We start from the raw sequence: 274,009 nt of genomic DNA on the forward strand, positions 1-274,009 counted from the left end.
AACTTTTTGTGATGTGAAAAGTTACACAAAAAATACAGCTTGGGAAGTGTGCAAATGTGCAAATGTTGTGAAAACATATCAGGACAATTGTTCCATCAGTTCTCTGCCTGGAAGTGACCCAAGGAGTCAAAACGTCTCCTAATGTCACATCAGTCAGCTTGTTCCATTAAGGCTGCACTGGTAGCCAGCAGGCAAAAGCGGACACATCTAGATTTTGCCTCTCGGGAGACAGCAACAATGCCAGTAGCTGTTCGTCAACCTGAAAACTTCATGCCCAAGTTTTTATGGCCATTGCGTCCAAATGGTCTCACAGCTCCACACACTCTCGTGGTTTCTCTGCTTCTTCCTTCAAGATTTTCTCCTGTTGCCTGTGCTTCTCTCCTGCCTCCATTCATAAAGTCCCCACCAGCGATGCCCAAGAACTGAACTAGCCACCCGAGCTTTCGCTCAAGCGTATCAAAAGAGCCATGATCCAAAATGACTACCCCAGGACCCCTTGCTCTGATGCAGATATAGTGGGGTGCAAAACACAGACAGCACAACACCCAAGATTTGTGTCCATCATTCTGTTTTTTATTTATTTCCAGTATTTCTTTGCCACCTTTCACACCAAGCTCTCCCAAGGTGGCTCACATGCATCATCACAATTATTTTAAAAATGAAATGCAAAAAAAAACACATATCATTTATGCTATAATCACCATTCGGACATGATGAATACTGTAGGGGCATGGGTGCTGCTGCGGTCTAAACCACAGAGCCTCTTGGGGTTGCAGATCAAAAGCTTGGCAGTTCGAATCCCCGCAACGGAGTGAGCTCCCGTCGCTCTGTCCCAGCTCCTGCCAACCTAGACAGTTCGAAAGCACGCCAGTGCAAGTAGATAAATGGGTACCACTGTGGCAGGAAGGTAAATGCAGTTTCCGTGCGCTCTGGCACTTGTCACAGTCCTTTGTGTGCCAGAAGCAGTTTCGTCATGCTGGCCACATGGCCTGGAAAAGCTGTCTGTGAACAAACACCAGCCTGAAAAGAGAGATAAGTGCCGCACCCCCTAGTCACATTTGACTGGACTAAACTGCCCAGGGTTCCTTTACCTTTTACCTTAACACTGTACAATAACATCTAAAGAGAGGTGATTATTTTCTGTAATAAACGAGCCACTCCAGGTCTCAGTTGCACCCCACTCTGATGATTTCAAATTTCCAAATGAATTTTGTACTGGTTAGAAGCCAGAACAGACTATCCTGCTTTGGGTTTAGTGAGCCCAGGGGCCAGAGGTGGGGAACCTTTGGTCTTGCAGATGTTGCTGGACCACAAGTCCCACCATCCCTGACCAGTGGCCCTGCTAGCTGGGGCTGAGGGGAGTTGGTCCAGCAATATTTTGAGAGCCAGCAGTTCTCCAGCCCTGTCCACCCAGCGCCGTAATGCACTACAGGCATCCTAGGATGCTCCTCTCAAATAAGTGCTTGGGGGGTAGTAACAACGCTGCAAAGCTGTCCTGGAAGTACTGATCAATAGGAGCCTCTTATTTCATCCTAGAGAAAGTGAAGGAACATCCACAGACATTTAGAGAAACACATAAAACCTTCCTGTTTCAGCAGGCATTTAATCGGTGTGCTTTTCCAAGGACCATCTCCATCCGGATATTTCAGAGAACAGGTGGGCCACCTTCAGTCTGCGAGGGGGTCATCTTATGCACCTCTCCTAGAGCACCTTTCTTCCTGTAGGCGTGTGAGTGTGGGTAGCCTATTGCACAAGGGTAAAATGTTCATTTATTGCTCAACCTACGGGACCCACCTCTGGAACCACCAACCTCTGACATGTGGCCCCTGGAAAGTTACCCTCAAGGGAATATGGCCCCCCCCCAGGCTGAAAAACATTCCTAGGAACATGGGAAGCTTCCTCTTAGTGAGTCAAACCATTGATCCATGGAGCTCAGTATTATCTGGACCAGCCTTTCTCAACCTTGGTTCCCCATGCTGGACTACAACTCCCATCATCCCTGACCACTGGTCCTGTTAGCTAAGGATGATGGGAGTTGTAGTCCAGCAACATCTAGGGAACCAAGGTTGAGAAAGGCTGTTTTAAACTGCCCAGGCTATTAGACCAGGGAGTCTTTCCTGGCTCACCTGAGACACAGCAGCCCTTTCTCTTCTTTGGATGGTTTTAACACTTTGGATGGCTGCTGGGAGGACAGGGGCAAAGGAGACCCCAAAGCGACATCACCACTAGCATTGCAAATTAGCAATTTCTCTAAACCAATGTTTCACAAACTTTGGTCCCCAGTTGTTTTTGGCTTACAACTCCCATCACCCCTAGCTAGTGGTCAGGAATGATGAGAACTGTAGTCCAAAAACAGCTGGAGAGGAGACCCACGTTTGGGAAACACTGCTCTAAACTCTGTTTAATGCAGCAAGGGCTTTGCAATACAGTGGTACCTCTACTTACAAATAAGTCTACTTACGAATTTTTCTACTTACAAATGGAGCTCCGTCTGCCATCTTGGATGCGGTTTAGATAGGATTTTTTCTACTTACGAATTTTTAGATAGGGTTGGTTCGACTTATGAATTTTTTCTCCCAATGCATTCCTATGGGATTCGACTTACAATTTTTTTCGACTTACAAATGTGTGTTCGGAACGCATTAAATTCAAAAGTAGAGGTACCACTGTAATTGCCTCATTGATCCGGACAGAAATGCGGCGAAGCAGGTCACTAACTGCAGATGGTGCAACAGAGAGGGGAGAATGGTTTGCCCAAGATTGTCCAGAGAATTCCTGCCTGTCTGAGTGATCTTGTCAGTCCACAATAAATAATAATAATAATTAATAATAATAATAATAATAATAATTTATTATTTATACCCTGCCCATTCCAACCAAATATTAAAAACAATACAGCATCAAACATTAAAAATATCCAATATCCAATACAAGCCATGGCCCTATGGTTGTGGATGTACTGAAAAGCCTGGAAGGAAGTGTCAATGTGTCCCTTTGCCCACTCCCCAAACCAGCCATCTACTGCACTCAATGGCCTGCTAGGCCCAGGTCCTTCCCTTCCACTGCCTGCCAGTTGCCATACACGCATCCATGTCATTCCCAATGCCTTCTTTAGACTGGGATTGCGGGGAATTGGATGTGCACATGAAAACCCGAAGCAAGGGAAGGTTTGCTTCCATCATGAGCTGAGCGAGCCCCGTTCCCTCAGAAGGTTTGGCATCACCAGTGGAGAACAAGGATGAAGTCAGGAATGATCCCAGCACCATTCGGATCACCGTGCTATTTCTGTTCCAGGTAATGCCCCAGGACAATAATTTATTGATAATAATTTTATTATTTGTATCCTGACCCATCTGACTGGTTTGCCCCAGCCACTCTGGGCAGCTCCCAACATATATAAAAACATAATAAAACATTACCCATTAAACCCTATGCAAGGCTGCCTTCAGATGTCTTCTAAAAGTTATATAGTTGCTCATCTCCTTGACATCTGATGGGAGGTCATTCCACAGGGTGGGTGCCACTACCGAAAAGGCCCTCTGCCTGGTTCCCTGTACTGCACAAAACATTTGCCAGGATGCTTCGAGAACCTCATGGGACTGTATAGAAGTATTTTAAATAAATTTAAATTCACAGATCATGCACTGAACTTCCTTGGTTCCACATGCATCTATTGGTTCTATTTCTATCACACTCTTTTCCCAAGGAACTTAGACTAGCACACCTGGTTCCTGAGGATACTGGGAGAGAACCCTGCCTGGTACCTTGAACAGCCACTGCCAGACGACATAGACAATACTGAGTGAGAAGAATAGTTGATCTGTCTCGGTATAAAACAGATTCCTGAGTGCATGCTTTGTAGGCAAAAAGTCTCAGGCTCGATCAATCCCTGGCACCGCCAGGAAGGGCTGGGGAAAGTCCGGAAGTCTGGAGAAGCAAGATCCTGTTTTATATTACAGTGTAATCAAATGGAAATAAGTTCTCGAATTCTTTTAAAAGCGACCGAATCCTGCAGAGCCGCTATCAGTCAGTGTATGATATAGATTGCACGGTGTATGATGTAGATTGTGATCTGGTTCAGCAAAAGGCAGAATGCTGTGTCCTTATGGTCGTCTACCACCAACACCCCACTTTTATCCTCACAACAACCCTGTGAGGCAGGTCAGGCTGCAAGATGGTGACTTGCAGCACGCTGCAGGGCTAAGCAGAGATCAGAGCCTGGGATCTCCTCAGTCCTAACCCAGCACTCTAGCCACAACAACGAGCCATCTCCTGCAGGACAGCGGATGCATGTGTTGCCGGTGCCTCCCCATACAGAGAGGGCTGCCAGCTTGGTAAATGTGTGAACAAGCTCCCGGCTACATTTCTGCCTCATACTCACCCGCAGACATACAGAAAACACCACTGCGGATGGCGCCTGGTGGATAGAGAGGGAGCAGAGGGAGGCGGTGATGGAAGGGAGCATAGAAGGAGCATAGAAGTCATAGAATCATAGACTTGTAGAGTTGGAAGGGATCCCGGGGGTCATTTAGTCCTAACCCCTGTAATGCAGGAATCTTTTGCCCAACGTGGGGCTCGAACCCACAACCCTGAGAGCCTCATGCTCTACCGACTGAGCTATCCCTGAGATTCTGCCCAGCGAGTGGTGGATACCTGAAATCTCCAGAAACGCTGTGAGGGGGGGGGGTGCACCTGGGACTACGTGACCTTCCTGCCTCCTTTGGCTGAAGCAAGCCGGATGAGCGAGCCATGACTTTCTGCAACTGGAAAGGCGGCTGCCGCCATGAACATCGCTGTGGATGGCACCTGCTGTAGATGGAGAGGGAGGAGACAGAGCAGAGGAAGGGTGGCGGTGGAAAGAAGGGAAGGTGGCAGCGGAGTGCAGAAGTCAAAAGAAGGAAATGGGGAGAGACAAGCAACCTATCACATGCATGGGACAGGTGGGTCCTAGATTCACTACTGAAGATGAACTTGGCGCTGGGAGAGTCAAAACCAGGAGCAGCCAAACTTCCTTCCATGAGATGGTCTCACTTCCCAGAGTGGAGCATGGGATGGAGAGAGGGGCCGTGCCTCCCGCTGACGTCAATCAGCCTCTCCCTAGAAGACGAGGCAAGCGAAGCGGGGTTTCACTACTGCGTTGCGCGGCCGGCTCCTCCTGTGGACGCGAGCAGGAGAGAGAGAGAGAGAGAGAGAGAGAGAGAGAGAGAGAGAGAGAGAGAGAGAGAGAGAGAGAGAGAGAGAGAGAGAGAGAGAGAGAGAGAGAGAGAGAGAGAGAGAGAGAGAGAGAGAATGGGCTACAGAGAGCAAGCCTTTCTGGGCGCCGAATGAAGGAGCCTCCTCCAAGCCCATTGCAGTGGGAATGACCTCTCCAGGGTGCCCCCTGGTGGCGGTCCAGCGATGCCATCGTACAACCCCGGATGCTTTTTGGGGTAAGGGCTTTCTGATACGGGGGTTGGACAGACCCAGAAAGCCCAGACCGCAAAAAGACCCAGGGAAGACCTTTTCCTTTCCTTTTTCTCCCCTTCAGTTGCACGGTAGGGAAGAGCAGCAGCAGCAGCAGCTTCTGCCTGATATCAGGTCTCTCCAGTCTCGGATCTCCTGCATCCACCTGTTGCTCTTGGAATGCCATCTCTCCGCCTATATGGGGCTGCCTGCTGCCTCCCTCTTTTCTGCTGACCTCTCTGGTGGCTCGGACACTCCCTTAGCGCTGCCTGCACCCCCGACTGCAGCGCTCCCTCTCTCGCTTCTCCTGCCTCAGCCTTGGCTCCGCAGGCTAGGAAGGTTCTCGCTTCCTCCCTGCAGTTCTTCCGAAGCCTCTCTCGCGGGGCTGGCAGCAGGGGCTTGCACACACCGTCCCTGGGTCCCACCCAGACTCCCCGCCCCTTTCTCTATGAGATGCCCCCACCCCCCGCCGCCTTCCTTTCATCCTTCCTTCCTGGGGAGCTCCCTGATTCTGCCACCCACGCAGCCAGCCACCGTCTATCTGCTGTAGGTGGGGGAATCTCTCGTCATCGAGTCTCTCTCAGCCTCACCCCACCCGCCCAAAACAAAACGGGGGGGGGGGGAACGGACCCGCTTTCAAGCTCGGCTCCTTACCCCGCCCCGCCCCCAGCCTCTGCAGAAGCCCATGGCCAAGCCCTTTTCCAAAGCTTCCGATTAACCTCTTCCCAGTCTCCTCTCTAAGATTTTAGGATGCCTTCCTCTTCCCTCAACGCAGCCAAAACCTCAACGGATGGATGGATCACCCCGCCCATAGTGCCCATTCAACGCTGACTTTTCTACCTTTTCCAAGTGGGGGGTGTGCAAGGTAGGAGATGGGTTTCTTGAGTGAGTGCCCTTCCATCCCACCACTGGATGGGGCTGAGCCTTTCCAGGAAAGGCTAGATTCTACCTAGTAAAAACTCCTAACTGACTAGCAGCTGCGCATAGATGTAAAATAAGAACGATTTAGAAACCACTGAAATGAGCCACACATCTAGAAATGGGCACCAGTGTCTGACATTGGTGGGCATGTTTGTGCAAGCACACACATGCACCCAGAGCCCCAAACACACCATCTTCTTTACAGAACCCTACATTGTCACACACCCAGACTGTGTACTGTATATATATATAAATCTTCCCCTGCTCTCCCTCCCTCCCTCTCTCTCTCTTTCTCTCTCATGTATACACCGCACATTTCATTCACATACATACATGCCAAGGCACACATCCAGACATGCACACATATTTTCATACCATAGGCACACACGTGCAACACTTTATCGGTGTGAATATAGAAACATATTCCATGCTGACAAGCCTTTCTGCAAGAAGCTTGTGACTCTCTCTCTCTCTCTCTCTCTCTCTCTCACACACACACACACTTTTATACTTAAGGCTGCTTCAGATTAGACAGTTTTTTCTACATAGGAAGCACATGCGCAGGAAAGAGTGTGTAAACTGTGTGTTGATTATTGCGTGCGATGATTGCACACATGTCTGTTGTAGGGTACAAACAGTGGGAAGCCACAGCCAACTGTGGCTTCTGAGCCTACAGAGAAAACAAAAAAACAAAACAAAAAACTGATGAACCAGCAATCCCCACATGCAGGGTGATATATACATGGTTTGCATGTTCTTTCTGACATGTGTTTTCCTTACAGAAAACCTGTCAAGTCAGAAGTGACACACACCTAGGCATACATCCTGCGCATTTTGCTCAAGTGCACACGTTCACACAACCAAACATCCTGCGATATTTGCATGCGTTAACACGCATGCACAATTCCACACATCTCTACCCCAACATTCAAATACAGAGGAGCATGTATTATTGGCTAGACAGGGAATCAAGCTCTCCACCTCAACAGCATACAGTCATGTAAATAATGACAAAACATGCACACACCCAAATCAGAGCTCTTAAAATGTTGGGGGGGGGGAGGGCTTGCGAACTGGGCACAGGGGAGCAAAAATGTACAGAAACAACTGTGGCCAACGATGCATATCATGCCTGCCTCCCCCCTTCAGGAACCAGCCATTGCCTCTCTCCTTCTCCTGCAAAACCAAAACACTAACATACTCTTTGTTTTTTCTGACACGGTCCTCCCTCCTTCTGCCTCCTTTTATCTCTGTGTTATATGTATGCACACATAAACACAACTGTCATGTTTCAGCCCCAGTCCAGCGTGTCCAAAAAACCATCACATCCCTGTGCCACCCGGTACTCTCTGATCTCCTCTGGTACATTTCCAGTTTCCCACACCATTCCCCAATTCCTCTTCTTCCTCCACCACCACTGCCCCATCATTCCCAGCCCCCTAACCTTGTCTAGATATCCATAGAAGGGCAGGTCTACGGTGATACTACAAAGAGCCCTTTCCACCTCACCTCCGTCTCCGTCTTTCCCTGTCTATTCCCAGTAGGGCAGAAGCTCACCTTCTCCATCGGGGCGCCCCAGAGGGTAGCAAGGCAGAAGCTGTCAATTTGGGAGAGAAGGGTAGGGGAACTGTCCAGATCGCGGAGCTGCAGAGACTGCCGAGTCCCGCCCGAGACTCCGGCAGGCGAGTCACGAATCGGGGAAGGGAACTCCGGGCCCGAGCGTGACGCATCTGCCAGGCAGTCACGAAGCGCCGCTGATTGGGGAGGGAAGAGGAGCCCTGGGGGGAGCGCAGGGCGCACTGGCGCTAGAGAAGGGAGGACCGGCAGGTGGTGCTGGGAGGGACAGCGCCTTAGGTACCATCAGCACCATGGACAGTTCCTCGTGGATGCAAAGGCGGCTTCAGCACCTGGGACAGCTGCCCTGGCTGATGAGAAAGGACAGGCAAACTCCAGGGTCATGCCAACTGGAGTCCCTTTGTCGGAGAAGGGGCGGTGGAGGCATCGAGGGGTGCATATGAAAAATGTCATGAGCTGGTGGACTGCAGCTAATCTGCATGATATTAGCATAATGTGCATATCATTTTTATGGTCCTGGACGATACCAATCAACTACTGGTGGACACGCTGCACATATTCCTACCGTATCCTTTATCTGAAATTCTTTCCTGCTTTTTTAAAAAAGATTCAGTCCTTGGAAAATGCTGACAAGATTGGGGGGGGGGTTGTTTTACAATGCAATGAATCTGGCTTCTTTACTAATGTTATTTCCCCCCACTAAGATACTGTACTGTAGCTGTTTATTTTTTGTTTATTTTTTAAATCCTGTTTTCAGCTACATCTCAGTGACCAGAGAACTGGATACTTACTTTTGTTGTTTTTGGTTTTAAATAAAACAAGGGTTTTAAAGCATTTAGGGCTGCAATCCTATGTGCACTTACCAGGGAGTAAACACCATTAAATCCAATGTGACTTACCTCTGAGTAAAAATGCATAGGGCATACAATCCTTCTTAGAAGTTCTTAGGAGTTCAACACGACTTTCTCCCAAGTAAGTGTGTGTATAGGATTGCTGCCTAAGTGGTTAAACAAATGATTTGCAGAGAACTGTGAGGCACATGACACATATTTTGGCATTCCAGGTTGGCATTGGTTCATGGGATGGTGCAGTGTTTTATCCTCAGCCCAGGACAATAAGGGCTCAGTTTATCAATGAGAGGTGCTGGGAACCATTCCCGTTTGGAAACAAGTATACTTAGTGACATACAGATGCCACCAAAGTCCTTAATCCTACCGTATATATCTCCTATTGAGGTATGCAGCACTGTTTCCTCTTGCTCCTGTGAATATAGTTATAGAATAATAGTAGAATTGGAAGGGACCACGAGGGTCATCTAGTCCACCCCCTGCAATGGAAGAATGTTTTGCCCAACGTGGGGCTTGAACCCAGGACCCTGAGATTAAGAGTCTCATGCTCTACTGCCGAACTATCTCAGGATTTATAGGCATTACAAAAAGAAACAGAACCACTCAAAACTATACAAGATGCTCTATGGTCTGATTCTTAATATACTTATACCTTCACTCAGTGAGATGTGCAGACTTTGTTCCCTCATCTTTAATCAGTTATGGAACAAGAAGAAAGATTTAGTCATTGGAACTGGGGGTGGGGAGGGAGAGAAATGGATCCTCTTTGCTTCAAAACCAAAATTTCCACAAAGCATGTTTGTTAAAGATAACTTGTTCAGAGATGCCACCTTCACGAGATAACTTACTTCTTGCTAGTGTTGAGCCAAAGCTACTAATTGAGCTACAAGATTGACTTAAGACTTGAATCCATATCTCTCTCCAAAGTTCTGTTTCAACACATCATCCACTAAGTCACACCATCATGCCAAATATAACATCAGCATGGATTTTTCAGGCACAGTCTATGAAGAGCACCCCAGATTCCTGCTGGCTGCATCTATATGATTTTCCTTCAGATTTGTATTTCATCCCAAAAAAAACCTCAAGGTGATCTATGAAAGTTATGCCATGCTATCCTCGCAAAAGCTGGGCACCCTTAGGAACTGAGACACTGATTTGCCCAGAATAACCCAATGAATGCCATTGCTATGTCAGGATCTGAACCCAGGTCTCCCCAGTGCAACATAGCCACTACACCATTCTAACTCTCCTTTACAGATTTGTCCCTTGCAAAATCCACTCTGATCTTTCATTGCACATGTGCACCTTCATTTCCAGAGGAACACTAGAATTAAGATACTATTTCTGTGGGAATTGGCTGTTGTGGTAGGTCCAGGTCAGCTAAAATCATTCTGTCACAGGATCCAAAAAATGCTCTTTAAAAGACTTCCCAAGATAACAAAGAAGTCTAGGTCATCATTCTTGAGTTTGCCAACTCTCCAAAGTCACTATGACATTGAAAGAGGCATGTTTCTCGAGCTACCATTGCCATCCCTAAAACTAAATTTTGCTTGCTTCTGATCTAATACTGCTGGGATACTTACAACAAGCCTTGTTTCACATTTCTACCTATTTTGCTTGATTTAGGGGAGTAAGCTCTGCTGGGAGAATGTCCATCGGAGTAAAAATGTATAGGATTGCATTGTTAATCTACTTATTTTAAGGAGTTACCTATTGTCTGTTTTAGGCAGGGTCAGCCCAATTGTGAGTCATACTGAGGCACTTGTCTCAAGCAGGAGATTGGGAGAGGCAGCAAGTTCCTGTTGCAGACAGCTGTCTGGCAAAACACTTTGGTGAAGCCTCACTAGACTTGTAGCAGCTTCCCTGTGACATCTACAGTAAGGTGTGGCTGCTGGTACTGCAGGTTGTGGAAGGGGTGGGTCCCTTCCGCCTCATCTCAGTCAGCAAAAGGGTTTGGGGTCAGCCCTGGCCTTGGGGCAGAGTCCTGCTTATTTTTGCCTGCGTAACTGCAATTCGTTTGTTGATTTGTGAAACTTGTACTCTGCCCTTTATTGTCCAGCAATCTCAGGGCAGGAGGATGCATAACAGGACACACACATGCGAACAATAATATTATAGCAATTCAAACTTACCAGAGCTTTTTGTCTCCTAGAATAAGTACAAGCCAGTGCCACTAGATGACTACCTCCCCCAAAAAGAAAGGTAGAGACCAGAGGTTCAAACCCCAATTCAGTCACTGGGTGACCATGGGCCAGTCACCATCTCTTATCCTAACCCTTATCTGCCAAGTATCCCATTTTTCGCAGGAAACCCCCAGATTTTAATCCGTTTCCTGCTGTTCTCCCGAATGGAGAAAAATCCCGGAAATCCCCTGGATTTCCTACCTGCCAGGGAGCCTCCATTTTGGGTGCTGCTCTGCCCATGTGTGGGCACCGGAAATAGGGCAGAGCGGCACCAGAAGTTGCTTCTACGCATGCCCGGCGGCCATCTTGGTAGTGGCCGCATGGTGGCAGCCGTCACCAAGATGGCCGCCGCCATGCGGCCACCACCAAGATCGCCACTGGGCATGCGTAGAAGCGACTTCCGGTGCCGCTCTGCCCTATTTCCGGTGCCCACACATGGGCAGAGCAGCACCTTCCGGTGCTGCGCCGCTGCTGATCCCACATTTTTCAGCGGGAGACTTGGCAGGTATGGCCTAACCTACCACAAGATTGTCGTGAAGATGAAACAGGGAGGAGAACCATGTATACCACCTTCTTGGGAGATAGAGATGCTATGCAAATGTAATAAATAAATAAACAACAATAGCACTGTCTTCATATGTCATATGTCACTGCTTCCTGCCCTTTACGCCTGTCACTCCCTTTACACCTGTCACTCCCTTCCGCGAGTTTTTGTGTCCCTTCTCAAAACCTAAGACAGCTTTTTGGTGGCGCTTTCAAGCTTAACCCAGGGGTGGGGTTGGATTACAAATCCCATCATCTCTTTAGGTCCTCATTCAAAAGGAAAGCAATGCCCAACCTGGTGATAACAGAATAAATGATGTAAGGAGAGGAGGGAACTGCAGCCCAAGATAAGAAAAGAGGTGGTAAGGGCTACTTTAGCTACAGTACTTTAAATGAATTCAAATCTCCAGGGCCAGATAAGCTGCACCCAAGGGTACTAAAGGAGCTTGCTGTTGTAATCTCAGAGCCTTTGTCTATGATCTTTGAGGATTCTTGCATAACAAGTGAGGTCCCTGCAGACTGGAGGCAGGCAAATGTTATCCCCAGCATAAAAAAGATGGGGGGGGGGGGAAGTCCCAGGTAACTACCGACTGGTGAGCTTGACATTGACACCAGGAAATGTTCTAGAACAGATAATTCAACAGTCTGTGAGCACTTAGAAAAGGATGCTGTGATTACCAAGACCCAGCAAGGGTTTCTCAAAAAGAAGCTGTGTCAGATTAATCTCACATTCTTATTATTTTTGATGGAGTTACAAGCTTTGTGGATCAGAGGAATGCTGTGGATGTAGTGTATCTTGATTTCAGTAAGGTTTCACTACTTGAACTTATGTACATCAGGCCAAAACATGAGACTCTATCTTAGCTAGAAAAGACTAGAAAAGCATTTGCTATGGTAAATAAATACCTACATTTATGTGATCAAATTATGTCTCACACTATTTTGGTGCCTTCTTTCTTGGTTTTGTCATTTTAATTTTTATTATGGTCTGGGGCCTTCAAAAGCTGGAAATGGCCCAGGCCTCTCTTGACCTCTGAGAGGGCTTGCTTGCGGTTGATTTGCTGGAAGCAGGCAAATTAGGGAGTGGATCTTCCCTCATTATTGGAAATCTAAACCACTGAGTAAGGTACGCGGGTGGAGCTGTGGGTTAAACCACAGAGCCTAGGGCTTGCCGATCAGAAGGTCGGTGGTTCGAATCCCCACGAGACGGGGTGAGCTCCCGTAGCTCAGTCCCAGCTCCTGTCAACCTAGCAGTTCAAAAGCATATCAAAGTACAAGTAGATAAATAGGTACCACTCCGGCGGGAAGGTAAACAGCATTTCCGTGCGCTGCTCTGGTTCACCAGAAGCTGCTTAGTCATGCTGGCCACATGACCCGGAAGCTGTACGCCGGCTCCCTCAGCCAGTAAAGTGAGGTGAGCACCCCAACCCCAGAGTCATCCGCGACTGGACCTAATGGTCAGGGGTCCCTTTACCTTTACCTTTAAACCATTGAGCAGGGGTCCCCAAACTAAGGCCCGGCCCAATCGCCTTCTCAATCCACGGACGGTCCGGGAATCAGCATGTTTTTACATGAGTAGAATGTTTCCTTTTATTTAAAATGTATCTCTGGGTTATTTGTGGGGCATAGGAATTCGTTCATATATTTTTTTCAAAATATAGTCCGGCCCCCCACAAGGTCTGAGGGACAGTGGACCGGCCCCCTGCTGAAAAAGTTTGCTGACCCCTGCCATTGAGTATTGGGACCCTGACATTTGTGGGAGGCAGGAGGCCAATTTGGGGCCTTGAAAACACTTCTCATAAGTTGCACTCCACCATCTATGATGCTGAAACAACCATCAGCCGCTGGAAGCACCACCTGACAATTGGAAAGAACCAATTTTCGGAATTGAGGATCATTTGCTGTAAGGATCATTCAGCCCAGCTCTTATTTCAGATATCACGCTCAAGCCGTAGAGTTATTCGAGGGGAAAAGGAGCATCTGAAAATAATGTCCCCGCCCTACAGCTGTTATTCAGAATCTTTAACTGCTGCCAAAACATTTACCCTTAAGACACAGATATAGATGCATTTAATTCCATGTTGGGCAGAAGGTGCCCATACTGGAAAATTTAATACATTTCCTTGCAGATGAATGGATGGGATGGGTAAGCAGGTCTAAAATGCAGGATCTGACTGAGACTACAGGCTTGGATTTGGGTGGGATACTGCAAGAACATCCCCTCCCCCTCCTCTGCTTATTCTCCCTCCCTCCCTCTCCCTCTCTCTCTTCTCTGCGGTGGGTTATTAGGATGTGAGTCGGGTGCTGCTGCTGAGAGCTGGTTACTATAAATAGCCTGGCTGCTCCACACGATCCCTTTTGCACCAGGCTGCAGTGAGCTATAAATAGCACTTGGCCACGTGTAGCAGCCTCCCCTCCCCTCCCCCAACCCGGCTCCCATCCCCCGACATGGCCAGAGACGGCTGCTCCTCTTTCGACACAAGGGAGACACATGTGCTCCCCTCAGCTGGAGACAGTGCCTCCCATGAATAAAGGCACACAGTTTCATTCATGTTCTTTCATAACATCAGCTGGGGCACCCTTGGAGAGGGAGGGGCCGCTTCACCTGGGCAGCACACACTGCGACATATGAATGGGAGAGCCCATTTGCTCCCAGCTCTTGGGAACATAGGAAGCTGACATATACAGAGGGCCCCCTTTGACTGTGTCGAAAGGCACAGAATGGTATCAGGACAGTTATACACCGTTTGCACCTGAAAACATGTTGGGGCAGAAGGACTGCTTCATCTCCTATCCGTGTGGCTTCCTGTTGAAATCCTGCTATTTTATTTCTACCACAAAGCACACACGCGCACACACACACATACACACACCGGGCAACTGCAGGAGAGAGAAAAAGAAAGAAAAATAAATGGGAGCACTTGTGGTATGAAAGGTTACAGGGTTTGAGCAGGAAGCAAAGGGTCGTGGAAACCAGGCAACTTTTGCAGACGCAAACAATATTGAAAACGGATTCGCATGTCGCTCCCCTGATGCACACCAGTAATCATGAATGCACAATGTTATAAGAATTTTGAGGTCATATATATATATATATAATAATAATAATTGTTCATAAAACATGTACATGAATGTACAGAAACATGTCTGAAGCAGCACAGGAAAACAGGCCTGACTGACACCATTTTGACTCTCTCTGACCAGGTGTTCCTCTGCAAGGAAGAAGTGGGGTGGGGGGAACCTTCTCATTGTCTCAGGAATTAAAGTGATAACCCTGGCATCCTGATACCTGAGTGCCAGACAAAAGGGTGTGATTAACTTGGCTGGGAAACAGGGAAATGTAAATATCTCTCAATTTTGTTGATTAGGTTTTGGGGGCAGGGGGCAGGGTCCAGACTGCTCAGATTACTGCCACCAGACCTCCCCTTTCATGATGTACCTATGATGAATCTAGGGAGAGTGGTCTTGGGCTACACCCCTTCTGTGACATATGGATGATGCTTCTGGGGGGTGGGCTGAAACCAATTTCAAATTTCTTTTTAAGGGCAAGACACCTCTGTTTGGGGCCTTCTTTGTTCTCCTGCGTGAGAGGAAGGACCCTGTTGCAACAGCGAAAATAAAAGTGCCTTGCTTCGTACGTCCTGGTTTGGTCTCTGTTATTTGGTGGGCAGGAGACGCTTAAATTCGTCTGTTTGCCTGGATCCTTGGGCTCTCCCTGGGCAGGATCCATTTCTCTGGGTTCATAGGAACCAGCTTAAATTTTACTTCACAATAAAAAGGATGCCTGGAAGAGCCAAGATCTTCTGGACGGTGGGGGTTGGCCTGTCTTGGTTGCACTATAGATCAAGAGTGCCCCTCCAGGATGGCAATGATGAGATAACATTGGGGAAGCATCGCTGAACAAGCAGGATGACAGTCCAGTATACTATAAATCCAACCCCAATGACAAGTTGCAGAGTCTACCTGCAAACAACAACAATACCCATCTAGGGACACACTGCATCAGACCCTTGAGTCTAGCTCAGTACAGCCTGCACTGACTGGCAGCAGCTTTGTAGGGTTTCAGACAAGAGACTTCCCCACCCTCCTGGCACCCTCCCTTTGCATGCAAAGACCGTGCTCTGCCACTGAGTTACAGCTGTTCCTTAAATAAAGGGATCGGCCCTCTGCTGCACACTTGCCTGGGATACAAATTCAACCCCAGTTTGCGGCATGCTTCTTTGATACCTGGCAACAGCAGAGAGTGGAGGACGGGTCAGCGGATAAGGAGAGGGTCAGGAAGGAATGGGAGGAAGTTAAATGGGTTTGGGTCATGGCTATGGGAGTGTCTCAAGGCCATAAGGTGAGCCAGCAAGTCGAGAGCCAAGAGAGATATACAGCCAGGATCTACAGGTAGATCTGTGACTAATTTACACTAGATCCATAAGGATTCTGACTACAAATTGTTTAGCAGTAGAAAGAACAAAAAGGGCTTCCCCACCACACTTCTAAATTAGGCTGCTAAGATTCAGAAAGCTTGCTGGGAAAATCAGCTTGCTTGTGTGATAGGACAACGAGACCAGTTCTGATCATGAAAACAATTTCCTGGGTTCAGCAGGTGCCTCCAATACATGCTGCTCCTTAATTCTAACTGGATATCTTTTGCACTTGCCTCTGGTTGGTAGATCTTGGTGTTCTAAGAGGAGGAGGAGGAGGAGGAGGAAGAAGAAGAAGAAGAAGAAGAAGAAGAAGAAGAAGAAGAAGAAGAAGAAGAAGAAGAAGAAGAAGAAGAAGAAGAAGAAGAAGAAGAAGATCAAACAAACCTGAAGTCTGCCCATTCCTGGGCCTTGTTGTTCAGGCAAGATCAGGGCCAGCCCTAATCTTAGACAAAGTGAGGTGGCCACCTCAGGCAGGAGATGCTGGAGGGCAGACAGCCGCCTGGCTGTTCCTCATGAGTCCCTTGGCTGTACCCTTTTGTCAGAGGACAGAGCTGTGTATGCCATGTGGTTTGTTCTGCACCCCCAGATTCAGTCTACTTGGTTCAAGTGCAGAAGAGGAAACTATCTTATATTGCCAGTACAAGAAGAAGCTTTGACTTGTCAGTCTAGTTGGCTTGTGTGCATGGAACAACGAGGGCATCATCTTGCCATTTGCCTCAGGCTAGCCCTGGGTGAGATCTGGGTTCAAACAGAAAGGCTTTGTGGCCCTTCTTATCCAAGAGGGTCCAGTGGTCAAGGCCAATCCAGAGGCTCTGGAGGCTTCACTGCTTGGGAAATGCTTCAAGCTCCATTTCTGATCATTCATCACCACAAGGGACAGGTGTTCCTGGTCACTGAAACAACCTGTTGTTGTTGTTGTTGTTAGTTTTTTTACACAAAATTTGACATTGTTCAATTCGCATTCAATATAATAATTTCTTACATTTTGACTTCCCGTCCACGATGCCCCTATTGTAATCCTTTATCTGCTGCCATAACTACCATTTATTTTCTATTATATTGTAACCTATTACAATCATTTATTTATTCTTCTTCCCTTGCCTATAGTTCAAATCCTGCTCACGATGTCATTTGACTGTAACTTTTTCACAAATAGTGTGGAAATCATTTCCACTCTTCAGCAAAATTTCCGGCTTTTTGATCTCTTATTTCTTCAATCAGCTTCACCATATCTGCATATTTTTGTTTGTTTGTTTGTTTGTTTGTGTATTGCCCATCTGACTAGGTTGCCCCAGCCACTCTGGGCAGCTTTCAACAATTAATCTTCCAGGTTCTAGCCCTGGTAGGTCCTGACAACAGTCAATAGAACAATGTGGACTACTGGCTTATTGTGAGGAAACCCCACACACACACACACACACACTGCGACACACATAAGAGACAGCAAATAAAAGTGGGTGATGGAAAAGACAGCATCAAGGACTCAGCTCTCTATGCCTCTGTTGTCAAACCTCAAAATTCAGCCTCAAAATATGATCACAAGCCAGATGTGTCACAGCCTACACACTAGAATAAGATGGCTGAGTGATCCATATCAGTTGATTCAGAATCAAAATAATTGCTGGTTTCCAAGCTTCTATGACCTCTTGATGTTTTTGTTTTTGTTTTTTGGTGGTGTATCAATACCCAGGCTAGTGTTTCCAAAGCTTACTAAGCCATTCTCTTTTCTAGGTCTCATGCCTTACCTTCAATAGAATACAAAAACTACTTCCCAGCCATTCAGCCTCCATGCCCACACATGAATTATGGCTGCATTCAGGCAGCCCCCTATACTCCTTCTCCCCTCCCTTCTTCCTGTCATATGCAGAGCTTAATTCATTATATTCCTTCTTAAAACCACAGTTTACCATGACACCCAAACCAGGAAACTGCTGTTTGAGCAAATTCCCGCCCCCCCCCACAACCAGGATTACAATTTACAAACCTGGATCAAACCAAAGTTTGCCACCCTGCTTTCAAGGGACCACTTAAACCACAGCTTGCTGGTTTGGATGTTAAGACTGTCTGAATTCAGCCTACAAATGAAAGCCCCTTCCAAGAATAAAATGGTCACAGCATCTGTTATGGAGGTGCATGCACAGAATAAAGGCAGATTATTTATGAATGGAAGATTATGGCTGTAAAGCAGAGGTGGATGTAGGAAGCCTGGGGCTGTGGGGGAGGGGGGAAAGGAATCCAAAGACTGATACAAACCAGGTCAGCCTAGCTGCTTTGTCAGCTGTGGCAACAAATATTTTGCTGCAATAAAATGGAACAAGAGAAACGCCCATCGTTCATCCTAACTCTCCCTTGATATATAGGAACTTCTGCTGGCAGAGATTTGAGATAAACCGTGGATGGTGACTGCTTCTATCGCATACATTCATTCACTCACATCAAGCACATCCAACTAATCACCGGCTTGTATCAGGCTCTGGGCAGGACCATGAGTAAAGGTAAAGGTAAAGGGACTCCAGACCATTAGGTCCAGTCGCGGACGACTCTGGGGTTGCGGTGCTCATCTCACTTCATTGGCCGAGGGAGCTGGCGTACAGCTTCCGGGTCATGTGGCCAGCATGATTAAGCAGCTTCTGGCGAACCAGAGCAGGGCACGGAAACGCTGTTTACCTTCCCGCCGGAGTGGTACCTATTTATCTACTTGCACTTTGACGTGCTTTCGAACTGCTAGGTTGGCAGGAGCTGGGACCGAGCAACATTCGAACTGCCGACCTTTCTGATCATGAGTACACGGCATTAAATGCATCAACAATCCGAACCAAGATAGCCCAAATATCTCAAACGTCATCTATCCCCATCCCTGTCCAGCAGATCTCCCGCTAATGGGTTGTTGATCATGCATCCACTCTGCCTTAGTTCTTCTGCAGTGATTATTCTGCAAGGAGTAACATTCACTCTCCGCTTATTTATTCTGCAGTATATTTTGTCTGCAATTTTTGCACTAACTTTAGATGCATAATTCTCCGAGTCAGAGTGTGACTCTGGATTGTGGGCTGTAGTTTTGTTACAAAAACTAGATATAGTCAATAAGCAAATTTGGGTTTGAGAATGAATTCAGGATATATTTGGTGCTTTGATCATCAGTGGGGATGCAGTTTTCTCCTAATCATTCACAGTGTTTTAAAAAATTGCATTAGAACAGCCTGCTGGATTGGACCAATGGTCCATCTAATCCACCATCCTGTTCTCACAATCACCAACTACGTAGAGACCTGTGGGGTACCTGCTGAGCACAATAGCATTCTCCTCTGCGGTGGTTTCTAGCAACTGGTATTCAGAAGCATTACTGGCTCTGACCAGGGAGGCAGAGCATGGCCTCCATCGTGGCTTGAAGCCATTGATATCCTTAACCTCCATGGATTTGTTGAATCATCTTTTAAAGCCATCCAAGTTGGTGACTATTCGTTGACCACCCCTTACATTTTGACTCCAGGAAGGCAAAGAATTGGGACACTTGCGACCGCTGCTGAATGTTCCATCCTTTTCAATGAAAACACCAATTTGCCTCTGGGTCTCCTTATGTCATTGTGCCTCCTTTCCCTCCCTCCCTCCCTCCCAGTCACATGCTCAAAAAGGCAAACAAACCAAGAGAGGAAATGGAAATCATCCTAGGGAGAGGAAAGCAGAGTCTAAAACATACAAACCTGAAAAGTATTTATTTCAGCTTATCCCAAACTCTTCCTTTGTGTTCAAGGCTCAGTCCTCGGGGCAAGTGGAGCTAGGCTAGAGCAGCAGGACGGAGGCCACTTGGAAAAGGCCCTTGTGTGGCACCATTGTAACTGCCCCACAGCTTGGTGAACCAAACAAGGGTTGTTGCGTCGCCCCTGGGTGGTTTGGCTCCAGACTAATCCCACTGATTAGCAGGGGGAAGAAAAGGGAAGTGGAACAGGAGCTGTGATCCTCCCATAGCTCAGGACATTCAGTTTTCCACTGCCCCAGCCTCCTCCTGTGCCTTTTAACACCCACCTGAAACATAGTGAGTGAGGTTTTTCACACAGCTCCTCTCCAGGCTAGGAAATATTGCACGTGTTTACTTTCTGGGTGTGAGACTGACTTTAAAGGTACAGGAGAAGGAGCCATTTAAGAAAGCAGCTGATCATTGCTGAGCTAGGACTGGAATCCACATCTGTCCCTGGGCAGGCGCCAGGTGATTTGGAAATCCATCCAACTGCACTGATGCATGCAATGATGTACAATTGCAGTTTGAAATACAGTGTGGAGGAAACGATCTCACTGCATTTTAAGCTGGTAATGTGTGTGCAGCCGATGTTTTTTGGAGACGGGCCTCATTAGTGCATCCGTTGCTATTGTGATGGCTCAACAGAACACGGTTGCGTGACTGTCAAGGGCATCTACTAGACATTGTTGGTGATGTGATTCTAGACAGGCTACACAACTGAAGCCAGCCACAGCCATTCCATTCGGTGAAGCCTGTGTCAATGGGGCATAGAGATGGCAGTTACAATGTCCATGCAGTGCCTTAAAAGGTAAAGGTACTCCTGACTGTTAGGTGCAGTCACGAACGACTCTGGGGTTGCACGCTCATCTCGCTCTATAGGCTGAGGGAGCCAGCGTTTGTCCGCAGACAGCTCTCAGGTCATGTGGCCAGCATGACAAAGCAGCTTTTGGCGAACCAGAGCAGTGCACAGAAATGCCGTTTACCTTCCCGCCGGAGCGGTACTTATTTATCTACTTGCACTGCATGCTTTCAAACTGCTAGGTGGGCAGGAGCCGGGACTGAGCGACGGGAGCTCGCCCCGTCGCAGGGATTTAAACCGCCGACCTTCTGATCGGCAAGCCCTAGGCTCAGTGGTTTAGATCACAGCGTCACCCACATCCCATATGCAGTGCCTTACAGGTTTCCAAATTCTGAGATGGCTAAAACAAACTTTTGATTAAGGAGATGTTTGAACGGTATGCAATTGGACCCATCTTCTGTTCCCCCCACCTACTGTTAAGAAGACCCCACTTGAATCATGCCAAAGGTCCATATAGTCTAGCATCACGTTGGCCAACTGGGTGCCTCCAGGGAGCTCACTGGTAGATCACTGGTAGATCATTGGCTCCCCCCAAAGATGCTGCACAACTGTGGCTCCCCTTAAAAAAGCTCAACATTTTACCTCCTCCCTGAAAAAACTCAACAACTTTGACCTGAACCCCAAAAAGGGGGTAGATCACTGCCAGTTTTTAACTCTGTGAGTAGATCGCAGTCTCTTGGGAGTTGGCCACCCCTGATCTAGGGTTTCCATATTTGTTGAACTCTTTTGGAGCTGTTTCCGCTGCTTTTTCCATCGTGTTGCCATACATCTGGGTTTCCCCTGACATTTTGCCCCCGGCCCCATTTTTACACCAGAAAAGGTCAGGAATTTTCCTGACATATGGCGAGCATAGGCTGATCATTCTGAGAACAGGAAGCTGGCCTAGATGGGCTACTGGCCTTAACAGCTACTGGCTTGTGTTACTCTTGGAAAAGGGAAATGACTCTTCCAAGATAGTATCTGCTGAATCATATACAAGCAGCACCGGGGAAAAAAGAATTTCCCCCCAACCTTAAACTATTGTTTTCATTATATGCAGATTTAACAGGTCAATTCACAGAAAACTACTTTGGTTAAGTGGCTAGGATTTCTTGAATTGGATAACGGCTGTAAAAAGAGTTGCTTTTTTAATTCATATTTGAAGTACTGTTCCGTGAACCTGGAAACAGCATCTTTTTGTTCTCTGTGTTCTTTGTTTGTTTGTTTTGGCCCTCTGCTGCAGCAGACAGTCACTCTTCAGGAGATGATGGAGAGACGGTTCTGTTCACCTCTCTCAAGAGAAAAGGAGAGGGAGGAGAGAGAAACAGAACAGCTTTGCCATCTGGTGGAAGAATTGACAAACTACATATATATATGTACCCCCACACCTGCTGATTGCTTTTGTAGCCAAAACAGCAGCACACAAGACAGTCCAATGAGGACTCAGGGTCCACTGAATGACAGCTGAAAAAAATTATATGGAAACAAGAGGCAGTGATAAGGGGGCTGGAATGAATGTTCATTGAGCCCCTGGGAATCTTGAATTCTTCAACCCAGCATGAGAGGAATGCAATAGTCTGTCTGTAATTATAGTAAAGGTAAAAGGACCCCTGACTGTTAGGTCCGGTCGTGGATGACTCTGGGGTTGCAGCGCTCATCTCGCTTTACTGACCGAGGGAGCAGCTGTACAGCTTCCGGGTCATGTGGCCAGCATGCCTAAGCCGCTTTCTGGTGAACCAGATGTGCTTTTGAACTGCTAGGTTGGCAGTAAAGGTACCCCTGACCATTAGGTCCAGTCGTGGACGACTCTGGGGTTGCAGCACTCATCTTGCTTTATTGGCCGAGGGAGTCGGCGTACAGCTTCCGGGTCATGTTGCCAGTATGACTAAGCCATTTCTGATGAACCAGAGCAGCTCACGGAAACGCCGTTTACCTTCCCGCCGGAGTGGTACCTACTTATCTACTTGCACTTCAATGTGCTTTCGAACTGCTAGGTGGGCAGGAGCAGGGACCGAGCAACGGGAGCTCACCCCATCATGGGGATTCAAACCGCCGACCCTCTGATCAGCAAGCCCTAGGCTCAGTGGTTTAACCTTTCCATTTATTATTCACATATGCATGTGTGTACATATAGTTTCTTAGGGCATCTTTTCATTTATTTAAAATATTCTCTCTGTCTTTCAACTCTGGGAGTCCTCAGGGTGCACACAAAATCAAACAAAGCACAATTTCCATTAAAGAATAAATGATAAAATAATCAGAATTAAAACAATCAGGAACCAAATTCACTCCTTTTGTCCACTAGATGTCAGATTTGTCCCATCATTTTAGCTTTAATGTTGCCACTTCAGATGTTTCTGAGCTGATGGCAAGAGTTGCAAAGCAGGGAATCGTAAGGGGTGTGGCTCAGGAGGGGGTGTGGCCTGTGGAGAGTGCCAAGGACCAGACAGAGAGTCCCAGAGGGCCACATTTCAGGCACAAGTTCTCCATCCCTGTTTTAGTACATACTCCAGTCCTCTCTCGTATTTTCCAGTCTGTATGTAAGAGTATAATCTATTTCAAACATCAGGTTTCTGAGCAGGGCTGCCAACGCAAGTACCAGACCCTGAGTCAGCAGGGGCCCCAGACTCTCTAACTTACTTTCTTTTAAAAAAATTAAAAAATAAAGCTAAATCAGACATTTCTGAAGAAAGTTAGAGCACAAGCACAGAAGCAACTCTGAGGCTGCAGCACTTGGCAGGCAGTTAAGGAGCTTAATCAGTTAATTGCTAAAGGATTAGAGGACGAAATGCTGACCATCCTCATCTGGGATTTGGGAGGGGGCTCTTTGAGAGCGGAAAAACCCCCGAAGTGGTTCATTACTGCTAGCCTGACCCTGGACAGAGGTGGATACTAGGCTATGTTTGTTTAAGCACTTTCCTCCTTGTCCAAATTATTTCATTCACTCCCCAAGTGTGCTGCCTTTACAGAATAAAACTTAAGTGACTGGCTCTGGCATGTTTTACTCAAGAGTAATTCCCTCAAAATAAATGAGGATTCCTTCCTACTTAGGAAAAAATGTGCTTCCCCCCCTCCCCAAAAACCCTTGCTTTTCCATATCCTCTACCCAGTCACTAGCAGTCTGCTTGTATCATTGGGCTGGTTATTTATTAATATGTCATAACTGCATCCGTTTGCAAAATTTATGTCTGAATCTGTAATTCTGTTGAATAGTTGTAGTCGTGGGACAGCAGAAACACAAGGCTACTTTGCTATTAAGCAAGCACAGAAAGGCAGGCTACATAAATCCATCCATCACCTCCTCCTTCTTGTAAACAATGAAGCTCCATCTTCCAGCTTTTGAGTCTTTGGCTGGATCAGGAACTTGAGCCATCCAGGCACTGTTGGACTTCACTTCCCATCAGCCCCCAACAGCATGGCCAATGGTCTCAAACAGGAGCTGTAGTCCGACAATTGCCTTAGCTAATCCCTGACCATACTTCTCCGAGAATATATGTGTTCTGTAATCACGATGCCTAGATGCCAATCTACTGGAGAATGAGCACATTCCACCAGCTGTGTAAAATTCTAGATCACCTGGGAACAAAACATTCACACCTTTTTTCCCCTGCAACCAATTTAAATGGGTGGTTATGCCCACCCTACTGTTACCAGTGTAATAAATGATACCCCCCAGCTTTTTTCCCCCTGCAGTCACAAGATATTCCTCATCACATTTGTGCTATAATTTGTTTAATCTCTCATTATAGTATGGAGGCTGGGAGAAAGACCAAGGAAACGGGTGAACATTTATTGGAGAGATTGTGTTAAAGACAATTACATTGATTATGGGGGAGAGAGGGAAAGGGAGGAGGAAACTAATGGAACAAACACCTCTTCCTTGTCACAGTCCATAGTCAGCACATTCGAAACCACCACTATAATCAGTGTAATAAAATATCACCTTCATTGGAAGTCAATGTTTAAAAACTGTGCAACTAAGATTGTGCTATGGAATCTCCCACCATCTTTTCCATCCCCACAGGAATGGCTGTAAACAGGAAGGGGCAGAGCAGAAAGACAAGTCACGAGTGTCAGAAAGACTGGCAAGCCATTTTCTGCTCCAATAAATGTCCCCAATGCACCGATGGGCAGGAAAAAGTCCTTTATCTCAGCGCATAGCTTCCTGTCAAAATCAGATGAGGAGAAACAACGACAGATTGAGGGAATAGATCTGGCTTTGACAAATAGGAACCAGTGTGGTGACAGTACTGTGTGCCCTTTCTCTCAATATACCGTGGAACCTCGGTTTACGAACACCTCGGTTTACGAATTTTCAGTTTACGAACGCCGCAGACCCATCTGGAACTGATTAATTCACTTTCCATTACTTTCAATGGGAAAGTTCGCTTCAGTTTATGAACGCTTCAGTTTATGAACAGACTTCCGGAACCAATTACACCCATGCTTCGGGTTAAGTACGCTTCAGGTTGTGTACTCCGCGGACCCATCTGGAACGGATTAATCCACTTTCCATTACTTTCAATGGGAAAGTTCGCTTCAGTTTATGAATGCTTCAGTTTAAGTACTCCGCGGACCGTCTGGAACAGATTAATCCACTTTCCATTACTTTCAATGGGAAAGTTCGCTTCAGTTTATGAATGCTTCAGTTTATGAACAGACTTCCGGAACCAATTGTGTTCATAAACCGAGGTACCACTGTATCTGCAATAGATTGGCAAATAGTTAAGTTGCTGGCTAAAGCGTTTTGCATTGATTGGTTGTCTTTTTTCAGAAGTGTTTTTTATTATTTTGAGCAATTGTAAAAAAGGGGGGGAAGTGGGCTGTTGGAAACCACTTTATGGATCTTTATATACATTCCTCACAGCTAGTTCAAGACTTTTTGCTGCCTGAATTGTAGGACAAAGTTTTTTATTTAAAGCAGTGTTTCTCAAAACTTGGGTCTCAGCTGCTTTTGAACTACAATTCCCTTCATCCCTGGCCACTGGTCCTGCTAGCTAGGGATGATGGGAGTTGTAGTCCAAAATAGCCAGAGACCCAAGTTTTAGAAACTGTGATTTAAAGCATTTTTATCCTGCTCTTCAGCTATAAAGACTCCCATCGCCACTTACATAGAATCAATTATAATAAGACAGTCCTCTGAAAAGACTCAACTCAAAAGAACACAGTGATGAGGAGGAAAGAGGGGAAGAAGCTTAGTCACACACCTGTTCTTAGAGTTGAATAGTTGATCTTTCATCAGAGGAGATGTAATGGCCATAGCTGCCAAGTTCTCCCTTTTTTAAAGGGAAATTCCCTTATGCTGAATAGGCTTCCTCGTGAGAAAAGGGAAAACTTGGCAGCTATGGTAATGGCCCCTGCTTCCCCATCTCTCCCACTGCTGCAGCCTCATGGGACAGGATGTGTCTACATGATCTGAACTACCCTGGCTCCTTTGGAATGAGCAGAATAAATACACTTTGGATTGTATCTTCCAAAAGTTGCCACTGCTGTATTTTGTGAGCATTCACAGGAACTTCCAGGTTTTCCCCTCTCCCCCAACATCAAATACAAAAACTTGCAGTCACACTGAGAAAGATCTCTTCCCCTCCCGTGTTAATGCTATCAGCTTCATTTGTATCAGCTCTGGAATGACAAAGAAACACCTAATCAGTGCACCCTGCATAGAGATGGCACCTCCCCATCCACACTCCAAGGGCAGAAATGTTTGTTTTCAAATGCATCTCAGTATGTATGAAAGCTAGTTTTTTAAAAATATTAAAGCTGCTTCAGGTTTTTAATTAATGGCTTCAAGTTTTTAATCAACACTTTTAACCAATTTTTATTGTTTTAGTTGGTTGCCTCAATATTTATGCTTTTTATTGAAATTTTATTGCATCATATTACTTTTTTAGCCACTCTGGAAACAGATATTTATAATGAAGGAAAGGGGGTTATAAATACTGTAAAAGAAATAAACATTGCAGCCTTCAGAAAAACCAAACATTGTGTAACATCATCAGTTCTTGGATTCCTTTGTATTCAAGGCTCTGCAACTACCCTCAAACAAGAATTATTTAACATATATTTTAAATGCATTTCAGGTTTGCATCCCATGTTAGTAATAATCAGAGCAGACCCACTGAAATTAATGGGCATGACTATAACTCAGGTCCCTTAATTTAAATGGGTTTACTCTGAGTAGAACTTAATTGGCTCCAACACCAGATCTCAGCTCCCTTCCTTCACAATAGCTCTTTTTCCCCAGCTGATAGAGCCATTTTTATTCCAGCAGGATTTTGCCTACTATAGCTGATCTGCGAAAGGCATTGTTATCAATAATCTCTGCCAATGTTGCGCTCTTTCTCTCTCTCTCTCTCTGTTGCTCAGAGGGCCTTTTTGTGCCCTGGCTGCTTCACCAGCTACAACCCCTTTTTAACACAGATGACTTGGCCACTGTGTTCCAAGTTCTGGTAACTTCCAAACTGGTTCACTGCAACGCACTCTCTCTGGGGCTGCCCTTGGAGGATGACTTAGAAACTTCAGTTGGTCCAAAATGCAACAGCCAGACTGCTGGCTGGGGTTCCATTTAGAGCTCATGTAACCCCTGTTTTGAAACAGCTGCATTGGTTGCTAGTTCGGTTCCGGGCCCAATTCAAAGTGCTCACGTTAATGTTTACTATGACTCGGGGCCCCAAATATCTGAAAGACCCACTTCCTTCCCTACAGACCTTCCTGAGTGCTGAGATAAGCAGAGGGTAGTTCTTTGGTAGTTCCTCCACCCTCAGAGGCTGAGGGCCTTCTCTGTGGTGGCCCCTAAGCTGTGGAACACCTGCAAGAACAAATGCTGCGTCTGGCGCCTTCGTTGTACAGCTTTTGGAGAATGCCGAAGAGGCACCTCTTTAGCCTAGCTTTTAATACTTGAGGTGTATGTTTTCAGGGCCCACCTCACTTTTATGATTGAAAGTTTTTAAATGTTGTTTCTAATGCTGTAGCCTGCCCTGAGACGTTAGGGTGAAGAGCAAGTAATAAATTTATTATTAAATATATATATATTACAGTATTATTATTAAATGCTTTTTTATTATTAAATGCATTTTTCCTATGCATATTTTACATATTTTTATTATGTATGTATAAATATTATACATATTTTTATTATGAGGTTGTTGCCTGTATTAATATAATTTTAATTCAGTGTGATTATTTTAATTGCTGTAAGCCGCCTTGAATCATGCATAGGCACTAGAATGGAGAGGGAGGTATCTGAGTTTTATATAAGAAATAAAATATTTATTCATTCATTCATTCATTCATTCCATTATATACACGTACACACCCACCACTTGCTTGTAGGGGGAGTGAAACCTCAAAGCAGTTTACAATAAAATAATCACTCAAAAAAATATTAAATTTAAAACGTTGACGCAATCGTCGTCCCAACCTCACTCCCTCATCCCTCACCACCCATTTCAAAGCGAACTGAACTGCCAACCGGCCAACCTCCACTCGAGGCTTTCCATTGGCCGCTTTATTCACGATGACCAACCCCATTGGCCGGGAGAGCTCTTGAACCCGCCTCTCCCAGTTTAACGGAATCCCATCCTCTGAAGCGCGGCTCTTTTTGTGGTTCCTCCCCACCCCCCACCCCCTTCCTCTCCTATTGGTTCTCAACGGCTTCCCTTAGGCACCCACCCCTAGAAAGGGTGGAGCGTCTCTTACTCCATCGAAAAACCCCACGCCTCCCGCTCCTCGTGCCCCTCTACTCATTGGCCGCCAACTCGGCGGAGGGAGGAGGCGGCGGGAGCCCGCCTCTTCTTGCCTTCCGCGCTGAAGGAAGGCGCTTCATAGGCTGGAGGGGAGGCGGAACTCTGGGCCACGCTCTCATTGGCCGCGGAAAGCCCAGGCGGTGGGAAGGGATTGGCGAGGCCGAGCGTTCCAAAAGGGAAAAAGCGAGGCGGGGGGAGCGCAGATGCGGCGGCGAGCAGCGCCGGCGGCCGGTGTCGCGCGACGGGCAAGTTTGCAGAACCGGAAGCGGGAGGGAGGGAGGAGAGAGGGCGGGAAGGAAGGAGGGCGAAGGGCCGCCTCCCCGCTCCGCCCGCGCGCTCCTCGACCCTCCCTCCCACGAGGGCGCCCGCCTGGAGGAGCTGCCGCAGCGGCATCGATCCAGCTCCGCCCAGGCAGGGCGAGACTTGGCCGGCTTCTCGGGGTTCCTTCCTTTGAGGAAGGAGGTGGGGCAGCCTGGGAATAAGTTGGGGGGGGGGTCTTTTATTTTTGTAATAAGGGTTGGGAGCGTGCAGGTGAGAGGGGAGCTGCTGCTGCTGCTGCTGCCGTGACTTGCGAGGGGGCGAGCATTGATTTGCAAGAGCGCGGCTTGGTGTTGCAGGTGGGCGGGTGTCCGTGGGGGCTCTGCGTGCGGACGGGGTGGGGGAGATGAGGCGGAGAAGCACTATAGGGGAGCCTTCGACGTCGGGTTTGGGGGCGGTGGGGAGCTGGATTTGGGGCTGAGCCCGTGCAAAGTGTTGCCTCGTATTTTTTTGATTGGAGCTGTTCTCCAGCGTGGTTCTGAACGGGGTAGGGCAGGCAGCCAGTATTTGGATCACAGAAGCCCCATCCAGTTGTAGAGCTGGATGGGGCCACGAGGGTCATCCAGTCCAACCCCCTGCAAGGCAGAAATCTTGTGCCCAACGTGGGACTCGAACCCACAGCCCTGAGACTAAGAATGTCATGCTTTACTGACAGAACTATTTGGGGGAGACTAGTAAGGGGAAGGGGACTGTAATCCAGGAGATGGGCTCCTTCTGGAGAAAGGAGGTGTTGGAGTTTGATAGCAGCATGGCCAATGTTTTAGTTTAGAGGAAGAGGGTAGATCCAGAGTTGTGGCGTGGGGTCTGCTGGAAGAAGGTCTTGCTTGTGTGAAGAAGGTGGCCGTTGGTATGGTTTGGCCAGAAGCTGAGGTTGGGGGTCAGTGTTGCTCTGGGATGGGGGTGGGGAACCTGTGGCAGCTCTAGATGTTGTGGGACCATCAGTCCTGCCTGCTGAGACTCATGGGAGTTGGATTCCAGCAGCCTTTGGAAGGCTACAGATTCCCCTTCCCTGCTCCTTGGGAAAGTATTTAAGGTGACATGGATTTTGGGTGTGAGAAGTACCAACTCTAAACACTTCCTTCCTCTTAACATTGTAGGCTTCAGGATTGTACCACACCATGCAAGTAGCTGAGGATGCCTGCACCAATTTTGAGGATGAGCTGCTCTGTAAGTAAAAGTAAAACCTTCGTTTCTGCCCCATCCCAAACATATATGGTCCCTTTCCTTTTGTAAAGGAGCTCCTAGCCCACTTAGTCACAAATAATAAATTATTATTGTAAGTGCCTGTGTTAAGCCATTTGTCGTCTTAACCCGGGAGGGAGAGGAAGAACCACCAAATTCTCTGAGGCTTCCCTTACTGGCCACCTTCAGATATTTCTTACTCGCCACAGGTGATCAGTTGAGTGGCACTTTCGCAGCCTGCCTTTGCTTCATTTCTAATCTGTGATATAAGTTATATTGGATTGCCAAATGCTCAAAGAGATTGCGCTCGCATACACTCTTTATAAACTAACCTAGGTGTCTACTGAAGGATGATGCTTTAGTGACAGCAAGTGACACAAGCAGTACAGGCTAGGAATCCCCATTGACCTGCCTGAGTCAGTACTGTAGATGTCAAATTTTGATGGTCCTTTAGAACCAAACCAAATTTCTCATCTCTCCTGCTCTAAACCCCTGCAGAAAGCCTAGCACAACTCTAGACAGGCAGTTTTCCCCAACTGCTGTTTAAAAACAATTGAGAGTTTTTCAGTCAGCTTTGCCATCTCGGCATACTTCATCAGCTTGGTTTGCCGTTCTTCTCTGGTAAGGACTTCCAACTCTGGGCCAATAACATCCGCACGGCTGTTGTTCCATATACAAAAAGTCTTTTCTGCTCCTTCGGAATGTCGGTACCTGTAATTCCTAATAAAAAAGCTACTGTTTTTTAATCAAAAGTTATTTTAAACATTTTTTTCATTTCATTATATATCATCTCCCCAAAAGCTTTTCTTACCTTACAAGTCTACCACATATGATAAAAGGTATTTGAACTTGTCTTGTACATTTTTGCTAACTTTGTAGAAGTCAAATACCACTGGTACATCATTTTCATATAATTTTCTTTCAATGTACAACATGCTATAAATTTCAAAGCTGATTTCCATAACCTTTCCTGGAAAGCTGATTTCCATAACCTTTCCTGGAAAACTCAGAAACCAAGAAGATGAAAACTTTATAAAATAATGGGGATGGGAAAAAATTATAAGTTATCTAGGAGACCACTGTAAGCAGATGAAAACAAGAGCAGGATTTTGACTCACTTGTAGTGTAAAAAACATTATTTGGTCTGATATAAAAATTGGAGTACTATGCAGTTGTAGACATTTAAGATAAAACTCCATGGACGGCATGGGGGAAAGTTGTGAGATTCGGAGAATCTCTAGATACAGTATGATTTTATTGATGTGTGTTTATTTGCAAAATTATTAAAATGTCTTGAAAAAAATAAAAGAATTGAGAGTAGCAGAACCTGTTGACATACTGAAAGTCAGCCTGCGATCTGTAGGTGAAACTAGATCTGCTTCCATTTCTCTTTTCCCCCACAGTCTGTGAAGACTGCCGCCTTTACTTCCGGGACTCCTGCCCGCAGCACGGACCCCCTACCTTTGTGGCTGATAGACCTGTTCCAGAAAGGGCTCAGTCACGGTCCCTGCTCTCCTTGCCGGAGGGACTGCTGATCAAGGAGCGTTCCCAGGGGGGCCTCGGAGTTTGGAGCGCCCTCCCAGCCCTGCCTCGTGGCTGCATCTTTGGCCCCTACGAAGGGGAAGTTGTACGGGAACATGGCGACTGCACCTGGTATTCCTGGGCGGTAAGACACACGATTCTCCCAGCGTTCCCCCCCCCCAACTTAAAATGTGTAGCCTGGCCTCCCAACTCCACCAGGCACAATAACACACCCGGCCAATCTCTCCTAGGGCAAAGCACACTTGTCTCCTCCATGCTGGCCTTGTTTGTTAACAGAATTGCATTTATGTACCATAGAATTAATCTTTGAGGTTAAACACAGTAAGGAAATATGAAAGCTTTCTATGCGTTAAAACTGCAGCACTTCAGATTGAATCCAAACTAAGTTAGCCATGCTTTAGTTCAGGGATAGAGGACCTTTCTTCAAGCAGAGGGCCACCCCCCCTTTTCCCCCTCTTGTCTTCATAATTGTTTAAACCAATTCATGAACCAAGAACTTATACACTGACCACTAATAATGGACCATATGTTGTCGATATTACTCCACATTTATTATGCTGTTTTTATGATACACAAATGACATGAAAAAACTTGGTATACTTATTTGCATAACATTATTCTTGTTTGTGGGACCCAGGTGGCGCTGTGGTTAAACCACTGAGCCTAGGGCTTGCTGATCAGAAGGTCGGCGGTTCGAATCCCTGTGACGGGGTGAGCTCCCGTTGCTTGGTCCCAGCTCCTGCCAACCTAGCAGTTCGAAAGCACATCAAAATGCAAGTAGATAAATAGGAACCGCTACAGCGGGAAGGTAAACGGCGTTTCCATGTGCTGCTCTGGTTTGCCAGAAGCGGCTTTGTCATGCTGGCCACATGACCTGGAAGCTATACGCCGGATCACTCGGCCAGTAATGTGAGATGAGCGCGCAACCCCAGAGTCGGTCACGACTGGACCTAATGTTCAGGGGTCCCTTTACCTTTTATTCTTGTTTGTAAAACCCAATAATAATAATAATAAAGACTAACAGAGGAATTCTCCCCAAAATCTAAACACTGGATATGTAAATAGGCATCAATACGTGTATAAAGGTGTTGTGCTAGGTATATTTAAAATAAAAATACACAATTTAAAAGTAAAGAAAAGAAAAGCAGAGGGCCACATTTCCTTCCTGAGCAGCCTCCCAAGGGCCGCATTCCAGTGGTGGGGGGGGGGGCAGAGGCAGAAAGTAGGCAGAGAAACATTGACCATTTATACAATGAGCTATGTTCATGCCGTTCACAATTCAGAGAATTCCACGTTCACATATCTCCATCTGGGCAAGTTGTTGTTGTTTAGTCGTTTTAGTCGTGTCCGACTCTTCGTGACCCCATGGAGTCCCAGAGCACGCCAGGCACTCCTGTCTTCCACTGCCTCCCGCAGTTTGGTCAAACTCATGTTGGTAGCTTCGAGAACACTGTCCAACCATCTCGTCCTCTGTCGTCCCCTTCTCCTAGTGCCCTCCATCTTTCCCAACATCAGGGTCTTTTCCAGGGAGTCTTCTCTTCTCATGAGGTGGCCAAAGTATTGGAGCCTCAGCTTCAGGATCTGCCCTTCCAGTGAGCACTCAGGGCTGATTTCCTTCAGAATGGATAGGTTTGATCTTCTTGCAGTCCATGGGACTCTCAAGAGTCTCTTCCAGCACCACAATTCAAAAGCATCAGAGGCGTTATCAAAGACTCATTCCATCCCGGCAGAAGCCCTTGGGGAGCAGGGTGGAACAGAGCCAGTAAGGGAGAGGTGTGGCCTGGCAGGCAGGATGAGGCTTCCCTACCTCTGCTTGGGTCTCAAATCAATCACTAACTTGTCCTGTCCATTTCCATGGGGCCAGAGCATGCATGGCTTAATCTGGATCCAACCCAGTATTTATTTCAACTAGGGGGAAACTGGCGAAGAGGCTTGCCTGCTTCAGCTAAGTAACAGGAAAATCTCCCTACCAGAAACTGATCCCAGTTCTTCTTCAAGCTCAATCCTAAGCAAATCGACATCACTGATGTGTATTTATTTGCAATGTGAGAGCATCTTTTTTTTTTTGCAAACCTGGGATATTTTTGGCAAGGTTTGTTTTGTGACAAAGGGTAACGGTGCACTAACTGGAACAGGATGAGATCCAGAAAGGGGGGGGGGATTGAGCTGTGGTACCAGAAAATAAAAACCGTATCTTCAGCCAAGTAAGAAATGCAGGCAACTGCCAGGTTTTATTTCTTTGAAAAGTTTCTATCCCTTGTGGCGTAACAAGCAAGCTTGCAAATATAACTGTGATGTGTCACAGCTACACTTGTTATTAAATAACCCTTAAAGTCGCAGTGTGTGGTGGATTACATGAACATAAGGACTGGAAACTGAAAATATAGGATTTGGGCATTTTGTTCTGCTTTGTTTCAAAATGCCCGGCTGCCGTGGGAATATATATGTGTGTGTGTTTCATTGTGAAAGGCCCAGTTCAGAACAGAAAAGGGGAGAGTGAACCGATCCAAAAAGAAAGGAAACTTCAAGGTGTGCAAAATATTGTTTCCTTGCCACAATGCCTTTGAAAATATTATTCTGGGCCACCATAAAACATAGCACTGTTCTCTCCCCCCCCCCCCCCCGGAGGCAGCTCCCCCAACCCCCTGAAATGCAGCAGGCCAAATAAGAGTATTTGTGTCCCTGGAAGTTATTTGGCTGTTTGTTCTAAAGCCCAGTTCATGCATTTCAAGAGTGAAATACATCTTTGCAAAGATGTGCACACGAAACACTAGCCTCATATGGGCATGTGTTTGCCTTCTTCACATAGGTTTAGCATCTGCATTTTTTTGTAAGCGGTTTACAAACAGGGATGCGGGTGGCGCTGTTGTCTAAATCACAGAGCATAGGGCTTGCCGATCAGAAGGTCGGCGGTTCGAATCCCCGCAACGGGGTGAGCTCCCGTTGCTCGGTCCCAGCTCCTGCCAACCTAGCAGTTCAAAAGCACGTCAAAGTGCAAGTAGATAAATAGGTACCACTCCGGGGGGAAGGTCAACGGCATTTCCGTGCGCTGCTCTGGTTTCGCCAGAAGCGGCTTAGTCATGCTGGCCACATGACCCGGAAGCTGTACCCCAGCTCCCTCAGCCAATAAAGCGAGATGAGCGCCGCAACCCCAGAGTCGTCCACAGTCAGGGGTCCCTTTACCTTTAAGCGGTTAAGAGGACCCGTGTTTTTCAGCTTTTAGAGGGAGCGCTGACAAAGAAATTCCTTACAATTCCAGTGTAAATGATTGTGTTGCGGTGTGCGTTAGCCAGATTCCGCGTCCGAGCAAATTAAATGCAGGAATGTTTATTTCCGGCCCTGTCTGCACTGTGCGTTTAGAGCAGTATCATACCGCTTTAAACAGTTGTGACTTCCCACAAAGAACCCTGCTGTTTGTTAAGAGTGCTGAGGAAAGTTGTTAGGAAATCCCTATTTCCCCATACGGAGCTATGATTCCCAAAGTGGTTTAACAACCAGTCCCCCTTTCCAGGGAACTCTGGGAGCTGTAGCTCTGCGAGGGAGAAATTGGGGTTTCTATCAATACGTGAGGAGGGTAAGAAAGAAAGGAGGGGCACCAAGCATCCTTTGGCGTTTGCTATGGGCTGATGGGTGCTCAGGCCTGTTCCAGTTAGGCCCAACCACCACCACCCCCCACTTGATTATTCCTTGCAGTGTGTGGCTTCAGGCTACCCACGATTTTACCATTCCAACACTACTATGTAGAGGCATTTAGGAAACTGAAAATGGTAGGTGATTTTGTTGCTGCTGGCTGCCACTACCACCAGTAAGCAGGTGGGGGCATTAGGGTCCTTGGTGTCAAGGCACACTAAATGGCAATTTGCCAAGGCCCCCTCAACCCAGCTACTGGCCCTGGCAGGAGGCCATGAAAATACTTTGATGGCTAAAGGACAACAGGAAGCTATCGGGTTCCTGACTTACCTGGGCCTAGCCAGGATTTATGTTAGTAGGGCAGGCTATCTACAACACAAGTGGTCAGTTAGTTAAGCATTTTTATTTATTTACTTGATTTGGGGGGAGGCAACTTCTTTCCCCCCCCCCGCCCCGTCCATGCAGTGGCTTATTTCTGTTTTATCCACATATCTGATAATGATGGTCACGTTTTTAAATTTTATCCCACAACCATGAGGACTACAGACTTGCTTAAAAAGTAAAGCTGAGCTTTTCAGAAAGTTTTGCTCATCACACCATGGCATGTCTTAGCCGTGCAATACCATAGGGGACTACAGTCGTACCTCAGGAGTCGAACGGAATCTGTTCTGGAAGTCGGTTCGGCTCCCAAAACATTTGGAAACCAAGGCACCGCTTCCGATTGGCTGCAGGAGCGTCAGACATTCGGGTTCCAAAGAACGTTCACAAACCGGAACACTCCCTTCCGGGTTTGCGGCGTTTGGGAGCCAAAATGTTCGGCTCGCAAGGCGTTCGGAATCCAAGGTACAACTGTACTTGATCACTAGAATGGCCTTTGTGGTCCACTGCAAATCTAGTAGAGAATCTAGTGGTGCAGCAGTTAGAGCAGGCATCCCCAAACTTCGGCCCTCCAGATGTTTTGGACTACAATTCCCATGATCCCTGACCACTGGTCCTGTTAGCTAGGGATCATGGGAGTTGTAGGCCAAAACACCTGGAGGGCCGCAGTTTGGGGATGCCTGAGTTAGAGCCTGTACTATCATCCCTCACTATTGGCCTTGCTGACCGGAACTGGAACATCTGTAAGGCCACCAGTTCCCCTTTCCTGGTTGCCGAACTCAGGGAGACTCTGGCTTAAATTCCCCAAGCTCACTGGCGAATTGGGCCAGTTGCCATCTCTCAGCCCAGCCTACTGTGTTGTGGCGATAAAGGGAATGGCAGCAGGGGTAATATCACCCTGAGCTCCTCGAGGAGAGGGGGATAAAAATGTGACAAAATCCCAAACTTTTGGCCGCCAAGACCAAAGGGTTGAGTTGGTTGTTCCCCAAAGGGTCTCTGAAGAAAGATTTATGTTTTGACAAAATGTGGGGCTCCAAAAATACACCTCTGTGCACCTTCAGGCTCCCTCCCTTTTTCCACATGCCATCGATTTGGCACGAATTGTAGCATTATGAAACGAAACAACAACAACAAATGCCCTTGACTGTATTTGTGGGCAGAATGATGTCATCCTTCAAAGGCAGCTGTGGTTATTTGAGCACCTGATTCTGCAGAGGATCGAGCTGTAAATATGCAAAGATCAGCCTTAGATTGAGGTGCCACCATTCTTGCCACTACATGCCGAGTTTCACCTTCCAAACTACAGTTTGGAGTCCCCTGTGCTTTTATGCTAACATTGACTTGTAGTAACTGTTCAAAGCTCTGGCCAAACTACATGCAGCAATATATGTACAGTATCTTTGAATTAAAGATGCCAGATTGTTTCAAATTTCGCATAAACTGGGGGGGGGGAGATTTTGAGGAGGGAAATTAACACTTTCCTCTCCTGTGGCAGTCCTGGGGGGAAAATTCTTTAGAGGAGCCAAATCTCTCATGTCAATGGGGAATTTCCCTCCAATGTAAATATTGGCTTCAGGGAAGGGGTTTTCTCAGAACGGCAGCAGGGAAAGTGATGGTTAAACTCCCTCTCTGTGCTTGCTTTGATGCTATAGATTTATCACCACCCCAACTAATACCTATGCATATCTTTATTTGTTACATGTTAAATTCAAAGGCATTCAAGTCTAGTTTTGGCTCCGGGGAAAATCTTTCCTAGCTGTGCTGAAGATCATTTGCTCAGTCAAAACTGTGGCAATACCAAAAAAAAAAACCCTCCGCGATTGGATCTCCTGCTGCGATTTCCATTTAATTTGCTTATGTTCAGCATTTAGGCCATATTTCTGACCAAAGCGCTCTCTCTTCAGGAGTTGGACAACAATATATGCTGCAGAAAGTGAATTTCCCTAAAACTTTATGCAGTAAATTACAAAAATTCGAAGGGAAGCAAGAACATTTGGAAAATACAATAGCGTTAAATGAATCACAGACGGCAACAATGAAGCAGAAAATCAGCAGCATATCCAATAAAACCTCATTAGTCAAAGGATACTTGAAATAAATAGGTCTGCAAATCCAGATCAAGCTACTGTTAATGATAGATGATAGATAATGGCCAGGGGAGAAAGGCAGCTGAATAAGAGCTCGCTGGGGAAAGGGACTGATTGTTAAACTCCTCTGCGACTTGTAGTTCTGTGATAGGGGCCTCCTAGCAACGCTTGGCCCCCTTCGCAAACTACTGCTCCCAGAATTCAGTGGGGGAAGGCATGGCTGCTTAAAGTGGTATGAGGCTGATGGTAGGGTTACCGTATTTCAAGAGGTAAATAACTGAACACAAAATGTTGAGATTTTTCAGGGCAATCGCCCAATACCCCACCGCTGCTGCCACGCCAGAGCCTGAACCAGAGCCACACACACACATACAAAAATTAAACCCCAAATCCAGGATATTTGCTTTAAAATGTAAAATTACCCACGTATGGGCATGTAGTACCCCCAGAAGAGGGCATGTCAGGGAATTCCAGGACATATGGCAACCCTAATCGTGGGAATTGGAGTCTTAACAAATATCCCAGAGGGCCGCAGCTTCCCCGGACCTGCTCTAAGCCTTATAAAGGCTGGTTGTGGGCTGTGGATCTTTCCACACATGCAATAAAAGGTTTAGTTGAGACGATCCTCAAACCCAAGCACAAGTCCTTATTCAGTGGCAGTCAATTCTATTCTGTCTACACTGATGAGGTGGTCAAGAGAGTTGTTTCTGTTTTTAAATGTGATTATTCTGCTACATTTTTAACATGATTTTTAAACCACAGAGTTGTAAAGTTGGAAGGGACCCCGAGGATCATATAGCCCAAGTCCCTGCAATGCAGGAATATGCAGCTGTCCCCATACAGGGATCGAACCTGCAGCCTTGGTGTTATCAGCACCATGCTCTTAACCAACTGAGCTATCCAGGCTGGTAGAACCTGACCAAGGCCACAGAACTCAGGCCTCTTGCACCAGACTCTCTCTCCATCTCACTCAGTATTGTCATCTCACTCAGTATTGTCCCAGCCTGGCCAGGTAATATCAGTCATTGGGATCTTCCGAAAGCAAAGTGCCTGCATGCTCTAGCAATGAGCTATTTCATCTTCCCTCTGTGTTGCCCTTGCCCTCAGTTTTAACATCTCAACAACCCCAGGAGAGCGAGAGCTAGGTAAGGCTGGGGAAAAATTGTAGCATGCCCTAGCTACCCAATAAGCTTCCTGGCTGAGTGAGGATTTGAACTCTGGACCCTCCAATCTGAGGACAACACTCACCGCATTGCAACAGCCGCTTGCGTGCGATTAATCCTTCCTTTGCTTCTTCAGGTGCAATCCCAAGAGAGAGGAAGAAGATAAAGCGCTCATTAAAAAAAAAAGAAAGAAAATGCAGGTGTGGGGAAAAGGTTATTTGTCACAAACTGCCTTCAGTATCAGAGAACTCTGGGTAGCAGTTGGTAGGGAACAACAGCAAGAAGAGGGCTATTGTTGCCCTATCAGGAGGCATCTGGTGTGATCCAGCATGCTCTTTTAATGTTCACCTGAGCCAACATTTGCAAAATGGCAGCTTTGCTGCAGTTTGGTACATAGAAAGGCTCAAGTGGAATATTTTTCCAGGTGTGTTTTGGGTGATCAGGATACACAGTCTCCCTGCAACACAGAAGTGCTGCCCTAAAGGAGGGCAGGAAACCGGAAAACTGGTCCATGTGGAAGGATGGGCAGAAGGTTGGTTGGGAATACAGTGGTACCTTGGTTCCCAAACACCTTGGCTCCCGAGCAAATCAGCTCACGAATGCCGCAAACCTGGAAGTAAGTATTCCGGTTTGTGAATGTTTTACGGAAGCCAAACGTCCTCTGCGGCTTCCGGTTGAGTGCGGGAAGCTCCTGCAGCCAATCAAAAGCTGCGCCTTGGTTTTCAAACGATTTGGGGAGTCGAACAGACTCCCGGAACAGATTAAGTTCGAGAACCAAGGTTCCACTGTAACTGATACGTCCTTGGATGACTTGCAGTTGATCTGCATGGGTTTCTGGCTCCCAGTTGCTCAACAAATGCAGTTTCAAAAAGGCTGTTGCCCTACACACTCACAAAATTGTCTGGAGTAGATATTGATTTGTATTGGCTACCTGTAAATTATCTCTGTGTTTGACTTTATGGGCTGAGGGGAGCAATTGGCTCCTTCTCCTGAGCTTTTCTGGATTGAGATCTCTGGGTCACTATTTTGTACTTGGCTTCAGTTAGTAGGCCCTGGGGGTAGTCTAGATAATAATATTTTTTAAAAAAAAAAATCTGAAAACTTGCTCACACCTACTGGTACTTTAAGGCATTTGGCGTTCTTCAGATCCACTGTAGATGGCACACTATTCCCTTTCAAAATGCTTTCTGGCTTGCAGACCTGAAATCCACCTTAGGCTGCGGAAAGTGATGGGTTAGTGTACAGTGAGAGTGACACGCACACACACCTGTGCCCAGATCGTGGCACACTTTTAAGCCATCCACTTAGAGGCCCATCCCCATCCCTTGGGGCTGGAGTGCCTATGATGTCAGGTAAATTCTTAAAGGGTGCGTCCAGAACTCTTTGATATTTTGCGGGAGGGTTTCACATTCCTACTGGGAAATTCAGATTTGCACATTTGGAGTGCAGTAAAAGCACCCGATATCACCCTAGTGCAACAAATCCACTTTAGGGGGAAATGAAATAAGACATTTTTTGTGGTTGGGAAAGTGCCAGGAAAATGCAGTGTGGAATGAATGAATGATTAAAGGGGCGGGGGGAGATATAAAGAGCCTGCTGGGAATTCAGGATGACCGCTTACTGTCATGTAACCTCCCCACAAGCAGATCAGAATGGGTGATCAATTAAGACTGGATATAATCTAACCTTTGCACAAGCTTTGTGCAAGCAAATCTAGGATGGATGCTCAGTAAAGACACACAGAGGAGCCTCAAGGTAGGGGTGGGTGAGAGTGGAGCTTTCGTTTCATTGTTCTTCTCCTTCCCTGCTCTTTCCATCCCTCCTTCAGGTGCGGGACAACGGCTCCTACTTCTTTGTCGACGCCTCAGATGATTCCAGATCCAACTGGATGAGGTGAGCCCCTTGGGCGAGAGGCCCGGTGGAAGGAAGGAAGGAAGGAAGGGAATTTACACCCGTCCCAGCTTAGTTGCATACATTATATCCATGGAGCTACACACACACCCCGTGATGAATTAGGTTTGGCAGCTTTTCTGCCCCCATAGGATGCTGGAGTGATCCCTGTGGTAGATGCTTAGGGGAGTGCTCATAGGGGAGTGCTCCGAGCCTCCTTGCAGACTGTGGGCTGGCTTTACCCTGGAGTCTTACTGCTGCGGTTACCACTCGGTGCATCCACCAGCGAGTAAAGCATGACGCATCCCCCCCCCCAAAAAAACCCCACAGTGGGAGTTCAAAAGCCCCCCATAGAGGGGAACAAAAAGATTAATACCCCAGTGAGAGAGGGGCGGAAGCAAGGAGGTGGGGGGGGCAGGAAGTGAGAGAGATTGAGAATGGAAATAAAGTGTGGGAATCACAGAAGAGGGGGGGAAAGGGTTCGGCAAAACTTGGATTGGGACAGATTAGGAGTGGTTTGAGGGAGTCCTGTATTACTTTGTATTGATGGATAAAAAATGGTCTGAATTCGGAATGTATTAAGGAACTGGCTGATGCTTCTGGAGATACCGATTCCAAGGAAAGGGGGATAGACTTTGTTCTGTGGGTGGGAATAATAGGGGCTAAAAGATTTTGTTAGGCAAGTTGGAATATTTTTGGGTAAAAGGTAGAGATATTAGTAGTTAAATAATAGTAACGTGAAGTGTGAAGGGTTATTAGTAATAAAGAAGGGATATTCTAGAAATAAGAATATGATTTTAGTATTGGGAACTGCAAGAGCTAGCGTAATACCCATAGCTGCCAAGTTATCCCTTTTTTTAAGGGATTTTCCCTTATGCTGAATAGGCTTCCTTGCGAGAAAAGGGAAAACTTGGCAGCTATGGTAATACCTAGAACTCAAGAAGGGGGAATGAGGAAGTCCGAAATGTTTAGACTTGAAGTTATAAAGTTGAATTTTTTTATTTTTATCTTATCTGATTGATATGAGAAGAATTATTGGGGGAATAAGATCTGTTGAAATTGTCTTATGTTTTTTCTTTTCTGTATCTTGTATCTTTTTATGTTTTTCTTTATTTTTATTTTTCTATGTACAAAATCCAATAAAAATTATTTTTAAAAAAACAAAACCCACAATGTGACTCATCCCCGCTTCCTCCCTGCAGATATGTGGCGTGTGCCTCTACTGAGGAGGAGCAAAACCTGACTGTTTTCCAGTACCGGGGCTACATCTACTACCGGGTCTGCCAGACCATACCTGACGACACAGAGCTGCTGGTGTGGATAGGGGAGGAGTACGCACGCACGCTGGGATTACGCTTAGGTAGGCAAAAAGAAGAAGAAGAGGCGAGTGGGACATGTTGCAAGGCCTCCTATCTTCCCTTCTCCCTGCAGTCTTGTAATCACCTAAGGAAGCTGCCGAGCACCAGGTCTGACAATTGGGATACTCTTGACCGGTAGACGATTTTTCCAGGATCTCCTGCAAACGTCCTTCCCACTCCCTGCTGCCTGGACATTTTTTAAACTAGAGGTGTCAGGGATCAAACCTGGGGGTCTTCATAGCACTTCAAAGTGTTGGTGCTGACCTTTAAAGCCTAAAACGGCCTCGGTCCGGTATACCTGAAGGAGCGTCTCCACCCCCATCGTTCTGCCCTGAGGGACACTGAGGTCCAGCGCCGAGGGCCTTCTGGCGGTTCCCTCGCTGCGAGAAGCAAAGCTACAGGGAACCGGGCAGAGGGGCCTTCTCGGTAGTGGCACCCGCCCTGTGGAACACCCTCCCATCAAGGTCAGAGAGATAAACAACTACCTGACATTTAGAAAATACCTAAAGGCAGCCCTGTTTAGGGAAGTTTTTAATCTGTGATATTTGATGTATTTTAATGTTTGTTGGAAGCCGCCCAGAGTGGCAGGGGAAGCCCAGCCAGATGGGCGGGGTATAAATATATTATTATTATTATTATTATTATTTATTAATTAATTAATATAGCAATATGCAGTGAGGCCCTCCATGGCCCAGTTAGGGACAAAGTACACCTGAGAGCCAAATGATCAGGGTTATCGTCTTTTTAAACATACCCAATGACCCTCCCCACTGCGAACAGCAGTCACAAAACATTACCCCACTGAGGAAATAGATCCTGAGTTTCATTCCTCGCATATGACCTAGAAACATGGGGTGTGCCTAGATAATTTCAACTCTGGATTTAATAGTTCTGTTGTGTGGGGTTGGGGGTCCTCATAGGGCAAGCCAGCCTCACTGCTTTGAGGGCTCTTCTCATTCTCCTGAGTGGGGTCGCTGGACGTCTTGCCCCCCAAGTCTTGCCCCAGTGGTGCCACTGTAAGGAATACTGTGGCATCTTGGCTTGTGGTCATATTCCTAGGCTCCCAGATTACCCATAAAAAGGGTCTCTCTGGAAGAACATATTTACCCCACAACTAGCCTTCATTTCCCATTATTGCCAAGTTTTTGTTGTTGTTAATGCAACATTTATTTATTTATTTTTAAGTTTTTTCCTGCAACAGAATCAAACCAAAGCAATTCACAGTACATTTGTACCTTCGATCCTGAACACCTTGGTACTCAGACGTTTTTGCTCCCGAATGCCGCAAACCTGGAAATGAATGTTCCGGTTTGCAAACGTTCTTTGGAACACGAACGCCCAACGGGGCTTCCGTGGCTTCCGATTGGCTGCAGGAGCCTCCTGTAGCCATTCAGAAGCTGCGCTGTGGTTTCCAAACGTTTTGGAAGTCAAACGGACTTCCGGAACGGATTCCGTTCAACTTCCAAGGTACAACTATACAGTGTTGCTTAAATGTAAACCCAGCCTGGCACACGGTTTGAAGAGCTGGTGTACACACCCTTGGGATGGAGTGGCAAGGGGTCCACATATTGACTTGCCGTGTTCACCTTCGCAGCCCCCTTCTTCCCCCCCCCCGCACTTTGGTGGGTAAGAAAGAAAAACGCCCTCCCGGTTCTCCCAAGCTTGGAGCCAAGGAAGGAGAGGAAGGCATTCTCCTTGTGCAGTGCTCAGAGCAGTTCCAAAGCTCAGCATATCAACCAGGTACAAAAGCAGGGGAAGTATAGGGTCATGGCAACCGCACATGCGAAGTGGCTGCCACAGTTCAAAGTTTGTGGGTCCCTACTGACCAGCCACTGGGGATAAGGAGGGACTTTGGAATTCGGATCCATAAGAACATAGAAAGAGCCTGCTGGATCAGGCCAAAGGCCCATCTGGTCCAGCATCCTTTTCTCACAGTGGCCAACCAGATGCCTGTGGGAAACATAGAATCATAGAATCATAGAGTTGGAAGAGACCGCAAGGGCCATCCAGTCCAACCCCCTGCCAAGCAGGAAACACCATCAAAGCATTCTTGACATATGCCTGTCAAGCCTCTGCTTAAAGACCTCCAAAGAAGGAGACTCCACCACACTCCTTGGTAGCAAATTCCACTGCTGAACAGCTCTTACTGTCAGGAAGTTCTTCCTAATGTTTAGGTGGAATCTTCTTTCTTGTAGTTTGAATCCATTGCTCCGTGTCCGCTTCTCTGGAGCAGCAGAAAACAATCTTTTTCCCTCCTCTATATGACATCCTTTCATATATTTGAACATGGCTATCATATCACCACTTAACCTTCTCTTCTCCAGGCTAAACATACCCAGCTCCCTAAGCCGTTCCTCATAAGGCATCGTTTCCAGGCCTTTGACCATTTTGGTTGCCCTCTTCTGGACACGTTCCAGCTTGTCAGTATCCTTCTTGAACTGTGGTGCCCAGAACTGGACACAGTACTCCAGGTGAGGTCTGACCAGAGCAGAATACAGAGCAGACCTATTACTTCCCTTGATCTAGATGCTATACGCCAAGTGATGCAGCCCAGAATTGCATTGGCTTTTTTAGCTGCTGCATCACACTGCTGACTCATGTCAAGTTTGTGGTCTAAACCCATAAGAAAGTTTGTGGTCTAAACCCATAAGAAAGATCTGAGCACAAAGAGCACTCTTCTCCTGTGGTTTCCAACAACTGGTACCAAGAATCATTGCCGCCTCTTGACACTACTGCTTGGTGGGTCTGATGTGAGTTGTGGTTCAGCCACATCCGGGAGGCGCAAAGGTTCCCCACACATAGAATCACAGAATTGTAGAGTTGGAAGGGGACCCTGAGGATGATCCCTGCAAAGCAGGAATACGCAGCTGTCCCATACAGGGATTGAACCGGCAACCCTAGTGCTATCGGCACTATGCTGTAACCAACTGAGCTATCCAGTTTGGTCTATTTTTCCAGCAGCGGAGATGGAGGCCTCTTCGTCCATGGCCAGATTGTTGAACAGACTTAACAGGGCCCTAGCCTGGGGTGTTGGGCGGTGGGGGGAGGGACTGTGCTGCTAAATAGCATGGGGGGGAGTGGTGGTGGGGGGACTCCCATGCCACAATTTGCTCACCCCACAACAGCAGAGGGACTGTTCCAGGGTTGGCTGCCTTGCACCTCGGCAGATGTCGCAGACCCTCACCTTTGCGCTGTTGTCTCTCCCTTCCAGGCGAGCATTTTAAGTACGAATTTGGCGAGAAGGAGCTGCTGATGAAACTCTTCCAGGAGCTGCACCTCAAGACCCCGCCTCCACCTCCCGCCCCCCATGCCCCTTCCTCCCGCACCCAGTACCTGTGCGGAGACGCCGGCGCCTCTCCCCTCCTGCCCCTCCACAAGCCGGGTCTCCCCCCGGGAGGGAGCCCTTTCCCGCTGCTGGAAGGGACGCAGAACCTGGTGGGGCTTGGGAGGGCACAGAGCCGCTACTGGACTTTCTTTGGGTTCCAGGGGGACGCCTACGGCCGCATCCTGGACAAGAGCAAGATCATCTGCAAGCTGTGCGGGGTCCGCCTCAGCTACAGCGGCAACACCACCAACCTACGCCAGCACCTCATCTACAAGCACCGCTGCGAGTACAACCAGCTGGTTGGGACCCAGACGGCAGCTCTGGACAAAGGGGTCCTGGGGACGGCGGGTGACTTCGGAGCCCCCCGGCCTCCCGCCCCGGGCAGGACCACGCGGGCGGTGGCCGACTTCATCGTGCTCGACCTGATGCCCGTGGAGGTGGTGGAAGGAGAAGGGTTTGGGCAGATGCTGGGGGTCCTGGACCCCAACTACAAGCCCCCAGATGCCGCCTCCTTGGCCCACACGGTGCTGAGGGACATGCACACCCACGTGAAGGGGAAAATCTGGGAGCTGGTGCGGACCTTGCCCCAGTGCTCACTCAGCCTGGACATCTGGCGCCACAGCAACACCCTCACCTACCTCACTCTCACCGTGCATTACGTGGACGACTGCTTTGAAGCCCGCGCGAGGGTGCTCTCGAGCCGCCCCATCCCCGAAGACCCCAGCGCCGACAGCCTGGCAGAGGCCCTCAGCGAGGCGGCCAAGGAGTGGGGGGTCCGCGAGAGCACCTCGTACACCGTCGGGGGACTTGGGCTCGTTACCCAGCAGGCCGCGGCGGCGCTCGGTTGGACCGCCCTGCCTTGCATCGGGCAGGCCTTGCGAGCCGCCATGGAGGCTGTGCTGAGCCAGCCGGCAGCCCAGGGTGCCTTCGAGCGGCTGCGGCGCCTGGCGTCCTGGGCGCTGGCCGGGGCAGGCCGCGGCGAGAAGCTGTGGGCCCAGGAGCCCCTCCTGCAAGCGCACCTCGGCCGCTTCCTGCGGGACGGGGGCAAGTGGCACAGCGCCTATGCCGTCCTGCAAGGCCTGCTGGAGCACAGCGACCCTCTGGCGGGGCTCGGCCCCGACGGGGAGGCGACGCTGCGCCCCCAGGACTGGGCTGCCCTTCGGGACGCGGCCAAGGTCCTCAAGCCCATGGCCATTGCTACCTCAACGTTCACCAAAGACCCCTTTTCCAGCCTGTCCCTCGTCAAGCCTGTGCTCACCAGCCTTCTCTATAAACACCTGGTGGGCAGCGAGTGGGACTCCGCCCTGACGCTGGAAGCCAAGGCCGCAGCCCAGAAGGAACTGAACCAGCACTTCTCCAGCCCGGACGTCAACCAGGCCCTCAACCTGGCCTGCGCCCTGGACCCGCGCTTCCGCGGCCTCGACTTCCTGAGCCACTCGGACCGCGTGGAAACCCTCCAGTCACTCAAGGCGGAAGCGTCGCGGCTGGCGGAGTTGCCGGCAGCGCAGGCCGCCGGGCCGCCGGGCATGGCCTTGCCCCCGTCGCCACCTGCCAAGGTGCCGAAGCAGGACGCAGGCATCGAGTTCTTGCTGGGCGACCTGTGCAGCATGCGCGCCGTCTCGTGCGCCAGCTCGGCACATCAGCAGGTGGAGCAGGAGGCCAGCAGCTTCCAGTCCAGCAAGGCCTCCGCCCTCGGCCAGGACCCTCTGCAGTGGTGGAAGACGCACCACACGCAGTACCCACTGCTGGCTCGGGCGGCCCGCAAGCTGCTTGGCGTGCCTGCCACCTCGGTGCCCGCGGGCTGGTTGTTCAGCAGCGCCGGCGACGCCATGCACACCAAGCGGCAGGCCCTGACGCCAGAGCACGTCGATATGCTGGTGTTCCTCCACGGCAACCGAGCCATGCTCTATTAGGACACGGCAAAAGGGAGTGGGTGGCTTGGGTGGGCAGGGCACCCTTCTTCGCCTGTCCCCCCCCCCATGGCACGAGAATGGCAAAAATCCTTCCGGAGAACCCTCTTCTCTTCCTTCCTTCTTTCCTCCCTTCTGTCTTTCCCTGTGGGACAGGCTTAATGCTCTGCGTGGTTTTGAGAGAGAAGAGGCTGAAGAGGAGCAGAACAAACCATTTGGGCACTTTTTTGGAGGGGGGGTGCCTGTCCATCAGCCAGAAACAACCTGGAGTGCAAAAAATAATAGTTATGGCCGTAGTAGTCATTTTGGAGAACAGGAATGGTCCATTTTAAGGTTGAGGGGGAGAGGAGGCTGCGGACAGAAGTGGTCCATCAAAGGGGTGGGAGGCCTGATGTGAAGGAATATTCCACCTCTTGCACAGCTCGCTTGCATTGCAGCCCCGTTTTTTCTCTCTCCTGCCTGGTAGAAGATGCGCAGCAGCAAAGGACAGGGATGTTCCATGAAAGGAAAGGAGAGGGAGCATCTGAGGACAGGAATAGCCCACAAACAAAGTTGGGGGGGAGTAGAGGTGGGGCTGGAATATTCCATGCGTGTAGGGGGGGAGAGGTGGAGCTCTGACTGAGGGCGGGGAGGATTTGGGGAAGTTGGATTTGGCAGGGACTCCGATAGAGGAAACCACAGGAATCGGAAAAGCAGGGGGAATGCAGAAGTAGCTCACATAGGAGGGTGGAGGAAGTGGGGCAAAATAAGAGTGGAATATTCCAAGTGGGCTGGATTGTTATTAAGCATATATTGCAGGGGGGGGGGATGGAGGATTGCAATTAGGGGAGGGGAAAGAGGCAGTTTTTCCACAGTAGGTATTGTGAATTTCCCATTCCCTCCCCTCCTATATATATATATATAGAGAGAGAGAGAGAGAGAGAATATTGTATATGTATATTGGTGTCCAGGTGTCCTTTGAGGTTAAAGGCAGGGGATGTTGCTGGTTTAATATCCCAAGCAGCAGTTTGAGAAGGGATCTAATCTGAAAACATCCTTTTTCTAGGGTATTGGGCAGGGTGGGGGGCAAGGAGAAAATTGTGGCTGGAAAATCCCTTCAGGCCCTGAGCTGTCTCCCTTTGCACTTGAAATCACGTGGTTGCACCTTCTTTTTCTCCTCTGTGGGGTGGGGTGGGGGTCCCAGGCACAGATTAGAAAGACTCAAAAACAGAGAAAAGAAAAAAAGAGGGTGTTAAGAGGACACTGGCCCTCCCCTCTTTGGGATCAGAGATGCCCCCCCTCTGGTCTACCACCCACCCTTCTGAGGCAAGCAGTCAATTAGCATAATAAACCAAAGAAAGTATTAACCCATTCCTTTCTTCTCTTCCCCCCCCCCCACAACTTCGTTTACACCCCTAGTCCAGTTTGCATGTGGCTGAAACATGTCTCTCCAGAACATGGAGGAACAAAGCTGAAAACATGAATGCGTTTTTTTAACCTTTCCCCTCCTGCTCCCCGTTCAGTATTGGAACATGTTTTCTTTTGTGTGTGTTTTTCAAAAAATGAAATCGGTGCTTCAACAGGAAAATAAAAGTATGCTTTATTTTAAAAGGGTGCCTCTGGTTTTCTTAAGAAGGGTGAACAGGAAGGGGGGGAGAGAAGCAGCTGAAGAGATTTACCCCATGGCAGCAGGTTCGTGGCCTATGGCAGCGGCAGCCTTCACCAACTGGGGCCCTCCAGATATTTTGGATTAGCACTGCTCCCTGGAGCTGATGGGAGTTGTAGTGATTGAATATGGATTGTGGAGCTGGAAAGGACCCTGAGGATCATCTAATCCAACCCTGTCTGGGTAGCTCAGTTGTTAAGAGTGCGGTGCTGATAACACCAAGGCCTCAGCTTTGGTCTCTGTATGGGACCCAACTATGATTCCATAACCCCCTGCAATGCAGGAATAGGCAGCTGTCCCATGGGGGGATCGAACCTGCAACCTTGACATTCTGTCAGCACCACGCTCTAACCAACTGAGCTATCCAGTGGTCATCTCAAAGCACCTTTTGGTGGAGGCCACCCTAGAAAGCGGGACAGTATAAGGGAGCTACGTACAAGAGAAAAACTCCACTGGCAACGGCAGAATTAAATTGCCATCTAACTCCACAGTTCAGACTTCTCTCATGTGGCAGTCTCTGCTTTCCCCTCATCTGTCCACATTTTGCAGGTGCCAAAGCCCTCAGGTTTTTACCATTCCACCCCTTTTGAGCTCCTAAAGTGCATACAGCGACAGCTTATAGGCCCTGGTGAGGGAAAGAGGCACACCGGGTGAGGAATTTCACCTTCGTGTCTTGCTAAACGTCCTTCAGCGGGGCCAGCAACATAGGATGATAAGACACTTGAGCCGAAACTCACTTAGGCCTAAAACTCACTTGCTAGGCACTATGTCCCGTTGAACTTGGTGGGGCTTACTTCTGAGTAAGTGTCCATAGGATGGTGCTGCACAAAAGGTCTGGGGTGCAGAGGGAAGCAGAGAATTTGAAAGCAAGTTTGTCACCCGTCAGCCAATATTTTTGCCTCTATAGGGTAGATCTGCCGCCCCTGGTGCTTTAAATATATGTATATAATTGCTTCAGAATAAAGGTTTTCCAGCCGTTTGCCCTGCTGAGGAATTTATGAGGAGGCTCGAAAAGTGGCTGATGCAGAGGAGCCGTCAAGACGAGCTGTGAATGAATTTGCGTGAGTCTTGTTTAACTCTGAAGCAGCCATTTTGTAGCCAAAGTTCCCACTTTGTAGCTTGAAGGGATGCCGTTCAGACCTGGGAAGGTATTGAACACACTATCCTCTTAGGCAGGCATCCCCAAACTTCGGCCCTCCAGATGTTTTGGACTACAATTCCCATCTTCCCTGACCAATGGCCCTGTTAGGTAGGGATCATGGGAGTTGTAGGCCAAAACATCTGGAGGGCCGCAGTTTGGGGATGCCTGCTCTTAGGACTGGTCAAATGGGAACCTTTATTTCACTCAAGAGTAGGCCCAAGAGGACCCGATCCAAATGAGGGAGCAGGGGGTTCACTACCACCATCCTCATCAGTTCACTGCCACCGACCCTAATGCACCAGTTATTTGTTAACGGGGAAATCGGCTGTGCCACCAAGGCCACACTGCGTGACAAACGCCATGTTTCGTTTGACCCTCAGAGTGGAGAGAGAGAGACAGCTGCGTCTCCCCCAGTCACAGTGACTTCTCGGCCTGGAACTGAATTGTCTTAAGTGTGCAACAGTCTTATGGGCGTAGCCGGGGTGTGTGTAAGTAAATAAATAAAAATACGTAACTAAAAGTAGAAATTGTAGATGGATTTCTGAGCACTTGGAGTCAAAAGAAAGTCACGGAAAACAACTGTTGTCGAGACATTTCATTCTAAATCTGCTAGACCAGGCACCCCCAAACTGCGGCCCTCCAGATGTTTTGGCCTACAACTCCCATGATCCCTAGCTAAAAGGATCAGTGGTCGGGGAAGATGGGAATTGTAGTTCAAAACATCTGGAGGGCCGAAGTTTGGGGATGCCTGTGCTAGACAGAGCCAAGCATAGGGTGATGACAGGTGGGCCCCTCTCGTAACATAAATCCTGACTCGGCCCATGAACGGGTTTCAGGGACAGCACCACGCTTTCAACAACAAAAAATCCCCACCCACACTTTGAGGTGTATAGCATGCCGGGGCCCTTAAAAACAATTCCGTTCCCAAGAGATTCTATTAGAATTACAATTGCCAAATCACCATGCAGTAGAAAAAGCAAAACTCTGGGACATGCAGGGCTTTTTTGTCAGCCGGAACCTGTGCACCTCTCCATTGCCATTCTAAGAGAACGAGGGAAGTGTTTGTGGTGAGTTCCGGCACCTCTTTTTTGGGGGGGGGGGGGAGCAGTAGGGACATGGAAGTTCCTGGTTGCAAGGCACTGCATTTCCTCCTCTCTGAGAGGGCAAGCTGCTCTTTATTATTGGGGGGAGGGCAGGGGTCTACAAAATACGTGGGATACTTTGGCTAACAGGCCCACCAATAAGAGAGTGTGGTGCGTGCCTTGGAGTAAGGTTGGGGGTGTGAAAATGGGACGGGGCACTCCCTTCCAGAGGTTGTAGCCCCGCATAGCCTAGACCAGTGTTTCCCAACCAGTGTGCCTCCAGATGTTTTGGGACTACAACTCCCATCATCCCTAGCTAGCAAGACCAGTGGTCAGGAATGATGGGAGTTGTAGTCCCAAAACATCTGGAGGCACACTGGTTGGGAAACACTGGCCTAGACATGCTAACCATTGCTCTGTAAGTGGAAGGGTACCAATGGCAACCATGCGTACCGGGGACTGGACCTGAGCCAGCTGCCCCCCCCCCTAGAGGCGGTACTCGCAGACGTAATACATCCGCCGCTCGCAGTCATTGTCCCACCACTTCCCGTCGTCTGAGCTGAGGGACACGCAGTTCTCCCGGGCGCCGCCGTTGGGTTGAGTCACCAGGAAGTCGCGGTACCAGTCGAAGACAGACACGCGCTGCCCGTTCTCGAAGAGCCACAGCCCTTCCGAGCGCCGGTCGTTGATGCCCACCCAGACAGGCCAGTTGTTAGGCTGGAAGGCATCGTAGAGGTAGCGGCGCAGGATGGCCAGCTCGGTGGCGTCTGCTGGCATGGCCAGGTTCCCTCCCCTGAGTTCGCACAGTTTTTGCGCCGCGTCGTAGACCTCGAAGTTCTTGAAGATCAGGAAGCATTTGCTGTGGGTCCGGCGGCCTCGCAAGCAACCTTGGGATAGGGCAGAGAGTGTCATGGTTACGACGACGGCAACTGCTGCTGCTGCTACCACCTACGGCTTGCGATTCCATCAAGTGGAATGCAGGGAGATGGTTCTCTGCCCCAAGAAGCCTGCTGTCTGAACTTTGACACATGGGGGCAACAGAGGGTGAATGGCCTTGAGAAACGCCTCCATCCCGAAGAATGAAGGCCTTTCGTGGCCTATTTTTTTTATTTAAAAAAATACAGTCAAATGAAATCGCGGGCAGGAGGGGAAATGACAAAATAATTAGAACAGATAAATTTTGTAATGCAGTAGAAAAGGGCTGAGTAAAAACGCTGCAGAGATGAGGGTGGGAAGTCAACTTACGAAACAGTGTGTTTGGTTTGAAGGTCAACGTGAAAACGTTTGAAAAATAAGAATAATAAATTATACTGTATAGAGATATAAAGAGAGAGAAACCCTTCTACGCTCACATCTCAACCCGAGCTCAGTGTGCTGGATTCGAACAATCCCTCTCTGTTCCTGAATAACCTGTGCTTTGATCCTTATGCTCCATCAGCCCTGAGCAGCATATGAAATCCTGACTCTCTGACACACACACACCACAATCTTGACACCAAAAGAACGACAGCTTTTTGAGCTAAAGGAGGGATTTGGCAACTGGCGGCCAAAGGCTCTGCCTATTTCCAAGGGCTCTGCCTATTATTGCCCTTTAGCCGCTCCCTGCCCTTGCAAGTTGAGGGCCAGAAACAGCCACGATGCTGGAGATCTGTGGCTGGCCTTCCTGATCCTTTTTGTCTTTATCAAGAAAACACTGGACTGGAGAATTAGCTTAGTTGGTAGAACATGAGATTCTTAATCTCAGGGTTGTGGGTTTGAGGACCATGTTAGGCGAAAGATTCCTGCCTTGCAAGGAATGGCATCAGTGACGGTATAGGGCCGTTCCCTGTTTCCCTACCGCTCGCAATGTGCATTGCCTCCCTGCCACCGTCCTCACCGTCGATTCGCCCAAGCTCTCTCTGGTTGCGCGTGGCGACTTCTTTCAAGGAGTCAAGCGACTCGTGAGCCTCCGTCACGCTCCCCTTCAGCTCAGCCAGGCCATGAGAGAACTGGGAGACCTTCACATCCATGAGGTGGAACTGCACATTGAGGCGGTGGACGGCCGCATCCAGGCTGTTCAGGCGGGAGACTGCTTGGACAACAAGGAGGGAGGAAGAAGAGGAGGAGGAGAAACAAAGGCAGATTTTAAGGGCCTGGAAGCAGAGGAACAGGTGCAGTGCTATATTCCTAGAAAAAGAGGTGGGAATGTTAGGGATGTGGATTAGGATATATTATTAGATAGATCCTATCCAAGCTTGTGTTATCAAGCTTCCAATATCAGCAGAGTGACATTCCCCTTTTGTGCGCAGCAAAACGTGAGCGTTAGGTTCGTTAGAACCTCTGCAACAATATTATACTTCAATATTATGCTTCCTGGAAAATCCCCTTTTTCCCTCTTAAAAGAAATACACAACACAATCGTATTAAAATAAGATAGAGTTTACTCACATGACATCCTGAGTTAACAGCATAATCTCAGAAAGGCAGGCTTGCTTAGGAAAGTTACAAATATATACATGTGGAGACTACTTGGTAAAGTAAGGCTCCATCTGGTCTCTCTCTTGGCAGCAGGCCGAGAGGGAGAACCATCCTAACTGGAGATTCTCTGAAGATGTGTTCCCATGGAAGGAGAAATGGCTAAGAGAGAGAATGGCTGCTGGCTAGGGGCTTTTCTCTGCCAGCTAATCCATCTCATCTGCATATCTGGAGGAACAGGAACTGAGCTTAATCAGGTATCCCTCCAGGTGAGTTCCTGTTAGTGGACACTCTAGGAACTGTTGTGACTTGTCTGCCCCAGTGCTCCATCCCACAATCATGAACGCCTCCCCTGCTCTCTTATAATGGCAATGGTGCCCACCTGACAGTTCTGGCAAGTTTCAACTGAAAAAAAGCCCTGAACAGGAGGAATGCTCTTGTAAGGATATAATCTCAGAGGGAAACTGTCTCTCTAGATGCTGTTGGACTTCAACTCCCATCAGCCCTGGGCAGCATGGCCAATGGCCAGGGATGATGGGAGCTGTAGCCTAGCAACCTCTAGAAGGCCACAGGTTCCCCAGCCCAGCCCATAAATTCCAATGTTCTGCTTATTTTATTTTATTCATATCCCACCTTTCCTCCCAAGAAGCTCAGGTGATGTACGTGATTCTGGTCACCCACATTTTATCCTCAGAATAACCCTATGAGGTAAATTAGACAGTGGCTGGCCCAACACCACCCAAATGAGATATTTAAAGAAGAGTAGGAATGTTTTGTAGATTATTTGGAAAATTATAAGCATATTTAAAAAGTTAACAGTAACGGAGGACTGTTAAACGGAGTAAATTCAGCAGTAATAACTATGCAGATGTAGTGGAAAAGAAAATAATGAAATGAACCATGGAAAGGGCAGGGGGAAGTCAATATTAAATGTGCATTTGGTATTTGGATTACTATTTATTGTTCTTATTGTAAAATGAAATTAAAAACAACAACACATCACCCAATGAGCTTCAAGGCCATGTGGAGATTTGAACCCTAGTCTTCTGGGGCCTAGTCCAACACTCTAACCACTCTTCTTCTTTGGCAATCACTCGTAGCCAAGTAAGATTGTCTTCCATGAACACGATCTTAACAGGGAGTCCATAAGCGATTGTGGAGGCCAATTCTGGATCCACACATCCTTCCCCAGTGGAGACATAGGTTTCTGGGCGGGATTTGACCATGGTGAGGGTTTGCCAAGCGTGCCTTCCTCTTAGCGCGTTTCTCCCTTTCGTCCTGAGTTCGAGCGTCTTCAAAGCCCATGGCACCTTTGGTAAAGACTGTTCTCCAATTGGAGCGCTTGCAGGCCAGTGTTTCCCAGTTGTCGGTGTTTATATTTCATTTTTTTAGATTTGCCTTGAGAGAGTCTTTAAACCTCTTTTGTTCACCACCAGCATTACGCTTGCCATTTTTAAGTTCGGAATTGAGTAGTTGCTTTGGAAGATGATAACCAGGCATCCGCACAACGTGACCAGTCCAACGAAGTAGATGTTGAAGAATCATAGCTTCGACACTGGTGATCTTTGCTTCTTCCAGTACACTGGCATTAGTTCGCCAAGTAATGTGTTAAAAAAATCCGGAGGCGCCGTTGATGGAATCTTTTGAGGAGTTGGAGATGACATTTGTAAGTTGTCCATGTTTCACACTGGCCACCTGCTCTCATAGTCACCAGCCAGTTGGCCATGGGAAGCCCATAAACAGCACACTAGAGCAACAGGCCTCTCTCCCATGGTAAATCCCCAGCGGACGACATTTAGAGGAGCATGACCCCTGCTTCTGGAAGTAGCATATGATGCTGTCATGACTAAAGGCCATTGATTCTCCATGAATTTGTTTTATCCCCCTTTAATGTAATCTAAAAAATCATTACAACTTCTGAGATTGAATTCCATAGTTTAACTGTGTATCGTGTAAAGACGTTCCTCCTTGTTTTTGTCCTGAGACTCTTCATTTGTCCTGAAACTCTTCAACTTCATTGGATGTCATTGGGGTCTAATATGAGATGAAAACTATTCCCTACCCACTTTCTCCACACAGAATTATAGAAATGTAAGTTGGAAGGGTCCCCTAGTGTCACCTAGTCCAACTCCCTGCAATACAAGAATCTAAACCTTGCATTTTGATATACAACTGGAGTGTGTCATTTTAGGGAGCAAAGCTTAACTTTTGCAAATTTCTTCATTGAGGGGTGTTAAAAATGTTTTTGGGTCTGGGGAATTCAAATCTATTATTTTTTGTGACTGCACAACATTTAGCTTTGTAAGTCTACGTTTGATGAAGCATATAAACTCCCTTTTTGGGAAAATGTTAATGTTACCTCCTGTAAATGTCAGGCAATGCTAAACAATGATTCTATAATAATATTCATATACCATATGACTACAAATACTTAGCAATCATTTCTAATTATTTCTATGCAGTTTTGCACACATTTTACGTACTAAGCAAAATGAAATTATATTAATTTAAGCAAGATAACTTTTGGATTCCCAAGTCATGTTATAATTTTTTAGCACCCCTCATTGTTGAAATCTGAAAGGGGAAAAATTCAACACGCCTTCCCCTGTTCTGCTGACCTCTTCGCTACACAAAAATGCTCAAAATGCTGTAGCCTTTCCTCATATAGGTAAGATGCTCCAGCCCCTATGTCATCTCGATTGTCCTTTTCTGCACCTTCTATAACTCTACAATATCCTTTTTGGGGTGCAACAACCAAGACTAGACGCATTATTCCAAGCGTGGTTGCATGATCAATTTGTGTAAAGGCAATATGATACTGGCAGTTTTATTTTTTATCCTTCCCTAATGATCTCCAGCACTGAGTTTGCTCCTTCTTTCTTTCTTCCTTCCTTCCTTCCTTCCTTTTTAATGGCAGCCACATGTATGGGTTTCCCGGCAGCTAGAGAAGAGACTGTAACCAGAGTACAGTCTGTCAACAGGCAGTGCAAACTGCATGGCAATTGCGAGGCTGTTCACACTGCACTGCTAAGGAAAGACGCTTTCACTGCAACCCAGCAACCAGTTCCCTGAAATCCAAATTGACTCTTAGCAAAGTGAAAATCCAATGCAATCTCTCTGCTGTTCTCCTTGCGCACACTCTAAAGGAGGCGGTAATGCAGTTTGAGGCTCTTTATCACTTGGTGGTATGTTCAAGCCAAGGTGCCTTCCAAGACAATGATCAGCCAAATTTCCCATTAGTGTCCTTTGTCTGGCTGTCCCCCAGCAATGACCAAACCTGTAGCAATGCCCCTGTAGCAGATGCCTTTGTCTGCCCCACCTGCAATAAAACATGTCTCTCCAATATCTGTCTCCACAGCCACAGCAGGCGCTGTAACTCTCCAACAGTTTGACTTTACCCCTTTCACCCCGCACAAGGTCCACTCTTCTATTGTCTCCCCAGACAAGAGGTATGTCAATAACCAGAGCCAGTGTGGTGTGGTGGTTAAGAGTGGTAAGACTCGTAATCTGGGGAACCGGGTTCGTGTCTCCGCTCCTCCACATGCAGCTGCTGGGTGACCTTGGGCTAGTCACACTTCTCTGAAGTCTCCCAGCCCCACTCACCTCACAGAGTGTTTGTTGTGAGGGGGAAGGGAAAGGAGAATGTTAGCCGCTTTGAGACTCCTTCGGGTAGTGATAAAGCGGGATATCAAATCCAAACTACTACTCCTCCTCCTCCTTCTTCTTCTCCTCTTAAGTAAAACCCTCTCTATACAGGCCAAACCCTCCTAATGTCCCTATTTTCCAGGGACAGTGTCGGATTTACAGAAGCCATCCCAGTCTCTGATTTGATCCCGGAATGTCCCACTTCTCCTTAAAAAGGTAAAGGGACCCCTGACCATTAGGTCCAGTCGTGACCGACTCTGGGGTTGCGGCACTCATCTCGCTCTATTGGCCGAGGGAGCCGGCGTACAGCTTCCAGGTCATGTGGCCAGCATGATAAAGCCACTTCTGGCAAACCAGAGCAGCGCCCGGAAACGCCGTTTACCTTCCCGCCAGAAGGTATTTATCTACCTATTTATCTACTTGCACTTTGACGTGCTTTTGAACTGCTAGGTTGGCAGGAGCTGGGACCAAGCAACGGGAGTTCACCCCGTTGCAGGGATTCGAACCGCCGACCTTCTGATCAGCAAGCCCTAGGCTCTGTGGTTTAACCCACAGCGCCACCCGCGTCCCCCCACTTTTCCTTAGGACATCCCTGTTTTCATCACAACCTTTAGGAGACATTTGAAGGCAGCCCTACAGCTTCCATCTTCCCTGATTGTTGGTCACAGAGTCTAGGGCTGATGGGAGTTAGTACTCTCAGGGTTGCGGGTTCGATCCCCACATTGGGCAAAAGATTCCTGCATTGCATGGGGTTGGACTAGATGACCCTCAAGGTCCCTTCCAAGTCCGTGATTCTAAGTTAGAACCTGTCCTGAGTTGGGGACTGCCTTTACTGCCTATGTTGGGTTTCTTTAAAAGAAAATTACCTACTGGTAAGAACACGGCTCTGCTCCCTACACAAACAGTAAATTATCACATCACGGGGCCATCTTTCTTGCTGTGGTCAAATTATAAATGCAGGCAGTTCAGCTCAGCTAAGGAATGGAATGAGCAGACTGGGTAGCTTCTAAGGATTGAGTTATGGGGGGGTGTGCATGCAAGCACATCTGTATAAGCCTCTCTGTGCAAGAGACAGATAAGGGAGGGTGGTCTGTGGGTGATGCAGGAGGGATCTAGGTGGTTGCGGTCAACTGGAGGGGGGGGTGTCGGGCCTTGAGTAGGCTCTGTGTACATGTGGGGCAATTGGAAGGAAGAACTCATCAGCCCAGCCAACACCACAGGCAAGAAAGAGGTATGTTTGATGTGTCTCTCTCTCTCTCTCTCTCTCTCTCTCTCTCTCTCTCTCTCTCTCTCTCTCTCTCTCTCTCTCTGTGTGTGTGTGTGTGTGTGTGTGTGACGCAGCAGACTAGGCACAGCCATTAAAAGATGCCTTTGCATTTCATGTGCAGACTTTCAAAAAAATGCAAATTGCATCAAGGGTAAAGGCCAATCAAGGCAGGCAGGCAGAGAGGGGTTTAACCCTTTCCTCCTCTGGCAGAAAAGCCTTCCTGTGAAAAGGGGTGCTTGCACTGGAAAGACCACAGGGGTCAGCAAACATTTTCAGCAGGGGGCCGGTTCACTGTCCCTCAGACCTTGGGGGGGGGGGCTGGACTATATTTTTGGGGGGGGAGGGGGAGAAAAAAATGAAAGAATTCCTATGCCTCACAAATAACCCAAAGATGCATTTAAAATAAACCCACACATTCTACTCATGTAAAAACACCAGGCAGGCCCCACAAATAACCCAGAGGTGCATTTTAAATAAAAGGACACATTCTACTCATGTAAAAGCACACTGATTCCCGGACCATCTGTGGGCCGGATTGAGAAAGGGATTGGGCTGGATCCAGCCCCCGGGTCTTAGTTTGCCTACCCAGGTTCTTGGCCATTGGACCCACGACTGGTGTCATCTGCTCGATCTGTCCTGGCATGCAGGAAAAGACCCATCTGGTAACCTCACCTGGTTTAGCTGGCCTTACGCAAATTTAGGAATATTTGCTACACTTTAAAGGGAAAGATCATCCCACCACAATGGGGAAGACAGTGACCAGCTGACCTGCAGGCCTGTTCTGCCTGTTGCCCGGGTGTTAACTGTTGATAGACAAACTCAATGTCCCTCTCAGTCTCCTTTATTTTTTTTTAAGGTTCTTTCTCTTTACATCAGGCTTGGACCGTACAGACCTTCCTATGGAGATGTGTACGCTGACAGGCTTATAAACAGAGGACTCTGTAAAGTAGGACACACGTGCCCATGCTGGTCAAGCAGTGGGGGATTTCATCCTATCTTCCACTACCCTTAGCAGCTAGTGCCCATTGGGACTGATGGGGCAGAACTCGGGGAGCCCAACAGTAAGGTAAAGGTAAGGGGACCCGTGACCGTTAGGTCCAGTCGCGAACGACTCTGGGGTTGCGGCGCTCATCTCGCTTTACTGGCCGAGGGAGCCGGTGTACAGCTTCCAGGTCATGTGGCCAGCATGACAAAGCTGCTTCTGGCGAACCTAAGCAGAGCACGGAAACGCCGTTTACCTTACCGCCAGAGCAGTTCCTATTTACCTTACCGCCAGAGCAGTTCCTATTTATCCTATTTATCTGGTAGCTTGGTTTACAAACACAATTGGTTCCGGAAGTCTGTACTTAACCTGAAGCGTACTTAACCCAAAGTATGAGTGTAATTGGTTCTGGAGGTCCGTACTTAACCTGAAGCGTACTTAACCTGAAGCGAACTTTCCCATTGAAAGTAATGGAAAGTGGATTAATCTGTTCCAGATGGTCCGTGGAGTACTCAACCTGAAGCGTACTTAACCCGAGGTATGAGTGTAATTGGTTCCGATAGTCTGTACTTAACCTGAAGCATACTTAACCCAAAGTATGAGTGTAATTGGTTCTGGAGGTCCGTACTTAACCTGAAGCGTACTTAACCTGAAGCGAACTTTCCCATTGAAAGTAATGGAAAGTGGATTAATCCGTTCCAGATGGTCCGTGGAGTACTTAAACTGAAGCGTACTTAACCTGAAGCGAACTTTCCCATTGAAAGTAATGGAAAGTGGATCAATCCGTTCCAGACAGGTCCGCGGAGTACTTAAACTGAAAATACTCAAACCGAGGCATACTAAACCGAGGTATGACTGTACTTGCACTTTGACGTGCTTTTGAACTGCTAGGTTGGCAGGAGCAGGAACCAAGCAACAGGAGCTCACCCCATCGCAGGGATTCAAACCGCCGACCTTCTGATCGGCAAGCTCTAGACTCTGTGGTTTAACCCATAGTGACAGAGCTAATTCCAGTTTCGGAGAAGTAGGTTGACAAGCAATGTCACTCCCTGGACCAGTTCTATGCAAGACGGCAGCCAGGTGGTGGGTGGCTGAGGTTGGTGGGGTAGTGCCCCATTTGCCCTACAGATTACGCCCCCCACTGTTACCCACCCTACCCCACCACAGCTTGTACTGAAGAAGCAAAACATGTACAAAAAACCCCGAAATATATAAAGGATTCTTTCCCTGATACCCAGTTTTTTGTCTCCAATTTTTAATATAAGGGATAATCATGACAGCCTACCTTGCAGGGTTGTTAAGATAATAATTGGGGAGTGCTCCAGTGTGCTAAATATAGCCCTTATTCATCTTCAGCTGCCGCTTTTATTTACTTGTTAAAAACATTCCTGGATTACTTGATGGTTGAAGGAAACTGCAGTGCTTAACTCGAGTTAGCTCAACTTGAGCCAAGTGCGATTGAAGTGGGAACAAAGAGCCAAGATGCGCCTTCCGTATTTTTATTTTTAAACCTTCTGTGATCATTCACAGTCTCCTTTCTTTGGATGTTTTACTTCTATGGTAACTTTCATTTCAGCCACTAAGTCTCGATGGCATTCACAGCCACAGCTCGCCAGCAATGGAACCGACCCCACAGCAGGGTTCCCCACCCCACCCTGGTTTCTCCCCTAATGCTGAGAAAAAATGTTGTGTTTCCAAGGATGGAAAAATCCACATCATATTTCTGTGAACTTCAGTGCTGGGTACTATAGTTAGGTACTCCCCCAGCCCAGCCCCAGTATTGCGCTTTCCCAGAATCCTTTTCCAGAACAAAGGCCAAACTAAACATGGCACAGCAACCATGGTGTGCAATTTTATCCTGCTGCTGGTGTGTGTGTGTGTGTGTGTGTGTGTGTGTGTGTGTGTGTGTGTGTGTAAGTGTTATAAATGAAAAAGCTGGTAGGGAGGTTGGGCTCTTCAGCAGAAGTGCTTAACCCTTTGCCCTCCTGGAATCTTTTTTTTTTTAAAAAAAAAAATCAAAGTTAGGAGAGGAGCAACTGGGGAGGGAATTTTTGAGCAGAGGTGCAGACTGAGGGGAAATAGTTGGGAAGTCTTCTTTGCCCTCTCTGCTCCCCTCTACACACACACACACACACACACACACACACACACACACACACACACACCTTTTGCTCAAGATCCCAGCCTCCCCTGTGTGCTTTTCCTTTTAAAAAAAATGCCAGGGCAAAGTTACACACAGCTTTCCATCCTGGGTACTTTGGCCCTAAAGGAGTACCAATGATGCTGTGCTTCAAGTGAAAGTTACAACAGCCAATTATCTGTGATGTGAAGGATAGCTGTCGCTCTGGATTTTAAGGAAGGAGAACTGTCGCTCTGAATTACATGTGCAACATAAACCTTGATGCCATTTGTTTCTTCTAGGGAAAAGCTTCAGAGATGAGTAAGGAGGGGAGGGGAGATGATTTAGGGTGGGGAAGTGGAGAGTGATTAACCCTTTCACCACGACACATTTGCAAGGAGCTTGGGAGCCTCTCATGTGTAAGAATGAAAAAATTCCTTCAGTAGCACCTTAAAGACCAACTAAGTTTTTATTTTGGTATGAGCTTTCGTGTGCATGCACACTTCTTCAGATGGTACCTGTCTGGAGCATTAGGGGAGAAACCAGGGTGGGGTGGGGTGAATGATCACAGAAGGTTTAAAAATAAAAATATGGAAGGCGCATCTTGGCTCTTTGTTCCCACTTCAATCGTACTTGGCTCAAGTTGAGCTAACTCGAGTTAAGCACTGCAGTTTCCTTCAACCATCAAGTAATCCAGGAATGTTTTTATGCACAACATTTTGTAACCAGTTAAAAAGATCTCAGGTAACAGGTGATAAGCAGGATTTTTTTATCTTAGATCTTGCATTGCTACTGGACGTGTGGACCCGGAATTGGCCTCCACAGTCACTTACGGACCCATTGTTAAAATTGTGCTTATGGAAGACAATCTTACTCTGCTACAAGTGATCGAAGAAGAAGAAGACTGCCTGTAAGTGAATACAGTACTGTACTGGGCTAGATAGACAAATAGTCTATCTCCCTAAGCCATATACTTTTAATTCCCAAAGGAATGCTATCTGCCACTATGCTATTCTGGTTAACTGCTACAGGCAACTGGCTAGTGGTTTTTGCAGGACACCAAATGTTGGTCTGAATCCAGCAAGGCAAAACCGATGGGCCCATGCCATCAGCTCTTTTGAGATCCCAGCTCCATGGGTCTCCTCTTTCCTTCGGCTCTCAATCATTTCGCAGCAGCCATTCCATCTGGCTGCAGGAGGAGGAGGAGAGACAGGAAGCAGGGTCACCCCACTGTCTCAGTTGACAGCTCCCTTTGGCTCCTCCTGTCCCTGGATTCTTCCCATTGCAACTGGTCATTATGACAACCACCATGCAGCCTGGTCAACAGGTGCCTTAAAAATAGAGTGCACTTGTTTTCCTCTCCCCTCACCATCCCTTTTTTCCTTTTGTGTCATGTCTCTTGCAAGCTCAGCTGCCAGAAGACTGCCTTGTCTTAACAGATCTTATGTTAGTTGCTCTGGGATTCTTCTTTGGCTCGGAGAGCAGGATAAAAATACTTCAAATAAATAAATGATCTTAGCACTTACTTCCCCGTGGGATGCTTGCTGGCAGGAGAGATTGCTCTTACTGCTGTGCCTAAACTTTTGATTGCCATTGTGAATATTAGAATTCTAGAGAGGTTGGGGGTATTCCTGGCAGTGCAACAAAGTGCTAGGGTGATTCTCGTTCCCCTCCTCCTCCTCCTTCTCCAGCCAAAAGTGGAGGTTTTTTATAAAGTGAAAGGAAGTCATTGATGGGTAGGGTTTACTGTTGCTTGCAGCCAAGACCCAAGAAATCAGGATTTATGTTAGGAATTGATTGGAGTTAGATGTAATTGGCTTCTGTGCCTGAGGACAAGCAGAAAGCAGTGGCTTCAGAAAAAGAGTGGAAGATATATCATTTGGGAGCATGGGACGGCAGGCGAGGGAAGGCTCGAGAAACAGCGTATGTTGAGCTTGCTCAGAACGACTGCTAAGGGAGGGCATAATAGCAGTTTTCAAATTGGCCCAACGAGTAAGCCCAACGACTCCAGAGAGATTCCAAACAAACAAACAAACAAACAATCCTATTAAAAATAGAGAGCCTATGAGCTGTAAAAGGAGCTGTAAAGGCTGCGAGGATATACAATGTGTAGCCCATCAACCCCAGCCAGAATGGAACTGGTAAAAGATTATGGGAGTTGTAGTCCAACAACATGCACAGATCACCTTGTTTGTTTGTTTGTTTGTTTGTTTGTTTGTTAAATTTGTATACTACTCGTAGATCTCAGGGCGGTTCACAGCATAAAATTGCAATATAATAAAGACAAAATACATAACAAAAAGAACAAACACAATCCAAAAATCCCCCTTCCACAACACATCAGATCAATCAGCCCAAGGCTGGTTGAAGAGGAACGTTTTTGCCTGGTGTGCCTAAAGGTGTACTGTACAATGAAGGCGCCAGGAGAACCTCCCTGGGGAAAGTATTCCACAAGCAGGGAGCCACTGCAGAGAAGGCCCATTCTCGTGTGTTGCCATGCTGTGGACCTCTCGTGGAGGAGGCACACTTAGAAGGGCCTCAAGGATGATCTCAGGATCTGGCAAAGTTCATATGGAGACAGGCGGTCCTTGAGGTATTACGGTCCTGAGCTGTTCAAGCAGGACCAGCGGTCAAGGATGATGGCAACTGTAGTCCAAAAACAGCTGCAGACCCAAGTTGGGAAACCCTGGTCTAGAGCAAGAGCAGGGAATCTCGAGGGGAGGTGCAATTGTGGAGCTCCCCTTGGGACTGCCTTCGGAGGAAGCCATGGCTGTTTAAAGTGGCATGATACTGCAGCAGCAGCAGCAGCAGCAGCAACAACAACAACAACAACAACAACACCACTAACACTCCGCCCACCTGGCTTGGTTTCCCCAGCCACCCTGGGCAGCTTTCCAGCACATATAAAAACATAATAAAACTAAAAACATAATAAAACTTTAAATCTGTAGTGCAGATGGGGCCAGAGAGAACTACATTGCTCCCAAGCCTGGAGGGCTCCACCATGGCTAGCAGAAATCGATAGATCTATCTTCTGTTCTTTTAACAAAACTCCCTTCAAAGCCAGCTAGAAGAGGATTCTCATTACAGTGGTACCTCAGTTTACAAACACAATTGGTTCCGGAAGTCTGTACTTAACCTGAAGCGAACTTTCCCATTGAAAGTAATGGAGTACTTAAACTGAAAATGCAGCTTCCAGGTCATGTGGCCAGCATGACAAAGCCGCTTCTGGTGAACCTGAGCAGAGCACGGAAACACCGATTACCTTCCCGCCAGAGCAGTTCCTATTTATCTACAGTGGTACCTTGGTTTACAAACACAATTGGTTCCAGAAGTCTGTACTTAAACTGAAACGTACTTAACCTGAAGTGAACTTTCCCATTGAAAGTAATGGAAACTGGATTAATCCGTTCCAGACGGGTCCGCGGAGTACTCAACCTGAAGCGTATTTAACCCGAGGTATGAGTGTAATTGGTTCCCGAAGTCCGTACTTAACTTGAAGTGTACTTAACCCGAAGCGAACTTTCCCATTGAAAGTAATGGAAAGTGGATTAATCCGTTCCAGACGGGTCCGCGGAGTACTTAAACTGAAAGTACTCAAACCGAGGCATACTTAAACTGAGGTATGACTGTATGTTAACTGGGGTTCTGAAACTCTGAGATGGGAAAGATCACCTTTTTAAAAGGAAGGGGGGACCTGAGTGTTTTGCGTTACTCACACACGTAGGTGAAGTCATCCTCTTCCTCCTGCGGAGCCGGGGGTGCTGTGGTTGGGGACAGCTGTGTGGTACGGGGAGCCTCTTCTACGGGTTCCTCCACCTCTGCATTTTCGTCTAAGATCTCCTTGCCAGCTGGGTCCCCGACCTCAGTCAGGGTGACCTCCTGCGCAGCTTCTTCTCCGGTTGCTTCTGAGAGCTCCAGAACCTCTTGCAGGTGCTGGGAAAAGGGGAGGGTAGACAAGGAGGGTTAGAATAGGAACAGGCATCCTCAGGCTCAGGGGTGGGGGAACAAATGGTCTCTCTGCCTACATCCTCTGGACTCTTCCGAAGCCATGCGCCCTGCCAAGCCACACTCCTCACCAGTCTTGATTGATTCGCACCCTCCTCAAGTGTTTTTGCCTGAGCTCTGCTTTGCCTACCAGAATGGAAGACAGAAAGGGGTGTTTGCACACCCTCAAACATTTTCCCAATGAAAAGAGGGATGTGCTGTTTAACAACAACAACAACAACAACACTCCACCCATCTGTCTGGGTTGCCCCAGCCTCTCTGGGCGGCCTCCAACATATAAAAACGTCATGAAACATTAAAAAAAACCTTCCCTATACAGATGTCTTGCCTTCAAGTGTCTTCTAAAGGCTGTATAGTTATCTCCTTGGCTCGGGGTTTGCATAACTCCTTACCCCCCCAACATTATTCCTGCATTGCAGGGGTTTGAACTAGATGTCCCTTGGGGTCCCTTCCAACTCTACAATTCTACGATTTCTCCAATGAAAATATGGACGTCCTAAGGAAAACCAGGACATTCTGGGATCAAATCAGAACTTCCAACAACTGCTGGGGCCCCACGTTTGAGAAACACGGATCTAGTAGTACAAGCCTGTATAGTAAACCCCGTGGATCGCAAGCCGCTGGCCACCTCTTGCAGATTTTTGCAGCCCCGGGCTGACAGCAAAGCTGGGGGCAGATAGGCTACATTCAGGTTGAGATGTAACAAGTAGGAAAGGGTTATCGCTCAGTGAAAAGACATGCGAAAGGTCCCTGGTTCAATTCTCTAAGCCAGTGGTTCCCAACAGGTGGTCCGGGGACCCCCAGGGGTCTGCGAGCTATGCCAGAGGGGTCCGCAAGATGCTATTAGAATAAAAAATATATTAAATATATTTCGTATGATAACAGATTTTTTGTTTTGGCCGCTTCCTGCATGAGCAGAGTCTAGCGCAAAACTAGAATTAGATGAGGCAGTAGTTCTGCTGTATGCCGTTAGGTGGCGCTTTACAAACACTACTGTTTTGCAAAGAGGCAGCGCGCGCATTCTACTAACGCTCACCTCCCCAAGATGCTTTGCGCGTGTCGGCTTCATTTGTGCGCTACTGCGCAGGTACCCTGTCTTCTCCATTCCCCTCCCTCCTCCCTGGACTCTTATAAAAAGACTCTTAATTTGGCTCTCACTTTTTAATTTTAGGATTAGGAAATAATGGGGGTCCTTGTCACAATAGCGGCTCAATGAGGGGTCCTCGAGAAAATTTTGTTGGGAACCCCTGCTCTAAGCTCTCCAGGTGTGACTGGGAATGTTCCCTTTCTGAAATCCTGACGAGCCACTGCTCTTCAGTCAACAGTACTGAACTATGTGGACCCTTGTTCTGACTAGGTATAAGGCAGTTTCTTATGTTCCCTAAAACAGGAGGAAGTGTAACTAAAGAGGGCATTCGAAGCATGGAATTAAGGTGGAACCTCAGAAACCACCCAAGCAAAGCTTTAGATCAGTGGTTTTTAAAGTGGGTGGTACTGCCCCCTGAGGGGGTCATGGGATTACCTAGGGGGGGTCTCTAAGAGGCAAGGGGGTGACAGGAGGATGCTGCAGATGTAAATGGCTATATCAGTCCTTGAAAAGCTGGTATCGCTGGACCAATTTCGTCCGTTTTGTTAAATTAATTAAGCTAAATAGTTTTGATTGGAGTTTGAATAAATGTGTAATTAATTGTTACGGTTTTCAGTTTTAGAAAGCTCAGTCGGTAGAGCGTGAGACTCTTAATCTCAGGATCATGGGTTCGAGCCCCATATGGGGCAAAATATTCCTGAATTGTAGGAGGTTGGACTAGATCAGGCATGTCCAACAGGTAGATCGTGATCTACCAGTAGATCACTGGACGTCTGTGGTAGATCACCGGTAGATCATTGGGCTCCCCCCCAAAGAAGCTAAAAAACTTTGGCTCCCCTAAAAAAAGCTCAACATCTTTGCTCTGCACCCCTAAAATGACCTGAACCACCCAAAACAGGGCTTTCCTTCCTAAAAAAAAAAGCTCAATGTTGCTTTCCTCTTCCCTAAAGAAGTTCAACAACTTTTTTTTTTTTTTTTTCCAATTTAAAAAGTAAACTTTATTGAATCATTTTTAAAAGCATGTACAATAAAATTATATGTTCACAAAATCCAAACAACAAATATGAAAATAAAACCACTTCCCAACTCTTAACGTGTCGCTTATTTCTCCTATTCACTATATTCTTGCGTTGTCATTTCTCCATTTATATCATATTAATATAAATCCCTTTCCTTTTCACTTGATTCTTTTAACAAAAAACCCCTATTCTCTTCTAACCTAAACAGACCCTTAACTCCGTTTGGATATTCTTCTTCCTAAAATATTCTTCCACATATTCCCACTTTTTAATCAATTTCTGTTTCGATACATTTCTAATTACGGCAGTCATTTTGTCAAGATTCATAAATTCAACTAGCTTTATCTGCCAATCTGCTACCCCTGGTGCCTCTTCCTTTTTCCAATTCTGACCTATCAATAATCGTGCTGCTGCACATCCATAAAGAAAAATGTCTCTTCTATCCTTAGGGAGGTTTTCTGGAAGCAAACTTAATAAAAAATATTCCGGTTTTCTTTTAAAAGTGACTTTCACTATTTTTTTTAATTCCTCATAGACCTCCCCCCAAAATTTTTTAATTTTTATGCAACCCCACCAGCAATGCATATAATCCCCTATCCTGTTACTGCACTTCCAACAATTTTTATCGGTATTTTTATATATTTTGGCAATCTTATCCGGAGTGAGGTGCCAACGATAAAGCATTTTCAGCATATTTTCTTTGATTCCTTCGCAGGCCGTGAATTTCATTGTTCTCTTAAACAAATTTTCCCATTGTACTTTATAGATTGGTTTGCCCAGATCCTGTGCCCATTTAATCATAACACACTTTATTTCCTCATCTTTTAATTCCCATTCCAAAAGATATTTATAAATTTTGGATAATAATTTGGTCTTATTGTCAATTATTAATTCCTGAATCTTGGATTTCCCTTTAGGGAACCCTTTGACTTTATGCTCCTTAAAAAGGCTTTGAACTTGGATATATTGCAGCCAACTAGCACAATTTGACCTAATCTGCTCATATGATTTCAATATTAATTGGTCTCCTTTCTTTTCTAATACGTCTTGATAAGTTAGACAATTTCTCTTTTGGATTTTCCCTCCCACTGCTGTCATTTCTAGTGGGGAAGCCCACCACGGGATTTGAGGTTCCAATAGATTCCTGAACTCCAACCAATTTTTAAATAAAGTTTTCTTTAAAACATGATCTGAAAATTGTTTAAATTTATTTCCCTCTCCCTGAACCAGGTAAGTATGCCAACCAGATGTATTTCTAAATCCCTCCACCGTCAATATTTCCTCATCTTCCAATACAAACCATTCCTTGAGCCAGCAAAGGCAGGCGGATGCATGGTAAAGCCTAAGATCTGGAACCCCCCAACCCCCTCTTTCTTTAATATCCGTAAGCAATTTGTACTGTATCCTTGGTTTTTTCCCCATCCAAATGAAATTACTTAAATCCCTCCTCCAATTATCGAAAATTTCCTTTTTACCTACTATAGGCAGCATCTGAAATAAGAACAGCATCTTTGGGAGTATTGACATTTTAATTGCCGCAATTCTTCCTGAAAATGAGAGTTTCAAATCTTTCCATCGGTCAATATCCTTTTTAATCTCCTTCCAAACTCTTCCATAATTATTTTCAAATAAATTTATATTATTTATGCCAATTACAATGCCCAAATATTTGAATTTTTTTACTATCTCCCATCCTAAAGATTTCTCCAAATTATCCAATTCATTTCCCTTTATATTTTTGACCATCACCTTAGTTTTTTTCCCATTGATTCTAAGCCCCGATATCTCCTCAAAATTTTTTAGAACTTCCCTCAAGCCTTTAATCGTTTCCTCTGGATCTTCTACCATTACCAACATATCATCCGCGAAAGCGCTGATCTTATATTCTTTCCCCTTAACTTTAATTCCTTTAATTTCTTTGTCTTCCTTGATATCAATTAACAGGAATTCAATTGACAGGACAAACAGCAACGGGGAGAGGGGGCACCCCTGCCTCGTTCCTCTTCCTATCTCAAATTCCTCCAACACCTCCCCGTTTAAAATTAACTTTGCAAATTGTTTACTATATATCGAATTGATTCCTTCAAAAAATCTCCCATTTATGCCATATGTCTCTAGCGATTTCTTCATAAACGTCCAACATAATGAATCAAAGGCTTTTTCGATATCAAGGAAGACAAAGCCCGCTTTTTTCCCCGGGGTCCAGTCTAGGTATTCTATCAGATCCAAAAGGATTCTTATATTTCTAGACATCATTCTTCCTGGTAAAAATCCTTGCTGATTCTTCCCTATGATTCTGACCAAAATCTTTTTTAATCTACTAGCCAAGATATCCGCATAAATTTTGTAATCTGTATTAAGAAGAGAAATCGGCCTGAAATTTCCTACCTGCTTAAATTCCTCCTCATCTTTCGGAATCAAAGTCACATATGCCTCCTGCCACGTCCTTGGCACCGAGCCTCCTTCTAAGATACCATTCACCAATTTTTGATATACCCCTCCTAATTCTTCTTTAAAAATTTTATAATGCTGGCTTGAAATGCCATCTGTCCCAGGGGACTTGCCTGATTTAGCTTTATTAATAGCATCATGTATTTCCTGTAATGTCACAGGGTTATTAAGTGCTTCTCTTTCTTCCTCCGTGATTATTTCTCTCCTCCTTTCCCTGAAATAATTATTTAATTTTTCTTCATTTATCCTGCCTTTATCATATAATTTTTTATAATATTTAATAAAGCATTTTTGAATATCTTCTATTTTTGTTAACCTTACCTCACCATCCTTAATCCCACTAACTATCCTTTCCTTTTGGATCTTTCTTAATTTCCATCCTAATAGTTTCCCCGTCTTATCTCCCCACTCAAAATTTCTTTGTTTAGCCCATTTAATCTTGTTTTCTATTTCCTGGCCTATCAATGCAGAGAGCTCCTTCTGTAATATTTTAATTCTCACCCCCAACTCTTTATTATTTGGATCGTCAACTAATTCTTCCTCTTTCTTACCAATTTCTTTCTTTATCTCTTCTATGTTTTTCTCTCTTTCTCTTTTTATTCTGCTCTTTTGTTGGATATACAGTCCCCTAACAAAGGCCTTCCCCGCATCCCATACTGTTGTTATATCTACTTCTTCTGAAATATTATTTTTATAGAATTCTTTTAACAGTTCTTTCATTTTTTTTACAAATGCCTCATCGTTTAAAATCCTCTCATCCATCCTCCACCTATTAAATTTCATATTTTTCCCTTTAATTTTTGTCATAATTGGGTTATGATCAGTTATTGATTTAATCATTATTGCGCATTTATTTGCTTTCTGAATTAAGCCAGGTGTTAGCCAAATCATATCAATTCTAGATGCTGATCTTTTAGCATGGGAAAAATAAGTAAATTTCTTCTCAGTCGGGTTATCCCTTCTCCAGATATCTACAAATTCATAATTCTTAATCAGATTTAGAAAATTTTCTGGTAACTTCCCTCTATCCTTTTTCCTTTCCCTTCTATTTGATCTATCTAGTTCTGGTTGTGTTACCCCGTTAAAATCTCCTAATAAGATTATTTCCTCATCCATAATATACTCTCCCATCTTTTCTCCCAATTTTTTAAAGAAATCTTTTTTACAACCGTTTGGCGCGTAGATATTTATCACTACTACATTCTTATCTGGGATAGTTAGTCTCACTCCCACCATCCTACCCTCCTCATCCTGAAATAATTTCTCCGATTTGATATTTTGTCTGACATAGATTACTACCCCCTTTTTCTTTTTCTTATTGCATGAAAAAAATTCCGTTCCTAATCTTTTATTGACTAATATTCTCTCGTGTTTTTTAGAAATATGGGTTTCTTGGAGCGCAATAACATTCCAATTATTCTTTTTCAATATGCGTTCTATCTTGTTACGTTTACACTTATTATTTAACCCGTTGGTATTCCAAGAAACAATATTAAGATCCATTACTTTATTAAATTTCACACAAAAAAAGATTTCTAAAAAATATTTCTACATAGGCAGATTATTCTCTCGAAACAGCTTTAATACAAAGTAGAATGAATTTTTCTAAAGAAGAGGTTATGATCCAGTTTGGCACTTCTGCTATTACTCTCAGGGTTACTTGTACACCTAAACTTACAAAGAAGAAAATTCAACAGATCAGATTATCAGTTCAGACTATTTTTGCTAATCTCCCATTCAATCATTCAAGTTCGTCTCCCCCTTCCTCCCCTTCCTTAAAGAGCTCTTTCCTGTTTCTATTACAGAATCTCTCCGCTTCTTCCACCGATCGGAATGTTCTTTTTCTACCTTTAAATACAAAGGTGAGCCCCTCGGGATACTCCCAAGCAAACCAAATACCCTGTTTTGTTAGGGCCTCTGTCAAGTCTTTGTAAGCCTGTCTTTTCATTCTGAACCTTCTGGGTATCTCCCTAAATATAGCTATTGTCCTTCCTTCTATAGTTAGATTTTCCTGTTTTTTCTTTTGGAAGATTTTATCTTTCAGAAATATGGAATTCAAAATTAACATGCAGTCTCCTGGCCCCTTAATATTCTTTGCTCTATCAATTCTTATTCTGTACACTTTCTCAATATCCATTGCTAAGTCCTCCTCCTTCACTTGCAGCCATTCAGCCAGTCCTTTAATTATCTTCTCTTCTACTTGTTCACCCGCAGTCTCCGGTACGCCTCTCATCCTCAGATGCAGTTCTTTTTGCTTCATCTCCAGAAGCGCAATTTGGTCCGCTAAGTCCTCCTGTATCTTCTTTCTCTTTTTTCCCTCTTCTTCGTCTTTTTCTCTTGCGGCCTTCATTTCTTTGTTTTCCATTGTCACTTTCTTTATGGCTTCCTCCTGTTTGTTCATTTTAACACTTAAGTCCTTAACCGCTTTATCCAGCTCTTTGTTTTTCCCATGCAGTTCCTTTATTTGGCCAGACAGATCTGCGATCATTTTAGAATTTCCTTCAATTTTAGATTGGAGATTGTATTCCACAGCGTCTAATTTCTCATTTATAGACTTATTCATTTCTGTTATAAGCTCCTTTATGTCCGACAGAGCATCGTTGTCACCTGGTGTAGTCATAGATTGTCTCCTTTGTTGACTTCCTGCCATTGTTGTCGCAGACCCTTGCTGTTCTTTATATTTTTTCAAAGGCATGCTCTGCTGTACAATCTCCTTCCTTTAAGTCTATCTCTCAAATGCTTTCTGTTAGTTTAAGTCCCTTAGTTTGACAGATTCCCCTTTATTCTCTTCCTTGGGAGTCCCCTCTCCCACCTTTAGAAAATCATTCTCTTTGCTTCAGTCTGCTTCAGAAGGGATCAGCGACAAGAGTGGGGGGGGGAGCTCTCCAGCGACACAGATCTTTTTTCTTTTATGGCAGCTTGCCAACAGTTCAGGTCACAGCGTTCCCTCCCACACCTCTCAGCTGTAATCCTAGCTGTGCAAGCCGTGTGAGTTGTCACGTCGCCTTCGCTTTCCCCCCTCTCCTCCTCCTCTTTCTCTCCGTTCTTCCCCCTCCTCTTCTCTGCTCAATGAGAGTCTTTTTAGCAGAGCCTGGCACTCCTCCAAGTCTCCATTTTGAAACAAGTTAAAACAAAGATCTTGGCTCAGTTATTTGGGGGTTATTCCTTTTATATTATATATTTCCTCGCTCTTCTGTTACCCCCCGTAATCAGTCCGTGGTCTGAAGCACAATTTTACTAACGATCCGCAGGGCTATCGATCGCAAGTCTCTAGCGACACATTAAAAAAGTTCCTTCGACTCTTCCCCCCGACCCGTGCAGTAATTATAGCCCTTTTAAAATGTTCTCCTCCAACTCACGGGACGGAATTTCCTATTTTTCCTTCAGCCGAAGAGCTCTGGTGCTTGCTAGGTGGATCTCTGGGGCGCCGCGTCTGCAGTTACTTTGTAGCGATCGCTGCTCTTACCGCCGCTACCGCCGAAGTCGCGTCTGGCTCCTCTCCGCCGCTTTCACCTTTTAGGGGTGCCGCGACAGAGTTCCGCCACTCTACGCCGCTTTTGTTATCTCGGCAGGGGCCCCGTACCTCTGCCTTTCTATGTGGGGGGTTTTCGGGCGCCAAACGCCCCCCGTTCTCCCACTAACTGCAGTTTTTCGCTCCGCTATTGTCGGAGCTCTTTCAACCCGATCCACTCGCTAGCGCACCTTCACCGGAAGTCAAGAAGTTCAACAACTTTTACGTGAACCCCCCAAAACAGGGCTTTCCTTCCTAAAAAATGCTCAACAACTTTGACCTGAACCCCCCCAAAAAGGGGATAGATCACTGCCAGTTTTTAACTGTGAGTAGATCGCAGTCTCTTGGAAGTTGGCCACCCCTAGACTAGATGATCCTTGTGGTCCCTTCCAGCTTTACAATTCTACGATTCTCTTATTATCTTCCTTAATGAGTCATGCATGCTGCTTTTCTGAATAATGCTTTTTATAGGGTAGGGGGCACTGGGATGAGTTTATGGAACCGGGGTGGGGTGGGGGGTGGCCCGAAAAAGTTTGGGAACCACTGCTTTAGAGATGCTTAAACAGTTGTTGGTCAAGATATTAAGTAATAGAAACCGACGGAAACAGGCAGAGCAAACAGTGAGATCGCAAATGCACACTAGATAATCACTAAGCTTTGACTTGGCCATCCACGGAAGATGCTAAGCCAAGTCCCGAAACTTGGTTACTGCTTCTAAAAGAGTTCCATGCTTTAGCGTCCAAGAGGATTCAGAAATCCAGGCTTTGTTCCAGACCTCAGTCACAAGAGCGCAGCAGCTTGATGGCAACTGGTCAGCTGGCAGTCAAGCAAAACACAAAGCCTTGCTCAAATCGAAACATTCCTTTAAGAAGGAAAAAGCATGCAAACATTGAGTGTGGGTTTTGGTGTTGTTGTTTTTCTTTTGACATCGCAGCGCAGGTGAGGTTATCCTGTTCCTATCATCCTGCCCTGGTTTTCCCGGGGCCTGTTAAGCACACGAATTTCAGATGCGTAAGACAGAGGCCTCAATTCCTCTGCAAAAAAGGAAAGTAAGAGTCCGTGTGGTGAGAGCAGACTGAGTTCAATGGCTGTAGGGCTGGATGGGAGAGGACAGAATCCAAGCAATAAGATTATTCAGCTCAGGGACGCAAGAGAGGCGTTCAGGGCAAACGAAGAGTTTTTGTATAAATTACTTTAGTGGGGACATGCATGTACACTCAGACCTACCGGAATTTTTCCTGGCTGCCTGAGCAGGTCTAGCTTAGAAAGAGAGCGAGAGTGTGTGTCTTAAGTAATATGTTTGGGTTGGAGGCTGGAACTGCCCCAGATCCTAGTATGTCTAAGAAAAAAACACAGAGCAGGCGTCTAAACATTACGCAACTGGAGTGGCCACGTGTCCAATTTTACAGACGGCAGACCTCTTATTTGAAAGCTGTCAGAGGACTGTCTCTTTTTAAAGTGTCCTCTGTTAGAAGGACTGTCAGGTATAAGTTTAAAGAACTGTGCAGCAGTGGCCTTGAAGTTTGCCCGTCAACTGTTATCAGATGCCCTTTAACATTTCTCTAATAAAAATAGGGACATCCTATTCCATAATAATAATAATAATTTTATTATCTAGGTAAAGGTAATTTTATTATCTAGGTGTTAGGGCAAAATTCTGGGTGCGAGAATGCTCAGCCACCCAGCTCATCAGGCAAGGGCCTGTGGTCGTTGCGGAGTATAAAAGGAAGGAGTCCAGCCACGATCCGGAGCAAACTGCAAGGTTTATTACTGCGCAGCAGGTTCAATGCCAGACTGAACACCGTGAACAGGGCTGCAAGAACTTTTAAAACTTCCCACCACCATCCCATAATGCACATCGAAAGCATCATACATACATCACTTGTGACAGGGTAAAACGTCAGAAAAGGGGAAGGTGCAAGGGGCATTAGCATACAGGTAAACAGGAGGTAAACAGGATTAGCATAAGGTAACAATGCACGATGTCCCAGGACACATTGTTAAGCAAGTACCAGTAAGTATCTGGGAGGGGATCCTTGAGTACCTGGCGGGGGGGGGGGGAAACAATGGGTCCAGGTGTGTGTATTGCCTCTGGCTTCGGAGGTTTGGGAATGGCAGGAGATGGTACCTGAATGTATTATGGATATGCAGAGGAGCACCACCCTGGCTACCTGACCTCTTGCTTAAGGGATTATGGCTGTTCCCTGCATCCCTGAGAGCCTTTGGCCAGAGTAGAAAAAGGGGGTTTCATTTAGAAATAAAGATACACGGTATTCATTCATAAAGAAATATGGTTACATAGAGTCTCAGGCAACAGAGAAAGGGTGGGAAAGGGAGCCTTTATTACTCAGGGCTTGATCTTGAGGGGGTTCGTGTTGGTGCGATACTAGAGTGGTGTTGTAGGATCAAATGGGGTCCCCTTGAGGGCATTAGTGCCAATCTTGATTCCCAAATGAAGCCTCGTTTGGGTGCCCCCCCTATAAAATTCCCTAACACTAGGTAAAGGTAATTTTATTATCTAGGTAAGGATAATTTTATTATCTAGGTAAAGATAATTTTATTATCTATACCCCGTCCATCTGACTGGGTTGCCCCAGCCACTCTGGGCGGCTTCCAACATATATGAAAACATAATAAAACATTAAACTTAAAAAAAAACTTCTCTATACAGGGCTGCCTTCAGATGTCTTCTAATGGTTGTACACCATTGGCTGGGGGGGGGGGGTGTCACATAACTCCATACCTCCAATATAGGGGAAAATAGCGATGACCCCCCTAAAGAATCCTTGGAACTGTAGTTTAACCCCCCACACACACACACACATAGAGCTACAATTTCCATTAACAAACTTCAGGTCTCAGGATTCTTTGGGAGGGGGGAATGTGGTTTAAACATTTGGTGTGCATGAAGCCTTAATGTCTACATGGGGCTTCACTTTTCTTTGTTCGTTTCCCAGTCCAACACATTTTGCTGCCTGAAGCAGAGCCATAAATTGATTACTTGACAGATTGCAGTGTGAATCAGGGCATGAGAAACTCCCAGTATCCTTTTGGTGATGCCTAGTGGATTCTGGGAAACGTTTGCATCTTGGATAAGGGCAGGCCGGACATTCTGGAAGCAACCTAGGATCTGTATGTTTCTAGGGTTGCCATATTTCAAGAAGTAAAAAAATCAGGACGCAAACAATTGTTGAGCTTTTTTGGGGGGGGAATTGCCCCCAAAGTTGTTGAGCTATTTGGGGGGAAACACACAAAATGTTGTTGAGCTTTTTCTCCCCTGTTTGCGAAAACCCGGACATTTCCCCGATTTTTATGAAATCCACCCCGGATGGTAATTTCTATTTTGGAATCCCAGGCATCATGTCTGAGAAAAACCAGACATATGGCAAGCCTATACATATCAAACATCACTTCCCCGCAAGGAATCCTGGGGACTGTAATTTGTTAAGGGTGCTGGGAACTGTAGCTCTGTAAACTACCGCCGAGACCACATAACACCGGTCTTGAAAGATCTACATTGGCTCCCAGTACATTTCCGAGCACAGTTCAAAGTGTTGGTGCTGACCTTTAAAGCCCTAAATGGCCTCGGTCCAGTATACCTGAAGGAGCGTCTCCACCCCCATCGTTCTGCCCGGACACTGAGGTCCAGCGCCGAGGGCCTTCTGGCGGTTCCCTTGTTGTGAGAAGCCAAGTTGCAGGGATCCAGTCAGAGGGCCTTCTCGGTGGTGGCGCCCGCCCTGTGGAACGCCCTACAGCTACCAGGTTTTTAGAAGACATCTGAAGGCAGCCCTGTTTAGGGAGGCTTCTTAATGTTCAATAGATTATTTTATTTCATTTTTCTGTTGGAAGCCGCCCAGAGTGGCTGGGGAAACCCAACCCAGCCAGATGGGCAGGGTATAAATATATTATTATTATTATTATTATTATTATTATTATTATTATTACAGTTCCCATAATTCTTTGAAGGGGTGTGTGTTTTAAATGTATGGTGTGCCCTCACACGCTGTTTCCGGCATGGCAGCTGCCCACCCCCGAGTCCCCTGGCAAATTGTATTGGCCCAGGCCACTGTCTACGCTGTCCCTTTATTTGTCCCTGTGTTAGGAGACGGGGTGTTGCCAGTGAAATGGAGAGTTTCTCACCTTTAGCATGAGGGCTCTTCTTTCCTCCTCAGAGCTGAGCTCATCCCTCTGTCCCCGAGCCGCCCCCAGCAGCAACCCCAAGAGCAGCAGCTGCACCAGAGGCCAAATCTCCATGGCGCTGTCTCTCTCCAGCCGGGACTTGGCGTACAAATGAAACCAGGAGGAGGGCGAGAGGTCAGTTATCCCGAATCTCCCACCCAATGAACTTAAGAAAGTACTGGATCCGTCTCTCTCTCTCTCTCCTTCTTTTCCCTCTTTCTCTCTCGGATGATTTCACGGGAAGTCTGCCCACTCAGGCGATGGTTGGGGCAGAAATGGGGGGGGAGGGAGGGACAGAACTCCAGCCAGCCAGAAGCCGGAATGTCTAATTCAATCCAGATGCGAGAAGCGGGCCAGGCCAAAGCCTCACCCAAGCTGGATTGCGAGAGAGAACTGTGTTAATGTTGGGTTGTCACCTGGCCAGCATAAATCTGGATTAATTTATTCCTTTTTGGTTAGCTTTTTTCTTAAAAGGAAAAAATATATATTCATTATCTAGCCTCTCTGGGGTCCCACCCTCCCACTCCCATTTACTTAGCCTACATAATTTATATCACACACTTTCGTCGGGTGGCTACAGAAGAAGGTCCTCTGTTTGAAGCTCTGTCTGGAAAATGGCCCTCTTTTCGAAAGCATCCTCACTTTCAAGGGCTTAAAGAAAAAGAACCCTAATAAAGGTCTTGAAACTGTCCATCAACAGTCAGCCCCTGGACCAAACACACACAGAGCTCACCTGGCAACAGTCTTCTTTCTCCACTAGAGTGAGGTGTCTTGTATTTCTATTCAAATGGTAGCGGCTCTTTCCAAATGTCTGTGTATTCATATAAATTTGCAGTTGCGAATTTCATGTCGATCTGTACTCCTCTTTTAGGAGAGCGGAATAACTGCCCACCCAGCACCTTCACCATAGGTTTACAGTCCTTGGGGCAGCTTCACAAGACAGTAAGGACAGAAACATCACTTATTATTATTATTATTATTATTATTATTATTATCATTATAAATAAAAATAAACAAATAAATAAAGCAAATTCATTCAGAAAACTAGAAGGGACCAAATTATTATTATTATTATTATTATTATTATTATTATTATTATTATTATTATTATTATTATTATCATCATTATAAATAAAAATAAACAAATAAATAAAGCAAATTCATTCAGAAAACTAGAAGGGACCCAGGTGGCGCTGTGGTTAAACCACAGAGCCTAGGGCTTGCTGATCAGAAGGTCGGCGGTTCGAATCCCTGTGATGGGGTGAGCTCCCGTTGCTTGGTCCCAGCTCCTGCCAACCTAGCAGTTCGAAAGCACATCAAAATGCAAGTAGATAAATAGGAACCGCTACAGCGGGAAGGTAAACGGCGTTTCCATGTGCTGCTCTGCTTTGCCAGAAGTGGCTTTGTCATGCTGGCCACATGACCTGGAAACTATACGCCGGCTCCCTCGGCCAATAATGCGAGATGAGCGCGCAACCCCAGAGTCGGTCACGACTGGATCTAATGGTCAGGGGTCCCTTTACCTTTACCTAATTCAGAAAATTGGGGGGGGGACACCCAGTCATCCATTCAAATAAACAATAAAGTTGAACGTGTGTTTATTGGCATAGGTTTAGAATACGTTTCAATAGGAAGTGTGGGCACTTTTGCCGGCTCCTTCCACAGTGCAGATGTTGCGTGTTTGTGTGTACATCTCCCTTGGTCAATGAGCAACGAGTGTCCCTGCTTTGTGTCTGTGGGTCGCACCCAACACACTACTCTTTCTGCATGCAGTGTGCGTGATAACCTTTCGCTTAGCGGGTGGTGGAAACGGCGGTGCTGAACTAGTCTGATCTAGCAAGGCTGTGAGCAATTAACCCCCCAGCCGCAGCTTAGAACTTCCCTTAGCTACTAACTCACATCTCTGAGGCCACCAGGGGATGAGGAATCAGCAGTCAGGCATCGCTCTGTCACACCTGGATGCAGACCCAGCTAAGGACAGCAGCATTTTGTATGTACAGTGTTTTAATTGCTACGAGCTCTGCTGGAAGCTAGTTTTGGGCTAAAAGGTAAGGCTGATCAATATAGCATAATGTAATGTAACATTGCAGCGTGGAGTGTCCATGTTCAGGGTACCTGCCAGCCAGCCATGCCCTTTTGCAGGATTCTCCGTTCCATTTCCCTTCCCAGCGGTGGAGTGGAGCGAGAATGCAAGGGAGCACAGCTGTAAGACAGAGCAAGAGCAATGCAGTAATCAGCCGGAAGGCCCAGAGCAAATGACAGGAGATAAAAGAGGCTCTCAGGTCCTTTGCTTTCATGTGGGCTCCTATTTCCACACTAGCAGTCTGAATGGTAACCCTTCCTTGCAAGAATGTTTGCATTTCTAATTTTAAAAGATCTTCGGAGTCTTTTGCACGTTTAACCTTTGCAGTCAGAAATAAGCACCGCTGAGTTCAATGGCGCTTCCTTCCAGGTAATTATCAAAGAATCATGGAGTTGGGAGGTACCCCCAAGGGTCATCTAGTCCAACCCCCTGCATCTCAGCTAAAGCATTCATTTGTATAGGAGCTGAGGCTGGGCTACAAGAAAAGCTGAGCCGTTATTGCCCTCTTACACGCCAAACTTCATCACTACCACTGCACCTCCTATCCAGTTTTCTGTTTCCAACAGTCAGTCAGCACATCATGCCCAATGAGCACGCTCAGTCCTTTTGGGGTCCCCTCCCCATTGAGGGTTTTCCTCCCTCAACATGTGCTCTGCTTCAGCAAATCTTGATGCGCTCCCAAGCCTGCTGGAAATCTCCTTGTACGCTGCTGGTGTTGTTTCGGCTGCATAAGGCTCTGCTCTCCGAGAATGAGCTGCTATCAGAAGATACCGTGGTACCTTAGTTCTCAAATACTCAAACAACTTGGAGCCCAAACACTGCAAACCTGGAAGTAAGTGTTCCGGTTCGCGAACTTTTTTCAGAAGTCGAACGTGCTCCGTTTTGAGTGTTACGCTTCTGGTTTGAGTGTTATACACTTCCGTTTTGAGTGCCACACTTCCGTTTTGAGTGTTATGCTGAGGTCTGTCTGTTTTCGCTATTTATTTTCCATTTTTGTGGCTCTTTTTGTTTTTGTGACTGTGTGGAACCCAGTTCAGCTGCTGATGGATTGATTGTGTGACTGCAGTACATTGCTTATTGCTTTCATTTTATGGATCAATGGTCTCGTTAGATAGTAAAATTCATGTTAAATTGCTGTTTTAAGGGTTGTTTTTAAAAGTCTGAAAAGGATCAATTCATTTTGCATTACTTTCTGTGGGAAAGCGTGCCCTGGTTTGGGAACTCTTTGGTTTTGGAACAGACTTCCGGAACGGATAAAGTTTGAAAACCAAAGTACCACTGCACAAGATACGTGTCATAGTCTTCTTCTTTGGCGATCACTCGTAGCCAAGTAAGATTGTCTTCCATAAACACGGTTTTAACAATGAGTCCGTAAGTGACTGTGGAGGCCAATTCTGGATCCACACGTCCTTCCATAGTATCGTAGTATAGTACAGCGGGCTAGGGCTGATGGGAATTGTAGCTGGAGGTGGGGAGCCGATTTGACAAATTACAATCCCAGTGGGGTAGGTTCATATTTGCCAGTGGATAGGAGTGTATTTACATGTCATTTGCCCGTCTTTCTGAACACCCAAACACTGTGTGTGCATTTCCATGGCCCAGGCATGTCAGATAGCAAGTTTCTCATGCGGTTGGGGGGGGGGAATTACCGATGGCAGTAACATTTTTTGGAACATATACAGAGTCTAAATATTGGCCCATCTAGCTGGGATCTCTCCCAGCCCTGCCTGGTAATCCTGGGAACTAAACACAAAGCCTTTTCCATGCAAAGCTTAGAATCATAGAACTGTAGAGCTGGAAGGGACCCTGAGGATCATCTCTTCCATAGAATCATAGAATCATAGAGTTGGAAGAGACCACAAGGGCCATCCAGTCCAACCCCCTGCCGAGCAGGAAACACCATCAAAGCATTCTTGACATATGCCTGTCAAGCCTCTGCTTAAAGACCTCCAAAGAAGGAGACTCCACCACACTCCTTGGTAGCAAATTCCACTGCCGAACAGCTCTTACTGCCAGGAAGTTCTTCCTAATGTTTAGGTGGAATCTTCTTTCTTGAAGTTTGAATCCATTGCTCCGTGTCCGCTTCTCTGGAGCAGCAGAAAACAACCTTTCTCCCTCCTCCATATGACATCCTTTCATATATTTGAACATGGCTATCATATCACCCCTTAACCTTCTCTTCTCCTTCTCTTCCAACCCCCTGCAATGCAGGATCCCATACGGAGATCAAATTTGTAACCTTGGCTTTATGAGCAGCACACTCTAGCAAACTGAGCTATCCTGAGTGCCTGTGCTCTGCCCTTTCCCCGCCCCCCAATTCATCTATGTCCCAAGGATGTCAGTGTCTACTCTCTTCTTCACACATTGTATATGCTAGCCATGCCAGAGTCTATGGCCCATGCCTATCACTGGCTATAATGCAGAGTCGTCGTCATCATCATCATCATCATCATCATTTATTATTTATACCCCGCCCATCTGGCTGGGTTTCCCCAGCCACTCTGGGCGGCTTACAACAGAAAAATGAAATAAAATAATCTATTCAACATTAAAAGCCTCCCTTAACCGGGCCTGATCCAAGTAAACCAGGATCAATTGTTCGGTCATGTGCGCTTTAAATGTGTCCATTGCTGGCTATAGTACAGCATCACACACATTTTAAACTTTATAACTGGCAGAAGAGACCTCCCCCCCCCCCGAGCTTTTCTAGCTGCCACTTTCATTATCCCACTGACAGGTTTCACGTTGCTTTTATAACTCTATGGCTTTCAGCTTATTTTCTTTTTGAATGCACATTTTAATTGTTTTATTTTATTTTGGGGGGGGGTGTTAAGCCATCCATGGAACATGATGGAACATTAGTATAAAAATACTTGTATCGTGGAAAACTGCTCAATACCTCAGATTGGACAGGTGGCATATTTCTTTATGGAACATGGCGATTATGGGGCAGTGGAGGGGGAATCACACATAATCTGAAATTTAGGCAAGGACTCCTTTGGCATGCTTTTATTTACTATACGGCAGGGGTGGCCAACTTCCAAGAGACTGTGATCTACTTTCAGAATCAATATCTGGCAGTGATCTACCCCCATTTTTGGGGGTTCGGCTCAAAGTTGTTGAGCTTTTTTTAGGGAGAAGAAAAGGGGGGTGACCAGATTTGTAACCTTTTTGTTTTTGGGCACTGCCCAAATACTTTTCTTACGGGGGACAACAGAAACTTTTAGAGCTTTCTTGGGAGAGAGTTGCATAAAAGCACTCACAAAACTGTACGCCACACAAACTCCTTTACCCACTCCATTAACCAGAGCAGCGCAGCGCACGGAAACGCTGTTTACCTTCCCACCGAAGTTGTACCTGTTGATCTACTTGCACTGGTGTGCTTTCGAACTGCTAGGTGGGCAGGAGCTGGGACCGAGCAACGGGAGCTCACTCCATTGTGGGGATTCGAACCGCCGACCTTCAGATCGGCAAGACCTAGGCTCAGTGGTTTAGACCACAGCGCCACCCGCGTCCCGATAGGAGTTGTAGTCCAGCAATATTTGGAGTCCTGTTGTACAGCCTTGTGTGCACATATTATCTGCCTTTATGAGTCTCATTTCTCAGTCTAGTTATTGAGTATCATAGCCAGGCATTGCCTCATCGACCCCACAGGCACCCCTACCTTTTAATACAGTACATTCCACAAGGTTGGTCCATTAGGGGAAACAGGGCACGACCTCACCAACCTCAGTTGGGATTCCTCTATGCCTCACCAGTCTTCATACCGTACTTACAACCAGGCCCAGGGGGTAGTACCTACTGTGGCAGCTTCCTCCTCCTCCTTAGTCTCAGTCTTGTCCTGGTGCACCTCAGTAAGGAGGAGGGCGGGGGCAAAATTAGTTGCCTCTGCCTGTCACTGCCTATGGCGCCACCTACTGTTGGCTCCTTCCATCCTATCAGCCCCAATAAGTGACAAACACCACTGCCATCAATGCTGCCTTTCCCCAGCCACCTCGTTAGAAGTCTGGAGGGGCAGCAGGTACCTCCAGCTAACAAAGGAGCCTAGGGATGAGGATGGGGGTTCTAGGGATGTTTGCTCATCTTGGGATATTAAGCAAGTAGGACTGGTACCCAGTGATGGGACAGATATGGAGAAGGCCGCAAACCAGTCTTATGGTACCCAGCACCTGTAAAGGTAAAGAGACCCCTGACCAGTAGGTCCAATCACAGACAACTCTGGGGTTGCGGCGCTCATCTCGTTTTAATGGCTGGGGGTCATGTGGCCAGCACAACAAAGCTGCTTCTGGCAAACCAGAACAGCACACAGAAACGCAGTTTACCTTCCCGCCGGACCAGTACCTATTTATCTACTTGCACTATGTGCTTTCGAACTGCTAGGTCAGCAGGAGCTGGGACCAAACAACGGGAGCTCACCCCGTTGCGGGGATTCAAACCGCCGACCTTCTGATCGGCAAGCCCTAGGCTCAGTGGTTTAACCCACACCGCCGCACCTGTAGGTGAGGCTAAATACTCAGCAAGGAGAAGGACACCTGGAGATATGGGCATGGAAGTGGGATTCAGGGTGTGTGTGTCCAGGAGCCAATATCCATACCTGCCTGCCAGCCAGGATGAAAGGTACAAAGGGAAAGAGAAAAGAGCTGCACTTTTTGGTCAAGGTCAGTTTGCTCTCACTTTCTGTCTCTGAAAGCCCAAACGGATGTAAACCTCACCTGTCGGGGCGGCTGCAGGTAGGGAAGAGGAGGCTGGCTTGGTCCTACAGATACTAGTAGCGGGTCGGAGAAGGTTCTTGGAAGGGAGAGCAGCCGCGCGATTATAAACGGAGGAATGGAAATGAGGCTGATCCCCGAGGAAGCAGAAGCAACAGCAGCAGCAGAGATCTGAGATGATGGATAAATGGGACGTAAAAAAGGAGGAGAGGAGGGACCCGCGGGCGCCTCGGGCGGGGCGGAATGGGGGGGGAGGTTGCAGGGAGGGGGTGCGCGGTAAGGACCTGGGGGTTAGCGAGAGGAAGAGTGGATGGGCGTGTGCAAAGGAGGGGGAAGATGCGGGGTTGGGGCTTAAGTGGCCGAAGATGGGGAGGGGGTGTGGTTGCCGGATCGCGCTCCTTCTCCACCGGCCCCCTCCCAATATTCACACCCACGTGACCTTATGAATGAGATTAGGGCCGGGGGGAGAGAGAGAGAGGAAGAGGAGGTGGGCTCGCCAGAGCCGTGCATTCCTGAACAGCAAAAAAAGGGAGCAGGGGTGGGGGCGGGGCGGCTGAGAGAGAGAGAGAGAGAGAGAGAGAGAGAGAGAGAGAGAGAGAGCATCCTCGCTCCAGCGCTGGGAGGGTGGGAGGCAGGCAGGCAGGGAGGGAGCGGCTGGCAAGCAGCGCATCCCTGGGAGACTGCCCGGATCGCAGGCAGCAAAGGGCGCCGCCATGCAAGCCTGAATAAACCCCCACCCCACCCCCAAAGACCGCTCTCTCTCTGTCTCTCTAGATAGGCACCTTTCCTTTTCTCCTTAGCGTGCTTCCTCCCGCGCCCCTCCCTTTCCCCGAGGAAACATCTGGACCCCGATCGCTCCCCGCCCACCTCCCCGCGCAAGCACCGCAAGGACACTACCCGGCGGAGAGAGGCGGGCGGCGGCGGCAGCGGAGGAGGAGTGGTGAGCCGGAGGAGGGGGTGGGGGGGACCAGACGGAGGGTCCCCCTCAAAAGGAGAGCATGTGCTGAGCGGCTCCCATCCTTGGCAGGTAACGTGGGGTGATGGGGTGGGGGAGGTTAAGCGGGGAACCGGGGAGAGTGCGCGTGGGGGGAGGCTGCACGCGTGGGTGAACCGCTTCGGGGTGTGTGGGGGGGGGGAAGCGACCGCCTGCCGGGGGTGCGTGGGGGAGTCGGTCTTCTTCTCGCGTGGGAGGCGAAACGTCACCCGCTTCGGCTGGGGAGGAGAGCTGGGGGTTCCCACGACGGGGAAAGGGGACGGCGGTGCTGTGACATGGGGAGTGGATTGGGGGGGCGCACAGGAGGTGACAGCGGAGCCACCGCGTGCGGCCACCTCTGTGGACCCTGCCACGCCCCCCTTCGGAGCCCCCACTTTTTTTAAAAAAAGAAACCCATGTGGGGGCTTTCCGCTTGTGAGCTGGGGTGTGGGGCCACATCTACTATGGCACAGAGGTGAGTGAGAAAATGTGCTTTACGCGTGAGTGCCTTTCTCACGCGCATATACGTCTTGGTAGTCCATTAGCAGTCATTGGGGAGTGTGTGTGGGGGGGGGAGCTTCTTCCAGAAACTGGGGTGCAGAAGCTTCCTGCAAATGGGCGTTAGGGGGGCTGTGTGCGGGCATGAGTTTCCATGCGCAAGGTGGGCAGCTTGGCTGAAGCATGTGGGCTGAGCTCTCGGTGTGTGCACACTTGCACACGTGTAGACCTATATAATGGGGTGGAATGGGGAATGGGTGCCTGGGGTTGCCAGCCTATGCTTGTGGTGGCGTGTGCGTTTTGGTAGCCATGTGCAGATGCGCTGGTAGTAATGGGGTTGAGAGACAAAGGAGGAGAAGGAGCATGGGGTGGTGGGGAAAGTGTACCATACAACTGAGGGTGTGCACATAAATCGCCGGGTGCCTGTATTTCTGTATGCCTTTATGTGCATCATTGTGCTAGCTGCCTTTCTTGTGTGCTTAATCTGCAGGTATAAAATCATGCATGCATTTCTTTTCTCCTCTCTCTCTCTCTGTGTGTGTGTGCATGTCACTGTCTTTTTCTGCACATCCCTCATGCATCTGTACCTTTGTGATATCTGTCCATGCATTTGCCCTTGTGCACTCCTGTCGTGCATGCTTTTCTCTCCTCGCTGTGGCCATACCTTTGTAAGAACAGCCCCCCCCCCTTCTCTTGGACTCCATGTCTGATTGCAGTTGTGCATAGATAGGGAGGCAAATAAGTGCTTGTGTGTGAGAAGCTGTGAGCATGCTTCTCCAGAATGGCCGGGGTGGGGGTGAGGGAGTGTCGGCGCTTTTAAGCAGATCGGGATCCAGTTGGAATGTGTGCCCGGTAAATAAATAAATAAATCTGCATACACTCACATGCATACACGTGTACATGCTCACATGCCATATGCTATGTGCGGCAGGTGTGCTTCTCTGCAACTGCATGTGCATATCAGCGATTTTACTGCACAAGGGCAGGACCCTGGGGTCTTTGCCCTCCCAACGGCAGCTTTCCTGCAAAAGCAAGTTTCTAGTCCTCCTGGCTACGAGGAACGGCTTGTGGAAATGTGTGAGAGGTGTCTGCAAAACACAACCGAAGTGCTGTGGGTTTGAGCAAGGTATCCCATATGCGGCTGGGTCTTCGATGCCCTCTATCGTCTCGCTTTTTCAATGCTTGTTCTTCCTTCATGCCACCTCCCCGCTTCACCTGTGCCCACCTCTGCCATTTCCCCCCCTTCCCTGCCTTTCACTTTTATCACCTTTACCAAAAAAAGAGAAGAAGCAAATTCGTTGACAATCGCAATGGTGGAAGGTGTGTTTTGCAAAAGGCACAGGCTCGAACCAAACTCCTTCATGTCCTCCGGATGAATAAACCAGACATTTGTGTGTGTGTGCTTGTGAGCTTGTGTGGCATTCACAAAGCTCTGAGTTTGTCAGCCTGGATGCATATGCATTCATCTGTATGTTCTCATATTGCCGTGTGGGTGTAGCCACGAGGTCTCCATGTGCATATTCCCCATCAGATTATATACATGAGCCGTGTGGCAGCCACGGTCCATCTGTGAGGAGGCACACCGGCCGTTTCTCAGAGCGATCTGCCCCTTTGGCACTCGCTCGCGGCAAAACTCATGCTGGGCTGTAGAATTTTCGCCATGTGGCTTTCGAGGTGCTGGCGTGCATGCTCTGTGTGCATGCGCATGCGCGCACACGAGTACATTATTTTCCCACTGTACTCTGTGGGGCTTTAAAGCTTGCTTCCTTGCATACTGTCCCATTGTGGATTCTTGTGTAGCATGAGCTGTTTGTTACTTGTACAGTACACCTCTCTCTGCATATTGTGCAACATGTGGTTACAGGAACACCAGAAACATTATTTTGTCTGGGACTCCTTAATTCTGTTGCCCGACTATGCTTTCTGCCTCCAACTTTGAACTTGGCGGCCCACAGAATTCTGTGTATTCCTCTGTTTTAATATCTTGCAGGTTACAGGTTCTTATATCTAATACCTTATACATGGGTGTCTTGTAGGAGTTCTGCTGCGCATGCCTCTCAGTGTGGGGGAAGCGGCATTTGCCACAGTAACCATTGTGCCCTTTTTTAAATATGTATGTGATGTAGGTTCCTCTTTCTTGCATCGTTTGGTGAGGTCCCTGCATTTGTTCATTCTTTAACCACAGCGGTGCTTTAAACAGGCCAAGCCTTTTGCACGATTAACTCAGAGGTACTGAGTAAATGGAATTTACTCCCAGGAAAATGTGAATACAGCTGCAGTCTGTGCTCTCTGGCTTTCTGGGTGAGCTCCACCGAACACAGCAGGACTCGCTTCTGAATAAATGCACATAGGATTGAGTGGTCAAAAGTATAATTTATTAGCAAGAGCTCACTGAACTCAATAGAACTAAGCTTTGAAACAATTTTTTACCTTGAGTAGACCCACTGAACATAATGGCCATGACTAATTTAGGCCCATCATTTTCAATTTACTCTGGGTAAAAGTTAGTTGAATAGCTCAGTCGGTAGAACATGAGGCTCCTCATATCAGGGTCGTGGGTTCAAGCACCAGCTTGGGCAAAAAGATTCCTGCATTGCAGGGGGGCTGGACTAGATGACCCTCGTGGTCCCTTCCAACTCTACAGTTCTGTGATTCTATGAACACAACCCACAGGAGCTTACTTTGGAGTAAATGTGCTTGGTATTGCAGGGTCTGTGGGTTTGTAACCATTGTTCACCCTATTCAGAACAGACCCATTAAACCAGGCATCCCCAAACTGCGGCCCTCCAGATGTTTTGGCCTACAACTCCCATGATCCCTAGCTAACAGGACCAGTGGTCGGGGAAGATGGGAATTGTAGTCCAAAACATCTGGAGGGCCGGAGTTTGGGGGTGCCTGCATTAAACTGATGGGCATGACCAACGTAGGCACATCAATTGCAAAGGGTCTACTCCAGGCATCCCCAAACTTCGGCCCTCCAGGTGTTTTGGACTACAATTCCCATCATCCCTGACCACTGGTCCTGTTAGCTAGGCATCATGGGAGTTGTAGGCCAAAACATCTGGAGGGCCGCAGTTTGGGGATGCCTGGTCTACTCTGAGAGTGTCTAATGCAAGGTTTCCCAAACCTGGGCCTCCAGCTGTTTTTGAACTACAATTCCCATCATCCTTGACCGCTGGTCCTGATAGCTAGGGATGATGGGAATTGTAGTCCAAAAAAAGCATGGAGACCCAAGTTTGGCAAATGCTGCACCTTGAGATCCTTCTCTCATTCTTTTCTATAGTGAGGCAGATCACTGTTATTCCCATTGGGCAGATTCTAAGCAGAGGCTTGGAGTTGCAGCTTGTGGTGGTGGTTTGCCCAAGGCTTCCCAGCACCATTGGTGGCTCACTCTCTCACTTGTCTGGGCTACACTGTCCCCTTCCGGGTACAAGTCTTTGTGGCCCCTGCGAATTTGGCAGTGTCTGGCAGATTGTGAGCATCTACCCTAACTTTTATAACTTTCAGCAGAGGTCAAGGACAGTTCAGATTGATTTTCTCTGCCATCTGCAACCGAGTCACGTAGAATGGTTGCAAAGGCAGGATTAGGTAGCTGTTAACAATGTTTCCCATGCACATACCAAAAGGGGTCCTCTGCCTTACCTATGTGGCCTTGTGAACCCCCCCACCACACAAGAGGAAATGCACACCCGCCCACCTCTGAGAAAAAAAGAAGGCAAAAGAAAACAAAGATATCCGTAAGATTTGCTTAAATTGCATACATGGCTATAGGTGCAGAATTAGAAATAATCACTAAAATTTAAATAGAAAGGCAAGGGTCTTTGCGCCTGCTCAGTCTGCTGCAGCAGCGTGCCAGGTGTTGCTGGCGCCCGGAGCAAGGCAAGCGTTACGCCCTCCTGGTGGACTGGGCAGCTGGGGTGGGGGCGCGCATCAGGAGGGTGAACAGAGCCCGCCTCTAATAGGCTCCTTGCCAGCTGCATCCATCCACCTGCCCATGACTAGACCAACCCACCCACTGCCGTGCCTCAGCTACCTGGGCTCCATGCGTGTCGGAGCGGGCCCATCCAAAATGTGCGTCCGGGACCACACACCCCATGCTACGCCTCTGGTCCGCCAGCTAGGTGCTGCCAACTTTTTATGGGCCCTGATCTTCAAACTGGACATGGACAATCCTTCGAACAGAGGGCAATCCGCCGCAGAGCCTTCAAACAGCAGGGTCCGTAAAGCTGGACTCGTGTGTAGACAGCCTCTTTGTACTTGTTGAGGTGGTTTGTGATACTTTGGTGGCTCGTGTAAGGCACCTCTCTCCATGCACAGTGGCAGTGGTGGACCTTGACACCTCAAATTGTAGTGGCGCTCCCCAAAGCTCTCACCTTCCATTGGACATAATAGTGGTGGCACCAGCTGCAGCGCCCCAGAAGCTCTACGTCCGGTACAACCGCACCGGTCGCAGCCCCCTAGAGCCAGCCGCCTCTGACAAGGGAGGCGGGTGCTAATATTAGGGTGAATGAACCAACCTCTGCCTGCCATCAGCTCCATCCCCCACACCCGCCCGTCTCCTTACTTACATCCAGCCCAGTGGGTGGCACTGGCTGTGGCGGCTTTCTCCTCCTCCAGCTCAGTGTTGTCCTTGTGGAACTTAGCAGAGAGGAGGATAGGGACAAAACCAGAACCAGCTGCCTCCGCTTCAGCTCCCCCTACTGTTGGCCTCCGTACCTGCTGCCCTACCAGGGGCAGCAGGTAGGGAGGTTATGGTCGCCACCACGAGATGTCTAGGCGCAAATTCTTTTGCAAGATTACAAAGCAAATGGCAAATAAATTAAGTAAAGGAAAGCGGTACGCAAACAATAGGAAGTATTTTATGTATATATATAATTTTTTTCTTTTTTCTTTAAATATTGTATCAAAGTTATTTTCTTTTTTTCCTATTTCTTTTTTTCCTTTATTGCATTATTATTTGTATTATATATTATTTGGATTGTATTATTCGCTTTTTTATTTTCTATTTCTGTTTGTCTGGATTATGTTTTCTGTATTTAATTCCTTTTCTTTTTTCGTTTGTATTTGGATGTAATATTTTAAGGAATTGAAATAAAGTTTGTTTAAAAATTTTTTGAAAAATACAAAGCAAATGGTATGAGGGCAGCACGGCATGTCTTTTGATGCTGTGCTGCCCCTCTGACCAGCTGGCTGGCGTGGCATCGCAGCCACGCCAGCCAGCCAGATGGAGAAGTTAGGTGCCAAACCTGGAGACCAGACATCTCCACTTCCTGGCAAATGGCTGGCTGCCTGTCTCAAAACACGCCTGGTGCCTGGCTAATTTCGAACGCTGTTGCCAAGTGCTGTGTGTACCCACATCCATTCGCTGGGCCTGCCTGGCGTGCTACCACAGCGCTGTGGCACTAGCTCGACTAGGGTTCGTCCCACAGCGCTGCAACCGCCTCAAAAGGCCTGCAACAGCATGGGTGGGTCTGACGATGTGGGTTCGAGGGTCCTGACCCCACAAGGAAGACCCGTGTTATTGGCCCTATCCATGCAGTCGCAAGAGATGTGGGGTGAACCTATGGGGGAAAGTAGCTCCCGCGGCGCTGTAGTAGCTGAAAAGAGCACTTTAATAAGGGTTTCATTAGGCAAAAGTGCTTTAGGCCCCAGGGGAAATGAGGGATGCCTTGGGATTGATTCCCAAAGAGGCCATCCATATATGTTGCATGCTGATTGAAGAGGGCATGCTTTGTTATATGTGGGAAGTCTGCAAATATGGATTAATGAATATTTTGCAAGATTAGCCCTTGGAATTCTAAATTGAGTGAAAAAGGGGTCTCTATTTTGTGTGGGCGGGTGCATTAATTTATTGTTATTCTGACTCCCAGGAGTTTAAGACCACTGACAGTCTCTCCTTCTTTAATCTCTCATCCCAACATCCTTTGCAAAATAGGCCAAACGCAGACGGAATGACACATCTCGACAAATGCGTGTTCCTTAATCCACATTTGCCCAAGGTATTGCAAATGTAGAAGCAGGGGCTGCATTTTTAGGGGAGAGTTGACAGGTGGGAGGGCGGTACCTAACCCTTCCCATACAACTCATTCCCCCCACCCTGCAAATAACTTCCTGGCCGTTTCTCCCTCACTTGGCATATTTCTGGTCTTGATGCCTAGCAGGCTGGGGAGGGGGGGGGTCAAATTAAAAACACCAAGAAAGAGAGCTTCAGAAATGAATAGGTAAGCTGGTAAAAGGTAAAGGTAAAGGACCCCTGACAGTTAAGTCCAGTCGCGGACAACTCTGGGTTTGCGGCGCTCATCTCGCTTTATTGGACGAAGGAGCCGCAGACAGTTTTTCCGGGTCATGTGGCCAGCATGACTAAGCCGCTTCTGGCGAAACCAGAGCAGCGCACGGAAACGCTGTTTACCTTCCCACCGGAGCGGCACCTATTTATCTACTTGCACTGGTGTGCTTTTGAACTGCTAGGTTGGCAGGAGCAGGGACAGAGCCATGGGTGCTCACCCCATCGCGGGGATTCGAACCGCCGACCTTCTGATCGGCAAGCCCTAGGCTCAGTGGTTTAGACCACAGCGCCACCCGCGTCCCTAGGTAAGCGGGAGGAGGAGGGTTAATCATCCCTTCCCACTTACTGATTCTCCCCTGAAAATGCCCCTGACACCACACCCCCACTGCCATGAATTAGCATTTCATTTTATCATTTCATTTTGCATTTCTGTCCCGCCTTTCCTCTAAGGAGCTCAAGGTGCTACCCATAGTCCCCCCCCCATTTTATCCTCACAACAATCCTGTGAGGTAGGTTAGGCTAAGAGACAGTGACTGGCCCAAGTTCACCCAGTGGGGGGTGGAGATTTGAACCCTGGTCTACCAGGTCTTAGTTAAATACTCTTAACCACTACAACACACCGGCAGCATTGTGTAGAGTATTACGTGGCACATATCATAGAATTACAGAGTTGGAAAGGACCCTAGAGGGTCATCTAGTCCAGCCCCCTACAATGGAGGGATTTAAACTAAGGCATCCATGACAGGTGGCCATCCAACCTCTGCTTAAAAAAACCCTAATGGCCCACCACCGTCCGAGGGAGTCCATTCCACAGTCGAACAAGCTCTTACCATCCAAAAGTTCTTCTGAGGTTTACTCAAAATCTGCTTTCTTGTGACTTGAAGCCATTGGTTCATGTCCTACCCTCCAGAGCAGGAGAAAACAAGCTTGCTCCATCTTCCACTTGACAGCCCTTGAGATGTTTGAAGATGGCTTTCGCGTCTCCTCTCAGTCTCCTCTTTCCCACGCTGAATTTACTCAGCTCCTTCAACCGTTCCTCATAAGGCTTGCTTTCCGGACCCTTGAACATCCTGGTCGCCCTTCTCTGCACGCATTCCAGCTTGTCCATATCCTCCTTAAATTGTAGTGCTCAGAACTGGACCCAGGACTCCAGTTGTGGTCTAACCAAGACAGAATAGAGTGGTGCTATTACTTACCTTGACAGGACACTACACTTCTGTCGATGCAGCCTAATAAAAAGGTAAAGGGACCCCTGACCATTAGGTCCAGTCGTGACCGACTCTGGGGTTGCGCACTCATCTCGCATTATTGGCCGAGGGAGCCGGTGTATAGCTTCCAGGTCATGTGGCCAGCATGACAAAGCCGCTTCTGGCGAACCAGAGCAGCACATGGAAACGCCGTTTACCTTCCCGCTGTAGCGGTTCCTATTTATCTACTTGCATTTTGATGTGCTTTCGAACTGCTAGGTTGTCAGGAGCTGGGACCAAGCAACGGGAGCTCACCCCGCCACAGGGATTCGAACCGCTGACCTTCTGATCAGCAAGCCCTAGGCTCAGTGGTTTAACCCACAGAGCCACCTAGAATAGCATGAGCTTTTCTTTTCTTTTCCTTTTTTGATGTTGCTGCTGCTGCATCATCACACACATATAGTTGCAAGCCCCGTGTTTGTTTGCCTCAGAACCTGCCCCTTCAGCCGATTATTATCCCCATTTTTCTGACGAGGGAACTAAGGCTGAGAGAGAACAACTTAGCCAAAGCTCGCCCAGCCCAAACCCAGCATGGCAGGCTCAAGATGAGCTTGTGATTCTATATAACCATGGTGGCATGTATACAGGATCCATGGGCATCTAAGGAATCTGAAAATATGTGTATGTGAGCGTGTGCGTGAGTGAGAGAGAGAGAGAGAAGGGCGGCGCTGTGCGTGTGAGTGTAAGGAGAGGAAGCCAAGTGTGTATGGGTGACACCGGGGAGAATTGGCCTCATTTGGCCTCATTTCACACCCGCTGCACGTGGCACTAGAGGCACGCAGAAAGGATGAGGAGACACGCAGAGAGAAGCTTTTGCATCTAGGGTTGACATTGACACAGGATCAAGCTCTCAGCAGCCTTGACAAGCAAGGCAGTGCTCCTCACATGCCAGATTTGGACGGTGCACAGGCTCCCGTTGCATGGCTAGCTCCTGCGCAGTCGATAGGGCCAGATCTCCCACTTCCCTCTCTCTCAAATGGACTCGTTGGCCTGGGCTTGCGAAGAGGCTGGGTCAGCAAGGGGTGTGTGAGACACACAGCCTGATTTTCCATTTCTGTCCCCACCCCCATCTCTCTAATCCATCTACATACCTTTCTCCCTAAAATAGCAATTTCTGGGCAGGGGTCCAGCAAGGACCCTCCTATCCATTTGCCCCCTCTGCTTCTAGAGATGGAGTTTTTTGGGGGGGGAGGGGACCACATCTCTCTCTCTCCCCCCCCCCTTTCTCAGGCTGGCATTATTCCAAACAGCGCCTGCGCTGCCTCTCCCCCGCCCAGCTGGGCCTGGCTATTCTTAGCTCCCGAGTCTTTGATTCATGCTTCTGAGAGTATTTCTGCTGGGTGTGCAGAGAGAACAGTTACTGCGGTGTGAGGGAGGAGGGATATGCACATGCCTGGCTCAGTGCGTGTGAGACACACACTCACAAGCTCTCTCTCTCTTTCTCTCTGCAAGCATGCAGACACATGTCCCTATGCCTGTAAGGATGTGCATGCTTATTCCCTAGTATGTATGTGTAACAGTACATACAGCTACGGACATCTTTGTGCATGATTTTTGCAACCAGGCACCTAGTCGAAAATAGCCATGCATGTGCCATGCGAATGCGGCTTGCAGCATTTGTGTGCATGCCCAAGATGTACTTCCACGCTCCCATGTATGTGGGAGCGTACAGCCATGCCAAAACGGGAGCATACGCTCATTTCTTTCAGGGGCGGTGGGTGGCCCATGAGATTGCAGCCACTCGAATCGTTGGCACGTTGGGAACAGCAGGTGCGCAATCAGCTCCAGACTAACGCCAGTTTGCATATATGCCCATTTGGATATGTGCATAAATGAATGATTGCATGGGTATAACGGAACACGTGCTCATCTTGAGGTGCTCTTGCATCTGCTGTTTCAAGCACGCCAACGTTCATGTGACGGTAGAGAGCCAGATCTGGCGGGGGATTACCTGGTGTAGGGTGGCCCACCCAGCAGCACTGAGATGCGTGCTAGCCCTGTGCAGCTGTATGCCCCCCGCCAGCTGCTATATTACTTTCTCCAGACTGCAATCCTGTACTGTACATGCATGTGGTATTACTATGGAGGAAGGAGATTTAAATGGTAGCTGGGGGCGAGACCAGCCGTGCACGATGACCTCACTCCTATATGCAATAAAGAAGCAGGACTCTGTCAAGACCCCAGTATTTGCCTGAGTACGGTGTAGTGATTTTGCACCTCAATATTCGATGCTTTTTCTCAGCGGATTAAAAGGATTGTGTGAAGGGGAGAGGGGAGGGGACTTAGACGCTCGTGTACGGACTTCACTCTGCCTGAATGTACGTGTGTAAAGAGAACACAGGAGGAAATTATTTTTGACATTTATTTCTTGCTTTATCTCCAAGGAGATAACTGTGGCATGGGTAGTTCGGTTCCCCCGCCCACAACAACCTTGTGAGGTAGATTACCACAGCCTGAGAGAGACTGGCTGGCCCAGCATCAACCAGCGAGTTAGGATTTGAACTTGGGTCTGTCTGGTTGCGGACCGGCACTCTGAATTGCTGTACCGCACCGGCTCCATTTGGGGTGTGCCTGTGTGAGAAAGTGGGTGGTGTGTTCAATGTGAGCAAGTGTTTGTACGTATGTGAAAAAGAGAATAGCTGCAATCAGTGACAGGGAGAGCAGCTCAGCACGGGGGGCCAATTACCCTAGAGGCAATGTTCGAAATTCTCCAGGTGCGTTTTGCTACTGGGGTGGTGGGTCCAATTGCGATTATGTGGAGATTTCACTTGCATCCTGGGACAAGAGAATTGTTACAAGAGCAAGCTACAGTCAAGCAATGTAGCTGAGATCATAGAATCCTAGGATTGTGAAGGGATCATGAGGGTCATCTAGTCCAACCCCCCTGGCAAATAGACATTCTGTTGTGGTGACTGCAACACTAGATTCAACCTAGACTGCAACCTAGATTTGGCGTCTAGTTTATATGCGTTTCCAACACTGCCTAGAAGGGAAAGGTGTCCTCTCCTTGCTGGAAGTCTTCAAGTGTAGACTGGGCAGCCATCTGCTGGGGATGCTCTAAGATATTGATTACCTGTACAGTGGTACCTTGACTTACGAATGACTCGACATACGAATGTTTCGAGCTACGAACAGAGTTCCATCTGCCATTTTGGATGCGGTTTGGATAGGATTTTTTCAACTTACGAATTTTTAGATAGGATTTTTTCAACTTACGAATTTTTAAAAATCCCCCCCATTGGCTTCGACTAATTTTTTGACTTACGAAAATATAGTCCAGCCCCCCACAAGGTCTGAGCAACAGTGGACTGGCCCCCTGCTGAAAAAGTTTGCTGACCCCTGAGCTTGAGTGTCAGTGGCCCGACAGCACTCAGTGCATTTCGTGGCAGAGGGAGGATTCGAAACTAACTCTTCACCATCTAAATCCAGCATGATGCTTTGCCATTTCATATAGGATGGCAAGCTATGGTCTGCTCAAACAAGAGGAGGGAGGAAAAGAATGGGAGCACCCAAGGGGAGAAGGGTGTGCTACATCTTAGCTGACCCCACCATGTATATCTCTGTCTCAGCCGCCTTCCCTGTAATATTGGGATGACACAGCTGGCCTACTTTGCTGTTGTTGTTAAAAAGATTACAGAGATAATCTAGGTTGTTATAAAGATTACAGAGATAATCTAGGTGAAGCACTTGTGACACTTTAAAATGTGTTCGGCGAATGCCATGTATTTTCACCGCCTGACGAAGTCTCCGACGTTTATGGAGAAATGTACACAATTTCTGTGTCCTGCGCGGCGTCCCACGCGCCTCCGCAGCTTCCAGTCATGTGCTGCCGCCGCCCCCCCACGCCCCCCCACAAATGTACAGACCCTCGCCTGCTGAACGCTCTTCCTGCCTGCTCTCACTCTGTTCTACCACAAATCCTCCTCAAATAATAAAAAAAGAAATCCTCAAATGTCAGAACACAGAATGCAAAGGGAGCTAATTTATGCCAAGGAAGCAAAATATACATCCATTTTGATTGTTTGGCACAACCTGCTTTGAATGCAACATTTTAATTCCCAGAGTGAAGAATGTCGTGGCAATGCAAAGTAGGACCGGCCACACAGTGGCTTGGGATTCAGCCAGGGCTGGCTCGAGAGCTCTTTGTTCTCACAGTGAGATGGAACAAGGGATATCCCTGTTTGAGCGGAGATCTACCTGCAAAGCCACTGAGGATTCTCGGGGCACTCTCAGTTCATGGAAGCCACCATTGAGTGGCTCCTTGCACACAGGGCCGGCGCGTCCATTTAGGCGAACTAGGCAGTTGCCTAGGGCGCCAAAATGGAGGGGGCGCTGGCCAGCCTGCCAGGGGGGTGGGAAGGAAGCCTGCTCTTGCGAGAGGCAGCGGCGGGATGAGTGCCCCGAAAGGAGCGCTTTCGGGGCACTGATCCTGTCGCACCTCTCGCAGGGGCGGGCGGCCACTTCTCCCTTCTCCACGGGTCACTGTGGGGCGGGGGAAGGGAAAGCGGCCCAGACGGAGCCCTCCCTCGCCGCTCGCCGCCACCTCTCACAAGAGCAGGCTTCCTCCCCCCCTTTTCTCTCTCCCTTCTCTCTCTCTCTCTCCCACCCCTTCCTTCCTTCTCTCTCTCTCTTCCCTCCCTCCCTCCCTCTCACTATTTCCCTCTCACCCCTCACCCCTTTCTCTCTCTCTCTCTCTCTCTCTCTCTCTCTCTTTCCCTCTCACCGCCTGGGGGGTGCCAGAAGGTGATGTGCCTAGGGCGCAAAAAACCCTAGCACCAGCCCTGCTTGCACATTACCAGACAAGAGGACCCAGTCTTTCTGATGGTGGGGTGATGGAATGCATACGATGATTTCTATGCATAGATGAAAATTTAGGAATAATTACCTGTATTTGGGGGGACCCAGGTGGCGCTGTGAGTTAAACCACTGAGCCTAGGGCTTGCCGATCAGAAGGTCGGCGGTTCGAATCCCTGCGACGGGGTGAGCTCCCGTTGCTCGGTCCCAGCTCCTGCCAACCTAGCAGTTCGAAAGCACGTCAAAGTGCAAGTAGATAAATAGGAACCGCTACAGCGGGAAGGTAAACGGCGTTTCCATGTGCTGCTCTGGTTCGCCAGAAGCAGCTTTGTCATGCTGGCCACATGACCCGGAAGCTATACGCCGGCTCCCTCGGCCAATAATGCGAGATGAGCGCCGCAACCCCAGAGTCGGTCACGACTGGACCTAATGGTCAGGGGTCCCTTTACCTTTTGACCTGTATTTAAATGTTCTGTTTCACCATAATGGAGAAACTGGGACCAGGTAAGCTCTGAATTTTCTGCTGAGGTGTTCGTCGTTGATGGGCAAGTCCAAGGCCTCCTGCTCTCCTGTTTTCTCTTCAATCTGGACTCGGGAACAGACACGATGGGTGCCCTTTCTGTTCTCGTCTCTGGTGTCTTCCTGGCTGGGGCTGGCCCTGGTGATGAGGACTGTGGTCCTAGATCTGCCTTCCCAACCTGAGTTCCTCCAAATCAGGGTTTCCCAAACTTGGGTCTCCAGCTGCTTCCCCCCCCCCGACTACAACTCCCATCACCCCCAGCTATCAGGACCAGTGGTCAAGGATGATGGGAGCTGTAGTCCAAAAATAGCTGGAGACCCAAGTTTGGGGAAACCCTGCTCTAAATTTTTTGCACCACAACTCCCATCAGCCTCGGATGGCATGACCAGCAGTCAGGGACAGTGGGAGTTGCAGTCCAAAATGTGTGGCGCAACACCAAATGTGGGAAGGCCAGAAGATGGGCATGGAGATCCATGCAGCACATTTGGCATCCTGGCAAACAGCCTTTTCTGCAAGGTGCCTCTCTCCCTCCTGCGAACATATGAACAGCAGCAAAGGGGGAGCAGGCAGAGAACATCTTATTAAAATAGAAAGCTTTTATCAGCAGGAATCCAGGAAAGAGAGGTTGTTGGAGATGTTGCCTGGAGCATCCATGAGGAACATGTTTCTCCATCATCATCATCATCATCATAATCACAACTGCTATTATCTTGCTTTTTCTATAAATGTACTCAAACGGGGGTACTACACGCAGCGAGAGAGCAGCATTACGCAACAAAATTTAATAAACCAATTGGAAGAAAACAAACACGATTAAGAAAGCCTGTGTTAAAACTGTTAAGTGACAGTGTTTGGAGAAAACAACCCAAAACAACACATTTTTATTCATTTGTTCTCTGATTGCTTTTATTTATTGTATTTTGTACTGCATTTCATCGGATGTCTATTTTCTCTGTGCAAAGGAACGTAATGCGATCGTATGTTTGATATGCAAAGCTTTTGTAGTCTGGCAAAATGAACAGAATGGTTTTGAGAATACAAAGCTCCTAATGTGAAGGAGGAAAAAAAGGAACTAAACGTCACATGCCTGTTTTAAAAGGGGTTTTTTCGAAGCCTGCCCAAAAGTAGAAAAAGGGGACGCTCAGCAAATTGACCTGGGGATGCTGTCCTGTCCCAAAGTTTTGGTGCCAGCGCTAAAAAAAAGCACTGTTTCAAATATTTGTCTGTTGTATATCCCCTATTAATGGGATCCGGAAAAGAGTAGAGTTGTGGAGCAGAACATAGGAAAGCTGCGAGTCAGTTGTCGCCATTAGGCAATTGCCAAGGGACCCTCCTCCCTCTGCTGATCCCTGGAACTTCCTTCCTGCCACATGGTGTTGTTTTAGACTGAGAGTTGCCACTGTAGTCAGGAAGGGCCCACCAGAAGTGTCACGGTCCGGTCGGCAAGCGGTTGAAGCCCTGGCTGAGGACGTCAGGACCAGAGGCAAGATGGTGGTGTAGAAGCAGGAACAGGTGCAGCGCTGAGGGTCCCAGCAGCAGGCAGTCGCAGGGTCAAGGAGCAAGGCAGAGGCGAAGGTCTGGGAGTCAAGGAGCAAGGCGCCGGCAAGGCAGAGGTCCAAGGGTCGAGGATCAAGGCGTCAGCAAGGCGAGGGTCCAAGGAGCAAGGCATCGGCAAGGCAAGGGTCCAAGGGTCGAGGATCAAGGCGTCGGCAAGGCAAGGGTCCAAGGAGCAAGAGGCCAGAGGCAACCAGGCAGGGATAGCGTTGCTGTGGCAAAGAGCTGAAGGGAAATGCTGAGCTTTTATCCCTCCCAGCTCCTGCCACCAGGTGCAGTGAGGTATCAAGTGGCCTCACCTGAGTGACCACTCCTTGCTTCTCCAGCACAAGCCGAGGCAGGCCCAAGTCCTGCAAAGCACTACAGGCCCCAGAGCCAGACTCCTGCCCATACTCCTGACAAGAAGTCACTTTGCCCAGAACACTTTCAAACTTGGGAGACAGCTCCGGATAGGAGATATGTGGTTCGGCGGTCTGATTTCTGGTGAATATTTTGACTGCTGCACTTTGGAAAAGTCCAACGGCAGGTTTCTGGACCATTGCAAAAGGCAGCCCCACACAGAGAACACTGTGGTAATCCAGAGCCAAACATGACTAGAGAGTGACCGAGGCCAGGTCCATTCTTCTAGGAAAGGCTACAACTTGAGAAGGAGGCAAAGGTGGTGGAAAGTGCTTCTGGTCAGTGCTGTCACCAGTGAAACAGCTGGGTCTGGGAGCACCCACGGGCTATACGTAGACCCCCAACCAGCAGTATTATTATTACGGTATTAAGGGGAGTGGGTGGCGCTGTGGTCTAAACCACTGAGCCTCTTGGGCTTGCTGGTCGGAAGGTCGGCGGTTTGAATCCCCGCGATGGGGTGAGTTCCCGTTGCTCTGCCCCAGCTCCTGCCAACCTAGCAGTTTGAGGGAGCTGGGTATGTTTAGCCTGGAGAAGAAGGTTAAGGGGTGATATGATAGCCATGCTCAAATATATAAAAGGATGTCATATAGAAGAGGGTGAAAGGTTGTTTTCTGCTGCTCCAGAGAAGCGGACACGGAGCAGTGGATTCAAGCTACAAGAAAGAAGATTCCACCTAAACATTAGGAAGAACTTCCTGACAGTAAGAGCTGTTCGACAGTGGAATTTGCTGTCAAGGAGTGTGGTGAAGTCTCCTTCTTTGGAGGTCTTTAAGCAGAGGCTTGACAGCCATCTGTCAGGAATGCTTTGATGGTGTTTCCTGCTTGGCAGGGGGTTGGACCGGATGGTCCTTGTGGTCTCTCCCAACTCTATGATTCTATGAAAGCACGCAGGTGCAAGCAGATAAATAAGGTACTACTGCAGCGGGACGGTATATGGCATTTCCATGCACTCTGGCTTCCATTGTTCCGTTGCACCAGAAGCGGTTAGTCATGCTGGTCACATGACCCAGAAAGCTGTCTGTGGACGAACGCCGACTCCCTCGACCTGAAAGCGAGATGAGCGCTGCAACCCCATAGTTGCCTTTGACTGGACTTAACTGTCCAGGGGTCTTTTACCTTACTATTATTATTATTATTATTATTAGTGCTATTTTTATAGAAAAATAGGTGCCGGAACTCACAATTAACTCTTGCCTTGTTCTCTTGTAATGGCAATGGCGCCTAAGAGGTGCTGGAACTGAGTTCCAGCAACTTCTGGCTGAAAAAAGCCCTGATTACTATTTTAATCAATCAATCAATCCATACACCCATCTTCTCTGCATTAGTTTATTCTGTTTGCCCAACTCTCTCATTCACACACACACACACACACCAAACAAAGACTGATTTAGGAATTCCATCACCTTCTTGGGAAATGAGAGCAAGGGTGCCAGATTGTTTGGGTGACAATACACCCAGTAGCAGGAGGGAGCAAAAAGATTTAAGTGGAGGCAGATCCCCTCCCCCTCCCCCCCCCAAATGCTTGGGGCACAAGAACTTGAAATGACTAAAGATGCACAGAGCTGGGTTTATTGGTCCACTGTACTTTGAGTCCATAGATTCTTCCTTGGAGACCACTGGTCTTTCTCCCTGTCTCCCTACCCACCTACCCACGTAAAAGAGCAAAAACGTCCCAACTTTTGATATGGCGTGTAAGATATTTTTGATCATTTTTTTTTCAAAGCAACGAATCAGTTGCCCCCGAGGGAGGACCAACATATTCTAACTGCATTGGGCCAATAAATTATCCTCTGTGCACCTTTGAGGTCTGTTCGCTGCATTTCTCTATTTGATGTGCTTCTGTAGTTCCTCCTTTGGGGTTTGAGGCGTAAGTGCAATGGCTAGACATAGAGCATGAGGCTTGGATTGTGGAAATGCAAGGTTAGAAAACTGTTCAGCTCTGAAACACAATGGTATGGTTCAGTCATTTTTTGGCTTAACAACCTGAGATATGAAAAAGCCTTCTGCCTGCACAGGTAGCCTCTTCATTTTTCCATTTGCACGAGTGACAGGTGTACTAGGAAACCTCTAATTAACCATAGTTTCCTGTTTTCCCGCAAACTGGGAATCTATGGCTGAGTTTGCACATACTGTAATGTTACACCATAGTTTGGTATAGGGGTATACAATGTAGTGCCCTCTAAATGTGGTTGGAGGTCATCACATTAGCAGTTCCAGTTTAGTGTTATGAGAACGAGCTGTAAGCTAATTCTTGGGTTCGTGAATTCATCCTTCCCAGAAGCCTTTGTTTCCATTTTAGATTAACCATAGCTTGTTACAGTGTCTGAACCTGGACAAGCTCTGGTTAATCTTAGCCAGGCATCCCCAAACTGCGGCCCTCCAGATGTTTTGGCCTACAACTCCCATGTTCCTTAGCTAACAGGACCAGTGGTCGGGGAAGATGGGAATTGTAGTCCAAAACATCTGGAGGGCCGAAGTTTGGGGGTGCCTGATCTTAGCTATGGTTTGTTGAAAAAGCCAGCTTTAAACCATGGGTTTCCCCTCTCTAAATAATGCCCCTAACCTCCCTCGCAGGGGGTGGATCTACACACAGGGAAAAAACACACTATAAATTAGAAATTAAATCACTATTTTAAAAGAAAAGAAAAACGCTATGTAAAAATCGCACTGAATTTTTTTATTTTTTTTGCTCTCCAGCGTCATCTGATGTTGCTTGTTTATAGCGCATTCAAAATGTTGTTTTGTAACTAATGTAGCTGAGTCCAAGGTTGTTGTGAGGATAACATGCTATGCTGAGGGATGAATGTAAGAAGGCAGCAATATCCTTTCCAACCTGCATTTGTCGCAATTTGCTGTGTTTCCATTCTGCTGCAGTTCACTTTCTATCAAATACTATGTTAGGAACTATTTGCCCAACATATGCAACTTACATTCATTTGGAAAAGTCAAACCAATGTAGAAAAAGTCATTAATTACACATTTGTTTGCCTAAAGACAGCAACAATAACAATGTAAATTAATATCAATCATATTGGCTTGTGTGATTTCCATTCCTGATCTCAGACGAACATGTGATCTGTAGCAATTTCCGCTTCCTTTTCCATTTTCGTCAGAATTTGAGGGCATCCCTACTCTGAGAGCCAAACTAGATGTGATGCAGGAGAGCTGTGAATTAGATCTCCTGGGGGTTAATAGCAGCAGTAGTGTTTTTGCACCAGAAGGGTGGGATGAAATTTTTTAATAAACATGCAAACAAATATTGCATGCGTGGGGATCAGGAGAACAGTGCTGTGGAGTGGATGGAATGAGAGTGGATGGAATGGCGTAACTGGAATCCTTCAGATGGAGAATTCCACACTGTGAGTCCCACTTATACTGACTACATGTGTAAAGATGGTAATAACTGTTCGATAGTGGAATGGACTTCCTCAGAAGGTGGTGGACTCTCCTTCCTTGGAGGTTCCTAAGCGAAGGTTGGATGGCTATCTGCCAGGAATTCTTTAGCTGTGATTCCTGCATGCAGCGAGCTTAAATCTTCCATATGTCAGGAAAAATCCTGACATGTCCTGGTTTTCGGGCGTAAAAATGGCGCCAGGAGGGGGATTTTGCCGAATTCGCAGAATGTAAGGGAAAACCCAGGTTTATGGCAATGCGATAGGAAAAGCAGCGGAAACAGTTTAAAATCACTAATTTGGGGGGGGGTGTCTTCCTTCAATTTTAGGGTCTTCCTTAAAAAAGCTCAACAACTTTGTGGGTGTCAGGAATTTTACATATTGAAGTATGGCAACCCTAAGTGGGCTGGACTAGATAACCCTTGGAGTCCCTTCCAGCTCTACAATTCTATGAATATGTATCATAGGGATGCCATACGTCCAGGAATTGGACAGGAAAATGGCGCCTGGGTGGATTTTTGTCAAATTGACGTATGGCAAGGGGGTGTGTGTTTAATTTTTATTTAAAAAAAACAACCTCATTTTAAGATTCCCAACTTTGACCCGCTTTTGGGAATATGTATTCTTGTTGTGGAACATTGGCCTTGTGCTGAGAAACACAGGCCTAGGGCAGGGCAGTGGCGAAGTAATAGGGGGGCGGGGGCGCTGCCCCGGGCAGCAGGCTGGGTGGGGGGCAGCAGGCTGGACAGGGCTGACCACCTCCGACGGCTGCCGCTATGGAGAAGCCCCGATGCAATCGAGACTGCCTCACTCCGCGGCTGCTTGCGGGGTTTGCCACGTCACATCCCCCCTGTGAGCGCATGCGTTGTGTGTCATGATGCGTGCGTCGTGCGTCATGACGCGTGACACATGCACCTGATGGACACACACACACCCCGGCAGGTGGGTGCCTATGGGTTTGCTGCCCCGGGCAGCCAGGCGGCTAGCTACGCCACTGGGGCAGGTGTGGTGAGCCTGTGGCCTAATGGCCACATGTGGCCATCAAACTCATCTCACATGGGTATCTAGGAGGGGAAGATGGAGAGAAAGGGAGCAGCAACAGTGGAGAGGGAGAGGGAGGGAGGGAAAGAAAGAGCTGACAGGAGAGAGAAGGAGGTGGCAGACACTGCTGGCTATGCGCACACCACACATTCAAGGCACATTTAAAGCGCATGACTCCCCCCCCAAAGGATCCTGGGAACTCATGTTTGTTAAGGTTGATGGGAACTTTAGCTCTGTGGCAGAAAGACAATGAGGAATGGGGGTGCCTTGCTCTCTTTTGGCTTAGGCCCTGTCTGATTTTTAGCTTCTCACGGCGCCATCGATTACTCCTGAGATGATACATGACAGAATAAAGGTTCCCCAGATGTGTGGCCTACAGGGTGCTTTTCACTGCTGGAAGGAAGGCAGCCGGGGGGGGGGCATGGGGTGGCGGGTGCAGGAATAAATAGCCATTACTCATTTGCGTGTGTTAATTTGTTTAAATGCATGCAAACTTTTTTTTTAAAAAAAATGCCTCAGGTGAAGACTTTGCTTTAAATAGAGAAGGCAAGCTTGCCTTAAACAAATAAAGGGGGAAGGAGAGAAACCAAAATTAGATCATTTTGAAGCTAGCCGCGTGATCGCTTTTGCCTAGAAGTGAAATCTAGCCACAAACGCCGCCCATTGGTCTCCCAGAAATCCTGTCAGCGCCTCCAGCCTGCTCTGAATTGCAATATGCTTATGTGAAACAGAGTGGTTAGTGAAACGTGTATATTCCCTTCTGGGCGACATTCTAGGGGCCACATGGGCCCAGTGGTGGGCGGAGTCAGAGGCTGAAGTGGGCGGGGCAATTAAAGCCAATTTGACTTTTTGTACAGTAGGCTGCTTTCTGCATTTCTACATTCTGCTCCAGCCTACCTTGATGTGGTTCCACTGCAGGTGTACTTGCATGGCCACTCCCCATCAGGGGTATTCTGTAAATGCTCTTCTGCTTGTCTGCTCAAGAAAACTGGAGAGGCCAGCCAGATGGAGACTTCGGTTGCTTGGCTGGCATCCAGAGATCTCCATGTGGTTGCAGTTGGACCCGCGCCAGTCGCAAAATGCGCCTGGCGCCTGGCAAATTTCGAACACTGGTCCCTTCTGGCTCTGTGATTCACACCACTGAGCTGAAAGTCCTTTCCTCTGCTTAGAGATTGCCAGCCAGCATTTTCAGCAAATCCGTGGCTCTTATTGGAACAGGTCAAGGTCCGCCTTCCTACCTTGACTCTGCCCTCTGATCCAGGGAGGGAATGGGTACGTTTGCACCCTCAGAGACACTAATTAGTGCCTGCGTGAATATATTTATCCCTTATCGTCACTGAGAGCGAACTCAAGTGGTGCGGACGGATACAAGGTCAAAAAAGGCCACTTAAAAACCAGAGGGAGGCCTTGGTATGCCTAGGGGAGCCTCAACAATGAGCAATGCAAAGTACACAAATGTTATTTAATTTTTTTAACTGGCCTAATGGGGGGAAATAGCCCTAAAACAACATAATTAGGATTGAGCAGCTACATTATCCGTGGAATGTTGAGTGCTGGCTTAAAAAGAACGGCAGAAAATGGGGAGACAGAGAGAGAGATGAGGAATGGCCTGTTTATAGAATCCTGGAGATAAACATGACCCTTCGGGAAGAGGCATTACTCAGAGGTAAACCATCCACATTGCATGTCAAAGTCTCCATGCTCAACCCACAGCATCTCCAGATACAGACGGAATGCCCCCCCCCCCAATCTGAAATCCCGGAGAGCCATTACCAGTCTATGTAGCCAGTACTGAGCTAGAAGGATGAATATTCTGGTTCGCTATGAGACAGCTTTATACAGGCCTGGCTGGCATCCTATACCAGACTGTCCTCTAAAGGTATACCAGACTTTTAGAGGACATCTGAAGGCAGCCCTGTTTAGGGAAGCTTTTAATGTTTAATAAATTATTGTATTTTAATATTTCTGGTGGAAGCCGCCCAGAGCGGCTGGGGAAACCCAGCCAGATGGGTGGGGTATAAATATTATTATTATTATTATTATTATTATTATTATTATTATTAGGTCACTCCTTTTTAGGAGGCAAACATCCACGAGAACATTTCATCTCAGGACTCGCTGGTTCCTCCTAAGGAGGAGCTCAAGAGGCTTGAGTGCCAAACAGCTGGAAGTAAATTGAGGTAGCTGTTTTTTTAAAAAAAAAAAACTAAGGCAGTTGGCTTCTATGTTTGGGAATTCCCTGGGTTTGCAGAAGTATGGAAGTTTGTATATGGAAAGAAAGAGACTTTAACAAACAAACAAACAAACAGATGCAGACATCACATAGACAATGGTCTGACGGTTATCAGTGAGCTTCCAGGCTTACAAGAATGTTGGTAGTAACTGAGGGGAGAGGAAGGAAGGAAGGAAGGAAGGAAGGAAGGAAGGAAGGAAGGAAGGAAGGAAGGAAGGAAGGAAGGAAGGAAGGTGTTTAAAGCAGGGGTTGGCAAAGTTATTGTGGCTTGGGCTGGTTCATGGTCCTGCAGACGCCACGATGGGCCAGAGTGTGCACGCTTGCACAAACACTATTTCTGGCGCTCCTTCTGGCGCGGAGGAGGCGTGCCCAGCTTCCCATTGGCTGCAGGAGCTTCCTGCAGCCAATGGGAAGCCGGCCAGCGTCACGGAAGGCAATCCTCGCTCTGCTCCATGCCAGTTTAGCACAGCACACGGGAGCTGACCGAGCGGGCAGTGGGGGTCCGTGGACCGGTTAAACGACCCCCATGGGCTGCTTGTGGCCCTTGGGCCTTAGGTTGCCGGCCCTTGGTTTAAAGCATCAGTGAGGATGAACATCAGAATGCCAGATGCAGCCCTCTGAGCCTCTCTGCAGGCCGCACCCAGACCCCCAAGTGTCTCTATTTTCCAGGGGCAGTCCCGAATTTACAGAAGCTGTCCCAGTTTCTCATTTGATCCCGGAATGTCCTGCTTTTCCTTAGGACGTCCCTATTTTCCCTGGAGAAGTGTTGGAGGGTATGGAGTCATGCGACACCCCCCCCCCCCCGAGCCAAAGAGATACAACCATTGGAAGACTTCTGAAAGCAGCCCTGTATAGGGTAGTTTTTAAATGTTTAATTATGTTCTTCTATATGTTGGAAGCCGCCCAGAGTGGCTGGGGGAACCCGGTCAGGCGGGTGGGGTATAAATAATAAAATGAGGATGAGGATGGAATAGGACGTCCCTATTTTCATCAGATAAATGTTGGAGGGTATCCACTCCGCTCCCCCATCCTGCTTCACGCCTGCCTTTCTGCCAGGCTGGAATGTGTCCTTGAACTCTTATAGCACCTTTTTTTTTTTTTGCCTGGGCAGAGAGGGGTGTGTCAGTGTGTAAAGGTAATATTCCTATTCGTTGCCTTGCTCATTCTTGCCTCTGGCCACACCCACCACTGGCAAGGATTCCATGGAATGTTGCCGACAAGGGGATGCACCTAGAGGAAAAGGACCCAGGGCATGCTGTGGGCAGCTTTCAATTGATTAGTTTGCATTTATTTAATTTATTTTAATGCAAATAGCAGCCATGGTGCTGGTGGGTGCATATTTATCAGCAGGCGTGCAGGGGAAATTTAACCCTTTCCTTCACTGCTGCCATCCTGATGAAATTCACTGGCTTAGAAGCAATGTTAGAAATTAGCCAGGTGCCAGGTGCATTTTGCAGGGATCCAGTTGCAACCATGCAGAGATCTCTGAATGCCTCATTGGCAACTGACATCCCTCTGGCTGGCCTCTCCAGCTTTCTTAAGCAAATAAGCAGAATAGCATTTATATCCCACCCTTTTCTCCAAGGAGTACATGGTACAGCCCCTTCCTCAGTTAATCCCTACAAAGTAAAAAAAACCAAAAGGTAAAGGACCCCTGGATGGTTATGTCCAGTCAAAGGATGCTGACCCTGTGATGTAGGTTAAAAGGCCACGATTGACCCAGTGAGCTTCATGACTGAGTGGGGATTCGAACCCTGATCTCTTAGGTCCTAGTGCGTCACTCTGACGACTACACCACACTGGTTTCCTAGAGTACTACTGCTATGGGGCAGCTCTACAAATTACTGGTAAGTAGGTAAATAGATAGGGGGAAAGCAAAAGGTCACTTAGAGAAGGATCTGAAATATTTCCCTTGAAGCTTGAATTTGTTTTATTCTGTATTGTTTTATTTAATACGTTGCAAACTGCTTTGGGATATTTTTTCCTTAAGATATTAAGTGGTGTATAGAAATGATAATAATGATAATAATAATAAATAAAATTTCATGACCAAAAAATTAAAAAGCACCTAGACATTCCATTGTGGTGGCCTTAACCTAGGTTTAAGGTGCTTAGATACCTGCGTTTCTAACACTGCTTAGAAGCTGTTATCTGCACAGGAGAAAATGATACCATTCGCAGTCCTGCATCCGCACAAGCAATATGTCGCAACCAGTTCGACTGCAAGGCTGTTTTGGGGTTTTTCCCTATGACCTCCCGCCCACTCCTAACAGCCAGCGTCCTTGTTCTTTCTTTGGTGTTCTTTTTTTAGACTGTAATCCTCCATGTGAGGCCTTGCCTTCCTTGTATTTCTTCCCTACAACGCCTGACATTCTCAGGCTCTTAACCGGCATTTTGTGCCTATTCATGCGCAGGACAGGGAGATTAAAACAGAAGGACTGCCCTTGCATGCCCGTGCATGTTAATAACGTCTTAGAAAAGCACCCTCAACACCTCTGAGAGATAGCTCAGTCGGTAGAGCAGGAGACGCTTAATCTCAGGATCGAGGGTTCGAGCCCCACGTTGGGTGAAAGATTCCTGGACTAGACAATCCTTGTGGTTCCCTCCAGGTCTTTGGTTCTATGATCTCCCCTCCTCAGCCCCCCCAAAGTTTATTTTTAAAAAAACCCAGAGACAAATGGGACAATGTTCTACCAGGAGCAGGAGTCAGAAACTCAACACTTGGTCCCTGGGTTAGTAGACACAGAGTATAATGGATGGACTGTGGTTCCCATTCCCATCAAGCAGTATTCAGAAGCTTACTGCCTCCAACAGGGGAGGTGGCTGCTGTGTTGGCAGCCTGGAATATCCTGCAGCTTTCCAGACTTCGAGTTGTTATGAGACATTGTGGGGTGGGAACAGCAGCCATCAAAAAAGCGTGGGGCAGACAACATTCTGCGAAATAGCCCCCTTTCCCTGGGGGTAGAAGAGGAGGATATACTGATAAATGTCTCTAGAAAAAAAATATCTTCCAGTGGAGCTCTGACCAAGCTCAGCTTCTTAGAAAACAGAATTCTGCAGCCAGTGGCACTCTGTAATTTCTCTCCGTTCCTGCATAATCACAGTCTCATGCTCTGAGCATGATGACAGACCTTCCAAGTGTCCCTAATTTCCAGGAACAGTCCCAGATTTACAGAAGCCGTCCCGGTTTCTGATTTGATCCCGGAATGTCCCACTTTGCCTTAGGACGTCCCTATTTTCTTTTTTTTTTTTTTTAAATATTTTTATTAATTTTCCAATTAAAACCAATTATATCACATTCAATATTTCAAATTATACACATATATATATCAATCAAACCGAATGTTATGCCAAATCATCTAAATAATTTATTTTTGGGTTCCCATGCTTCAAGAAATTGGGAATTCCTCGCAACTGTCCACTGCCGTCTTATTTCTAAAGTTCAAATCGTCCTCCAAGCTCATAATATTCCAAATCTTCCCCTTACAGTCACCTAGATGTTTTCCACTTTCATCCGATTGTTCCAGCTGCTGAGATAAATGTCAAACGAAGTTTCACAGATGTTCTTTCTCCTGTGTGAGTTAACTCACATAGGACGTCCCTATTTTCATCAGAGAAATGTTGGAGGGTAAGGAGTTATGCGGAACCCCCCCCCCCCGCCGCCGCCGCCGCCGCCAGGAGCCAAGGAGATAAATAACTGTACAATCTTTAGAAGACATCTGAAGGCAGTCCTGTATGGGGAAGTTTAAAAAAAAATGTTTAATGCTTTATTAGGTTTTTATATATGTTGGAAGCTGCTCAGAATGGCTGGGGCCACCCAGTTAGATGGGCAGGATATCAATAATAAAATTATTATTATTATTATTATTATTATTATTATTATGGATGCCCCTAGTTTCATTGGAGAAATGTTGGAGGGTATGCAATGTTCTCTCTCTTTTCCAAGAGCCTCGACACTTCTGCGTTGTCTGCCTGTCTTTACGTGTAGTCTCACACATAACAGTGACACATTACAGTAATGGTAACACTTGAGGTGTTACACAAGTGTTATATATGCACACATTTTACTACCCTTGTGCTCATACCGTTTAAAACCATCGTTATTAACTTCCATCTGGAGTATTTACAGTATCAAACATCTTGTTGGAATGTCTTGTTTTACACAAGAGACTTGGGGTGCCCTGGACTTGCACAATTGAACCAGATCTTTGTTGAGTCCATGTCTACATTTACAGCATTTTAGCAAATCGAGTTTCAACCTGCTTTACAAAGAGAGAGAGAGAGAGAGAGAGAGAGAGAGAGAGAGAGAGAGAGAGAGAGGAGGAGGAGGAGGAGGAGGAGGAGGATACTCCCAAGAATTTTAAATAAGATCTATCCCAGGCCTGTCATGTGCTGGGTCAGATCCGCATCCTTATGCCACTTTAACAGTCATGAGGAATCCTGAGAAATGTGCTGGGAATTATAGCACTGTGAGGTCAATGCCTTTAATGAGCCACGGTTCCCAGGCTACTTTGGCGAAAGCCATGATGCTATTTCAGGGGTCAGCAAACTTTTTCAGTCCACTGTCCATAGCTGCCAAGTTTTCCCTTTTCCCGCGAGGAAGCCTATTCAGCATAAGGGAAAATCCCTTAAAAAAAGGGATAACTTGGCAGCTATGCCACTGTCCCTCAGACCTTGTGGGGGGCCGGACTATATTTTGGAGGGAAAAAATGAACGAATTCCTATGCCCCACAAATAACCCAGAGATGCATTTTAAATAATTGGACACATTCTACTCATGTAAAAACACCAGGCAGGCCCCACAAATAACCCAGAGATGCATTTTAAATAAAAGGACACATTCTACTCATATAAAAACATGCTGAATTCCCGGACTGTCTGCGGGCCGGATTTAGAAGGCAATTGGGCCACATCTGGCCCCCGGGGCCGTAGTTTGGAGACCCCGGTGCTATTTTGTCGTTTTAGTTTTTGCCTGCTAAAGTGGTGCTTTTTCCATTTTCAATGCCTGCTTTAAACAGATTTTTGTGGGACGTACTGAGCCATGAAAGGGAGCATGAACCATTTCCGAGGTGGACTCTGAGTTCCAACAGAAAAAGCCAGCCTGTATTAACTTCAAAGCGGGCCAGATGTTTGTGTGAACTGCCCTCTGATCTCATTGACTTGGCTTCCTGGGGGTTTTCTTCTTCTTCTGGCATTCTTGATGTTTCCAAGGACCTTTCTTTAGTTATGGCATTATCTGACGGTTCTGAGAAAGAGGGAGAAATTCTGTGAGAACTTTGTGGTAATACACATGGATGGGTCAGTCTTTTTCCATTTTACGTAGGTTTTGTGTGCATTCAATTCCGCTCTATTTCATTTTTTGTGGATTTTTTTTTAAAAAAGTGAATTTTAAAAATTGTATACAATTTCTGCTAAAATACACATTTTGTGTGTTTTTCTACGCTTTCCCCCAGCATGTGCATTCTTGCATGGATTTGCATGCATAAATACACATTTATGTGCCTATATTTGAGCTGAAACAAACTGTTACCCAGCACCCTCCCAGCACCACCTCCAATAAGTCAAATCCCAATCTGGAACCAGTGCAGAGAAGACTTCATTAGACTTGGTCGGTATGAGTCTAGTGGCCTTTGTGTTGAGTGTGGGGCCAAACAGTGGTCAGCCAAGCTCCTCACTGTGGCATCAGGCCTGCATCAGGCGGCAAGGTTAGCAGGTCCGAACAAAAAAACCCTAACTTTGCAAAAATTTGGAGAAGTGTACCGTCAATTTGATACCCGAGTTCCAACCTGTGTCGGTTGGTTGGTTTGCTTTAAAATGCTGACTAAGCAAAAACAACAACAACTATTCCGCCACTAGAGAGTTGGACCTGGAGTATGTTGCCAAACAAGGGATATCTCTCTCTAGTCACCACCTGCAACTGATGCCAGAATTAATTTCATTTCCACAGAGAAGATATGGGGAGCTACATCATACCAGGACAGACCACTGGCCCATTCTATCATGCTATTGTCTATCTACACTGGCAGTAGTGAAGGTTAAGGGGTGATATGATAGCCATGTTCAAATATATGAAAGGATGTCATATAGAAGAGGGTGAAAGGTTGTTTTCTGCTGCTCCAGAGAAGCGGACACGGAAGCAATCGATTCAAGCTACAAGAAAGAAGATTCCACCTAAACATTAGGAAGAACTTCCTGACAGTAAGAGCTGTTCGGCAGTGGGATTTGCTGCCAAGGAGTGTGGTGGAGTCTCCTTCTTTGGAGGTCTTTAAGCGGAGACTTGACAGGCATATGTCAGGAATGCTTTGATGGTGTTTCCTGCTTGGCAGGGGGTTGGACTGGATGGCCCTTGTGGTCTCTTCCAACTCTACAATTCCATTATTCTTAAGCAGAGAGTCTTTTATATCAGTTACTATCCACAATCCCAATGGCACAGGGCAGGGATCCCTGTGGAGGGGGGCTCCTGGCTCATGCCCCCTCTATATCATGCGCCCAGGGCTATGGCACCCCTGGCCCTCCCCACACTACACCCCTGCTCCTCCTGCCCCATGGCCCACAGTATCTGCCTGGCTGGGATAATATCTAGCAAATGAAATTGGAGGTGTCAGGGGGTTCAGAGCAAATGGTGTCCTTTAGGGCTAATTATAGGCCCTTTTGGCAGGTGCCGAAAGTGGGGCAGGCGTCCCAGGGCTGTTCTGCTTTCTGGGACGTCGTGTGCTGCTTGCACACAGATTGCTTGGGCCCTGGGGCCAGCTGGAAACTGGGACACAGAGCATGAAAAGTCAGTGAAGGAGACTGGGGTGGAGGTGGCTGGGGTGGAAGGGAACATTTGGCTGGCATGCGGAGCAAGGACCTGAAGAGAGGGATCTCCGCCTTGCACGTCTTGTGGGGGATATACAGAGACAGGGAACTGGGGAATGACGACAAAAAGGGGTGCAAGATCCGACAGACATGCAGAAATTAAAAGGGCAAAGTGGGCGGGAGGAGTGAGAGAATCCTTGTCTGGATGCGCTGGGCAAGCGAAGAGGGAGTATGTGCATGTTTATTCAGGGCATTTCCAGGCATTTGCCATTTTGGGAATGGATTCCCAAAAGATTGGGGGGGGGGTTGCGATAAAGAAAGCAGTGGGAGAATGCCTCTGAAAGTGCGTCACAGCACTTGCTTTGATGACCCATCACCTAACCTCCCCCAGATAAATCGGAATGAAGGCATAGTAAGCAGCCAATGTTGTCCAAGTTCCTGAAAACAAATCAGAATGGATGCTCAATAAGCAGCTCATCTGGAAGCATCATGCAGGCATCTATGCATGCAAATCATGCCGATTGTGTGCCATTAAGGATCTAGGTGGCGCTGTGGGTTAAACCACAGAGTCTAGGGCTTGCTGATCAGAAGGTCGTCGGTTCGAATCCCTGCAACGGGGTGAGCTCCCGTTGCTCGGTCCCAGCTCCTGCCCACCTAGCAGTTCGAAAGCACATTTTAAAAAAAGTGCAAGTAGATAAATAGGGACTGCTCCGGCGGGAAGGTAAACGGTGTTTCCGTGCGCTGCTCTGGTTCTCCAGAAGCAGCTTTGTCATGCTGGCCACATGGCCCGGAAGCTGTCTGCGGACAAATGCCAGCTCCCTCGGCCTATAGAGCAAGATGAGCGCCGCAACCCCAGAGTCGGACACGACTGGACCTGATGGTCAGGGGCCCCTTTACCTTTAAGGGTCCATTTGGGAGCATGTTAAAATAAGTGTTTTGCCTGTTCAAAGCATCACACACCATGACCCAGTAGCGCTAAACCAAACCATGCCTAAGTGTGACCCCCACATACCACTATGCTCCTCTGCTGCTACTGCTGCTGCTACGGGAGCCGGCATTACATATTAACCTAGGTTCATGGTTTGCCACTTCCATGCAAACCACAAGCCTTAGCTACAGCTTATGGTTGCGAGTAAGACAAAACCATGAGCCTGGCTCCAGATGTAACACTAACCATGGTTTGTTTGGCTGTAACAAACCATGGCTTAGCACAGGTAGCGCAGCAGCACTGGGGAGAGGAGCAAAGCGGCTGGGATTTTTCCTGTGAGTACCCACACGGTCACACATTCACGCTTAGCCATGGTTTATAGGGTAGCGTCATGTGCCAACTGGGCCGTTGCCTCAATAACCATGCTCTGGGAGTAGGAGTGGGAAGCAGGTGACTGTGCGCAGATTGAAAAACGAAGCTCGCAACGTCTCTTGTGTTCCTCCCTGCGCGCAAGTTATTCTCCCCATCTCTCTCTTCTTAGCTACCTTCCCCTGGGTTCTTGCCACGTCTGTGCTGGAATGAATCCTGCTTTCAGTGCGGATCAAGGCTTCTATAGGCAAGCTGCCTGTCAGCAAGTGTTCCAGGGATTCAGAGCTAATAAGCCAAAGGCTGATGTAGGAAACGCGACCCCCCTACTCCCCCTCAACCCTGATCCTTGGTACAATAGTGCGGTGGGGGGGGGTTACTGACTGCAACCTCCCCCTCCACTCCTCTTGCTCAGTCCTAGTGAATGGAGTTGTATTAAACACGGGGAAGGAGCAGCAACTGAGGAAACCAGAGAAGAAACATAATTGGACCTCCTGTGTGGCGCAAGCTGTGGGGTGGGTGGTGAAATTAGACTCCAGCTAGGGTTGCCAACTGACCTGTATAATACAGGATTGTCCTGTATTCCCGTGCAAAGTGCTGCATCCTGTATCGATAAGGTTTTGTCCTGTGTTTCTCTCTCTGTGCCAAGTTAGGGATCCTCTCCCAATGCATGTTTTTGAAAGGGGTTGTGAAAGGCCGAGTATTTGAGCGCTGGGGAGCCAAGCACAGACAGATCTACAAGAGTGTGTGTGTGTGACAAATTCCAGAGGGACCACCCTGTGAGGCTGCAATAAAGTGTAATGGATTGCTTTGACGTCACTTCGGCACCAGGTGAAACAACAGGACAAAGATCCTGGGCTAGATTCCACTCTAGTCGTAGTCCTGCTGTATGTCTGCATGTTTTTGTCTGTACGCCTTAGCGTGTCTTTGTTTTGTGTCGGTATAGCAGAGAAAACGAAGAGAAGGGAGGCCTCGTTTTTGCTTGACTTGCCTGTCAGCCTTGGTTTGTGTGTGTGCACATTTAGGTCTGTGCCCGCTTGCTCAGAATGCATTATTCAAAGGCCATATTTCTGTATCTGAATACGTGTGTGTTAGGAGATCACATCTTGGCAGAGCATTGAATCATAGAGTTGGAAGAGACCGCAAGGGCCATCCAGTCCAACCCCCTGCCAAGCAGGAAACACCATCAAAGCATTCTTGACATATGCCTGTCAAGCCTCTGCTTAAAGACCTCCAAAGAAGGAGACTCCACCACACTCCTTGGTAGCAAATTCCACTGCCGAACAGCTCTTACTGTCAGGAAGTTCTTCCTAATGTTTAGGTGGAATCTTCTTTCTTGTAGTTTGAATCCATTGCTCCGTGTCCGCTTCTCTGGAGCAGCAGAAAACAACCTTTCACCCTCTTCTATATGACATCTTTTTATATATTTGAACATGGCTATCATATCACCCCTTAACCTTCTCTTCTCCAGGCTAAACATACCCAGCTCCCTAAGCCGTTCCTCATAAGGCAGGCATGTCAAACCTGCGGCCCTCCAGATGTTTTGGACTACAATTCCCATCTTCCCCAACCACTGGTCCTGCTAGCTAGGGATCATGGGAGTTGTAGGCCAAAACATCTGGAGGGCCGCAGGTTTGACAAGCCTGCTCATAAGGCATAAGCAGTGCTGTAGAGGCCATCCCGGTCCCCTTACCGCCACGGACGTAAAAGGAGATCTGTTGGATCAGGCCTGTGGTCCATCTTACCAGCATCCTGTTATAACCATGGCCAAACAAGATGCCTATGGGGAGCCCAGAAGGAAGGCAAGCATCTCTTATAATGCTCCTCCACTGAGGTAACCTTTAATCTCTTTCACTCCCCCCCCCTTGCAGTGCGGCCAGTGATGGTGCCCAGCGCCCCCGACGATGCCCCAGAGCCCCGAATCAAGTGCGGAGGAGGAGGAGCACCTCTCCCAGTGCCCCGAGGGGGAGTCGGGCTCGGAGACCTCCCGCGAGGGGCCCAGCCCGCCGGCCAGCCCCGCTAACCCTGACCACAGTCGCTCCATGTCGGTACCCGAGGACGCACACTTCAGTATGATGGTCTTCCGAATTGGCATCCCCGACCTGCACCAGACGGTGAGGAACCAAAGAGGGGACGGAGTGCGGGAGAGGCATGGAAGCTCACCTGTGCCCAGGTGCATGCTGAGGTGTAGCGGGAGGCAAGTGTGGAGGGTATTTTGTTGGTTTTTTTTTTAAAAAAAGAATTTAGCCAAGTTGTATATTGAGCGTCGGGGAGAAATTCCGACCCACTGAAGACAAGGGCGACAAGCGATGCCGAGAGTTACCGGTTTCGAAATTAATTTTTGCCGTCTCTACCCCACCACCCCAGCTGACACTCTTTTGTGTTTTGTGGCGTAATTCTAGCCATCTAGATCAGTGTTTCTCAACCAGTGTGCCTCCAGATGTTTTGGGACTATAACTCCCATCATTCCTGACCACTGGTCTTGCTAGCTAGGGATGATGGGAGTTGTAGTCCCAAAACATCTGGAGGCACACTGGTTGAGAAACACTGATCTAGATGGTTACGATGAACCTAGGAATCGGCCTTAAACTGGGTCAGACGGTCTATCATGCTCAGTATTGTCTACACTGACTCACAGCAGCTCTCTGCAGTTTCGTAAGGGACTCCTATCTTTCTCAGCCCTACCTGCAGATGCCCAGAATTGGACCTGGAACCTTCTGCATGAATTTTTTGGTGCTCTGCCACTCAGCTATGGCCCTTTCACAGCAATAGCAATAGTAATAGTGCCATCTATAGGTACTGTACCAAGTTTGAGGGCTAGACTCTGCCCTGAGGGGTTGCAAGAAGGAAAATGGAAGCAGAAGACGCAGGGTTGGCACGATCAGGTAGCGCCTGCTCCTCCTCTTCACAGCTTCAGTCTGCTTGCTTGTTCAGCTACCTCTCGCTCTGGCTGCCCCGATAAGAGTGGTATATAAGTAGATGCCACTGTCTGTTTGCTCCTTGGCTTTCTGCCTGGCAGGCAAGCAGGTGGCAGCAGAGATGAGGAAAGAGAAAGGGGAGCAGTTTGTGATCATGGCAGCATGGAGTTAGACTCACTGGGAGGGAACGGGGCGGAAGGTCTTGCACATCGCTTTCCAAAACCTGGAGCCAACACTGAGAATATGTTGTCGTTTCAGTTACGTGTACTTAGGTTTAGGTATCGAAGAGCAAGGGTGAGAGACATTAGGTCATCCCAATGTGTTTTAAAGTGGCCTCCCAGATGTTGTTGAACATCAGCCCCCAATGGGATGTCAGGAGTTGTACTCCAGCAATATCCAGAAGGCCAGAGGTTCTCCCACATCTGTTGTAGAGTATGGTGATGAGGCAGTTGGGCAGGATTTTACCAAATCATTTTTATGCTGGTCGAGAACCGTAACAATAAACTAAACGAAACCAAATCGTTTCAGTAATTTGGGTAGATTTCCTCTGATATACAGGGCTCCTTGTTTCCTCCTTTCCCCTGTGCCTCAGATGGACATGATCTAATCTGCTTAGTGTGGGTTGCTCAAGGAGGGAAGCGGTTAAATGGGCAGAGAGTTTTGTGGACAGGGATGTGTGTTCCTTGATTCTGCAATGCTGCCCAGGAAGGTCTGCGGCTGATGGACAAATAAAAGTGGGGCTTCCCTTCTTGGCTGGGCTCCACCACTCCCCACCACCACCTCAGTCCCTAGAGGGGTAATTACGGTAATGCAGAACTGGATTCATCCTTAGCTCAGCACTAAAGGGAACTTATTCCTTCCTCACTTCATTAGCAATAAAACCAGGACACTCAGCAACATACACACACACATACAGACATTGCCACCAGCACCAGTCCTTTTATCCAGCAACCCTTTGATTTGGAGAACCATCTGCAGACCTAGGTGATGTGTGCTCCCTGCCCCCCTTTCCTTTCCCTTCCCCCCTCCACCGCCTGCCATTAGGGTCCTTGCATGGCTGCACAGCCACTCCCTGGGCACCCCAGAAGTCTCGCTGCCTGTGTACAAGCCTTCTTCATCTCACTCAGCGATGATTCCATTTGTATCACACCTTTCCTCCAAGGAGGTCAAAATGGTGCGTATGATTCTCTCCCCCTGTTTATCTTCACAACAACCCCTATGATTGATGTATTATTAGGCTGGGAAACAGTGCGCTTCATGGCTGAGTGGAATTTGAACCCTGGTCCAGCTGTCTGTCCACTATACCACATTGGCAGAGCACACTGAAGCGAGCCTTTCTAACACACACACACACAACCAAAAAAACACCCCACATCTCAGGGTATATTAGCTTATTTAATTTGTTTTTATTGCCCCATCCTATTCCAGGGGTTTGTGAGTGAGCCATAGTATTCTTAAACCCAGAAAGCCCACACTCTATGACTTCCATATCACCTTGAAAAAACATGTCTGCGGACCTGGACCTTGCTTTTAACACTCGTCCTGAGTGTTGCTTACTTTTCTGGCGTATTTTCTAAATCTGCTTATTTAACGGGCTAGTCATGAGGTCATAAACGATACCGTTCATCATTGTGGAAAATGAGTTCCTCACGATGGGTACAGAAAGAAAGAAACCTTAGGCGGCTTGGCAATTGAGCAAAGGAAAAAATGAAAGGACACGAGTCAGCTTTTGACAACAGCAGCCATTGTATATGCCAGATCATCCTTGCGGAAGGGGTCAACATCCCTGGCCATTCTTTGTGGGAGCTGCACCCCTCTTTGCCCCCCTTGTCCTCACAGCCCCCACTACTTATGGGGTTCATGTTTGTGGGGCTCAATCCCAGAACACATTGAAAAAACTGAAAAAGGCAAGAGAACTTTTGAGTATGCAGTGGTGCCTCGACTTACGAATTTAATCCGTTCCGAAGGCACCTTCTTAGGTCGAAAACTTTGTAAGTCGAAAAGCGCCATTGGAAACGCGATTTCCCATAGGAATGCATTGGAAACGGAAAAATTCGTAAGTCGAAGCAACCCTATCTAAAAATTCGTAAGTGGAAAAAACCCTATCTAAAACCGCCGTGGTTTCCGTTCGGATGTCGAGAAATTCGTAAGCGTGTGGCCATTTGCCCACTCGTAAGTCGGAAAATTCGGTTGTCGAGTCGTTCGTAAGTCGAGGTACTACCACTGTATGTGGAACGTCTTTGTCATAAGGCGGTAAACCCACAACCCCACAGTTCTGGGCCTGAGGTTGTGTCTTCCTGTACATCTCTCTGTTACTTCTCAAGAGTAACATCCACCCTGGAAGTATAATCTTACTTCTGCTACTACTGCTGCTGCTGCTGCTAGGTCCTGCGTCAGCACAGAGCAGCCTTTGGGAGTTGTCAGGGCACACCGCTGCCTCAACCCCAGCTTTTAAAAAGCAACTGGGTGTAGGAGCCGCCATTTTGATTTCCCTCAGCATCTCCAACATAGCATTGTTCTGGGCCATTATGAGAGAGAGAGCAGCCATCCGGAGCAATCTCTGCCGCTGTTACCAGGTGGAGGGAGGGGGCACATCAGAAGGCATTTTGCCAAGGGCCTGGTGAAACCTCGAACCAGCCTTTCTGTTGCTGCTACTGCTACTACTGTACTACTAAAGGGTGAATTTTGCCAAATAGAAGAAGATGCACTTCTTGCAACAAATTTGCATTTGCTAATTTGCATGCATACATGCACATTTGGAAATAATGTCTATACTTTAAATAGAAATGTAATATTTTTCATTCCAGCAGAGGAGAGAGAGACTGAGCGGGTGACCTATGTATGGCTGCTTAGTCCACTATGTAGCTGGTCGCTGTGGTGGGTGTGCAACTTCACACACACCCCGGTCCCCCTCTTTAAGGTTTATTGTCTTTAAACCAGGCTTGGGTTAGATATTCTTTAAGAAGAAGAAGAAGAAGAAGAAGAAGAAGAAGAAGAAGAAGAAGAAGAAGAAGAAGAAGAAGAAGAAGAAGAAGAAGAAGAAGAAGAAGGGCTGTCAAAAGACCGCCCTCAGCAAAGTAGGACCTATGGCCATACTTCTACAATAAGAACAATGGGCTGTATCCAACAAATTTTTCCTCTGAGTAGTACCATTGAAATGAGTGAACTTAAGTTAATGATGTGCAGTGGTAGGACTAGCGCTGGATATGGCCCAATAGTTTATAGGTAAAGGTAAAGGGACCCCTGACCATTAGGTCCAGTCGTGACCGACTCTGGGGTTGCGGCGCTCATCTCGCATTATTGGCCGAGGGAGCCGGCGTATAGCTTCCAGGTCATGTGGCCAGCATGACAAAGCCACTTCTGGCAAACCAGAGCAGCACATGGAAACGCCGTTTACCTTCCCGCTGTCTGTAGCGGTTCCTATTTATCTACTTGCATTTTGACGTGCTTTCGAACTGCTAGGTTGGCAGGAGCTGGGACCAAGCAACGGGAGCTCACCCCGTCACAGGGATTCGAACCGCCGACCTTCTGATCAACAAGCCCTAGGCTCAGTGGTTTAACCACAGCACCACCTGGGTCCCTCAATAGTTTATAAATCACCTCAGTATCTATGTGACTACAACTCCCATCACCCCTGGCCACTGGTTCTGACAGCTGGGGATGATTGGAGTTGTAGTCCACTGGGGACTCAAGTTTGAGAAACACTGTTCTAGAAGATCACATGTCTGTTCTAGAAAGGTGTTCAGAGTTGGCCCAAGCATTGTACAGCCCCCTTATTCCCCTCGCAGTTACAATTCCCAGAGTGGTTTAACAGCCAGTCCCTCTTCCCAGGGAGCTCTAGGAATCTGTAGTTCTGTGAGGGGAATAGGGGTCTGCTAGCGTCTCTTAGCACCCTTCATGAACTACAGTTCCCAGAATTCTTTGGGGGGGAAACCATGTCTGTCAAAAGTGGCATGAAAGTACTTTAAATATATAGTGCAGGTGGAGCCTTATTAAGAGCTGGCTAAAATAACCTTTAGTCCCTTTCACTTAACCATTGCTGTTTGAGTCCTCTATTCCTGCATCTTCATATCCACACACACACACACCATATATGTATAACACCACCGTATACACAGTGTTTTGGTTTAAAATGTGAATATTACTTTAGCTACCAAAAGGCCATTGCTGGTTGGTCTCTATACTATTTTGGAGAAGGCCCCCTTTCTTTTTTCTCACTCCCCACAAAAAAAAAAAACCCGCAACACCCAAACCCATAACATTTTACTGATTCTTTAAAGCTGTTCTCCCCCTTCATCTTGGGTCCCATTTCTATTCACAGGGGCAACCATGGAAACGGTTGCTAGAGATCACAAATTGTTGTGACCATGGAAACAGGGATGGAACTGCCACCATGTGTCTGGCTGGTTGTCCCTTCATGACCCCCTCTCCTCCTCCTCCCCCCCTCCCCCCCCGCTCCCCAAATCTGACCCTGGAAGATGGAGGGGTGAGGGAAGAAGGCAGGGAGCGCTAGGGTAGTAGAGAAACTCCTGGTGCCGTCAAAAGAGCAAAAGGCGGGAACACCAACCCCATTTGATTCAAATGCATACCCTCCAACATTTCTCCCATGAAAATAGGAACGTCCTAAGTAAAAGCAGGACTTTCTAAGATCAAATGAGAAACCGACCCATTACTGTGTAAACAAGGAGTTTTCCCTGTCTGTCTTTACGAGTTTCTTGCAAGAGTACTATGTGTGGGTCCATTTGGTATAAATATGTTGCCACTCAGGCCCGTTGCACCCTCATCACGGGTACCGCCGCACATTTCCTACCGCCGCTGCATGTGGCAGAGGAGGCCATGGGGCGCATGCGCCCAGTGACTGGCAGGCCGCGAGTGCGCTGTTGCTGACGGAGCATGCCTGAGACTCAGGGAACCATCCCTTTGGACGTGGCCTCGCGCCACGCGCGGCTCAAGTGCCCCTGCCGCAAATGTAAATCGGAGTAATCAAGTTGGCATGTTGCGTTCTCAACCTAGCAATTTCGCTGATGGGAAGAGGCGTTGTGTCTTGCCTGCCTGTCAGGATAGGCAGTGACAGCGCATCAGGGATGAAAGAAGAGTACCAAGCGTACTCTTGGTGTTGTATTTTAAATTGCCGTAGCCCTCCTGGGTGAAGGGCATGTTAAAATAATAATAATAATAATAATAATAATAATAATAATAATAATAATAATAATAATAATACATCCAGAGGCAGTGAGGGGAAGACTTGGGACAACATAGACTGTCTATCTCTGTGGTGTTGAACCTCTGGCCCGTGGACCTAATTTGGCCGGCAAGGCCCAGCATTCAGCCTGCAAGGCTGTTTTGGCCAAGCCACACCCACCACCCCTACACCTGACATGATATATGTAGGGCATACATGACGTCAGGTGTGGGTCAGGTAAAGACTTGACCGGGGTGAAAGCAGGTTTGCAGGCACCTCATAGACAACAGACACTGCCATTGCCACACACACAAACAGAGAGACTGCCTACAGATAGACTCATTCTCGTAATTCATTTTACGCTGAAATTCTTGGTAGCTCCATGTCTGTATTACTTCTCGGATTTTGCCTGGAATTCTCTGTTGAGGAATCACTCGAAATTAGGCCTGCCCCGGGCAATAGCTGCAGGAGGCCTGTAGAGACTTTGTCCCCTCAGGGAGACTGCAGGCCCCTAGCCTGGATTTCAGCTTTCAATTAACAGTGCTTTTTGTTTTTCATTTTTTTAAAAGTGCAATCTCTGCCCGTTTCATTTGCGGAGATAAGATGGAAACTACGCAGGCTGCATTCTGCACAACGGTGTGGTAAAACATAATTCTAGTGTTCTCCTGGCTGATGAAGGCAAAGGCAGCTGGGATAAACTGAAAAGTGCTGATTTTTAGTAAGAAGTTTTTTTTTAATTTAAAAAAAATTACAGTGAATATCAGCAACCACAGATACGGGATCATCCATACCATACATTATAGCACTTTGACAGTAATGGAAACTGTAATTTGCTAAGGGTGATGACTGCACAGAGCTACAGTTCCCAGCTTTAAATATACAGTGGTGCCTCGCTAGACGAATTTAATTCGTTCCACGGGTCTTTTCTTATAACGAAAAATTCGTCTAGCGAATCCCATAGGAATGCATTGAATTTTTTTGAATTTTTTTTTTGCCCATAGGAACACATTAATTGAATTTCAATGCATTCCTATGGGAAACCGCGATTCGCTAGACGAATTTTTCGTAAAACGAATTCGTCTAGGGAGCAACCTCCGCTCGAAAAATCCTTTCGTTAAGTGGAAATTTCGTTAAGCAGGGCATTCGTTAAGTGAGGCACCACTGTACAGTATGATGTGGATGTGAGACGCATAAGGTCTGGGGTGCCGACAGTTAAATTACCTTTATAGAATAGTTTCTCCCCAACATGACGGTTGTGGGACAGGTGATCAAAGAGCCCCCTCTCTGTGAACTAAATTAGCTGAGCAAAAGGAATATTCTTGTACAATCAAAAAACTATAAATTTATTAAGCTACCTCTTTTTCGATCCTGACTCTTCTGTGCTCATTCCCCACATTATGTAATCTTACCACTTGCACACACACACACACACACACACACACCCGCTCACCATCATAAAATTTATAACCCTGGATGTAGAAGTGTTGCAAAGGGTAGATCAGTATTGAAATACTTTTCTTTTTAAGCCATCGTGATTAGAGTGGTCAAGAGACCCCAGGTCCAAATCCCCACTCAGCCATTAAGCTGGATGACCTCAATGCCCTTGGACAAGTGATCACTAGGTCCATTAACTTAGCCTACCTCACAGGGTTGTAGGGAGGATAAAAGGGGGGGTGGGCAGAATGCTGTAAGCTGCCTTGAGTCCCTGGGAAGAAAGAGGAGAAGATGTGGCTCAATAAACCAGATTTAAAAGGGCCGAAACACTGCTTCAGAGCAAACGCAAAACAAGGTGCCGCTTTGTGCCATTTTGATGCCTTCCTTTTGCTCTCAATTCCACCCCTCCCTCTCCCACTGGCCCAAAACCATTTCAGAAATGCCTACGTTTCAACCCTGATGCGGCCATCTGGGTGGCAAAGCAACAGATCCTCTGCACTCTCAATGAAAGCCTCAAGGACGTGCTGAACTATGGGCTTTTCCAGCCAGCCACCAATGGGCGGGATGCCAAATTCCTGGACGAAGAGCGCCTATTGCGCGAGTACCCACAGAGTTTCGAGAAGGGAGTGCCCTACCTGGAGGTAAGTCTGCTGGTCCTACAGCATACTGTAGTCAGAAGGGACCATTGAGCCTTTGGGAGCCAATATAAAAAAACAAATAGCCCAGGCCGTGTAAAAGTGTTGCAAAGGAGATGTCAGTGCTGTCCCCCCCCCCCCCCGCCCCAATACACACTTTAAAAATGCTTTTATTTATAAAAATATTTTTTTATTGCACCTTTGAGCCCCTCAAGGCAGCTTACAACGACCAGTTGTATAAATAATACAAAGCAGAGTTAAAAAGCAGAGCCAACGAAAGGTGCTAATATCAGTAAGATCAACAGAGGCTCAGACATGATTTGGAAGACTCTTGCTAGGAAGATAATTTCCTCTGGGTGCCCCTTCTCCCACCACAAGACCAGGCAGTATTCATATCATCATTCCCACCCTCTAAAGTTTTTCATCAGTTACGCACCACTGCTGTTGAGAAGCAGTGAGTAATTGCCCAGGTACCCAGGTGAGGAGGAGATCCTATACCTGGAGACAAACATCTGGAACTATTTGGCCCTGGTTACTAGGCCATGCAGTTCCAGGGCGCAGCAAACCCTTATCCACCACCACCCCAGTCATTGAGCAGCAGGCAATAGGGAAAGAGCATTTTCTATAATCGCACAAGGTCCCAACTGTCCTTAAGTCCCAACTGCCTTAAAATATTATATTTATTGGGTGTTAAATTTTCTCTTTGCAATTACACATGAAGCTAAACCATAATTTGCTTTAACCATGGCTTGAGACACAAGAGTTGTCCCGCAGACAAGAAAAGAAGCCACGGGTTTTTTCTCTAGAACTTGGTTTGTTCTTCAGTTGTTCTTCCCCTTGGCTTCTGTAGCTTGTCAAGCGTCTAGAGCATGGCTGCCAAGTCTCCCGTTTTCCCCGGGAAATCCCTGTTTTTCCAGCTGTTCCTAGCTGAAAAAACAGATTTTTTTTGTTTCCCCCCGGTTTATACTGGCGTGGCAGCCATTTTGGAACTGGGCGGAGCATGCTCAGAAGCGACTTTTGATGCTGCTCTGTCCAGTTCCAAAATGGCTGCAGTGTGACTTCTGGCGTGGCGGCCATTTTGGAACTGGGCAAAGCAGCATCAAAAGTCACTTCTGAGCATGCTCCGTCCAGTTCCAAAATGGCGGCAGCGCTATTTCCGGTCTGCTATTACTGGCCCGGTCCCTTATTTCTCAGGCTGGGACTTGGCAGGTATGGTCTAGAGTGGAATGGTCCAACAAACCAAGGTTAAGCAAGGCTGTCCATTTTGAACATAACACCAAACCGTAGTTAGAACAAGCCACCATTTATAAACCAACAACAAACCATTGATTTACATCAATGGTTTGTTGCTAGAAAGATAAACCATGGTTAATCTACTGAGCTGGGTTCAAGCATTCAAACAAACCACACTTTGACTCAACAAATCATAGCTTAGCATTATGTCTGAACCAGGCATGTTGGTAGGCCTGTTGTCAGGCAATAAGACAAAATATGACTATTTTAAATAAAAGGGTGAAACCTTTTACCCATTTTTTTGAAAGTTGGATGTCTTTCCTTCCGACCTCTATCAAATTTGGAGACAGATAACTGTTTTGTTTTAAGATAGTTGGGAGGTAGAGGCAAGGATAGTTAAAATTGGTATGATAGACTCATTGTGGCATATAGTATAATGCTACCATCAGTATGAGATTTCATGACAACAGTACAGGCAATATTTTTCAAGTAACCGCATTCATAACGCTTGCAAATACTCATCAGTCATTAGAAATAATAATGCCGATAATAATAATTAATGATAATAATAATGTTTGGGAAATAAAGAGTAACAAAATTGAATTAAATGTGTCACAACAAAATAATATGTGGGAATGTTAAATGTATGTCCCTAGTTGGAAGGACCCTAGATTTGTAATCTAGATTTGTAGGCTACAGGCAGGACATATACAAATTTTGGAGGGTGGACTGTCACTATACATTACATGCAGAGGGGTCTTGCATTCAATCCTTGAATTCTCCAGTTTAAAAGAGTCAGGTGTTGGTAATATGAACAATCCCTGTCTGAGTACCTGAGGAACCACTGCTGGTCAGAGTAGCCCTTTTCAAGGGGTCCTATGTTTTAGGCAAACTGCAGGCACTGAGACCCACTTTGGGAGTCAAAGGGTAAAAAGCTCCTCTTGCCACACACACACACCAGGTTTGATTCAGATAAAAACCCCAGGCCTACAATCTGCCACTTTTCCCTCTTTAAGCCAGGAACTCTAAAGCAGAAGGTCAAGTAGGAGAGCCTCAGGGACCAGATGGGACCAAAGTCCCGTTAAGGGTTGTGTCTAATATTAGTTACACTCGTAGTAGACCCAGTGAAACTAATTGAAACAATTAACTTAGAATCGTAGAGTTGGAAGGGTCCCTGAGGGTCATCTAGTCCAACCCCTAGCAATGCAGGAATATGCAGCTGTCCCATCCAAGGATCAAACCTGCAACCTTGGTGTTATCAGCATGACGCTTTAGCCAACTAGGCCATCTACTGAGGTCCATTAATTTCAGTGCATCTACCCTGAATAAAACTAAGCTGGACCCAACACATGATGTATATCACAAAATTGTCTGTTTCATGAGTGCATAGCAACACATCAAGGGTACCTAACAATACATCAACTCTAAATAAAAACATGTGGTGAGTAGGATCCAGAAGTTAGTGAAGCTGGAGTCGCCGCCGCCCCGCCCCGCTGAAATCAACGAGACTTTGTAATGACTAATCTATCCCATTGATTTCAATGAAATTGAAGAATGACTTGCTGTCTCTGGGTCTGCCCCAGTATGCATTCAGTATAAAACCTAAGATTAGCAATGATAAAACCATAGGCTTGCATTCTAAATATATAGACTCATATGAGGCAAAGGAAGGTGTGTGGGGAGCAACAGAGAGAGGGAGATGAATCCAGTGAATTAGAGAAGGCTTGAGAAAATAGATATGTCTCGAGGCGCTACTTGAAGAGTGGGAGGGACTGAATCATACAGATATCTGGAGTTGACATTCTTCTTCCAGATCTATAGATGTTAAATCTGTGGTCGCGGGGAGGGCCAGACACACTGGGCAGACCCACCCCGTACATTTCAAGGGCATCCGGCACACATTTAAAGCACGTTACTTGTCCTAATTAATCCTGGGAACTGTAGTTTGTTAAGGGTGCTGGGAACTTGAAGCTATGTGCAGGGGGAACGACAGTTCCCAGGATTCTTTGGGGAAGTTGTGTGTCTCAAAGAGGCATAGGATGTTGCCTTGAATGTATGGTCTTGTCTCTAGCGCACCTGCATGGAAATGCACATGCCTGGACATGAAAGAGTACTGCGTGCTCTGCAGCCATTTCACATATTTCAGCTGATGAAGTTCGCTTTGAAGTGTATACAGTCAGTGTGCAACAGTCAAGTTTTCCTAGCATAGCTTTAATGAAAAGAATCAACACCCTCCTGGTCCTGGCTTTTAAAACAGTTCAGGGCACATTGCGGCAGAGTAAATGGATGCAGCTCACACAGCAAGTGGGAAAGAGCACTGGGCAGGCTGTAGCTCAAGTGACAGAGCATTTGCTTGGCATGTAGAAGGTCCCAGGTTTAGTCCTGATATCTCCAGGGTGGGCTTCTGCCTGAATTCCTGGAGCACGGCTGCCAGTCCATGTACACCAACCAGCCTTCCCCAATCTGGTGCCTTACAGCTTTTTTTTGGACTACAACTTCCATCAGCCCCAGGCTGCAGCTGATGGGACTTGTAGTCCAAAAAAGTTGGCATCAATACTGAGCTAGATAGACCATTGATCTTGTCAGTGTTTGAAAAGGAAAAGGTTCTGACCTCCTTTGCCTGGTCTTCGAACCCTAGTCGGCACAAGGAGTCCTTGAGAAAGAGTACTTTGCAGAATGTTGCTTTTATTCTTAAAATCTTCTTCTCCACCACGACCGACAGCTTTTGTACATATCAACTCAACCAGTTTCAACCACCCAACAAACCCACACCACACACAATCAATGACCACTCTATATATACAGGCATTTGCAGGTGAAGGGGACGCGGGTAGTGCTGTGGTCTAAACCACAGAGCCTAAGGCTTGCCGATTAGAAGGTCGGTGGTTCGAATCCCCGCAACGGGGTGAGCTCCTGTTGCTTGGTCCCTGCTCCTGCCCACCTTGCAGTTCGAAAGCACGTCAAAGTGCAAGTAGATAAATAGGTACCGCTCTGGCGGGAAGGTAAACGGTGTTTCCGTGCGCTGCTCTGGTTTCGCCAGAAGCAGCTTAGTCATGCTGGCCACATGACCCAGAAAAACTGTCTGTGGATAAACGCCGGCTCCCTTGGCCAATAAAGCGAGATGAGCGCTGCAACCCCAGAGTTGTTCGCAACTGGACTTAACTGTCAGGGGTCCTTTACCTTTACCTTTATGCAGGTGAAAGGTTGCATGAGTCATGCAAGCTTTGCCGATTCATTGTAGGCTGCTGACTCATGCTGACTCAGTTCCTTTTGTATTAAAGAAACAGCGGCCAATTTTTAGCTGTGACAGATCTTACTTGATATAACTCAAGCTTCCTGTGTTCTGAGGGGGCAGTGACCCCCGGCGTAAGAACTGGGATGTGAGAAGTATGACAGAGTATCCCTGTTGTAATATATGTGAAATGTTGGAGGGCACTGAGGAAATTATATTTAGTTTTGCCTGCCTGACACATATCCTAGTCTCCATCAATGGTGAACCACACTTGAAGGTCCTTGTATAGAAGTGATTTCTGTGTGGGAAATTCATCTTTGCTTGAAACACCCTGAGAGCTTCTTATGGAAGTGTGAGATTAGAGTTGAGGGACATGCCTCTGGAGAGATGGTTAGGTGTCATGATGTGCCACTCTAATAACAGCCCCCTCTCTCCCCTTTCCTCACTTCTTTCAGTTCCGCTACAAGACCCGAGTTTACAAGCAGACCAACCTGGATGAGAAGCAGCTGGCAAAACTCCACACTAAGGTGAGAGAAGAGAGACCTTTCAACATATCCACACACACACCCCAACTCCCCCAAACCCCCATAGAAATAAAAATATCTGTCTGGAGAGCAGCTGGCTTTAAAAATCCCGTATTTTAGTACAGTTTCAGCCTTACCTTCCAAGTCCCGGACTGCAGAATCCGGGACCGGCAGCCGTGTGACACCGGAAGTTGCGTCGACGTAACTTCCGGTGTCGCTTTGACCTTCTATGGGCACAAAAAAATGGCCGCCGGCGGCTTCAAAAGTAGCTTCTACGCATGACCGGAAGTGCGTCGACGCGACTTCTGGTGGCAGCGGCGGCCATTTTTGGTACCCATAGATGGGCAGGGCGATACCGAAAGTTACGTCGACGCACTTCCGGTCATGCGTAGAAGCTACTTTTGAAGCCGGCAGTGGCCATTATTTGTGCCCATAGAAGGGCAAATCAGGGGGAAAAATGGCCGCCGGCAGGAGAAAAACGGGAGACGAAGTGATACGGGGGACCACCGGGAAAAGGTAAGTAAAAACAGGTTTCCCAGGGAAAACGGGGTACTTAGCAGCTATGGTTTCAGCATTCCAACTCCATTGCCGTGTATGCTCTGCTACGGAAATACTGTGCCGGCCAGACAAATTATGAGAGTATTCTGATTTACTTAAAAGCCACCCCTTCGCTCCTTCAGAGCTAGCACAGAGCTGCAAGCCATTAGTTTCTTAGCAGGCTAGTTAAATAAACAGGCCAGTAACTTCTGTGAGCTTATTTATAAGGTTGCATTTAATAAGCCAGAATGCAAAAGAATGCACACCTGGGACTCTCCATGGAAATGAATAGCGGGGCCCTTGCAGGCAGGAAACATCTGTATCCCTGCTTGAGCCCCTCATGCCCACAAGGCACTCTGGGAGGCCATGAGGCCCAGCTCCACTGTGTTCCTCTTTTCAACCTGCAGTATTCTGTCCCCTCCCTTTCCCGCCCCACAATGGCTGTCACTGGCAACTCTTTCCCCAGACGGGATTGAAGAAGTTCCTGGAGTACGTTCAGCATGGAGCGGCTGAGAAAGTGGCGCGGCTCCTGGACAAAGGGCTGGATCCCAACTACCACGATTCCGACACTGGCGGTAACTATCGAGGGGGGCGCACAAAGCGGGGGAGTCTGGGAGTCTAGGGTGCCCACCACACAACCCGCCCCTCTCCTCACAGTAGTAACCCTGTGGTTTCCCTGCAGAGACGCCTTTGACGTTAGCTGCCCAGCTGGATGGGACCATTGACGTGATCCGGCTGCTATGCCTTGGCGGTGCCCACATAGACTTCCGGGCGAGAGATGGAGCCACAGCACTACACAAAGCTGTGTGCTCCCACCACTACCCAGCCCTGATGGTAATGCCAATTGTTAATTCCTTCTCAGTACTGGGAGATGCGAGAATAAAGATGTGGGAGCGGAAGAAAATGTCAGCGGCAGTATATCTCCTCCACCTTCCCAGCTCCTTATGCTTTTGTTGTTATATATAAACATATATGAGAAGTATAAGAAGATGCTCAAAGCATCTTAGATTCTCATGTCAGGGCCAGATCTCTGCCTGGAGGAACTTACAATATTTTGCTGGGACAGGTTGTTGCTGCAAGAAGCTGCCAAACTAATGCCAGGATTTGCATCGCGTGCAGATCTTCTGGGTTCCCTGTTAAGCATAATCCAATATGGTGGGGTTTCCATGCCAACTGAATTTGCTAGCCAAAGGGTCTGGCTTTCAGATCCACAGTGTGTCTCTGTGCAGGGACTGCCATGTTCAGTAGGCCATCATTTAAAAGACCACAGCTATGGTGCATGTTTTGTGGGGAGAGCCACTGCTTGCACTTTTGGAAGAGTCACGCTTTTGGAGGCTGCATGTTGATCAGCTAAGTTATTTTCTCCTGGGCCGGAACTGAGAGCCTTTCAACGATCTCTGGCTCTTCCTTACTTGCTCCCCTTTGCCACTTGCCCCAGACAGTAATAGTGGAACGGACTCCCTTGGGAGGCTGTGGACTCTCCTTCCTTGGAGATTTTTGAGCAGAGGTTGGATGGCCATCTGCCATGGATGCTTTACAACAACAATATGATTTTATTATAAATACCCTGCCCATCTGGCTGGGTTTCCCCAGCCACTCTTTAGTTGAGATTCCTGGATTGCAGGAGGTTGGATTAGATGACCCTCAGGGTCCTTTCCAGCTCTTAAATTCTGTGTTGTTATTAATCATAATTATAACTCTTAATGTATATATTACTTCATGCCAAAATAGGTTTCTAAGCAGTGTGCAATAATAAAAACCAGTGACACAAACATTGAGGTATAAGCACATGTAATTAAAATGTGCAATAAAACAATCCAGAAATTAACACAGGAGGTTCAAGTCAAGAAGGAGCGTCTCCACCCCCATCGTTCAGCCCGGACACTGAAGTTCAGCTCCGAGGGCCTTCTGGTGGTTCCCTCACTGCAAGAAGTGAAATTACAGGGAATCAGGCACAGGGCTTTCTTGGCAGTGGTGCTCGCCCTGTGGAATGCCCTCCCATTAGATGTCAAAGAAATAAACAACTACTGTATCTGACTTTTAGAAGAAATCTGAAGGCAGCCCTGTTTAGGGAAGTTTTTAATGTTTGATGTTCTATCGTGTTTTTAATATTCTGTTGGGAGCCACCCAGAGTGGCTGGGGAAACCCAACCAGATGGGCGGGGTATAAATAAATTATGGTTGTTGTTGTTGTTGTTGTTATGAGCAAGAGAAAGCCTGTGTAAACAGGTGCGCCTTCAAAAGCCCATACAATAAGCTACTGCAAGCGGAGTAATATGCTTTATTCCCCAAGGGCCATGAAACAAGCCTGGGCTGAACCTGCCTTTGCCATTCATGCCGGCCTGTCTTCCTCCCGCAGGCACTCTTGGACCTGGGAGGCTCACCCAATTACAAGGACCGCCGTGGGCTGACTCCGCTCTACCACACGGCCATGGTTGGAGGTGACCCGCGCTGCTGCGAGCTTCTGCTCCACAACCGAGCACACATTGGCGCCACTGATGAGAATGGCTGGCAAGAGATACACCAGGTAAGGGCCAGCATGTAGTGGCCGAGCTTCCAGGCACTCTTGAGATGCCCTGTCTGGCAGCCCCGGATAGTGTGCTTGAGAGGGCTAGGTTACCCACCTTAACATCCTGTGTGTGTCTCCTGCCAGGGTTGGCTCCAAGCCTAAAGATTGAGGGGGGTGGCTGTGACTTGGCACCTGTCCATCTGACCATCTAGCCCACACCTTCCATTCCTGACCTCTGCTTCCCCACGTACCAGGCCTGCCAGCACGGACACTCACAGCACTTGGAGCACTTGCTGTTCTATGGCGCCGAGCCTGGGGCACAGAATGCGTCCGGAAACACGGCGCTACACATCTGCGCACTCTACAACAAGGTAGGAATGGCGGAAGTAGAAAAAGAAGATATAGCACATATAACACGCCCTGTAGGGATGGGCCTCTCTCTGTGTTTTGGTTTCTTGTTTTTCCAAATCTTTAAATTTGGGTTTCTCCACTTTCCTGCAGCAACTTGCGATTTTTTTAATTAAAAAAAAAATCTTGTGAAAATTGGTCAGCGTTCTTTTGCACGTTTTCCCCAGCAATACACATGTGGGGGGGGGGAATATCTCCTAATATATAATGCATTTTTGTACATCTTGTCTGGTTGGCAAACTGCACCGCAAAATTCGGAGAAGTGCCGATTTCAAAGAACGATTGTGTTTCGGTTCACATACTGGTTTGGTTCTGTGAAGTGCGCATTTGGTAGTTTCTCATTAAAACATGAACGAAATTGATCTCCAACTCCCATATATACAATAGTTTGAGAATGGTCAGGCCGATGCCTTTGCTGTGTTCAATCCAGGTTTGCCTTTCCTATTTGGGATGGAACTTGTGGTAAGTGGGCAGGCAGTGGGGAGGAATTGCTCTGAGTCAGGGGTTGCCATTTTGGGTCATTGGCCATAGCCCAACAAGGACCTGCTGTCCAATTTCAAAGAGACCCTGATAGACTTCCCTTTTGCTGTTGCTGCCAGCATACCTGCCAAGTTCCTCTCTGAAAAATAAGGGACCGGACCGAAAGTAGCATACCGGAAGTAGCGCGGCGGCCATTTTGGAACTGGGCGGAGCAGCATCAAAAGTCGCTTCTGAGCATGCTCCGCCCAGGTCCAAAATGGCCGTCACGCCAGAATAAACCGGGGGAAAACAAAAGAAATCCGTTTTTTTGGCTGGGGACAGCTGGGAAAACGGGGGTTTCCCGGGGAAAATGGGAGACTTGGCAGCTATGGCTGCCAGTGCTGCAGTTAGGTCACTTTATACTGTAGGCCTTATCTCATTTCACTTTTTAATTTGTATGCTGCCTTTCTATATTGCTATACACCAGGCTGTTTGCTAGCTGATAGAAACAACAAAGATTACGCGCCATATAATAATCTGATCCAGTACAAAAATGTCGTTAAAAAACCCACAACTTTAAAATAAACAACTTGTATCAAATAAACTCATATTCAGTAATCCATTAGAATATAATAGTACACAATAAAATTACGTAAAAGCAAATAATGATTAAACAGAAATTCACTCTTAACCATTACAATCAATAATTTATAAGCTACAATCAATAAAAATAGCAAGTCACAGTGCATAAAATAACACAGTACAAATTGAGAAACAAAGACACACAATTTAACAAATTATCCCTGAACTCCTCTTCCCTCTTCCCATTGCTCCTAGGGCTGGAGGGTGGGGCAAGGCAGGGAACAATGACCAGCACAAAGTCTGTCTCCTCTTATGCCCCTCCACCTCCTCTTTAGATGGTAACAGGCGTAGGAAGGGTGGGGTGATAGGGGCGCTCCGCCCTGGGCAGTGCGATCCCTGGGCGCCATCGTGGCTGCCCCCCTGCCCGTGCTGGGCGCCCCGCCCCCACAGGTGGCAGTCCCTGCCCCCAGAACACACTCCCCACCCCTATGGGTGGCGTGCCACGCCCCCAGAACACACGCCACGCCCCCAGAATGCGTGCCAGCCCTGCCCCCGCCTGCTCTCCGCCCCCGGTGCCGGAGCATGAAGCTCCGCCACTGGATGGTAATGTGTATTACTTCATGGACTTCAAAATGTTATAAGACAGCCCTGCTGTGTTTAGTGGCTCTCCTGATCATTCCGCTGAGTTGGGGCTCTTGACATCTGCCCTAAAGTCCTGCCCTGAGTGCACCACCGATTGCTGTTGCTGCCTTTTGCAAGGAAGGGAACAGCAGCAGGGCAGTGAGAAAGACCCAGCAGTCTCAGCAACCCTTGCTCTATCCCTTCAGGTGATAGGTAGTGTGGGCTGAACCCAGAGCAAGGATGGGGGACCTTTTTGAGCCCAAGAACTGGATTATTTTCTGGGCAGCCTTCCAGGAGTTACTTGACTGGTGGGTGAGGTCAGAGGCAAAAGCATGCAGATCAATTGATGTTTACATTACTTTTTTGCACTGTAGTCTTATAATAATCTCATTTAACCCATGTTGGGACTTACCGATGCACACACATTCTTGCCACCTTTGCAGATCTCTTGATCAGGGGTTGTTAACCTGTAAACCGCCATAGGTTGTTGGACTACAGCTCCCATCATCCCTGACCATTGTCTGTGCTGGCTGAGGCTGATGGGAGTTGGAGTCACACGGCACTCGGTGTGCCACAGGTGAACCCTCTCTGCTCTAGCTAGCTCAGGGCTGTCTTAAGCCCATCCAGCGCCCTGGAGCTAAGGTCCCTCCAGCGCCCCCCTCTAGAGCCTCTCCAAGGGAGTGCCAAGCGGACCGCGGCAGCAGCGGGAGGCTACCTCCGAGGACTCCGCACTGCGCCTCCTTCTCGTTTCCCCAGCGCTGGGTTCCACTCAGTCAAGCTTTGCCACCAGCGCGCGCAACGCGAGACCAGCAAGAGCTGCTTGGGCGCTGTGAGCGCACTGGTGGTGAAGCTCGACTGAGCGGATCCCAGCGCTGGGGAAATGAGAAGGAGGCGCAGCGCGGAGTCCTCGGAGAAGGAGAGAGACGCGGCACAGCCTCTCAGCTCGTGGAGCGCAGTCCTGGCCAGATCGCCGGAACCCTGCGCTCACTTGGCGCCCTTCCAGTGCCCGGCGCCGTGGTTCTCCACGCCACTAGCCTCTATGGCTAGGACGGGCCTGAGCTAGCTGCTGGCAACTTGTCCACTGAGAAGAGCATGGATGGAAGATGTGCCTTATTCATTCCTTCTCTTTCTCCTCCCCTATCTCCCAGGAGAGCTGTGCCCGCATCCTGCTATACCGGGGAGCTAACAAAGAGATCAAGAACAACCATGGTCAGACTGCCTTCCAGGTGTGTGTGGTGAATGGGGTTCAAGGGAGAGTGAGAGTGGGGCACATTGACCTAATCGGAACCAAGACATCACAGGACTGAGCCCCTGAATGTCTTGTCTCTGCCCTAGACCATGTCAATATGGGTGTTTGGTGGATTTAGGTGGATCTGTTATACTAAGGAATAATAGTTTCCTGGTTTCGTTTTGTTGGGATTGCCCTGCACTCTTTGCCCTGCACTTTTCACAAGGAAATAGGTACATTTCTTTTGCTGGCTGATTCTGTAGACCTGGAACCAGGCGCTCTCACCGTCCTTGTCGCCAGCACTGGCGCCTCGGTGTCATTAATTCTGCATAGCATAGGAGACACGAGGAAGGATCAGTTTCTCCATCTCCTCCTTGCACTAAATCCCAAAAACCATCAGATGGAGCTCACAGTCCCCCTAGCCCTGGTTCAAAATACTGTAGCAAAAAAGGAGGGTGCTTGGGAGTTCTGAAGGCAAATAAGACCAGTAGCTCTGCCCTGCTTGTAGGAATCATAGAAGTCATCGAAAGCTGCCTTAAACTGAGCTAATGGCCATAAGTCCATCTAGCTGAGTGATTTCTCACTGACTGGCAGCGGCTCTCTAGGATTTCAGGCTGGGGGCCTCTCCCAGCCCTACCAGATGCACTGGAGATGCCAGGGATCGCGCGCCCCCCCCAAAGGGCCTTCTGCATGCCTACTGCTGGGCCACAGCCCCTCCCTTTAGCTGATATACTGCAAACATCTCCTTGGCCTGCAGCAGCTCAGCTAAAGCAGCCAACTCTGGGTCTAGACTGAGTGAGAGAATGTGAGCGTATCTTCGGCATGGGGCCCTGGACAATACAGTGGTATAAACTGAGTAAGTTAAGACCCAGAATTCCTTTGAGCTCTGCATGAGTTAAGGGCCATATTCTGCAGATATGCTGGAGACCTGGACAGGAGATTGGCTGGGAGTCCCCTGTAGGCCACCTTGCACTCCATGGAGGAAAGGCGAGGTGTATATTTAATTAGGAAGGGAAAGAGGCATGGTGAAGAATTGGGCACATTCTCATAGATAGCAGGTGAGGTGTGCTAGCTTGGGTAAGGAGGAGTGGCATGCAGGTAAGTCAAAAGGCTCACACAGGGTCCTCTGTTGCTCCTCTGCCAGGCAACCCAGGAATGATGCAAGAGCTCCAACCCTATACAGTGGTGCCTCGCTTAACGAATGCCCTGCTTAACAAAATTTCCGCTTAACGAAAGGATTTTTCGAGCGGAGGTTGCCTCGCTAGACGAATTCGTTTTATGAAAAATTCGTCTAGCGAATCGCAGTTTCCCATAGGAATGCATTGAAATTCAATTAATGTGTTCCTATGGGCAAAAAAAAAAATCAATGCATTCCTATGGGATTCGCTAGACGAATTTTTCGTTATAAGAAAAGACCCGTGGAACGAATTAAATTCGTCTAGCGAGGCACCACTGTACTAGGGAAAAGATAAATAAATGGCAGTCTATTAACTTTAGTGGACTTATTTACAAGACTGTCCTAACCTGTGTTTGGACTGCATCACCCCAAGCTGCAGACAAGGGTTCATATGAAGGATGATGATGATGATGATGATGATGATGATGATGATGATGATGATGATATACTACTATTGAACCATAGAAAACTCAGGGGAAACCCATGTTCAAACTGCTCTCCCTGACATTTAATTTTTCAGCATCAGGGATTGGGAAGGTGGGTGCATGGAGAAGCAAGCCATAATGTGAAATCTCCACTTTGAAGTGGACACAAGTTTCCCCAGTTTTAGCCCGCAGGGTGGGCTAAGGAATTGCCTTACGTTGGGTAGCTAGTGGATTCCGGCGACAGAGGGCCAAATGGAGGGATCCAATCACTGCAGCCTTGAGTTTCTCAAACAAACCAAAGATCCCTAGTTTTGTACAGTTTTGTCAGTGCTCCTGGAGAAAAATAAACATTGCGCATACACATATTCTCTCCATGTTAGGTTGCGGTCATTACAGGGAATTTTGAGCTGGGAGAGCTGATCAAGAGCCACCGGGACTCAGATGTTGGTGAGTTTGATTTCAGGGTGGATGCTGTTAACATTCCTCCACTACGAACATAAAGGATTTGCAGTGCAATTAGATAACATGCCTACTCACTCACCCGTAAGTCCTCTTGAGTTCAGTTGGGACTTAGTCCCAGGTAATGGTATATAGAATTACAGTTTGGCTACATGGTTATATTTCCTCCCCTACACCCATTCCCCCCTCCACACACACTAGTACCAATGAGCACCTTGAATATTGTAGTTCTCTAATGAGGAAAATAATTTTTAACAGATGCTTCACAACTACAATTCCTAGGGAACTTTGTGGGGATAACATGTCTGGTCATAACACTAAGCCACAGTTTAGCATTATGAAAATGAACTCCAGCCTCTTGCCCTGGGATTGCATGTTCCTCTACCCTCACCTTCAATGCAGCTACAAGGAATAATTTGTGTTCGTTTGCTTTTGTTTTAGATCAACGCAAATTTTGCAGGTAGTCCAAACACTGTAAACTGTGGTTAATCTTAGCTATCACTAGTGGAAACAATGCATCTTCAAACTTTGGTTTATGAAGCTGATTTGGTTTCACTGAGCGTAGTTAAGATTCACCACAGTTTAGTGTTTGGATGACGTACTAAACAACTTCTGATCTAAAACAGAAGTGGAAGCTTCTAATCCCTTTGCAGCCATGGTTCATTCTAACAAGGGTTTAGCATTATGATGCCTGTAGCCCATGAGAGCTGAACTAGTTTAAATTCAGCATTGAGCCTCATTTCACAAATGACACCTTGGTTTTTGCATTTTCTTTATTCATAAAGTAAATAGAAAACCTTGGCAAGACTGTACAATTGATTTATATGTTACTGTCTTCTGCCTTAGCAGTATTCACGAAGGGTACATTCCAAAATGTAAATGAGAGCTTGTAGGGGCCTTAGGCTTGTTTTGTGCCACTTAGTTGACATCACATAGATAGACCAATGCTGAAGAAATCCCAGGTAACTGAACATTTGATGGTGGCACCTAGGAATTCACTTGTTTATCCAGGCTGCTGCATTACTGGAGCTTTTAAAACACAATTTGGGCTCTCTTAAAAATTGTGCTAACTTGCAGGAAATTGGCATGTTTTGCTAGTCCTGATAGAGACAGCCTGACTTTCATAGCTGAGCTCTTTCCCATTGCTGCACTGCTGTTGCTGTCATAATCTTCTCCACGCTACCAGTGTCTTGACCTCTTCCATTTTCCCCTCAGCCATTTCCTGCCTGCTCTTTTCCAGGCCCAGTTTCAGCACCCTTGGGCAGCTGCCAGGACCCCATAATTTTGTGGGGGGGGGGTATCCACCTTTACTAATCCCTGCTCATCATCTCAAATTTCCCACAATGCTCCAGAGTGTCCAGTATAGTACCATTACAGGAAGACATTGTGGGAAGTTGAGGGCTGCCATTTTGATTTTCCATAGCAGTCCATAGCAAGGCTACGCAGGGCACTGTGGGGCGCTGCGGGAAATGTAAAACGGCAGCTCAGAGCCATGGTTATCAGGTAGGCTCACAGCGTTGGGACCGCCAGCATTACAGAAGGTCTTCTGGGGGCACTTTTGGGGGAAAGGTCCCCATTCAACCCTAGAGCCAACAAGTCACCCCATTTCACCCATTCAGACTTTGCCAGTCAGTGGGGAGGGACAAAGATCTGTGCAGGACACCAAAACCGTCTCCCTCACTGCTGGAAACCTTTCTCAGCTGCCCCTCAGGATTCTGAGTTTCCAACAGGTGTTTCACACACGTTTTCAAGCACATCCACGCGATCATACGACCTAGAACCCTGTTGTTGTTTTTTATCAAAAACGAAAGGTGAGAGTCCCGAGAAGCTAAACGGCATGCCCAGCAACACCACCTGAACATTTAACTGTACTAGCCTCCCACAAGAAATTGCAGCGGAACACACAGCTCTGCACCAGCTGTACTCACAACCCGTTAAGGCTTTTGGTTGCAGGGTACAAATCCCCATGATGCTCTCCTCCCCAGCTTTCCTGTTTCAAGTCTGTCCTCTGACATGGCCGTCCCTTTCAGTCCCTTTCCAGGAGACCCCGCAATACGTCAGCCGGCGCCGGGACGGCTCCCAGAGCCTGGTGGTGCCGCACACCTTGCTGCGAGCCAACAGCGACACCAGCATGAACCTCCCGGACTGGATGCTTTATGCCCCGCCGTCCACCCCGTCTGCCACTGTGGCTGTGCAGAGCCAGAAGATCACCACGGGAACCCTGCGCAGCTCCAGCAGTCCCCGTGGCGCTCGCAGCCGCTCTCCGTCACGTGGGCGCCACACAGACGAGGCTAAGAAGCAGCGCGGTCGGCCCAGGTAGGCTTGGGGCTTCATATGTGAGGCTCCAGGCTTCAGTGATCTGAGATGAGCTGATAGAGAGAGGTGTGATTTGTGATTTGATGAAGATTACAGTGGATTTCTTTTGTAATTTCAAGAGGATTTGTTTCACTGGTTCTAGTGTGTGTGCTTGTCCATGCACACAAACACTCACCCTCTCTCTCCCCTGATTCCTTTGGCACCTTTTCTTTCACCCAACTATTCTGCATTCTTCACTCACCTAAAATGCTCCCCTTTCCCCCTGTCTTCTTGGCTGCTTCACTTTCTCTTGAGATGCTCAGGTGCCAATCTCGGTCTTGGAAAAGCACATAGAGCTGAGAAGAGGAAATGAGAAAGTTCATCACTCCCTTCAGCTTCAGCTCTATGTACTTTTCAAGGGAGAAAACACTTGGTGCCTCATAATGAATGGTGTAGCGGGCATCCAGGGGCTTTGTCGTGCCAGGAAGACCTCCAGAATGCTGCATTGGTACTCTAGAGTAAGGGGAGGGAGCTCAATACCTGGTTCCCCTTTGAAAGGGGCTGGGATCCAGTGATGCAGCAGGATAATTTTAGACCCTGGACTTAATGGTCTTACTGGGGGCTCTTTATATGACAATGTGTATTTCAAAATGCGGCAAGCCAGCCTGCTGCTTGTTGGGGGAACCGGGGTGCTTCCTGCACATTCTGCTGTATGGGCACTGGACATCAGTCCCCAAGTCCTTCCCTGATGGCACAGCTGCCAGGATTGGACAGGTATCACCCGAGCAAGTTGGAGTTAGCTGTTTATTAGCAAAGCAAGATCAGCACAGGAGTGTCAGACCTAATGAGCACAGCAACTCAAGCCTTCTCCTATGAAGCAGTTGCTGAGACTAAAGTTTCCCGTCTCCCCACAGCCGGCTATGTCTCCACCTCTCCAGGGCATTTCCCAATCAATCAGAGACTGCACCTGCAGGCCTGTCTTTGCTTCTCCCTCTTCACGCCTCTCCTGATTCTGGGAGACCGGGGGGGGGGGGGAGCTTGTCACAGCAGTAGCTATCCGTGCCTCTTTACAAGCCTGACCCATCTCTTGGCCTCCCTTGTCTCTTGCTTTAGCTTCTGCCTCTCTGGATTTCTCTGTGCCACAGACTTTCTTACCTCTTCAGCTTCCAACACTTCATCTTCCCAGTCTTCTCCCTCTTCTCCCTCTGACCATTCGTTGTCGTCCCACCACCAACCCCTGGGCTCTAAGTCTAAGCCTTCTTCACTTGGGGGTTCCCCAGCTGGTTCCTCCCACCTTTCCTCTGCATTCAACACTCCCTTGAGATGGAATGAGAACTTTCTCCTCTTGGGAAAAAGAGTTGCTTAGGGCTGAAATGGATATGATGGGGAGGATCAAAATTTCTCAGTTGTTTTTTTTAAAAGCCAAATACAACACCTTAAAAGTAGCCAGAGGGATAACCTTCCATCTTTACCAGAGCAGCAGGCATTGGGGGCAGATGAAGGTTTTTAAATCCCCAGCTCCCACCCCTCATTTCTGCACTGCTCCCCCACAAATCAAGACCACAAATCTTTGAAGCTGCTATTAGCCCCACTGGAGAAAAAAGACAGGAGGAATAAGAGTAAATCCATTCTCTGGGTGTGGATCCTTATGTAGGCAAAACAGCACCGAGGGGTTATCCAAAAATAGCCCAATTTGGACTGTGCTCTGTGGGCATAGGATATTTGTTAAGTGTTGTTGGGAGAACCAGAAGACCAGGACGGGGAGGAGGAATGGAATGGAGTCTCCTGGAAGAAGGCTAAGCTGGCTGACTGGGATCCTGAGCAAGAACGCTCTGCACTGCAACATTTCCTCACAGGTCACACTTCTGCTACATTGAATGTGCATTTAATTTACATATTTTTAAAATGGATAGCAAGAGGCTACCAGGAATGTGTCATAAAGGGTTGGATGGGGAGTCTGCAGCGGTCCTAATGAAAATCCACACACACACCCAGCTGCTAATTGCCCAAGAAGTAGCAGCAGAGCCGTCTTAAGCCCATCCAGCCGCTAAGGTCCCTCTAGAACCCCTCCAAGGGCCCGGGAGTACCAAGCGGACCACGGCAGCAGCGGGAGGCCACCTCCACGGACTCCGCGCTGCGCCTCCTTCTTGTTTCCCCAGCGCTGGGTTCCGCTCAGTCGAGCTTTGCCACCAGCGCGCACACTGCGGGACCAGCAAGAGCTGCTTGGGCGCTGTGCGCACGCTGGTGGCGAAGCTCGACTGAGCGGAACCCAGCACTGAGGAAACAAGAAGGAGGCGCAGCGCGGAGTCCTCGGAGAAGGAGAGAGACGCGGCGCAGCCTCTCATCTCGTGGAGCGCAGTCCTGGCCAGATCGCCAGAACCCTGTGCTCACTTGGCGCCCTTCCAGCCGCCCGGCGCCATGGTTCTCTGCGCCACTAGCCTCTATGGCTAGGACGGGCCTGAGTAGCAGCTTCTGCCCTGGGCTGGTAACAGCTTTGGGAGGAAACTTTTGTTGAGATCATGGTGCAGGGAGAAAGGGTCATGGAGCCCTTTCCCTGTATGCTGCAGTCTGAATCCTGAACAGGGAACCCTGCTGCTGTAATGTTAAAGGATGGTGACAATGACAGTGATGTTGATGATGATAATAACAACAAATAGATTGAAGTGAGCACATGCATTTTAACTTAGTGCGTAGCTTGGCCCTCCAGGCCAATGAGGAAAATCAGAGTGTTTGCAAGAGGCCTCTCTCTGTAGGGTAGAACAGAGGCGAGAGGAGAATGATGCAGGTCAGGTTCAGGACTCAGTCGGATCATACTTGCCTAAATCTTGGTCTCTCTCTCTCTCTCTTGGCAGCTCCAGTGGCTACCAGAAGGAGTCTGCTGGGGGAAGCACGCTGAGTAGCCGGGGAGTGAAGCGGAAACTCTATTCGGCTGTGCCTGGTCGCACGTTCATGGCTGTGAAACCGTACCAGGTCCAGGCCGAGGGTGAGCTCCCCATCAGCAAGGGCGAGAAGATCAAGGGTACGTTGATCTCTGCGCACACCCTTGGATTGCCTAGGGAGTCTCTCTGAGCCCCACAACGCCTGGGTTCTTTGGGAGAGACCAAAGGGCTTAGCATGGGTGTTCTTTAACTTTGTCGTAGCCAGCCTCACAAAAAAAAAAAATGAAGAAGCAGAACAGTTGGGCTTCCTAAAGAGAGAGGAAGAGATAAATTATAGTCCTACTCATCCCTTCCATTGATGCCAGGGAGTGAATCTTCAGGGCCAGCCATTCCCAGTCTGGTGCCCTGGAAATGTTTTGGACTGGAACTCTCACCATCCCTGACCATTGCACATGATCAGTGGAGCTGATGGGAGTTGCAGTTCAGCAACATCTGGCAGCATCTGTTTGAGGAAGGCTGATCTGGATCTAGGGGGAATGGAAGACATATTACATGCGGGGTAGATGAGGACTCCATGGAGTGTTTGGGTTTTTTTTTAAGGACCCAGTTTAAAAGCATGGAGTTGCTCTGTACTTCCCCCAACATGTGCCCACACAGTTTTCTCAGCATGAGTGGGGAAACCCAGATTTTACACTCAGTGGGAGCAGGGAGAAACAACAATATATACCCAGACGGTAGGGTGTGATGGTTCCCTTAGTCAGGAAGGAACTTGAGCCTCTCTCTGAATACAGTGGAACCTTGGTTCTCAAACTTAAATCTGTTCCGGGAGTCCGTTTGACTCCCGAAACCATTCGAAAACCAAGGCACAACTTCCGATTGGCTCCAGGAGCTTCCTGCACTCAAGCGGAAGACGCGTTGGACATTTGGCTTCTGAAAAACGTTCAAAAACTTGAACACTTACTTCCGGGTTTTTGGCGTTCGGGAGACAAAACATACGAGTACCAAGGCGTTCGAGAACCAAGGTACGACTGTATAGGGAGGCTGCCCCCTACCTTGCACTTTCAGAATCTTGCGTTTGGCTGATACAGCTGTAGCTGAGAATCAGGGAAACTGTGAGGCTTGGCTTGTGTTTGTGTGTGTGTGTGATCTTTAGTTGGTGTCTAGTATGTCTTGGTGTGCATCTGTCAGCCACGCATGAGTGGCCCGTTGTCTTAAGTGTGTGTCTGTGTCCAGAGAAAGGTGGCCAGATCAGAATTTTGTAAAGCAGGGATTATTTTTGAACTGCAGTACCTGAAATAAGAGACGTGTTATATTCTGTCGGAACGTAGGAAGTCTCCTTAGATAAGCTTTGGAACATTTATCCATCTAGCCCAATACTGGGCGGTATTCAACTAAGTCCTATTCAGAGCTGACCCATCGGAATTAATGAAACTAAGTCGTGTCCATTAACTTCAGGGAGTCTGTTCTGCATAGGACTGGCGTTGCCGACCTCTGTCTCCACAGGCTGGCGGTGCCTCTGCTGGTTCCCAGGCAAATGTCGTTTCCATCACCTACTACCAGATCTTTTTAACCGGAAATGCTGGGAATCAAACCCCAAATACAAAGCGTGTGCTGTCATTGAGAGCTATGATATTTTCCCTACTGAAGATAGAGCCATGAAGTTAAAAGTGCGCCCGCTGTGTTCGATGGGGCTGTGATGTTCTAGGGCAGTGATTCTTAAACTGTGTTGTATCACAGGCCACAGTTCTGCTTAGCTTCTTCTTTGAGGACTGCAACATTCTTTTACTGCCACCACGTTGCAGGGAGACCAGTCACTTCACAGGCTTCCAAATAAGAAACTTCCTTCTGTACTCTCGTGCAGTTGTACAAAGCAGGGCTAAAAGTAAGAATGGCGGTGGGGGCGGGGAGCAATTGTGAACCAGCACAAACCTCTGCCCCCAAGAACATGCTCTATAGAACTGGTGATTGATTCTACAGGCAACGGCCAGTGAAATCTATACAAGATTTATAATTGTGCTGTTGCTCGGTTTACAAATACAAGAAATGCTATGAAACAATTGCTGCAAAAACGCTGTAAGTACAAGAAACGCTGTGAAACAACACAGTCATATGACCTTAAAGGAAAGGTATGACAATATCCTAGTAAGATACAAGATGAAAGTGATTTAAGAGGACTCACAAATAGGAGTTCAGTGGTCTAACTGCTGCAGATTGCACAGCTGGTCAGCTAGACCTTTTTACAAAGACTTTCAGAGCAAACCTGTATTGAGTTTAATGGAGCTCATTCCCAAGTAAGCAGCTATAGGATCACAAACTAGATGAGGACCATGGTGCTTGGACAGATGCTTATAGATAAATTTGATACTGAAGGTGTTGATATTCTGGCTTCTGGCTTTCAAAAATGCTGCAAAAAAAACCCCCAGCCAACCAGTGTTCAGCAATCTCCAAAGGAATGAGAAGATCTCAAGACACTGTGCAGTAAGCAAATTACTAGGGGGAGAGGGAGACCCTATTCTTCCTAAGATAAGGGACGAGGTTTTATTGAAGGCCTGGTCTGCACATGCTACAGAGTTAAGTAGGCTTGAGGATGCAGAAATCTGGGAATGGTACAATGGACTGTATCACTTCAGAGTGCAGATGGAGAATATAATTTTTGAATGTTCCTCTATATCAAAAGCTTTCTACACAGCATACTAAGGATTTTTAGGGTATTGTGAGCATTGACAATGGTGGACAACTGGCATTCATTGAAGCCCCAGAAAAGCATTCCTGGGGAATGAACGTCAGCAACGCTAGTCCTTCCCCAGCTCCCTAAGAATGTCTTCTTCCAATGCTGGGCCTGGTGGGAAAAAAGTGTCTTGGAAAAAACAGGATTTTTTGCACAAGAGAATGGAGGCCATTTTTGGGTGCTATGATCTCGTATGATTTCACGCCAAGATCTCCCGTGCACACATACACAGCACTTTTTCAGGGCTGCATTTTGCTCTTCTGCGAGAGCATGGACCACAGAATTCACATCTTTCGGACTCTGTGGTTTTGTGCAGGTCACGCGACTTGCACAGGAGCATGGTTAAGAAGACGCACACCATGTTTTTGGGAGTCAAGATATTGGAGAGTATGTACTGCTAGACTGTGGAGCACAGTTAAGTAATCACTGATCCAGAATATGCATTTAGATTTCTTTCCAAACATCCCAAGGAATATGTGAGGGTTCTAATGCTTGCTTTTAAACAACATTCAACTCCTCCCCTCCAATGCTCTAGAACCTTGTTTTTTAAGGCAGAAGATGTAAAACGGAAGGTGATGGATCACAACATTGTCTGGGGAGAAAACTTGCAGAACATTGATGCGCCTTCTACAGCCCTCCAGGTGTTGTTGGACTCCCAACTCCCATCAGCCCAAGCCAACATGGCCAATGGGCAGGGATGATGGGAGTTGTAGTCCAGCAAAATCTGGAGAGCCATAGGTGGCCCAGCCATGCTGCCTTCAGATGCTTTTAAAAGATGGGGACTAGAAACAACAACAAAAAGCAAGTTTCACACAGAAGGACCCAACACTTACTCATTTATCAGCTTAAAATCATGTTAGCAGGATCCCCAGACGCAGGGGGTATCTGAGAATGCTCGAAGAGCACACCTTCAACAATAATAAAAAAAAAGAGGCAGGGCTTTTAACGACTACGGCTAATTGGATTTGGTTTGCTACTCTAACCAGGCCATTCTTCACGCTCTCTGAGGAAGGCTAGGCTGAGGGAAATTCAATGGGCAGGGGGCAGCGAAGGTCTCTGTTAGGTCAGGTTTGACCCCTGTGCCACAGCGGCTCTGAGTAAGTAACAAAATGGTGAACAGCTGGCCACCTTCGTCCAAAGCGTGTTCGCGCCCCTAACAGTGCCCTTCTCCTTTTCAGTGCTGAGTGTTGGGGAAGGAGGCTTCTGGGAGGGACAGGTAAAGGGCCGTGTGGGCTGGTTCCCATCGGACTGCGTGGAGGAAGTGCCCAATAAATCACAGGAAGGGAAGCAAGGTAGGTGCTCCAAATTGCCCTCTAGCCCCTTTCCCTCCTATACACACACACACACACACATATAGATTATCTAGATCCACACACAGCTATGTAGCCAAAATAGCACCATCCATGCATTATCAGCAGTCTTGGGGGGGAGCCCAAGCTTTGTAGAAGTGCAAAAAAGGGGTTTTTGGGGAGAGGAACCCCCAAGTAAGGGGGAAATCTCAAAGCAGCTTAGTGAGGACTGAGCACGCTGTTTGGGCACAAAATGCTGACTGGCTGTTGGGGGGAAGAAAAGCAGAAGACTAGGGAGAATGGAAAGGGAAGGAATATTATTGGAAGAAGGCATGTCTGACAGGCTGGCTGGGTGGCTGGCTGGCTGGGCACCCACATAACTTGGCCAAAAGTGCCTCTCTACGTTCTCAGCCCTGCTCTACGACTTCGAAAGTGGGGAGACGCTTTCAGCGCTTTTTGGGGGGGTGGGGGACGTGGAGTAGACACGTCGAAAGTAATGGTGTTGTGGCTAACTTAGGTCCGTTCATTTCAATGGCTACAATTTTATTTCAATGGGTGAAAATGTGAGTACAACCTATGAATTTAATACCCAGTAGCTAAGGCTTCTTCTTCCCCTCCTCTTCCATGTTTCAAAAATGACTTTGGTCACTGTGGCAGGTACAGGGGGCTATCTTTGCTTGCTTTGCGGTCATTTCCCCCACAAAAAGCCCCACACACCATGCCCCTGTGGAAGAATGCTATTCCTTCCCGAGAAATTGTTGTGAAGTAATTTGGCTGTGCTCAATAGGGGCTTTATCATCCCTTTTCATCTTCTATCCCTACCCTTTTTAGCTTTTAGCATTAATCACTATGCGATGATGACATTTCCATATATTTCAAGGAAGAATACATTGGCCCCCCCTTTTGACATTACATGTCCTCCCCAGTTGCATGTGAAACCCATATGGAGGGAAGAAGCCAGAAAATGGAGGAACAGCCAAAATAAAAGTAGAGTAGGCAACAATCTTCGGTTTAAATTCTGCCCCCGCCTCCTCCATCGCAGATTTTCTTTTCAAAATTTATGGGTTTTTTTATTTTAAAGCATGGAATTGAAGCGCCATCACCAGCAGCAACAGTGTACTACTCCTTCCACGCACACTTGTCCCCAGATTTTCACCGCTAGAGACTTTTCCACCTTCTATCACTGTTTACAACATGGGTGTCCCTTTGGGTGTTATTCAACTCCAACTCCCATCAGCCTCAGGCAGCATGGCCAATGGTCAGTGGGTGATGGAACTTGTAGTCCAAATAACACATGGAAGGCCCTAATTTCCTCACGCCTGGTCTTCATGTTCATCATGCAATTTAACTGTGACCGAACTCTAGGAAGTGAAGACCACCACACTTTTTTTAACTGGCCATATTTTCTTCCTGTCACGTGCTGTTCCCCATTTTCAAAACGAAATACAGGGACAGTGGACTGATTTTCACAGCATGACCATGCATGAGGGCCCCTGGACATGAGATAGTGTCCTCTTTGCTCCTTCCCTGTTGTTGTTGTTTTTTCTGCTGCTGCACTAAACCATGGTTTGACTTAGCATGTCATCTGAGCCATTAACTCTCCTGGACAAACCCATGGGGCAAATCTTGGTTACAGCTTGTGGTTAGTCTCACCATGAACCTAGGTTTGGACAACACGCTAAGCCCAAGGCATGGCTTAACTCAGCAGCAGAACAATCGGGCAGGAGCAAAGCAGCCACAATTTCCACTACGTCATGTTTCGGTTTAACATGATGTGCGAATCAGACCATAGCACATTTACAACGATGCTGCTATACTCACAGCCCTGCGCGTTGCACATTGTTGAAAACTTTGCTGGCTGGCTGTGTTTATTTTTTGCTGCCACCAGCTGCCCACACTGGCTTCTAAAGGAGGGCATGTGAGTAAACTGGCTGCAACTGGTTCCCCTTTGTGTAAACTAGATTATTTAATGAGACGGTTCAATCTCACATTGGATCTGTATGTGCTCACTACAAAATAGTTACAATCAGTGGGTACTCACAAGTACGCAGTACTGGCACCTTTTTTGTTTTCAAATGTTAAATATGAGGCACTTACTGTAGCAATTTCATGGTGAGTACCAGCACCTTGGAAAAAAGCACTGGTGGCAACTCAAAACGCATCTAGCAATATTTAGTATCTCGATAGGCAGTTAGGCAGGGCCTCAAGGGGAACTGGTAGGCTGGCATTCTTTGTTTATAGACAACTGAGACAGATTTAACCTAGTCACAGGCTAAATCTGACGAATGCGATTTAAGCGCATTTTCCCAGACAGAGTTGTCCTACAATATGTTGTTACTATGCCTAACAGTTCAAAATGAGCCTCGCCAGCTGCAATGTGTGAAATAGCAGCCTGCGCGCTAGATGGTGCCTCCATCATTACTCGAAAGAAGAGTCAATTCCCTGCTCAAAAGAGTTCTAGAGTGGCAGAGGACAGACGGGGCTGGCAAGATGTCAATAAGGACATTTATGTTCAAATGTGCTTCTATACATATGAACTACCCTTCATCATCATAGGTGCAAGGGTATGTACAAGTGATGTGACTAAACTAGTTATACCCGGATAAAATGCAGTACCCCCTTCTGAGGAAACCAAACACATTTTAAAGCAGTTAAAGCAATAGAATGGACTAACAGCAATCACCTGTATTTACTGTTATTTGCTGTATTATTTGCCCAAGCAAATACAAAGGTTTTACTCTGATGCCGAAAGAATTGTAGTGTTGGCACCAATCATAAAGTATTATTTATTTATTTATTTATTTATTTATTTATTTATTTATTTCATAAGTAAGACTGCAAACCTAAGTTGCCTGCACGGTTTTTTTACTACCTTGCTGGGGTCTGGCAGAGGAGGGCCAGAGGGATCCAGCCTTCCTGCAGCAGCCCAATACATTTGTATGCAGGGTCCAAGTAGGGGGTTTCCCTCCCGTAGCTGCCTGTTTGGTTTCTGTGGTGGGTGCAGAGGAGGAATGGTCCATCTGTAAGGCAGACTGAGATAGCCACCTCTGGAGGCAGAATCCATGGTGGACCTCCTCTGCCACAACCAGAGATGTAAGGAGAAGCATCTGCATTAGCTTCCGGCTTTTGGAGTGTCATCAGAGACCTCTGCGCAGTTCTGCGGGGTTCTCGCGATATCTCACTGCAACTCGGAGGCTACAACCTTTGGCAGGGGCAGCACAGGAGGTTGCGTGGCAAATGCACAGGGCAGCATTCTCCTTTTGCCTCAGGTGGCAAAATGGAACAGGCTCCCCATGGGATGGAGCACTCCACCAGCTCGCTCGCTCGCCTGCATGGGAGTCCTTGTCACCAGTGACTACCAGGCATTGCAGATCCAAAGCTATATTACTACTAACCACAATACAGTTGCACTTTGGAAGCTGAACGGAATCCGTTCCGGAAGTCCATTTGTCTTCCAAAACATTCGGAAACCAAAGCATGGCTTCTGATTGGCTGCAGGAAGCTCCTGCAGCCAATCAGAAGCCGCGGAAGCCCTGTCGGACGTTTGGCTTCCCAAAATAGTTGCAAACCGGAACAGTTGCTTCCGGGTTTGCAGCGTTCGGGAGCCAAAACCTTTGAGAACGAAACTGTTTGAAAACCAAGGTATGACTGTAATAACATGCCACCGGTGTACATATGTGCACATGTGTGTGCTAAAGGCAACTTCGCGGTCGCCTCCAAACACAAAAATTGGGGCTGTATTTTACTAGGGCCAAATGCTAAACAATAATGGCTGTCCCTGGAAAATAGTGATGCATGCAGTCAGCTTCCCTTTTGTTTCTTTTCCCTCTTCTCTTAAGGTTGACACACTAATAGTTCCCCCCTTTCTGACTGCCTCCCCTCTTTGGACATGCCACCAGCTGCGCTGAGCTTGTGCTGCCACTCACTGGCTGCCAGAGGAAGCAGAGGAAGGACAGGAGGTCTCAAAGTTAAGAAGGAAGATGCTGTATATACCAAGTGCCCTCCTGCAACCCTAATCCCCACGCCTTCTCTGCTTTGCTTTACAGAGAGCCGCAGTGACAAAGCCAAGCGACTCTTCAGGCACTACACGGTTGGCTCCTACGACAGTTTCGATGCCCCCAGGTGAGTGGACAGTGATCCCAAGAGGTTAGGCAATCTGTGGTTGTGTGCAAGGTGGAATTATGTTGAAATGTGGCCGTGCAAAGGTGCACAGAGTTTAAGTGGATTAACGGCATAAAAGGCCACCCTTTCTGGTGACATCTTACTCGTATCCAAACATAATCAGTTTCTGTGTGTTGTTCTTTAGACTCATTCATGAAAACCCGTACACTACCTCCCGTCCAAACAGCGAAGTTTTCTGATTTTTGTGAGTGAAATTCTAGGACAGCCTCTCTGTCTACGCTTGCAGAATCAAATCAATAAGCCATGAAATGCATGCGCTGCTTGCCTGTGAACACAGCCCCTTGCTGCCTCTTTGCGCATGTGGTGAAACAAACCAGAAAGTCACAGTTAACCATAGCTTCCTATCATGTGCAAGCCAAGACGGAATATGATTAACAGCTTCCAAACAAGCAAGGGTGCAGTTTGAAAACGGCGTCTGAATCCTGTCGTCTTTTGGGATTTTGCATAACAGGGAGCTATGAGTAACAGAAGCGTCCTGGCTTGTTTTACTGCTCATTTAAAGAGAGGTAGCAAGGGATATGCTTTTGCATAACTTGGATTATTAAGCCAAGATTTGATCATGCAAATGTGGCCGTTGGGTCAGAAATAGAGAAGAAGAAAAGGCTCATTTCAAAAGAAAGGATTTTAAGCTAATAGAAAGAAAAAGGCTAATTTCAAAACTGCTGTTGGGGCAATTTTTTTTGCAATTTTGCAGACAGTGGCTGTAAGAGGGAATTTATAACTAATTAACAAGTTGCTTCTGATTATTAATTAACTAACCTTAATTTTTGGAAACATAAAATAATTTAACTTGCTCTTTGTGTTGTGGAAGCAAAGTATCCCTGAGTTCAAGACAACTGGATATATTTATTAGGGCTATCATGTGATTTTTCTGTTCTGTGGGCTACAGGCCCTTCCAGACAAGAGCATCTCTGGAAATTTACGGTAGGTTGACGCAATTAAAGTCGATTTAAGCACTCTGTCGCCCCAACGCAACAAAAGCACTTTGAAAAGGAGACTTTTTCAACCTAGAAGAGTGTCAAGGAAACGCACTGGAAAGTGTGAGATGAACACGTGATTCACAGAGGTGCGTAAACATCCTGCAGACAGATTGGAACGAATACCTGTACTCAAAACAGACCAGATATAGTCTAACCTCTATATAAGATTTGTGAAAGCAAATCAAGATGAACGCTCAATAAAATAGGTCATCTGCAGGAGCCCACAGTAAAATTGGTGGAGGGGGTGGGGTCTTTAGTATTTCCTCTGTGGCTTTTAGAACAGACTGCTGAAGCTCACGAAGAAGAAGAAGAAGAAGAAGAAGAAGAAGAAGAAGAAGAAGAAGAAGAAGAAGAAGAAGAAGAAGAAGAAGAAGAAGAAGAAGAAGAAGAAGAAGAAGAAGAAGAAGAAGAAGAAGAAGAAGAAGAAGAAGAAGAACTTTTAGGAAGGCTTAGTGAGATTGCAACCTATGCTCAGTCACCTGAGAGCAAGCCCTGTTGAACACAGTGGAACTTCTGAGTAAGAGGGCATGGGATTGCACTGTGAATAGGATTTGCTTCATACTTGATATATAACTGTATTTGGGAGTTGAGAAGGAACAGGTATCAATCTGCTTATTATGTTCCTCTGTAGCATGTGGCTTGGCTCATTTGCTTGAGTCACGTACAGTAGTGATGTGCCCGACAGGCATCATGGTGTAATGCGTTCAGTTTACTCTGGCTGACTGCTTACGGCAGTGATGGCCAGACTTGGCCCTCCAGCTGTTTTGGGACTTCAACTCCCATTATCCCTAGCTAACAGGACCAGTGGTCGGGGGGTGATGGGAATGGTAGTCCCAAAACTGCTGGAGGGCCAAGTTTGGCCATCCCTGGCTTATGGCATTCAAGAGCCTGAATTATTGAGAGTAAAGAGGGAACGCACAGGAGGGGCACTAGTGCATGTAATAAGAATGGACTGGATGGTTGTCTCATCCTTTGCAGCCTGGTGGTTCTGTCAGGAGTCTTTGAAGGCTTCGTGGTGATTTCAAGTCAAAAGGTGGGATATGATAAAGTGGGAACCTTGTGCCAAAGAAGATGAGAAGGAGTTGTTTGACAGTAGAACGGTCTCCCACGGGAGGTTGTGGACTCTCCTTCCCTTGGGGTTTTTAAGCAGAGGTTGGATGGTCAACTGTGATGGATGCTTTAGCTAAGATTCATGCCTTGCCTGGGGTTGGACTAGATGACCCTTGGTGTTCCTTCCAGCTCCACAATTCTACAATTCTATGACTGCTTTCTACACACAAGTTTAAAGGGCAGTCATGTTTGTCTGCTGCAGCAACAAAGAAAGAGTACCCCCCAGTTCAGGGGCTTGTGATCCGCCGCTGCCCTAAAGCCCCTCTCCCAAATTTTGGTGACGGCAGCAAAAAGAAAAATCAAATGAAACAGAGACAGAGCTGGGGTGGGTGGAAACCCCGCACACTGATGGGGATGCAATTTACCACCTCCCCGCTCATCAGATTGATAATTTAATTAGCAAAAAGATAGCAGTAAGACCCCTACTGCATGAATCACCTAAGGATTGCTACGGAATCATAGAATTGTCGTTGGAAGGGACCCTGAGGATCATTCTAGTCCAACTCTCTGCAATGCAGGAATTTGCAGCTGTCCCATGCGGGGTTCAAACCTACAACCTTGGCGTTATCAGTGCCTCGCTCTAACCATCCAGGCTGTTTAGTGTGCATGTGAGAGATTGTGGGGTAGCCGCACCTCTTTGGGCCAAACCCAGTGCTGTCACTTGGCCCCTGGAGGATTGGCCAAGATGAATGGGGCCCTAAAGCCAAACAGGGGTTAGCCTTAAAGACTGTCAGATTTATTGTGACACAGGCTTTAGGTGGACAAGAATCCTCTTCATTCAAGGCAGTGAGCCCTAAGTGACTGTGATTAAAGGTTTTGTTTCCTGGTTCCCATTGGACAGTTAAGCTGATTTTGCTTTACCTGCCTTAGCTTGAAACATGTTGGATTATGGGTAACGTGTGCATGCCTGTCAAAAAGAATAACATTTACTAAGAAACTGCCGAGGCCCCATATGGATGGAAAGAATGCATTATAAAGCCAGGAGTAGCATGCATGTATTCCCATAATGGATAACGATGTCTTTTTAAGTTATAATAATTTTTATTAGTGGTAGTACTAGTAGCGGTGGGAGTGGTAGAAAGCATATTTCTATTGCTAGATGCCTTATGGTTGGAGAAGGAAAAAAACAAAAAACAAAAATTCTAAAGGATTTTCCTATTTTTCTTTTGTACTCCCCAAGTCAAATAGTAATCCAGTACTTAACTGCAGTGATTTCCCCCCCTAGAAAAATAGGTGCCAGTACTCACCATGAAGTTGTTACAGTAAATGCCACACTTTTTAATAACAACAGCAACAACAACAACAACAAAAAGAGGTGACAGTACTGCGTACCATTGAGGACCCCCCCCCCCCCGAGAAATGCACTGCTTATCTGTAACTATAAGCATCTGGCCAGGATGCTGGATCAAGTGGGCCACTGACCTGATCGATGCGGTTGGTGCTGTGGTCTAATCCACTGAGCCTCTTGGACTTGCGGATCAGAAGGTCGGCAGTTCAAATCTCCACGACAGGGTGAGCTCTCATTGCTCTGTCCCAGCTGCTGCCAACTTAGCAGTTCGAAAGCATGCCAGTGCCAGTAGATAAATAGGTACCGCTGCGGCAGGAAGGTAAACGGTGTTTCTGTGCGCCCTGGCTTCTGTCACGGTGTCCCGTTGTGCCAGAAGCGGTTTAGTCATGCTGGCCACGTGACCCAGAAAGCTGCCTGTGAGCAAATGCCGGCTCCCTTGGCCTGAAAGCGAGATGAGCGCCGCAACTCCATAGTCGCCTTTGATTGGACTTAACCATCCAGGGGTCCTTTACCTTTTTACTTTGATCTGATCCACCAGACCTGTTTTAGGATATGACATGATAACATTTATTTTATATTATATTCACAGAGAGAGACTACTGCTTTGCAGTGCTCGAAACACTCGCTAAGATCATCTCAGCATCCTTTACATCAACTCAGTAATGTAGACAGTAATGTACTATCCTTGCATTAAAGGTAAAGGTAAAGGGACCCCTGACCATTAGGTCCAGTTGTGACCGACTCTGGGGTTACGCGCTCATCTCGCATTATTGGCCGAGGGAGCCGGCGTATAGCTTCCAGGTCATGTGGCTAGCATGACAAAGCCGCTTCCAAACCAGAGCAGCACGTGGAAACGCCGTTTACCTTCCTGCTGTAGCGGTTCCTATTTATCTATTTGCATTTTGACGTGCTTTCGAACTGCTAGGTTGGCAGGAGCTGGGACCAAGCAACGGGAGCTCACCCCATCACAGGGATTCGAACCGCCAACCTTCTGATCAGCAAGCCCTGGGCGCAATGGTTTAGCCCACAGCGCCACCTGGGTCCTTGCATTAGATGAGGGCTAATGCTGAGACACCTTACGCTTGCATCCTGCCCCTCCTTCAAGGAGCTCAGAGCAGCATACAACATCATTCTATACACACTAAATGCACACATTTTGCCCTTCTAACAATCTTGTGAGGTAGGCCAGTCACTAGGCCACACATCCCATAAGACTCACGAAGCAGGTTTGCCTCCTCAGGCCTAGTGTGATGCTCTAACTCAAGGGTCAGCAACCTTTTTCAGCCGTGAGCCGGTCCACCGTCCCTCAGACCATGTGGTGGGCTGGACTATATTTTGAGGGGGAAATGAACGAATTCCTATGCCCCACAAATAACCCAGGGATGCATTTTAAAGAAAAGCACACATTCTACTCATGTAAAAACACGCTGATTCCCGGACCGTCCGCAGGCCGGATTTAGAAGGCAATTGGGTCGCATCCGGCCCCCAGGCCTTAGGTAGCCTACCCCTACTCTTAACTGCTATGTAGCACCAACTGTCCTGGTGGCTCGCCAACAGGCCAAACTAAATGTGGTGGGAGATCTGTGTGTCTAAACCTGGATCTGCTACAATCACATAAAAAGAATTGTTGGAGGGGCTGATTTAAGGAAGAAAAGTGGCATGGGAATGAGGAGAGCTAACCCTCTACCACTGCTACAGATTGCTTCCTTGGAACCCCTCTGTACTCACTAGGGATGGACGAATCTGTCAATTTTGGTTTCCCCCATTTTCCTGTCTTCAGTTTTCCTCCTTTCTGCAGCAGCACGAAAATCCATCAGCATGTAGCGGAAACATTTCCTGACACAGTTTCACATGCAGTTTTCTCTAGTGTACACTTTTTGCAAGCAATTTCCCCTAATATAATGCATATAATGCATATTTGTATTCTCTTTTCATCAATACATGCATTTTTTTTGCACATTTCACCTTTAAAATACAATTCTTTGTAGGCATTATTTGTTTGGAGAACTGCATCACAAAATTCAGAGAAGTGCAGGGTAAAAGGTAAAGGTAAAGGGACCCCTGACCATTAGGTCCAGTCGTGACCAACTCTGGGGTTGCGCGCTCATCTCGCATTATTGGCCGAGGGAGCCGGCGTATAGCTTCCAGGTCATGTGGCCAGCATGACAAAGCTGCTTCTGGCAAACCAGAGCAGCACATGGAAACACCGTTTACCTTCCCGCTGTAGCGGTTCCTATTTATCTACTTGCATTTTGACGTGCTTTCGAACTGCTAGGTTGGCAGGAGCTGGGTCAGAGCAACGGGAGCTCACCCCGTCACAGGGATTTGAACCGCCGACCTTCTGATCAGCAAGCCCTAGGCTCAGTGGTTTAGCCCACAGCGCCACCTGGGTTTAAGTCCTCATATGTTTCAGGAAGTGTGAATTGGGGCGCTTCATACTGAAACGTGAGCTTAACTTCATTTCTCCCATGTACCCAACGCTCCTTTTGCTTCTTAAACCTATCCAGTTACGGCAGGTACAGATTTTAAACACCCAGATCTGCTAATGTTGCATCTACTTTTGCTTAGCTGCTGATTTAAGCAGCTGCAGCTGCACAAGACCTTGTGCAGCCACAAAGCTAGAGGACCAGGCTATTTCAGCTCCTAAAATGAGCAGAAAGGCCTCTCTTTGCCTGTAAGTAAAGGATGGGAAATCTGTGGCCCTCCAGCTGACATGGTCCGGGATAATGGGAGTTGTTGTCCAAACCGGGACCAGCCCAAGACATTTCGGCACCTGAAATAGCCTTCCCTCACTCCCCGCCCGGAAAGAAGGGGGTCAGGAGAAGATCTACATCACGAACAAAGAGGGAGGGGGATAGAATGATTGATGTTGAGATCTGCCACCCCGGTGGACCCTGCCATCTCACCTCGCCTCGCATGTGTCCAGCGACATTGTGAAGGCCTCAGTTTCCCCATCCCTGCCTCCCATAAATGCACGAGTTCCCACTGGTTGGGCCACTGGCAAAATATCTCTGAGCTTCTGTCTCCTACATCTGGAGGAGGAGGAGGAGCCCAATTTTTCAGCTCTCTTATTAGACTAATTATGGTAGCACCCACCACTTCCAGATCGAGTTACATGAATCATTTACTCGGCACTTACATTGCACAGTGTGCTTTATTATCTTTACCTTGATTAGCCTCTCAAGAAGCCTGGGAGATAGACGGGGGACTGAGACGGGGCAACTTGCCCAGGGTCATCCTGGGGAGTGGGCTTTCTCGGCCAAAGGCTGCATACACAGCACATGACTTCCTCCCCATCCCAAAAGAATCCTGCAGGCTGCAGTTTGCTAAGGGAGCTGGGAATCGTAGCTCTGTGAGGGGGAACTATGGTTCCCAGGATTGGGGGTGGGGAGCCACGTGTTATAAATGTATGGTTTATACACAGCCCATGTCCCTGTTCCATATTCTGCCAGGCTGAGTCTGCAGTCCTCTGATTCAGAGGCGTTTGCCCTTAAATGTGCCCCTGGTGACTGGGAGCGGCCACCGAGACCACATAACACCAGTCCTGAAAGACCTACATTGGCTCCCAGTACGTTTCCGAGCACAATTCAAAGCGTTGGTGTTGACCTTTAAAGCCCTAAACGGCCTCGGTCCAGTATACCTGAAGGAGCGTCTCCACCCCCATCGTTCTGCCCGGACACTGAGGTCCAGCGCCGAGGGCCTTCTGGCGGTTCCCTTGCTACAAGAAGCCAAGTTACAGGGAACCAGGCAGAGGGCCTTCTCGGTAGTGGCACCCACCCTGTGGAATGCCCTCCCACTAGAGGTCAAAGAGAACAACAATTACCAGACCTTTAGAAGGCATCTCAAGGCAGCCCTGTTTAGGGAAGCTTTTAATGTTTGATGGATTTCTGTATTTTAGTGTTTTGTTGGAAGCCTCCCAGAGTGGCTGGGGGAACCCCGCCAGATGGGTGGGGTATAAATAATATATTATTATTATTATTATTATTATTATTATTATTATTATTATTATTAAATGCAGCCTAATATTGTAAATGCACTACGTTGAAACCACTCCCATTGATCCACCATACTCAGCTCCTGTTGGAGTTACTGCATTATCAGGATTCCCAGTTGTAGACCTTTCCAAGTGTCCCTATTTTCCAAGGACAGTCCCGGATTTACAGAACCCATCCCGTTTTCTGGTTCGATCCTGGAATGTCCTGCTTTCCCTTAGGCCAGGCATCCCCAAACTGTGGCCCTCCAGGTGTTTTGGCCTACAACTCCCATGATCCCTAGCTAACAGGACCAGTGGTCGGGGAAGATGGGAATTGTAGTCCAAAACATCTGGAGGGCCGAAGTTTGGGGGTGCCTGCCTTAGGCCGTCCCTAAGGCTCCTCCTCTTGTCCTGTCCCGGATCTTGAAGGGAACAAAACTGCAGGCCCAGAACCAGCACTTGCCCACCTGCGCTGATGTATTGCGGTTTGACAGCCGGCCAGTGAGGGGTGTGGCCTGGGGAGATTTCTGGGGGCCACACAGAGAGGCCTGGAGGGGCACATTTGGCTAATGCACCTGAGGTGTCCCATCCCTGCTTTTGCAGGAGTTTGAACCTGGGAAAACACCTATACTGAAAACATGTGATCTCTCCGTACATCCTCAGGTGCTAACTTTTGGGTTTTGTGGAACTTCTAGGGAGTTTTATTTTTATTTTTAACGCTGTAGAGCAGGAGCAGGGAACCTTTTTTTTCAGCCCAAGGGCACTCTTCCCTTCTGAGCAACCTTCATACAGTAGACTGGTTTCTACACCCACTGACACACGCTTGTATATCCTCCATCCAGGCAAGGAAGGGGCATCATCAGAGTTCAAGGACACATTCAAACCAGGCAAAAACACTAGGGATGCAAAACAGGGCCTGTGAGGGGAGCACAGGCGAATTTAGGGGAGCACGACTGGTTCAGTTGCACTGGGTGCAGATCCACAGAATCGCCACAGGGGGTGCCACAACTATGATTTAGAATGGAGCTTGAGAGGCAGGGGGACTGAATTTTGCCATTGCACAGGCTGCCACTGAACTTTGAGATCCCAGGGTCCGCCACTGAGGGGAGTGATTTGAGGAGGGTGTGTGCAGCCTGCAGAATAATTCTGTTGGCCAGCTAGGAGAGGTATGAAGGTCCACATTTGATCCCTGGACTCGAGGTTCCCCACCTATGTAGAGCAGGGATGTCCAACCGGTCGACTGCGATTGGCAGGTCATTCCCTGGGTGACAGCGGTTGATCGCGGTCGATCATGGGCTCATTTTCCTTCGCGGGGGGGGGGGGGATAGCATCCGGCCCCGGCCCCTCGCTTTATCCTTTAATCTCGCACGATTGCAAAAACGGAAGATGGAGTTATGGTGCGCACCCCCCAAAAAAGCAGCAGAAGTATGGCATCCCCCCCTCAAATAAGCTCAGCAACTTTTGCTTTCCCCCCCAAAAGCCACCCTAAAACAATCTCAACAACTTTGGCTTTCCCACCCCCTCCCCTATTTTTCCGGAAGTAGATCGCAGTCTCTTGGGAGTTGGACGTCCCTGTTGTAGAGCTTTTAAAATGTGATTGCCTACCCACAGCCTGAATTGATACAACCCACTCTGCCAACTCCATACCCTCCAACATTTCTCCGATGAAAATTGGGATGCCCTATTCCTTAAAAGGTAAAGGGACCCCTGACCATTAGGTCCAGTCGTGACCGACTCTGGGGTTGCGTGTTCATTTTGCATTATTGGCCGAGGGAGCCGGCGTACAGCTTCCAGGTCATGTGGCCAGCATCACAAAGCCGCTTCTGGCGAACCAGAGCAGCACACAGAAACTCCGTTTACCTTCCTGCTGTAGTGGTACCTATTTATCTACTTGCACTTTGACGTGCTTTTGAACTGCTAGGTTGGCAGGAGCTGGGACCGAGCAATGGGAGCTCACCCCGTCGCAGGGACTCGAACCGCCGACCTTCTGATCAGCAAGCCCTAGGCTCTGTGGTTTAAACCACAGCGCCACCTGCGTCCCTGCCCTATTCCTTACTGTAATAAAATAATAATAATGCTTTTCCTATTTGTACCCTATCCATCTGACTGGGTTTCTTCAGCCACTCTGTGTGGCTTCCAACATATATAAAAACTTAATGAAACATTAAACATTGAAAACTTCACTATACCGGGCTGCCTTCAGATGGCTCAGATAACTCCATACCCGCCAACATTTCTCTGATGAAAATAGGGACGTCCTAAGGAAAAGCGGGATGTTCTCGGATCAAACCAGAAATCGGGACGGCGTCTAGAAATCCGGGACTGTCCCTGGAAAATAGGGACACTTGGAGGCTCTGCAGCTCGGGTCTCTTTGCCCTCGTCCAACTGGGCTGGTAGCAGCACGGCACCCTCAGGCAACTGCCTGGTTCCAAAAGTCTGGTGCGACCCACTGGCACTGATTCCTGCCTTAGACCCCCTCCCCCTGCTCACCCAACAGGAGGCAGCTACAAGGAGCCATTTACATTTCCCACAATACCCTGGAGTTACACTCAGCTTGGCTCGGTGGGGCATTGTGGGAAAATTAAAACCAGTGCTGTCCAGTGCCACACCACAGGGTCTGTTTAGTGGGAGGCTCACGGGCATGGGAGAAGAGCCCCAAAGGACACTGTGCTGAGGACCCCCTCAAATCTGGAGCATGCCTTGATGTGCCGACTCAAAGGCCTGGCGGAGCAGGCGATTGCCGCCCGCTAACCTGCTTCCAGGCTCCATGACCATTTCCCAGTCCCTGCAGCTCCAAATGGTTACTGGACTCTGTCTGTAGCTCCCCAGCCTAGGCTTCTTAAATCTCGTACATATTACCGCTGTCTCAGTTTACAGGCCTCTTGTCAGCCCATGAATAAAAAGAACTGACAAGAGGTGGCAAACTTCCCAGGTAGATTAAGAGTCTGATGTAGACTCAAGATTTCTTAAGTCCTCTCTGGGCATGTCTTAAACTGAAAACTTAAAAGCCGACTAAAGTAGTCCATTCTTAGAACCTGGCAAGGGCAAACGACACATTTAAAACCCCACAGGGAGGGAAAATGAGAATTTGAAAACAGCAGGTGGAGAGAGGATTAAGCACCTTCTCTCATTCTTCCTCACCTTAGATTTCATAGAATCGTACAGTTGGAAGGCACCCCCAGGGTCATCTAGTCCAACCTCCTGCAATGTAGGAATCGTGCTCATAGCCGCCCCTGGGTGGGCTCAAACCAGCAACCTTCTGGTTAACAGCCAGGTATACTGACCCATTGCGCCATGAGGCTTCCTTGCTACCATTTCCCTGATATCAATCACAGTTTCTTAAGGGTCCCTGGCCTATAGTTAACACACTTTTGTGTGTAACATGTAGTTTGCCCCTGATCCTAATTGATACACCAATCTTTTTTTCTAAAAATATATATATATGCATTTTACATATCTTAATACATCAGTTATACAATTGTCATCGATTAACTTACACTCTTTGACTTCCACACACATCCCTCCATGGGGTCTTATTTCATCCTTGTTAAGCTGCATCTTCTTAATTACCACCCCTCTTCTACATGTTTTAACTGCTGCTCATATATCTAACTCCACTTAGAAGCTTACCCGATTGTTATATTTCTTTAAATATTCACCACTCTTTAAGGATTCCCACTCTTCTTGAATATCCGACTCATCTTGATTTCTTATCTTTGCAGTCAACATATTCTATTATTCTCCACGTATTCTATTAGCTTAATCTGCCAGTCTATTTTTGCGGGACTATTTTTTCCCTTCCAACTTCTGGCATAAATTATTCTGGCCGCTGTTATTGCGTAGAGGAAAAGACGTTCTTGGGTATTTCCCCCTCTACTATACTCAATAAGAACATCTCTGGTTTCTTGGAACCCTTAGCATCTTTTTTAGTTCTGAGTATATCATCTCCCAATAGTCTTTGGCTTTCTTGCAACCCCACCACATGTGTATAAATGTCCCTTCAATCTCTTCACGTTTCCAACATAAATTGGTGATACACCCATCTTCTATGACTTAGTGTAACCTCTCCCCACCCCCACCCCCACCATGTACACTACCTCTACAATTCTGGCACCGGGATGACAGGCTTCTTTGCTCTCTCTCATGCCCATTGACCCTCTTTCACCAATGATGGCTGGTGCCCATGCAGACTATAGGGCTGAATGCAGGGAGACCAACAGTAGGTGGAGCCAGACCCAAGGACAGGCAGAGCCACCCCCTAGACTGGTTGTAAGGAAAGAGGCAGCTGGCTGGGGACAGACTGAGGTTGGTGGGTCAGAGCTCCATTCGCCCTAATGGACTGACCTCCACTGTCATTCACCCTCCCCTGGCTAAGTGCTAAGATGAACAACTACAAATGAAGCTTGTCACTTTGCTGGACCCTTCCTGCCCGAAATCCTTTTGTTTTATCCCAAAACTTGTATTATTACTGCAGAGTCAGCTCACATCGCCTACTCTAGTTTCCAAGCCCTACGTTCCTTAACTCACCTCCTTACTGTAGTGATATGCCCCAAATTCTGATCCGTGTCCCCACTTGCCTCTGAAATTCTGGCCTCCTCCCCCACAACCCCAGCCATTCCCACCACTGGCAGTTCTGCCCTCCTTTGTGACCCACATGCCACAGGGAACATCTCAGTGTTCTGGTGGGGGGTTTTTTTGTGTGCACGACTGGCTCCCTTCCTCTGTTCCATCCCTTGGGCTCCTGCCTGTGACCCTCAATCTCAAACCGCTGTCCTCCACAGTTCAACCTGAGTTCTGCCCCACCCTTCCCCGTCGCCCTGGATCCTTCCATTTGGCTCTCCCTCCCCAGCGGACCCAGTTATTCCGAGCCTGTGTGCCGCTGATGCTCCGATTCGCACTGCGCTGTGTTTCCTTCTGTCGGCAAATGTCCTTGAGCTCAGAAGGCAGGCAGTGCATCTGAAACTGGGCTGGCTTTGAATCTGGAAACGGGAGCGCTTGATCCGGAGCTCTTGGCCGAGGTGCCGCCGCGGAGGGTCTGCTCGCCTGTGCAGAAGCTCGCCCCTCCTTCTTCCCACCACGGGGCTCGCACGATTCCTGCTTAGGGTTCTCGGTGCCAAGTGGCTGGATAGGCCCAGAACCCCCTGGGGCAGTGGTCTTTGCCTGCAGCCAGACAGAGAAGATGGGTCATGCCAGGATGCCAGCGGCCACGTGAACCAGTTGGGCAGCACCATGGGGACAGACGTGACTGGGTGAGTGGAGTGGGCGTTAGACCAGCCAGGGTGGGCAGTGTGTAATGGGAGTGCTTTGGTGGCAGGGAAATAATCAGCACGCATCTCTCCCCTTCCCTGTTGTGACCCATTTTGCTTCACCTGTGCCCTGACCTGCTTCTGTAACGGGAATAAAATTTGAAGTGGGAGACTTGTTTGCTAGTGCAGGACAAGGTTCACCCACCAATGGGGGAGATAAATCTCTTGACTCCGAAGAACTAAGAAGCAGAAGTCATGAGAAGGCAGATGCAACCGTTGCAGGGAAGTGTGTGTTGAAGGAGAAGGCTGTTAGTTTTAGAGAGTTTGCACACTGTATCTTGCAAAGAGCTGTGCATTGTTACTTCACCGCCTTGCATGCCAAGTTACTGAACGTTGTGTGCCCATGTGGGAGAGAAAGACTGAGAGCTTATGCACACTTGACGTTTTGTCCCATTTATCCTGCCCAGGGGGCAGAATACAGTTCTTGTTATATACTGCAGCAGCAGCAGTTGCTCCCACCTTCTGTATTGTGTCAGAAATAGGCAGTTAGTTTCCCCTTCATGCTGACCTCTTGTGAATCACCTTTAGCCACTGCTTAACGGTAGGCTCTGAATTTATGGGGGCAAACCTGCAGCTGAAATACTGCAGAGGGGGAAGCAGCTTTGGCTGGGTGGGCAGGATGGGAGAGATTAAGAGAAGTGTCCAGAGAGAAGTGTCCAGAGGAGGAAGGGTTAAGCACACGCACACCCCACACACTGATTCCCTTCTCAAAATGGGTCCCTCCCAAAGCTGCTTTTCTTTTCTTTTTTCTTTTATTTATTTATTTATTTCCTTCCTTTTATTTCTTTTAAAAAACTCTTAATGCTTTATTACGTGCATCTGCAAGTAACATGCAGTTTGCCCCCACCTGATGAGACAAACATCACCACCGGTAATGTGTCACTCTAGTTCAGTGACCTTATCGAGATTGTTTAAACATTACTGACCTTGTGACAGTGTGCCTTTTGCATACATGTCAATATCGGGTCTCTGTACATACCAGCAGTCTGAAAAATAGTATCTCCTCCCTCCCCCAATCAACTTTCGTGGCTATAGGAATGTGTGCTTTTTAAAAATATATATATACACCACAAAAAGCATTGAAAAGTATCTAATTTGTCTGATCTACAGCACAGGTACTTGAGTGAACTTCTGCCAATTGGGGTGGGGTGGGATGGGACATGTGGGGCTGCTTTCAATGACATATATCGAGTGTCTTGGTGGCTCAAAGCCTTTGTATTGAAGTTTAGCCTTGCTTAGTGATTTGTCAGACTTCTATGCACTCCAGAGGAAGATATCCTTTCCCTTGTTCTGTTATCTTCTCTGGGACAACCCCCCCCCCCCAGCAACTATCTGTGTAGCCTACCATGCAAATACCGTATGAAATATTGTGCAGCCTTGCAAATATATCTGTGTAAGTTATTATCTTGTTTGTAGGCGCCTGTGTTTGACATTTGTGACCTTTATAAAAAAGAACCACTTTTTGTAAAAGGAACACCTTCACGGAAATTTCCTAGAGGAAATTCTTTAAGGTGAGCAGGACGATTGCTCTTTACGAGCCTGCCTGCTTGTATGTGTGAGTGTGCAAATGCAAATATGACTAGCCGTACATGAAGAATACTAGCTTATTTTACATGTCTGTGAGAGAAAGATGGTGGGCGGGTGGGGTGACGGTGCTGTTCTGCAACTTGAAGGATGAGACAGAGAGTTGCATGATGGTTGGGAAGATAAAGCACAACCTTACCTGCAAAGGTTAATTTATAAGCTCGCTCTGAATTCAGCACAGCAAACTCCCAAGTAAACTTTCACAGGGCACCAACGCTGTGTGCTATTTACTTGGAAGTAACACTCACTCACCAAAATTGTATTCACTGCCAAGTTATGCTGCACAGAATTAAGCTATAAAGTCTCTGTTTGTGCGGTCCTATGCATATTTTTGCTTGGAGGCAAATCCCATAGAAATCACTGGTACTTGTAGCTTTATCCTGAGTACGCGTACTCTGAAGTAAGGGGGGAATTCAGGTGCACCCTATGATGTATATGCAGGAACTATGTGGAATGTAATGTGTAAAGGGATTTGGGACTGTGATGGGCTCTGGTGTTCCTGCATGAAAAAGCAGCTGTCAAAACCTTGCTTGCTGAAAACATGGCGGCAATGGAGCCATTCATGCATTCGGGGTGACCCTGTCCCACTCATTGCTGATTTTCTACCCAAGGTTCCCTTCTTCCCTGAATCTGCAGCTGGTCCTGGTGCCACTGCTTAAAGGAGAGTTGCCTAGCTCCAAATGCAGCTATGGCACCAGGAGCAGAGGACTAAGATAAAGATTTGCCCCGATTCCAAAGGCAAATCCATTTCCTCCTGTGGCTGTTCCTATAGGGAGCCGTCATCCAGTGAAAAAGTCCTACTGCTGGGAGTGAGGAAACCTATTTATACAGTGATCCTAGAGCCTTTTGACAGGAGGACTCAAGTGAGAGAGGGGATCATAAGGGAGCTCTTTCCAGAGAGATGGAGCCAGCTGTTCAGAAAGCGAGCCATTGCCTAGACCTAAAATTCAGTTTTGTTACAGAGTGGAAAGGCAACCGTAGCTGGCGTGGTGGCTTCTATTTCCACAGGGTATCCTCTCACACAGAACAAGCCCTGCTGGTTTTGACTAAGGAAAGGACATTCAGTCTAGCATCCTGTTTCCCATAATAGCCAGACAGATGCCTCTGGAAAACCCACAAGCAGAACATGCTTATTGCCGCCACCCCCAGTGGATAGAGGCTTCTTCCTTTACCATAGCAAATAGCCACGGATAGTCTCATGCTCCGTAACTTTGTCTAATCCCCTTTTATGACTATCTAAGATAGTGGCCCTCACTACTTCTTATGGTATGGAGTAACAAAAAACATGAATGAGATGTTGGGGTGAAGAAGGGCCCTTTGGCTTGTCTGTCCTGCCTCCTCTGTTGTCATAGGGTGCTGCTTTCCAATTGATCCGGTAGAGCGCAAAACAGTCTTAATTGAGGAAGGATTTGTCTTAGGGGTGTGCGTTTGTGGTGGGAGGGGGAAGACCATGAGTATCATCTCTCTTGCAATCTTTACTTTCTCAAATGTGAGAGGTGCCCGAACTCATGCCGTGTGTGTGTGTGTGTGTGTGTGTGTGTGTGTGTGTGTGTGTGTGTCGGGTGCACGTGCGCTCTCCTTGCGGATACTCCGCGCCAGGCGCTCTGCACATGCTCAGAGGCGCGGGGCTCCCTCTCGCCGCTACCCACGACCGACCGAGAGGTTGAGCCAGCTGGGCCAGCCAGCCAGCCAGCCATCCGGCCGGCCGGTCTGCCCGCTTCCTGCAGTGCCGCGGCATCGCCGGGTGCTCCTGTGCGCAAGGGGTTAAGCAAGCGTGCCGGCTGGTCGGCGTGCGCTCTCCCGCTCGCTCCGGCGGCGGCGGCGTTGGACTCGGCTCCTGCTGCCAATGAACAAGGCCGGCAGGCCGGCCTGCCAGCCAGCCCGTCAGCCCCCCGCTCTTCTTCTCCTCCTGCTCCGTCGTCGCCGCCGTCCTCTCCTTCCTTGCTTCCTTCCTTCCCGCGGTGCCATGATGTGAGTATGGTGCAGCCCTCCCGCCGCCGCCGCCGCTGCTGCTGCTGCCGCTACTGCCGCTATTGCGCCCCCCGCCCGCCTCCCCATCCCACCGCGCGCCCCTAGAATGTGGCTGGGCCCCACGGCGGCGGCAGCGGCGGCTGGGGGCCTGGGATCAACGGCGGCGGCGGAGCCATGGCCCGCTACGACGGCGGCGGGAGCCAGCAGCAGCAGCCGGCCCTCTCGTCCAGCTGGCCGGCCCTGGGGCCCCGGCGCCGGAGCGTCTGGTACATCTACAGGTACGGTCGGAAGAGGAGGAGGAGGAAGCGGAGCAGCCATCGGCAGGCACGGCCGTGGGGCCCTGGCCCGTGCGGCGGCGGCGGCCTCCCAGCCCAGCGGAGCCGGCCCCCATTCATGCCTCGCGGGCCCCCTTCCCCGGCGCCCCATTCATCCCTTCGCCTCGCGCCCGCCCTCCGCAGCCCATTCACGCCCGCGCACCCGCCCGCCATTCATGCAGCCATTCAGTCAGTCATCCAGCGCCGCTGCCGGCTCCCAGCTCGCGCCCTCCGCGCACAACGCCTCCCCCGCTCCATGCATCCGGCCATTCAGCCTGCGCGCGCCCGCCCGGATTGATGGATGGATGGATGCGAGTGGGAGCCACGGGGGGACGATGCTGACGGTGTGTGATGGGTTGAAGGTGCTTGCCAGAGAGATTAGGTATGTGAGCGCGCGCGCGCGCGAGGCAGCGAGGGAGAGTCCGGGGGAGGGGGGTGGGAGATTAGCATGCCTCTTACGGAGAGAGGTGTGTGTGCCTGTTTTTGAGAGGATTGCGCGTGTGTGCGCGCGCAATGTGCGTCAGTCAGGGCTAGTGTGTGCGTGTGCATGCATCTCTACATACGGGTCGGGGTGTGCTGTGTATTCGTACACGATTTGTGTGTGCCTCTGTATGGGCGCACAGAGAGCTTCTGGGAATGATTTGTGCAAGGTATGCATGGTAGTGCCTCTGTGTGCATGAAGATTCTTGAGGGTGGGAACGAACGACATGGGTGTATGTAGACTCTCCGTGTACACTGTGAAGTGGTTGTGGATGCTTATGTGTCTGTGAAGTTTGAATGTGTGTGTGTGTGTGTGTGTGTGCACATCTGCATGGGCGCCACCCGCTGCATACAGCTTCACTATTGATGAATGCTGCCGTCATAACTGTATCGTGCCCTGAGATTATGGTGGCTGAGGAGTTCTGGGAAGCAAAGTATTGTATGTGTGCATGTGCCTCTCTGTGATGTATATGTGTTAATGCCTGGTCTATGCATATGCACAGAGCTGTGTGCTGGTAAGCAACACACATGCATTCTGGATTATGGTTTGTTCTATTCTTCATAGTAAAAGCCTGGCCCTGTGGAGCATGATGTGCTATATCCTCTACACATACTAAACAACACTCCTTCCAAGCATGTGCATTGGTTATGTACATGTGTAGTGATTTATCTTTGTGACATTCTGTTGCATGCAGACAGTTTTACATACAGGTTTGTTCATGAGTATACAGTAGTATGCTTTTAATGTGATCCTCCTCTCCCCACCCCCCAGTTCACCTTTAACATCCATGTGAAAAATTTGTGCAGTTGCATGTTGTGGTCTGTGGATCCAAATGTATATATTTGGTGCATGAACATAAGCTTAACTTACTGTGTGCATACAGATTACTGTATACGGAGTCTGCATTGACTTGTGAACATTTGAGCATAACATGCATGCTTCAATGCATGCTGTCACATTTATCGTATTGGCGTGTTAACCCTTGAATACGTATACCAGTCCCTGCATATATTATATCTAACGGAATAAGCCATGCACTTTTTAATTGGAAGATTGAGCTTCCAAATCCCTTTACAGTTACACTGCAGTGTTTAAAACTGCAGCCGTGTGCAGCTAGGTTTAGTTGTATCTTGGATTGGGCCTGCAAGGATAAGGAACAAAAAGGAGATCTTTCCAAGGCCTTGCTTTGCCATTGGTTTCTGCAGAGAACTCATATATGTGTTAAATATATGTTAATGTTATGATATGATCTCATCAAAGGAAAACTGTTCTGTCACTTGCAGTTTGCTACCTAGGGTGCTGGGTCCGGGTGTCCAAAATGCTGGGGGGAGAAAGGTTTTTGCTTCTGTAAAGCACTGTTGCGATAAGTGCCCTCGCTTCAGAAGATGGGACTTGGAGCAAGTGTGAGCCGCTTCCCTGTTCTTGTTCCTTTCCACTGGTTGGGTCCATGTGGATCGCTAGAATCTCAGGGGTTCTAACCTCAAGAGGGTTGGCCTTGAACTGAGATGCACGATAGTCCTTTTCCCCATGCTTCTCTCCCAGGGATATTCTGTGCAGGATTATGCTTCCCTAGCATAGAGGGATTTGTATGAAGACGGGGACTGGGAGATGGTGTGGGGGTTTTTCCCCCGCTTGTGCCACTTATACTTGGAGGTACATGGAAGCCCAAAGTGTCAGTCTAGCACATGACGAAGGTGCATTGTTTTGGTTATTGGGTGGCATTAGAGATGCAGTAAATAAATATACTTTAGAAGTATTTGGGGTGCTGAGCATTGCTGTGTTTCGGATGGGGATTAGATTTATACAAGGCGTGAGGATGTTATCACCATGCACTTACATGCTGGAACTCAGGAGTTCACTCGTGAGCATGGTGAGCTGTGCTCTATGTGAGATGGTGCCTGTTCACTTGACACAGCTTCCCCAAGTCTGCTCTGTATCCAGGAAATCTCCTTCTGTCGGCAGCGTTGCTATCTGTGGGTGTGGCAGCATCGCACATTTCTGTTCGCTGCGTGTTGCTTGTATGTGTTCATCTGCCAGTCAAAAATGTGCTTTAAAAGAGCACATCTCTTACACATAAACCTCTTAACTGTTTCCAATATGGACTGTGCCTGTTTCTCTTTCTAATGCTTTGTGTGCATTGAATAGCAGCTGTGGTGTGCTAAGGGTATGCTTTCTACAGACTCAAGTAAATATGGGATAGGTCAGCGACCCACCAGATCAAGCTGCTCACCAGCCACGTGTATCGTGTGGCCTGCTAGGTGCTTTGGTGGCCTTCCTGTTTCTGAAGTCCTGGCAGGCAACAAAAAGGGGTTTATTAAGTCCTTGGTGGCACATGACCTGTGGGCCAAGTTTGGCTCAGTGGACCTGTTGTAGAGACTGCTGTGGGTGCATGTTGTAAGGCCTGTAACTGGGATCCGTGATGAGGGAAGTAGCATATGGAAACTTGGAGGAATGATGTCAGGGCAGCTGGAGTGGCAGTGCTTTTGGTTATTGACTAGAATTGTAGGATTGCCAAACAGGGAGCTCCTGTCTGCTGTCTGTTTCCCTGTCAGATTGCTGTCAGCAGTGAACTCTGGATTCTTTGTGGGGATAAGTACCAGCACAGTGAAGCCTGCAGAGTACAGTACTTTTGTCATATCCAGTGAACTGGATTCATGGCTGTGTGCCATTCTAACCACCCAGTGCTGTGTCTATCAGCAGCAGGCACTGCACTTTCAGTTTTGCAGTACTGTGAAGTGGTTATACAGTATTTGCAGTGCCTGAAGCCTGTGCAGTACTTGTGGTTTTTGTATTTGCAGCTAGAATAAATGGCTGCCTGCGTGGTGGCACTCTTTCTGCAGTGCCGGATAGGGTGGCTGAACAGTGGGCTTTATATTTGCAGTACTGCTCCAGACTTGCAGTAGGCTCTGGATTTGAATGTGCCATGTGCACTGGGACTATGCAGCTAGTTCTGCATAACCTATGCCAGTCTGTTGCAGTGCCAGTGAGCATGCATGGTATATCCTGTGTGGCAGGAATGTTGCCCTGTGCAGTAAGCTCTATTTTTCTCTGTGCTGCTTGTAACAAAGGTTGTGCAGTGGACACTGTACTTGGAGTGTATGTCTGTGCAGTGTTTTCTGTATTAGTCATGCTGCTTTCCTGTGTGCTAGATTTGCACTGCTACAGCACCATGCAGTGTATATTTGCAATGCAAAGATCGTGCTTTGCTTTTTATAAATTTGCTGGCAAAGCTGTAGATAGCGAGCACTGTGCAGTGCATTCCAAGGGGGCAATGTGTATATTCTGTGCACTGACGTCTGTATTTGCATTGAGAGTGTGCTTCAGATGTTGTGCAGTGTCTTCTAGGTTTCCAGAACCTAAGCCCTGTAGACCAGGGAGGCTTTGCACTTTGCATTTGCAGTGCTAGAGCCTCCTACAGCAGGAACAAGTTCAGTGCTATTTCCCTTTGCATTGTACCTGCATGCCCTTTCAGAACCTTGACAATGTGCTGCCTCCTCTAGTGCAGTGTTTCCCAACCAGTGTTCCTCCAGATGTTTTGGGACTACAACTCCCATCATCCCTAGCTAGCAAGACCAGTGGTCAGGAATGATGGGAGTTGTAGTCCCAAAACATCTGGAGGCACACTGGTTGGGAAACACTGCTCTAGTGGGTTCCATTGTTAGTGTGCAGTAGGTGCCATATTTGCAGTATCAGAACTTTGTTCGCCAGTGGAAAGGGGAAGGAAGAGAGATCTGGAGCCAGCAAGTTCTGCAAACCAGGTGCACCATGGATTTCCTGCATGAGTGATGCTGTGTTAGCAGTGCGGGGCAGTGTATCACGCTCTAGTTATTCTTTGTACATTGGGAGAGTGTTTGAGTCGGGAATTCCCATTGGAATGTGACTGCCTCCTAACCTGTCCTCTTGTCTCCTTCCTTTGCAGTGACTACATCATTAAAGAGAAGACAGTGCTGCTGCAGAAGAAGGACAACGAAGGATTTGGCTTTGTGCTAAGAGGGGCCAAGGGTGAGAGGGGGAGTTAGCATCACTCTTGGGCACTAGGGCCACCTCTAGCCATTGGCTGGCTGTCGAAGGAGCCCAGGTCTGCACTGCCCACCTGCCCACCTCCACTGCTTTCTCCTGCTTCAGGGCACAGGAGCAAACACAAAATCAGTTAATGAAGATTAGTGACTGCTTAACTGGCTGTGGCCATTAGGTTGGGGAAATGGTGGGCATAGGGAGAATTGATAGGAGGCTGATAGCCTGGGAAGGTGGGAGCTGCAGTCCTGAAACATCTGAAGGACCAAAGTTTTCCTACTCGGCCTAAGAGAAACAGTGCCAGAAGGTGCGGAAATGGCTAAAAATTGAGGCTGGGTACAAGGTGCTACTACCCATAGTGCAATTTTTGGTTTTCCAGGAGAGAAAGCTAGGCTGGCTCTGGATATTTGGCTTAACTTAAGCTAGAGAGCCTGGGTATAAGGTGTGCTAAAAAATGACAGGTGCTGGGGCTGACCTTCACCTTGCAGGAGGGATGACCTTGACATAGAGACCTGCCGCCTAACCCCAGATGCGTGTGGCAGCGGCTGGTCATGGCCTCGAGGGGGAGAATGGTGCTTTGCACACACAGAGAAACAGTGTTTGAAATTAGCCAGGCGCTAGGTACATTTTGCACCTGGCTTTATAAAACACTTGTGACCCAGTGAAGATGTGTGGGGACCAGGATGGTGCCTGACATCTCCACCATCTGGGGGTGAATGCCTGGGGATTATTGAATCTGGACTGTTTGCATACACTAATGCCCCACCCTGTAGAATTCTATCCATTATATTTTATCTGCACAATCAGAATTAATTTACGGAACCAAAATGCTTTTTCTGTGCAGCCTGAGCATGAGCACTCACCATTAAGGAAAAGAGGTTTGAATAGGCCAAAATATATGTGGAACTGTGTCTGGATCAAGTGGCTTTTCTTCTTTTAAGTTCCCAAAGCTAGCTCAAGGTTGCCATCTGAACTAGCCAGATGTTTAGCTGAGAATCAATCACAGCCAGTCCATCATTTGAAAAATAAGGCTTTAGATCCATCTTGCCCCCAAATGGCAACCAGACATTCTGGTTTGGCGATTGTAACCTTGGTTTAAGGAGCCATTTGGCGCCTGGCTTATATATCTGAGTTTCTAACACTGCTCAGAAGCGCCGGCTCTGTTAAACACTTCCCAAGCTCCACCGCTCACTCCTGACTTTGGAAAACAAGGGTCTCGCTTGCCCATCCCAGCCCTGTAGGTGCTTATATAGCTCCAGGGGCGTCACTTAACACACCTCTCTCTTTACAGCGCAGACCCCAATTGAGGAGTTCACGCCCACCCCTGCTTTCCCTGCGCTGCAGTACCTGGAGTCAGTGGATGAAGGAGGTGTGGCCTGGCAGGCTGGTCTCCGCATGGGGGACTTCCTCATTGAGGTAATGGTTTGGCAGACATGCCTCTGTGCTGCTCTCGGGGCTTCTCACAAACTCTTGTGCTACAATTGTGTTGCACGGGGAGGGTGTATATGGGCGCACGAGTGCTTCCTTGGGTATCTGCACTGGGCTCATACATTTAAAAGCAAGTCTGTGCCATTGCGTGGCCTGTGTTGTTTTTTCTAATTGCCAGTTTCCAAAGCTTCCTTATGTTTTCCAGGGTTTTCCCTCACTGAACATACAGGTTTGTAGGTTTGATGGCCCGTTCTATTTCTGTTTTAAAAATAAATGGGCGTTTCATGAAGAAACTAAGCTGAATGGCACATAATGCTGCAAATGTTTGGCTTTTGTTACAACTTTGCACACATGTTATACATACCACCACCACAATCCTCCGATTCAGTCGTAAGGAACACCAGAAGTGCTTTGTTGGGTCAGACCCAAGTTCCATTTTCCCACAGTGACCAGCAAGATCTTGCTGCGATGCCCACAAGTGGGGCGTGAGGGAAACAGTATTTCCTTGTTCTTGCTCCCCAGTGACTTGAATTCAGTGGCATTTTTGCCCTCGGAGATGGAAAATAACAGACCGTAGCTACTGTGAGCCTCCCCAGTTCCCCTTTAAAGCCTTAAAGCTCACTCCTACTTGTGTGTTTCATTCTAGCAATGAAGTCCTTTCCTGAATTGACTGCTAATCAGTTCTTTTGGGTGATGCTGAGTTCCTATGTTATATGAGAGGGAGAAGGAATTCTCTCTCTTTTATCAGTTGCATCCAGGTTTAGGCTGTAGCGACGGCCCCACTAACTTGGGAGTTAATTCAGTGGGATGCCAGCAACGTAAACAACCTCTGAGTAGGTTAGGATTGCAGCCTTAATTCTACTTCCGAGTTGACTTGTTGGAATCACTGGGGCTTAAGTTTGTCTATTCTGCGCGAAGTGCGACTAAACCTGGACCCCACCCCGTTTGTATGTTAAATTTGCATCCCGCCTTTCTGCCAAGTGGTGCTCGAGGTGACTAATACAGGATTTTGTTATATTTTATTGTAACGGCAATGAAATGCAAAGTTAAGAGGAAAAGCATTGTAACAAGGCAAGTGAAATATCAATGAAATCTATTTTTTAAAAGACCAGTAAGCTTCTACATCTGCGGGACACTGGTGGCACTGTGGGTTAAAGTTAAACCACAGAGCCTAGGGCTTGCTGATCAGAAGGTCGACGGTTTGAATCCCTGCGGCGGGGTGAGCTCCCGTTGCTCGGTCCCAGCTCCTGCCAACCTAGCAGTTCGAAAACACGTCAAAGTGCAAGTAGATAAATAGGGACCGCTACAGCGGGAAGGTAAATGCCGATCAGAAGGTCGATGGTTTGAATCCCTGCGACGGGGTGAGCTCCCGTTGCTTGGTCCCAGCTCCTGCCAACCTAGCAGTTCGAAAGCACGTCAAAGTGCAAGTAGATAAATAGGGACCGCTACAGCAGGAAGGTAAACGGCATTTCCGTGTGCTGCTCTGGTTCGCCAGAAGCGGCTTTGTCATGCTGGCCACATGACCTGGAAGCTGTACGCCGGCTCCCTCGGCCAATAATGCGAGATGAGCGCGCAACCCCAGAGTCGGTCACGACTGGACCTAATGGTCAGGGGTCCCTTTACTTTTACCTTTAAGCTTCTACATATTTACAGCTCTGCTTATAGGAAGGCCTCTCTAAGTTAAAATGAACTTGCCTGCTGGCAGAAGGTCATTTGAGTCACAGTTAGACAGGTCTCGCTTGGCCAGGCATCCCAAGACCTGGGGGAAGCCACCAAGAGGGAGAGTCCTCTTGAGAGTTCTTGCTAAATGGTTCAGAAGTTGCCCCGTTGCCTCCATCCCAGCCTGCACTGCTTTAACCATCAGCTCTCCACTCCAGGTCAATGGACAGAACGTAGTGAAGGTTGGACACCGGCAGGTTGTCAACATGATTCGGCAGGGCGGAAACAACTTAATGGTGAAGGTTGTCATGGTGACACGGAATCCGGAGATGGAAGAGGCCATGAAGAAGAAAGGTACCGCAGTGCATTCTGGGATGGTGCTTTGGGGTTTTTTTAAAAAAGAAAAGAAGTGGGGGGGGGGAATATGTTGTCCAGAAGTTAAAGATGGGAAGGCTCTACTCTTGAAATCTTCTCTGAGTTGGAGAATGGGACCTACCGGGGCTTAGAAGCAGGAACAGTAAGTCCCAGAGATGGAAAGAAGATAAAGTCCCTACCAGAGAAGAATGGCAGATTAAGATGGTGGATTATGCTGAAATTGCTAAAGTGACTGGAAGAATCAGAAAACAGGAAGGCAAAAATTTTAATAAGGAATGGGGGGGAAATTTATAATTTATCTTAAAAACCCTTGTAAACAGCTAAAAGCGTTAGTAGGATGGGAATAACACTTGTAGTTTAATGTTGAGTTTTGGACATAATGGAGAGGTAAAAGATTTGGATTATCATAAAAGATGCAGGAGGAAATGACTAACAATATGACCCACAAAGGGGAGGAGGAAAGTCCAGGAGATTCTTTGTCTTCTTGTTATTATGTAAGTTGGATATGTGATTGTAAAACTTTAATCTGAAAAACCAAATAAATAAATAAAAAATTAAAAAAGAAGAAGAAGAAGCAGGAGCAGTAAGTCCTCTCGAGGGGGAGTTTGGCTACTTGGCTTCAAGGATTTAAGAAACAAGGTGATGGCAATCTCCTGGGGAGAAAGTTGAGTCTCACGGGCTTGAGAGGCACGACCTGCCGTTACTCTGGATAGGGACTGAGTGATAAATGCATGCAGAACATCCTGAATTCAGTCTCTGGCAAACCCAGGAAAAAGACGTACAGTGGTGCCTCGCTTAACGAATGCCCTGCTTAACGAAAGGATTTTTCGAGTGGAGGTTGCCTCACTAGACGAATTCGTTTTATGAAAAATTCGTCTAGCGAATCGCGGTTTCCCATAGGAATGCATTGAAATTCAATTAATGTGTTCCTATGGGCAAAAAAAAAATTCAAAAAAAATTCAATGCATTCCTATGGGATTCGCTAGACGAATTTTTCGTTATAAGAAAAGACCCGTGGAACGAATTAAATTCGTCTAGCGAGGCACCACTGTAGCAGGTGATGTGATGGCCATTGCCAGTCAGAGCAGCCGATTCTGGATTCAGTGGACAAGTAGACTGACCTGGGATAAGGCACCATGTTCTTGGAAGCGGAGAGTATTTTGAACTAGGATAGCTGAGTTCACTCTGAGGGGGAGTCCTGCTTAGTGCAGCACAGCACCATCCCAATAGTAAGTCCCATTGAACTCAGTGGGGCTCACTCCCAGATAATGTGTCTAGAATCAAAGCAGGACGTGACCTCAGCGGTGCACTCTGGGAAAAAAAATGTGGCTCTTTGTGTTACAGGTCATATGACTCTCCTTCAGGGACAGCTGATTTAGGGTGCTTCCAGAAGGGAGCTCAGTTTGCAAAGGGTTGTTGAGATATCCCAAATGGGTCATTGGCAATAGGGGGTTTTTACTTATCAGATTTCCCCCTGAAAGGATAGATCTGGACTAAGTGGGTTGGGGGAGGGCATACCTGCCAAGTACCCCGTTTTCCCCGGGAAACCCCTTTTTACTTACCTTTTCCCGGTGGTCCCCGGTATCACTTCGTCTCCCGTTTTTCTCCGTTATTTTCTCCTGCTGGCGGCCATTTTTTCTGATTTGCCCTTCTATGGGCACCAAAAATGGTCGCCGCCGGCTTCAAAAGTTGCATCTACGCATGCCCGGAAGTGCATAGACGCGACTTCCGGTGTCGGCAGCGGCCATTTTTTGTGCCCATAGATGGGCAGAGCAACACCGGAAGTTGCGTCGACGCACTTCCTGACATGCGTAGAAGCGACTTTCGAAGCCGGCGGCGGCCATTTTTGGTGCCCATAGAAGGGCAAATCAGAAAAAAATGGCCGCCGGGAGGAGAAAATAACAGAGAAAAACGGGAGACGAAGTGATACCGGGGACGCAACTTCCGGTGTCACAGGGCTGCCGGTCCCAGATTCTGCAGTCCGGGGCTTGGAAGGTAAGGGGGAGGGGGATACAGACTGGAATATTGATGCCAAAACATCATGTGGGCACTGCAAAAAACTTGCATGTGTAAGGAGCATCAATCTTACATTAAACTTTCCCACGTGGACACTGTTACAGAGATACCTTCAATCTCTTCAAGGGATAGCTAGAACATTCTTGTATGTTGAGTCACTCTGTGGATTCTCCTATTGTTTTTGTACCAGTGCCTTCCCCTCTTCTTTTCCTTGCCATGTTCTGGGTTCTCTTGAGTGCTGACAAATGGGCTCTCCTGCATTCGAGCAAAACGGAACAGTGGTTAGGGTGGCAAGATACAAAACTTCCTTGGATGAGAGGGTGGTCCAGCGGGTTCGGGGGAAGACTGGTGATGGGATTTGGATGACAAGAGTCCGGTTCACAAGCAAGATCCCAGAGCTGCTCCTTGTTTTTATCTGTAGCTGCGCCACAGCAGACAAGGCGACTGCCACCTCCAGCCATCTCCTTGCGCTCCAAATCCATGACATCTGAGTTGGAAGAAATGGGTAAGGATGCTCACGGGTTATCGTTTCCTGTCTCAAGAGTGTACGGGGAACTGCCATCCCCGATCCATTTCATGATGAACACTAGAAGCACAGTGTGACCAACAGACACGCCAGTGACCTGGCATTTAGATGGGTGCATGCATGGCGACTGTGCAGCTGATACATGTGTCATCTTGTGGCCTGTTTGGTTTGGGCAACTACTTCTTCTTGCACTTATTTATTTGCTGAAAATATTGTTTGGGTCATCCCGTAATGGTTGTAGTTTTGCCCTGAGGTGCCTCTGATGTGTGTCCTCCTTTGCCTTAGAGCAGAAGACCTGCAAATGATGAAGTAGGCTGAGTCAGATATTCAAAATCTTCTCCATGCAGTGCACCTTGATTATCCCAAATGAACCCATTCATGCATAATTTGTTACTATGGTAGAACTTGTTTTTTCTAGCTGAAGAATTCATTGTCGCCCCCAGATCTGAGGGACCCTTAGGCAAGTGGCCTTAGGTGCCTCCAAAGTGGTATTGTTGCCCACAGTATGATTGTTGATTTGAGGGTTTCTCCTAGCAAGACCCAGGCATGGACTTTTGAAGGCTTCCTCTTGACGCCTCACCCCAGTTTGTCCAAATCCTTCTGCTTAAAGCAGAAGTTGGCAGGAGACTTGCATGGAAGCAGTTATGCCAGATGGATAAAGGGCAGTCCTCACTGTGACAGGAAGTTGTCGCCATCTGCGTTTCAAGTTACGCATTACCATCCCCATGTGAATGTGTCCATGGAGAGGGTTTCCAATCTCTGCACTTGGCCTCAGCCACTGGAATCGTACATGGAAAATGCCGCGACGCAGAATCTGGAATAGGTTTTTCTTTTAAGTCCCAGTTTCATTCTCCTATCTGGGGCATACTGTGGGGCAAGAGCTGAGCCTGATTTTGCAACCAGAATAAATTTGAAAAAACAAAACAAAATGTATTTGAGCTGCTTATCCCAAACCATCATTTTTTTACTGACTGCAGGCTTTGGGGGAGGTTAGATTGCTTGCAAAATCTAGTGTATATAATGATTTTGGCGGATAAATGAGGGTTTCCCAGTTTTATGCATCGTTATGGAAGGGGTGGGGTGTCATTGCTTCTCCTCTCTCTCCATCTTCTTTCTTTTTGTCCACCCACTGCTGCCCTGGACTCTCAAAACCCATCATAGTTGAGAAAGGTGAGTTCCTGTCCCCACCTCACCCCACCCCAAATTGCTCCAATAATGGCAAGAAAGTGGGCTGGGTTACAGACACACACACACTTCCCTTTTGCTCAGAAACGGAGACTCAGGGTATGAGGGCTCCCCACTTCTTCGTACTGCTTTGAGTAATGTTGCTGCTTAAGGAAGGTCTCCCCTCCCAGGTGGCGCTGTGGGTTAAACCACTGAGCCTAGGGCTTGCTGATCAGAAGGTCGGCGGTTCGAATCCCTGTGACGGGGTGAGCTCCCGTTGCTCGGTCCCAGCTCCTGGCAACCTAGCAGTTCAAAAGCACGTCAAAATGCAAGTAGATAAATAGGAACCGCAACAGCGGGAAGGTAAACGGCGTTTCCATGTGCTGCTCTGGTTTGCCAGAAGCGGCTTTGTCATGCTGGCCACATGACCTGGAAGCTATACGCCGGCTCCCTCGGGCAAAATGCGAGATGAGCGCGCAACCCAGAGTCGGTCACGACTGGACCTAATGGTCAGGCGTCCCTTTACCTTCACCTTTACCCCTCCCAGATCTGTGATCTGATATCAGTGATCTTCCTGTCTCAAAGAACAAAGTAGCAGGGCTGATGCAAACATCTAACCCAGCCAAATATCCATATAATTTCAGGTGTGGAAAGGAGCGGCGATTAGATGAAGGGAAGCATATTTTTAGGCAGGGGGATATTTTAGGAAGCTTTCAGTAATACAAGGCGGCTTGAGGGCTTTTCATCAGTCCCCCTATTTTTGAAAACCTGAAGAGGAGCTGCTGCAAGTGACTAGGAAGCCCCACTGCTGACACACTATTGAAGTGGCACATCCCTGGAAACGGCACTCAGCCATTGTAGAATCTTAGAGTTGGAAGAGACCCCCAAAGGTCATCTAGTTCAACCCCCCTGCAATGCAGGAATCTCAGCTAAAGCACCAATGACATGATATCCATGACAGATGAACGCCGTGTAGTGTCATTTACGAGGACGTTTTTAAATCACAGCACAGCAGCTTGGGAGAAGCTCGCACATTTTTAAAGCGTGTTTTCAAAATAGGGGCAAATGAGATTTCAAAACCCCTCGGACAACTTTGTAACTGATAATACTACATGCACCCCACCTACCCACACGATAACACTAATTTCTCCCCTCCCCACCCGCAACAGGTGTCACCAAAGTCTCCCCAGGAAAGAAACGGCCAACAAGGGTGGAGGCTCATGGGGCGCAGGGCTAGGCATTCGGGGTGAGGAGTCCTAAAGCCTTATAGGAATCATGGCAGCATTGCCAGAATGTAGATACAGGTAGCCTAATACACTTCAAGTTATTTCTTATTTTTTAGAGAATGATTAAGTAGAATACTGCTTGCAGGCTTTACCTTCTATCTCCACTCATAACAGGGTTAGAGGTGAGGGTGTCTTTGTCTTTTATGTTGTAATCATAGCCAGAGATTATTCGGTAGAAGCTAGGCCCTCACAGGCCGGCCCATGACTACAGCTCTTGGGTTGGGAGGATTCTCTGCCTCGCCCCCCACCCATCCTCAATTCATAGACTCCTAGAACTGTAGAGTTGGAAGGGACCATCAGGGTCATCTAGCCCAACCCCCGCGATGCATAAAACATTCTCCCAACGTGGGGCTCAGACCCACAACCCTGAGATTTATGAGTATCCTGCTCTATCAACTGAGCTTTTGTGGGCAGTGAAAGATGCCTCAATGGCCGTGAGATGCCTTAATGCCCAGTATCTTCTCTCCCTCATCCTGCCCATATCCTTCGGTTGTTACAGGGGCTTTCCAGGCCTTCCCCCCCCCAGCTATACCTTTCTCCTCCCCCAAAAGTGGAAGTGCTAATTTCTTCCCCTCTTGCTATCTCCCTCCCACCATCCAGTCTCCCCCTGGAAAAAGAAAACAGGTGAGTGTCACGCATCCCTCACCTTGCCACACACGCACCAAGCCACCTCGCTTATCTCTCATTGCCTCCCACCCACCCCTGCCCTGCACTCTCCCACCGACGCTCCCATTGGTTGCCGCTGTCGCCCCCCTCCCTCCACACAGCTCCAGGAACTGGCCTTCCTAGACATGCCGTCCCCAGTCCACCCCCCCTGCACCTCCTACCCCCGTTATCCTCCCCTCCTGTCGTCTTTGCAGATTATGATCCGGCGATGGGCACTGATAAGAAGCGGACTGTCTATCAGATGGCTCTGAGTGAGTACCAAGCAGCCCCTGGCGACCGCCAACAGTCTGCGGGAGGGAATCTCGGGGCAAAGGCTGGGTACCTGCGCAGCAGCACTCCTCCTGGGTGCCCTCAGTTGGGAGCATTCCTAATGCTTCTTGCAAGAGGGGGGCCCCAGTTATTTCCTGCCTTTGCCTTTGCAGGTAACACAATTTGGCTTTTCATGCTGTGGGTTTTGCAGCACCGCGGTGTGAAATCTTCAGTTCTGTCTTTACTTTGGCGTACACGTGCAGAACAATATTCGAGGACTAGGGTGCATAGCCACAGCTAGGGTGTGTGGAATAGGTGTCAGCCTGCAAGCTCTTGCCAGTTCTTGAAATCCAACATTCTGGTGTTTGGGTAGCAGCCCCCTGCTGTTGGGGCTAGATCCAGGGCAGAAGCCAACAGGAAAAAAGAAGAAGAGATTTTCAGGTTTTCCTATCCCATAACAGCAGAGATGCAGAACTTTCGGCCTTCCATTCCAGATGTTGCTGCTGCACTACACCAATAATAATAATAATAATAATAATAATAATAATAATAATAATAATAATTTATTTATTTATTTATACCCTGCCCTCCCCGGCCAGGGCCAGGCTCAGGATGGCTAACACCAAATATGAATTACAATAAAACGTAATAGAAAACAACAGCAACAACAAACACAGTTAATTAAAATAAGGCTTAAAATACAGCTTAAAATGCAGCCTCATTTTAGAAGTAGCCCATAAATCAAGACCATAAAGGGAGGAAACATCAGATATTCACCCGAGCCAGCTATCCATGCTGGTCCTACCTGGGCCAGCAAAAAGCCAAGGGAAAATTTATATACCAAATCCCATATAAGGGGTCATCCATGCTGGCTGTTGGGGCTTCTTCTTCTTCTTCTTCTTCTTCTTCTTCTTCTTCTTCTTCTTCTTCTTCTTCTTCTTCTTCTTCTTCTTCTTCTTCTTCTTCTTCTTCTTCTTCTTCCTTTTATGATGGTGATGGTGATGATGTCTCTTTTTCTAGTGCACGTCAGACTTTCGGGAAATCTCTGGAAAGAACCCAGGAATTTATTATTTTATTTATTTATTTATTTATTTATACCCTGCGCATCTGGCTGGGTTTCCCCAGCCACTCTGGGCAGCTCCCAACAGAATATTAACAACACAATAAAACATCAAACATTAAAAACTTCCCTAATCAAGGCTGTCTTCTAAAAGTCTGGTAGTTGTTTGTTGTTGACATCTGATGGGAGGGTGTTCCACAGGGTGGGCGCCACTACCGAGAAGGCCCTCTGCCTGGTTCCCTGTAACCTCACTTCTTGCAGTGAGGGAACCGCCAGAAGGCCCTTGGAGCTGGACCTCTGTGTCCAGGCAGAACGATGAGAGTGGAGACGCTCCTTCAGGTATACTGGGCCGAGGCCCTTTAGGACTTTAAAGGTCAGCACCAACTTTGAGTTGTGCTCAGAAACGTACTGGGAGCCAATGTAGGTCTTTCAGGACCGGTGTTATATGGTCTCGGCGGCCACTCCCAGTCACCAGTCTAGCTGATGGAAGCTGGTGTACAGCTCACAATGAATGGGCTGTGAGGAGAACCAGTCTTGCCTTCTTTGCCAAATGGCTGGGAGGTACACACACAAAACCCCAAATACCAATCAGGTTGTTTGATGTGGTTTTACTTGTTGAAGGGGGGTCAGTGTCTGGTAGCAGGGTGGGCTTGCAGCAGCACTGACAGTGTCATCTTTAAGGCTCGGGGTTTGAGCCAAGGGTGTTGTTGTTTAGTCGTTTAGTCGTGTCCGACTCTTTGTCACCCCATGGACCATAGCACGCCAGGCACTCCTGTCTTGCACTGCCTCCCGCAGTTTGGTCAAACTCATGTTCGTAGCTTCGAGAACACTGTCCAACCATCTTGTCCTCTGTCGTCCCCTTCTCCTAGTGCCCTCAATCTTTCCCAACATCAAGGTCTTTTCCAATGATTCTTCTCTTCTCATGAGGTGGCCAAAGTATTGGAGCCTCAGCTTCACGATCTGTCCTTCCAGGGAGCACTCAGGGCTGATTTCCTTAAGAATGGATAGGTTTGATCTTCTTGCAGTCCATGGGACTCTCAAGAGTCTCCTCCAGCACCATAAGTCAAAGGGTACTGACTCCCAAGCATAAAAGTTCCCGGCTTTCCGAGAGGGCTGGTGGTGAGGAAGTGTAGTCTTGTGTGGGCATGGGCAGAAGGTGGGCTAGTGGGAAATGCAAAGAGGTCAGGTGGAGCTTGCATGCACAAGATCCAGTTAGAAAAAAAAACCCCAGCATCTCTAGTTAGAAGCTTAACTCAGGCAGCAGGGCTAGGAGAGTCTCCCCCGCTAACCTTGATGCCCTTCAGATGATCTTGGACCCTCAAGGCTCAACCCCTACAACCATCAGCTGCAGCCAAGAAGGCCAGTGGTCAGGAATTATGAGAGTTGTAGTCTAAAGCTGAAACATCCCAGCATAAGGCATTCTCCAAAGTTCGTCTGATCTTGGTCTGGTCCTGCAACGCACTTTCTTAGGCAAGAATGCAGATTCGGACAGCTCAGCGTAGATTCAGTATGCGGCTTGGGACCCTCGTACCTACGGGACCGCCTCTCCTGGTATGCCCCGCGGAGGACCTTAAGGTCCACAAACAACAATACTTTGGAGATCCCGAGCCATAAGGTGGCTAGATTGGCCTCTACTAGAGCCAGGGCCTTTTCAGTATTGGCCCCGACTTGGTGGAACGCTCTTTCACAGGAGACCAGGGCCCTGCGGGATTTGTCATCTTTCCGCAGGGCCTGCAAGACAGAGCTGTTCCGCCTGGCCTTTGGGTTGGACTTAGCTTGACCCCAGTGTTTTCCTCCCTCATGGCCTGGATTTATGGACTACTTGAAATGAGGCTGCATTTTAAATTTTAATACTGTATTTTAATCTGTATTTTAATTAATTGTTTTTATGTTTTATTGTGGTTTTGTTGGTGTGAGCCGCCCTGAGCCCGGTTTTTGACTGGGGAGGGCGGGGTATAAATAAAAATTATTATTATTATTATTATTATTATTATTATTATTATTATTATATGGATCCCAGGATGCAATTTGTCCCTGTAAATTTTAAGCACACCAGTGGACTGTAGGGTTCTTAATTTTAAAAATAAGAATAGACTACATGAGACTGAAATCAGGTCACCCTTAGCGAAATCTTGAGGCCTGAGCTTGGGAGAGGAGGAACCTCCGATTCTTGGGTTCCATTTTCTGTCTAGGAGCAGACCAGTCGAGAGGAGCGCCCCCTGAGCCTGATGGGCAAAGGCACATAGGCGTGCTCTACGTGGGGATGGTTGTAATCTTGCCTCTTTCTGTGATTCTGCCTCATTTCAGACAAATTGGACGAGATCCTGGCAGCAGCTCAACAGACAATCAACGTGGGGGATGGATGTGGCAGCGGAGGGCTTCCTTCCTTGGGGAAATCTCGGGGTGCTGCCAAGAACTATTTCTCTGCTGAGGTAGGATGGAGCACAGCTCACCAGTGGAGCAGACATCTAGCAAGCTCTGTTGTTGTTTTGATCAAAGTTTCCCTATGCAGAGAGTGAAACGCTGGCTAAAAAAAGTATTCTTTTAAATGCAATTGCCAGTATTTTCCCTCCGAGTTTTCCTCTTCAAGTGTCTGTTGTTAAATGCTATCTACTTGATACTCTAATATTCTGTGGCTATTAAGCATCCTCACTAATCCGTTTGGGGGGATCATTTTTGCCCCATCTAAGTTTGGGGTGTGTGTTTTGTTTTGCTTTACTTCTGCAAACCTTAGTATCCGGTACTAAATACTTGAGTTCACGATTAGAGTGATAGTTTATCTTATCTTCTCTGGGAGAGGGGAAACCAATAGTTTTGATAATGTTGGTAATGTTTCTGTTTGTACCTATATTCTTTCTCTTGAAAACTAATAAAATATATTAGTTTTTTTAATAAATAAAAAATAAATAGAATGATAGTTCATTATTGCTGCTACATCCACCCACCATGGGCGTAGGCAGGGGGGGCAGCCCCCCCCAATCAAGCAAGTACTGTACTGTAAACAAAAATACTTAACTAAATGGCCAATTGCATCGCAGATACCTCCGTTCTGCCCCCCCCAACATAAAGCCTGCCCCCCCCCAAAAAAAATCCTGACTACACCAGTCTCTCTGAGTCCTTTCATCTGTTCTTACAGCCTCACTTGCCAGTTCTCTGGCTTCATCTTTTTCTTTCTTTCTTTCAGCCCAGTTTTGAACAGCACCGTCTGAGTCAGGCCAGTTACGAGCGCCCATCCTACCTGCCAGCCAGTCACCCCCCAGGCATGATGCTCCGCCAGAAGTCTATTGGTGAGGCGGGGGTCGGGAGGGTGTGCAGTAGGCTCTGCAATTGGAACTGAAGGAGAATTGGGGCTGTGGGGAGACAGAGGCAGCCAGGCACCCCTCCCCATGATCATGTTCATCCATGGAATTGTACATTTACCACATACTAGTCCAGTTGTCTGCAGCACTGATCATTCACGGCGAAAAAAATCCCACTACCGGGAATAAAGGTTTCCATGAGTTATAGGTAAAGGTAAAGGGACCCCTGACCATTAGGTCCAGTCGTGACCGACTCTGGGGTTGCGCACTCATCTCGCATTATTGGCCGAGGGAGCCAGCGTACAGCTTCCAGGTCATGTGGCCAGCATGACAAAGCCGCTTCTGGCAAACCAGAGCAGCACATGGAAACGCCGTTTTCCTTCCCGCTGTAGCGGTCCCTATTTATCTACTTGCATTTTGACGTGCTTTCGAACTGATAGGTTGGCAGGAGCTGGGACCGAGCAACGGGAGCTCACCCCGTCACAGGGATTCGAACCGCCGACCTTCTGATCAGCAAGCCCTAGGCTCAGTGGTTTAACCACATACTGCCCAGTATATCAATGGGCAGTATATCAATATTGTATCATCCAAAACCGGTTTGAAGTCCATATGGTGATATCGGTTTCATAATTTTTGACCTGGCAATATATTGTGAATCATGATGTGTATGTGTGTGTGTGTGCTATTCCAAAGTCACAACATGGGGGGAAACATGAAGCCAGCCAGTGCTTCTCTCGACTCCTGCAGCCCCTGTTAACTCTGCTGGCTCAGCTGTCCCCTGCCTCCTACAGGGGGCAGCAAATCACAAGAGCAGACGCTGGCAAAAATCACGATGCAGGAAAAACCGTGAAGCCAGCCGATGTCTCTACATAGCTCCATCCGTATTTCAGACATCGTGATGAATATTGCGACGTTTAGCTGGTGATAATATCACGATGTTGAAAACCAGGTATCGCCCAGCCCTACTATGAGATTAGGTTATTGCAAGGTGTTATGGGGGGGGGGGCTGTATGTGTTAGCATCTATTGGAACCCATCACTTAAAACAGGGACAGGGGAACTTTTTGAGCCCTTGGGCCACATTTTCTTCTGGGCAAGCTTCCAGGGGCCACATGTCGGGGCCAGAGGTCAGAGTTGGGAGAAGCAACACATTTTACAGCAGGTTCATTCCTACACACACTCAGCCGCCCCTCCCTGCCCTCCATTCTGGAACGCAAAAGGCAATACCATAGTTCAATGATAATGGCAAAAACTCTCATCAATGTATGTGCAAAGCAGGGGTGTAGTTGGCAGTGTGTGTGTGTGTGTGTGTGTGTGTGTGTGTGTGTAGAATCGCAAGAGCCAGATACCGGTAGGGAGCCTTGGAGGGTCACATGAGGCTCCCAGGCCTGAGGTCCCCCCACCTCTGCCTTAAAGTAAATTATATTAGATTTATATACCGTCCTTCATCACAAGATCTCAGGGCAATTCACAGGATAAAAATACTAGGGAGAAACACCAGTAAATAGTTAAAACAAAACAATGCCCTCCCCGCCCCCCAACACATTTAAAAGGCTATAGAATATTAATCGGCCTTCTAAAACAAAAACACAGAAATAGATATACAGATTAATATATAGCACTTAAAAATGATTTAAGACAACCTCACCCACCCTCACATAAACAACGCTCACCCAAGTTAAAACCTCATCACCATTAAAACCATAATATTAGCATAAGGGGGCTGGCCCAGGCCTTCGTTCCACCTCCAAAGGGACGACACACTTTGGGGGTGGCTCCACTGGGGGTGGCCTCAGGGCAGGCAAGCTGGCTTTACAGAGCTGCCCCAGCAACTGGTGCATGCCTAGCTGGGGCAGCAAGTGTTTCCAATGCTGCCTGCCTACCTGCCCAGGGTCCTGGTCTCTGCCCTACTTGTACAGCTGTAGCCAGGTCCTGGTCTGGAGATCGAGTAGAGGCCACAGGTCCAGCAGTTGTCAAAACTAAAAGTCCCCGCCTCCCCATTGCCATTTCTGTCTCTACCTCTCCAGGGTTTCTTGCAAGCAATTGAAGACTGTTCCTGCATGCAGCCTGTCTTTGCTCCTCCCATTTCATACCTCTCCTGGTTCTGGGAGTTGGGAGGGGAGCTTGTCACAGCAGGAGGAGACACCTGTGACTCTTCACCAACCTGACTCATCTCTTCCTCCTGACTTCCCTCCTCTCACTCACCTGCTTCAGCTTCTGCCTCCGATTCTGGACTTCTCTCTGCCACAGACTCTCCCAGCTCACTGAACCATGTTACTCCTTCAGCTTCTGATATCTCACCACCACCACCACCACAACTCGGACTCTGAGCTTTCTTCCCTTGGGGGTTCGCCAACTAGTGCCTCCCAGCATTCATGGTCCAAGCAGTCCATGACAGCAGATATGAACGGGAAGGGCCGGGAAGAAAGAGGGAGTTCTCTTTGCTTAGAGCAGGGTGGGGAAGCCTGCAGCTCCATGTGGTGTTGCCCGACTCCAACTCCTATCAGTCCTAGCAGACAGGACTAATGAGTCGAGGATGATGGGGGCTGTAGGGCTGCAGGTTAGACAATGGAGTTATGGGAGAACCGTTTGGTGATGATAGCATTCCTTCTCTCCCCAGGTGCTGCTGAGGATGACAAGCCCTACCTCACTCCCCCTGCCATGAAGTTCAGCCGCAGCCTTTCAGTCCCCGGTTCCGACGACATCCCCCCGCCTCCAACCACCTCCCCTCCAGACCCCCCATACAGCAGCACCACGCCCTCAGCATCCGGGCGTGCCACACCCTTGGCCCGTTCCACCTTCAACCCCAGCAGCGAGGCCAAGCTCTACTCAGCTTCCCTGCACCAGGAACCATCCTATGAGCCGCGCTCCCGCGACAAGATGTCCCTCTACCGCCAGGAGTCTGAGGCGGGGGCCGAGGGGTCGACCGCCCGCGGCTGGCGGGGCCACACCCCCGACCTGCGCTACTACAACCTGCCGCCACGGGCCACCAACACCGCCATGTACGTCCCCACCAAGCCCATGCGGCGGAAGGGGCCACTTGTCAAGCAGACCAAAGTGGAAGACGAGCAGCGCCAGCAGCAGGGAGCCTCTGCCTCCCAGGCGCAGCCGTCGCCTCTGCAGCCCCAGATGCCCGCCCCACCGGAAAAGAGCTCCATCCCTATCCCTACCATCATAATCAAAGCCCCCTCGACCAGCAGCAGCGGGCGCAGCAGCCAGGGGAGCAGCATGGAGGCGGAGAGCCAGCCAGAGACAGCAGTGCCTGTCCCCTCACTCCAGCTCCACAACAGCATGGATTTCACCAGCCAGTTTGGGGCGGCCCTGGTCGGGGCTGCCCGGCGGGACCGCGAGTGGTACAGTGAGGCTCGCCGCAAGTCTGCCCTCTTCCTCTCCACCGAGCAGCCGGACGACGACTCTCAACAGACGCCCATGCCCCGTCTCCGCCACTCCAAATCCATCGACGAAGGCATGTTCTCCAGCGAGCCGTACATCCAGCTCAACATGGCTCCCTGCTTTGGCAGCAGCAGTGGCAGCGGGAGCAGCTCTGGTTACCTCCCGGCTCGAGCCGCGAAGACGTACGGAGCCAGCACCACCAGCGCCTTCACTTCTGTGTGCTCCAGTTTCCTGCCGCAGTTACAAGCCCACTCAACGCCTCTCATTCACCCGCTGACGGGCAAGATTTTAGACCCTGGATCCCCCTTGGGACTGGCCCTGGTGGCTCGTGAGCGGGCCTTGAAGGAGTCCCAGTCCCAGCAAGAGAGCCGAGATGACAGGCATTCGCGCCCGTCCTCACCCCGGTTCGGAGAGGCTCCCAAAACGCCAGAGTCTCCTGGAAGCTCCATCCTGCGGCTCTGGGGGACGCCGGAGCAGCAGCAGCACCATCACCACCACCACCACCACCAGCGCCCGGCATCACCACGGAAAGAGCCCGAGAGCCCCCGGCATCCCTCTCCTGAGCAGCAGCAGCACCCTCCATCCTCGGCCAAAGGCGCGCCATGGGAGAAGCGGCCTGAGGAAGGGGAGAAGCTGGAGCTGCATGTGCGTTTCATGGAGAACTGCCGCCCAACAGAGGAGGAGGAAGGGGGGCAGGAGGGTGGGAAAGCGGAGGTGGCCACTGCCCCCGCGGAGCGCGTGGCCGAGGAAAACGGGCTCCCTTTGCTGGTGCTGCCCCCTCCCGCCCCGTCCATCGATGTGGATGACGAATTTGTGTTCACCGAGCCGCTCCCGCCGCCCCTCGAGTTCTCCAACAGCTTTGACAAGCCCGAGTCACCCCCCAAAGCCGCCAATGAAGTCCCTGCTGCAATGACCCCTCCGGCCGCACCCCCTGCTCCAGCCGCCTTAGACTCCACGGCATCCAGCTTGACATCCTACGACAGCGAGGTGGCCACCCTGACCCAAGCCGGCACAGCGGAAGCCAAGGAAGCCCCTCATGTCAACTTCTCTTCCGTCGTGTCCTCCATCGCCATCCCTCCTGCTGAGGCCCCCGAAGCTGTGACGGACTCGGGGATCGAGGAGGTGGACAGCCGCAGCAGCAGCGACCACCACCTGGAGACCATCAGCAGCGTTTCGACTCTGTCCAGCATGTCTGGGGAAGGCACCGAACTCTTGGACACCTACATCACCTATTTGGACGGGCAGGCTTTTGGGGGAAGCAGCGGCAGCGGAGGAGGCAGCAGCAGTGGTGGTGGCGGCGGAGGCAGCACAGAGAAGAGCCCCCTGCAGACCAAGCTACGCTCGCGGCCATTCCCCGGTCGCATGCCGGTGGCAACCCCCACCAGCTCCACCATCTCGGTTTCTGCATGTACTGAGAACATGTTTGCCCTCACACCCGCTCCGCCCTACCACCAGCAGCCGGCCGCTGCCGAGCCGGGCAAGGAGCTGCAGCGGAAATCCCCGACGCTGCCATGGGAGGAATCCAAGGCCTCCCCCATGTCCACCATGAAGGCCAGCATCATCAGCGAGCTGAGCACCAAGCTGCAGCAAATGGGCGGGGTGTCGTGGTCACGTCCGCCCGACTCGGTGGCTTCTTTCGGTTCAGAGAGGCCCAGCTCCTTGCAGAGGCAAAGGTACTAGGCGACTGGAGCAGGAGGAGGAGGAACAGGAAGCAGGAAGCCAGCCCCGTGCATGCCGCATCTCGTGTTTCAGTTGGGTTTGTCTCCTTTTCTCATTCTCCCGTCAATGCTTGCTTTTTTATGATTTTTATTTTTTCCTTTTTTTTCCTACCACCATTACATCATTTGGTGTGCTGGCAGACACAGGGCAAGGGGGTGTGCCCTTTTATGGAGCACTTGGCCCATCTTGTTCAGCGGGTATGTGTGGTGCATATATTTACTGTACCACTGGCTTGCAGTTGTATGTGTGTGTGCGCGCACTGACCATCCCAGCTGCTTTTTGCGTGCACTCAGAACACAGGCACAGCTCCTCCTTAGACATCCAAGGAGACCATCCAAACCAGCAGCATGACTATAGAAGCATATACATGTATTTAGGGTCTGTTGGCATTTTTGTGCATCTTGCACGCACAAAGTGTATATACCTTTTTCTTGTACTGTACTCAGATATGTTCAGGCAAAGGTCTCTTCAAGCCAATAATGGGCAAGACTCTTCCTCTAACATCTAACGTTTGCTCCTAAAGGATCAGAGAGAGACACAAGTATTTTGAAAGTCACCAAGCCATTGGGTTTCACAGCACATCGTGGCAGGGATCAGGAAACAGCCCTTTTTGACTAGCCCACAACATGTTGACCCACCCTGCTGAATGGAGCTCATTTTGGCTTGCTTGGTGACAACCCCTTGATTATATTACACTGCAGACGGGCAGCAAAAATTGTCAGCCTTGGTCATGATAGGCCACCACGCATGGGTGGTGGGGCTGGGTTTGCCTTGATGCGCTGGGGACCCAAATGGTGTGTAAGTGTGTAGAGGAGGAAGATTTCCCATTTGGGGATGGAGGCCTGTAGTTCAGTGGTAGACCATCTGTTTTCCATGCAAAGGCCCCATGTCAAATCCCCAACCTCTCCAGGCAGGCTGCTTTTTTGAAACCCCAAAGAACATCTCCCAGTCAGCGTAGACAGTATGGACCCAGTGGTCTGACCTGGTATGGGGCAACTTTCTGTGTTCCTGTGTTCTTCGTGTAGCGTTCACATTTCGTTTTGTGGAGGGGATCCTTTCTGCTGAAGATCCTGTTGGTGTTTGCTGTGCAGCACTTGCCTACACCATACATGTTTGTTGTTGGTTGCATATTGTGCAGCACTTGCCTTGCAGAGCTTTGCATCCTAGTGTGCACGGAGTTTACACTCTGGGGAGGATGCTGGTCCCTGCCCCCCACTAAACAAGGGACAAACTCCCTGTGACCCACCAGGTCTGGAAATGACTTTCCAACTTGGTGCGACAGCACTAGGGCGGGGTGAAATTCTCCCCATGCAGTTTTCCGTTGCAAAATTCCTTTCTTCCCCCATAGTTGCAATTAGCCCTACTAGAGGCAGGAAGACAAGTGTCTTTGTTGAATATGCCATTTTCCTTCCGCACCCCTCTCTCCAAGCAAGTCATAGCCAAAGGCAGGAAAGGATTTTGATGGGGAAAACGGTGTGAGAGGGAAACTCCCCCAGCACCCCTCTCCCAGTCAAATTCCAGACACACACCTCTGCTTTTAGGCTTTTCTTTTTTAAAAAAATAAAATAAAATTAGATAACTTAAGAATATGCTCTAAATTGCAAACAGGACTTTGCTACAGTTTTGTGTTGCAAGGAAAGACTGGTAATGAGGGACAAGCTGTCACTAAGGGCTAATCCAGACTGCCTTTAGTGCTGCATTCCTAGGCACAGGCACACGATTTAAAGCTCTGTGTCTGAGCATTGTCGGGGATTTTTTTTTTTTGTCCTGGCGCTTTTCCCTGGGAAAACATTACAACACCCTGGTCCCTTACAACACCCTGGTCCCAAGTTGTTTGTTGGCCCTACACCAGGGGCAAGGAACCTGTGGCACTCCACATGAGCTCACATCATCCCCGATTATTCGCCCTGCTTGGCTGGGGCTGATGGGAGCTGGAGTGCAACAGCATCTGCAAGGCTGCTGGTTCCACATCCGCGGACTCCACACACACATCCTTGCTCAGCTTCTGTGTCACGGAATATTCCATGCTAGGGTCTTCTCCTTCCTAGCTGAGGTTGTGTTCCTGTAGCCACCTGCTCCTCTCTTTACACCTCCGAAGTGGACTGGGTCCACCCTCAGTCTGCTGGCACTTGCACAAGCACTTGTGCTTCCAGATGCACACACTTGCGGAGAGGCATAGGCATTGTGGGTCCACAACACTCTCCATTCAACGCAGTCGCATTGCTGAGTTTTATTTGCTCCATTCTGTCATTCATCTGCGGTCACACATCTGCGCTGGGAGAATTTCACTTGCCGTTCCTCCGATGCCGTGGAGTTGGAAAAGAGAAAAGTTGGGATCTTACGCCCAACACACGTAATCAAAGCTGCTTGTCTTTGAATGGGTAGGAAAGATCGGCTGACAAGTTAGGACTCCTGTGTATTTTGTGGGATGGGTTGGGAGTCCTTATTTCAGGGGAGGGGTCCTGGGTATTTTAAATGGGGTGGTGGGAAGAGAAGCAGTGGGATGCATAGTCTAATGTAGCCATTCCCAACCTGGTGTCCTCCAGACATTCTGAACTACAACTCTTAGCAGGCTCAGGCAGGATGATACGCACCGTAGTCCAAAACATCTTATGGTCCCCAGGTAAAGGGAGATGCTCTAATGGGTTATATCAGAAGAGCCATAACTTCTGGGCACTATGGGAAGGTGGGGTGAGGGGTATGGTATGGTACAAGATGCTCTGGAATGGAGGTAGGGAAACAGATGACTTCTGGGAGAAGAGAACCATTCCTGAATTCATTGGGAGTGGAATGAATTCTTCCTTCAGAGGCTACTCTAGTAAGCATATCTCCTTCCCACAAGGCAGTTCTGTTCTGCTTGATCCATCCTCTTTCCTAGTGTGAGACAGGCTTGCTGTGGGTCCCTCAATTGCCAGCTCAGTGCACTTCATTCTCCCAGTATGGAAGATAGACTGGGGAAAGTTCCATAGGGCTCCCCCTATTGAGTTCCATTGATGGTGCGCATCTCAGAGAAGAAGCCTGTTTTTCTTATCAAGTTGCTTCCCTTTTCTTGGTCATTATGAAGCAGGGCCTCAAGCCCTGTGTGACCCAAGTTAACTTGAGTGCTCAAGTTGCAATGCCTTTCTGATTGCACACAGGAGCTTTGTGAATACCACAGGGGGATGACTGAACTTGGAAGGATTTTCATTCATTCCAAAATCCTGTTGTGTGTGCTTTTTTAAAAATGGTAATGAATACATTCAGGGGGGGTGCTATTCTGATATTCTGATTCAGAAACATCTGAAACCTAAGTTGTTCCATGAGAGTCAATTCAGTCAAGGCCAATTTTTGATGAAGACTCGGGGCTTGTGTACATTTCCACTTGTGCTGTGTCTAGAAATCATGGGTCGGAGTGGTTTTCTGCTTGACCCTCACTTTTGAGGCAAGGGTCTGAGCAGTTTCCCCCTTGCCTATCTCCTTTCCAAGGGAAAACCCACTTTTTAGCAATAGATCAGAACAATGCTGGTAAGGGCTGATGGGAGTTGGAGTCCCTAGAAGACCACAAGTAACCTACCCTTGGAGGAGGCCAAGCCTCCTGACTTTCAGAATGGAGTTAGGCTCCATGGAGATGCCTCTCTGATTGTCACGGCAACCCTGGCAGAAGCTTCGTTTTTTTAAAAAAAAAACTCCCAACCACCAAGTCTATTTTTACGCTTGCTGAAGTCTAAATTTTGTTTTTTTTTTTCATCATGTGTTCCCGTTTGGTTGTGGGATTTTCCCTATGTCTGTTGTGGCCCACTGTTATGCCAACCAAACAAATGTGGGGAAGACGGAAATGGCAGCAGACAGTGCAAGCGAGCTTCTCCTTTTGAATGAATGTGTCATGGTTAGGGGTGGAAATGTGCCTTATGTCAGACCATTCCTGTTCCACTGTTGAGGAACTTTTACCAGCTTCATGAAGGATCACCAAGCAGACGTTACAGTGATTGATGGTGCGTAGCTGCATTTTCTTTGGAGCAGTGCTCCATATCTAGCATAGCTTGCACCATGGATCCTCCCTTCTCTGCACCTGCTGCCAGCAACCTCTTGATGCTGGCAAGAGGATCCAGGTGTGGAAGCCATCTAGGTGTGGAGAGAGCTGCCACATGGAAATGGTCTCTGTCCTGGATATGGTAATGTGGATTCTCCTTACTGCAACCTTCTGGTTCTCCATCTTCAAAGGTAATTTGAGAAAGACCAGCATAGCTTCATTTATATGAGGAGTTTGCTGTCTCATGTGGTTTTGTCCTTCGTTGGCAGTGCTCCTGCAAATCAGTGCTCAGTCACTTTAATATCTTCCTCCAGATATTTGTGAGTTTTTAAACATATATATATCTAAAACAGCAGTGAGAAAAGTGTGTGTGTGTGTTAAAGCTTATTTTCCCTGCAGGCTGGTTTTCTTATAAACTTCTGCCTCACTGAACTTTTTACCCATGGGGACAACAAGCTGTGTGGAGAACGATTTCTATAAGAAAAACAACCCTCAGGGCAAGAGAGGAGCATCCCCTCCCCCCAAACTTTCATTCCAGATTGCAACATCCCACATCTGCTTTGGGTTTGTTGGATTTCCAAAAAAAGGATTATTGTGTCTGATCATTGCATGTGTGTGACTGGAAGTGTACATAGTTTTCAGCCGAAGTCCAGGTACTGAGATGTATGCCAGCAAGTGATTTCATACACCAAGGGTGGAGAAGGGGACCTCTGCAATGAGTTGAATCTACAGCACTCGTTGGGTCCCATCGTCCTTGACTGTTGACCATGCTGGCTGGGACTGATGGGAGTTGGGAGCCCCAACAGGGTCACAGTTTCCACATCTCTATCATAGGCAGCAGTGCAGGGAAGCCAATCTTTTACTCCAGCTCATGTTTTCATCTGGCTAACCATCACTTGTTCCTTCCCTGCAGGCTCCCAGATGAGACGTCCCCATCACTGATTTCCTCCAAGCCTGTAAGCAGCCTTTTCCATAACTGGCCTAAGTCCCCCCAGGGCAAGCACCCCAAAAGCGTGGAGTTTGACATCCGTCCAGCCCTGCGGCGTGCCCCGAGCCCAGCTGCCCTGCCCAGTGAGCACAAGATTAGCCCTGCCCCCAGGCCATCCTCCCTCCCTATCCTGCCTTCTGTGCCCATATACACCGGCGTCTTCGATCTCCGCGGCTCGCCCACTTCTGGCGGCGAGCACCCTTTCCCCGGCTTCCCCTCGGGCAGCCGCTCTTTGTCTCCCACCCACTTCCTGCCGCCGGCCACGGACAAGCCGTTCGGCTCCAAGCCACTGCCTTTCTGGACCAAGTACGACGTGGCTGACTGGCTGGAGTACCTGAAGCTGGGCGAGCACCGCGATCGGTTCCTGGACAACGAAATCGACGGCTCTCACCTGCCGTCCCTCACCAAGGAAGATTTCATTGACCTGGGCGTGACGCGAGTTGGGCACCGCATGAACATTGCCCGTGCCCTCAAGTTTTTTCTGGAGAGGTGATGGGGGAAACCGCCCTGCCCTGGGGAGCCTCTCGCCTGAATGTACAATGGACCTCCACCAGTGGGGAGAAGTGGGGGGGGGTGGAGGGGTTGCAGCTGTGGGGCTAGGCACAGGGGAAGCTGCGAGGAGAGACCCTGCGGGTGAGGGTGGGGATCCCCCCCTGGCAGAGAGTTACTTGGAGAAGCTTACCAAAGCTTGCCTGGGCACCCTCAGGGGTGTGCACTTTCCTCCTCTGCGATGCCATGTAGCAGTTTGCCCATTTCACTCATCCTACAGCTGCCGCCGACACAGCATACGGACACTTCACTTGCAGAGCATCGCTTTCCAAGTTATATATAAGTGTGTGCGTTTCAAGTGTGCAAATCTGCTTACATGCACTTGCCCTTCAGTGCTCCATTGGCGTTGCAGCTTGCTTCATCACCTTCGCTGCCTCGAATGGATGGCGCCAGCTGTCCAGCAGCTCATGCCTGCATGTATATATAGATAGAGAAAATAGATATCTATATTTCATCCTCCATGCTGCTGATTGTTCTTACTTTGCAGCTGTTTGCACATCAGTTCATCTAACCATGTAACAGCTTGCCTTGTGCATCTTCACAGTACCAGGGTTGTTATGTACTCTGCCTTTTATATAAAAAAAGAACCTCTGAGAAAAGTAAATTTGCATATATGCTTACTTTGCAAAATTAATTATGTGCAGGCTGTTGCAAGAGGAGGGCCCAGATCCCACAAACTCGTTAGGAATCTCCCTGAGCCGCTTTCTTCCTCCCCAGACCCCATCTTTGGGGAGTTTGTTAAACATTGCCCATTTAGTCTTCTTTCCAGTCATAAAACTAGAAACTTGCTCTCTCTTTTTGAAGTGGAAGCTGAGATGATTCTCAGCATGCGGGCAATTGTGCACCCAGTACTGAACAACATGCTTGAGCAAAGCTTACAGACCCATCCCAGACTCTCAACCTGAGCATGCAGCTGCCCTGCACTACTGCCAGATGTGAGTGAGCCTCGTGACCCTTTTAGTAAGGCAAGAGGTCTGTTCTGCTGCTGCTGAGCTCTGGCTCAGTGGCAAAGCTGTGGTGTGGGTGACTTGCCAGGCACATGCTGCTCAACAAATCAAGCCTACCAATAGAACTGTGTGTAGTATTGCCTCTTTCCTGTGGCTGGATCCCACACCAGGCCAGTAGTGTTCAAAAGACAGAATTAGCTGGAGCCAGTAGTGTCACAGGGTTATTACACAACAGTACTGGCAACTTGGATTGGGAGGGAAGAAGAAATAGCTGGCACCGGAAGTATCAACTGCCTGTCTCATGTAATTCCAGCAGCATGGGACCAGCCATGAGGAAACATCAGTCATTCCAATATGGACAGGGATCATTTGTGAGTCTATGACCTGAGATTGCCTGTGGCCCTTACCACCCTTTTGTCATAAATTCAGCATTGTAGCACCCACAGGGCTAATCACAAAGAGAACCAGGTGAGGTGCAACTGAATGGCAGAACAGCAGCTGCATAAAGGTGTATGCCTTTGCAAACATAGTCAAAAATAATTTTGACCTTATAGTCCCTTATTTGGCTGAGTTTCAGTAATCTTATCAGAAAACCAACATTGGGTCCATTTATTCCACAGACCCCATTCTAGGGAGGAACCTGCTCTCTAGTCGCAGGCCATTGTTGTCAGGCTTGTATGATCTAGAACTGATGAGTGGCTTGAGCCTGCATTTGGACAGAAGAGGATGGCCAGACACAAGATGCTGTATGTAGGGTTCAGCCCCATTCCCATAAGTTTAAACCTAGGTGTGATTTCTTCGCTGCAAAGATAAGACAGTATGTGCTGTATTTGTAAAACCATCCTCTGAAACTAAGTGCACTTTGATGTGTGGTGTTGGTTCACTTCTGTATAGTCTTCCAGGGCAAGAATTAGCTCATCCATCCTTATTTTTAATCATCCATGGTACATCAATAACCTTTTCAGAAGAACCCAGATCTGTTCCTGTTTACAAAAACTTCGTGGTAAATCGCCTGGAAGCAGTGAATAGTCCCCCATCAGTGATCAGACGAGTTGCTAATTCCAAGCCTGCTTTATACACACTCTTTTGAGACACCTGATGTTGTTCAGCTGATGTAGAGCTGCATCTAATTGGTCATACCAGATGAGTGAATTCATATCACACCCTGAATTCACACTAGTGATGCAAAAGCAAACAAGTCTCACTCCGTTTACACCACAGAGTACACACAACCCTGGCTTTAACAGTCTGCAAAACAGCTTCTTCGCAAGTTGCAGTGTGGTCCCCATATACATGCGTGCTGTTGTGCTCCAGCTCACACCTTGCATATTCAACAGCAAGTTTCGTTTTGTCCTCATTTCAAAAGCTATTTCCACGCCACCTCCATTTGGAAATGTATTGCGTATTTCTTCACTTCCAGAACGGGGAAGATAACGACAATTTCCCATAGAAGTTGGGAGTCTCTCTTATGTTCTTCTGCCAGAGGGGTATCTGTGACAACCAAGAATTCCAGCTCCGGATAGGTAGCAAAGATTGAAGGGCTGGAACAGGGAAGACGAAGCGACATAAAAGTAGGGTGTGGGTAGGTGCTCCCACTCTGGGTCTCTTGTGCTCTCTCCTTCGGCGCCATGTGTTCCTGCACCTCCCCCTCCAATTCCAAGGGGCGAGAGGTCTTGGATACTGACCATATCTGTGCTGTGGATGGAGCATCCCCCCTCCCCCACCCCCAATGCTCAGCTGCCAAAGAAACAAGAGCCCAGCATTACAAGGGGGTGCTCCATAACTCGCTCTCCCCATTGCAGCCATTTGGACACCAGGACCCAGTGCACGGACTGCTTCCCCCCCCCCAAGACACAGGCCAGGGAGGGGTTGGTCTTGCTGCTGCTCATTGCTGGGATCCTCAGAGTGATGCTCCGTCCAAGAGCGGGGGGGGGTGCGACTCCTTGACTCCTCCCCTCTCAATCTCCACGTCAGGGATTACGAGCTGTGGGGAAAAGTGTGCGGGGAAATTTGTACGGTGACTGTAGGCCTTGTGGCTGGCCCCATTTTACCACTTCACCTGTGCTGTGACTCTTAAAAATCGACAGCTGGCCACCGCCACCCCCGCCACAACTGTGCCATGCAGCTGACCGCCCCACTCCTGCTCCTCTGAAACCGTAGTTCTGTGCCATACAGCTAAGTCCTTCCCACGACCGTTAACCATGTGGCGTAGCACGCTGCTTGTCTGAGCCACACCATGTTTCTGTACTATGTGGCTCCCATCACACATGCCCATAACTCCATGGCGTAGGGTAAACCTTGTGCATCCGACATCCCATCAAGGCCAGCAATGTACCCTTTCCCCTTCATGACCACAAGATTAACCCAGGCATGCAAAAAAGAAAAAGAAAAACCCAACTGGTGATAGGCCCCAGGCAAATAAACGTTTACGTGGGCAGCCAGGATATTCACAGAACCTTAAGAAGTTTCAGCTTTTGCTTTTATTAAAATAAGGTGGATTTCTAGCCCTCATGGTTGGAAAAAAAAGTAGGGCGGGCAAAGTGCCGTTTCTCAAAAGACTCAGCCGAGACTGCCAGTGGTCATAGCCTCTGAGGAGGAGCTCCTGTTGCAGAAGCTGTGTTCTCAGTGAGTGCTCTAATGCCCCCAGTCTAGCATGTGAAGGGGTTTTTGGAGGTCCACATAGGCAGGGTTTTCAAGGTGGCTGCCTGCAGCCTCAGGAAGAGGCAGGTGCAGAACCTCAGGAGGTCTAGGGAGGCAGCCGAAATTGCTGGAAGGAACAGAGGCAGAGGCAGCCAAGTAGGAACAAGTAGGTCACAGGGACGAGAGAAGGGTGCTGGCAGCCATTTGGATACAAGAGGCTGGCCACTAAGGTGGAAGAACCAAGGACTTAAATAGGCGTGAGGGATTTTTGTGCTTGGGCAGAAACTTTTGCCAGCTGATGTTGGGCAAGCGGGCCGCTGGATGTTTTGAGCGGAGTCACACACCTTCACCCCATTTGCATAGCTGGGTTAACCCCGTGCCATGGCTCTGTGCCACGTGGCTTTGTGTGTGCCTCCCTCTCAGGGTGCCTCTCACCACATCACTCCTGCCCAGCTGCCCCGCGGTGTCCCTTTCTGTCGCTGCCATGTCCCAACGCGATGCCATGCGGCGATTCCCACTGTGCCTGCAAAGCCACAACTCCATACCGCGTGGCCTCGCCCTGCCCCCACGCCAGCTCCAGACTTGTGGCTGTCGTTTGCCCCACTGCGCCCCAAGAGTCGCCGCCGAGGCCACACTGTAGTGCCACGTGGCGAAATGCCCTCCCCCTCACTGTGTGGATAATTGACACCTGCTGCCGACGCTGCACCCGAGTGCTGCTGGTCGAGCGGCCATCTTTTCTTTTCTTTTTAAAAAAGGGCTCTTGTCTCGTCTCGTCGGACTGGCCGCACTGGCACCTCCTGTCCGCAGACCCCAACAAGGGAGCGAAACGAAACAAACAAAACTTTAGAATGTCTTCCATAATGACAATGTTGCGGGGAGGCAGGAAACACGGTCTCCTCTCCAATTATGGGTGGGAGGGGGGTATCTGTGCTGCCGTTCTCAGCTCCTCACTTGGGCGGCCCTCATAGATTCATGTCCCAGCTCTGGGTAAGTGGGGGAACTAAAGCTACTTGATTGGTTTGGGGGGGGGAGAACAGTTATGGAGAGAAGGATCTGGAGCCAGGATTCTTGGGCGGTCTAGGAGGGGGAAATAGGGGCTTCAAGGATTTATCATGGTGGGGGAACTGGACCAGTTCTCCTGGGTTCTTTCAAAGAGGTATGGGTGACCTCATAGGGAAATGATGCCTAGGAGATGGAACAGGAGCAACAGTCAATGCTACATATGTAATTTTGGGGAGGGGGGGCTTGGAAAGGTGGCAGTTATAGATTGTATGACTGGAGGTATATGGCCTACTTTGGGAGAATAATTGGGGGTTCTATTTCTCAGAGCCATTAACTAGCAGTTCTTGTGCACAGGAGACCCCAACTTTGATCCCCAAGAAATTCTCGGTTGGATTGTTCAGAGGAAAAGGGCAGGCGGTGCCCAAGGAAGTGCCCGTCTTCCCTCTGGGCCTTCTCCATAGTGGAGCCTTTGGCCAGAGTTCATCATGCTCTGTACTCCCTCCCCCACTTACACTACTGCTGTTTCTATCATACAGCTGCAAGGGAAGGGGGAAGATCCCAAGCTTGGGGAGAAGTGTATGATTTTAGAGGAATGAAGCAAGCAGGACAGAAACTCCGGGAGGCTGCAGAAGGCAGGATTCCTCAGCTTTCTAGAAAGAGCGAGCATCTACTTAGTCAAAATTTGGATGAGATATTGCTTTTAGCTAAAGATCTAGTCCTCATATTTGGGCAGAAAGTGGGATCTAATGCATATGGGGGAAAGGGGGATTTAGGAGTCACCCAGGGAATCCTGAGTTCTTCAAAAAGACACTTGGGCTGAATGGGTTGAGGAGGATGCAGGACTCCCAGGTTCTCCAAGAAGGGATTATAAATTTCCCAGCATTAAACTGGGTTGTCTGAGGGTGTACTGGTCCTAGAAGGGTTGAGAACCGCAGCATTGAATCCTCTTGCCTTAATGTACTGAAATGAAATATGTAATGTTGACTTTGTGATTCAGGGATCTGTTCCCTGGGAATGATTATTGGGGAGGGGGAGGGGAGGGGGAAAGGGGTGGTAATGCCTGCATTTGACACTGGGTTGTGTTTTGATTTTTTTGTGGTTGCTGGGTGGGGGACAGGGGCTACAGGGAAGGAGGTTGGTACACTCCCCTCCACCCCCATTTAATCCTCTCCTCTGGTGTGAGTCACCAAGTTTATAATTGCCCTCCACACCTGGCCTTGTAGCACCCAGGTGTGATGTATAATAGACTTTCCCCTCTTTCATCTCACCCCCCTCCACCCACATTTTTCTTGGAGAGAGCCCAGGAATCCCAGTTGCTAACAACTGCACCTTTGCAATGACCCAGATTGGCTCCTGAGCCAAGAGGTGTGGTTTCTCCATCTCTCAAGATTCCTACCCAATTCCTGACTTCCCATCTCATCCTCAAGCCTGGCATAGAGTTTCTGCTCTAAGGGCCCAGCTTGGTCCCAAAAAGCCTTCACTTCCCACCTCATCCCACAAAGCCCAACTGGGTGGATCTGAATTACTCGCTTAAGGGTCTTATCTGGTTCTTGTGCTGGGAGAATTGGCTCCTGCCATTCTAGAACCTTCCCTTGGCTACATGCTCTAGAGTGCTCTATGTCTCTGCTCTAGAACCCAGCCACTTTATTTATTTTTGCCCTTTGCTAGAGAAAATGGCTCTTTGCACCATCTGCACTCCCACCCCTAGAGCGGTTCCTCAACCCAGGATTCTCAGCCTTCCTCTCACCCCGCAAAGAAACTGTACCTCTAGGAAACCTCACCCTGAGAGCAGAATCTCCAAGATGAATGTAATTGATCCTGTGCTGACTAAGCCCATCCTATGGCATCCAGGCAGGACAGACTAAATCACTCACACACTCTCTCTCACTCTCCCTTTTTACCTTCCTCTACCAAACCTCTTGTCCTGGGCCAGAGGCCCTGTCTCTGCCTCCAATGCCTGTGCAGAGCAACTAATGTAATTTACTGATTTTATTTGCAAATATAAACTCTATGGGATACAGAGGGGGGCCCCAGGTGTGTTTGCATCCATATATGTGAGAGAAAGAGGAAGAAGCAAGGCTATAACTTAGCCATAAGCAGTGTTTTCAGATACAAAATGTATACTGCTTGCCAAACCTGCTAAACCTGGTGGAGTTTTACCAGGCAGGAGGCAAAAGTGATAGTGAGAATCTGTTTTAGTTTACCAAGCTGATTATCTGGGGTGGGTGGGTGAAAGACACCAACATCCTAGGAAATCACACTGATGAAAAGGTGTCGAGCTAGTGTTTATTCCTTGCAAAGTCACAGATACAGCCCTTTGCCTACCATTCTCAATCATCGCAGGGCTATTTTTCCAAAAGTCCAGCCAATCAAGATGTATCTGAGGCCTTTTCACAACACGAGTAATTTCCTGCGATGCATCACCACACTAGGCTGGTTTCACCTCACTTAAAAAAAAAAAGCTCTTGCACTAGGAAGTCAAACCAGTTTTTCGGGGGGGGGGGAAGGCACACGTGGGTCTGATACTGAAAATAATGTTAGAGCATGGGTGGGAAACCGGTGGTCTTTTAGATGTAATTGCACTCGCATGGGCTTCAGGTAGCATGCCCAATGGTCATAGATGATGGGAGCTGTAGTCCAACAGCACCTCAAGGGCATCAGGTTGCTCATTCCTGCTGTAGTCCAGTTATGTAGTCCATTGCCAGCCCCTTCAATAATGTCCAGGGGCATGGTTTAATGGCACAAAATGAAGCAGACATGCTGAAAGCCAAGCTGGCCTGGGCTTTGTCCGTTCCTGATGGAAGATTGTCTGGGAATATATTGCCTTAAACACCAATGAGGAAGAATTATGAGCGGGTGGGGGTAGGTAGGCAGAAAATGAACTAATGAATGTGCAAATGGCCCCAAGAGGTAAATCAGGAGCAGGGGACAAACTCCATCAGCTCTGTTGCCCCAGATCCAGTACTCATACCTGATCCCATGATGAACATATCTATCCAGACAGCCGCTCCTGGGAGTTGGGCTGTTGAGGCCTGTAAATGAGGGAAACGAACAGAACAAAATCTTTCTCTTGCTGGTAAGACCAATAGCCCATCTAGATTAGCCTGTGATTTCCAACAGTGGCATGCAAGAAATGTCTGTATCGCTCAACAGACATTTGAGGTGCTGCCTAACCTTACACCATTCTGTTCTAGGCTAGTATTGTGGGAGTATGCAGGAATAATAACAATTCTGGAAACATTCTTTTTTTGGGGGGGGAATGAAATTTGGGGACTCAGGAAAGTAGGAGCAGGCAGGCAACTAGTGCTATGTCCCTCAGCTCCCTCCTATACTCATCCTGACATAAAACTACGTATCTGGAGTGGATGCAGGCAAAAGAAGATGCACGGGATAGCAGTTCCAGGTCCTGATGTGCTGCTATAGACTATCCAGCAACTATCCATACAGCAAAACTTCCTTTATAAGAGGAGGAGCCAGGAGGCAAGAGTGAAGTAGATCCATGTATGGAAGTAGCAAAGGAAACCAAAGACACTGGGCTCTATCCAAGTAAATCACACTTAAAGAGTAGACCCACTGAGATCATGCTCATTGATTTCAATGGTTCTACAGTGGTTAAGAACTTAATTCATTCCGGAGGTCTGTTCTTAACCTGAAGCACCACTTTAGCTAATGGGGCCTCCTGCTGCCGCCGCGCCACTGGAGCATGATTTCTGTTCTTAACCTGAGGTACTATTTCTGGGTTAGCGGAGTTTGTAACCTGAAGCGTTTGTAACCCGAGGTACCACAGTACTTTGAATATAGCAGGCAGTTGACTGCAACCCGATGCCTGGAAAGAGACCAAGCAAGCCATCTCTTTTCTGTCAGGTGCCACAGCAAGTTCCCTGGGTGGTCTACACACAGCCTAACCTACCTCACAGGATTGTTGTGAGGATAAAATTGGTTCAGGTGACAGAGATGCATATACTGTGAGCAACTTGGAGGAAGGGTAGAATAAAAATATAACTATTATTCATAATAACATTCTCCAAACCCAACTAGGCACACTTGAGAGAATGTCTGCATAGAAATGCCATTTGTCAGGCATTTATTAGCAAGTCTCTGGCCTCACTTCGCATCAATGGAGACTGCAGGGCTGCACTAACGATCAGGGAGCCTGATTCCCCAGCAAGTGTCTCTGGATGGCCAATAGGCTTTGGATCAGACTGGAGTCATGTCCTCTGAGGCAGGCTGAGGGGTCTAATCCACCATCCCTCTGGCATGTCATAACAAAACTGCAGGGAAGAACACACCACATAAGAAAAATTCCTGCAAGCAAGGTGACTCAAAGCCACATAAAATATTACTGGGGTGTCTTTCTGTAAAACCTGAGTTAATAAGAAAATCCACCCACCCCATTTATGAGCTGAATAACATCTTGAACCTGAATGAAGAATACTAAGGAAACTCGAGATGCAGTCATATTTCCCTTGCTCATAACCTCCTGCTACATACCTGAAATACCATACCCGAATGAATCCCTTCTGCTGTATGAAATCAAGATCGAGATTCCTATGGTGTGGCAGAAATCATAGGGCCAAACTAGAGGGTTTTTTTAAAAAAAACACATAGCATACTGCTCCATAGTTTGTTCTTCCTTTATAAAAGGAATGTATTAAAATCATCTCCATGTGCAAACTGCACGGCTGGTAAAGCTTCCCCTTTGAGTTCTAAACATAGATCATAAGCATAGCTGCCAAGTTTTCCCTTTTCTCACGAGGAAGCCTATTCAGCATAATGGAAAATCCCTTTAAAAAAGGGATAACTTGGCAGCTATGATCACAAGTTACTGTGAGTTTGTCATCTGGTCTTAGGGGAGAGTAAATCCAAAGTTCATTTCGTTTATTTTCTCCTAAAGCTGAAGGAATGAGTCCTTGGCAGTAGGGCTCAAATACTTCCAAAGCAACTAAAGAGACTAGGGTGTGTCAGATAGTTCAGCCATACTGGGATAAAGCCTTCCATAATTCTATTTTGGGGGGGATCCCTAAAGAAAAAGGAAGCCAACCCATAAGGAAAATTATCCCTCCCAATCCGATGCATCCCAACTGGGCTATTGCGTTTCTGTAGAATCTCTCCCAATGGTGGTGGAGGAGAGGAGAGATAGCCCTACCTGCATGCTGGATTCCCTGCAAGAATCACACACACATAGAGCAAGACATGTAGCTGCTTCCTACATATTAAGCAAACATGTACCGTAGTCTGACACTTTTTAAAGGAAGGAGGTAGCCCTTTTTAGGTATTAAACTCCCAACCATCATTCAGCTTGCTAGGAAAAACCTCATTCCCTGCTATGATGAAGATGAAGTTTCTTATTGACAAGACAGTTCAAAATAGTGCAATCAGAAATTTTGTTTAAAAACTAAAATTTGTACGTCTATAAACCTCAAAATCAGCTTTCCCATGCTCCATATTGTCATGAGTGTGGGACTGTCCCTTTCAAGATTCACAGTAATTGACTACTCCAAACTGTTGTGTTTTCACAACATTCGTAAGTTCCCATAACATTCACAAAAGACAATAACAAACAAGCTAGGGGTATGCACTCCACAATAAGCTTTGGGCCAAAGCAAATTGTACCTCCACACCTCCAGGAGAGTGTTCTCTATAGGATGGCATTGAATCACATCTACCCAAATGTTTCTTTTGGGCACAGGACAATGTTAAACATAGCACCCATACCAAAACGTGTAGAGAAGAACTGGGGTATACGCCATAAAACTCTGTGCCACCCCAAATCATGCATCTGCACCTCCAAGAGAGTATCTGCTACAAGAACACATCAAATCATGTCCAGCGCAATGCTTCTTTTGGACACTGTCAAGCATGGCACTCCCATGGCAATAATATCCAAAACATGTAGAAAAGAATAAGGAACTGTGTGTGAACATAACAAAATAAGTTTTGGGTGACCCAAATCATACCTCCAGGAGAGTGTCCACTATTAGACAACATTGAAATGCACCTGGAACAATACTTTCCCTGAGCACAGGACACTGTTAAGGGTACAGACCCACAACTATAATAGCCAATATATGTGGGAAAGAGTAAGGAGTAGGAATTTACCGCTTCCTTGAATAAAATACAGTTTTTAAATGTTTTAACAACATAAAGGTTTTCTTGTGATACTGGATATATAATTTAACTGGATATTGTATATTGGGTACTGGACATCTTAACTATAATATTAGCCAAAGCAACTGATTAGGCTCAAATAGAAAATAATGTTTGAAAGGTTGCTTTGTTTGGTACATAATGTTTAAGTAGATAATGACACTTTCTCTTATTTATTGAAAAAATGTATAAAAGAATAAAGGACTGGGGGCGTACACCCCAAAATAAGCTTTGGGCCACCACAAACTATAGACCCACACATCCAGGAGAGTGTCCTCAACGAAATGACATTAAGTCTCATCCAGCTCAAAGCTTTCCTTGGGCACAAATACACTATAAAAAGGCATGTACCCACGGGTTGCAGGTGTACACCCCGAAATAAGCTTTGTCACTGCAAACCACACATCCGTACCTCTAGGAGAGTGTCACAGCACTGAGTCACAGCCAGTTCAATGTGAGGCCAACACCAAACACACAACTCACAGCTAGGGTTGCCGTACTGTATTGTGAAGAGCCAAAAAAAGAGGACACGTTTGCCAACTTCTGCTTTTAACTATGGATCGCTGTGACTCTACCCATAAAAAAAGAGGGTGCACCCTGGAAAAAAAAGAACATATGGCAACCCAATGGCAGGAGAACTATTGGTCCGTATTTTGCAGGACCCTTGCTCAAGATGTCCCACTGTCGGCCTCTCACCACCTGCCCAACTCAGCCAAACCTTAACCCAGGGTTTCCCAACCATGGGTCTCCGGCTGTTTGAGGACTGCAATTCCCATCATCCTTGACCAATGGTCCTGCTAGCTAGGGATGATGGGAGTTGTAGTAAACAAAAAAACCAGCTGGAGACTCAACTTTGGGAAACATCTGCCCTGCTTAGAAAGACTCACAAGCTCTTTCTGCAGCCTACTGGCTGGGGGCAGCCGTTGCCCAAGAACATATGGAAGGCACCCAGGTTAGCGAAGAGGCCGCCACTGTCGGGGTTCTCCAGCCTTGGTCCTCATCCCCCACCCATGTCGCTGGACTACAATTCCCATCATCCCTAACAACTGGCTATATACAGGTAGGTAACCGTGTTGGTCTGACGTAGTCGAAACAAAAAATTTAAAAAAAAATCCTTCCAGTAGCACCTTAGAGACCAACTAAGTTTGTCATTGGTATGAGCTTTCGTGTGCATGCACACTTCTTCAGATACATATACTGGCTATATATTTTTGTAGCCTTAACAACGTCTGGGGACCCAAGAGCTGACGGGCACGTCTCCTGCACATCTCTGGCCTGAGAAACATCTGGCGGGAACAGCCGCGGCCTGCATCCTTCCTCCGAGCGCGCACAGTGCTTCTTTCCCCCTGTCAGGTTTCAGGAGGAGGCGACCGCGTCAGAACGCCACGGTTACCCTCAGTCACCGGCGCCGCGCGGACTACATTTCCCACCACGCACTGCGGCGCATATTCGACGGTTCTCTTTTTATTTCTACCCCGCCGGGCATGCTGGGTCGCGTAGTCCGCCTATCCCGAGGCACGCTGGGTAATGTAATCCGCCCACGCCGCTTTAAGCCACTGCTGAAACAAGTGGCGGGTATTTCCTCACCCACCTCAAGGCTTCCTGAAAGGCTTTTTGGAAAAGAAAGAACGCCACGCGCACACGGTGCTTCGCCCCCGCCCCCCAACACACACCTGCGCGGCCGCCCTACTTAAAAGGCATGCTGGGAAATGTAGTCGCGGCTTCTTCCGTCAGGCTGCCTGGAGGACTTGCTTCACATTAAACATGCCTAGGTTGTGCTGCCCGTCTCTAAAAAGTCTTTTTGTGCCACAGTTTTTAATATTATAATAATATTATTATTATTATTATTATTATTATTAAGAATAATAATATTCCAAATGTGTTTTCATCACTCAGGGCTGCCTACAACAGATGGGGGGGGGGAACCCCAAAATAGCATAAAATAAGGACATTAAGCAGCAGCAAAAAGGTGTTGAGGGCAGCGGTAGACATGTTCTGCCAATGGTCCCTGAGGGGCAAAATCTTGCTCTTGGCACCTGCTGGCCATGACAACAGTGAGAAGCCGATGACTGCCGTGCACTTTGCAGAAATGCCCTTCGGATGGTCGAGTGCATTCTGCACATGTGCAAGGGCACTCTTGCGGCTGTTATTACCCACTCTGCCTCTTCTCGGGGGGCTTCTGACTATTGTGGTTTCAGTGGCAGGTGAAAAGGCTTCTCCTGGCTTATACTACAAAAAAGAAGCCCACCAAAAACGTATGAAAGGATCTGAACATACAAATGACTGCAGGACATTGATCCAAGTGGATTGCCCATTATTCTGGAAGGAACCATAAAGGCATATGATAATGCAAGTTGACGCACGATTAAAAAAAAAACAACTTGCCGCTTCCCGAGAATTAAGCCTCCCTTGCTTATAGCGAATGGAAATGGTTGTTGAAATGTACGCGAACATTTCAGCATTTGTGGCCTGGAGTTAAGCTGGAGCCAGGAGCGGAAGAGCTGCCATGATATGGCCAGTTTAGGTTGGTTGCCTTCCCGCTTTGGGGTCTGTCAGAAATCCTTCTCATTTCTCCAGAAGGAAACGTTTCATTATTGGGGCTGCTTTTTTCTGGGTGGGTGGGTGTGCTGCAGCTTTAAAAGCAGCAGCACCAAGCCATGAAAACATTATCATTCTAGATTCGGGTGTCAAACACCTCATATTGGTTCTAGGTTTGAAATGAAGATACTGTAAGCACTGCCGGGTTTCAGAGACAGGCTCCTGACTCTTACCTGTTCTTGGCCTTTTGGCAAAGGTTGCTCCAAGCAGCAAAAGGCCTATGAAATGGATAAAGGTAAAGGGTAAAGGGACCCCTGACCATTAGGTCCAGTCGTGACCGACTCTGGGGTTGCGCGCTCATCTCGCATTATTGGCCGAGGGAGCCAGCGTACAGCTTCCAGGTCATGTGGCCAGCATGACAAAGCCGCTTCTGGCAAACCAGAGCAGCACATGGAAACGCCGTTTACCTTCCCGCTGTTGCGGTTCCTATTTATCTACTTGCATTTTGACGTGCTTTCGATCTGCTAGGTTGGCAGGAGCTGGGACCGAGCAACAGGAGCTCACCCCGTCACAGGGATTCGAACTGCCAACCTTCTGATCAGCAAGCCCTAGGCTTAGTGGTTTAACCACAGCGCCACCTGGGTCCCTATGAAATGGATAAGAGTCAACAATTCAGGACTCAATTCAGTTTCATGTATACTTGCACTGGGTAATCTCTGGCCCAGGCTAGTTAACTGGGAAGGTGTGTGTTCAGGTAGGTAGGTAGGTAGGTAGGTAGGTAGGTAGGTAGGTAGGTGTTGCTTAGTGGCCAGTCAGAGTGGCACGATCCTCACCGAGGTAACATCTGCTCTGATCAGCTGTGTAGTTCTGAGGGAGGTTCTTCTCAGTATGTTTGGTTGAATGTCTCCCTGCTACGTACAAGGCCTGAGGTAAGAACGACAAATCCCCTCCGTTCCTTCCTCTTCATATTATGTGCTGTTTCGTTCAGCTTCTGCAGCAAAGTGCTATCAAGACTTTTCTCCCTTTTTTCTCATCTGCCTTAATCAAGTGGCTTTGCGAGTGCTCCATCCTTTATGCATACTGAGGTTGCAATCCTAAGTACACTGGCTAAAGCAGGCCTGACGAACCTTTTTCACATTCCCCGTTAGCCAACCCTCCAAGCACTGTATGCCAGAGATTTTTGTTCTTTTCTCATTTTTCTTCCCCCCCTTCTATATCACAATTGCTTTATAATTGAAATTCTTTTGATAAAATATGATTACAAAAAAAAGCTAGCAATAGGTGTAGCCCAAACACTGGAATCTAGACATGGTGCAGCAATAAAACTGCTAGCACATTACAAAACTAAGCAGGGGCTGATTTGGTTTTTAATTGGATGGGAAACCGTGTGTTCAGATTCCATCATTGCCGAAGGGTTGGATCAAATGACCCTCAGGGTCCCTACTAACTACAGTGGTACCTCGACTTACGAATTTAATGCGTTCCGAACACACATTCGTAAGTCGAAAAAAATTGTAAGTCGAATCCCATAGGAATGCATTGGGAGAAAAAATTCGTAAGTCGAAGCAATCCTATCTAAACATTCGTAAGTCGAAAAAATCCTATCTAAACCGCATCCAAGATGGCGGACGGAGCCTTGTTCGTAAGTCGAAACATTTGTAAGTCGAGTCATTCGTAAGTCGAGGTACCACTGTAATTCTTTCACTCTTTCCTCATCCTCTTTGCCTTTCACCTCCCTTTATTTTGCTCTCACATTTATTTGTTGTTACTCACCCTCTTTCATCCCCGCTTTTCTGTTCTCTCATATCTTCTTCCTTCTTCTCTCCTAATTCTTTCTTTCCTCCCCACCAATGCCCTATATACATCCATTGCACATATTATATACATGTGCACACATGATTTCTACTTCCCTTTAAAAAATCTCAACAACTACAAAAATTATGCTTCCTGTGTGACCCACTTTAGGTCTGCATATGACGCACTTATCCCAACCTACCAGTTAAAGACTAGCAAACCAGGCGTCGGTAACATGTAGTGCCCTGAAGATGTTGGGATACAGCCTCCATCACCCCTGACTACGGTATTGGCCATGCTTGGAGCAGAGATCCAGAGGACAGCATGTTGGCCACCTCTGAACAAGGCCATGCTAAGGCTCATAACTACAAACCCCAAGCCCTGGAAGACATAGAATCATATAATTGGAAAGGGACCGTGATGATCATCCAGTGCAACCCCCTGCAATGCAGTAATCTTTTGCCCAATGTGGGTCTCGAACCCATGACCCTGAGATTAAAAGCCTCATGCATGAACCACTAATAAGGGGAAGCATTTCTGCTCATCCCTGAAAGATCACCTCCACGCTGCCTGCATGAAAAACAAGGAATGGCTTACAGATCGAGATGTGTGGCTTGCCTGCCAGCTTGAGCCCTTGCACATGAAACACTGTAAAAAGTAAACGTAAAGTAAAGGAGCCCTGGATGGTTAAGTCCAGTCAAAGGTGATTATGGGGTGTGCGGCATTCATCCCGCTTTCAGGCCGAGGGAGGCAGCGTTTGCCCACAGACAGCTTTCTGGGTCATGTGGCCAGCAGGACTAAACCGCTTCTGGGGCAACGGGACACCGTGACAGAAACCAGAGCGCATGGAAACGCCGTTTACCTTCCCACCACAGCAGGACCTATTTATCTACTTGCACTGGCGTGCTTTCGAACTGCTAGTATGGCAGGAGCTGGGACAGAGCAATGGGGGCTTTGTCATGGGGATTCAAACCTTCCGATTGGCAAGCCCAAGAGGGTTAGTGGTTTAGACCACGGCGCCACCCATGTCCCTATACAAAAACACTGTACAGTACAGTACTGTGCTGTGCTGGCAACGTATGAGAGGGGAAGTCCCGCAAACTGCCTCCAGGGGGTGCCCTCTTCCCAAATTTGCTCTCAGCAGCAATAGCTGGCAGGCTGGATCTCCACCCTACGCAAAGGGGAGTCTCTATAGTGGGGGGGGGAGAGAAGCAAAATACACACAGACAAACAGCGTGTTTCTCTCTGCTGCTGACAGTTCTCTTCCCAGGACTTCATATCCCATCCAACTGGTTCCCATCCCAGTTGTCACTAAGGGTGTCCAGCAGGCGTTGGCGTGCGAGGGCCCTCCGGAGGTGCATGCGATAGTCCTCCATCACCAAATCGTCCCAGCGCCGCAGTACAAAGTGGTTTTCGCCCAAAGTCAGTCCCGAACACAGGAGCTGGTTCCGCGTCCGGAAGTCCGACACTGTGATCAGCCACCTGTATGTGGAGATAGGGAAGGGGGTGGCGTTTGTACTCTTATTTATTTAATAAAAAAATACTTGTGGACATACACACACACACACACACACACAAATCAAGAGCTGCATTCAACAATACACACTCTGCCCCGCTTTCTCCTCTCACCAACCCTAACAACTACAGACCCTCCAAGTGTCCCTATTTTCCAGGGACAGTCCCTGATTCAGAGAAGCCGTCCCGGGTTTCCGATTTGATCCCGGAATGTCCCGCTTTTCCTTAGGACGTCCCTGTTTTCATCAGAGAAATGTTGGAGGGTATGGAGTTATCCGACTCCCGAGCCGTCTGAAGGCAATCCTGTATATAAGGAAGACTATTTAATAAATGTTTAATGTTTTATTACGTTTATATATGTTGGAAGCCACCTAGAATGGCTGGGGCAACCCAGTAAGATGTGTGGGGTATAAATAGTAAAATTGTCATTATGGAACGGGGCGCCCCTATTTTCACCAGAGAAATGTTGGAGGGTATGTACCTACCTACTCTAGCTCCCCTTCCTTTCATCTCACCCAACCCCTTGCCCATCCCCTCCTGCCTTGACCCACTGGCTCCCACCAAAGTTTGCTCTTCCTTGTCCCGGCTCACCCTGCACTTCTTTTGTTGTTGTTGTACAGTGTGGCACTTACTGTAACAACTTCATGGTGAGTACCGGCACTTATTTTTCTAGAGGAGGGGGGAAATCACTGTTTCCCTGCATCACAAAGACTGTCAGTCAGAAGAGGAAGTTACATACCATTTCAGCTGAGACTGCAAGGATAGCTCAGTCGGTAAAGCATCAGACTCTCTATCTCAGGGTCGTGGGTTGGAGCCCCACGTTGGACAAAAGATTCTCGTGTTGCAGTAGGTTGCAACAGTTGACCCTCGGGGTCCCTTCCAACTCTACAATTCTATTTAATAAAAGAAGGCGCCCCAGCAGCCCTAGTAAGTCAGGTGATGCCAAAGAGCCAATTAGATGATACTGACTGAGGCTTGCTGACATTCAACAGTCTCCACTACCCAGGTAGCACCCTTCCTGTCTACCCTCCCCGCCCCAGCACCCAACAAATACAAAAAGACTAGGACTCCTGGCATTTCTTGGAGCAGAAAACGAGGATAGGGCTGGAGAAGGCAGGCCGGCGTATGCTTTGATTGAGCAATGATGCTCAAGGATGGGGAAGGTCTAACCTGTTCTTCCGTCCAGCCGTCCCGCAGATCACATTGATGTTCTCAAACTGGATGCTGCGCAGGAGTCCTGACTCAAACGCATCGGGAATGGCTTCCTCTACTGCTGCCAGGACCTCTGCGTGGTTCATCTCCCTTTCAGGCTAAAAGGCAAGGGGGAGAATCCCAAGTTATCAGCTGCCATTCCATCCACTCAGACCAGCCACTATGAGGTGCAGCAACCTTCTTAAAGGAATTCTAGGAAACAGGATATGTACAGCTAAGCCGGTCTTTCTTTCAGGGCCCTCAGTTACATTAAACTCTGCACTGCACTCTTTTCCGTATGATATTGCCTTCTGGGCACGACGATTTAAGAATTGGAAGGGACCCCCAAGGGTCATCTAGTCCAACCCCCTGCTATGCAGGAATCTCAGCTTTATAAAGCATCCATGGCAGATGGCCATCCAGCCTCTGCTTAAAAACCTCCAAGGAAGGAGAGTCCACATCCTCCCGAGGGAGACCGTTCCGCTGTCAAGCAGCTCTTACTGTCAGAAAGTTCCTTTTGCTGTTTAGTCAGAATCTCCTACCTTGTAAGTCGAGGCCATTGGTTCGAGTCCTACCCTCCAGAGCAGGAGAAAATAAGCTTGCTCCATCTTACATGTGACAGTCATGTGACAGCAATGTTGTCTTTATTGATTTGTACCCCACCCATCTAGCTGGGTTGCCCCAGCCACTCTGGGCAGCTTCCAACATATATAAAACGCACAGTAAAACATCAAACATTTAAAAAACTTCCCTAAACAGGCCTGCCTTCAGATGTCTTCTAAAAATCATATACAGTGGAACCTCGGTTGTCTAACGCTTTGGAAGCTGAACAATTTGGAACCCAAACGCTGACAACCTGGGAGTGAATGCTTCCATTTTCAAACGATTTTCATTTTCCGATGTGCATTTTTCATTTTTTTTTCATTGACTTTGCACCCAGCCCTTTGATTCTTGGTTTTTGAACTTTTCAGAAGCCGAACAGTCTTCCGGAACGGATGACGTTCAGAAACTGAGGTTCCTTGACATCTGGTGGGAGGGCGTTCCACAGGGTGGGTGCCACTACCGAGAAGGCCCTCTGCCAGGTTCCCTGTACCCTCACTTCTCACAGAGAGGGAATTGCTGGAAAGAAGACCCTCAGAAGAGGACCTCAGTGTCCGGGCTGAGCGATGGGGGTGGAGATGCTCCTTCAGGTGTACAGGCCTGAAGCCGTTTAGGGCTTTAAAGGTCAGCACCAACACTTTGAATTGTGCTCAGAAACGTATTGAGAGGCAATGGTAAGTCTTTCAGGACTAGTGTTATATGGTCCCAGCGGCCCAGAGATTCCACACCCCCAGTCTCCCACCAGCCAAAGGATTCCTTCCTGAAGACTGACCGGACTCTCCAGACAGAGGCAAAGGGGCCGAGCAGCTGGTGGCTTGGGGAACTTGCGAATACACGGGATTTCCATGTCCAGTGCCTCATATTCTGCAATGATGCGCTTCAAGTATTGACGCCTGGGGAGAGGAAGTACGGGGAGGGAGAAAGAAAGCTGAAATCTCTACACCACACTATTGAATGGTTTTATCTTAACTATCTACTATTGTATATATTTTGGAAACTTGTTCATTGTGCATCAACACCTCTTAAGGCACAGTGTAGCTGGGGGGTGGGTGGCGGCTAGCCATTTTTTCCCCCAGGTGTGAAGCCTCCAGAGGCGGCCTCCATGTGTGTGTGTGTGTGTGTACACACAAATGCACGTGGGGAGGTGTGCCGAAGAGGATCTTTGATCAGGGTGAAATAAAGCCTAGTTTATTTGGAAATTGAAATATACTCGGAGTCGAGAGTGAATTTCATGCTCTTTATTCAGCTCGTAGTCATCAAGGAGAAGAAGAGAAGAATCCCCTTTCCCCAAAACCATCTGCTTATATACATTATTTACACAATGGGCTTTTCCTGATTGGCTACCTCAGGGCTACACCTGTGGGCCAATCAGTTTGTGGATTGACTTCTGCCAGCCGCCTGATTGGCTGCTCCTGCAGGCCAATCAGGTTGTGGATTCACTTCCACCTGGAGTTGGATTGGGTGGCTCCTGCGGACCAACCAGACTGCTGATTCTGGATCCTATTGTTCTATGATTCAGCTCAGTACATAACACCAATATATCCCAAGTCTTCAGTATTCCAACCAAAGCTGGATAACCCTGTCCCTGGAAATGACCATCCCACTGAGGATTATGCAATAATTCCTCAAATGGCAGAAGAAATTAAGTTCATTCGGTTATCATCATCATCATCATCATCATCATCATCAATTATTTACACCCCGCCCATCCGGTTTAGTTTCTCCAGCCACTCTGGGCGGCTCCCCACAGAATATTAAAAACATGTTAAAACACCAAACATTAAAAACGTCATTAAACAGGGCTGCCGTCAGATGTCTTCTAAAAGTCAGGTAGTTGTTTATTTCCTTGACATCTGATGGGAGGGCGTTCCACAGGGCAGGCGCCACTACCGAGAAGGCCCTCTGCCTTTTTTAGCTCATCCCCGCCCCCCAAGAGCTCAGGAAGGGAGACAGCAAGGATCATCACCGCTACTGGAGCACCAGTTGAGGATGGGAATGGCGGCAGGGAAGGTCTTGGGGGGAAGATACCCGGGAGGCTCAGGAGGAATAGACTGCTCACTGCTGCCCTCAGAATCAGCCTCCCTGAGGCGCCTGCTTCACTCTGTCTAACGGTAGGGCCAGCAATGCCTCTGAATGCCAGCTCTTGAGAATAATAGGTGGGGAGAGGACAGCTGTGCTTATGGGCTTACCGCGGGCATCTATCCTGCTACTATAATGGGCTTTTCTTGCATTCTTATGGCCCAGGGAAACATAAATAGTACTTACGAGGTTTTACGTGGCGGGGGACAATGCTGCTCCAATTCAAGGAAAAGACAAGAGGTTCCCTCTTCACTCTCGCTTTCTGGCAGAAGAAGGGCTGCAGAAGGAAAAGGAATAATAAGGATCATCATAAAAATCACATTTTTTGGGGGGGGGGAATCCTAAGTACTAAGAAGAACCCAGTTGGATAAGGCTAACAGTCTATCACTTCCAGCATCCTGGGGATTTTTTCCCCCCACAGAGGCAAACTGGATGTCTCCAGCATGAAAGACCTGCGTTGGCTCCCAGTACGTTTCCGAGCACAATTCAAAGTGTTGGTGCTGACCTTCAAAGCGCTAAAAAGCCTCGGCCCAGTATACCTGAAGCAGTGTCTCCACCCCCATCGTTTAGCCCGGACACTGAGGTCCAGCTCCGAGGGCCTTCTGGCGGTTCCCTCCCTGCGAGAAGTGAGGTTACAGGGAACCAGGCAGAGGGCCTTCTCGGTAGTGGCACCCGCCCTGTGGAACGCCCTCCCACCAGATGTCAAGGAAATGAACAACTATGACTTTTAGAAGACATCTGAATGCAGCCCTGTTTAGGGAAGTTTATAATGTTTGATGTTTTGTTGTTTTTAATATTCTGTTGGGAGCCACCCAGAATGATTTGTTTAAAAATTGGAGGTTATGGAGTTATGTGACTCCTGAGCCATCTAAAGGGAAGTTTTTTTTAAGTTTAATGTTTTATTATGTTTTTATATATGTTGGAAGCCATATAGAGTGGCTGGGGCAACCCAGTCAAATGGGGGGGTGCAAATAGTGAAATTATAATTGTTGTGGAATAGGAGCCTCTGTTTTCATCTGTTGGGGGTTATGTCTGTGGCATCTTCAAACAGGCCTGAGGATGACCTCTGCCTGAAATATTGGAACCTTCTGCCAGTCAGTGCAGACAGCATTGAGCTAGATCAGGGGTCGGCAAGGTTTACCTTGCCTGGGCCGGTTCACTCCAGCCGAGATCCCTTTGTGGGCCGGATCACATGCACATGGCCGCAATTTCCAGCATCTGCGTCTGCGCATGCATGATTTCCGGGGCCACGGAAGCGAGTCCCCGTGCTGTGCTGCGCTGGTTTAGCGCAGCACACGGGGATTCGCCGAGCAGGCAGCTCAGTTTGGGAGTGGCTCGTGGGCCGGTTAAATGAACCCTGTGAACCGCTCGTGGCCCATGTGCCTTAGGTTGCCGACCCCTGAGCTAGATAGACAGCTGTTTCCTATGTTCCGAATAGTGGTGTTTCATGTGTCTTGTGATCCTTACTTGGGTCCCACTGGATGCCGGGACTGGAACGCAATTTAGCCCCTTCATTCTCGTCTTCTTGCATCCTAGGGAACAGGGGAAAGCAACATGGGTTAAGGTTGCTTGGTAATAACTGAAATGTGACTTCCCCACTCCCCCAACCCCAACCCCCAAAATATGCTCTGGCTTTTGCATATGGAGAAAGAGCAGTTGTGCCTTCCACACCTTTTAGATTCTAAAATGAAGAAGGAACCTCTCAATTTCCACCCCCAAAAGAATTATTGCATTGATGTAACCAGTGGCGGCTGGCATGCAGTGGGTTCGTTTATTTTATTTATTTCATAAAACTTACATACCGATTGACTGTAAAAACCTCAAAGCGGTTTACAAAACAGGTTGGTTATTTTTGTGGGCAATTGCACGGCCGTTCAGAGTTTGCACTTCCAGGCAAGGAGAGAGAAGGGACTTGGTTGTGCAAAAGGCAAGGAAGGCCAACAGTAGGTGGCGCCAGAGAGCTAGTGACAGGCAGAGCTAACTGATTCTCATATTATCTCAATCCTCATCCTATACTGGCCAATTGAAATAAATGTGTTTTAAGCATGTGACACCAGAGGGCGCTGTGGAGCAATGTAAAATCATCAATGTAAAATTGCATTGAGAACTGTATATTTCTCTTTTTTTTAAGCGTTTTTACAGTCAGTATAGAACCAGCCCCTATTGACTTCTACAAAGGGAAAATGCAGACTAAGGTGAAGGAAGCTGACAGTCGGTTTCAGCCATCCACAGTTAGGGTTTAAGAAAGCAGGCAGGAGGAGGCTGGCAAAGGGCAGACCGGTCAAACACCGCTCCTGTATCTGGCATAATAAACCACTGGATTTCATGCCACATTTTAAATAAGCAACTGTACAGATTAACTTATGGAACTCTCTGCCACAAGAGGCAGTGGTGGTCACTGAACTTACTTGGCCTTGGAAAGGGCATTAAGGCAAGCATATGTGGAAGGAAAATATGAATAACTACTAGGCATGATGACTAAATGCTGGCTTTGGGATTAAAGGCACCTTGCTACTGAGTACCGGAATAATAATAATAATAATAATAATAATAATAATAATAATAATAATGGCTAGCTGCGCCTTTGGTCTTAGCCAACAGGGCTTCTTGTGTTCTCACGTTCTCTTCCTTATTTTTGCCCTCCCCAAAGCAGCCCTGATAAATTAGTAGGAATCATCTCATTTTACAAGGAATAATAAGAAGCTGAGATGGAAGCACACTTTTTTGACGTTGTCCCGGGCATTTTGAAGCAGCCTGTTTCGCCATGGGGAAGAAGAAGAAGAAGAAGAGTTTGGATTTGATATCCCGCTTTATCACTACCCTAAGGAGTCTCAAAGCAGCTAACATTCTCCTTTCCCTTCCTCCCCCACAACAAACACTCTGTGAGGTGAGTGAGGCTGGGAGACTTCAGAGAAGTGTGATTAGCCCAAGGTCACCCAGCAGCTGCATGTGGAGGAGCAGGGAAGCGAACCCGGTTCACCAGATTAGGAGTCCACCGCTCTTAACCACTACACCACACTGGCTCTGTGGGCAAACACGGCCTCATCCCAGGAACTGATCTCCCCTCTCCCTATTTCACATTTGGAAGTATTTGCCTGTTAAAGAAATTCGGCACAGTTTGCATTTTAATTCACGAAGCCAAACACCCCGATTTGCACTCCCCCGCCCCCCTCCAAACAATACACGAGCCAAAATTCAGCTACCCTTCGAAAGTCTCACCTCTCCAAATTTTGCGATGCAGTCCTCCAACGCAAAATGTGCCTGTTGGGGGAAAGCTTTCATACAAATGCAGGTATTCACATGACAGTGACATACAATATATGAGTGGATAAAAAGGTAAAGGTAAAGGGGCCCCTGACCATCAGGTCCAGTCGTGTCCGACTCTGGGGTTGCGGCACTCATCTCGCTCTATAAAGGGAGCCGGCATTTGTCTGCAGACAGCTTCCGGGTCATGTGGCCAGCATGACAAAGCTGCTTCTGGCGAACCAGAGCAGCGCACGGAAACGCCGTTTACCTTCCCGCCGGAGCGGTCCCTATTTATCTACTTGCACTTTTATGTGCTTTCAAACTGCTAGGTGGGCAGGAGCTGGGACCGAGCAACGGGAGCTCACCCCGTCTCAGGGATTCGAACCGCCGACCTTCGGATCAGCAAGCCCTAGACTCTGTGGTTTAACCCACAGCGCCACCTGGGTCCCTTCTATATGAGTGGAAATTGCTTGCAAAAAAATAAAGTGTATATTGGGCAAAATTTGTAACGTACATAATATGCATGTCAAAACAAAATTAAAAAATCCTTCCAGTAGCACCTTAGAAACCAACTAAGTTTGTCATAGGTGTGAGCTTTCGTGTGCATGCACACTTCTTCCGATACGGTATCTGAAGAAATCTGCATGCACACGAAAGCTCATACCTATGACAAACTTAGCTGGTCTCTAAGGTGCTACTGGAAGGATTTTTTAATTTTATTTTGACTGCATCAGACCAACACGGCTACCTACCTGTAACTAATAATATGTATGTGTCTGTTAAGAGGGATCTGCACTAGAACGCTGAGGAATCTGCACTGTGACTTTTTTATTTTATTTTACAGTTTGTAAACCTATGGGGAAGTGTGGCGAACTGGATTTAAGACTGAAAAATGAGAAAAACCAAAATGGACAGATTCATCCACTCCCGTTCTCCATATAGATCAGGGACATCATGTTGGGAGACATTTACATTGCTGGGAGGAGAATCAATTGCCATGAGGACAGCAATCAGGGCTTGCACAGAAAGAAACCAGCTGCATGGATTGTTTTTTTTTTATTCCCAACACGTTTTGATCTGCCCTCTTCCTCAGCAGGGTGAGTGGGGAGGGGCGCATATTTCTATTTATTTCTAAGACAGGGTAATAACTACTGTTTAAACATGCTTCAAAGCAGCAGCTTAACTCAAGCCGCCCTGTCTGGCTCCTGCAATCAGGGCAAATTTACTTTAACATGTGTTCCAGTCCTTCAATCACAGGGTACTGGAGTGCCCAGTGCCCCAGTTTCCAAACCTGGCATCTCCAGTTTAAAAAAGGCTCAGATAGCAGAAAGACCTCTCTGCCTGAGGACCCCGGTGAGCCACTGGCAGTCAGAGTAGATCAGGGTTTCCCAAAGTTGGGTCTCCAGCCATTGTTTATACTACAACTCCCATCATCCACAGCTAGCAGGACCAGTGGTGGGGTGGGGTGGGAATGGTAGTCCCCCAAACAGCTGGAGACCCAGGTTTGGGAAACCCTGGAGCAGATCATGCTACAGGAGTGAGAAACCTTTGGGCCTCCAGATGTCGTTGAACCACAACTCCCATCATCCCTGGCTATTGGCCAACTGTGGCTGGAGCTGATGGGAGTTGTAGTTCAACAACTTCCCATAGCTTCTGGGCTGGGCTAGATGGACAAGCCATCGGCCGTGGGATTAAGGCAGATTCCTTGGAACAGGACAAAGGGTCTATCAAAGAACCTGATTGCTCAGTCGGTAGAGCAGGAGACTCTCAGTCTCAGGGTTGTGGGTTCGAGCCCCACCTTTGGAATAGATTCCTGCATTGTCGGAGGTTGGACTAGATGACCCAACTCTATGATTCTATTATCCTGTGAAAAGAAGATAACCACAAAACCACAGCAATATTGGAGTTGGGACTCAGCTACATTAGTGAAGAAAATGTGAGTTATAGCACTGTGACACCAGATGGCTCTGTGGAGTCCTGTCTTTCACCAGCGTGATCTCCCTTAATGATGTTTACAACGCGCTTTCCTGAAATGCCTTTTTTGATGTGTCTAGATCCAGCCCTGGTTACAGTAGATTCCCAGGTCTGCACAAACGGAAACCTAAAAAGGAACTGAAGTTTATATGCCCCTGCACCCCAAAATAAGCTGTAATCCAGGCCTCCCCAAACTGGGGACCCTCCAGATGTTTTGGCCTACAACTCCCATGGTCCCTAGCTAACAGGACCAGTGGTCAGGGATGATGGGAATTGTAGTCCAAAACATCTGGAGGGCCGAAGTTTGGGGATGCCTGCTGTAATCTATTTCAATAACACAAACATCCTATGCCCCTTTGGAGATCCGCAGTAATACTCCAGTCAAACTGGGGTGGGGAGGTGGGGGGGGGGGCTGCAACAACCAATTGGTACATCATGAGCCCAGATGGCACTTACAAAGAAGGAATGTAGGAGGGTGCACCCCACAATAAGCTTTGGGCCACCCCATAAACCTTAGGTAAAGGGTAAAGGGGCCCCTGACCATCAGGTCCAGTTGTGTCCGACTCTGGGGTTGCTGCGCTCATCTCGCTCTATAGGCTGAGGGAGCCGGCGTTTGTCTGCAGACAGCTTCCGGGTCATGTGGCCAGCATGACAAAGCTGCTTCTGGTGAACCAGAGCAGCGCACGGAAACGCCGTTTACCTTCCCGCCGGAGCGGTCCCTATTTATCTACTTGCACTTTGATGTGCTTTCGAACTGCTAGGTTAGTAGGAGCTGGGACCGAGCAACAGGAGCTCACCCCGTTGCAGGGATTCGAACTGCCGACCTTCTGATAAGCAAGCCCTAGGCTCTGTGGTTTAACCCACAGCGCCACCTGGGTCCCATAAACCTTAGTTCATTTTAAAAAGTCTACTGACTGAGCTCTTTTTGCAACTGTTGTGCAAGTACGGAACTGGGAACTAGTAACCAAATTCAAAATAGTAGTATAAACACAGCTAGGTAGGGATAGGAAACCTGTGTCCATTGAGACGTTCCTGGGCTACAACTCCCACCCTCCCTAGCTGTTGGTCCTACTGACTACAGCTGATGGGAGTAGGAATCCAACCACATCTGGAGAGGCACAAATATCACACACACCCTGCAGTAAACCCTCCCTCTAGCACCTGCCACCCAAACCACTCAGTCGCCCCCCCCCCCAAAAAAACATGGCATCTTCTGGAATGAATAGGCTATGGAGGCAGATTCTCCCAGCTCAAGGCCTCCACAAGGCTGGCATCCATGCCTAGCCTCCTCCAGCTAACCTTATCTTTTTTCTGGTTTAAGAGGATTCAGTCTTCCAGCAGGCCAACAGCAGAGATTCAAAACCAGTTCTGGGGTTCCAGAATGCTGACTCCGCTGCAAGGGAGGGGGGGTGTAGAAGATAGGGAGGTGGAGCCAGAGCCAATGGCACGCAGAGCCACCTCGTTGTCGGAAGCGAGCTTGCAGCAAATCACACAGAGGGGGTGAAATTAACGCCTTATTAGAAATGCAGGATCCACACAAGCATACCAGGCCTAATGAGCACAGCAACTCTCTTTGGTAGGTCTTGCCCCCCCACCCCCACCCCCCATATGAGGCAGTTGCAGACTAAACTTCCCCACCCTCCCACAGCCACCTAAGTCTATTCCCCTCCAGGGTTTCCCCCAAGCAATACGAGACTATGCCAGCGTGCCTGCCTTTGCTCCTGCCGCTTCATGCCTCTCCTGGTCCTGGGAGACCAGGAGGGAGGGGAGCTTGTCGCAGCAGGAGGGGAGATCCCCATGCTCCTTCAGCGGCCTGACTCATCTCTGCCTCTTGGCCTCTCACCTTCCCTGCTTCTGCTCCTGGACTTCAGTTTACCGCAGATTCTCCCCGTTGCCTCTTCCGATTACAACTCCTCCTCCCAGTCTTCTGCCTCTGACCACTCATTGACATCCTACCCCCCAATCCCCTGGCACTGAGCCTTCTCCCCTTGGGGGTTCCCCAGCTACTTCCTCCCACTATTCTTCTGCATCCATCGTCCAACCAGTCAATGTCGTAGTTAGTCCAACCCACTGATGTAGTTAGGTTAGGCTATAGACTTACGTATCCTACAGGAGAGAGGCTCTTCAGAGGATGCTGAAGCTTACTTTGCTTACTTCAGAATGCTGCAAGCCACTGCATTTGGGGGTCCACCAGCTCATTCTGCTTAGTGGAGCCTGGGGCCTCCCCCCCCCAAAGTCCTACCCTGATGGTGCTACTGCCTGCTTCCTCTTTCAGTAGCACAAACAGCCAGCAAAGACCTTCAGTGAACCGCATGCAAGCTAAATGCCATTCCCTGTCCTACCATTAACAAGAAAACTGCAGAGGTTTTAATTAAGTTCCCTCTTTGGAAGGGTCTCTGGCTCTGCAGCGTCTCTCCCATTAATGCCGAGGTGCATAATAGACAGAGAGCTATTTGGAGACCCCGGTAATATTTGCAGGTCCATTTGCCAATCGCCTTGTTGCAGAGTGCCAAAGATTAGCCAGCAGCCTGGGGGAAAAAAACTAGGTTGCTGAAAGCCCCGGGGAGTGAATTGCTTTTCCAAATAGCCACTAAAATGTGTTTCAGAGTGCTTAGTTGTTTTCATAATGGTTTTTTTCAGGATATTCCCCCAAAGCCCTCCACCCCCATCCAATAGATTGCCCTTCCCAATGTTCTGTGACCTTGAAATGCATTGAGATGGCCAGGGAGACTGACCCAATACCTGTGTATAAAGGTAAAGGGACCCCTGACCATTAGGTCCAGTCGTGACCGACTCTGGGGTTGCGCGCTCATCTCGCATTATTGGCCGAGGGAGCCGGCGTACAGCTTCCAGGTCATGTGGCCAGCATGACAAAGCCGCTTCTGGCAAACCAGAGCAGCACATGGAAACGCCGTTTACCTTCCCGCTGTAGCGGTTCCTATTTATCTACTTGCATTTTGACATGCTTTCGAACTGCTAGGTTGGCAGGAGCTGGGACCGAGCAACGGGAGCTCACCCCATCACAGGGATTCGAACCGCCGACCTTCTGATCAGCAAGCCCTAGGCTCAGTGGTTTAACCCACAGCGCCACCTGGGTCCCTTGTACCTGTGTATAGGGATCGGGAATAAATCTGTTTCCGTTCGCTTTCATAGGTGATCCTACCTAATTCACACTTTGCATACCGAAACGGTATTTGAAATTTGCACTTCTCTGAATTTTGCAATTCAGTTCTCTGGGCAAGTAATCTGTACAAAAATTCATATGCTAGGGCACTAGTCTCTGGCCGTTTCAGACCCACTTTTAACCCAAACATGCAGTTAGGGTCCCTTGTCTTAATCTTTTACCATATATTTGCGTGGTGGTAGTGTTCCTGTTGCAACCCACCTTGGATCAGGCCATGACCCCACTAGCGGGTCTTGACCTACAAGCTGAAGCCCAGTGTACCAGGGACAGTGGCCTTAAACATGCATATACTGGCATACTACCCTGAACACGCCTGATCTCGTCTGATCTCAGAAGCTAAGCAGGGTCAGGCCTGGTTAGTACTTGGATGGGAGACCGCCTGGGAATTCTGGGTGCCATCGGCTTGAGCTTGAGAAAGCTCAGTCAGTAGAGCATGAGATTCTTAATCTCAGGGTCGTGGGTTTGAGCCCCACCTTGGGCAAAATATTTCTGCATTTCAGGGGGTTGGACTAGATGATCCTCAGGTTCCCTTCCAACACTACAGTTCTTTGATTAGTAAATATGTACTGTGTTTCATATATGCATATATGAAAATACATAATATAAGGAGAAATTGTTTGATAACATACCGGTAAATATAATTTAGGGGAGATTGCATAGTCACATGTATGTGCATATTCTATGATTAGTAAATGTACAACATGTTCCGTATATGCATATATGAAAATACATTATATAAGGAGAAATTGCTTGATAACATAAATATAAATTAGGGGAAATTGCACAGACACATGTATGTCCTTATTGGAAGGAATCCTCACTGAAAAGCTAATGAATTTTAATTTTCTAACTGCTAACTGATGTGGAAATATGGAGAACTGAATTTAAGATTGGGGAGAAGATGGAAAACGGAGGGAAACCAACACTGACAGATTCACCCACCCCGAATGAACATCAGTACCCCACGGTCAATTGCAGGCTTGACTCAGCTCAGCTTGGTTCATTCTTTGGCTGCAAAGCTCTGCTCCCAAGACACAGAAAGCAAGACGGGACAATGACACAGTTGGTTGCCATTGTTAGGTCCTCCTAGTAGAGGTTGGGACTCTCCACCCTGGGTGACCTGCGCCTAGTAGTCATTCACTCTGTCCAGCAAACCTACCTCACAGGGTTGCTGTGAGGATATAAAAGGGGGAAGAAGGAAAGGGAGACTCAAACATATTTTTTTTAAAAAAAATACATTAAATGCTCCCCCTTCATGGATCAATGCCTTGTCGTGGCGAAGGGGCTTGAATAACTCAGAGAAGCTATGAGCTATGCCATGCAGGGCCACCCAAGATGGACAGGTCATAGTGGAGAGTTTTGACTAAACGTGATCCACCTGGAGAAGGAACTGGCAAGCCACTCCAGTATCCCTGCCAAGAAAACTCCATGGACAAAGACAACAGGCATATAAAAGTTATGACGCTGGAAGATGAGCCCCTCAGGTCGGAAGGCGTCCAACATGCTACTGAGGAAGAGCGGAGGACAAGTACAAGTAGATTCAGAGCTGATGAAGCGGCTGGGCCAAAGCCGAAAGGACGCTCAGTTGCGGATATGCCTGGAAGCGAAAGGAAAGTCCGATGCTGTAAAGAAAAATATTGCATAGGAACCTGGAATGTAAGAACCATGAGTGGAGGTAAGCTGGATGTGGTCAAAAATGAGATGACAAGAATAAATATCGACATCCTGGGCATCAGTGAACTAAAATGGAAGGGAATGGGCGAATTCAGTTCGGGTGACTATCATATCTACTACTGTGGGCAAGAATCCTGTAGCAGAAATGGAGTGGCCCTCATAGTCAACAAAAGAGTGGCAAAAGCTGTAATGGGATGCAATCTCAAAAATGACAGAATGATCTCGATACGAATCCAAGGCAGACCTTTTAACATCACAGTAATCCAAGTTTATGCACCAACTACCGGTGCTGAAGAAAGTGAAATTGACCAATTCTATGAAGACCTACAACAACTTCTAGAAATGACACCAAAGAAGGATGTTCTTCTCATTACAGGGGATTGGAATGCTAAAGTAGGGAATCAAGAGATAAAAGGAACAACTGGCAAGTTTGGCCTTGGAGTTCAAAATGAAGCAGGGCAAAGGCTAATAGAGTTCTGTCAAGAGAACAAGCTGGTCATCACAAACACTCTCTTCCAACAACACAAGAGACGACTCTACACATGGATATCACCAAATGGGCAGCATCGAAATCAGATTGATTATATTCTCTGCAGCCAAAGATGGAGAAGCTCTATACAGTCAGCAAAAACAAGACCTGGAGCTGACTGTAACTCAGATCATCAGCTTCTTATAGCAAAATTCCAGCTTAAACTGAAGAAAGTAGGAAAAACCACTGGGCCAGTAAGATACAATCTGAATCAAATCCCTTATGAATACACAGTGGAAGTGAGGAACAGGTTTAAGGATTTAGATTTGGTGGACAGAGTGCCTGAAGAACTATGGATGGAGGCTCGTAACATTATACAGGAGGCAGCAACGAAAACCATCCCAAGGAAAAGGAAATGCAAGAAAGCAAAATGGCTATCCAACGAGGCCTTACAAATAGCGGAGGAGAGGAGGCAAGCAAAATGCAAGGGAGATAGGGAAAGATACAGGAAACTGAATGCAGATTTCCAAAAAACAGCAAGGAGAGACAAGAGGGTCTTCTTAAATGGGCAATGCAAAGAAATAGAGGAAAACAATAGAATGGGGAAAACCAGAGATCTGTTCAAGAAAATTGGAGATATGAAAGGAACATTTCGTACAAAGATTACCATAATCAAGGACAAAAGTGGTAAGGACCTAACAGAAGCAGAAGACATCAAGAAGAGGTGGCAAGAATACACAGAGGAATTATACCAGAAAGATATGGAGGTCTCATACACCCCAGGTAGTGTGGTTGCTGACCTTGAGCCAGACATCTTGGAGAGTGAAGTCAAATGGGCCTTAGAAAGCATTGCTAATAACAAGGCCAGTGGAAGTGATGATATTCCAGCTGAACTATTTAAAATTTTAAAAGATGATGCTGTTAAGGTGCTACACCCAATATGCCAGCAAGTTTGGAAAACTCAGCAATGGCCAGAGGATTGGAGAAGATCAGTCTACATCCCAATTCCAAAGAAGGGGAGTGCCAAAGAATGCTCCAACTACCGCACAATTGCGCTCATTTCACACGCTAGCAAGGTTATGCTTAAAATTCTACAAGGCAGGCTTAGGCAGTATGTGGACCGAGAACTCCCAGAAGTGCAAGCTGGATTTCGAAAGGGCAGAGGAACCAGAGACCAAATAGCAAACATGCGCTGGATTATGGAGAAAGCTAGAGAGTTCCAGAAAAACGTCTACTTCTGCTTCATTGACTATGCAAAAGCCTTTGACTGTGTCGACCACAGCAAACTATGGCAAGTTCTTAAAGAAATGGGAGTGCCTGATCACCTCATCTGTCTCCTGAGAAATCTCTATGTGGGACAAGAAGCTACAGTTAGAACTGGATATGGAACAACTGAGTGGTTCAAAATTGGGAAAGGAGTACGACAAGGTTGTATATTGTCTCCCTGCTTATTTAACTTATATGCAGAATTCATCATGCGAAAGGCTGGACTAGATGAATCCCAAGCCGGAATTAAGATTGCCGGAAGAAATATCAACAACCTCAGATATGCAGATGACACAACCTTGATGGCAGAAAGCGAGGAGGAATTAAAGAACCTTTTAATGAGGGTGAAAGAGGAGAGCGCAAAATATGGTCTGAAGCTCAACATCAAAAAAACCAAGATCATGGCCACTGGTCCCATCACCTCCTGGCAAATAGAAGGGGAAGAAATGGAGGCAGTGAGAGATTTTACTTTCTTGGGCTCCTTGATCACTGCAGATGGTGACAGCAGTCACGAAATTAAAAGACGCCTGCTTCTTGGGAGAAAAGCAATGACAAACCTAGACAGCATCTTAAAAAGCAGAGACATCACTTTGCCGACAAAGGTCCGTATAGTTAAAGCTATGGTTTTCCCAGTAGTGATGTATGGAAGTGAGAGCTGGACCATAAAGAAGGCTGATCGTCGAAGAATTGATGCTTTTGAATTATGGTGCTGGAGGAGACTCTTGAGAGTCCCATGGACTGCTAGAAGATCAAACCTATCCATTCTTAAGGAAATCAGCCCTGAGTGCTCCCTGGAAGGACAGATCGTGAAGCTGAGGCTCCAATACTTTGGCCACCTCATGAGAAGAGAAGAATCCTTGGAAAAGACCCTGATGTTGGGAAAGATTGAGGGCACTAGGAGAAGGGGACGACAGAGGACAAGATGGTTGGACAGTGTTCTCGAAGCTACGAACATGAGTTTGACCAAACTGCGGGAGGCAGTGCAAGACAGGAGTGCCTGGCGTGCTCTGGTCCATGGGGTCACGAAGAGTCGGACACGACTAAACGACTAAACAACAACAACATTAAATGCTCAAGTTAAAGCCTTTTTATTCTCTCAGGCTTTTGGCAAGCGCTGACATGATCCTTCTGTCATCTGTCGCCTGCCTACTTTGCTGCTGCCTGTTCTTTTACTATTGTGTGCGAGGGGGTGGGGTTATCGTTTCACCTTATATGGCTTTCCATTGTCATTCTTTTATTTTTGGATTATAAGGCATGGGGGTATGGTTCTCAAGAGTACTGACCTAAGGCCAGGAAGAGTTGGGTTCAAATCCCTGTTCAGCCACAGAGCTTGCTGGTTGATTTTAAGCCACAATCACAATCTCTAAGGATAAAATGAAATGGAGGAGGACCACTTTGATGCTTTCAGCTCCTTAGAGGAAGGGATCCAAATAAAGCGTATTCCACTCACAAGGCTACAATTCCCAGAGTTCCCTGTGAGGAGGGATCAATCATTAAACCACTAGGTCAACTGGAACTCTATGAAGGGAATGGGAGTCTCCTTATACTGTAACTATCAGCACCCTTAAGAAACTGCAACTCTCACAGTTCTTTGGGGGGAACCGTGACTGTTCAAATTGTTGTTTTTGTTGTCGTTTAGTCGTGTCCGACTCTTCGTGACCCCATGGACCATAGCACGCCAGGCACTCCTGTCTTGCACTGCCTCCCGCAGTTTGGTCAAACTCATGTTCGTAGCTTCGAGAACACTGTCCAACCATCTCGTCCTCTGTCGTCCCCTTCTCCTAGTGCCCTCAATCTTTCCCAACATCAGGGTCTTTTCCAAGGATTCTTCTCTTCTCATGAGGTGGCCAAAGTATTGGAGCCTCAGCTTCACGATCTGTTCAAATTAAATTATTATTATTATTATTATTATTATTATTATTATTATTATTATTTATTTCTATCCCACCCATCTGGCTGAGTTTCCCCAGCCACTCTGGGTGGCTTCGAACAAAATATTAAAATACATTGGTCTGTTAAACATTAAAAGCTTCCCTAAACAGGGATGCCTTCAGATGTCTTCTAAAAGTCTGGCAGATGTTTTTCTCTTTGACATCTGGTGGGAGGGCGTTCCACAGGGCGGGCGCTGCTACCAAGAAGGCCCTCTGCCTGGTTCCCTGTAACTTGGCTTCTCGCAGCGAGGGAACAGCCAGAAGGCCCTCAGAGCTGGACCTCAGTGTCCAGGCTGAGCGATGGGGGTGGAGACGCTCCTTCAGGTATAAATTAGTATCATAGTATTTTTAATGTATGTAATGTTGTTGTTTAGTCGTTTAGTCGTGTACGACTATTCGTGACCCCATGGACCATAGCACACCAGGCACTCCTGTCTTGCACTGCCTCCCGCAGTTTGGTCAAACTCATGTTCTTAGCTTCGAGAACACTGTCGTAATGAACAATGTATGTAATGAATGAGAGCAATGTTGAGCCAGAGGAACTAGTAAGTCTGACTTGGTCTCTAAGGCAACTTCCTATGACTAATCAGATGACTTTGCCTGCCTGCAAGGAGGACCAGGGATGGCTGGTTCCCACTGGGACTTGTGGGGCAGAAAGGGCTGGCTTTCGTATTTTTGTTTGGTTAAAAGAATAAAGCACCAGGTAGAAACATAAGAAAGAGAATTTCCTGGAAGCCTAGATCCAGGTTAGGGGCAAGTACTCTTTAGTGAGAGAGTCCCAGCAAAGATTCAAAATCACAAGCCATGCAACAAAGTAAATGTAAGTGGAACGGCAGGCTTAGACCTTTAAAATATTCCCTACTAAATTGCTTCCAAAATCCCCCACTTCCCTTAGCAAAGGAAGAGACCACACATTTGGTAAGTTAAAAATGGTTTACTATAAATAAATACTTTTAATTTATACCCCGCCCATCTGGTTGGATTGCCCCAGCCATTCTGGGAGGCTTCCAACACATATAAAAACATAATAAAACATCAAACATTAATAATAACCATCTGATCCAATATAAAAAGTCACAATAACTTTAAACATCTTATTTCAAATACAACAAATATTAAATAATCCATTAGAATTGGTCAGATTCATGTTCTTTTCCCTACAGTAGCAGGATAGGCGGAAAAACTTAGGTCAGTTCCAGAGTGATAAATGTTTCTAAATTATTGGTACAGAAACACGAAGGTGGCTTGCTTATGCCATGTGGTCTAGATTTGGAGCATCGAGTTTAAAGTTCTTACTGGTAGGGTTCACTGTAGTAGAAGTGAGATTGGTAACCCTCCCAACAGTGGTGCAGCTTCATGCTCCGGCACCGGGGGGCGGAGAGCAAGTGGGGCGGGGCTGGCACGCATCCTGGGGGCATGGTACACCGCATAGCTGCCAAGTCTCCCGTTTTCCCCGGTAAATCCCCGTTTTTCCAGCTGTTCTTAGCTGAAAAAACGAAATTTTTTTGTTTCCCCCCGGTTTATTCTGGCACGGCGGCCATTTTGGAACTGGGCGGAGCATGCTCAGAAGCGACTTTTGATGCTGCTCTGCCCAGTTCCAAAATGGCGGCAGCGCTACTTCCGGTCTGCTATTTCCGACCCGGTCCCTTATTTCTCTGACAACAACTTGGCAGGTATGGTACACTGCCCGCAGGGGCGTGGCGCACATCCTGGGGGCGTGGCACCCATCGCGGGCGGGGGGCAGCCACGATGGCACCCCACCGGGATCGCGCTGCCACAGGGCGGTGCGCTCCCCCCGCACTCCTCTTCCTCCACCAGTGCCTCCCAAGGAAGGAAGTGCTACATAGGTAGGCCTGGCAGAACAGCTTAATCTATGGTCTTAACCCCTTCATGCATTAATCAGAGTTAAGCATGTTGGTTATATAAGGCTGATTTATCCCACAGAATTCCATTCTCCCTCCCTCCCACCTAGTTTTCGGCTTCTCTTGCCAGCATTCCACATCTACTGAGCATGCTCAGTGTGTTCCCCCTTCCGTTCCTAGGATTTCTCCCTGGCGTCTTAAGATTATTTACTAATTTACTTTCAGAGCACATTTATATCACTCAAGGGCCCCATAAGAGCAATTTACATAAAAGAACCAAGCAAAACAAAGCAAAACAAAAACCCCAAACCCCGCACCCATTAATTAACAAGAATGAAAACGAAAAACTTTAAAATCAAATGGAGCAGAGCTAAAAACCTTCACTCCTATATTAAAAGCCATTAAGAACCACACAGAATAAGAGTATTTTTACTGCCCACTGAAATGCCAGCAGGCTTCGGCCTAGTCTCACCACTTAACAGATTAAAGGCATTAAAAAAAACTTCCCTATACAGAATTGCCTTCAGACAGCTTGGAAGATGGACAGCTCCATACCCTCCAGCATTTCTCCAGTGAAATCAGGGACATCCTAAGGCAGGCATCCCCAAACTTCGGCCCTCCAGATGTTTTGGACTACAATTCCCATCTTCCCCGACCACTGGTCCTGTTAGCTAGGGATCATGGGAGTTGTAGGCCAAAACATCTGGAGGGCCGCAGTTTGGGGATGCCTGTCCTGAGGAAAAGTGGGACATTTCCCCCATTCTGGGATCACATCAGAAACCAGGACGGCTTCTCTAAATCTTGTGTCTGGGTTTTCACTTTTCGAAATATGGCAACCCTAGTTACTATGCACCCGGCCCTGTCTATGAAGCCTTCCATTCAGGCAAGCAAGAGGAATTAACAGAGGACCCTGCCTGCAGCCAGGCAGAGCAAGGCCAGCAGATGAAAGTCTGGAGAGGGAGATTTTGGCTGGGGAGGGGTGTGTGGCCTGGAAAGAGACCCAAGAACAAAGCACAGGAGGACTGCATTTGGCAACTGTGGCTCCCCACCCCCAGCATGTAAGGTCTGGACTACCCCAAACACACATGGCTGCCCGAAGCTTCTACATACAGAACCTGACTGGACCAGTGTTCAAACCTTCCTTCAAAACTTGCAGTGGAACAGCTACTGCACCCGAACGCAGCACGGCAACTTTTGGGGCCCTGTGCTCTGTCCTTCCGTGCCCTGACTCCCTCCCCAACATCACCTGCTGCCCGAGGCGGTTGCCTCACTCTGCCTAATGACAGAGCCGGCCCTGTGTTCCTACACAGATGTTCCATTAGCAATAATGTCTAACAGCTGTGGATCAGGCCCCCTTTTTCAAAAAGCCGTCGAGGCTAATGGCTGCCTTCCGCCACATGCTGCGGCGGTGCACATTCCTCGTGCTAGTTGTGCATTCTGTAACTGTCTTTCGTGGGGTTCTGGTACAATGAAACAGAAAAGGGAAGGGAAATCTCCCCGATCCGTGGATGGCAGCCAGAGATCTTGATTGTAGCCCAAGTTCTGTGGAGAGTCTTTAGGAAAACCAGCATTCACCGCTCTTGAACTACAAATAGAATCCGAGAAAGGAGATGCGATGCTGTTGGCAGGCAGAGCAAGACCTTTTTTTCGTCATGGGCTGTTGAGCTGAAGGACTGCCTGCTCCCCCTTGGATGGATCAGAGGCTCCCAACTGGATGGAGCTGCTTCTTTCATCCTGGCGCAAGCAACAGCTTTCCTATTGATAAAGTATCATTTCCTGGAACCAAATTCTTTCCCCGCTGCCAACTTTGTTCTCTTCGCCACCGACGTTTCCGAGCCAACTCGCAGATCAAAATAAGCATAGCGCAAGTGTGGCCTTTCTTTTTGGAGGTGTGAAGAGATGCCACGCGCAGCAAAAAATAAATGGTGCGTCTCTTTCTCTCTGTGCCGCAAAACAGCCCACATTTGCCTGGACACAACTCAGTCTGCTTTGCAAAGTAAGGCTTGCTGTGGCACAGTGAAACCCGATGATATTTGCCAAGCCGGACAGGCAGAGGACTCCCCCAAGCTGGACTCCCCCAAGTTGATGGGCATTGCCAGGTTGTTGTGTTTTTTAAAGCAGGAACTTGGGGTACTTACCATTTTAATTGTGTGTGTGTGTGTGTGTGTGTGTGTGTGTGTGTGTGTGTGAGCTGGAACACATATACACCCAATGCCTGAGCCCCAAATCCACCTGTATCCATAATCAAATAAAGTTGCAACAATTTCTAATCCAGATCATTGTGTGCTTGAGTTTATTAATCACATCTTACATTTGGCCACATTAAGATTGCTGGAAGAAATATCAACAACCTCAGATATGCAGATGACACAACCTTGATGGCAGAAAGTGAGGAGGAATTAAAGAACCATTTAATGAGGGTGAAAGAGGAGAGTGCAAAATATGGTCTGAGGCTGATCGCCGAAGAATTGATGCTTTTGAATTATGGTGCTGGAGGAGACTCTTGAGAGTCCCATGGACTGCAAGAAGATCAAACCTATCCATTCTGAAGGAAATCGGCCCTGAGTGCTCACTGGAAGGACAGATTGTGAAGCTGAGGCTCCAATACTTTGGCCACCTCATGAGAAGAGAAGACTCCCTGGAAAAGACCCTGATGTTGGGAAAGATTGGGGGCACAAGGAGAAGGGGACGACAGAGGACGAGATGGTTGGACAGTGTTCTCGAAGCTACGAACATGAGTTTGACCAAACTGCGGGAGGCAGTGGAAGACAGGAGTGCCTGGCGTGCTCTGGTCCATAGGGTCACGAAGAGTCGGACACGACTAAACAGCAACAAAATTTAGCCACTGCTCAGGGGCTGGGAATGGCACTGTGACAGGGCCCACAACAAACTACTGTAACTAACTAACTAACTAACTAACTTTATGGTGCGTTCCCCCACCTTTATTCCAGAAAAAAAGCTCTGGGCATTGCCATTCAAATGGTGTGTGTGCACTGCATCTTGCGAACAATTATGTGGGGCAGGGCTTACCTCCCCCCCCCCTATTTTACTCAAGTTCACCCCCCTGGTCACCATTGGCTTCCAAATGGTTTGCAGTGGAATGGCTTGTAGTAAGGGGGGATTCAAAGCGATGTCTCTCAATGCCTACTGGCTGATGGGCGCCGAAAGAGTTTGCCCTCGAAGTCCCTTTGCAGGTGGTTTTGGTAAACTGCTCACAAACAGACTTCAGACTCTTAGCACCAACTGGCAATATCTCTCGGTGATAGCCCAGAGACATCCCCTCTGAGGTCCCTTTCCAAACCATTTGTATTGATGCCCCTTAGGCCAGGCATCCCCAAACTGCGGCCCTCCAGATGTTTTGGCCTACAACTCCCATGATCCCTAGCTAACAGGACCAGTGGTAGGGGAAGATGGGAATTGTAGTCCAAAACATCTGGAGGGCCAAAGTTTGGGGATGCCTGCCTTAGGCCATTGGCGAGGCACCCGACGTCATGATGATGTTGGGCGATTGACAGGTGGGTGGTCCTGCGCACCTGTCAAAGGTGCTCTGCAGGTGGCAAAGGGTTAGATCTAGAGCAGAGGTCGCCAGGCTTTGCGGGACAATGGGCACATCTATAATTCTGACCAAGTGCCATGGGCTTCAATCACAAAATAGGTACCACTGGAGTGTGGCATAAAACACACAGCACTGAGTTAAGCTGTTCTTGTTGTCCGGTGTGATCATTTGAGTAAGAGCTTCCTTCTCCTTCGTCACCACCCGTATTACAGATGTGGTTAAGCTAGCAACCTTTCCTCTGGTCTCCCACCACACCATCAGCCAGATGTGGAAGGGAAGTGATTGACTGGTTGTCCCATTGCCATGGATACAGTGGCTACAAGTTCAGTGGCTACAAGTGGTGGGGGCCGGGGCAGCTGGGAATTCTGGCTTCTCCGAGAGGCGCAAATGAGTTATTGCATGCTGCTGGGAGAGAAGGCTGGAAACATAGAATTTCATGTTCTCAGCAGGAGGAAGATCAATGAGTTGCTATACTTTAAGGGGAAGGGGAGGGGGAGACGAGAGAATTGGGACTCTGAGTTCTCTGTGTGTGGAAGGAAAGCAACCCAAGGAATTTTCTCAAAAGGGATTGCAAGTTGTAGGTCTGGGTGAAGAAAGAGGGAGAGAATAGGTGGAAGGCAGAGAAAAGAGTCAGGACTCCTGATTTCCCCAGGGTAGGCATTTGATCCATATACCCTCCAAGTGTCCCAATTTTCCAGGGACAATCCCGGAATTACGAAAGCCATCCCGGCTTCTGATTTCATTGTGGAATGTCCCTATTTCCCCTGCCAGTGCTGCTGCGGAAGAGCTCAGGGAAGAGGATGAGCTGGTACTTGTCCCCTGTAGCGATGGTGAGAGAATGTCCCATTGCCTCTCCATGGCTGCTGCCATCGTCCTCCTTGCTTGGGCAGCTTGTAGTGGCTGCTGGAGAGCAGGTGAGGTGCAGGAGAGGCTGCAATGCTGAAGCCCAGCCCTGTGTGATGCCCGGTCTCTGAGGTGCAGGCAGAGAGCAGGGTCACCCCAGAGTGGCTCCCTGGTAGTTCAGAACTGGCACTACCTTCCCAGGCTGGATACCTGGGGTCTCCGCCTACCCCACTAACCCCAGCCAATAGTCCAATCCCGCCTGGAGAAGTGTTGCCAGGTGACTGGCCAGGTAAGGGGAGGGACTGTCCAGCTCACACAATAGAATTTGAATCTTACCTGCAAGCAGCAGTCGGCTCCAAAGTTCCAGGAAGAAAGGGGAAGTGGAACAGAGCATAAATAATTTTATTTTTATTTTTAAATGCTTTGAGCGTCCATGTCTAATCTTGCCCCTTTCTAAAAGCTATTTATTGGTGTGTGTTTTTCTTTTTGTAAATCTGCCAAAGGATAAAAACAAAGTAACATCAGGATTATTATTATTTTTAATCATTTTAATTTGATTTTACAAATATAAAATCTTAACAATCCAAATACATATCCATATATTGAGATTACTCTGAATCTCGTGACTTCCCCCCACCCCCTCACGGGGTCCTAGTCTCAACATTTACAACTGGATATTATTGATGTATATCAATCCACATTATCCACAGTATTTCTTACATTACAAGTTGAATTAAAATCCTGCTCATGTTTCCATCTGCAATGGTCTCCTAGATAACGTATAATTTTTTCCCATTTTTTAAAAAATGTTTTTTTCCTCTTGGTTCCTGAGATAGTCCATCAGCTTGGTTTGTCATTCCTCTCTGGTTGGGACTGTCTTCTTTCCATCTCTGGGCTAGATTCCGAGTAGCTGTTGTCTCATACATAAAAAGCCTATTCTGCCCCTTTGGGATGCCGGTACCTATAATTCCTAATAAGAAAGCTTCTGGTTTGTTTGTTTTAAAACAAATGTTATTTTAAACATTTTTTCCCATTTCATTATATATAATCTCCCTGACTGCTTTTATTACCTTACAAGTCTGTCACATATGGTAAAAGGTACCTTCTTTTTTCTTTACATTTCCAGCAGGTATTTGTACTAACCTAGAATAACATCGGGACCCAGGTGGCGCTGTGGTTAAACCACTGAGCCTAGGGCTTGCTGATCAGAAGGTCGGCGGTTCGAATCCCTGTGACGGGGTGAGCTCCCGTTGCTTGGTCCCAGCTCCTGCTAACCTAGCAGTTTGAAAGCACGTCAAAGTGCAAGCAGATAAATAGGAACCGCTATAGCGGGAAGGTAAACGATGTTTCTATGTGCTGCTCTGGTTTGCCAGAAGCGGCTTTGTCATGCTGGCCACATGACCTGGAAGCTATACGCCGGCTCCCTCGGCCAATAATGTGAGATGAGCACGCAACCCCAGAGTTAGTCACGACTGGACCTAATGGTCAGGGGTCCCTTTAGCCTTTACCTAGAATAACATCAGGATTAAGGGGTTTTCTCAGAACGGTGGAGGGTGTGTATGCTGCGTCTTGTCAGTGTAGTGCTGATGGAACCCGCCCTTCTTCTGATAGGGAATGCTCTGCATTGAGGGGAGAGGGGCAAAAATGGGAAGCCGAGGAATCCAGTTGCAGGGAAATGACCACTAGCTATCCTACCTGGGGGGCTGTTGATAGGAGCTGGAGAAGGACAACAGCTGCAGAGGCTAGGGAAGAATGGAAGGGGATGGAAGCATGGATTTTCTGGAAGGCACTTTAAGCAGGAGTGGATAGCCCTCCAGACAGTTTTTGGACTCCAACTCCCATCACCCCCAACCAGCACGGTTGACGATGGTGGAGTCGGTGCCTAGCAATGTAAGGAAGGCTGCAGTTTCCCCTCCCGATCTAAAGCATCGGGGGGACAGCCCCGTGCTCGAAATGGCTTTTGCGGCCTGCAGCCATCTGAAGACGTCCAGTTGAGCTCCGCTTCGCCATCACCCCCGCTGCCCCTTCGCTCCTCCGAGAGTTCTTGTGCGTGCTCATAGTAATTGCTCTTTCCTGTGGTAACCTTGCCCGCCAGGCCTGTTTGTCGGCTAGGATTAGCCCGCGATGTGCTGACATGTGCCGCCGGGCGGTGGCGTGACAGCGAGGGACAGTGACAGGCAGGTGCCTGTAGCCAAAGAGCTGCCCTCTCTCTTCATCCCGACACATAATGGCTCCATGCCATTTCCTGCTTGGAATAGTTGCGCACGGGCGCAGGTATGCCCGATATTCACATGGGGCAGGTCTTCAAAATGCAGGTAAGCCGGTTGAGTCCGTTTATCATGAGTCAAAGGACTCCGTTATCCCAAATCCTGTGTTTTATCATTTCAAGATGAGATTCTGCAGAGAAAGAGGGCTTCCAAAATGGCAAAACCAGTTTCTTTATTATACAAATAGACGAGTCAGGTCTGTTAACCATCTGCTTTGCTATGTAAACTTGGACCAATGTTCTGGTTACAGGTAGGTAGCCGTGTTGGTCTGGGTCGAAGTAAAATAAAAAAATTCCTTCAGTAGCACCTTAAAGACCAACTAAGTTTTTATTTTGGTATGAGCTTTCGTGTGCATGCACACTTCTTCAGATACGATATTATCTGAAGAAGTGTGCATGCACACGAAAGCTCATACCAAAATAAAAACTTAGTTGGTCTTTAAGGTGCTACTGAAGGAATTTTTTTATTGGACCAATGTGTTAGCAGGGGCAGAGAAAGGGGGTGCAGTGGGTGCGGACCCGGGTGTCACCACTGAGGGGGGTGACAAAATGCCGGGCAGCACTCACCACGGGGCCTGCAGCGCACCCGAGCCACATGTCTCTCCTGGGGGAGACATGGCGGCTTGGGCGCACACAGGCTCCACACTGCCCAAACGGTCCGCCTGCTGCCTCGCTCCCAGCAGTAGGGTGGCTGAGTGGGAGGAGGCAGGCAGACTCTGGAGGCCCCACGGTGCGCCCTGCCTCTATGGGCGGCTTGTCCTGCCCTCACCCCACCCCTATGGGCGGCTCGCCCCACCCCTGGGCACGCCACCCCAGGCACCCAAGCGGTTTCCTCCGCTGCTGAGTGTTAGCATGGGTAAGGTAAAGGTAAAGGGACCCCTGACCATTAGGTCCAGTCGTGACTGACTCTGGGGTTGCGAGCTCATCTCGCATTAGTGGCCGAGGGAGCTGGCATGTAGCTTCCAGGTCATGTGGCCAGCATGACAAAGCCGCTTCTGGCAAACCAGAGCAGCACACGGAAACGCCGTTGCCTTCCTGCTGTAGCGGTTCCTATTTATCTACTTGCATTTTGACGTGCTTTCGAACTGCTAGGTTGGCAGGAGCTGGGACCGAGCAACGGGAGCTCACCCCGTCACAGGGATTCGAACCGCTGACCTTCTGATCAGCAAGCCCTAGGCTCAGTTTTTTAACCCACAGCGCCACATCCGTAAATAAGCTTTGCAACCAGGGGAAAAACAGGACTCCATTACCTTAAAACAATATTGCCTGCGCCTTTCTGGATGACCTGATTGAGCATTCATCCTGCTTTGTTTGCAGGGAGGTTAGACAGTGTTCACAATAATATATTGAGCATTTATTCTGGTTTGTCATCGGGGAAGTCAGGTGACATGGCGTCAAGCGTGATCCTACAGTTTCCAGGGCATTTTCCTTATCACAATGAAATCAAAGATGTATAAAAACATAGTGAACAATTTTGGGGCATGTGGGAAGGTGAAGGAGATATGTATCACATGGGGTGGACATGCAGAAAGATCAGAGAGTTTTGGGAACCTCATTTATGATGAGCTGGAAAAGATCTTTAACATTTTTTTAAAAGTCAGAAGCTTTTCTGCTTGGAATTTTAGGTAAAGACATTCCAAAAAATCTAAGAGAATTTTTTCTATATGCAACAGCTGCAGCCCGAATACTGAAAGCAATGAATTGGAAAGGGGGGGAAAGTTCCAACATTATCAGATTGGCAGTGCAAATTACTGGAATATGCAGAAATGGCGCAACTGACTAAGAGGTAATACAAGAGATATTTACAGAATACTGTAATAACAGCGGTACAATATCTATGGCATTGTAAAAACCATGTTTTTATGTAAAAACCACGTTTTTATGTTACAAAATAAACATTTTTATAAACAATATTATATCCCTCATTATTGGTCTTTGTCTTTTTGCACACATATATTAACAATATAGGGACCCAGGTGGCGCTGTGGGTTAAATCACAGAGTCTAGGGCTTGCTGATCAGAAGGTCGGCGGTTCGAATCCCTGCAACGGGGTGAGCTCCTGTTGCTCGGTCCCAGCTCCTGCCCACCTAGCAGTTCGAAAGCACATCAAAGTGCAAGTAGATAAATAGGGACCGCTCCGGCGGGAAGGTAAACGGCGTTTCCGTGCGCTGCTCTGGTTCGCCAGAAGCAGCTTTGTCATGCTGGCCACATGACCCGGAAGCTGTCTTTGGACAAACGCCGGCTCCCTCGGCCTATAGAGCGAGATGAGCGCCACACCCCCAGAGTCGGACATGACTGGACCTGATGGTCAGGGGCCCCTTTACCTTTTACCTATTAACAATATAAATACGAATCAATTTTTTTTTAAATGAAATTGTATTCCAAAATATTCCAAAGTCATATATAAACTACCATAATTTGGACTTCCTGTTAATCCCTAATGTATATTTTTATTTTACTCATGAATGTACTCTAATTATTCTAGACTGTACTTCTTTACCTAATTATCTAATACATTCCTACATCAGTTAGTATCCTCGATTCTATTATTCGAATCCTTCTCGCTCCCAAGTCACTCAAGCCCTAGCATAAAAAAGCAACTTCTAAGCAGGGATGTGTCCTGGTTCCTTTTATTTTAGAACTGGCATGTAAGTGCATACGAAAGAACAGCTTGTGGAGATGTGAGTTGATCACAGTGTCCTCTCTCTCCCTGCTTCATGTTAGACTCTGTCCTCTGGACGCCAGAAACCACATGGCCCCGGAGAGTGGCCAGGCAAGAGCAAAGCCATATGTTTCGAGTCAGCATAGCCCAAGGGCTGTCTCTGCACAGAACAAGCCACAGAGAGACAAGGCGATCAGGAGCGAGAGACATCTCTGGTGAGCCTAGGCGGCATGCTGAGAAATGAATGGCAGGTGGTGCATGCAGTGTGTGGCTGCAAAGACGCACGCCAGCCGAGCATGTGTGCGGTGGGTGCACCACACAGGGGGGGGGACGACGACGACGACGACACACAGAGCTGAACCCTTGTTTTGGAAAGCGAGATTCCAAAGACTGCCTGCTCAAATCAGAACAGTCACAAAACTGTCATCTGGAGCGCCCAACTTCCAGAGTTGAACATTAATTGTGAGAGTGTGTACACATAAGAAGACCTGTGCCTGGGAGGGTTGAGCTGGGGTTTGAACTTGAAGTGTAGAATTGTGCCCTGGACATGCACACCAATCTTCCCTGTGATATCACGGTCTTTACAACATAATCTGCATGACAATGTGTTCTGTATTTTCCTCCCTACACCCTTTGAAACGTAAAATGTTTATGGCCAAACTTCAAATGGGTAATGAAATTTATAAACAAGCATACACTGAGCTCTCAATCTTTAAGTTGAAAATTGCATTGTAGCTTTTTGCAGTTTCCTGCCTCCCCTTGAAAACGGACACGAAGTTGCGACGGCTGGTGGAGTTGAAGCATGCAATCGTGTGTAGCTAATATGCAAGCTTGAAACAAAGACTAGTACCTCAAACATGTACTATTAAACGTCTTTCTGTTTTGATGTTACACACAAACTGTCAAACAAGGCTTACAAAAGAGGATGTTGGATCTGCAAATTAAACCACAGTTGTCCCATAGCGGAACCCTTTATTATTTCTAACATCCATGCACATGAAACTTTATAGAGAGCAACGTCAGTTTAAAACAACTCCAGGAGGCCGCTGCCCCCGTGAGCTTACAATCTAATTTTTAAAGGGTGGGAGATAAGAAATACGTACATCATTTCATCACAGAGCAAAACAAGGAATGAATCCGGTAAGGATAACTAGTTATGAATGTGAGCTCTTACATTATGGGATGACTAACTAATGTAAACATGAATGCATAAGGCAATGTGTTGAATATGGTTTTGCAGGGAATCTCAGGCCCAGGGGTCAAATGTGGCTTCACACTTTGAATGTTTTTGCCTGGCTGCCAGAGCCGTCTTTCCCATAGGGCTTACTGGTGTGTTGCGCCAGGGCGCCGGCCTCTCAGGGGCGCCCCAGCGAGTGGGGGAGCTGCGCGGCTTTGCCGGCGGCCTCCCCTTTCCCTGCACACCCGCCAGCTGCGCCCTATCAACTATATGGCTGGCGGGCGAGCAGCTTCCTTCCCAAGCCTCCGTGGGAGGAGAGTGACCCCCGCAGAGGCTTAGGATGGAAGGTGCGCCCCGCCATCTATATGGCTGGCAGTGCACAGCTTCGCCCCCCCATCCATCCATGGTAATTTGGGGGCGCTGGGCAGATATTTGGACCCCGGCGCCGCATCTGCTAAAGACGGCCCTGCTGATTGCAATGTGGCTTTGAACTCTGATCATGTCTGGATTGGGGAGGGGGGAGTGTCTAGAAACATACAAAGGGAAAATGTAAATTCATTGCTCCACCTACTTTTGCATCTGGCCCCACCCACCATGGGCATGTGACCCTCAGAAGGTTCCACAGAAGAGAACGTGGCCCTCAGGCGGAAAAAAAGATTATTCACATTGGTGCCGCCTGTATGAAAAAGCATGTGCACAGGCAAGAAACCCAGACTTCCTTTTGCAGGTACACTGGAACCTTGGTTCTCAAGCACCTTGGTTTTCAAATGCCTTGGTTCCCAAACACCAAAAACCCGGAAGTAAGTGTTCCAGTTTCCGAACGTTTTTCGGAAGCCGAACGTCCGACTATTGGCTATTGTTTCCGGGGCGCCTGCACCAAACAGAAGCTGCGCCTTGGTTTTCAAACATTTTGGAAGTCAAATGGACTTCCGGAATGGATTGTTCAAGAACCAAGGTACCACTGTAGTTGGCACTTTCGTTTTTGCTATTTATTTTGCGTTTTTGTTTTTGAGGCTTTTTTGGTTAATTTGTTCTTGTGACTATGTGGAACCCAGTTCAGCTATTGATTGATTGATTGATTGATTGATTGTGTTACTGTGGAAATGGATAAAAGCCCCCCCATCCAAACAATGGCTATCATTGGTGCAGGTAAGAAAAAACATTAATTTGAATTTTTATCATCTACAATACGGTGTTATTTACCATACTTTTTCGTGTATAAGACTAGCCCTTTTTTATTAAAAAAAATTGTGTTCAGAATTGTGGGTCGTCTTATACACAGTTACAATCCCCCCCCAATTTTCTCAATTTGGAGTCCCCAAAAATAGGGGGCGTCTTATACATGGGGGCGTGCTATACATGGAAAAATACGGCATTTTATAGTACAGTACATTGATTATTGCTTTCGTTTTATGGGTCAATGGTAGATAGTAAAATTCATGTTATATTGCTGTTTTAGGGGTTGTTTTTAAAAGCCTGGAACAGATTAATCCATTTTGCATTACTTTCTATGAGAAAGTGTGCCTTGGTTTTGGAACGCTTTGGTTTTGGAACGGACTTCCGGAACAGACCAAGTTTGAGAACCAAGGCACCACTGTAAATCCCACAAGGTAAATCTGTGTCTGTGGGTGGATGTGCTTTGAGCATCAGGTGTGCAGGCATAAAGAAGTTCCATTCATTTCTGTCGGTGCAGTCCTGGCAGCCCCTAGTGTGTATATGCAGAAGGACGGCGCAGAATCGGTGCACTTCTGTGTGCACGGGAACAAGCAATCTCCCTCTGCCCCAGTACTGTGGCTCTGCAGATTCTTTGTCACCATGGCTTGCCTCTTTGCCCAGTCCCAGAAGGTAAACGGAATACCTTCCCAACTGTGAAATGCTAACAGTAGCTTGCTCCATGTTGCAAAGAAGTCCAGGTGGCTTCTCAATGCACCATAAAACAGGAGCATGTGGTGCTTGCAGACGTACGCAATCTACTATGAAGCTTCTTGCACTAAGCCTGGCCTGATCTATAAAGAAGCACTGTGTGTATGTTGAAATTCCTGGGAGCATTTAAAAAAAAAATGCTGGAAGTAATACTTGGCGTTCATGGGTTGTTGTTTTTTTAAAGGAAGTTTCTAGTCCATAAGAATGCCAAGATCAGCTTGGAAGCGAGCCGGCAATACTTGTTAAAACTGCAGAAGCCAAACAAATGTCTCAATGAATCAATTTTAACACTCATTGGGTGCAGCCTCAGTGTCCCACAAACGCTCACAACTTGTGCAGAATCATTTTTTTTAAAAAAATTCAAAATTCCGACAATGAGAAATTACGCAAACATACCCTGTGCGTCTATTTCATGCCGGTCGCAGAATCCAGCTTTTGTCTATGCAGAATTTTATTTCTGCGAGTGTGTGGACACACCCCTCTTTCCAGCAAGGAGGAACCACAACGCAACAATTTCTGGGGGCAGTTGTGCACACTTTTATTTTTTGATATCCTACCTTTCCTCCAAGGAGCTCAAGCTGGTAAACGTGGTTTGCGCCTCCCCTGTTGTATCTTCGCAACAACCCCGCAATGTAGGTTAGGCTAAGCGTCGTCCAATGAGCTCCGTAGCTGAGTCAGGATTTGAACCCTGGTTCTTCTGAGTCCTTGTCCAACACTAACCACTACACCACAGTGGTTTTGGTGCAGAGAGGCACTTTCTCCTGGGGCTGGGCCACTGGGACAGTTTGTTCAGCAATGCTTGGTCAAGTTTCCCACATGCACCCTTTGCCCTGGTTCCTGTGACTATAGCCCTGGGGTGCCCAATGGAGTGCCACCAAGGTGAGGGCAGAGGGACTTTGCGCTGGCCATCAGTCAATGGCTTTTCCCACCCGTATTGCCCCATCCTCCAGCCCTAGGAGCCTTTATAAGGGAGCTGCTTCCGGAGGAAAATCTGTGAGGGGAAGAGAAAGGAACTTTCAGAATGGAATGGCTGCCACAGAGTGCAAGATTATGGCCAGGGGGAGTGTGCGTGCGTGCACAAATTCAATAGTGCTTATTTTAGGGTTGCCATACACCTGGAATTTTCCCAGACATATCTGGAATACTGCAGTTGGTACGAGTGTTCTAGCAGAAATCGAAATATAGCAACTTTTCCATTAAAAAAAAGCTCAAAATGTCTACTTTTTAATGCGATTTTGCTCAACAACTTTGGCACAAAAAACCCCACAACAACCCAGTGAAACATATTTCCCTGTTTGAAATACGGCAACCCTAGTTGGGTTGCTATTTTGTTGTTGATATGGTTTTATAGATTAAAACAAACTAAGGCAGGGAGCACTGAAGGGGCAAATTGAATTTCTGGTGAGACAACCCTCTCCCTACATGTTAAGATTTCTGAAAGAGAGAAATGAGGGCATTATTTATTATTATTATTATTATTATTATTATTATTATTATTATTATTATACCGCCCTATACCCGCAGGTCTCACTTCAGCACCCCAATCCTAAAATCACTTCTCTTTAGTCCTGCCCCAGGAAGCACGTTTAGGATAATAGTAGCCTGGATTTAACCTCCAGTTAAATGATTCAGTTATAATGAGCTATGATGGAAATATTTTTTTAAAAAACCTCCTTTCCAGTAACCACCAAAAGTCCAGCCACAGGGCAGGGATGGGGCGAGTTATTGGCGATGCTTGTTGTCGTCACCCCCTACCTACCCTTTAACTCTCCTGTAGCACCAGCTCTGCAGAAATTAAGGAATCATGCACAAATTAAGGAATCATGCAGAAATTAAGCGCATGAATCTCCTTCCCATCACCTGATAGGAGGAAGGGCTCCAGCAGCTCAGTTCCTGCACAGGAAGCCGCTTGTTCAAAGCAGGAGGCAAGGGGGTGAGAGAAGAAAGGCCCCCCTCTCCAAATGCGCAAAGCTTTCCTTGCGCACGTCGGGGGTGCAAACTGGGGAAGGAGCAGAGAAGCAACCTGCTTGGCCTGTTATGCGCTTCACAGCAAATCAAAATAACCAGCAGTGTGTGTAAAGGCTGCCTTGGCCCTGCTGCTAATTCTTTCCCCAGATCCAAAGGCACCGAGGTAGAGACCTCTTGGAAAGTTGGCAATCTCCGGGGCACCTTCTGCCTTGCCGGACTCCCCCTCCTCGACCCACCCCGTAAGGACCCTCCCCACCACCTGCGTCCATCTGCACACCCAGCGCCTCCAAGATGCCTTTGCAAAACCGGGGGCTGCCCCAGTTCCCGCCCCGGAACCCAGAAAATGCACCGCCGCTCCCAGAGCCTTGCTGGGCGTGCGCGCGCACGCTGGGCCATGCACACCGCCGGTGCACAGCCCGTGTACACGCGCAATGCACGAGCGCCGCCGTCCAGCCTCCGCTTGCAGCCTTTCCACGCGGGAATCCCTCCTATTCCTTCCCGCCGCCCCCTGACCCCCACCCGGGTTTGGAGAAGAGGGCTGCCTGCTGCAGCTCTCTTCGCCCACCACCACCCCACCTCTGCTCTTTCCTCTCCTCCTTCCTTCCTTCCATCCATCCCTTTCCAGGACGCGCGCCCTCTAGCGCCGCCGCTTCGGCCGGCAGCGCCAGCTCCCGGGCAGCCGGACGAAGGAGGCGGCGGTCGTGGAGCTCAACAAGGCGCCCGCCCTTCGCGCAGCAAGCACCGGCTACTCCGGCGCCTCTGTCCTGCAGGTAAGGCAAAGGCGACTCCGGACGGGCGCTGCTGCTGCTGCTACCGCCGCCGCCCCTACCGCGGAGACAGGGCGCAGGGCCGGGCGATGCGGTCGGGGGTTGCTTTGCTTTCCCCATCGGAGGAGGAGATGCTGATGGGAGAAGAGAATAAGGGGTGCGCTGAGAAGAGGAAGGTTGCATGGTCGAGGGGGGGGGGGTCGCTACCCATGGACATAAAAGGAAACGCTGCAGAGGGGAGGAAAGTGCGGTACAGGTGGGCCGAGTGTAGGGCGAGAGCAGAAAGGGTGCTCCGTAGGGAGAAAAGAGGGGTGCACTTTGGGGGCGGGAGGAAGGGCTGCAGGGAGGCTGTGGAGGCATGCAGGTGGCTGGAACGGGAGAGGGGGCGGGGAGAGGGGGCATTTGATTGAGAGGTGCATCTGGAAAGGCGGGGGGGGCGGGCGGGCTGTAGGCTTGGGGGCGAGGCACAGGTGGGGGTAAGATGAGATGGGGTAGGGTCTTGGTGGGGAAGGCTAAGAGCTCAGGATAGGGGGAGGGTAGAGAGAAGGGAGCAATGTCGGGGGTGCAGTGGAATAGGGGCCCAGGTGGCTTAGGGCCACGTTAAAACGCTTTGCTTCTTTTTTGGGTGGGGGTGGGGAAGGGAGGAGGACGAGGAACGTGGATGTGCTGCAGCTGCATACAGCCAGGCAGCAATGTATGGATACTGGGCCCCTGCTGGTGCTTGGCGGTGGGGGCGGGTGATGAGGGCAGCACCCACCAGGCTTGCGCGGGCCTCCCCCGCATGCATGCACACAGACACACACACCCCTGCCTGGCACAGGGTGTAATTAGGAGGCGGTTGGCAGGGCTCAGCACGTCAGGGCACAGACAATGGGCCAGCCTCCCGGGGCGGCTGTTGTGCCAACACGCTGCTAATGTGATTAGGGGAGCATCTCGGCATCCAGAGCTGGCCTCCTGTGTATCTGCACACGCTCATGTGCCAGCAAGTGTGCAGGGGGGAGGCAGCATGGGTGCGAGGCAAGGGGAGGCTCGGGTGCGAGAAGGAGAAGGGGTGCCAGGCAGGGAGGAAGGTCAGTGAAGGCCGCGTCCCCTGTAGCAGAAGAGGGCAGTGAGAACAGGGGTGTAAGCCAGAGGCGTTCCGTAGAGCTCGAGAACAGAGGGCGCTCACATGCGTGTGCATGCCCAGACGAGGCAGAGGGTGTGATTTGCACAAGGGTGCCTGAAGCATTGGTACCCACGCAGCGTCCTCTCCCCTCCCCCAGCATTTTGCGTGAAACATGTGTGTCAACAGCCTTCCCGTGACCGGGCGTGTGTAACACCACCATAGCTCGCGCTTGGCTTGTGAACCGAGTGCGATAGAGCAGCTGTTTTTCTGTGTGCAATAAATAGGATTCTAGTAACACCCCTGCAGCTTCGCAACTCACGTTAGAGAGGGGAGATGTTAACGTGTGTGTGCTTGTGTGTCTGTGTAGCTGAATGATGAAAACGTGCCTGGGAGATTGGGGGTACCTTTATTCAAGGCATGAGTAGTTGGGGGTCATCAATCAAAAAATTTCACACTTTCCCTGCATATGCATTCTGTGGGAAACTGTGATGGACATGCGTGTCTGTTTTGCCTTGTGCATATTGGGCCTAATAGACACGTGTGTCTATCTTGCATGTTACAGGTGTTCATGCAGAGTAAATGCAACTTTCTGTATCAGGCTAGGTCCCTGGAGATGTTGCTGGACTCCAACTCCCATCATCCCCAGCCTGTGCAGCCAGGGATGATGGGAGTTGTAGTCCACCAACTTCCCATCCCAGTCCCGTAGAAAAGCAGTATCCCCATGGGGAATTTGTCATGTATTAAACAAAAATAACTGCATCCACAACATTTGTCTTGTGAACTACAGTATGATGCTATTTGCTTGGTGTGTGTCCTTTGTAAGTACATATGCATGTGTGAACTGCATCGTGTGCTAGTTTGAGGAAAGTATGAATTGTTTTCTCCTATGGGGGAGCCTGCGGCCCTCCAGATATTCTCATAGAATTATAGACTTGGGAGGAACCACGAAGGTCATCTAATCCAACCCCCTGCAATGCAGGAATCTTTTGCCCAATGTGGGGCTTGGAACCCATGAACTTTGAGAGTCTCATGATCTACCAACTGAGCTATTGCGGGACTCGAACTCCCATCATCCCTGGCCATTGGCCCTGCTGGCTGGGGATGATGGGCAATGGAGTCCCAACAAAATCACCTGCCTTGCTCCATCTTTGCTTCTTGATTTCAGATGCTTTGCTTTGGACCAAGGATGGCCTGTTAGCCTCCAGGTGTTGCTGAGACTCCAACTCCCATCAGCCACAAGCAGCCCCGCCCATGGTCAGGGATGATGGGATTTGTGGTCTTCTCTACCCTGCTTGTGAATATAGGAGCTCTCACTCAACCTACTAGGCCCCACCCCTGCCTGCTAAAAAAATCCCCAAAACCACCTGGAGAATTCCAGGAGTCCTGATATGCAGCTCCTTTTTTCCCTCCTAAGAATTCTGTCCCCATTTTGGAAAAACGCAGCAGTCCCTCACCCCCCGCCTGCCCGCTCGCCCATTACTGAAATTAGAAGGAAACAAATATTAAGAATCAGGAGGGAGGGGATATATGGTCCCCCCCCCACTCCACCAATAGGCGAATCGAGTGGCAATCGCTTCCATCAAGGGGGTTGCGGGGAAAGTTTGCGGGACGGTGTTAGGATTCCTCGTTCTGGCAGTGACAAGGTGTCCTATCGACCCGACACGGCTGTGGATGCAACAGGGGTGGGTCATGTTACCCAGAGATGCAAGCTCCGGGAAAGGCAACGGCAGACTTGGGGATGAGACTCATCGCTTTATATATGTGCAGGGTTGGGGCCTATCAGGCGAGAGCGAATGAGGACAGCCGGACTCCTGGGTTCACTGGACGCGGCACGAACAAGGCAGCAGGTGAAAGAAGCGCATAGTGGTTAGGTAATTTTAGAACTCTCCACCACCCTTTCTCCGCTGTTGGAGGGGAAAGTGCAATTGGTCTCTGGTCCTGCTTTTGGGCTCCCCGTGGCCACTGCGAGAGCAGGATGCTCAACTAGACGTGCCTGATCATAGAATCATAGAATTGTAGAGTTGGAAGGGACCACAAGGGGGCATCTAGTCCAGCCCCCGCCGATGCAGGAATCTTTTGCCCAAGGTGGGTCTCAAACCCACGACCTTGAGATTAAGAGTCTCGTGCTCTTCCTATGCCCCCTTGGCGTTAGGAGGATGTGGGTGGCTGTTTAGATAGCAATGTGTACTACTTGTTTTTAAATTGCAATCTCCCCACCTTTTGACTGCAAGGTAAAAACAGTGCAAATATGACGAAGGGCTATAGCTCACGATTAGATCATCAGCTTTGCGTGCAAAAAGTCTCAGGTCCATCCGATCGCTGACACCTTTAGGCAGGCCTGGGGGTGACGCCTGCCTGAAATCTTGGGAGCCCCTGGCACTACTGAGCTATTGGGACCAGTGTTCTGATTCCTACGTGTATTACTGCAATTGTCTTCAAAATATGGTGAGCCAGCATTGCTGCATTTGGGGAGGGGGCCTGCACTTTCTGCTGGGTGGGGCCTGGACCTCTGCCCCAGGGTCCTGCCCTGATAGCATTACTTGAGAGGAGGATGGGAGAGGAAAGTCGTGACTCTCGAGTTCACAGGGTATGGTTCTAGGTCTGATGCTGGGTAGGGCTGCGTGACATATAGCCCAAAACTGGTTTGAAGTCCATACCGTGTTAATCGGTTTCGTACTTTTTGACCTGGCAATATATTGCAAATCATGATGTGTACGTGTGTGTGCTATGCAAAAAAAATCACGATACGGGAAAAACCGTGAAGCCAGCCAATGTCTCTGCGTAGCTCCATCCTTAATTTAGACATCGTGATATATTGGTATATTGCGATGTTTAGCTGCTGTTATATCACGATGTTGGAAACCAGGTGTTTCCCAGCCATGGCTTTTTTCCGGCTGGAACTCAGTTCCGGCACCTCTCAGGTGGGCACCATTGCCATTGAAAGAGAAACGAGCGAGGTGTTCGTGGTGAGTTACGCCACCTCTTTCCCTAGAAAAATAGCACCGCTCCCAGCCATAATGCTGGGCTGCGAAAACCTGCCGCCTTCTGATTGTTACTGGGACTACAACTCCCATCAGTCCTGCCCATTGGCCGTGCTGGCTGGGATTGATGAGAGCTGCAGGCCCGCGGGTCCACCATCCCTGGATTATAACACAAGCAAAGTGGAGCAAAGGGTGTGCAGAAACAGTGTCCACCGTCACCCCAAGATGCCCAGAAGGGGTGTGTTCCAGTGGCGCTAGTCCTCATGAAACATAGCAGGTGAGAACTGCTGGATTGGGGAGAGAGGCTAGGCTGGAGTTGCGGGATCTGCGGCCCCAGCCCTCATGACCAGTGGTCGGGGATGATGGGAGTTGTAGTCCACCAGTATATGAAGAGCTACAGCAGGCACCCCCAAAACTTCGGCCCTCCAGATGTTTTGGACTACAATTCCCATCTTCCTCGACCGCTGGTCCTGTTAGCTAGGGATCATGGGAGTTGCGGGCCAAAACATCTGGAGGGCCACAGTTTGGGGATGCCTGAGCTACAGGCTTCCCTTATCCCTCAGTTAAGCTGAGGTAAACTTGAGGAGCCATGGCCCAAGGCATGTTGCTGCCTGAGGCAGAGCAGCAAGTGGCAGCCCCCATGCCCGGCTGGCCAAGTTATTTTGGCACCTGGGGCTGAAAATCTCACAAGCACCTCTATTCCTCCCTGGCACCAAGAATGATAATAGATTTAATTAACAGATTACTTGCACGATGCTCAAAACCAGCTGCTTGAAGACATGGCATATGGTAGGGCCTGCTCTGTGAAGTCGGGAGGAGTGCTGTGATTTGGCGGGGTGAGTTCACGCACCTTCATTTTCTTGCCCCTGTCGGGTGAAAGAAAGCGATACTTCATGCTGTGCCTTGTTAACAGTCTGGAATGCTCTCCCACAAGACGCCATGATGGCTTGCAAAGAGGACTGGGCAGATTTGTGGTGGGAAAGGCTATTGGTGGCTGTTCCTGTTAGCTGGTGCTTCCTCCACTGAGGGAGGCAACGTGCCTCTGAATCAGTGTTAGGAACTCAGATATATAAGCTACCTTGTAGGTGCCAGATGGCTCCTTAAACCCGGGTTACAGTCGCCAAAACGGAATATCTGGTTGCCATTTTGAAGCCAAATGGCTTGAAAGTTGTATTTTTTAAAATACTCCTTTTTGGTTCCTGAAATTCATTCTGATTGTGCAGATGAAATATAACCGATAGAGTTCTAAAGGATGTGTTGCTAGTGTGTGAAAACAGTCAAGACCCAAGGATCCCCCAAATGGTGGAGACATCCCGGACATCTTCACTTGTTCCTAAGTGGCCAATAGCCAGGTGCAAAATGTGCCTGGCGCCTGGCAAATTTCGAAGCCTGCCCTGAATTCCAGCTGCTCGTAACTGCAGGAGGGGAGAGCACCGTTGCCCTTGGGTCCTGCCTGCCTGCTTCCAGCAGGCATCTAGTCAGTGTCTGTGAGAAACAGGATGCTGGGCCATTGGCCTGATCCAAAACACTCTTACGTCTTGCCTGCCTGCCTTCCCCTCTTCCCACGTGAGCAGATGGTGGCAGATTCCCGCCTGGGTTACGCTAGCTATTGTTCACCTGCCCGAGCCTCATTAGCACTGCTACCGTCTCTCTCTCTCTCTCTCTCTGCTTTTTCTCTCCTCCTCCTCCACCGGCAGACACAGACACATAGGGGAGCCCTGTCTGGAATCGCAGCAGCCCCAATTAGTCAAGGCCTTTTTGTGTACAACACAACAGTGCCCCACAAGCTCTCTCCACGCAGCTGAAGGAGGGAGCAGCGTGGAGCCGAAGGAAGGAACAGCTTTCATGTTCAGTTGTGTAAACTGCAAGGCCTCCTGGACGGGGACGGGGGCCTTAAAAAGAAAAGTGCTGTTCCTGGCACACCGTTGAGGCTGGAGATGTGCTAAATCGCAGCATTAGCCGTGGCTCCTTCCTCCCGTCTCCCTCAATCCTTCCTTGCTGCGCTGTGTTCTCTTTTTTTAATGTATAGAGCTGTCTTCATGTCGGTTTGGGTTCCCACCCATTCCTTCCTTACCGTTCCCTTCCACCCCCAGCCTTGGAGACCCTCTCTCCTGTGCCGCCCTCCTTCTGCACTAGCATGGGGGCGGTGGCACTAGCACACTGCTCCAAATCACCTTTGTGGAGGTTCCCTCGAAAATCCCCGTTTCTCTTGTTCCTCCTCCTCATCTCCTTCACACACAGCACAGTGACTCATTGCATGCGGGGGTGGGGATTGGCGAGTGATTGAAGCAGTCTGATGTGGGAGCTGGGGAGCTGAAATCCCCGTGTCTCCCCGTGAGAGTGTGCGCACGGCGCTCGGACACATGCTTTCACGCATGGACACGTCTCTTTCCCTGGCTTCCGTCCTTCCTTCTGCGTGGCATCCAACCAGCGGCGAGCAAGACAGCAGGTGAGCGCCTCCCGAGCGTGCCACAGGTGTGTGTGTGTGTCCTTGCACATTTGCAACATGCCCATGCTGGGTGTGTGTTCGACATTTGCAGGAGGGTTGTGTGAGATGCTTTCCTGAGTTTCAGCGTATGTGCTCGGCGGGGGGCGGGGGGAGGTGGCGGGCTTTTGTGAATTTCTCTCAAAAGCAGCAGGCCCCGTGCTAATTGTTGCCGTCCTGGCGGAGTTCCGTGTGCCAGTTTTGTGCGCGATGAGCACTAAGTGAAGCGGGCGTTGGCGTGCTTCGAAGCAGTGTGTTTTGCCTGTGCGCTTAACACCAAGGAAGGTTTCGAGGGCTGGGTGTTATGTCCCAATTGGATGCTGGGCAGTGGACCAAGTGGAGCGGAATTAGACTGTGGCTGCGTCCTTTTTTGCCCGGCCAATGAGCATGTGCGTAATGAGCGAGAGATGATGTGCAACAGGTTGGTGGAGGTGTGTCCGGCGCTGGGGACAAACTGTAGAGGATGGCTGTTGCTTCCATGCTCTGCTTATGTGCTTGCGGAGGCATCTGTTGGAAATTGAATGCTTAGCTAGACAGACCTCAGTCTGATCCAGCTAGGCAGCTTGGAGGTTCTCAGTGAGGGGTGGGAAATATTTCAGCAACGGGGAGGGTGCTGCGACCTGCATGTCTGTCTGTGTGTTGCTGGGTCTGCGTGTGGATATGTGCAATTCAGCAGTGCATGTACATGCAACAACAAGAAGGGTCCCGCGACAAAATGCTGCAATCCGGAGTGCTTCTGTTCAGGATCCCAGGCATGCCAATTGCTTCCACCTCTGCTCCATTTCTCTGTCTCTCTCTTCCCCACAACCACGCAGCATTCTGTGCCCACTGAACACCCTCACTATTCATTAGACTTGCTTCTTATATTGACGGTGGGGGCGGAGATAAATTTTAGATGAAGAAGCAGCGGGGGTGGGGAGGAGAGGTTGGGATGTACTTGTGCCTGATTCCAGGTAGAGTGGTACCTCTGGTTAAGAACTTAATTCGTTCCGGAGGCCCATTCTTAACCTGAAACTGTTCTTAACCTGAAGCACCACTTTAGCCAGGCATCCCCAAACTGTGGCCCTCCAGATGTTTTGGCCTACAACTCCCATGATCCCTAGATAACAGGACCAGTGGTCAGGGAACATGGGAATTGTAGTCCAAAACATCTGGAGGGCCGAAGTTAGGGGATGCCTGACTTTAGCTAATGGGGCCTCCTGCTGCCGCCATGCCGCCGGAACACGATTTCTGTTCTCACCCTGAAGCAAAGTTCTTAACTTGAGGTACTATTTCTAGGTTAGCGGAATTTGTAACCTGAAGCGTTTGTAACCCAAGGTACCACTGTATATTAAAATCTTGGATTTCTCCATTGATTTCTACGGGCAGCTTTCACTGCCATCCCTGGAGACGTTTAAAAATAGTTTGCCGGTGTGAACCAGGAAGCTACCTATCCAAGGCAATGAGAGGATTCTCTGGACCCCTTTTTTATGCCTGTGGTTCTTTCTTCCTTCTTTTCCAACTGCTCCGTTCCATCCTCCCTCCCTCTTGGTTCCCTTTTCTCTTTTTCTCAGCATTGGGCTGTTTGGGATTCCCCCCCCCCACCCAGGTTTGTGAGTGTGCACTTCTGCAGACACCAGGTGTACCTTTGAGTCTGCTGATACACCTCTCTCTTTTTCTTGTGGGTGGATGGTGCGGTTTGGCTACATTCGTCCAAGCACACGAAGACTCAAAGGTAGAGGGGAGGCTGCGTTGACATGCTCCTTGTTGTTGTTGTTTAGTCGTTTAGTCGTGTCCAACTCTTCGTGACCCCATGGACCAGAGCACGCCAGGCACTCCTGTCTTGCACTGCCTCCCGCAGTTTGGTCAAACTCATGTTCGTAGCTTCGAAAACCCTGTCCAACCATCTCGTCCTCTGTCGTCCCCTTCTCCTTGTGCCCTCCATCTTTCCCAACATCAGGGTCTTTTCCAGGGAGTCTTCTCTTCTCATGAGGTGGCCAAAGTATTGGAGCCTCAGCTTCACGATCTGTCCTTCCAGTGAGCACTCAGGGCTGATTTCCTTCAGAATGGATAGGTTTGATCTTCTTGCAGTCCATGGGACTCTCAAGAGTCTCCTCCAGCACCATAATTCAAAAGCATCAATTCTTCGGCGATCAGCCTTCTTTATGGTCCAGCTCTCACTTCCATACATCACTACTGGGAAAACCATAGCTTTAACTATACGGACCTTTGTAGGCATGCTCCTAATGAGGACATAACAGTATGCAGTGGAGGTGAGTTCTTGTAAAATCCCCCCATGGAGCACTGCAATGCCTTGGAAGAACACAAGAGCTGGATCAATAGACACCTTCTTGGCCTTAACCCGCCTGTCTCTGAAATGGGGATATTCCTGATCTTTGTCGGGTGCGACTGAACCAAAGAAATACAGCAGGCACCTCCAAACTGTGGCCCTCCAGATGTTTTGGCCTACAACTCCCATGATCCTTAGCTAATAGGACCAGTGGTGAGGGATGGTGGGAATTGTAGTCCAAAACATCTGGAGGGCTGAAGTTTGGGGATGCCTGAAATACAGGGACACACACTCTCTCTCTCTCTCTCTCTCTCCCCCTCTCTCTCTCTCTCACGCACACACAAACATGTTTCCTGTTATAGGGCTTTCAAAAGAATGATGATGATAAAAGAAAACGAGAAGAGATCCATATGCCAAAACCTCACAATTAAAAATAGAAAGGATATGGAAATTTGCCAGCACGACGAATGGTCCTATTGTTCTGTCTGCTCTTGGAGCTGATACTTAAACTGCTTGAAAGAAGTACATTCCAGAAAGACAAACTGCTTTAGTCAGTCGCCTTCCCAAAGAAAGGAACTCAGAAGAGTTGTTCTTTAACACCTTTTAATGTGGCATAAAGAGGGGCCTGTTTCATCAGATGCAGAGATGTCGTCAGGGCTGAGCGGAAGGACCCCAAACATAGCAGGGCTGGGTTGCTACGTTTTAAAGTGAGTGAACTAATACGTGAAAAGAGGCCCGCCCTTGCCCAGAGGCCATTAAGCTACAAATTGCTTAAGTGCACCATCAGGTCTGATGCTGCATGTTTACGAAAGTTCGTGCCATAGTATGACTGCAATCCTGTACCTAGGAGTAGTGGATGGGGGAAGAGTGTGCGTTGAAATGAATAAGTTCTGTCACAGTGGCCGGAGTGGACTACTTCAGAGTAACGACGCTACGCAGCTCTGCATTTTATTCTTTTATTGGTGCTGCGTATTTACAGTGCTCAAGTCATTGCTATTTACACGGAGCGATGTTGTCAGTCGGTTTCAGAACCTCCTAATGGCTTTTGGCGCGTCTTTCTCCAACACAAAAGCTTTGGCAGACCCATCCTCTTGCCCCTCCTCTTCCTGCGTAATTCTGGAGTTGGAGGGATGGGTCTTCCCCCCTTGCTTGCCCCTTCCTGTCCCACCTGGGACCCTGGCTCCTCTACCTTGCCTGAGCCTCGGACACGACTTCCTGCTTCCCCACTGGAATCGGAACTCTCCCTGCTTTCCCCTTTGCTCGGGGACGGGCTTGAACTCAGGAGGGGAGGGACTTCGCGATATCCCCTGTCCCTCACATCCACCCCCCTCCCAAGCTCTCCTTCACCCCTCCCCAGGCCCCCCCCATGTGTCGGTGACGACTGGAAGCCTAAGAACTCAGTGCTCTCCGAGCCCGTTGGTGTGAATACCTCCCCCCAGTCCTGCGAGCCCCCCCCTTCCGCCTGGGCGGACGGGAATCCCAAAAAGTCCGTGGCGTCAGAGCTGGTGGGGGTAAAAACGTTCTGCCAATCTGCTCCTTCCTCTGACTGGGTGGATCTCGGTGACACCCATACCTCATCCTCTGGTTCCTCAAACTCCGCTTCCCAGCGCCATGGTGAGCTGCTCTCCCGTGCCTCCTCCTCCTCCCCCTCCCTTTCCATGTGCCAGGGCTTGGGTCTGTGGGGAAAGAGGGCGTGAAATTCTTCCACCAAGAATTCCTCCTGTATCTGAGTGGCTGGGACCCATTCATTCTGGGACGGTGGAGCATCCTCCCATGCCATGAGGTACTCCAGTCCCCCCACCCCCCACCTTGAATCCAGGATGGCCGTGGCCTCATTGAGTTGCTCCCTGCCTTCCCTCTCCCCCCCTCCCTCGGGGGTTTGTTCGCCGTCTCGGAGCCTGCTGCTTTCCCTGTACGGCGACAGCAGCGATCTATGAAACACTGGATGCACCCTCATGTCCTCTGGCAGTGCCAGCCTGTATGCCACCGGGTTTACCTGTTGCGTGACCGTGAAGGGGCCCAGCCTTTTGGGTGCCAGCTTTTTGCACCTCCCTCTGGTGGGAAGGCCCTCCGAGGACAACCACACCTTGTCCCCCACCCTGATGACCTCCCCTTGTCGCCTGTGGCGATCTGCCCCCTTTTTGTACGCTTCCTTGGCCCTCTCCAAGTGTTCTCTGAGCTGCTGGTGCACCGTCTCCAGTTCCTCTGCCCAATCCTCAGCCTGTGGGCCCTCCTCCTCCTCCTCCTCCCTCTCCCTCTCTGGGAAAGATCTGAGGTCGCGCCCGTAATTGGCCTTAAAGGGCGACACCCCTGTGGAGACGTGCACTGCATTGTTGTAGGCAAATTCTGCTAGTGGCAAGCGATCCACCCAGTCCGTTTGCCGCTGGCTGACGTAGCATCTCAGGTACTGCTGCAGAATGGCGTTGACCCTCTCCGCTTGTCCGTTGGTCTGCGGGTGTCTAGCCGTCGACAAGCTGACCTCCACCTGCAGGAGGTTCATGAGCCGCCGCCAGAACCTGGAAACAAATTGGCGGCCACGATCCGAAATAACCCTTAAAGGTAATCCATGCAGTCTGAAAATGTGATCAACAAACAGTTTGGCTGTCTCTTCTGCCGAGACTGCCCTGGCACACGGTATAAAGTGACACATTTTGGACATAAGGTCCACCACCACCAACACTGCAGTCTTACCCCTGGACGAAGGCAGATCTGTGATGAAGTCCATGGACACCACTTCCCACGGCCTGTGTGGTGTGGCTAAGGGCTCCAGCAACCCTGGTGGCGCTGCTCTGACCACCTTCGCCCGCTGGCAGGTGGTACAGCCCCGTACATAGTCTCGAACATCTTCCCGCACCCCTGGCCACCAGAAGTGTCTCATGACTAGGTGAGCGGTTTTGTCCCTTCCAAAATGCCCCGCTGTAGGGTTGTCGTGCATCTGCTTGAGGACCGTACGTCGAAGCTGGGTGGTGGGTAGGTACAGCGCACCCTTGTAGAAAAGCAGCCCTCTGCGTTCTGCAAAGTCTTTTGCCTGCTCCCTCCCCCCTCTCAGTTCTCTGAAGATGCGGTTGGCAAATTCATCCGCTGCCGTCAGTGCTGTGAGTTCTGCCTCGCTCACCACAGCTGCTCCGCAGGACCATGCCGACGGGGGGAAAATGTGCCTTGGGGCTGGTGGCGCCTCCTCCTCCATGTACTCCGGCTTGCGGGAGAGGGCATCCGCCCTGACATTCTGCTCCCCCGGGATGTAGTGGATGGAGAAGTTGAAGTTCGAGAAGAACTCTGCCCACCGTATCTGCCGCTGGTTGAGCACCCTGGCAGTTCTCCAGAACTCCAGGTTCTTGTGGTCTGTGCACACCTGGATGGGGTGCTTCGCGCCCACCAGGAAGTGTCGCCAGTGCTGGAACGCAGCGTAGATCGCAAGAAGTTCCCTATCAAACACTGTGTAGTTGCGTTCAGGCTGTGTCAGCTTCCTGGAGAAGAAGGCACAGGGTCTCCACTCCCTGTTGGCGTCCAGTTGCAACAAAATTGCGCCCACAGCTTTTTCAGAAGCATCTGTCTCAATGCGTAGGGGCGCGTCCTGCACCACATGGAACAGGTTTTGGTCTGAGGCGAACACTCTCTTGAGGCTTTCGAACGCTGCTTGCGCCTCTGGTGTCCACTTGAACTTCTGCTTGCCTCTCAGGCAGTCCGTGATGGGAGCCGTAACGCGAGAGAAGTTCTTGATGAACTTCCTGTAGAAGTTAGCGAAGCCTAGTAGGCGTTGGGCATCTTTGCGCGTCCTGGGGCTGTGCCAGTCCAGGATGGCCTGCACCTTGTCCTTGTCCATCGCCAGCCCCTTGTCTGACAGCTTGTAGCCCAGGAAGTCCACCTCTTTGGTGTGAAACTTGCACTTCTCCAGCTTCACATACAGGTGGTTCTCCTTCAGGCGTTGCAACACCTCTCTGACATCTTTCACATGCTGCACTGGGTCATTCGAGTAGATAAGGATGTCATCTAGGAAGACCAAGCATTTCCTGAAGAGGAGGGACCCCAGGACGTGGTGCATGAAGGCCTGGAAGCATGCTGAGCCCCCTTGCAAACCGAAGGGCATCACCAGATATTCAAAAGAGCCCAGAGGCGTGAACATCGTGGTTTTCCATTCATCTCCTTCCCGGATCCTGATCAAGTTGTACGCCCCCCTTAGGTCCAGCTTGGTGAAAATCTTGCCCCTGCGTGCCGCTGTCAGGAGATCATCCACTCTGGGCATGGGGAAAGCCACGGGCTCTGTCACCGAATTCAGCCGTCTAAAGTCCACCACAAGACGGCGCTGTTGCGTGTCTTTCTTGTCCACCCAGAAGACCGGGCTGCCCCCTGCTGCCTTGCTTTCCCTTATGAACCCCCGCTTGAGGTTCTTGTCGATGAAAGCGCGCAGATCCTCCAGCTCCTGGTCTGACATGGCGTACAGCTTGGCTGGGGGTATCGTCGCCCCTGGCACCAGGTTGATCTGGCAGTCAAAAGGCCTGTGCGGGGGTAGGTGGTCGGACTCCGCTTCGCTGAAGACCTCCTGCAGGTCCCAGTACTGCTTGGGTATTGCCTCACCCCCTTTGATATGCATGGTGGCCACCGTGGCTATCGGAGGCCCCTCCCCTGGTTGGTGCTGCATGCAATGTTCCAGACAAAAGTCTGACCCAAACGTGATGCATCTCTGGTGCCAACTGATGGAGGGGTCGTGGCGCGCCAGCCAGCTCATGCCCAAGACGATGGGGGGGTCTGAGATGGTGGTGACGTTGAACGCCAGTGTCTCTGAGTGCCTTCCCACCGTCATTCTCATGGGGGGGGTTTGATGTGTGATGGCCCCTCCCAGCAGCTCCCTGCCGTCAATGGTTGCTACGTGCAGAGGAAAATCCAACTGCAAAAGCTGGATTTGGTGCTCTTCTGCAAAGCTTCTCGAGAAGAAGTTGGCGGACGCCCCACTGTCAATTAAGGCGAGGACCGTCAGGGGATAGCCATTCGGGAGCGTTAGCGTCACTTCTAGAACCACTCCTGCTCTGGGAGGGGTGGGCTGGCTCTGCACCTCTCTGTGCGGGTGGGCGGGCTGGGGCTGTTGTCTGCTGACTGTGCCTGGCTGCTGCCCCTTGTCTCCTGCAGCCAGGCTTTCCCGTTTCCCTGCTGTGGTGCTGCGTCAGTGGGGGAGGGCACCACCGTTCCCGCCTTTCCTTGCCACTCCCTGCGATGTGGGCAGTCTCTGACGAGATGCTGGGGTGAGTTGCAGAGAAAGCAATTCCCGCCCCTTCCCTCCTTGCGTCTTGGCGCCGCTGGGGTTTGAAAAGCCCGCGCGCGCGCGCTATCAATCTGCATGGGCTCCTGGTCCTGGCTGGCTCCAGGCGTGGCCTGAAAGGGTTGTTGAGGGAGTGGCTTCTCCTGCGACCGTGGGAACCAAGCCCGCTTTGCGCGCGTCGCTTGCTTGTCGTTCCACCGGGATTCCTGCCTCACCCCCACCGCCAGAGCTGCTTTGCTCAGCTGATCCATAGTACTGGGCTTTGGACCTCTCGAGAGTTCATCCTTCACCTCCTCGCTCAAACCCAAGTAAAACGCAGCTTGCATGGGAGGCGAATCCAAAACCCACCCCAATCTGTGCACCAGCATGGTGAATTTCGCCCAATATGCGCGAACTGTCATATTTCCTTGGCGTAAATTATGCAGTTCCTCCTTAGTCTGGTCCAAATGACTATCGGACGAATACATCGTCCTCAAACCTTCTAGAAATTGTTGGACATTTTTCATGCAAGGATTCTTGGTTGCGATTAATGGTCTTAGCCACTCCCTGGCTGCTCCGGTGAGATGTTCCACAATAAACGCTACTCTGTGCTCATCATCGGGGAACTCATTCTGGTGCAGCTCAAGAGCATACACGATCTCAGTCTCAAAGCCCTGAAACTCCTTCGGGTCTCCATTGAACTTGCTTACAAGGGTCCCTGCTCTCCTTCCTGGCAGCACTTGGACTTGGGGAGCCCCTCCCGCCTTGTTTTTCTCTGCATCCAGCTTGTTTTGGAGGTCTACCGCCACCGCCCTTAAATGCTGCTCTTTTTCCTGGAGCTCTCTCACCTGTTCCGCAAGTTGTAGCCGGTCGTCCTGGACCTTCTTCGTCTCCTCTTTAGCTGCCTTCAATTCTCCCTGCGCCTGCAGCGACAGCTGTTGCAGTTCTAGCTGGGCTTGCTCAGCGATCTGCCGCCACTTCTCCGCCTCGGACACGCTCATCCCGGCAACTCCGAAGTAGCCCAAAAATGATTAGGAGGTTGCTGTCACAGTGGCCGGAGTGGACTACTTCAGAGTAACGACGCTACGCAGCTCTGCATTTTATTCTTTTATTGGTGCTGCGTATTTACAGTGCTCAAGTCATTGCTATTTACACGGAGCGATGTTGTCAGTCGGTTTCAGAACCTCCTAATGGCTTTTGGCGCGTCTTTCTCCAACACAAAAGCTTTGGCAGACCCATCCTCTTGCCCCTCCTCTTCCTGCGTAATTCTGGAGTTGGAGGGATGGGTCTTCCCCCCTTGCTTGCCCCTTCCTGTCCCACCTGGGACCCTGGCTCCTCTACCTTGCCTGAGCCTCGGACACGACTTCCTGCTTCCCCACTGGAATCGGAACTCTCCCTGCTTTCCCCTTTGCTCGGGGACGGGCTTGAACTCAGGAGGGGAGGGACTTCGCGATATCCCCTGTCCCTCACAAGTTCACAAAAGCAACATGCAAAAAAGCATTGCATTAGGAGAAACTGCTTACAAGAATGAGTACATTGCTCAAAACTGCATACAAAGATGTGTTTATTGGGAGACATTTGCAAAAGCGCTGATGATCTTTCTTGAAATAGCAAATTTAAAGAACTGAGTTTAAGGTTGGGAAAATGAGGAAACCGAGGGGACCGAAATTGGCAGATCTGGGAGCAGGTCCTGTTGAGTACAGTGGTACTTACTTCTGAGTAAACATGTGTAAGGTAAAGGGACCCCTGACCATTAGGTCCAGTCGTGACTGACTCTGGGGTTGCGCGCTCATCTCGCATTATTGGCCGAGGGAGCTGGCGTGTAGCTTCCAGGTCATGTGGCCAGCATGACAAAGCTGCAACCAGAGCAGCACACGGAAGCGCCGTTTACCTTCCCGCTGTAGCGGTTCCTATTTATCTACTTGCATTTTGATGTGCTTTCGAACTGCTAGGTTGGCAGGAACTGGGGCCGAGCAACGGGAGCTCACCCCGTCGCAGGGATTCGAACCGCTGACCTTCTGATCAGCAAGCCCTGGGCTCAGTGGTTTAACCCACAGCGCCACCTGGGTCCCAAAAACATGTGTAGGATTGCACTATTAAATGTGTGAGCCTTAAGGTGCCGCATGACTCTTGAAAGTTAGGAGGCATTCCTATTTATCTTCCTGCAGAAACGTGAAACAAAACAAGCACCAGACATATTGCCTTTACTAGGAAGTTTCCTAAAGGCTTGGAATGCCCAGACACAAACAAAGGTGGAAAAAAAAATCAATGTCCCTTTCAGATATTTTATCTCTGACATGCTTGATCCATATCTGGCTTATGCTGAGAAAAGATGATGATGATCAGAATTCTCATCACAGGCTAAAACTGGCCATAAACAGTGGCACGGAGAAGACTGCTTTGCAAAACGCTGAGGTGTGCTAACTCTGTATATGCATAATGCAACTGGCCAACCTGCAGAGGGTTCCAGGCTATTCCAAGAACTAGGGTGGCCATGTGCCCTATTTCACGGAGACAGTCCTCTGTTTGAAGTCCTCTGTTTAAACGCACCTCACTAGGGACAGATCCTCCAAGTGTTCCTATTTTCCAGCGCAGTCCTGGATTTACAGAAGTCCCCCCCCCCCCGGTTTCGGATTTAATCCCAGAATGTCCCTCTTTTCCTCGGAGAAATGTTGGAGGAGGGCGTCTCTATTTTCATCATCAGCATCATCATAAATTTTATTTATACCCCGCCCTCCCCAGCGAAGACCAGGCTCAGGGCGGCTAACACCAAATAGAAAGCAATTAATTAAAATACAGCTGAAAAACAAGATTAAATACAACATTAAAATTAAAATGCAGCCTCATCAGAAAAAGGGGGAGGGGATCAAGTTGATTCCAGGCCAAAGGCCAGGCGGAACAACTCTGGGCGGAACAACCCAGAAATCAAATCCCGCAGGGCCCTGGTCTCATGAGACAGAGCGTTCCACCAGGCCGGAGCCAATGTTGAAAAGGCCCTGGCTCTGGTTGAGGTTAATCTGACTTCCTTAGGGCCTGGGATCTCTAAGGTGTTGCTATTTATGGACCTTAAGGTCCTCCGCGGGGCATACCAGGAGAAGCGGTCCCGTAGGTACGAGGATCAGGGAAATGTTTGAGGGTATGTCCGGGGGGGGGGAGCATATCTCACAATCATAGACCCACCAGTGAAAGGCTCTGTCAAGCGCCAATGCCAGCTGGGCAGCCAACCAAGCCGGATGATGGGCTCAGTGCCCCATTGGTCTGACATTGCAGGGCTATTCCTCCATCCTCATGAACTTCTCAAATCTTCCAGTGCCTTCTAAGTGGGGGCCACGGTTCTTTTCCCGGTCAAACAGCATCATTTCCTGCTGTTGGCCTAGTCCAAGTCAGGTACCACGATTCATTTTTAAAAGAATGCATCTGCCCTGTTTTGTATCCTACTTAGAGTCAACCTTCGGTTCCCAGTACACCTTGCAGTTTAAAAGAATAAAATAGTATAATAAAAATGCATGAATCTGAAATGCAAAAAAGAAAAACCCCACATCTCCCTGGCAGCATCAATTTAATTAAATCAGACTGGACAGTAAAGCAACACTTAAAACCAGTGCTTTTTTTCTGGGGGGGGGACGCAGGAATACACATACCCTGAAACATTTGGCCTCATTGAGGGGCAGTATTTCAATATGAGTAGGAAAATGAGAGTACCCCTAAACATTTTTTAAAGAAAAAAAGCACTGCTTAAAACTAGCTGTATAACACACTGGAATGTTTGGATATTATTCTTATTCTTATTCTTATTATTAAAAAGCTATAAGAGTAGGGGCCAAGCAGGATTCTTTGGAGTGAGCACTCCAAATGTGAAACGCCATGACTTAGAAGAACCTCCTGGTCACCAGCCACCTAACCATAGATACAGACATAGAATTGTAGAGTTGGAAGGGGACACAAGGGTCATCTAGTCCAACCCCCTGCAATGCAGGAATCTTTCGCCCTAACGTGGGGCTCAAACCCACAACCCTGGGATTAAGAGTCTCATGCTCTACCAACTGGGCTATCCAGCAGGAGATTCTAAGGTTTGGTACAGAGTCAGATAATGTGGTTAGAATATGGTTCTAAAGAGGTCCCGGGCCATTCTTTATCCATTCCCTGCCATTGTTTTTCATTATATTTTTCATTTATATTTTTAATTCTGTTTGAGCATGTGCAGATTGGCATTCCCTTGCCACTAAATCCTCCTCCTCCTCTTTTGTTTGCTCGTTGCCTTTTTTAAAATTAAGCACATCACAAAAATTAAATAGTGTATACAACTCACTGGCCGGGGGGGGGGGGCAGTGTTCACCCGCAATCCTCCCAGTTTGTAAAATTCGGCCATCTTTTCCAAGCCAGCTCATGTTGAAGTTTCGTTATTTGTTACGTTTTTATACCGGTCCTTCCCCCGAAAACCTTGGGATGGCGTATGTAATTCTCTCTTTCCCCCACTTTCCCTCCAATTTTATCCTCGCATCAGCCCTGTGACACAGATTAGGCTGAGAGCTGAGGTAATTCAGTAAGCGTTGCGGCTGTGTAAGGACCTGAACTCAGTCCCCCACCCCCCAATGCAAGTCCAACCATTGCACCGTACTGCCCATCTGTGGACATCTGCCGTGACTCTGGCTTGTAGGGCCTGGCTCCTGAGAAAGGGAACACGGGCTAATAGAAAGATGAGTGCTGGAACTTCCCTTTTCATGAAATTAAGCATTTATGCTCCCGCAAGCGTGTCAGAATTAATTAGCTCCTTTTAAGCAGCTTTGTGTCAGAGACGTGGTGGCAGAAGCGTGCTTTGGGTGTCCTCCCAGGTTGTGTGACATATTCGGGGCAAAGCCGTGTGGCTGTGCTTGGAGAAAAGGAAGCTGGCTTCTAGCAAATCAGACTGTTTGACCATCAAGCCTAATATTGTCAGCTCTGATGGGCAGCCGTTCTCCCAGCTCTCTAGCAGAGAGGGTTTTTCTCCCTTACCTGCTGCCAGATCTTTTAAACTGGCAATGCCAGGGACTTAAACCTTTATGCGTGCAGAGAAGGTGCTCTGGTATCGTTCTCCAAGGAGTCCTAGAATCATAGAATCATAGAATTGTAGAGTTGGAAGAGACCACAAGGGCCATCCAGTCCAACCCCCTGCCGAGCAGGAAACACCATCAAAGCATTCCTGACATATGCCTTTCAAGCCTCTGCTTAAAGACCTCCAAAGAAGGAAACTCCACCACACTCCTTGGCAGCAAATTCCACTGCCGAACAGCTCTTACTGTCAGGAAGTTCTTCCTAATGTTTAGGAGGAATCTTCTTTCTTGTAGTTTGAATCCATTGCTCCGTGTCCGCTTCTCTGGAGCAGCAGAAAACAACCTTTCTCCCTCCTCTATATGACATCCTTTTATATATTTGAACATGGCTATCATATCACCCCTTAACCTTCTCTTCTCCAGGCTAAACATACCCAGCTCCCTAAGCCGTTCCTCATAAGGCATCGTTTCCAGGCCTTTGACCATTTTCGTTGCCCTCTTCTGGACACGTTCCAGCTTGTCAGTATCCTTCTTGAACTGTGGTGCCCAGAACTGGACACAGTACTCCAGGTGAGGTCTGACCAGAGCAGAATACAGTGGTACTATTACTTCCCTTGATCTAGATGCTATACTCCTATTGATGCAGCCCAGAATTGCATTGGCTTTTTTAGCTGCTGCATCACACTGACTCATGTCAAGTTTGTGGTCTACCAAGACTCCTAGATCCTTTTCACATGTACTGCTCTTGAGCCAGGTGTCACCCATCCTGTATTTGTGCCTTTCATTTTTTTTTGCCCAAGTGTAGTACTTTACATTTCTCCTTGTTAAAATTCATCTTGTTTGCTTTGGCCCAGTTGTCTAATCTGTTAAGGTCATTTTGAAGTGTGATCCTGTCCTCTGGGGTATTAGCCACCAGTATTAGCCACTTTCATCACTTGGGAGAACAACGGGCATTTGATTTGCAAATAGTTAGTTACACCCGTTTGCTAAACGGCGGCACGAGCGTGTGGGCCAGCTTTTCAAAGAAAAACGCGCATGCGCAAATATGTGCGCAGACCCCGGAGCCGCACACACGGGCACGGATTGTACCGCATCTGGGCTGGCGCTGGAGACAGCTGGGTGCTTTGCGTATGTTTTCCACACGCTCCCTCTGCCCTGCGTCCATCCCCAAGCAAACTGGCAGAAGGCTTGGGCTGGCTGTGGCCGTGTTTGCAAAGGTTTCCCTAACGTGATGTGGCAGGGACCATCTGGGTGCCTGGCATTGATGGGGTCCTCCTGCCAATTCACTTTGACCCGCGGCGACAGGGGAGAGGATTTTCCGGAGCGGGTCACCATCCCGGCCCTTGAACTGTGGCTGCCTACACAACATGTTCATTGCTTTTACTCCTCAGAGAACTGGAGTCCCCAGGATTTTTTTTGGCGGGGGAAGTGGTGTGCGTTAAATGTAGACTACATAAGCAGCCTCTGCCAGCCGGCCCAATGGTGTTAACACCTTCTCAGGCCTATCCTCACTCCGTGTCATGGACTGGCAGTGTTCAGAATCAGCCAGGCGTGTTTTGCGACTGGCATGGGTCCAATTGCGACCACGTGGAGATCTCTGGAAGTCAGGTAGGTGACTAGGGAAAGCAAAACGTCACTTAGAGGAGGATGTGAAATATTTTCCTTGAAGCCTGAATTGTGTTTTATAGTGGTACCTTGGTTCTTGAACTTAATCCGTTCTGGGAGTCCGTTCGAATTCTGAAACGGTTCGAAAACCAAGGCACAGCTTCCGATTGGCTACGGGAGCTTCTTGCACTCAATCGGAAACTACGTTGGACGTTCAGCTTCCAAAAAACGTTTGCAAACACTCACATCTGGGTTTGCAGCGTATGGGACCCGATTTGTTCGGGAGCCAAGCCATTTGGGAACCAAGGTACCACTGTATTCTGGATTGTTTTATTTGATGTTTTAATGTGTTGTCAATCGCTTTGAGATTTGTTCTTATAATTAAGAATAAGAATAAGAGGTTCCATTGCAAAAACAAAAAAATGTGGCACCTAGATGTTCTGTTGTGGCGACCATAACCTATGTACCTGAATTTCTAAAACTGAGGAGGTGTCAGAAGATGAAGAGGTAACGGGGTTTAGTGAGCAGCAAGAGGCTGTGGCAGAGAGCAGTCCAGAACCAGAGGCAGAAGCAGAGGCTGGAGAGGAGTCAAGAGGCAGAGTGGAGGCAGGTTGATGAAGAAGTTGGGGGTCTCTCCCCCCTGTGGCACCCAGCTCCCTAGTCTCCAAGAACCCAAAGAGGAATGAAGAGAGTGGAGCAAAGAGAGACAAGATGAAGGAGCCTCAGGTTGCTAGGAGAGAAGGAGACGTGGGAAACTGTGGGAAGGCGGGGACCTTCAGTCCTCACAACTGCCTCATTGGGGCAAGATCCTACTCACTCGGCCTGAGCTGCTTTTTGTTTCTTTGAATAAATAGTCAACTTCGCCAACACCTTGTGAGTTACTGCGGACCTTATCCCGACACCTCCCCTGGCACTCACTTTCACATGACGGAGGGGAAGGTTTAGGGTGTCTCCTAAGCGAGGGGGCCTGTGAAGAACCCGGCATTTTGGGACGGTTCGCTTCAGAGACAGATTTTGGCGCACGGATGTGCTTTCACCCCAGAAGTCCTTGGAATCTGTTTTTCCCCATCTCCCCCCCCCCCCAATAGCTGAGTGATTCCTTCCAGAGCTGAAAAATGAAGGCTTGGGTGGCAAAGCAGGGTGGCGGGGTGATTTGAGGGAAACTGGGAGGGCAGAGATGGTGAAGATGTGCGGCAATTAGCCGTTCGACCGGGGAAGGTGCGGAAGGTGCATGTGTAGTAGCAGAAATCCTGTAGATAAGGCTGGGAGGCTAGACAGGAAGATATTATCAACAACAATAATAATTAGATTAGCTTTGGCCCAGAGGAAGCTAGTTAGCTGGGCAGGAAAGCAAGAAATAAATCGAGGGAGCCAGGAAGGGGCATGGGGGGGGGGAGACCCCAGGTCTGTCTGATAAGGATGCCAAAAATAATTATTAATGATTTGAGATGATCCTGGAAAAACTGAGAGGACAGGGGGTGGGATAATGAAACGGCTGAAACCTGCTAATTTGGGGTCTGCCGAGGGCAAGGCCGCTGCCAGACATGTGCCTTTCTTTCTCCCCTCAGCCCCCGCCACCCAGTCGAAACGCTGTCATGTTTACCTGCCTTTTTGAAAAGAAATGTTGATAAATGGTGGCAGCACTATGGAACGAAGAACCGGATGTTTTTTGGGGGGGTGTGTGTGGAGAGGAGCTGCCAGGGATGGGGTTGGTTTTGGTCCGGGGTGTGTGGGCGAGGCAGGCCGAGGGCCGAGAACGAGAGGTGAGCGAGAAAGATTGAGATCACAGCTGTGAAGACTGGGGAGGAGGGGGAAGTGGGGGGGGGGTATATGCTGTACTATCATCACCCAACCCTTGGTACTTGTTATTCTGGGCAGGAGCGGACTCTGGCGACTCCAGCAGAGATGCAGTGGAAGAAGCTGCAGCAGCATTGGCGGGGTGGGGGGAAAGATGAGGACCTGAATCTCCTCTCCCCACCCTCATGACTCACTATTCTCCTGGAGAAAAGGAGTCTCCCGTGGTGAGCCCTGTGCCGGCGTCTTCCTTTATAGAAAAGGGACAAAGGTGGAGAAAGGGAGAAAATTGGCTTTGTGTTCTCTCACTCTCTTGCACGCAAAAAACCATTGTGCTTTCCAACCTTCCAGTCTCTAATTAGGCCACACACACACACTGTTCCTCAGTCTGCAAAGGCAGGGAATTCTGTGAAGGAATTTATATTTGGGGGAGACCCCCACATTTTTACTCAAGAACACAGCGGCATGGATTATCAGCAGGTGCCTAATACAGTGGTACCTCTACTTACGAATAACTCTACTTACGAATGTTTCTACTTACGAATGGAGCTCCGTCCGCCATCTTGGATGCGGTTTAGATAGGATTTTTTCTACTTATGAATTTTTAGATAGTGTTGCTTTGACTTACGAATTTTTTCTCCCAATGCATTCCTATGGGATTCGACTTACAATTTTTTTCGACTTACAAATGTGCGTTCGGAACGCATTAAATTCGTAAGTAGAGGTACCACTGTATACCCCATTCCTCTCACCCAAAGGGCGTCTCGGATTCCCTCATCTGAATCCCCTACATCAAACCCAGGGGTGTTGATAGCGGGTGGCCTAAGGGAGAGCAAACCTCTTTTGTGTGAGTGTGTGTTTTAGCCCCATCTTTCTCTTCCCCACCCCCAATATTTATTTATTTACTTATTTATTTGCACTTTGTTTATGAGCCGGCTGCAAGGTGCCCTGCCGTTCAGGGTTCCAGGCCACCCACCATCTTCACTGACTTCTCAGTCGTGGCTCCGATTGTGTTGATCTGTGGTTGCCGGGCATCACGCGTGGATGGTATATCGACTGGCGACAGGTGACTTGCGAGCACTGGAAGACGCGGGTGGCACTGTGGTCTAACCCACTGAGCCTCTTGGGCTTGCCGGTCAGAAGGTCGTTGGTTCGAATCCCCATGACGGGGTGAGCTCCCGTTGCTCTGTCCCAGCTCCTGCCAACCTAGCAGTTTGAAAGCACGCCAGTGCTAGTAGATAAATAGGTACCACTGTGGTGGGAAGGTAAACGCCGTTTCCGTGCACTCTGGTTTCCATCACGGTGTTCTGTTGCGCCAGAAGCGGTTTAGTCATGCTGGCCGCATGACCCGGAAACCTGTCTGTGGACAAACGCCGGCTCCCTCAGCCTGAAAGCGAGATGAGCGCCGCAACCCCATAGTTGCCTTTGACTGGACTTAACTATCCAAGGGTCCTTTACCTTTTCCCTGCAAGCGCTAGACAGGGTGGAAAGGGGAAATGGATGCCTGTGAGTAGGTGAGGGAGAGAAGTCGCATTAGAGGTTCAATGAGACTTTAAATTTTTAATTCTAATATGTACCTAAGCAGCAGCTCTTGCCGATAGATCGCAGGTGGGGCAGAGGTCCCAATTAACGTACAGTGAGCCCAGAAAATGCTGCTGTCACTCATTAATGTAATTTTTGATGGTGAGAACCTAAGTTGTCTTCCCCGTCCCTTGGAAACTCTGCACCTGTATAAATGGATGGACTGTATCCAACCAAGTCCTACTCATAGTAAGTAAACCCGTGTGGAACCCAGAAGTATCCAAGTCAGCAGCTTCCATTAATTTCAGTAGGCCTGCTCTGAGCTTGACTGAGGTTGGTCACAACCCTATGGCTGCCCACTCACCTTTAAAGAACATTCGAAGCACATTCTCTACCCTCAAAGAGTTATGGGCACTATCATCTGTTGAGAGTTGCTGGAAATTGTGTCTCCGTGAGGGGAAAACTACAATGCCCAGAATTCTTTGGGGGGAAACAATGGGCTTTGAATGTGTCTTAAGGCTACAGTGTGTATGCAGCCTACATCTTGGAAGTGGGCCCCAAGTCTTGTGTGTACTTAGCCCTGATCACACTCTTGGCTTAGAGAATCTGGGCGTTAATGCCTTTTAGTGACTACCACCTCTTAGTTCTTCTAAAACGTTGCCAGCGTTGTTGTTTTTTAGCCCATGAATATGCTCCAGTTTTTGAGTGAGAGCTGGAGGTGCCTCACCCTCTGATCGTTTCCTTTCTCCTTCCCACAAATGAGACCCGTAACACAAACACTGGCGTGCTCTGGTCCATGGGGTCACGAAGAGTCAGACACGACTAAACGACTAAACAACAACAGCACAAACACACCCGCTGCCTCCTCAAGAGAGAAGAAAGGGAGAAAATGTACGCACACTTTGCTTGTCCAAGGGATCTGGGTAAAAGGTGGACCATAGATTTGTAGAGTTGGAGGGCCCCACAAGGGTCAGGA

At 48.3% G+C, this 274,009-nt stretch overlaps 4 protein-coding genes and 1 pseudogene across 4 annotated transcripts; 3 read left to right on the forward strand and 2 right to left on the reverse strand.

Annotated features, from left to right (window-relative positions):
* Positions 1-28,975: 28,975 nt before the first annotated feature.
* LOC118095820 (E3 SUMO-protein ligase ZBED1) lies at positions 28,976-47,590 on the forward strand. Its single transcript, XM_035137089.2, has 5 exons — positions 28,976-29,740; positions 31,159-31,421; positions 40,384-40,448; positions 41,648-41,805; positions 45,015-47,590. Exons 1-5 carry the CDS (start codon positions 29,692-29,694, stop codon positions 47,039-47,041), a joined length of 2,562 nt encoding a protein of 853 aa, XP_034992980.1. The 5' UTR covers positions 28,976-29,691; the 3' UTR covers positions 47,042-47,590.
* Positions 47,591-50,917: 3,327 nt separating this feature from the next.
* On the reverse strand, positions 50,918-77,871 carry CLEC11A (C-type lectin domain containing 11A). Its single transcript, XM_035135561.2, has 4 exons — positions 77,590-77,871; positions 65,093-65,309; positions 52,783-52,974; positions 50,918-51,793 (listed from the first exon to the last, which is right to left on the reverse strand). The coding sequence occupies exons 1-4, from the start codon at positions 77,701-77,703 to the stop codon at positions 51,393-51,395; spliced, it is 924 nt and encodes a 307-aa protein (XP_034991452.2). The 5' UTR covers positions 77,704-77,871; the 3' UTR covers positions 50,918-51,392.
* Positions 77,872-85,167: 7,296 nt separating this feature from the next.
* On the forward strand, positions 85,168-197,790 carry SHANK1 (SH3 and multiple ankyrin repeat domains 1). Its single transcript, XM_060281102.1, has 23 exons — positions 85,168-85,447; positions 117,320-117,562; positions 125,420-125,623; positions 130,538-130,609; positions 131,610-131,718; positions 131,826-131,977; positions 133,502-133,669; positions 133,906-134,022; positions 136,870-136,947; positions 138,932-138,998; positions 141,041-141,326; positions 144,158-144,324; positions 148,091-148,204; positions 152,248-152,323; positions 173,310-173,392; positions 174,696-174,820; positions 176,710-176,845; positions 179,304-179,387; positions 182,719-182,775; positions 186,141-186,265; positions 187,018-187,120; positions 189,752-192,197; positions 197,166-197,790. Exons 2-23 carry the CDS (start codon positions 117,353-117,355, stop codon positions 197,731-197,733), a joined length of 5,547 nt encoding a protein of 1,848 aa, XP_060137085.1. The 5' UTR covers positions 85,168-85,447; positions 117,320-117,352; the 3' UTR covers positions 197,734-197,790.
* A 16,341-nt stretch (positions 197,791-214,131) lies between these two features.
* C13H19orf81 (chromosome 13 C19orf81 homolog) lies at positions 214,132-219,773 on the reverse strand. Its single transcript, XM_060282081.1, has 5 exons — positions 219,710-219,773; positions 218,429-218,519; positions 216,936-217,056; positions 215,543-215,682; positions 214,132-214,339 (listed from the first exon to the last, which is right to left on the reverse strand). Exons 1-5 carry the CDS (start codon positions 219,771-219,773, stop codon positions 214,132-214,134), a joined length of 624 nt encoding a protein of 207 aa, XP_060138064.1.
* Positions 219,774-226,935: 7,162 nt separating this feature from the next.
* On the forward strand, positions 226,936-227,047 carry LOC118095922 (5S ribosomal RNA; annotated as a pseudogene).
* The last annotated feature ends 46,962 nt before the right edge of the window (positions 227,048-274,009 follow it).

This window comes from Zootoca vivipara, chromosome 13 (assembly GCF_963506605.1).
Source record: "Zootoca vivipara chromosome 13, rZooViv1.1, whole genome shotgun sequence".
NCBI classification, from domain to species: domain Eukaryota; kingdom Metazoa; phylum Chordata; class Lepidosauria; order Squamata; family Lacertidae; genus Zootoca; species Zootoca vivipara.

Excerpts from the sequence above, each read along its gene's own strand:
- LOC118095820 (XM_035137089.2), top strand. The coding sequence starts at position 29,692 with ATGCAAGTAGCTGAGGATGCCTGCACCAATTTTGAGGATGAGCTGCTC. Across the intron at positions 40,449-41,647 it reads TCCAGATCCAACTGGATGAG|ATATGTGGCGTGTGCCTCTA; the intron begins GTGAGCCCCTTG and ends TCCTCCCTGCAG. Across the intron at positions 41,806-45,014 it reads CACGCTGGGATTACGCTTAG|GCGAGCATTTTAAGTACGAA; the intron begins GTAGGCAAAAAG and ends TCTCCCTTCCAG.
- C13H19orf81 (XM_060282081.1), bottom strand. The coding sequence starts at position 219,773 with ATGCAAGAAGACGAGAATGAAGGGGCTAAATTGCGTTCCAGTCCCGGC. Across the intron at positions 217,057-218,428 it reads CCCCCGCCACGTAAAACCTC|GCGTCAATACTTGAAGCGCA; the intron begins GTAAGTACTATT and ends TCCTCTCCCCAG. Across the intron at positions 214,340-215,542 it reads ACGGCTGGACGGAAGAACAG|GTGGCTGATCACAGTGTCGG; the intron begins GTTAGACCTTCC and ends CTCCACATACAG.
- SHANK1 (XM_060281102.1), top strand. The coding sequence starts at position 117,353 with ATGCCCCAGAGCCCCGAATCAAGTGCGGAGGAGGAGGAGCACCTCTCC. Across the intron at positions 131,719-131,825 it reads CCACGATTCCGACACTGGCG|AGACGCCTTTGACGTTAGCT; the intron begins GTAACTATCGAG and ends GTTTCCCTGCAG. Across the intron at positions 133,670-133,905 it reads GCTGGCAAGAGATACACCAG|GCCTGCCAGCACGGACACTC; the intron begins GTAAGGGCCAGC and ends CCCACGTACCAG.
- CLEC11A (XM_035135561.2), bottom strand. The coding sequence starts at position 77,703 with ATGGAGATTTGGCCTCTGGTGCAGCTGCTGCTCTTGGGGTTGCTGCTG. Across the intron at positions 65,310-77,589 it reads GAAGAGCCCTCATGCTAAAG|CACCTGCAAGAGGTTCTGGA; the intron begins GTGAGAAACTCT and ends CCCTTTTCCCAG. Across the intron at positions 51,794-52,782 it reads AGAGCTTGGGCGAATCGACG|GTTGCTTGCGAGGCCGCCGG; the intron begins GTGAGGACGGTG and ends CCCTATCCCAAG.